The sequence below is a fragment of the Cuculus canorus genome, chromosome 24 (assembly GCF_017976375.1).
Source record: "Cuculus canorus isolate bCucCan1 chromosome 24, bCucCan1.pri, whole genome shotgun sequence".
NCBI lineage: Eukaryota > Metazoa > Chordata > Aves > Cuculiformes > Cuculidae > Cuculus > Cuculus canorus.
This window is the reverse complement of record NC_071424.1, coordinates 4,972,425-5,238,652: the sequence shown is the minus strand read 5'-3', so window position 1 is coordinate 5,238,652 and position 266,228 is coordinate 4,972,425. Positions and strand designations below refer to the sequence as shown.

The 266,228-nt window shown below is 51.8% G+C and overlaps 11 protein-coding genes and 1 long non-coding RNA gene across 27 annotated transcripts in view; 7 read left to right on the top strand and 5 right to left on the bottom strand.

Moving 5' to 3' along the window:
* Positions 1–30,773: 30,773 nt before the first annotated feature.
* On the top strand, positions 30,774–35,137 carry PIM1 (Pim-1 proto-oncogene, serine/threonine kinase). Its single transcript, XM_054087941.1, has 6 exons — positions 30,774–31,056; positions 31,128–31,234; positions 31,316–31,366; positions 32,117–32,483; positions 33,248–33,424; positions 33,699–35,137. The coding sequence occupies exons 1-6, from the start codon at positions 30,975–30,977 to the stop codon at positions 33,857–33,859; spliced, it is 945 nt and encodes a 314-aa protein (XP_053943916.1). The 5' UTR covers positions 30,774–30,974; the 3' UTR covers positions 33,860–35,137.
* A 6,793-nt stretch (positions 35,138–41,930) lies between these two features.
* TBC1D22B (TBC1 domain family member 22B) lies at positions 41,931–63,227 on the top strand. Its single transcript, XM_054087917.1, has 13 exons — positions 41,931–42,205; positions 48,585–48,641; positions 49,586–49,896; positions 50,914–51,093; positions 51,579–51,649; positions 52,064–52,192; positions 52,663–52,728; positions 53,581–53,695; positions 59,438–59,544; positions 59,874–59,949; positions 60,271–60,398; positions 60,635–60,730; positions 61,215–63,227. The coding sequence occupies exons 1-13, from the start codon at positions 42,150–42,152 to the stop codon at positions 61,341–61,343; spliced, it is 1,521 nt and encodes a 506-aa protein (XP_053943892.1). The 5' UTR covers positions 41,931–42,149; the 3' UTR covers positions 61,344–63,227.
* A 2,942-nt stretch (positions 63,228–66,169) lies between these two features.
* LOC104064303 (lysozyme C-like) lies at positions 66,170–68,899 on the bottom strand. Its single transcript, XM_009566626.2, has 4 exons — positions 68,673–68,899; positions 68,167–68,325; positions 67,854–67,932; positions 66,170–67,207 (listed from the first exon to the last, which is right to left on the bottom strand). The coding sequence occupies exons 1-4, from the start codon at positions 68,824–68,826 to the stop codon at positions 67,147–67,149; spliced, it is 453 nt and encodes a 150-aa protein (XP_009564921.2). The 5' UTR covers positions 68,827–68,899; the 3' UTR covers positions 66,170–67,146.
* Positions 68,900–76,490: 7,591 nt separating this feature from the next.
* Positions 76,491–103,794, bottom strand: BRPF3 (bromodomain and PHD finger containing 3). 5 transcript variants are annotated; one of them, XM_054087897.1, is made up of 13 exons: positions 103,673–103,794; positions 97,354–98,756; positions 95,333–95,489; positions 93,585–93,716; positions 91,136–91,264; positions 90,451–90,763; positions 88,320–88,586; positions 87,667–88,170; positions 85,119–85,215; positions 82,059–82,156; positions 81,084–81,181; positions 79,773–79,927; positions 76,491–78,795 (listed from the first exon to the last, which is right to left on the bottom strand). In XM_054087897.1, the coding sequence occupies exons 2-13, from the start codon at positions 98,736–98,738 to the stop codon at positions 78,612–78,614; spliced, it is 3,519 nt and encodes a 1,172-aa protein (XP_053943872.1). In that variant the 5' UTR covers positions 98,739–98,756; positions 103,673–103,794; the 3' UTR covers positions 76,491–78,611. The 5 variants fall into 5 exon arrangements, with proteins under 5 accessions (XP_053943872.1, XP_053943868.1, XP_053943871.1 ...); XM_054087893.1 differs by lacking the exon at positions 103,673–103,794 and adding an exon at positions 99,664–101,883; XM_054087896.1 differs by lacking the exon at positions 103,673–103,794 and adding an exon at positions 99,664–101,883 and having other exon boundaries at positions 87,667–88,167.
* An 11,975-nt stretch (positions 103,795–115,769) lies between these two features.
* On the bottom strand, positions 115,770–130,674 carry MAPK13 (mitogen-activated protein kinase 13). Of its 2 annotated transcripts, none has more exons than XM_009567533.2 (12): positions 129,750–130,674; positions 125,581–125,710; positions 125,153–125,211; positions 123,974–124,082; positions 122,880–122,909; positions 121,698–121,745; positions 120,272–120,386; positions 119,847–119,918; positions 119,206–119,285; positions 118,651–118,729; positions 116,743–116,919; positions 115,770–116,085 (listed from the first exon to the last, which is right to left on the bottom strand). In XM_009567533.2, the coding sequence occupies exons 1-12, from the start codon at positions 129,866–129,868 to the stop codon at positions 116,006–116,008; spliced, it is 1,098 nt and encodes a 365-aa protein (XP_009565828.1). In that variant the 5' UTR covers positions 129,869–130,674; the 3' UTR covers positions 115,770–116,005. The 2 variants fall into 2 exon arrangements, with proteins under 2 accessions (XP_009565828.1, XP_053943909.1); XM_054087934.1 differs by lacking the exon at positions 129,750–130,674 and adding an exon at positions 129,533–129,738.
* Positions 130,675–134,316: 3,642 nt separating this feature from the next.
* On the bottom strand, positions 134,317–159,634 carry MAPK14 (mitogen-activated protein kinase 14). Of its 2 annotated transcripts, none has more exons than XM_054087937.1 (12): positions 159,359–159,634; positions 150,628–150,757; positions 147,127–147,185; positions 146,659–146,770; positions 146,098–146,127; positions 145,602–145,649; positions 145,068–145,182; positions 144,018–144,089; positions 136,220–136,299; positions 135,627–135,705; positions 135,156–135,329; positions 134,317–134,686 (listed from the first exon to the last, which is right to left on the bottom strand). In XM_054087937.1, exons 1-12 carry the CDS (start codon positions 159,472–159,474, stop codon positions 134,619–134,621), a joined length of 1,083 nt encoding a protein of 360 aa, XP_053943912.1. In that variant the 5' UTR covers positions 159,475–159,634; the 3' UTR covers positions 134,317–134,618. The 2 variants fall into 2 exon arrangements, with proteins under 2 accessions (XP_053943912.1, XP_053943910.1); XM_054087935.1 differs by lacking the exon at positions 136,220–136,299 and adding an exon at positions 138,394–138,473 and having other exon boundaries at positions 159,359–159,631.
* A 14,398-nt stretch (positions 159,635–174,032) lies between these two features.
* On the top strand, positions 174,033–206,868 carry SRPK1 (SRSF protein kinase 1). 4 transcript variants are annotated; one of them, XM_054087908.1, is made up of 16 exons: positions 174,033–174,207; positions 174,330–174,390; positions 187,439–187,557; positions 189,223–189,331; positions 190,128–190,215; positions 190,417–190,504; positions 192,321–192,427; positions 193,074–193,239; positions 194,168–194,193; positions 194,678–194,891; positions 195,360–195,785; positions 197,444–197,544; positions 199,164–199,271; positions 202,792–202,861; positions 203,279–203,371; positions 204,394–206,868. In XM_054087908.1, exons 1-16 carry the CDS (start codon positions 174,048–174,050, stop codon positions 204,576–204,578), a joined length of 2,121 nt encoding a protein of 706 aa, XP_053943883.1. In that variant the 5' UTR covers positions 174,033–174,047; the 3' UTR covers positions 204,579–206,868. The 4 variants fall into 4 exon arrangements, with proteins under 4 accessions (XP_053943883.1, XP_053943882.1, XP_053943885.1 ...); XM_054087907.1 differs by having other exon boundaries at positions 187,424–187,557; XM_054087910.1 differs by lacking the exons at positions 174,033–174,207; positions 174,330–174,390 and adding an exon at positions 182,568–183,475 and having other exon boundaries at positions 187,424–187,557.
* A 1,852-nt stretch (positions 206,869–208,720) lies between these two features.
* Positions 208,721–212,946, bottom strand: LHFPL5 (LHFPL tetraspan subfamily member 5). The gene is made up of 3 exons (XM_054087942.1): positions 212,491–212,946; positions 209,527–209,763; positions 208,721–209,344 (listed from the first exon to the last, which is right to left on the bottom strand). The coding sequence occupies exons 1-3, from the start codon at positions 212,900–212,902 to the stop codon at positions 209,325–209,327; spliced, it is 669 nt and encodes a 222-aa protein (XP_053943917.1). The 5' UTR covers positions 212,903–212,946; the 3' UTR covers positions 208,721–209,324.
* CLPS (colipase) lies at positions 212,166–216,950 on the top strand. Of its 3 annotated transcripts, XM_054087945.1 has the most exons (4): positions 212,166–212,217; positions 215,298–215,777; positions 216,345–216,467; positions 216,548–216,950. In XM_054087945.1, the coding sequence occupies exons 2-4, from the start codon at positions 215,682–215,684 to the stop codon at positions 216,683–216,685; spliced, it is 357 nt and encodes a 118-aa protein (XP_053943920.1). In that variant the 5' UTR covers positions 212,166–212,217; positions 215,298–215,681; the 3' UTR covers positions 216,686–216,950. The 3 variants fall into 3 exon arrangements, with proteins under 3 accessions (XP_053943920.1, XP_053943918.1, XP_009562830.1); XM_009564535.2 differs by lacking the exon at positions 212,166–212,217 and having other exon boundaries at positions 214,553–215,777; XM_054087943.1 differs by lacking the exons at positions 216,345–216,467; positions 216,548–216,950 and having other exon boundaries at positions 212,178–212,217; positions 214,418–215,672.
* A 7,283-nt stretch (positions 216,951–224,233) lies between these two features.
* LOC128854445 (uncharacterized) lies at positions 224,234–227,629 on the top strand. Its single transcript, XR_008453546.1, has 3 exons — positions 224,234–224,753; positions 225,329–225,442; positions 226,448–227,629. It is a non-coding gene; the product is annotated as an uncharacterized LOC128854445 (long non-coding RNA).
* A 1,687-nt stretch (positions 227,630–229,316) lies between these two features.
* Positions 229,317–264,497, top strand: FKBP5 (FKBP prolyl isomerase 5). Of its 5 annotated transcripts, none has more exons than XM_054087922.1 (12): positions 229,317–229,370; positions 240,503–240,603; positions 247,397–247,525; positions 248,755–248,899; positions 249,324–249,466; positions 250,307–250,421; positions 256,770–256,926; positions 257,422–257,512; positions 258,552–258,635; positions 259,854–260,045; positions 261,857–262,096; positions 263,249–264,497. In XM_054087922.1, the coding sequence occupies exons 3-12, from the start codon at positions 247,421–247,423 to the stop codon at positions 263,354–263,356; spliced, it is 1,380 nt and encodes a 459-aa protein (XP_053943897.1). In that variant the 5' UTR covers positions 229,317–229,370; positions 240,503–240,603; positions 247,397–247,420; the 3' UTR covers positions 263,357–264,497. The 5 variants fall into 5 exon arrangements, with proteins under 5 accessions (XP_053943897.1, XP_053943898.1, XP_053943895.1 ...); XM_054087923.1 differs by having other exon boundaries at positions 229,318–229,370; positions 259,854–260,039; positions 263,249–264,495; XM_054087920.1 differs by having other exon boundaries at positions 229,354–229,370; positions 240,503–240,540.
* Positions 264,498–266,043: 1,546 nt separating this feature from the next.
* The window catches only part of TULP1 (TUB like protein 1), a 12,781-nt gene continuing 12,596 nt past the window's right edge, over positions 266,044–266,228 (top strand). Inside the window, exon 1 of the mRNA XM_054087916.1 lies at positions 266,044–266,228. This exon is cut by the window's right edge and continues 110 nt beyond it. The gene's annotated coding sequence lies outside the window, so the exon portion shown is untranslated.

The following is a 266,228-nucleotide window of genomic DNA, read 5'->3' as shown; positions in this document are numbered from 1 at the left end:
CTAGGAGCTGATCTCTCAGGGCAGCATCGCTGAGGCAGTAGCTCTTGCTCTAAACCTGGAGCTCTGTATCCAGTTTTGGAATCCTCAACATAAGAAGGATATGGAGCTGTTAGAATAAGTCCAGAGGAGGCCACGGAGATGATCCGAGGGCTGGAGAACCTCCTGTACAGGCTGAGAGAGTTGGGGTTGTTCAGCCTGGAGAAGAGAAGGCTGTGGGGAGACCTTAGAGCAGCTTCCAGTGCTGAAAGGGGCTGCAGGAAAGCTGCGGAGGGGCTCTGGATCAGGGAGGGCAGGGATGGGACAAGAGGGAATGGTTTCAAGCTGAAAGAGGGGAGATTGAGATGAGATCTTAGGGATAAATGTTCTCCTGTGAGGGTGGAGAGGCCCTGGCCCAGGTTGCCCAGAGCAGTGGTGGCTGCCCCATCCCTGGAGGGGTTCCAGGCCAGGTTGGATGGGGCTTGGAGCCCCTCATCCAGTGGGAGGTGTCCCCATGGCAGGGGGTGGACCTGGATGTGCTTTGAGATCTCTTCCTACCCAAACCATTCCATGGTTCTATGACTACTCTGTAACGCTGGGGGAGAGCTCTGCGGCCGCTCGGGCTCTGTGGGTCTCGGGTTCTGTGGGTCTCGAGCTCCACAGGTGTGTCCCTTCCACCATCCCTCCAGAGCCGGTGCTGGCTCCATCCCTGGCTGCGCCATGCTGGCTGCATCGCCCTCGCCGCGGCGCTGGGGCTGCAGCAGCGGCAATGGCCTCGTGCTGCCGCGCAGCCTCCGCAGCCCACAGGGGGTTTCCACCGCTCCCACCGAGTACATGAAATAATAGATGTGCCAGGTCCGAATACAGCTGCCGTGGATCCCTCTCCACCACCACTGGAGCTGCGAGGGGCACCCCCATCTCCCCCGAGGCTTGGGGTACCCCTGGGTGAGAGGATACAGGGACAGGAGATGCTGCTGAACGATGCAAAATACCTCTGATGCTCCCCTAAAAAAATCCCCAACGGTGAGGATGGTGCAGCCTTAGAACTGGGGTACCCTCATCCTGCTCCGCATCCCCCCCAAAAACCCCTCAGGGAGCCACACAAAGCAAGGGGGGGGAACCCCAACATCCAGCCCGCTGCCCCCCCACCCCTCGCGTTGCACCACCAGATTTGGCTGCTGAGGGGGGTCCCCAGGTTCGGGGGACCTTTTGGGGTGGAGGAAGGAATCCCCTCCTTTTTTGGGGGGTGCAATTGAGACCCAGGTGGTGCATCCCGGCGTCTGGCGAGGCGGGAGGTGTTTCCTGGTGGCGCAGGAATTTGCTGTTTGCGCCTGTGTGGCGGGAGGGAGGGGGGAAAAAGGAGGAGGAGGAGGGGGTGGCGGTTGTTATTATTTAATTTTATTTTCCTGCCTCCATCCAGGAATCTCCGCAATGTGCCGGCTGCTCCCGGGGAGGCTGAGGCGGCCGTGAGTCACCGCTGCCGCTGGAACGTGACTCAGTGCCGCTGCCCGCCCGGCGGGACATGACCGGACTGCCAACGCCGGGGAGGAGCCCGAGCGCCGCCGCCCGCCCGCGCCAAACCCCTCCGCAGCGCTCAGCTCCCGCCTTCCCGCGGGGTATCGGCCCGGAGCCCAGGGCAGCGCTCAGCCGGGGGGGCAGAACGGGCTCTTCGCTTTAGTTCTCGTTATTTTTCTTTATTTTTCTTTTTTTTTCTTTATTTTTCTTTATTTTTCATTATTTTTCTTTTTCTTCATTTTATTATTTTTCTTTTTTTCTTTATTTTTCTTCATTTTTCATTATTTTTCATTATTTTTCTTTATTCTTCATTTTTCATTATTTTTCTTCATTTTTCTTTATTTTTCTTCATTTTTCATTATTTTTCATTATTTTTCTTTATTCTTCATTTTTCATTATTTTTCTTCATTTTTCTTTATTTTTCTTCATTTTTCATTATTTTTCATTATTTTTCTTCATTTTTCTTTATTTTTCTTCATTTTTCTTCATTTTTCATTATTTTTCTTTATTTTTCTCATTTTTTCTTAATTTTTCATTATTTTTCTTCATTTTTCTTCATTTTTCATTATTTTTCTTTATTTTTCATTATTTTTCAATATCTTTCTTTATTTTTCTTTATTTACACTTAATTTATTTCATTTTCATTTCACTTTTATTTCTATTTCATTTTATCTATTTACATTCCATTTTCTTTATATTTAATTTTTATTATTTTTACGTATTTCTATTTATTTTTATTTACTTCCATTTAATTTCATTCATTGGCATTTCATTTCATTTATATTTAACTTCTATTATTTTATGTATTTTTATTTATTTTTACGTATTCCCATTTATTTTTATGTATTTCTATTTATTTTTACATATTTTTATTTATTTACATTTAATTGTATGTATTTATATTTATATTTATTCCTATTTAATTCTATTTATTTACATTTCATTTTATTCCTATTTAATTCTATTTATTTACACTTCATTTTATTCCTATTTCATTTTATTTATTTACATTTCATTTTATTTACTTACCTTTAACTTTATTTACCTTTAACTTCATTTCTATTTAATTTGATTTATTTACCTTTAATTCCACATATTTACATTCCCATTTTTCCCTTTGTTTTTTCCCCCTCCCGCACCCACCTGTAGGGCTGTAGGTACCTCCCTGGGGTTTTGCTGCCCCACCTTCCATGGAGCAGATGAGGGTGCAAGGAAAGCCCCGGCTCGTGCTGCCCCAGATCCCGTGCCTCAGTTTCCCCATCCTGTGGCCAGCGGAGATTTCCCCCTCTAAGGAACAGGATGACATCTGAGGGTGGTGAATAGCAGCAGAAAGGGGGGTATTATGATTATTATGATTATTATTATTATTAATAGGCAGTCGGTCAGGGCTCCGGTGGTGGAGATGAGGGGGATGTGAAGCAGCCCTGAGTCACAGGGCAGGAACGGAGCGTGGCTGAGCCCTGACACACTCGCTACACCCCAGAGCCACACCACCCAGGGGCTGAAACCGCTCTGCTCATCCCACCCCGGGGCTGAATGACACCAAACACAAACCCTCCTCATCCTTCCCGGGGAGAGCACCGAGGAGCTCATCACACCTCAGGCCACGCAGTGCCTCCGCGGCCTCAGCTGCCTCTGTCAGCCATGATTGAGAGCCAAGCCAGGCTGGCAGGCCTTCTCTGTGATCTTGTTAATTAAGAAATACATTTAATTAGCGGCACCCCAGCTGTGACTCAGCTCATCAGCGTGATCGAAACAAGAGCCGGACTCCAACACCGGGACACGGCATCGCCAAACCCCCCTCACGGGCCACGTTGGGAGCGCAGTGCTCGCCCGGCGCCGTGCCCGTGGCGGAGGGTTGGGGGTTGCGTTAAAAGAAGGACATTGAGGCCCTGGAGAGCGTCCGGAGAACAAAGCTGGGGAAGGGGATGGAGAAGAAGGGTTGTGAGGAGATGTTTGGCCTTGAGAAGGCTGAGGGGAGGCCTTATTGCGCTCTACAACCACCTGGAAGGAGGTTGGAGAGAGGGGGGTGTTGGGGTCTTCTCCCAAGGGATAAGACACGGGGGAATGGCCTCAAACTGCGCCAGGAGAGGGTCAGACTGGATATCAGGAAACATTTCTTCACCAAAAGGGTCATTGGGCACTGGTAGAGGCGCTCAGGGAGGGAAGTCGTGGAGTCCCCATCCCTGGAGGGGTTTAAAAGGTGGATAGATGAGGTGCTCCGGGGTCTGGGCGAGCGGTGGGCCGGGGTGGGGGGAGCTGATGATCTCCAAAGTCTTTTCCAACCTGGTGGTTCTATGATTCCACGGGGTGAGTTTTCCCCACGCGGCACCTCGCACACACGAGGCGTCGTCCCCACCCTGAGCGATTACCCATTGCGGCGCTGCCAATAATCACGTTAATAACTCATTTACTGGGCTATAAATAGCCCCGATAATAACAGCCTGGGCTTTCCAGGAACAGATAGTCAAAAAAGAAGGGAAAGCCGTTCCCACCCTGACCTGGATTGCAGATGGGGAAACTGAGGCACAGCCGGTTTCTGGGCACAACTCTCGCTCGCTGCACCAAGCCGTCTGCCAGGCAGCTGTGGAATTTGCTCCCGAATAAACCGTCATGTAAATGAGCCCTTATGTATATTTATAGGCACCGTCCTGCCAGCTGGAACCTAACTGGGGGGGGGGAAAGAAACTGGGAAACTGCCTGGAATGGGAGGGCAGCACTTCACACCTCAGCCCCACACCCCGCACCGGGATGGGTGTCTGTCCCTCATCCCCAGGGTGGCTGTCTGTCCCTGGGGTGAGTGTCCCTGACCCCTGGGGTGCCTGTCCCTGGTCCCTGGGGTGTCTGTCTGTCCCTGGGGTATCTGTCCCTTGTCCCTGAGGTGTCTATCTGTCGCCAGGGTGTCTGTCTGTCCCTAGGGTGTCTGCCTCTGATCTCTGGGGTGTCTGCCTGTCCCTGGTCCCCAGGGTGTCTGTCTGTCCCCTGAGGGGTATGTGCCTGATCGCTGGGGTGTCTGTCTGTCCCTGGGGTGTCTGTCCCTGGTCTCTGGGGTGTCTGTCTGTCCCTGGTCCCTGAGGTGTCTGTTTGTCCCTGGTCCCCAGGCTGTCTGTCCCTGATTCCTGGGATGTCTGTCTGTCCCTCATCCCTGGGATGTCTGTCTGTCCCTTGCCCCCAGGGTATCTGTCTGTTTTTCATCCCCGGAGTGTCTGTTCTTTGTCCCCAGGGTGTCTGTCTGTCCCTTGTCCCCAGGGTGTCTGTCCCTGGCCCCTGGGCTGTCCTCGCTGGTCCTGGGTGCCCAGCCCTGGTGCTGGGTGCCCAAATCCCGGGGTTCCTGAGTACTGGGGTGCCTGGGAAGCCAATCACAGAACCACTAGGTTGGAAAGGACCCATTGGATCATTGAGTCAAACCATCGAGTCGATCCCAACTGCTCTGCAGCTCCCACAGGTTCCAGTTGGCTTTGGGATGTGGAAAACTTGGGAGTGTCACCAGCCTGGGATCCGGCGGGGCTGCAGTGGGCGAAGCTGAAGGCTTTGACACCCTCGTGCACGGATGGGGCTGCACACGGTGTCCCTCCCAGCTCAGCACCAGCTCCATCCCCAGACTCATGATGGATGCTCCTTCCTCACTGCGCCAGCGATGCACACACGTGTGAGTCCCCGGCAGCGCCAGGCGGCGTCTGGGATGCAGAGCACACCCCCAGCAGGGGGTTGGGCAGCACCCAGGGTGCGGGAGCCGAGCCGGGGTGCCCTCGCCCGCGTCTCCCGCAGGCTGCGTGGCGGCGCTGGGAGCAGGCGGCAGCGAGGCCGATTAGAGATGCAGACAGCACCGCTCGCCTAATGTCGTCTCGAGAACACAGCAGCAGCCGCTGCATCCCCTCCGCCACCATCCTGCCCCCCACACCCCATGCCTCAACTGTTGCCCCGTGCCGGGGTGCAGCCTCGTTGCCCCCGTCCGGCTTTTTGGGGCACGGGAGCAGCGGGTGGCACAAAACCGCGGTCTCTTGGGTACCAACAGGGCCATTAAGGGATGCAACGGCATCACCGCGACCCTGCAGCCATCCGAGGAGGGGGTTGGAAAGGATGGATGGTGAGGCCAGGGGTGTTCAGAGCTGGGGTGCTGGCAGGGCTTGGTGCTGCAGCACCTCTCTCCCTCTCTCCTGCTGCTCCCGAGCGCTCACCGCCGTGATTCCCTGCAGCAGGCTAAAAATATACCCAGGAGCTGCCGCCGCACACCAGCACTTGGAGGTGGTTATAAATAACCAGGGAAGCACCTCATGCTGGCCCCGCATCCCTCCGGCCCCTCCTGGCTGCTGCGGGAGGAGATCGGAGTCCCCATCCTCACCGTGAGGCTGGATGTGGGACAGACAGAGGGAGGCGTGCAGGGAAATGGGGACAGAGCAGCCTCTGTCCTTGGCTGTGTGGGGAAACTGAGGCACAGGTGGGGCTCTGCTGAGGGCGAGGTGATGGGTTCTTTCGCCTGTGATGCTGGGGGAGAGGGGATCAGCCCTGTGCTAACAGCAGGGTTGGGGGGTGACACAAACACCCGTGCTTGTGTCGCTCTGAGTCACATCTGTCGGCCTCAGATTCATCTGTCTGCATCAGAGCCGTCCCTTTGCAGCAGCTCCATCCCCCTGCAGCAGAACCAGCCTCCTGCATCCAAGCCATCCCTCTGCACTGGATCTGTCCCTTTGCACCAGCTCCAGCTTTCTGCTTCATCTCCTTCCTTGCATCAGCTCCATCCTGCGGTCTTGGATCCATTCTGCTGCCTTGGATCCAGCCTCTCTCCTCACACATCACCCTCCTCCACGTGGGGGACGAACCCTGGGGACCAGCTCGGGGCATCTTCCCCCTTCCCTCCCACCTCTCCATCCCATGGGACCCTCATCCATGCACCGAGCTGGGGCAGTTCTCATGCCCGCGTGCCTTGGGCAGCTCCACATCGCAGCCGGCTTGCTCCAAAGCTGCAGGGAATGGGCAGAAAGGAGGGTTCCCGTGGAGGAAGGGGGTCTCGGTTTGGTCCCACCACCCTGTTGGGGCTCAGCATCCCAGAGGAGCCCCCTCCCGCCATCCCTCCCTCCTCGCTCCCATTCTCGCCACGTCCCAGCCCAACGCGGCAGAGCTGCCAAAGCGTAGGGCAAATGGGGACAAGCCGGGAGAGAGAGTGTGATTTTTGTGAGCGTTTATTTTCCTCCATCAAAATCCACCAGCCGGAGAAAGCAGCGGGGAGGGGAGGATGGGGAAACCCATCGGGTTTGACGGGGGATGCTGCCGCCTGCCACGCCAGCGCTGTGTTTATTTTCCCCCCTCCCTACACCACATTTCATGTCGGCCCTGTAACGAAGCTGGGTAATAAATATCAGCGTGCTGGGAAGCGGTGAATCACCACCCGCTCGTGGCACTGACACGTCGCCGCGGCACACGGCATCGCTCTCGCCAGCCCTGGGCAGCAAAGCCCCCGCTGTCCCCAGCTCTGCAGCCCAGCCGGCCGCCGGGCAGTTTCAGCCACGCACAAACATGTTTGGCTGCATTCCCCTGGCTCCCACCCAGGATCGGTGCTGGGAATCAGCTCCAAAAAACACATTTTGTGGGAAGGCAGCCTCTAGGTAGGAATGTTTTCCTGCAGAAGACCCAGAGATGCTCCTGGCCTTGGATAATGTGGGTGGCCCTGGGCTGGACCCCAGAGTCTCCCCATTGCTCTGTGACCCACAGGGTGTCAAACTGGTCCCAGTGTGTTCATCCGATACTGGTGACCATGTCCCATTTTCCAGCCCCACGTTCCCCTGGACCATCCTGACACCCCCCCAGCTGCTTCCCTGCTGCTCGCACCAATCCTGCACCCTTTGGCCCCATCCAGACGGTCCCTGGGGGATGGAGGGGGACCCCAGCTGGGCTGTGGTTTCCCTTCCCAACGGGTCAGCACGACCCCGGCTGCACAGCCAAAGCAACGCCTCCGTCAAGTTGAACCACTGGCAGGATGCTCTGGGCTCCGGGAGCACCTCTCCATCTCCCCAGCACAAACCCCCTGCCAAAGCAGCTCCCCTGGGACCCCAAATCCACCCTGAACCCCAAGCCCAGTCTGGGTCCCGCTGCACTCATCTGGGAGGAAAAACTGGGGCTTGGTGTCACCCCAGCTCAGTGTCACCTGGGGAGGTGAGTGCCACAGTCCACCCCAAGTGCCACTGGAGCCTCGTGGTCCCCAGGAGCAGGGGGTGCCACCACGGCAGAAACCAGAGTTCAAAGTCCCCCCTGAGTAGCTGATCCCCTCCACAAGTTACAGAAGGTCCTTGGACCTCGTGAGCAGCTGGTGTGAAGCTGTAATTACCTTAATTAGCTCTGGGATTGCATTCCCTCCCCTTGCTAATTTCGTTTCTACAGTAACCAGCCCGAGAGGCGTGCGTGCGCTCGGAGCGAGACGGCGGCAGGAACCCCAGCAGCCAAACCAGGCGCCCCGAAACCAGGGGCCACCCCAAATCCCCAAACCCCAGCAGCACAGCCAGCCACGCTCTCCTCGTGCAGAGGTTCAAGAGCGTCCTTGGTGATTCCCACCATCCCAAAGCAGTCGTTTGGTGCTGGAAGCATCCATCTGGCTCCTGGGGAGGGACAGTGGTGGGGAGCGGGACTGGAGGTTGACAGTGCCCAAAGGCACGGGTGGATTTAAGAGCAGACAGAGCCTGGGCTCATTCCTCGCTGCTGGTATTTGCTGTAACCCAATATCCCCCTGATGTAAGAGCCATTTGGGAGGAAACCATAAAAGCTTCAGGAAATGGGTATTAATTCACCTCGTGGCAATAAAAGGGCTCCCAGGCAGTGCGGCTGGGGAGCGGCAGGAGTGGGGCTGGGGAGCACAACCTCTGCTGGGCAGTCCTGGGGCAGATCACCCCCCTCCAGGAACTGGGAATTAACCCCCAAAAAGAGTCTTTTTAGATGGGAAGTGGGGTCTGCAAGGTGGGAGCGATGAGGTTCTCGCCTGCTAAAGCATCGCCGGCCCCTCGAGGTGGGCATTTGGAGCTGGAGCACAGCTTGGGGCGACTTTCTCCCCCTGGAGATTTGGAGCAGGTCCAACTCTTCCCTTGCAAACATCAAACCCTCCTCTGATCGCATCCCTCCCAGATGCCAACCTGCCTTGGCATGGAGAGGGCAGATCCTCGGCACAGGCAGAGACTGCTCCTGACCCACAGACTGAGGAAAGGACAAGGACAGGGTGATGGCATTGACGCGCTGGTGTGGTCCCCACCCCACAAGCACCATCCTGCAAGAAACCCCCCTCTCCCATGCTGGGCAGGGTCCATCCTCATGGAGGAAGCAGGATGATGCTTTGGGGTAATGCATTTGGGGAGCCCTTCCCTCTGTCCCCCTGGGTTTGCACTATGAATAGTGCTGAAAGCAGATTGTGATGCTCCTGTTCCATCATGAAGGATTCAGCAGCCCAAAAAGCTCATGGAGGCCAAGGAGGTCACTGGGAGGGTGCAAGGCAGGGATTGTGCTCCTGCCTCTGTTTTCAGGCATCCCAGAGCCCCGTTTCCCGGGATGGCTTTCTCCCCGGTGCCGGCAGCAGCAGCAGGACAGGCGGCAGAGGCGAATTTTGCTGAGTGGTTGCATTTTAAAAATAACTCTGCCTTTGTCAGCAGGTCAGGGCTGCTCCAGATTGAATAATTGCAGCCGCCCAGCCCTCCCCTGCTCCCGGCCGCTCGCTGGCAGCCGCGATGCGTCGGGCGGCTGCTGGACCACAGCCCCTTCACGGGCATCGCTGTCCTCAGGGATTGAACATCTCCCACGGGACATGATGTTCTGCATCTCCCACCCTGCTTCCCCCCCAAATCCCAGCCCAAAAGCTGGTGCTGGTGGTGGTGATGCCTCGGTCTTGCATCCCAAGGGCTTGGGGGGGAATAAGGGGAGTAGCGGGAGGAATCGGGGAGTCGGGTGTGTGCCGAAACGGCTGACTCACGCTGTAATTACTCCTTAAATGTGAGCACGTTCATGCAGGGATGAAAGATGCTCACATGAGCCAAGGCAGGGAGCTCGCCTGCTCTCCCCCCGCCACCGCGGCAGGGAAGGAGCTGATCCAGCCGTGTTTCATTGTTGGGAGCAGGGAAATGCCCCAGCTTTGGGGCAGCACCTGAAGGATGGACAGGAGGGAGTGTGGGAGGGATGGGGGAAACCTGAGGGAGAACAAAGTGGCAGGAGAAGGAAGGTGAAACCCTGCTGAGCAAATCGTGACGGCGAAAAGCGGCACTGTCAGCTGAATCGTGGTGAAGCCAGAGATGCTTGGACCAGGCACGGCGTGGGGACGCCTGCACAGCACGGTTCGGGGGCTGGGATGGCTCCAGGTTGGAGATGTTTGGAAGGAGATGCAGCGATTCAGCAGCACCAGCCTCACTGGGCACCTCCAGCATTGGAAGGGGGAATAAAGCACGCGGGAAGGAGAAGCTCAAGCATAAATGGAGCTGAGCCCAGGGCCAGCTCCAGATGGTTGAAATCGATTCCTTACATTCTTGCAATTGGAGAAATACTGCCTGATGTGGGGAAAATTGAAACAGTCTCCGTCTCAGCAGCCAAAGGATGAGTTCAGAGCAGGAAAGCAGCTCCCTGGGTTTGTCCTCGCTGCTGTGGGGATGGGGATGTGGTGTCACCTGGACTACGCTGCACCAAAAAGGATGCTAAGGAAAATGGAGAGGAATGGGAACCCCCAGCTTTCTGTCCCAGGCAGGATAGGGACAAGGGGACAGGCCACCTGCAGAGGTCAGACTGCCTCTGGCCCCACAAGGGCTCCCCAGAAAGAATCTGTCCCCATCCCATTCTTTCTTTGAGCAGCTTGGGAGCAAACACTGGTGTTGGTCCAATAAATCCTGCTCTGGGAAGGGAGCACGTGCGGTGCAGAAATCGCGGGTGTCTTATTTCTCCCTACAAACATCTCAGGGTGATGGTAGGTAGGGAGAGGCGTACTTGGCTAGGACATAGGAAGGTGGAAAAAAGAGATGTTGAAAAGGGGTTTGGACTGCTGGGAGCTGCTCTTTGGCCTCGCCCAGGCCATTTTCCCCCTACAGCGGAGCAGTGGCGTGCTCAGCATCCTCACACAGATGTCCTCACGTGCCCTTCGCTGAGCTGGTGGGGATGGGAGGGCTCCCCGTCGCGACTCTGTCGCCAGAGCAAATGCTGACGGCAAGGCCAGATCTCACAGAGAAATCCTCAGCCTCTTCAGGTCTGATTTACACCTCAGAGACACTGCCATGCTTGGCAGAGCCGTCGCTGATTGATAAGCAGCACGACAGCATCTCACCCTGTGCCATCTGCATTCACTCCTGGCTTCCAGGACAGCCCTGCGCCACCCACCCTTCCACAGCCCCATCTGCCCACGATGGCATCGCCCCACGGAGCCGTCCCAGCCGTCGGGACGCAGGGATGATGCTCTCCATCACCCTGCAGCACCCTTGGCCCCCTTCATCCCCACTCGTGGTGGGACCCTCCATCCCCATCCTCCTGGCAAGAAGCATCACTGGGGTCCACCGGCCCACCCAGCTACCCACTCGGCCAGAAGCTGATCCAGTGACAAAGCAACAGGGATCTTTCCACATCCTCATTGCACATCTGCAGTCCTCCTTCATACAAAATGCCTCCTCGAGCTCTTTCTGTTAAAATCCAACCCTTCGACACATTTGAGGTTGGGGGGGAACACTGGGGATGGGGTGGATTTGGCTTCCCATCCCTCCTTCTCACCCCCTGTGCTAATTCCGAGGTGAGAAAGGAAATCGCAGCCTTAGTTTTCCTCCCATTTTTTATTTTTTTTTTTTCATAATAAAAGACAGGGAGCAATTTGGGATTGTGCTGTTTGCGAAGGGGCTGGCGGCGCGCCGGCGCTCTCCAGGCTGGCAGAGAAAAACAGGGAGGGGGGATATAAAAGGTTTCATGCGGTGAGCCGGGCACTCAGGGAAGAGGCTGAAAGGGGGCGGTGAGTGCTTTGTATTTCATGCTTGAAGGCACCGAGGCTTTTACCAGCTTTCCCGTGATGATTTAAGGCCAGTTCCACAGTTCAGGAGGGGATCAGAGCTGCAGTCAGCAGCTCAACGGGACCCCCCAGGTTTGCCTGGGGTGAAGCCTGGTCCTGGCTTGGAAATGATCCATGCAGGCAGGGACCAACCGTGGGGTTTGTGGGGCAGCTACAGAGTCAGCAGGGGCATCTCTGGGGCACAAAATGTGCATTACGGGAGCAGCGATGCTCTCCTCTGTCTCCTCAATCCCCCTCCTGCCCAGCGTCTTGTCTACAGCAAGAGGGATCTTATCCACCTCTGAGCGCGGAGCTCATCCCTTCTCAGAGGGTTATTTATTGTCAGTGAGGGTGTTAATCCTATAGAGGAGGTGGACATGGGTTGTGGGGTCCTTTCTTACCCTCCAGGGCACAGAATCATAGAGTTATAGAATAATGGAATTATTTGAGTTAGAAGGGACCTCAAAGCCCATCCAGTCCCACCCCTGCCATGGGCAGGGACACCTCCCACTGGATCAGGGGCTCCAAGGCCCATCCAACCTGGCCTTGAACCCCTCCAGGGATGGGGCAGCCACCACCACTCCGGACAACCTGTTCCAGTGCCTCCCCACCCTCCTCATGAAGAATTTCTTCCTGATGTCTAATCTAAATCTCCCTCCTTCCAGTTTAAAGTCAAAAAGTCCTCCTGAGCTGAGACCCCAGGAGGCAGAGCCCCCCCAAAGCCAGATTATCGCCTCCCCAAAGGGATGTACAAATGGGCATGGGGGGGGTTCAACCAGCAGCTCCCCAGCACAGGGATCTGGGGTTCCAGCCGCATGCACATTTTGGGGTGCATCCCACATTTTGGGGAGCAAGTGGGGCTCAATCTCATGCTTCAACCCCAGCAGTGACCTCTTTGGCACCGAGGATGTTGCTGCTCTCCGTGGCAGTGTGGGCTCTATGAGGTTGGTCCATGTGCTGGGATTTGGCCCCTCGGATGCCCCAAGTGCACCTTGGTGTGATGACACCTCCTCCAGGCCCCTTATTCCCCACTCTCCACCCCAGCTGTGGATCTCACAGCCCTGCACCTTCCCAGCTGGCCTGGATCTGGCCCAATCCCCATCACAGAGAATCATAGAATCAGCAGGTTGGAAAAGACCTCTTGGATCATCGAGTCCAACCATTCCTCTCTGCCACTAAACCATGTCTCTGAGCACCTCATCTTTTAAATTCCTCCAGGGATGGGGACTCCACCCCCTCCCTGAGCAGCCTCTGACAGTGCCCAATGACCCTTTCTGCATAAAATTTTTTCCTGGTATCCAGTCTGACCCTCCCCTGGCGCAGTTTGAGGCCATTCCCCCTTGTCCTGTCCCTGTCACTGGGGAGAAGAGCCCAGCTCCCTCCTTCCACAACCTCCATTCAGGTGGCTGTAGAGAGCGATAAGGTCTCCCCTCAGCCTCCTCTTCTCCAGGATAAACAACCCCAGGTCCCTCAGCCGCTCCTCGTAAGACTTGTTCTCCAGCCCCTCACCAGCTTCATTGCTCTTCCAATGCATAAATTATTGCCTTTTATCAATTAAATCACAGATAGCAGTCTCACTTAACCATTTTACCCCTCTATATAAGCCCTGAGCAGCCCCAGCTGGTTTTCTCTCTCTAAGCTTTGCTTTTTTCCTTTCATTTTTGCCTTAAACCAGGCTTGTGGCTGCTCATCTCCTGCGCTGAGGCTTTTCTGCTTCACTCCGGATGAAATGTGGATGGGAAATGGGCTGGAAGGACCAGGGATGCTGCAGGGTAGGGTCAAATCATGGTGAGAAGATGATGTGAAGGGCAGCAGAGGCTTTTGCCGTGGTGAGGTGTGTGTAAGAGGGATGAGAGCAGAAAAGCTCGTGAAGAGACTGCAGGTTTGTCTGCAGCTCTGGGGGTGGAACTGGAGAGGAGAAGTGAGGATGTGAGCAATCGTTGTGCAGGATCCGAAGTCCGAAGGGGAAAGCGTGAGCCCCGAATCCAGGTTTGGGGTGAGAGCAGCCAAGGATGGGACTGCAGGGGAAGCATCGAGGGAGTGCCTCAGTTTGGGAGGCACCAGGACAGGGAATGGGAAAAGCTCAGTATCACAGGGAAAACAGCCCCTCAGGACCCCCCCGGCTCCTCCTGGCAGCCTGGAAAAGAACACCAGGACTCCAAGCTGCCCTGGCTTTGGGTTGAGGCCAGTGGAGGAAGGAGCCCTGCTTGCCACAGCCGTGCCCAGTGCTTTGTAGCAGAAACCCTGGGGGAATTAAACACTAGGCTGCTCCGAAAGCAGCAGCTGGGAGAGCCCAGGGGTCTCTCCCCCACCCCAGACCTCCAGGCTGGGCATTCAGGGACCATTTGCCAGAGAACGGGCAGAGCCGATAACCCCTGAGCTGCCCTTCCCGAGCAGAGGGAGCCACAGATAAAGGTGCTGCGGGCAGAGCGGGGCTCGCTTCCAGCCTGGCTTAGGCTGATACCAGCCCCAAAGGGTGACCTCTCCCTTGGGCTTGGCTCAGCCCTTGCGGACCCACCGTCTCCCCCACCGCACCTCCAATTTCTTCTCCCCTCTCCCAGAGAGCAGTTTGATTGCTCTGACACTCCAGGCGTGCCCTTCCCTTGCTCTTATTCAGGTTTGACCACACTTAGGGGGGAAATTATCTTTCCTATTTTAAAACTGAGACCCGCAAGGATACCCAGATCTGCTTGCAAACACCTCTGGCATCGCAGGTCGAGGCTGGGAGGAGCTGGAGAGGGGGGAAAGCAGCCGCTTTGGGGATTATTAATGAGCAGCGAGTGATGGGAAAGGCGAGGATCAATTGAAACAAAGGAGTTCAATGGTAAAAAGAAACGTTTGCGGAGTAATGGGAGTCCATTTCTCCAGCCAACTGTCGGAAACGCATCCTGTTAAACATCCATCAATTATCCCAGCTTGCAAATGCATTAAGGTAATGAGGAATTATCCATCAAATACACTTAAAGCCAGTGCCCCCCTCTGCCTTGCAAAGAGCCACTTCAGGAAGGGAAAATGGCCTGAAGGTGGATGGAAATGAAGGGGGGGCAGTGAGGAGGCTCCCAGGCTTCATCCCTTGTCCAGCGCAGAGGATGTTTTGTCAGCTCCTGGGCTTGGCTGCCTCCTTGGGTACTCGTGTTTCCTTCAGAGAGCTGCAGTGACACCGGCTGGTGTCCCCCATGGGCAGCCTGTGTACCTGCTCTGTGCCTCAGTTTCCCCATCCCTCCTGCCTGGGGCCACCCGTGGGTGCTGCTCGTGGCTGCACCCTGTGCTCCATCACCTCTTTTCCCAGGAACAGAAGCAGCGGTGAGCGTGATGTGTGGTCTGATAGCTAAGTTCCCCAAAACCCATCCTCCACCACCACCTCTCCCTGCATCGCCCACACCCCTTGCACCCAGGATGCTTCCGTCTTGGCAGGACAGGGGTGCAGGAAGGGGGGAGAAGGGCTGTGCAGCCCCTTAGGATGCCAATCCCTGGGCTGGAGGCACCAAGCAAAGAATTAAAGGATCTGGCAGGCAGGATCCCGCTCTTCGATCAGTGGGAAGGGGATCTCAGAGCCTCATTGCCCAGGGACGCTGCGGGTTTTGCCCTTGTGAAACCCCTTCCCCACTGGTGGATTTGGAAAACAAAGCACTGCCATCAGACAGTGGGACCTGAGCAAAGAGGAAAATGAGGGATGGGTCCCAGAGATTCTGTGGTTGATTGTCCTGGGTAATTAAAAGGTTTTTCCCCCTTTAGTGCTGGATTTGGGTCAATCTGGGTGTTTTTCCAGCCCCAGCTGAGCCCTCCGCCAAGGTTTCAGTGACACGATGCAAGGGGACACGTCCTCCTTGCTAGGGACGGGGCTGGGTTTCACTGGGCGTTCCCTCAGCAGCAGGATTTGGGGAGCGGGGGCTGCTCCGTCGTGCTTTGGTGTGGATTCTCTGATGTCTGATGCTGTGGTTGTGGGCAGGCTTCTACCTTTCCCTTCATATGGGGGGGAGGATTGAACAGCAAAAGTTGGGGTTCCTCCTCTCTGTGCACCTGGCTGCTTCTTCTCAGCCCTGCAAGTGCTGCTCGTTTTAGGGTGGAGGTGGCCAGCAGGTTCGGAAACCCTTGGGAGGAGGCAAGGACACAACCAACACAGTCACAGTCTGCATTTAGGTTAGGAATGGGGGAGAATATAGCTCCTGGGCTCGTCTTTTCCAGAGCTAAGATCTCCTAAACCCTTCTGGCAGCCCCTTCCAGGCTCAGCAGTGCCAGGCTGGGCTGGGTACCAGAGCATTCCTCGATCTGTTGCTCCAGGAAAAGCTGAGCCTTCCTGGGAGAGCGCTCAGCCTGATAACAGTAACTGCCATTAGGTGTCACAAGAGTATCAGGTCTTTGCTTTTCTTGGGCAGATGAGTCTTGCCGTGGGACAAGAGGGATGGGATGATGAAGTGGCCCTTGGGTGGAAACTGGGAGCTGGAGATGCCCCAGGCAGGAGACATGAGCTCCAGTTGCTGGGAGGGGACCTCAAGCTCCTCGTGATCCCTGGAGATCACCATCCTTTGGCTCGCAGTCACTGCTCGGCTGTCCTCTTCCCCATCACCTCCTGGGTCTCCTGCCCTGGTGCTGGGAACAGGCAGGAGGTGGCAAAAGGTTCCTGCGGCCTCGCACTTGGCCCTTCGATAACCCGGCTTTGTTTGTTGCATGAAAGCAAAAGCAGTGGCTGCTCTCGAGGAAGCGTGGCTGATGCTGGTTCCTCAGCAAGGCAGCTCCTCCCTGCAGCCAGTGTCCTCCCAGTATCCTCCCAGTCCCCAGGAGAAGCCCAGGACTGAGATATCTGCAAAAACATAGGATGTTCCTCCCCATCCAGGAGATATCCAGCCGTGGAAGCCACAAGGGCGCAGCCTGGATGCTCACCTAAGGAGGGATACTCTTGGGTTTGTCTCCTCCTGGGATTCCCACTCCACGCGTGGTCCCAGCAGGGTCCTGGCCCTGCGCTGCCTCCCACCACCCTGTGCCGGGGGCAGCTGCCACGCTTAGATAATCTTCCAGGAATATGCAATTCTTCCCCCAAACGCTGTTTCCGTCCTTAATTTTGCAACACGACCTGAAACAAAGCAGCGTCTGGGGCTTAATAAGGCACCACTGGGAAAAGTCTTTCTCTCCTCTCCAACACTGAGCATGAAGCTGCCGTGAGCTGATAAAGCTCGAAACACTGGCTTCCCTCGGCGAAGGATGAGAGCGGGATCCGCTGCAGGGAGCATCTCTCCCTCTTCCCTCCTGCTGGCTGGAGGGATGGAGGTGGCCGAGCAGGAGAGCCCTGAGCGCTGGGCTGGGACGGCTTCCCAACCCCATCAGCCTCCCAGCATCACGTCAGCTCGGAGAAGCTGAGTTCATGTCTGGCCTCCCCAGAGCTGGGGACTACGCTTGGTTTTCCTGCCCCGTCCCACACCCAGACACTGGGGTGATGGGCACCTCGGCAGCACCAGCCCCTCAGCTGCATTCACAGCCTGGGTGGAAGCTGTGTCCCTCCCTGGACACCTCTGTGGGGTGGAACGGGAGTGTCCCGCGGCGCTATGGACCCTCGGCTCATCCCAAACGCCAGCATGCAGGATTTGCAGCCTTTGAGTTGCCGTCCTCCGGCACACTGTGCAGCTGGCCAGGAGGGACGGTGAGGGGCTGGCGGCGTGGGGATGCTTTCCCCGTGACTCACAGCATTCCTCGCAGGTCAGCAGCGGCCGGAGGACACCCCGACAGCCCTCGCCACCCTTGTCCTCTGCCTGAACTTCGCTGGCAAAGCAAACTTCCCTTCACACCAGATGCCGGAGATCCTCCGCCTCGTGGCCGCGCCGGGCAGGGAGGAGGCAGCGAGGTCCCCCCTTGGGGTGGCCCTGGGGAGGATGGGGATGGGTGTGGGCATTCGCACCAGCAAATCAACCTCTTTGCAACCTGTGGGTTTTCTCCTCTTCCTCTGCTGGTTCTGCAGAATCCCAAAGAGGAAGGGGCTCCACGATGTGGCCCCAAGCCCCGTCTGGCTCTGTGCCTCGGTTTCCCTGTGCCGTGGCAATAGGAAGCAGGGCTGACCCTTCTGATGCCAAGCATGGAGGCAAGAAGCTTCCCGTTGCTTCTCCACCAGCTCTTCCGGGCACATTTAATCCATTTGCTGCTCAGATTTTCCCCCCATCTGAATATTTTCCTTTATCTTTTTAACTTGAGCCCTTTGACTCCATTCCTTGGGATCCTTGGGGTTTTTCTGCCTTGTAGAACCCTGCATCTCGCTGCATCCCACCAACCATCCCATCCCATTCCAATCTCATCCGAATTACACGTCACGAGTGGGTCAGTACCATCCCATCCCATTCCAATCTCACCCGGATTACACGTCACGAGTGGGTCAGTTCACTTCACCACTACCCGCACCCCTTCCTGACCGGGACTGGGGCAGAATGATTGGAGAGGAGCAGAGCCAGCAGCAGCGAAGTGACCTCGCAGCACGTGAGCGCCCATCGTGGCCGTGGCCCCGCCGGCTGCCCCGGCGCTCAGCACGCAGGAATGTTGTGAGTTTGCAAAGTGGTTTCAGCGAGACGTTATCTAATGGAGGAGGAGGAGGAGGGTGGATTAAGGCAAACCCACAGCACCGGCTTTCAATTAAACCCGGTGAATTTACGGCTTCTCCTTCTGATGCAGTAAATACACGTTCTGAGAGGCTAACGGGGTCCTGACCCAGTGTTTCCTCTCCATGCCGTGCCAGGCGAGGGGAGCAGCATCCCGTGGGTGCTCTTGTTGCTGCAGTGAGAAACCCTCTGGGCTTTGCATTATTTACCACCACGCAAAGTGTGAGGCTACGTGGGCGATGCTGCTGTGGGCGCTATACCCTGGAGCTGTCTCGCCTCGGAGATCCGGGCTGTGGAGACAGGGAAGGGATGCTGGGGAGAGATGGGGACCTGGGAGAAGAAACACAGCAGTGTCCCCTGGATGGGAGGGATGCAGAGAGCCCCGGGGGTGGAGGGTGCTGTGCTCTGACAGGTGCAGGCAGCCCTGGTGGCCCATGGCCTCCCCCCGAGGCAGCTCCCCTGCTCACCCCTGCTTTGGGCCTGCACATCCTGGTGCCTCAGTTTACCCCTTGGAGCAGGGAAGGGTGTGGGCTTTGCAGGGGCGGCGGAGAAGGGTGAGCTAAACGAGCTGGGTGAGCCAAGAGCATCCCAGAAGCACTGAGGGTCGGGGCTGGGTGCAAGGTGCGCCCGTGCGTGTGCCGGGGCACGGCTGGCATCCTCTGCCAGCAGCCCGGCGCTGCCCAGCTGCCTCCTCCAGCTGGGATGGGGGGTGACGGCAGCAGCCCCTCTCCTCTCACGCCGCAGTGAAGGGGTCTGGTGGGACCAGAACAGTGAACGCTGCCACCCTGACCCCAGAGCTGCCAGGCAGCCGAGGCTCTCCAAACCCTTTGGGCCACAGTGGAGAAGACCTGGGCGTCACAGTGATCCCTGGCTGTCAGGGAATCAGGGAATGGTTTGAGTTGGAAGGGATCTTATGGCCCATCCTGTTGCACCCCCTGCCATGGGCAGGGACATCCCACTGGATCAGGGTGCTCAAAGCCTCATCCAACCTGGCCTGGAACACCTCCAGGGATGGAGCAGCCACCACTGCTCTGGGCAACCTGGGCCAGGACCTCCCCACCCTCAGTGTGAAGAATTTCTTCCAAAGGTCTAGTGTAGATATTCCCCCTCTCCGGTTTATACCCGGTCCCTCTCACCCTGTCCCCACAACCCTTCGTGAACAGCCCCTCTCCAGCTTTCCTGTAGCCCCTTCAGGTATTGGAAGGTCGCTATAAGATCTCCTTGGAGCCTTCTCCTCTCCTGGTTGGACAACTCCAACTCTCTCAGCCTGTCCTCGTACGGGAGGTGCTCCAGCCCTCGGGTCATCCTTGTAGCCTCCTCTGAATCGGCTCCAACAGTTCCATCTCCTTCTTACGTTGAGGATTCCATAACTGGACACAGTTCTCCAGGTGTCTCTGGGCAATGAGGCCATGGTGCCAAGGTCAGTGAGACAGAGCAGCCTCCCAGCCCCAACGTGCCACCGCAGCGCCCACACCCCGGATGCAGGCACCTGGCCAGGAGCGTGACGGAGGAGCCTACCGAGTGACGTCCCAGCACCACTGCTGACGTATGACAGAGGGAAAAGCTCTCCCTAGAGCAAATAAGTGGCCGGGCTGTGCAAACCTGGCTTGGCGGGTGTCTCCGGGCAGGTATCTGGGTCCCATCTGGCCGCTGTTTACCTGCCTGATGGAATCCACCCTGCAAACTTCCTCTTTGCGTGTCCCAGAGAAGGCAAAACAGCTGCAATTGGTGGCGCCGGGAGCACCCGGCACCCTGGCCTCACTGCTGACCCCGAGCTGGGTGTCCTGGTGGGATGACGATCCCCTGGGGATGCCTTGGTCCCTGCTCAGGGTGATGCTGCAGCCAACCGAGTGCATCCCAATGGGATTGAGGGGGATTTGATCACCCAGCAGCCAGCCTGTGCCAGGTCCCCAGGCCCAGGACCAAACCCTGTCATCACCAGCTTGGCTCAGAGCAGCGCCGGGAGCTGAAAACCGGTGGCCAGGGAGCAAGCAGGGGTGCTGGGAGCTATTTCAGGGAGGTTCAGGCAGGTCATGGCATCCTTGTCACTGCCTCAGTTTCCCCCCAGCCAGGCTCGCCTGCTTCATGTCCCACCCTGACCTATGGTGGTGTCTTCTGTGGCGTGCAGGGACCTGTCACCATGCAGGGAGGGGACTGCAAGGGACACGCACCTGACCTTTACGCTGCCCGGCTCGGGCAGGACCTGCCTGCCATTCCCACTGCCAGCGGCTTCAAGGGCAGCTGGGACTGCTCAGCCCCTCAGTACAAACGGGAGTCCGTGGGCACAGGGGGACCAAGAAGTCCCCAACTCCTTCCTGTCCCACCTTGCACCAAAGTCCTTCATCCACCCCACAGGACAAGGAGAGCAGCAGGTCCTGGCTGCAAGTGCTGCCTTGTGGTTCTGCATCACTGGACCCACCAACCCTTCCTTGGGTGCTGCCAAGGAGAGGGAGGATTCCCGTTTCTCCTCACTCCCCTGCTCCAAGTTTTACAAAGAGAGGTTTCCAGAACAGCCCTCTCTACTCTGGTGGTTTGGATGGAGGAGGGGGAGTGAGGCTGAGACCTGACACACTTCATTACACCTAGCAGTGAAAATCCTCCAAGCTCTCACACTTCTTCCAAGCAACCAAGCTTTGAGGTGCTGTGTTTCCACCTCTATGGAGCAGGGGGGAAACTGAGGCACGGCAAGCAAGTGCCCACAGGGTGATGCAAGCCAGGCAGGAAGGATAGCAGCAGAGCGGGAAGCAAGCCCAGCCACGGCCCCACGCTCGCATCGTGTGTTGTGAAAGCAGTCGGTTATCAGAGCACCAGCATCACGCTCAGAGCGAGCGGCTTCCAGGAAAGGAAGGAAGTGTGGGGTCACCCAGCCCTGCTGCCGCCCTTTTCCAGCAAACAGCCCGGGCGTGCTGATAATGGGGCCGTGCCACCAGCTGCTCAGGAATTTGGGGCCACTGGTCCCACACGCTGCCTGAAACACAAAATTTCCCCCCGTTTCCTCTGCCATAAAAGCCGGCGGTGGTGCTGTGGCGGTGCTGGTGCTGCTCGGCTCTTTTGTGGGTTATCATAGAATCATAGAATGGTTTGGGTTGAAGGGGACCTCAAAGCCCATCCAGTCCCACCCCCTGCCATGGGCAAGGACACCTCCCACTGGATCAGGGGCTCCAAGCCCCATCCAACCTGGCCTGGAACCCCTCCAGGGATGGGGCAGCCACCACGTTATGGAGCAGCATCACACACTTGCAATGCCTCAGTTCCACCCCAGTGCCTCTTACTGGTGGGAACTGGGAGTCTCCGGGCTGGCTTTGCTCCTGAGCTGTGCCGGGGGTGTGGGAAGGTGTTCAGGGAGGTGTTTCCTGCTGGGTTGCCCCGGCACAAGGCGGGTAACCCCCGTGCAAGGTGGAACCAGGGCAAGGGGGTGTGATGGGGAGCTGCGGCTTCTGCATGCTTGGGGCCTCTCCCACCACCTCCTGCAGGACGAGGTCTTGGAGGACAGCAAACCAGCAGGACAGCAGGCAGGTCCACCAAACTAATATGGTCCCAGAGCAGCGTAAGAGCCCCTGCCAGCATCCATCCTGCCATGCAAAGTGCCCCCGGAGGGAGCAGGGACTGGAGCCCAGAGCTTGCTCCACCCCGATACTGAGAATAATTACATGATTATGTGATTTGGAAGCAAAGTGCAGATTAATCTCTGATCTCGTTAGTCCATGTTTTACCATCTGCTTTGCACAGGCAGGAGAAGCCCTCGCCCCGCGGCACAGCCAGGGAAAGGCGATGGAAAGCTCTGAGGAGAGCTGGAGTCCCACGGTGCGGCAGAACCCAGGTGCATCTTAACAAGGATGCTTTAGGAAAGGAGTGCATTGGGACGCGGGCACAGCAGGACAAGTGGATGCCACCCAAGGCACCAGCTGTCACCCACAGCTGCCCGACCCAGCCCCAATTCCTGGAAGCCAGGAGGGATCCGGCTCAGCGTCGGGTAGGGCTGTGCTGGGACTCCTCCTTTGATCAACAAGGGCAGGTGATGGCAGCAGTGGTGCTGCCAGGAGGGAGATGCCGTGGTTCAAACCACGTGCAGAGGTTTATTATAGTCCAGTTGGGAGGAAGAGATGGAGGGACTGGACCAAGGACACGCAGGGCAGTCTGTGGCAGAGCAGGGGATTGCCCCACATCTCAGGGGGCTGAAGCATCTCTGCTACCGGGACAGGCTGAGAGGGTTGGTGTTGTTCAGCCTGGAGAAGAGAAGGCTCCGAGGAGACCTTAGAGCAGATTCCAGTCTCCAAAAAAGCTGGAGAGGGACTTTTTTCAAGGGCCTGGAGTCACAGGACAAGGGGAAATGACTTTAAATTGGAACGGGGAAGATTCAGGTTAGGCATAGGAAGAAATTCTCCATGATGAGGGTGGGGAGGCCCTGGCCCAGGTTGCCCAGAGCAGTGGTGGCTGCCCCATCCCTGGAGGTGTTCCAGGCCAGGTTGGATGGGACTTGGAGCCCCTGATCCAGTGGGAGGTGTCCCTGCCCATGGCAGGGGGTGGAACTGGATGGGCTTTAAGTTCTCTTCCAAACCAAACCATTCTATGATTCTATGATTTCTGACCTCCTCCAGGGCTTCTTCCCAGGTCCTCGACTCAGGAATTTGTTTTGCCAATCAGGCAGGGAGGGTGAGACCTGCCTTTTGTTACTCTTCCCAAGCGCCCTGTGCCCATCTCAACAGCCCTTTGCACCAAGGCTGCTCCAAACCTCTGCAGCCAGGCAGACGAGACCCATCCACAGGCTGCTCTGGTGGGGGCAGGTCTGGATTCCCACCAGGATTCCTCCAGGCTGAGGGTAACACCCTGGCCCAGCTCCCTCCAGCACCTCGAGCTCCTGGAGGTGACCCTGGTACCCAGGGACCTCCTGAGCCACCAGCGTCTGCATCTCGTGGACATCGTGGGGTTCAGCGCCACCTCCTCCCCATCGCCCTGGCGTGTGGGGGGTCCCAGTGTCCTGCTGAGCTGTGCAAAGGGATGAAGGCCAAACCTAATTACCCACCGCCTATCTTGGATGGTCACCGCTGTGACCTCTCCGTCCCATCTCCGCACTGTCCACCCCGTGGGGCAATTCAGTCTCCTTCAGCTTGGAAACAGCATCCGAGCCTCCCAAGGAGCTTCCCGGGAGCCTTCCGTTTTCCAGCCACAGACAAAACCCTCTCCCGCTCGCTCCACATGTTCCTTGGCCGCGTGTCGGCTAAAGGCCCGGGAAAAGATGAAAGGGCTTTCCCGGCTGACCTCCTCACCCCACACTATTTGCACCTCCTTTCCCGCACGCAGACAGACATTTTTCCCATGCTCGAGAGGTCAGAGCCCTCCTTGCACTCCCGACCGGAGCAATGCCAGGAATGTACCTGGGAATAGGCAGGGCTTTGCAGGGTGGAGGGGGAAGAGGGGAGATGGACATCCTTCAGTCCCCCAGAAGCCACCAAAATAATTTTTTATAACTTTTAAAGGGTGGAGTGGGATGGGGGGTTTATGCACGTGCTCTGCAGAAAGAAACCCACTCTAGCGGGGCAGGCTGGGGATGCCCTGAGCCTTGGATGTAGCTGTATTTGTGTCTTTTCCCCCCGGGAATGTCACCCAGGCTGTCACTGGGCCAGATCCTGAGTCCCCAGGCACCCTCAGGGGTCTCGTGTGGGTGCGGGGTCTCTCCCAGCAGAGCTGTGGGTGCAGGTGCACCCACTCTGCCTCCTCTGAACAGCATTTGGGATGAGCACATCCACACCTTTCTTGGCTTGCGAACCGTTTTTGCCCTTTCATCCAAGCCCATCTCCCCCTCCAGCCCTGCATATCCCCCTCCTGCCTCAGTTTCCCTAGGGTAAAACAAGGAGAACAGCCTGTCCCCAGCTGGAAGCAGAGCCCAGTTGCCCACAGGGCGTGCTGGGGTCTCTGCCATCCCAAAGTGAGCAGCCGGGACTGATCCTTCGGCATCTCTTAGCCCAGCCTGGAGGCTGCACTACCACCCTGCAACAATACCAAAGAGGGAGGATAACAGGGAAGAACAAAGAAATTAATTTCCCTCTTTTCCTCCCCACCTTGACCTTGCGGCACCCAAAATAGCAAAAAAAAAGAAAAGGAGGGGGGAAATGAAAATTAAGTGACGAGGGACAGAACCTGAGCCCCGGCTCAGGAGGTGGTGGAAGGATGCCAGGCAACCCCCAGGTCCAGGGGATGCTCCCAACACCTCCCGGGGTACAAACCTGTGCCCAATCCCTGACCCCTGTGCAGAGCCCCGCGTCTCTGCCCAACACCATCCCTCTTCCTGGCACCAAGTGGGTGGCACAAACCCTCTCTGAGAAATGGATTTTCCTCCTGTGCACAGGGATGATGCAGCGTCTGCTGCTCAGGAGGACAAGAAGGATGGGAAATCTCCCGGGGCCAAAGCGGGGAAGCCAAGTTGGACACTCCAGGACACGCCACGCGGGCAGCGCAGCAGCCGAGCTGCAGAGGGGCTATCGGGGAGAAAAACAGGGGCTTTGGGGGAGAAACCACGCAGGGGCTGCGGCGATCGCCCTGCTGTGCTCACAGGGATGGGCTGCGGGCCATGCGCAGCCTGGGGTCCCCCCCCATCACCCCAAAGCATCGCTTTTTCCTCTCTTGCAAAGCTTGTAAACAGCAGCCCCTGGGTAACACTTTTAATCCCTCGCCTCATGGCTATTATTCATCCCCGCTAACCTTAAAGCCTCCCCCTTTTTTTCTGCGAGGCACCCCCAGAGCAGAGGAAATTCCTCAGCCCTGACGTGATGTGAAACACGAGCGGCTCAGCCCCAGCCGCCCCTTCCCTGTCCCAACCTCGCCGGGCCATTTCCCAACCCAGGTTTCCCTGTAGCATCCCACTCCCCCTCCTTCTCCCCCTCCTTTTCTTTTTTTTTTTTTCTCTCCCCAACCACCCTTTTCTGCATTAGACATTGTAACCCGAGAGGCTGGAAATGCAGCTCCTTTCATCTTCCATTTCCCACATCCTGAGAGTCTGGGGAGAAGGAGCCCACCCAGATGAAGGAATCCCAAATATGTGGCTCCCTCCACCTCCCCGATCCCCTCCGCCACCCCCTGTGCAGCTCCATTCACAAAGCAGATTAGCCATGCTGCCGCCTCCAGCTCACCTCTCCCAAAAAGCCCGCTAAAACCCAACACACATGAACAAAAAAATGCAATTAATAAGAAGAAATCCCTGTGTCTGCTCTTTCTGGGGTGCGGGATGAGTCCCTGCATCTCCTGCCCCTCATCCTGGGGTGTGGGATGGGTCCCTGCATCTCCTGCCTCTCCTCCTGGGGTGTGAGATGGGTCCCTGCATCTCCTGCCTCTCCTCCTGGGGTGTGAGATGGGTTCCTGCATCTCCTGCCTCTCCTCCTGGGGTGTGGGATGGGTCCTGCATCTCCTGTCTCTCCTCCTGGGGTGCAGGATGAGTCCCTGCATCTCCTGCCTCTCCTCCTAGGGTGTGGGATGAGTCCCTGCATCTCCTGCCTCTCCTCCTGGGGTGCAGGATGGGTCCCTGCATCTCCTGCCTCTCCCTCCTGGGGTGTGAGATGGGTCCCTGCATCTCCTGCCTTTCCTTCTGGGGTGTGGGATGAGTCCCTGCATCTCCTGCCTTTCCTCCTAGGGCGTGGGATGAGTCCCTGCATCTCCTGCCTCTCCTCCTGGGGTGCAGGATGGGTCCCTGCATCTCCTGCCTCTCCCTCCTGGGGTGTGAGATGGGTCCCTGCATCTCCTGCCTTTCCTTCTGGGGTGTGGGATGAGTCCCTGCATCTCCTGCCTCTCCTCCTGGGGTGCAGGATGGGTTCCTGCATCTCCTGCCTCTCCCTCTGGGGTGCAGGATGGGTCCCTGCATCTCCTGCCTCTCCTCCTGGGGTGCAGGATGGGTCCCTGCATCTCCTGCCTCTCCCTCCTGGGGTGTGAGATGGGTCCCTGCATCTCCTGCCTTTCCTTCTGGGGTGTGGGATGAGTCCCTGCATCTCCTGCCTCTCCTCCTGGGGTGCAGGATGGGTTCCTGCATCTCCTGCCTCTCCCTCTGGGGTGCAGGATGGGTCCCTGCATCTCCTGCCTCTCCTCCTGGGGTGCAGGATGGGTCCCTGCATCTCCTGCCTCTCCCTCCTGGGGTGTGAGATGGGTCCCTGCATCTCCTGCCTTTCCTTCTGGGGTGTGGGATGAGTCCCTGCATCTCCTGCCTTTCCTCCTAGGGCGTGGGATGAGTCCCTGCATCTCCTGCCTCTCCTCCTGGGGTGCAGGATGGGTCCCTGCATCTCCTGCCTCTCCCTCCTGGGGTGTGAGATGGGTCCCTGCATCTCCTGCCTTTCCTTCTGGGGTGTGGGATGAGTCCCTGCATCTCCTGCCTCTCCTCCTGGGGTGCAGGATGGGTTCCTGCATCTCCTGCCTCTCCCTCTGGGGTGCAGGATGGGTCCCTGCATCTCCTGCCTCTCCTCCTGGGGTGCAGGATGGGTCCCTGCATCTCCTGCCTTTCCTCCTGGGGTGCGGGATGAGTCCCTGCATCTCCTGCCTCTCCTCCTGGGCGGCAGGATGGGTTCCTGCATCTCCTGCCTCTCCCTCTGGGATGTGGGATGGGTCCCTGCATCTCCTGCCTCACTTGAAGGTCGTATCACCTTGTTAAACTGGAATAATCTGCACCTAAAGACCCAGGACTGGGTGCTGCCTTAGAAGAGTTTCTGGGTGCTCCAGCACACTAGAGAGGACCTCCCTCCTCCCTGTTCTTGAGTACTCCAGCCCCAAGATGGGATGTGCAATTCCCAAGCTGTCACCACTGCACTGGTGTCTCAGCTGGGTCCAGGGGGACTTCAGGACCCATAGGATGGGGAGAAAAGGCAGCCCCCACCCAGCACCCTGTGGCTGTGCTGGCTCCTGGCATCTGCAATGCCGATGCTCGGCCGGGGGAGAAGCCCAGCACCTCCACAGCCCCCCTGGAGCCTACACGCACCCCAGGACTGGTCGCATCCTGCAAGGTGATGCCCATTGCTTGCCCCACAACGATGCTGCAGAATATAAGCCCACTTTGATTCCAAAGCCACTGGCAAGACAGCGGTTCTTCATCTCCGTAGAGGTGACCTCAAGCAGATGATGGGGCATTGGAGGTGCCCCAACAGCAGCACCCGCTGCCTGGCCAAGGTGGGAGCATCTTTAGTGGCTCATCTGAGGCAGGTTTCACTCTTGCCCCGTGGACGCAGCAAGTCCAGGCCACCACTTTGCCCCACGCCCTGGGCCAGCCGGTTCGGTGAGCGACCGAGCCCGAGTGGAAGGAGCCACGGGCAGACACAGCCAAGGTCACGCAATGACTCAAAGCTCATGCTAAGAAAACCACAGCCTTTCTGTGTCACGGCTTTAATGGCCCCGCCATCCTCCCCTCCCTCCTCCAGGGATGCTGTCCCCTCCGGAGAGGGATGCTCGTGAGGCTGCTATGGGGTTGTGCTCCTGGCTTGGCTTTGACCTTGCTATTTTGTTTGCAGGACAGTGGTGCAAACCTCAATATTAACCCTCCACCGGCTGCAAATCTGCTCTCCGCATCGCTCCAGGGAGTCCTGGGCAACAAACCACCCCTCTCTCCTCTCTGGGGATCGCCCTGGCCCTCCCCATTTTCACCTATTTGCTAATTGTGCTGGCGGGGAAGGCGAGAGGGAGGAAACACGAAAAGTAAACCGAGAAAGCTACACTGCAGCTCCAAGGGCCCAGCGCAGCAATCAAGCGATAAAGCAGTAATTAAGCCTGATTATCATGCAAGGCAGCCCCGGTTAGACTGGAATGCCGCTGAAAAGCCCGAAAGCTGCTCGGATTGTTTGCAGGGCTGAGAACTGATCTTTTGATGTCTGCTGGGAGCTCCTTTCCTGCAGACCTGCCACCAACTCCATGTGCCACCAACTCCATGTGCCACCAACTCCATGTGCCACCAACTCCATGTGCCACCCTGGGGTCCTGCTTCTCTCCAAGCATGGTCCTTGCTTGGGTTTATCCTCCTCGCATGCCCTGTGCGATCTCATCTGAGCTGCAAAATGCTCTCTGGGTGCTCACACCAAACCCCCAGGGGTAGAAAGAGGCAGCCTGGGTCAAGGATGCTGCTGCCTGGTCAAGAGAGGGACCTCCAGTCCTGCTTGGACATCCGTGTGTCCACGCGAGGGCAAGGTGTGCTGAAAGATGCCAGTTGCTCTCCTGCACACGGCGTCTTTGCCGGCTTTCATCCCAGAGGAAGAGGGTTTGGAAAAGAGGTGATTCCTCTGGATAAGGGTAAAGCCGGTAGCAAGCAGGATGGGGTTTGTTTCATGTCTGAATGTCTGACACATCCCAATGGCCTCACCCAGGCTGGCAGAGGGAAAGGTGAGTATGTGGGATGGGCCTGGAGGGAAAAGGTGGCTCCCAGCCCTCATTTGGGGTCATTTGGGGAATAGGGATGAGTCTGGGTGGGTTATTCTGGAAAGAGAAAGATATGGGTGAGCAGTGTGGCCACATCCCCGCTCCACACGGCTGGAGCATGGAGAAATGTCTCCCCATCACCTCCAAGTTTCCCCAAGTTGGAGGGGATGCAACCCCTCGGCGTCAGCAGGAAGAGGCAGCCGCTGACTCATTCCCCCAGGAAAATTAGGAGTTGCGCATGTTGAAGGATGATTTGGCCCCAGATCATCCAGGTTGCAAGACATGCTGCTCCCTTCAACGCTAATTAGGAGGTTTGGGCAGAGGGAGGAAGAAGGCTGCACCTCCCAAGGAGGTCAGGAGAAGGCAGCCCCCAGGAAAGCCCAGGGTGAGGTTTGTTTGTCAGCTTGGGCTTGGGTTTCCAGGGCAGCCCCTTCGGTAACTTTCATCATCCCAGCAAAGAATTTGATAATGAGTTTGGGGCCAGTTGCTGAGTCACCTCATCCCATGGCTCAGCACCCACTTGCAGAACCAGTTGTCCCAAATATGCCCAGGCGTCGGGTGGGAATCCAGCAGGAGAAAGGTGCTGCCCGCCCCTCTCCTCCACCCTCAGAGTTTGCATCACCTCAAATAATAACAATATATTTAAAATCGTGAAAAAAAAAGGGGGACGAAGGCTGCTGCGTTAGGTTCTCCACACTTTTCCCCAAATGAAAACGTCACCTACTGGGTAAAAAACAACGTAGGTTCTTCAGTGTTCAGGTTTTCGGTTGTCTCAGCCCCTGAAAGAGGATGTACGGAGTTCTCGGTAAGGCTAAAAGAGGCAACAGCGGCAGTGAACCCTTCCTGGTCGGCGCAAGGACTGAGCCACAGCTCCATAACCACCTTTGGGGTTTTGCATTTTGATTGGGTTTTATTATTTTAGAAGAAATACTAAAGGAGCCGGGAGCTCACCAGCATTTCCAGTAAACCCCATTCGATTTCAAGCAATTCATGCCACAAGTATGTGTGGGATGCTGGGAACTCCTCAGTCTCGCTCGGGAGCCCAGATGGGCTTCGTCTGGAATAATTGAGCTCCCGGTGGCTGGAGCTCTTTGCTCTAAATGCTGATAGAGTGAGTAATCAGAGCCTTCCATCCAGTACATTATTTATCTTATCTCTGGAACTCGGGAAAGCATCCCAGCCAGCGACTTCCGAGGAAAACAAGGAGGGAAGAAACAAAAACCAACCCAGGTCGTTAGTCAAGAGTGCCCGGCTGGAATGAACGCTGTCACTGGGGAAGGGAATGGCTTTAAATTGAAAGGGGAACATTTAGGATAGACAGTAGGGAGGAATTCTTCACACTGAAGGTGGGAAGGCCCTGGAACAGGGAAGTGGTGGCTGCCCCATCCCTGGAGGGGTTCAAGGCCAGGTTGGATGAAGCTTGGAGCCCCTGATCCAGTGGGAGGTGTCCCTGCCCATGGCAGGGGGTGCAACAGGATGGGCCATAAGATCCCTTCCAACTCAAACCATTCCCTGATTCCCTGACAGCCAGGGATCACTGTGACACCCAGGTCTTCTCCACTGTGGCCCAAAGGGTTTGGAGAGCCTCGGCTGCCTGGCAGCTCTGGGGTCAGGGTGGCAGCGTTCACTGTTCTGGTCCCACCAGACCCCTTCACTGCGGCGAGAGAGGAGAGGGGCTGCTGCCATCACCCCCGTCCCAGCTGGAGGAGGCAGCTGGGCAGCGCCGGGCTGCTGGCAGAGGATGCCATGCGTGCCCCGGCACACGCGCGGGCGCACCTTGCACCCAGCCCCGGCCCTCAGTGCTTCTGGGATGCTCTTGGCTCACACAGCTCGTTTAGCTCACCCTTCTCCGCCGCCCCTGCAAAGCCCACACCCTTCCCTGCTCCAAGGGGTAAACTGAGGCACCAGGCTGTGCAGGCCCAAAGCAGGGGTGAGCAGGGGAGCTGCCTCGGGGGAAGGCCATGGGGCACGAGGGCTGCCTGCACCGATCGTCCCCCCCGTCAGAGCACAGCACCCTCCACCCGCGGGGCTCTCTGCATCCCTCCCATCCAGGGGACGCTGGGGCGATTCTTCTCTCGGACCAGCAGCCGCCTCGCTGCTCTCCCCCCTCCCGCCTCCCGCGCTTGGCGCCCGTTCCCGCCCGCCGCGTCGGCCCCGCCCTCTCACTCGCTCCTCATTGGCTGCGGCGAGGGTGGGCGTGTCCTCCCGCCGCCGCTCGCTTTCCATTGGCCGAGACAGCGGTAGGCGTGGCCAAACCACGCCGCTCTCTCTTTCTATTGGCTGATATACGATATGGAGGCGTGACCAAGCTACTGGGCGTGACGGGAAAGCCCCGCCCCCCCGGCCGCGCCGCGCCCGCTCCTCCCGGGGCGGCCGGGGCCGCGGCGCACACGGAGCCCGGCGCTACGCCGAGCGGCCGCCCCGCCGCCGCTCCCGCCTCCTCGCCTGGTGCAGCCGCCTCCTCGCCGGGCTTTCCCCGCCCTGGGCAGCCAGCATCGAGCCGGGTCGGGAAGGACCGGCAGCGGGATTCGTGTTGGGGAGCAGGGATGCTGCTCTCGCAAATTACCGCGTTGTCCCATCTGCGTGCCGGGACCGGTGCGGAGCTGCACGCCGGTAAACTCACAGCAGGTACGAGCCGGCCGGCTCGGCGGGGCACGGGGCGGCCCCGGGCGGAGCGTTAACGGGCGGCTCTCCCGCAGGCAAAGAGCAGGAGCCGCTGGAGAAGCTTTACCGGGTGGGGCAGCTGCTGGGGAGCGGCGGCTTCGGGTCGGTTTACTCGGGAACGCGGCTCTCCGACAACAGCCCGGTGAGTGGCGGGGCGGGCGGCGGCGGCGGGGGGGAGCGGCGGGGCGGGCGGCCAGCTCATCCCGCTGCTCTGCGCTTGCAGGTGGCCATCAAACACGTGCCCCGGGGCCGCATCTGCGAGTGGGGCGAGCTGGTGAGTGACCGGGGCTACCGGAGACACCGCGGCCTGGCGGGCGGGAGGGGGGACACGGGGAACATCACCCCACGGGGGGTGCCCAGGCACTGGGCAGATGGGGAAGGGGGGCACCAGAGCATCCCCTTGGCACCGGAGGATGGGGAAGGCGTCATGGGAGCATCCTCTTGGCATGGGGAAAGAGGGCACCGGGGCGGGGAGCGAGGATGTCCAGCAACCGGGGGAAGGGATAGGGCAGGGGGGGACACCGGAGCGTCCTCTTGGCACAGGGAGGGATGCCCAGGAACCGGGGTATGGGGCAGGAGGATATGGGAGCATCCCCTTGGCACCGGGGGAATCGGGAGGGAGGGCACCGGGGGAGGAAGGATGCCCAGGAACCGGTAAGGTCAGGAAGGGGGGCACCGGAGCATCCTCTTGGCACCGGGGGTGGATGCCAGGTACCGGGAGGATTGTGTAGGGGAGCACTGGAGCATTCCCTAGGCGGGGGGGGGGGGGGGACAGGCAGGGGATACGGGAGTGTCCTCTTGGTACCGGAGGGATGCTCAGAACCGGTGGGATCGGGCAGCGGGGCATTGGGGCATCCCCTGGGCGGGGTGGGGGGGACGCTCAGCACTGGTGGGGTTGAGTGGGGGGCACCAGAGCATCCCCTGGCTGAGGGAGGAATGCCCAAGCTCCAGTGGGGCCAGGCAGGAGGCAGCAGCCCCTCAACCCTGCATCAACCCTGCTCATGGCATCATGGTCTCCCCGCAGCCAAACGGCACCCGTGTGCCGTTGGAGATCGTCCTGCTGAACAAGGTGGGCTCCGGCTTTGGTGGTGTCATCCAGCTCCTCGACTGGTTTGAGCTGCCAGACAGCTTCGTGCTGGTACTGGAGCGGCCGGAGCAGTCACAGGACCTCTTCGATTTCATCACGGTGAGGGGGTCCCTGTCCGAGGAGCTGGCGCGGGAGTTTTTCCGCCAGGTGCTGGAGGCCGTGCAGCACTGCCACAACTGCGGCGTCCTGCACCGCGACATCAAGGACGAGAACATCATCGTCGACCTCTCCACTGGTGACCTCAAGCTCATTGACTTTGGTTCTGGCACCTTCCTGAAGGACACTGTCTACACACAGTACGATGGTGAGCCCACACCAGGGAACAGGTTGCCCAGAGAAGTCGTGGTTGACCCCTCCCTGGGGGTGTTCCAGGCCAGGTTGGATGGGGCTTGGAGCCCCTGATCCAGTGGGAGGTGTCCGTGCCCGTGGCAGGGGGTGGAACTGGATGGGTCATAAGGTCCCTCCAACCCAAACCATGCTATGATTCTCTGAGATGCTCCCAGTGCCGGGCATCGCCCAGCCTGGCCAGGCACGCGAGGCTTTGGGGTGGGGAGGGATGGCTGCTGAGTTGCTTTTTGGCACAGGGTGGATGTTGTGAAATGGGAGCCGGCTCCCGGCACTGCTGCCAGCCTTCGGCACCCACCCTGCCCTGGGCTGGGGTGGGGAGACCCAGCCCCACACAGCATCCATGGGGTAGTGGCGGAGCTGCTGGCAAACCCATGTGCCGGCCGGTTTTGTGTGCAGACGCAGAAGGGCTCGAGATGCTCCGCTTCCTTGGAAGCCTTGGCTTATTATTTTTGTTTTGGCCAAGGCGGGGGTGAAAGGCGTGGTTTTTCCCCACCCATGGGTTATTTTCAGTGTGTAACGGCTGGGCCTTTCCCGCGCCCGTGCTGCCCTCTTCCGGCACCGCTCCCGTTGCTTTACAACTCAAAGTTTGTAAACAAAAGTCAGGTGCTGGCGAGGGGGTGGCGGGTCACAGCTGGAACCTGTGTAGTCCCCTGTGTCCCCAAGGATGCTCAGATGGGAGTGGGCAGCACCCCCCTGACAAGCTCTGCCTGTATCCTGCAGGGACACGGGTGTACAGCCCGCCGGAGTGGATCCGCTACAAGCGCTACCACGGCCGTTCAGCCACTATCTGGTCCCTGGGCGTCTTGCTCTACAACATGGTCTGTGGGGACATCCCTTTTGAGCAGGATGAGGACATCATCCGGGGCCACATCTTCTTCCGACGGCAGGTTTCTTTAGGTGGGTACCCAGCTTCACAGCCGGGGCGGATAACGGGTTTTCTGAGATGGCACCAGGCATTCAAGCATCCCGCTCTTAAAGCTATGGAGAAAGTTTGTCCCCTGTGATTAGCGGGAGGAGGTGGCACATGTCCTGCTATCCTGCTCTCCTCCAAAATGGATCATCACCTGGGAGGTTTGGGTGCAGCTCTGAGCACCCCCAGGATGGCCTGAACAGTTCAAGGTGGACAGAAACCTTCGCTGGCTGACTGACGCTTTCCGCTTTCTCTCTGCAGAGTGCATGGACCTCATCCGGTGGTGTTTGTCCATGCGTCCCTCAGACAGGCCATCTCTGGAAGATGTTTTCAACCATCCTTGGCTGCAGGGCACCATTCACCTGCCCTCAGAGACAGCAGAGATCCACCTGCACAGTTTGGTCCAGGAGCCTGGCAAGTAACAGCTCCATGCCTCTCCTGGCCACAAGAAGCAAAGAAAACCAGGCTGCTTCTTCATGGCTGTAGCACCGAGCATAGACCATCAAACGGGAACACGCACATCTTGTCCTGGAGCTCGGCTGGAGACCTGGTCTGCCAGGTGCTGGTGGCCACATCCAAGCCTGCTGTCCTGGGCTCCACCTGAGTGACCCTGTCTCCTCGGATGTTTTGCCAGTAAATTTTTTGGGGTTTGGTTCTGGTTTTGGAGGCTCCAAAGTGTCTTCCTGACCAGCTGAATTCAGGACTGCAAGAGGATCAGAGACCTTATTGTGAGAAAAGCTTCAACTGAGGAAGCCACGGGGAGAAGGGCAGGTCCCGTGGCCAGTTGGCTCTTTGCTCTGCTGCCACCGTGCTCGAGTGCCTTCAGCTGTGGGCTGTGCTGTGCTGGAGGGAATCCTTGCAGTTTCCTACACTGCTGCTTTTCCAAGACTCGCCTGGCTATAGAGTTCCCTTTTCCAAACCAAAACAGGTCAGAAGATGCTTCGGAGCCAAGCGGGCGATGCCTCACTCCCGTGCCTCCATCTCACGTGGATTTTTTGGGGTTCTTTGCTTCCCTGTGCCCTCATGAATGCACAAACAATGCAAACCGACAGAGCTGTAAATGTGTATAAAGTTGTAGAGGAACAAAGCTTGCTGTACAGTTGTTCATAGGGATAAGATTTTTACCTCTTTTTTTTTTTTTCCCCAGGTTTTGTTATTAATTTATTTTCATGAATTTGTTGTTTTTTGGGGTTTTTTTTTTTTGTTTGTTTGTTGTTTTTTTTTTTTTACAGAGGGCTCTAGCTGGTAGGATAACTTATTTATTTATTTATAATTCACGTGGGTTTCCAGCCCATGCCTTGCTTCTACAGCTGCTGATCCCCCGCCCGGTTTTCCATTCGGGTCTTCCCTCTGTGTCTGTCCTGTGTCCACCCCCAGGTCCGTAGCGTTTCTGGCAGATGCCTGGTGGAGACGCGGAGCGGCTGCCTGCTCCCCAGCTCTCTGTGTCCGTAGGTCTGGTCGCTGACGTTTCCTTGCCACATGCAGAGCTCAGTTTGCCGCTGAATTTTGGTTTTCCCCACGGGTGTCTGTCTTGGCTGGGGCTTGGGAGGGGGGAGCTGGCCTGGGCTGTCCGTGCTGTCCAGTCTTTACCTATAACCAAGGGCAATAGCCAGCGGGTTTGTTGTTAATAGTTAATATTGTACAGGGGAATTCAGAAATCTTATTTTTTGTATGCGGTTTTAAATAAAAAAAAAAAAAACAACCAAAACACTTGATGTGATGGAGACATCCCTTTCTGGTGGGACAGGATGAGGGATGCTGGGAGGATGCTGGGTACCTGGGACCACACCACGGCTGCGGTGGGCATGGCCAGTTTGTCTCTAACTGAGACAAGCTCCAAAAGTCCCACCCAAAGGCTTGCTGAGTGGCATCAGCCAAGGCCAACTAGGGGAAAGCACCACTGGGAAGGCTGAATCCGGCTCTTGGCAGGGTGTTTCCAGTGCCAACCGCTCCTGGCAGGTCTCCTGGGAGAGATCAAAGGGGTGTGGAGCCATTTTCGTTTCCATTCATCCGCAGGCTGCTGTGGAGCATGTGCTGGGGACAGGGAGTAAACAAAGATCAAAGCGACCTTACGAAACTCCGGATGTTGTCAGCCAAATTCAATTTTCGTAAGGCAGATCCTGTTGCTCTGGCTCTGTTGGCGCAGAGCGGGTGTTGCATGCCGGGTGCCGGTGGGTGAAGAAAAGCCACCAGCGGGCTGTCCCCACCTCCAGCTCAGCTGCAACACGGAGTGAGAGGAAGCTGATCTCCAGATGACGAGAAGTCGGTCACTATCAGTCAGCAGTGGTAACGCTCCAACTTGAGTGAGCTTTTACCTTCTTAGCTGTGATAGCCCACTTTCCAACTCTGCAGCATTTCAGCTTCGGGGATGGTTTGTTTCGCTTGGGATTTTGTTTGAAATTAATTTAATATCATTTTGAAGCCCTGTTCCTACTTAACCTCATGGAGCACCTTCTGCTGTGCGCGCAAGGCTGTCTCTCCTGCTCCAAGGAACGAATACAAGGAGCATGTTTCCCCTTCTGCAGGCTCCTTTGCAAGTTCCCCCAGCCAGATCTGACACGACAGGACCAGCCTTGCCTCGCCCTGGGACTTTCTTGCTCAAAACCCCTGTGCCCAGCGAGCGATCCCTTTCCTTGGCTCACCCCAGGCTCGCCAGCACCGCTCTCCAAAGAAATACAGAAGTCTTAGAACCACATCCCAGCCTCATGGGTGCCCTGGTGTGCAGCAGAAAGTGTGAACCCCAATGGTTTGGTTTGCTTTGCTTTTTCCTTTTTTTTTTTTCAGGTTTTTTTTTCCCTACCATATCTTTCATCTCTTCTTCAGGGCTGCTCCAAGCAGGAAGCGCAGCTCCAAACGCCTTCACAGTTTAAGGTTATTTTGAGATGTGGTTTGTATTTACCCTTCTCTCTTGCTTTTTTTTTTTCCCCTGGACCATCCAGGAAGCTGCTCTTACACAAGAGCAAACCTCTACCACACCGTCTGCTACCATGAGGAGCTCAGGCCCCTTAGGTGGCCACTGTCCTCCCCCTGGACCCCCCCGGAATGCTATCACCACTGTCCCGGCTGCAGGCTGAGCTCGGCCCACCCTTTCCATAAATGCTTACTCACTGCTGCGGTGTTTCTTAGAAAACTCGCCGCAGCGATGCTGAGCAGGTCCAGCACGAGGCTGGCGTGCTGATAGTCACTGCGTTTCCACCTCCTGCTCATTTTGCCCCCGTTGGGTTTGTGTTGGCGAATGGTGCCATCATGTTCCCCTCGGCAAGATCCTGTGTGGGTATGGTCTGGTCCTGCCAGGGCCACGGGCTGCGTCTGGGTGTTGGGAAAGGATCGGTGCATGTTTGATCCTCTGTGCAATAATACCTTCACCTGGCTCAGAGCCACCAGGTTTGTGTCCCAGACTTCTGCTGTGGGGAAAGGACCGTGGGAGATGTGATGGAAGATACTAACATCATCTCCCTTCAGTGCACAGTGGGGGATGATGTGATTGAGGGCAGCCCTGCAGAGAAGGACTTGGGGTGCTGGGGGAGGAGAAGCTCAACATGAGCCGACAACGTGCGCTCACAGCCCAGAAACCAACTGTGTCCTGGGCTGCATCCAAAGCAGCGTGGCCAGCAGGGAGGGAGGGGATTCTGCCCCTCTGTTTCTCTCTTGTAAGACCTCATCTGGAGAATTGTATTCAGTTCTGGAATCTTCAACATAAGAAGGAGATGGAGCTGTTGGAACGGGTCCAGAGGAGGCTACAAGGATGATCCGAGGGCTGGAGCACCTTCCATGCGAGGACAGGCTGAGAGAGTTGGGGTTGTTCAGCCTGGAGAAGAGAAGGCTCTGAGGAGATCTTATAGCAACCTTCGAGTAACTGAAGAGGATACAGGAAAGCTGGAGAGGGGCTGTTCATAAAGGCTTGTATTGATAAGATGAGGGAGAACGGGTATAAACTGGAGAGGGGCAGATTTAGACTGGACAGTAGGAAGAATTTCTGCACCATGAGAGTGGTGAGACAATGGAACAGGTTACCCATGGAAGCTGTGGCTGCCCCATCCCTGGAGGTGTTCAAGGCCAGGTTGGATGGGCCTTGGAGACCCTGATCCAGTGGGAGGTGTCCCTGCCCATGGCAGGGGGTGGAACTGGATGATCTTTAAGGTCCCTTCCAACCTGAACTATTCTATGATTCCACGATTCTATGATTCTAAGATGGGCAGCTGCAGCACCGGCTGCTTTTTGCTTCCAACCGCAATGCCCATCACCGTCACATTGTGGCACGGGGCCTGGAGGAAAGGAAAAGGTGTTTTCACCTCTTGTTTCTCCTTGGTAGGGGGATATTCACTGCCCTTTGGGGGCATCAGCTACAAAAGGAAGGATGAAGCCATGACAGTCACCCATCAGGAAGCAATCCAAAGCCAGCATTGCTCCCCAACCTCCCTTTCATGACTTTTTAGCATGGGTAGTACGTGCAAGTCAGAAGGCAGAAACAAAGGATGAAGCAGGACCAGGAGGAGATTTCAGGCCATTGGACCTCCAGTTCTGGGAGCACTGGAGGCCTGTGGATGACTGAGGATTTGCAAAGCATCAGCACTCGTCACACCTGTGCCTTCCTGCACACATCCATTCCAAGCTGAAGTGCGTGGCCATGCAGGCAGGATTGGTCAGAAGAGCCTGGAGCTACAGACATTTATATATCCCACATTCCTTTCTGGGAATGTGAAAAGAGCAACAGCCAAACATCTGCCACGGCTGGAAAGACGCAGATAAGTACCGAGGAGAAAAGCCACTGGAGGAACAGAGGCTAGGCTTGCCACGGGGACCTGAAGAGCTGGAGACTCAGAGGTGGCACCTCACCTGTGTCCTGCCACAAGGAAAATAAACAGCCAGCTGTCCCCCGACGTGGCATCTGAAACCCTTTGGCCCTTCTTGGCACAGTGAGTTACAGGATCTGTTTTAAACACCTGCCTTAGGATGAGATGAATTATCGGTGATCCAGATGTCCCACTGCTCCAGCTCCTCAGCAATGATGCCTTTTGGAAGTTGATCTCCAGGTGCTTTGTCAACAGCCTGTGTGTCAATAGCATTGTCTTCACAGGGCATGTGGGGAAACTGAGGCATGGTGACCCAGCTCGCTGGAGATCTTTTACAGTGGAGCTTCGGCTCGGCTACTTTTCCCTGCCCTATGCATCGTTGGATTGGGACCAGCCATGGAGAAGCTCCTAGCTTCAGATCCCCAACATCCCCCGGGGTAGAGGATGTTGTCCTCCAAGACCAAAGCCTGCACCGCCCTCAGCATGAACCTGAAGTGAAAAAGTTCCCTTCCCAGACCTCCTCCAAAAACCCCCATATTGTCACAGTGAGAAGGGCCAGGTGCTGTTTTCAAGCACCTGGAGCCCCATTTGCAACCAAAGTCTCGTGTTTTGGGGTTTACACCAACTTTCCTGAGAGTGCGATCTGTGCTAATGCTGCCTCCATGACACATCGAAACTGCACCGCTCGGCCCGAGAGTTGGTGGGTTGGTTTTTTTTTTTAACGAGGAAAAAACACTACAGTAAAAAAAAATCAACCACAAAACCCTTCCCATGTGTAAAGTTGAGTCACATTTAGCAGCTTCAGCTAAAGAGAAATATTTTTAAAAGGGGTAATGGGAGAGTTTCTTTCATCCTTTCCAAACTTTTGGTCCCCTTCCTGCAGGGTAATATTTTTGTGTCCTTAATCACCATATTTATTACAGTTAGGAAGGAGTTATTTGACCCAAAAAATGAAACAGCAGCTCCTGTTTCGAACTGGAGCAACCTCTCCAGTTACCTGAAGTGACACAGAGGCACGCGTGTGCATTCGAAGGGCGCGCGGGTTGAAGAGACGGAGATCTCACTCAGCTGCCAAAGCTGTGAGAAACGGCAAAATGTCATTGCGGGTCAAGCCCTGCTGAAATTTTTCATCTTCCCTGCCCTGAAATGGGCAAGAACGACTGGGCCCCACCGGCACATGCAAATGATCTTGGAAACCATCAGTAGCGACCCCAACGGAAACCGCCCCCGCGCTGCCAACCGCGCGGCACGGATGTGCCACGGCAGCTGTAATCTCAGTGCCAGGCTACTACTACTCGTAGTAGATTGCTCACTGTAGCATCTGTGTGTGCATGGGTGCAAAGACGCATGGGTGCATGTAGATCCCCCCTGGCAAGTATATTTGGCCCAGTTTGGGCCAGGTTGGCTTCTGACTTTTCCAGCTGAGACCTGGCGGCAATCAAAGCACAGACACAGATGCCAAGGACTTGGATTTCAGTCCTTTTCCCTGTTTTCCAGTTGGGTTATCCCTCTTTTGGGGGTGAGGAGTAAGAGGTGGGCAGAGCAGAGACAATGATCCACCTTCCCTTGTCAGGGTGGAGAAGTCACTCTCCTGTTTTTCTAGCTGGGTGTTTCCAAACAAGGTCTTCGATAAAGCAAATAAATGAAGCACGAGAAGATGATGTGTGAACTGCCATGGAAAAGTGAGAGGGAAAACTCCTACAAGGAAGATCTGTTCCTCAGGCTAGGAGGGAACAGCAAAGCAAAGCCACTTTGCCTAGATGGAGGGGCCAGGAGGCATCCAAGGGAAGATTTGCAGGGATATACAGACACCGAAAGTGATTCCAGGACAGATGGACGGACTCTCTGGGTGCTCAGCCCCACACCCACACTGAGAGGTCCTGCTCCAATGCTGGATGGTTTCCATTTCTCAGAGTTTCCAGTCATGTTATGGGATGAAGAGATTTGCAATAACCCTGTTTGTCATACCTTGTAGCCCACAGGTTTTTACCTCAGGGTGGAAGTAGCGGTGTTTCCACCCTCCGTGGACCAGCTCCTTTCTGGAAGTTTTCCCAGTCCAACACAGAACCCCCTGACCAGGAGGGCAGTGATCTTCCTGAAACTGTCTACCTCAAAATGCTCTATTTTTGCCACTTCTTATGTTTCTATTCTCCACTTCGGCTTCAGGGTGGGAAAGGGAACTGATTCTTCTCTCTTGGCTTTCGTTTATGTTCAGAATCGAAAGCTGCTGGGGACACTGGGCTCAATCCTGGAGATCCCTGGCTCACACCTGGAGATCCTGGGCTCACTCTTGGAGATCCTGGGCTCACACTTGGGGATACTAGACAGAAGGAAGAGTTTCTTCACCATGAGAGTGGGAGGCACTGGAAGAGGTTACCCAGGGAAGTTGTGGTTGCCCCATCCCTGGAGGTGTTCCAGGCCAGGTTGGATGGGCCTTGGGCAGCCTGATCCAGTGGGAGGTGTCCCTGCCCATGGCAGGGGGTGGAACTGGATGGGCTTTGAGGTCCCTTCCAACCCAAACTATTCTATGATTCTATGATTCTATGATTCTATGATTCTACGATGCAATACTCTGTTCACTGCTGGAGATTCTGGGCTCACTGTTGGAGAACCTGGGCTCACTTCTGGACATTCTGGCTCCTTGGCTAGCTCTGCCCCCCAAAATACCTCCCTGTACCTCAAGAGCAGCTGATGGAGAGAGAAAGAGCAGGAATAGGTTGGCTCAGGGCACAGCACCTGAGTGCAAGGCACCAGCAATGAGCCTGTACCGCCCTCTGCTGTCAGCCCTGTCCTCCAAAACCAGGCTGTTCTTGTAGAAATATGCCTGCTTTTTAATTTCCTTTAATTTCCTTAATTTCTTTTCCTTTTTTTTTTGAAGGTTCCCGGCCCTTCTGCTGTGGGGACAGCTTGACAGTTGGGGTTGTTCAGCCTGGAGAAGAGAAGGCTGCAGGGAGACCTTAGAGCAGCTTCCAGTGCTGAAAGGGGCTCCAGGAAAGCTGGGGAGGGGCTCTGGATCAGGGAGGGCAGAGACAGGATGAGGGGGAATGGCTTTAAATTGGAAGGGGGAAGATTGAGATGAGCTCTTAGAAGAAATTCTTCACGATGAGGGTGAGGGAGCCCTGGAACAGGGAAGCTGTGGCTGCCCCATCCCTGGAGGGGTTCCAGGCCAGGTTGGATGGGGCTTGGAGCCCCTGATCCAGTGGGAGGTGTCCCTGCCCATGGCAGGGGTGGAACTGGATGGGCTTTGAGGCCCCTTCCAACCCAACCCAACCCATTCCCTAATTCCATGGTTCTATAATAGTGGCTCCTCCCTCACCCTTTTATGGGGGGACACCCTGGCATCGGGGCCCAGCTGTGGTCTGAAAATGGCCCCAAATAGCTCTGAACCCGTGAAGGGACCAGGACACCAGTGGTGCCACCAGAGCCACCCTGGGGCCCCCCAACTCTGTGTCCCCCGCCCCCCGCGCGTGGTTCACCCCGCCCCCCCCGCCCTCTCCCAATGGTTTCGCCCAGGTGCTCGCTGGGCGAGTCCCACCCCGCCCCGTAGACCTGCCTGCCCCGCCCCTTTAATACGTCACTCCCCAGTCTCTCTCGCTATTGGCCAATCCGCAGCGCCTTGCCCGAATCATCCAATCGCGGCGCCCTCTCCGCCCTCACCTAAGATGGCGGCGCCCTCCCGTCCCACACTCAAGATGGCGGCGCCATCTCCGCCCGTCCCCAAGATGGCGGCGCCGTCTCCGCCCGCAGCCAAGATGGCGGCGCCGGGGGCCGCGGGCGGGCGGCCGTGAGGCGGGAGCCGCCGCCTTCCCCCGCGCTCTGCCGCTGCGCGGGGCCGGCCGGCCGGTGGGCTTCCTCGCTCGCTGGCTGGCCGGCCGGCCGGCCGGGCCCGCCTCTCCTTTCCCTTCTCCTCCCCACCGCCATGGCGGCCGAGAGCGGGAGGCAGTTCTGGAAGCGCAGCGCCAAGCTGCCAGGCAGGTGAGCGCGGGGCCGGGGCCTGTGGGGAGCCGAGGGGGAACCCTGCGAGGGCTGGGGGGACCAGGGGCTCCCAGGCTGGGGCTGGGGTCGTGGGGTGGCCCCTCGAGGGGTCGGGGGGTACTAGAGACTCCCACTCTGGTGATGGGGCTGGGGGCTCAGGGTGGTCCCTCAAGGGCCTTGGGGGGCACCAGGGGCATCCACTGTGGGAGTGGGGGCCGGGGGTGATCCCCCAAAGGGTTTGGGGGCACCAGGGGCATCCACTGCGGGAATGGGGGCCGGGGGTGATCCCCCAGAGGGTTTGGGGGCACCAGGGGCTTCCACTGTGGGAGTGGGGGCCGGGGGTGATCCCCCAAAGGGTTTGGGGGCACCAGGGGCTTCCACTGTGGGAGTGGGGGCCGGAGGTGATCCCCCAAAGGGTTTGGGGGCACCAGGGGCTTCCACTGTGGGAATGGGGGCCGGGAGTGATCCCCCAAAGGGTTTGGGGGCACCAGGGGCTTCCACTGTGGGAATGGAGGCCGGGGGTGATCCCCCAAAGGGTTTGGGGGCACCAGGGGCTTCCACTGTGGGAGTGGGGGCTTGCAGTGACCCCCTAAAAGGGTCTGAGGGGCAGCAGGAGTTTCCACTCTGGGATTGGGGGCTTGGGGTGACCCCCCAAAGGGTACCAGGGACTCCCAGCCTGGAGATGGGTCTGGGGGCTTGGCATGGCCCCTCAAAGGATTTGGGGGTACCAGAAACGTCAAGCCTGAGGTTGGGGGCTTGGGGTGATTCCTCAAGGTGGTTGGTGGTACCTGGAGTGTCCACCCTGGGTCTGGGGGCTTGGGGTGACCCCTCCAAGGGGTTTGGGGAGTACCAGAGGCACCCAAGCTAGGAGTGGGGTTTGGGGGTGCCCCCTGCAAGGGGCGGGGGGCTCCCACTCCGGGGCTTGGGGTGACACTGAAAGGGATTTGGGGGTACAAGAGTTCCCAGCTTGGAAATGGGGGCGAGGGGTGACCTAGCAAAGGATTTTGGGGGTACCAGAGACACCTAGTCTGGTGATGGGGCTTGGGGTGACTTCTCAAGGAGTTTGGGGGGTACCAGAGGCTTCCAGCTTGGAGATGGGGCCAAGAGGGTGACCCTGAAAGGGACTGAGGGGTATCAGCAGTGTCCACCCTGGGGCTGGGGACTCGGGGTAATCCCTCAAGGGATTTGGGGGTACAAGGGGCTCCCAGCCTAGAGATGGGGGCTTGGAGTGACCCCTCACAGGGATTGGGGGGTACCAGGAGCCTCCAACCTGGGGCTGGGGGCTCAGGGTGACCCCTCAAGGGATTTGGGGGGTACCAGGAATGCCCACTCTGGGTCTGGGGGCTTGGGGTGACCCTGCAAGGTATGGAGGGACCAGGAGCTCCCACTGTGGTGGTGCATCTGGAGGTGACCCTGCAAGAGATTTGGAGGTACCAGGGGCTCCAAGCCTGGAAATGGGAGCTTGGGGTGACCCCTCAGGGGGATTGGGGGTACCAGGAGCGTCCAGCCTGGAGCTCGGGGTGACCCTGCAAGGTGTGGGAGTACGAGGGGCTCCAACTCGGGTGATGAGGCTTGGGGCTCAGGGTGGCACCTCAAGGGGTATGGGGGGTACCACAGGCACCTGCCCTAGGAGTGGGGTTTGCGGGTGCCCCGTGCAAGGGGTGGGGTACAAGCAGTGTCCACCCTAGGGCTAGGGGCGAGGACTGACCCTACAAGGGTTTGGGGGTACCAGAGGCTCCCAGCCTGTGAGTGGGGGCTTGGGGTGGCCCCTCAAAGGGTTTGGGGTACCAGGGGCTCCGAGCTTGGAGATGGGGGCAAGGGGTAACCCTGCAGGGGACTGAGGGGGTACCTGAAGCGTCCACCCTGAGACTAGAGGCTTGGGGTAACCCTGCAAGGGGTTTGGGGGTAGCAGAGGCACCCAGCCTGGAGATGGGTCTGGGGGTAGCCCCTCAAAGGGTTTGAGGGCTACTGGGGCACCCCTGCTGACCCCTCAAGGGATGGGGCCTTGGAGTAACTGCCTGCAAAGAACTGAGAGGGTACCGGGGGCACCCACCCTGGGGTTGGGGGCTCAGGTGACCCCTGCAAGGCTTTGGGGTACTAAGGACACCCACCCTGGGGCTGGGGGATAGGAGTGCCCTTCGTGAGGGAATTGGGGGTTCCTTGGGGCACCCCTCTGGTGATGGAGCTGGGTCCCCAGGGCACTCCTGTGAAAACAGGGGGTTACTGAGGCACCCTGGCTGTGGGGCGGAGGAAGCCCCTGTGTAAGGGATAAGGACAGTGCCAGGACTGCCCCCTCATCTGTGGGGCAGCTCATGCCGTGGGAGGGCTGCAGGGACTCTGTGTGCTTCCCACACCTTGTGGGACGCAGGATGGCGGTATCTGCCTTGGGTGGCAGCAGCTCTGTCCCAGGCAGGTGCCCCTGCTGACGCTTGGGCCCCGCTGTTATCCTCTTCAGCGTGGGGTGCAGCTCTGCCTGATACGAGGGGCTGTGGAGGCTCTCCGTGTGCGCCTCCCAGCTTTGGTTCCTCTGGCTGTGCTTCCCAATCCCTGCCGAGGCACCTATGCTCGCCCACAGATGGGGTGAACAAGTAAAATGTCTGATTTGAGCAGTGTTTAGGAGGAAGAGGCTGGTGGGGATGAAGGAGATTCTCTCTGCAAGGCCTTGGGAGCAAGACTTCCATGGGAAGAGGGCACCCACCTCTTTGGGGAGGCTTTCACAAGGGCTCATCCTATCTGGTGCTCCTCACGTTTGCTCTCATTTTCCTGTTTTGAACCCTCCCCTTCCCCTTCCAGTGCACGGACACAGTTGGAAATACTCATCTGGCCTTAAATCCTGCTGGGTTGGTTAAATCTTTCTTTCCAATGTGCTTTCATTCGGTTTGTTGTCACTGCACCGGCTCCCTCGCATTGGTGGGACAATCCAGGTCCCCAGCAGGCAAAGGGAGAACAACAAGCACTACGCATTCCTCCTTTTTTGATCACTGGGAAAGCAAATGCTGTGTTCTCCGGGGGTCATTTTGCTTCCTGATTGTTCCATCCCTTCCCCAGAGAACACAGCCATGCTTCCAGCTGGTGGTCTCTAGGCAGCATCTCCTTTCCACAATGGGTGACTTGGAGCTTCAGCTTGGAAAGCTCAAACCAGGTAAACCGGTCTGGGAGGCAGCCGGTCGTGCCTGGACAATGCACTCAAATGTCAGGTTGTTTTTTGGCAAAGCTCAGCTCTGCTTCTAATTAGCTGCTTGGCAAATACCCTGCTGTCCAGGAAGCTTGTTACCCCTTCCAACTACCCTGCGTGCCGGTCCTTTGCAGGGACAGTTACCGACAGGTCTTGGGCAGCACAGCCACGGAACGTGGACGTAGGACGTGCTGCATCCATGGCTTCATTTTTGTCTGAGCTGTGAGAGCTCTTCCCATGCAGATTCTTGGCTCTCTCCTCTCTTTGCCCCGACCAGCTGGCAGAGGGAGGTTTTGTAAGGATTTGGAGACTGTCAGCTTCCTTTTCCATGGCACTTGCTGCGTTTTGGTCACTCGGTTTTTAAGTAGCTTTTGTCTGGTGCTTTTTCCCTGTCATTTCGAGTGGCAGAATAAGTAAATGTTATTTCATGTTTCCAGTGCTGCCTTGTGGGTTTGCATTGGGAATTCCCGCCCCGGTAACTTTCTGGGGATGCCTTGGCAGATTGGTTGAGTGTTTGTGCGATGGGGTGTTTGTTGCCTGCTCCTGGGAGAGACTGGCAGCCAGTCTGGGGAGGGAAGTATTTAAATGCTTCTTTAAAAGGGGAGAAACAGTGTCTGCTAGGAATAGATGTGTTCTGTGTCCAAAGTGGCACTGAGGTTTCACCAGCGTACTTTCTGCCGTGATGTCAATAACCCACACCCTGCAGTGATCTCCTTGTGAGTGGTGTAACGCAGATACCACAACCGCGGTACCGGATGCTGTCAGTCACTTGTTGTACCAGATGCTGAACGTACAGGTAACAAGAAATCCTATCCCAAAATGCTTCAACTGTGACCAGACGGAGGACACATTGGTTCAGGAGCACAGCATCAGCTTAGGGTTTGTTACTGACCTGCCTGTGTGTTTGTTGAGATGGCGGTACCTACTTTGAGCTCTCTGTCTGTGCAAAAATCAGGTGAAGACTGCTTCAGACAGGTTGTTGGGCTTGGAGACAGCAAATTCATCTGGCCATGCTGCATCAGGGAAAGCCAGACAAGAGGGAGTCGATAAAGCCATTGAGCATCCCTTGGTGGCATCACTCCCCTGCTGCAGTTTTCTTAGCGGGGCGTGCTAATGCACCTTCCTGTGGAGCTGTAGGATCTGCTGGGGATCAGCCATGAGGACATGAGCTGGAGAAGCGGGATCAGACATCGACGATACCACAGACACTACAGCACAAACTTGCTCTCTGGCGGTTGTGCGTGTGGTTGTGTGTTTTGGAAGTCACTTGTTGCACATCTCGAAGCATTTGCATTCCTCCTGTTCAGTCCATTACCCCCTCTGTGTGGTTGGATAGGGCAGAGAATTGGTAAAGATGGAATAAACATGGGAACAGCCTGCTTTGTGCAGCGGTTCAAGTTCATCGATGCAGGATGGTGGTGTTCAGCCATGTCTCTGTAGTCTGCTGGGAACAAGACTGTCCCTGTCAGCCGCTTGTGTGAGAGCACAGGCTGAAGGGCTGCGCAATTAGATCAGCTCAGGGTGCTTTGTCTAGGGTAGCCTGGGTTCAAGTTCTTTAAGAAGAAGGAGGTGAGAACTTCTGCTGTTTTGATGGCCGTTAGCCAGTGAAGGCATCGGCTGATTGCTTCAGAACCCCAGGAGAGGGTTTCCTGACCCAGAGCTGGCTGCCACATCCCCTCCTCTATCTCTAACGCACATCAGTCACTTGGCTTGTGAAGCTCTCTCCTTCACACGTGAATCAAAGCGGTCACCCGTCAACAGCGTGTGGATCCCTGCGCAGGGAGGAGCAGCGTGGTGACTGCTGTCATGAGACAGTGCGAGCTTGGTGCTGGGTGCTGGAGAGGCTCAGCCGGCTCCTGTTCCATAAGAAGCTGCCGTGAGTCATTGGAAAGCAGCGCTGATCTGCAGGGGTTGTTTTTCGTGCTCCTGATGATCTGCTTGCTTTGCCCACCCACGGGGTTGCCTCTGCTCAATAGCTATCCTGACTCCTAGATGCTAATTAGTCAGCAAACTCTTTCCTAGGCTTGATTGCTGGTGGGTAAACACTGTGAGCCTTTTCAGCATTTCCAGCCACGAGGGACGGCGAGCTCACCCCTCGCCGGGCTTCACCACTGGCATCTCTCTGTGCTGTGGTTGTTTCCAGCTTCTGCCCTGGATCTCTGCTCGCTCCTCTGCCAGCTGTGCCTGTTGCTCAGCATCAACTGGTTTCCAGAGTGCTTTCCAGCTGCACCAGGCTGCCATCCCTCTTCTGCACAGCTGGGCTCTGTTCGTTTTACTGCTGGGCACCATCTGCAGCTCCTGGAAACCAGGCCAGCTCTGTTGACCCAAGAAGAGCTTGTTCCTTGTGTGCCAGCTCTGAATGGGCCCTTGTCTCCACCGTGGGATGTGGGGCTGTGCTGTGTACCAGGGGATGGGGAACACTTGTTTTCCAGAGGTAGTCCTTCAGGGTGGGGTGGCTGTGAATAGTCACCGAAATGGAGGTTGTACGTTGAGATCCCTGTCTCATGTCCAGAGCCTGTAAAACAAGCGATGAACACTGTTCTAGTAGCTTCTCTCCAAGGTGATGCTCCCTGTGTAGTACTTGCAGCCCTCGGGCTCCCTGTCCCACCGGAAGTGGAGCCAAGGGGCTGAGTTGTGGTGAATCATTTTGGGCCACATAGGAAGCAGTCGATTAAGCTCAGATTTGGACTTATGTCAAACCGCATACCATGCATTGGCTACGAGCCTGAGAGCCGCTGTTGGGTTCAGACCCTCAGGTGTTTTGTGGAGGAGCCCCAGTGCTGCTGGTTGGAGTCTTTCCCTTGCCCCACAGGGCTCAGAAGTGGGAATTTGCAAACCTGGAAATCCACTTGATGGAAAAGAGAATGAATGTCAGTGTAGAAGGAAGGGGGCTGAGACAACTGGTCACTCGGGGTGAATCAGTGGTGCAGAAAAGAGCAGGTCTCAAATCCCAGCTCAGACTGCAGACAGCCTGAGAGTTTAAACAAGGGTTCTCTTTGCTGCTGCAAAGAACAAATCTTCAGCTGAATGTGGCACTTTGGACCTAAGGCTTTGAAGACAGAAGGTTATTGAAGTTGCTTTTGGTCTCTATTGAACTCCTGACAGCAGGCAAGATGTCTGACCCCAGTCTGGGCTCAGGAGATCATTCGTGGTGCACAGTGGCTTTTTGCATTGTCTTTTAATTTTCCTATCCTCTTCCTGCAGCATCCAACCTGTTTATGGAGCACAGCATCCTCCCCTGGATCCCCGGCTCACCAAAAAGTAAGTGGTTATCTTCTGGAGATGCAGGCTACAAGGCTTTGCAGGTTTTTGGCTCCATCCTGCAGTAGATGGAGGTCTCCAGCATCCTTTGGCACTGTGAGGTTCATCAGAGAAGGGCAGCTTTGGTGTGTGGTGCTGACTGGAGCTCTGCAGGGAAAGCTTATCTGCTGGCCCTCTTTATGGCCAGAAATCCATATCGTACAGCTACATCAAAGGAGATGGGTGTAGTTTTTAGCAGTGGTGTCTGAGCCCTCTGCTCCCTTTCAGAGACAGAAGAATTAAGGGTAGGGGAGGTAAAGCTGCTCAACAGCTGCAGAATCACAGTGCCCTTCCTGGCAGTAAAAATCAGAGCTGATCTGAACTGCCTCCTTGTCTCTATCTCGTGCTATGTAGCGGTGAAGGTTTCCCCTTTTCTGTGACGCTTCAGGTGGTGGACTTTGACTCCTGTAGCTTAAGGGTAAATGCAAAGGCTCCTCCTGTGCCTGAGAAAAGAACCAGGCTGGTCTGTCTACCGGGAGCCATTGCAACTGTGTCAGGAGTGTCCATGAGCGCAGACCGGCTCTGTCTGACCTCTGACATGCCTCTTCCCAGGTCACAAGGCTTTTTTTGGGTGTTAATCTACCAGTTTTCTAGCAGATGGGGGGGAGGCAGAGCTGAAGGAGTTGTATGTCTTTTCCATTTGCCCTTCTGAGCCGGGAAGCCTGGCGCTGCTCCAGCTCCCTGCTGGCACTGTGGCCTTCGTGCCCTGCTGTCATATCAGCTCGGGCTCTGCCTCCTGGCAGCGGGCAACCCAGAGAGACTTAACACGTTCCTTGAGTTTGTGAAGTGGAACGAGGCAAAAACTGGAAAAAGAGACTGGCTGATTGGAGTGAGGGTGTAGGGAAGGGAAGAAAATGGACTTATCTGACAGCATTGCTCTGATACTATTTCTCTCTGACCCCCAGCTTCATCAAGGACCGCTCCAAAGCCAACGCTCTGCCTATGAAAAGCAAGAAGGCCTCCAGCTTTCACGAGTTTGCCCGCAACACAAGTGATGCCTGGGACATTGGTGACGATGAAGATGAGGACTTCTCTTCCTCCTCTTCTTTGCAAGCTCTGAACTCTAAAGTGGCCAAGGCCACGGCAGCCCAGGTTCTGGAGAACCACAGCAAGCTGCGGGTAAAACCTGAGCGGGCCCAGTCTGCGCTCAGCGACATGCCCACCAACTGCAAGGTCATCAAGTCCAGCAGCGAGGCCCAACTCTCCAGGACATCTGGTAAGAGCTGTCTCCAGGAGCAGCCTCCTGCTCCAACGCTCTCCTCATCGACTGCTGAATTCAGCTGCTTGTTGTTCCTCACATGTTACAGGCAAAAGGCTGTGGTACAGCCTGTAAGCCCAACAGAGGCTTTCAGCTCCCTGTAGTATCCTACACTTCAAGGAGCTATTTTTGGAGTCCTGGCCTTTATGCTTCAGTCTCCTCTGTTGTTCAGTATTGCGTGTACAGGCATATCTGTCCTAGAGGGTCCTGTGTTCTGGGTGCTAAGGGATTTTGGAGATACGTCAAGTTCTTACTTGGGTATATAGAATCATTAAGGTTGGAAAAGACCTTTAAGCTCCAGTCAGCCCAACCCCACCGTGTCTACTAAACCATGTCCCAAAACGCCACAGCTACACAGTTTTTGGGGACTCCACCACTGCCCTGGACAGCCTCTTCCAATGCTTCAGCAATCTTCTTATTACTTGCTTTCTTTGTGCCTAGAATGCTGTTCTTAGTGAAGGTCTGGATGAGGCCTGGTGAGCCCAGGTGGATGCAGCTTGGGCAGGGAGCTGGGCAGCATCAGCCCTGTTCCCTGCTGCCAGCAGGTGGCATTGGCAGTCCATCCCCTCCTCTCTCTGCGCTAGCAATTAGCTTGATCACTATTTAGGCCAGAGACAACAGGTCAGATCAGAAGGTTGGTTCCTCTGAGCGCCTCAAGGGCTCCTCTGCCTGTCTCCTGTATCCTTCTGCCAGTGGCTTCCCATGTGAAAAGTCTCATCCACTGGCAGCCAGGTGCCTGGATGCAGGAAGAAGAAAGGGAAGGAGAAACACGGGGAAGGGATGGAAGAGCCAGGACAGATGTTGATGAACTGGGCCATCCCTTGGAGTGGGCCAGCAGTGTTCTGTTTGCTGGGGTTGGGGAAGAGAAGGGTGAAATCCACAGTAGCAAGTCTTTGATGGTGGGCAAAGGGGCGAGGTAGGGTTGGAGAGGTGCAGTTTCATTCCCTGCCTCACTGCAGCATCTGCTCCTTGCAGAGGAGGGCTGTGTGCGGACCCCCCTTCAGAAGCAGCAGTCCCTTCCCCTTCGACCTGTCATTCCACTTGTCGCCCGAATCTCTGACCAAAATGCTTCGGGTGCTCCTCCCATGACAGTGAGGGAGAAAACTCGCCTGGAGAAGTTTCGGCAGCTCCTTTCCAGCCACAACACGGACCTGGGTGAGTGTGGAAAAGGGGGGGTGCCTGCAGGTGGGGAGAGGAAGGCAAGAGGGGGCTGCTGCCTGCTTCAGATTGCAGTCAGCTCTGCTCCAGGGTGGATAAAATGACCACCTGCATTTGCTCCGAGTAGGATAGTTGCACAAACTGGTTATGTCCTCCACCAGCTGCCTGTCCATTTCCAGTCTTTCTCCATCTTGCAAATGATTGTTGTGATCACTGGGGGCCGTTGAGCTCTGCATGAAAACTGAGGCTTCCCAGGTTTGGAGCCCGTACAACTGCCGGTCCTGTGCCCAGGCTGAGCTGAAAACTTCTCTACCTCCATTTCCACAGACCCACATCCCCAGTCCTTGCAAATGTGGAGCCTTCCTGGAGGCTCAGTGTCTCCAGAGCCTGCAGGAGCAGACTGGGCTTTCCTCTCCTTCTAGGTGTAGTGGTGCCTGGACGTGCCTAGGATCTAATCCATTGCCACCACTGTCCGTTTGCAGATGAGCTGAGGAAATGCAGCTGGCCTGGTGTGCCCAGAGAGGTCCGGCCCGTGACGTGGCGTCTCCTCTCAGTGAGTACTTGGAGCTGTGATGCAGGAGGCTGGGGGGGAATATGCCGAGCCAGAGAAATGCACTCCTAGACCTTCATGTGTTCCGTAACCAGGTTTGCTGATGCCCAGCCTGTGGGTGAGCTGTAGGTTTTTCTGGTCGGGGAGTGTAATCACTCATCCTCTGAATACAAAGCCCAGACTGGTGCAGGGAATATGTTGTTTGCTCTGCTTTGGGAAACTGAATCCCATGAAGGTGGGTTGCTCCAAGATTGGTAAAGACATCCGGGACTGGAAAAGCCAAATTCCATGAAAGCTCTTTCCCCAGCTCCTGAGTCTATACCTGATGCTTCTGGGTGCACGGCTCATGGGCAGGACTTCAGGGGATGATTTGTGCTGAGGAGAGGTTCTGCCCTGACATGAATTTTCCTGCTGCAGGGTTATCTGCCTGCAAACATGGAGCGGCGAAAGCTGACTCTGCAGCGCAAGCGTGAGGAGTACTTTGGCTTCATCCAGCAGTATTACGATTCCCGGAACGAGGAGCACCATCAAGACACTTACCGACAGGTCCAAACCCTCTGCCTCTTGGCCTGGCTTTTCTGCCTTGGTTATATCCTTTTCCTCCCTCTTGCTGCAACTTGTCCCTGTGGTTGGCGTCATACTAGGAATTCCTCTAGCTGTAGCTCCTAGGAGTCTTCTCCTTGGAGACAGGATGCTATGTTTCTATCGGTCTTCTTATGGGTATTTATTAAGCCATTGTCACTAAATCACTAAATTGATCTAGTGACTAGATTTCAGAGACAGCTCTTTCCCAGCTCTGGCACCTGCCTGCACCTGAGCAGAGGAGACATGAAGATGAAACTGTAGATGATTTCCTCAAAGCAGCTGCCACCTGCAGCCCTCCGCTATGCTTGTCAGCAAGTGCAGCTCTCACCTGGGGGGGACACTGAGGGGTGCGTTCCCCTCTGTTAGCCTGTGATGAGTTATTGTGCCCCCAGCAAGCACAGCTCACGTGTGTAACCCACCCTGTCTTCCAGATCCACATCGACATTCCAAGGACCAACCCACTCATCCCCCTCTTCCAGCAGCCACTCGTCCAGGAGGTAAGGGGAGAGTGAAGCTTCTGCCCCACGTTTGCCGTGGGGCGTGTGTATGTGTGTGGGGAGTTAGACCAGCACTGCCACCAGTGACTTAGCTTTGTGGGGAAACTTCCCTGCCTGACAATTCCTGCTGAAACTGTCTGGTCTTCTCGCATATTCCTGAAAGGCCTCAAGACTTGGAGCTCAGGGGTTATGGGATCAGGTCTTTGTGGCAAGATGCAGCTGAGAGTAGCTAAAAGACCTGAAGCTTTTGTTTCGAGACAAATTCAAGGCATGTAAACCAGAACAGGAGATCTGTTTTGTTTCACTACAAAGCCTCTATGTGGAAAACCAGGGCGGGATGGATTTGAGAGGTGGCCAGGAGGTGTGGGCATCTGTCCTCTTTGGAAACAGGCTCAGCATGTGTATGTGATGTGTCAGGGTGTGCTGGGGCAGTGTGGAAGAAACACCTCGGTTGCTGGAGGGAGGCCACTCTGAGGAACTATGATCTGTGATGTTTTCCTCTGCTGATAACAGATAACAGCCTTAGCCTTCCAGGCGATGTTCAGCAAAGCCTGCCGCTCTGCTGATGGGCAACCCTATCCTGCGGGTGGAAGGGCCTTCAGTCACCTGCATCTTGAAAAGATGGCTCTGCATTTCTTCAAGCAGAGGCTTTGATAAGGAGCTGCCTTGTTCTGTGAAGTCTGGGCTGGCCTGCGGGGGGGATCTGTGGATCATGCTTCCTATCTTACCCCTATTGCTGCAGAAAAGCCTGTCAGCCACGATCTCTGCTCCCTGAGCTTAGCAGTTATGCTTTTCTGCCTTTCCTTTATGCACGGCTAATGCAGGTACTTGCTTTCCCTCCTTCTTCCCTAGATCTTTGAAAGAATCCTGTTTATCTGGGCCATTCGACACCCAGCCAGCGGCTATGTACAGGGAATCAATGACCTGGTCACTCCCTTCTTTGTTGTGTTCCTCTCTGAGTATGTTGGTAAGTGAAATTTGCTGTTCCGAGCACGGTGCAGCCTCTCCATCACGGTGTTTGAAATGGTGTGAAGTGCTGGCATCAGAAAAGGTTGCTTTGCTGGAGGGGATGATGTGTTTGTTCCCTCAACACCTCTGCCAGGCTTTAGTGCATCTTGACCACTTACTATATCTTTGCTGCCTAATTGAATTGACTTCACTGTCACAACCTTGCTGAGCTGCACGGGTTGAAATGCTAAGGGTGGATTTGCATTTCAATGTGCTTAACTTCCTTACAGTTTGGAGGAGAGCGGAGTCTTTTAGGCGCCCAGGGAGTTTAGGCAAAGCCCTGATAGACAGAGTTGGGGGAGGGACAGATCTTGCTCTCAAAGCTTTGGCTTCGGGCTAATTCTTGTTCTAGGAAGCTGGAATGAAGCATAAAGAGACCCTGCTGAGAATGTAAAATAAACTATTTAAATAAAAATTCCTGTCCCGTGCTGGTAGTACAGGTGTGTTTTTCAAGCTAAGAGTTTCAGAAAGCAAATTGACTTCTCTCTGCTGCTTTTTGGCTTTCTTGTCAGCCTGTTTCTTTTTGCCAGAGATAAGTCATTTCCACCCATAGCATTTTTTTATTCTTTCTGCAGCTCTAACTGTGTTTTGGGCTGGACACTAGGATGTTGTAATCCCTATGCCTAAAGGCTCTTAGTTTCACTGTAAAGAGAAGGAAAAAAGAATTTATAAGATTATATTTGTGGCAGAGAAATCCTGTTGAGCAAATGTTTTTAAGGTGTGAGCCAAAGCTTGTTGAAGTCAGTGGGAACCTTTTCTCCTATCTAGCTAAGAGGTTGTAAACTAGTTCTGATCTGCCGCTTCTGAGGACATTGTGAAGAGCTAAGCCACCTTGGTTTCCACTCTGGTCAGAGTTGATCCTAGGAAATGCTGTTGCTTCTTGCAGCCTGAAGGAGAAGGCACAGAATGTGGCTCTGCTACCAGCTAGAGTGAATTCCCTTCTCTGGGAGGTCAAAAGCCATTTGGGTTGGGTCTGAGCAGGTTCCCTTTGTGTGGCTTCTCCTGTGCCTTATTGCTTGAGCAGCATTGATGGCACTTAGGGTGGAGGCTGGTTGCTCAGGATTGATTTATTGAGTTAGAAGCAGAGCTGTGCATGCACAGAGTTATCTGTGCAAGAAGAAAGCTGGTCTGAAGCATCAGAGCTGCCTGCAGGTATGTGGCGCGGCTTCCTGTAGTCTCATACAGCGTTGGGTCTCCGGGCTCAACTCTCTGCGTGTGGCTGCAGAGTTCATGCTGCATTGGGCTTCTCTGTCTCCCACTGGAGCTGTGCTTTTCAGCGTCTTCCAGGTCTATATCCTCCTCCAGCTGAAGCTTTCTACCTGAATGTGGCCTTCCTGTTTTCAGCTATTTCTGAAACTTGTGTTGGAGGGGAAAAAAAACCAGATCTCTGCATGAGATCAGTTGAGTTGAATTTGGCCAAGCAATATCACACATCCCCTTTTGTCCCCAGAGCCTGGGTTCAAAGCCAGACTTTACGTCACAAGCTGTCTCTGTGGCTCCCTGTGGGTCTGGTTGGGTAGCAGGCAGAGTTTAAGGACAAATGCAGGCTGGGCAGAGAATGGATTGAGAGCAGCTCCGAGGAGAAGGACCTCAGAGAATGCTGGGGAATGAGAAGCTCCACATGAGCTGGCCATGTGCACTCACAGCCCAGAAACCAACCGTGTCCTGGGCTGCATCCAAAGCAGTGGGACCAGCAGGGAGGGAGGGGGTTCTGCCCCTCTGCTCTGCTCTGGTGAGACTCCACCTGGTGCCCTGCATCCAGTTTTGGAGTCCTCAACACAGGAAGGACGTGGAGCTGTTGGAGTGAGTCCAGAGGAGACCACGAAGATGATCCGAGGGCTGGAGCACCTCCCATCCAGGGACAGGCTGAGAGGGTTGGGGCTGGTCAGCCTGAAGAAGAGAAGGCTCTGAGGAGACCTTGAAGCAGCTTCCAGTGCTGCTTCCTGGGGCTTCCTGGGGCTCCAGGAAAGCTGGGGAGGGGCTCTGGATCGGGGAGTGCAGGGAGAGAACAAGGGGGAACGGTTTTCAGCTGAAAGAGGAAAGATTGAAATGATACCTTAGGAAGACATGATTTTTGTGAGGGTGAGGAGGCCCTGGCCCAGGCTGCCCAGAGCAATGTTGGCTGCCCTGTCCCTGGAGGGCTTCAGGGCCAGGTTGGATGAGGCTTTTGAGCACCCCTACTCTCCTTTCAGAGTAGGTGTTTTCTTGACTACAAGATGCTAGATGCAACCCACTGTGCTGCCAGCTGTCTCCTCTGCTCAGCTGCCCACCCTTTACCCTGAAATGTTTGTGTCAAAGCCTGTGAAGGGCTGTCTCCTGCTGCAGCTGACTCAGCAGGACCCTCGCGACTCTCCGGGGACGGTGGCGTGCGTGTGGGATTCAGAGCTGACAGGCGGAGGCTGGAGTTCACAAGCTGTTGACTTTGGTTCGCTGTTCAGCACAAGGCCAGGCTGACACCCTGTCTTCTTCCATTCAAACTAGTAACTTCTCACAAAGCAGTTTCACCTCCAGCAGAGGGCTGGTCTCCATCTTAGCTTCACGTTAGACTTTTAACCCATTGCCCTGAGCTTTGGGCAGGCACTGCATTAGCTGACAACAAATCAACTTTTCCACAGATCAATTAAAATCTCTTCTTGGTGCTCACCACCTGATGGATGTGTCTGGTTGACGGTGTCTCCGTTAGATACCAGTTGCTAGACCAAGGCTGAGGGCTCGTCTGGCTTCCCACCAGGGGCTGACGGGTGTCTGTGAGGAAAAGATGGGTGGTTTGGGTAGGGGATGGTCTGTAGCTTATCAGACATGTTCAGGGAGCATTTTGGCAGCTTCCTTTTGTTGAAGTTGACACAAACAATGAACCGAAAGCCAGCCGTAACCCAGGAAACTCCCAGGCCCTTGTGTGCAGAGAGATTAAACACTGCTTACTCACAGTAGCAGCTGGAGCAGTTTCTGGTTGTACTCCTGTGTCTCTGACTTGATGCCTTTCCATCCTCGCTGTAGAAGGTGTGGGAAGGAAGGGTGTAGGCCTCTCTGTCCTGAGGGAGGTGAACACACCAGCGGGTGAAAAGCATTAGCAGGAAGCTGTTTCTTCTAGCTGTCCTGGGATGCTTTGGGAACTGGATGACCCTGTTAATCTGCATCTCCCTGACCTGACTGAAATGGTCCTGTCGATACTCCTTCCCTCCTTCTGAACTTGAATCCAGTGTGCATACCCCTTGTGACCAGCTTCTGGGAATACTAATGAGGCTGAAGCAGGGAGAAGCAGCTCTTCCCCAGAGCTTCCTGTCCCTGTGTCTGAACTCCCTTGCCTCCCTCTCTAGTGCCAGTTGGGATCAGTTGCTTTTCCCATACTTGCATTCGGTCTGGATGCACAACTCGTGCTCCTTTCAGGTGCTGGGCAGGCTGCTGTGAGCCCTTGGAAGATGGGATAGATTTAACTGCTGTGTTTTCCCCTTTCCCCCAGCGTGGCAAGCTGGCTCATCTTCTGTGATTCTTTACCTGCCTCCTGCACGAACACAGCTGCCTCAGCTAATTTGCAGCAAGCATGAGCGCTTTGGGCCCGTGCCATTGACAGATCCATAGCTGGAGCAATTCCTCCTCCCGGCTGATCGATGGCTTCTGTCACAGACTGCTGAGCACTGCTTGTTTCCAGCTGGTGCCACCGTGAGGGAGAGCTCGAGGGAGGTGTTGGGGCAGCAGAAGCAGCTGAGTCTGCTGTTTCTGCCCTCTGGATGGGGTGGGCGCAGGCTGCCAGTGCTGCTGGAAAGGCAGAGCTTGAACGGTGGGGATGGAGAAAGGCTGTCCGAGGAGTTGAGACAGGGATGGCACCTTGGCACTTGCCAGAGGAAACTGCATGCCCCTTTTTCCAGGGGATCAGAGAGGGTCTAGCAAGCCTGGCTTGATAAGCTGCTAGTCCTGCTAAAACAGCCTCCCAGCTCAGGTCCTGCAGCCCTTCCTGCTGCAGTCACGCCCAGCTCTTGTGGCTTGTGTTTGCATTTAAAATGGTAGTGACAGAGCTCAGAGTTCAGAATCCCCAGGTAGTGTTGGGGCTGGGCCCTGCACCCTCTTGCGGTGCTTTCTGCCAGTCTTAAGGTACGACACCACTTCCACCCCCAATTCAAGGCCTTGCATGAGGGATTTTCTTGCTTTTGAAACCTTTTTGGCATTTCACCAACTCTATAGAGGAGAACAGAGCCATGGAAAGTATTGATCTTGCTCGCTCCTAGCTGACTTTGTTACTATAGCCTAATCAATGGTTAAATTAAGCCTGTTTCCTCGTTAGCAGGAGCGGAAGTGGAGCTTGGATGAAGGGAAGGGGATCCTTTTCCGTGACTATTAATAGTCATGCTGTGACTGACTCAGCTTGTTCTGAACTCCAGTTTTGCCCTGGACCTGTTGCTCACTGCATGTCATGCAGACTTGCCCATTGCAGTGCGGAGCTGTGAGCTGAGTCTGGGTTTTATGTTCTCCAGGCACTTCATCCTGCCCTGCGCCCCAGCTGCTGGAGTATGGGGAGTCATGAAAGCTCCCCTGTACAAACCAGGGGTGTGGGTGGCTGGAGACGACTCCTCTGATCTGCTCCAAGCTATGCTCTGTGGAGCAGTAGAGGCAGGCGGTTGAGTGGGTCTGAGATGTCCCTTCTGTGTCTGCCCTGAGCCCTGTTGAAATCACAGGAGCTTTGCTTTCCCCGAGCCCCAGCCGCCCTTGGCCGGTCTGTGACACTGGCAGCAGTGGCCTGGCTGTCACCATGCTGCTGGCTTCCTTTCAGTCCCTGTCGGAGCCATATGTTGAGTATCTCACTCCATTCCACAGCGCCTCTTTAATGATGCTGCTGAGCAGATGTTTGTGCTGAGCCACAAACTCCAGAGACCCGGGGTTCTTTCAAAGCGCCTTGCTGCGTGTCGGCTCGTGCTGGGGATCTGATAGTTTTGCTTTGACACGGATTACTGCTCTTGTCCCCATACTGGTGCAAGCAGCATGGTGTTGCCGTCACCTACACAGGTCACCACATCTCCTTCTCCATTGTAGAGCTGCACCCGAAAGTCTTCTGCTCGAGGCTCATTTGTGTGTGGCTGAGTGATAGTTTTAGATGATGACCTGCAGCTGGAGAACAGCTTTGCTGCTTTTCCCGCAATACAAGATTGCCAAATTAATGCAGGATTAAGTCCTTACTTGTCCCTAAAGCTCCTGCTGGGAGTTTGCTCCAGAGCTGACCTCTGCCCTAGAGGATGAGCAGAGGTGGGAGCAACGTTGGCGTTGCTTACTCCGCACTTCACATCCTCCTGCAGGCAGCATCTGTTAGCAGTGGCTTTCACCAACCAATCCTGAGGCCTCTCTGAGCCAAGAGGGTGGCACGGCTCCAGGCCTGAGCCCTATCTGCTCTCCCTCTTGCTCTTTTCCAAGGAATATCAAAGACACTTCCTTAGGATTTCTGAGCCTCTGGGTTTGGAAATGGGCCAGTTTGGAGGCATCTGTTGATCTGATTTAGCAGCACAAAAGCGGTGTGACAGGTGCACTCCTTCTATAGCCCTTTGCCTGTGTTGAAGAATTTGTTCAGTGCGTGGGTGCTGTGCTCTGTGCCAGGCAGACCGTTCACATCGTGCAGGGAGCCTGGTAGGGCCTCTTGCCCTGCCTCGGCTTGATAGATCTCCTCAGTGTGCCCCATGAGCTTGTCCCCTGATGCTTTTCCCTCTCTCTTTTGCAGAGGAGGACGTGGAGAACTTTGACGTGACGAACCTGTCACAGGATGTTTTGCGGAGCATCGAAGCTGATAGCTTCTGGTGCATGAGCAAGCTGCTGGACGGAATACAGGTGAGCCTCTGGGCCCGTGGGGGTTTCTCTTCCCTTGCTGGGGTAGCAGTGCAGTCATCTTCTCTCTGTTTGTATGAGCGCTCTGCGTGTCCTGGCATTAGGGAGATTTGCCGCTCCACTGAGTTAAATCCTGGGGAATTAAGATGCCATGCCTGTCCAACTGATGCTGTCCCGACTAGGGACTTCACAGCGGGCAGATGATCCTGGTGCTCAAGAGCCCTGTCTCCTTGGCTCATGATGATCTCAGCTCCCTGTGGAGCTGGGGATCCGAGTTTGGTCATTTCTAGCTGTTAGAGCTGCTGCTTCTGACTCATGGCCTCTCCCTGCAGGATAACTACACTTTTGCACAGCCAGGAATTCAGAAGAAAGTCAAAGCTCTGGAGGAGCTCGTCAGCCGAATCGATGGTAGGTGATGAGGGGATCTGAAGAGGTTGGAGGCTCTTTTGTCACAACAGAGGGAGGCCTCCTTTGCCAGTAGTACCCTCAGGGCAGGGGCAAACACTTGCCTACTACACCTGTGGAAGCAGGGTGTAGTAGGGTCAGCCAGAAATTCCCTGGGGACAGGTTTTTTTCTTGCCAGGTAGCACAGGGTGTGGAGTGGAGGCATTTGGGAGAACAAGGTCTTAGCCTGAAAGTGTGGGAAGTCCAGTGTTTTGTGGACAGTGCCACGTGCGGGAGCTGGCACACCGTGGTCCCCAGGTATGTAAGTGAAATGTGCTGTTTCAGAGCAGGTACATAATCACTTTAGGAAGTACGAGGTCGAATACCTGCAGTTTGCCTTTCGCTGGATGAACAATCTGCTTATGAGAGAGCTGCCTCTTCGTTGCACCATCCGCCTCTGGGATACCTACCAGGTACGCAGGATCCTGCAGCCTTCCCTGCTTGGCTGTGGGACCGAGTCCCTCTACGTGGAGGGATGGAGGTTTTCTGGCAGCACGGTCCAGCTGGGGAGGTGGGGGAAGCAAAGCAATGTGACCCTGGGACGTTTATAGCCAGTGGGGTGGTGGGTGGCCCAGTAGGACATCTGTGCCTGGGGAAGCCGTGCTCCAGCTGAGCTGCAGGAGCTGACCCATAGTTTTGCCATCCGCAGTCGGAGCCAGAAGGATTCTCACATTTCCACCTGTACGTCTGTGCCGCCTTCTTGATCAAGTGGCGGAAGGAGATCCTAGATGAGGAAGACTTCCAAGTAAGTCTTTGGGACTGGGGGTGATTCCCTGGGGGTGAAGGAGGGGAATTGCTCTGGTTTGGGAGCCCAGTGTGGATGCAGTCAAACATCACCTCAGAGCTGGTTCCGAGATCATCCGGTCTCAGGATCTTTGCCTGAATGTAACTCAGTGCTGAGGCCAGAGAAGTGGGCAGTTGGAGGATTCTAACATCCAATACCAGCTCCTCGCTGGGCTCCAGCTTTGGTTGCGGTAAGACCCTTTGTGTTTGCCTTCAGGTGCCCAACGGTAACACTGTGGTAGCACCTCTTATCTAAAGAGGTTCGGGGGCATCTGAGGTGCTTCACTGATTCAGATCGAGACACATTTCTGAGCCTTTCAGACCTGCGAGTGGCTTGAGCCACAGTTACTGAGTGCTGCCGCCTCTGACTGTGCTGGCCCTGAGCCTGCTCTGGATCTGAACTCTGCCTTCAGCCACCCCAAACTAAGCATCTTCCTCTCTTTCAGGGCCTTCTCATGTTGTTACAAAACCTGCCCACGATACACTGGGGTAACGAAGAGATTGGGCTCCTGCTTGCTGAAGCCTACAGACTCAAGTACATGTTTGCAGACGCCCCGAATCATTACCGCCGATAGGTGCTAGGACTCGAATTCCTCCTCTCCTTTGTGCCCATCCCCTCGTCCTGGCCTGATCTGATCACTGTGGCATTTTGTCGTCCCAATTCCTCGGACACTCCGGCTGGGAGCTGCTCCTTGCTGTACAAAGCTCACATCGACTCTTGTCTTAACTCTTAACGTGTGCCTGTCTGCCACTCTGTGCGCCTGGATGTGCCACTGCAACAACCGTCAGTATTTCACGCCGTGCTGGTGGCTCGAGCCAGGGAGAGAGGCTTGAAGGGGCTGAGGCAGGACGTGGGGAGCAGCTTTAAAAGAAACTGAACTGAGGATGAAGCCCTCCTGTCCTCTCCACCCCTTGCCCTGGGCTTGTCCAGCTGGGACCACCTTGGCTTCGCTGCCTTGTGTTAACCTGCCACCACGTGCGCTGCCCCATCTGCTCCTTTCTCCTGACGCCATTCACTCCAACTCCCAGATGAAAATGCCTTATCAGAGACCCATCTGGCTGGAACATCCTTCCCTCTGGGGGTGGTAGGGCAAGACGTTTCTCTCAGGGCCTTACTTCACTCCGAGGGTCCAGAGACCCCAAGTACTTTGTGGGTTCGCGAGAGAGCCCCTGGCGCCCACCCTCTCTGCTTCTCTCCATCCTCTTTGCCTCCCACTCCCCCAGGGCAGAAAGGTGGGTACAGCGAAGGGGGAACACTCCATCCACGCATGGTTTGAACAACGTGCGCCAGTTTGATGGGACTTTTGGTGACGGATATGCTGTTGGTACAGCCCCTCCGGCATGGGGGGAGGCGCGGGGGGGGGCTGGCAGGGGAGTGATGTCTCCCGAAGCCCCCGCTCCTCCGAGGCGTTCCATGTATATTGTGTTCTTGTGTATATGGGTCAAAGATGTACAATATACGTCTTCTGTTTGTAGCAGATAATGATTTTATATTTATAACGTGCACCCCTTGTTCTCCCCATCCTCTCCACACCTGGGAAGGATACCTGGGCATGGTCTTGTAGGGCTTTGGACCCCTACGCAGGTGGGGTGCGTTTCAGAGCCACAGGTATTTCTACTGCAGTGTGGTTTTGCAGTGTTGGATCTGCCAGGAAGAGCTGTAATAGAGAAGCGCTTCCCTACAAAGAGGATTTGGAAGGGCGAAGATTTAGATTAGATGTTAGGAAGAAATTCTTCACGGTGAAGGTGGGGAGGTACTGGCCCAGCGCCCAGAGCAGTGGTGGCTGCCCCATCCCTGGAGGGGTTCCAGGCCAGGTTGGATGGGGATTGGAGCCCCTGAGCCAGTGGGAGGTGTCCCTGCCCATGGCAGGGGGGGCAGTTGGAGTTGGATGGGCTTTAGGGTCCCTTCCAACCTAAACCATTCTATGATTTAAAGGAGATGGGAGCTTCCAGCAGGAAGCAGGGGAGAGCTATGACAAGGAAACAGGGTATCGGGGCTTGTCAGCTGCTGACATGTGCCCCTCCAAGAGCCACTGGTGGGGCTCTCCAGGGAGGAATGATCTTGGATCCAGCACTGGCTGCCCCCAGCACTCCCTGGCCATGCTGACACGTCCTCCTAGTGCTCCTCCTATGGGGCCGGCAAGGACTGGGCTGATCTCACTGCCACCTGCTTTTAAATCAAACCAATTGTGAATGTTTTAATGGTTTGTTTTCTTCCTGCAGGCGGGCACTATCTGCATCATGCGGGAGGGTGTGGGGAGACCGAAACGTGCCACCCTGGGCTTCTCCCGGCATTGCCACAGGGCAATGTGGGCTTTCCCGGCAGGGTGTGGAGGTTCCCAATTCCTCTTTCCATTCCTGTTCCTGTTGGGAAAAGGCAGTGGGCTGTGAGGCCAGGGCCAAGCATGTGAAAGGCAGAGCCTTGTTGCCAATAAAACTCCAAACAGTGGCTCAAGAAATTGCTTTTCTGGAGTGGAGTTGTTTTTCTCAGGCATTTGGTCTTTCCTTTTGTTTTGCTGTGTGCTGTTTGTTCTTTTCTCCGAGAGACACGCCTGGTGTCCTTTGTTTAATGTGACGAAGAAGAAAGAAAACCCAAATGCAAGAACTGAACTGTGTGGCCTCGCAGGTGGTTTGCGATGGGGTTGGGAGCAGTGAGTTCTTGTTTGCCCTCATGAGGGTCTTTGGGCAGGAATCCCTCTGTGCCTCAGTTTCCCCACCTATATAATAAGGATGAGATTTCCCCCGTTGCATCGTGCTGGGAGACTCCGTGGCTTTGCCTGGGTTTGCTGTTGGTCCGAGCAGCTTACGGGAGGATCGCCCTCCTTCCATGCTGCTGTTGACAAACTTTTAACGACTTCAGTCGCCTCCCACACTCTATTAATTAATTTGTAAAGTCCAATGGAGTGGAAGAAATATAATTACTTCTGGGTGAGTCTAAATTACCTACATTTGTTGCCCAGGCTCTGCTATCGTTGATGGCGAAGGACTGGCTCTCCAGCTCCTTCTCCGTCCCACCATCCAGGGTTTGTGTCCCCTCACAGCCGTGTCCCCAGCACAGCGTCAGCCCCAAAGACTGGGCTCTGCTTTGCAGAGAGCCTTTAGCCTGGGGCAGGAGAGCCCATCAGGATTGTTTCTGGCCTCCGGTGCTGGGCTGGGTTTCAGACTGCCTTCCCTGAGCTGGCCAGATCCTGCTGCACGCTCAGCACCCTTTTTGGAGCGAGTGTTGGCCTTCGGAAATCAAAGCTATTACAACCAGAGGGTGACCATACCCCTAATCCCGCAAGGTGCTGAGCATCCTTATCCCAGGGCAGCCCGGGATGAGGCCCCATCCTGCCTGAGTGGGATTTGTGGGCCCGGATAAAAGGCACTGGAAGAGCAGAAACAGAGAGGTTTCCTGCAGGGAGCAGAACTGAGACGCAACTGAATCGCAACAGATTCACCCCAGATCGTCCCGACTCGCCCTGCTCACAGTAAGAGTGGCAAATAATTATTTCTTTTATCAAAAGGGCTCCGATCAGAGCAAAATCCGCACTTTTCTTTAAGGAAAACACCTGCTGGTTGTGCAGATTTTTCCCAACCCCCTTTTCCAGCCTGGTCATGTGCTTCTTTTGCATCTCTCTCAGCAGGGAGCAAGGCTTGAGCTCCTTGTTTGCCGTCAGCATCACTTCCCGCTTGGGATGTACTGAGGTGCTCCTGATCTCCGAACGCTGCCAAACGGCTACACGGAAAAACAAATACTTAGAACCATTCTCCGAGGAGGAGAGAAGGCTCTGAGGAGACCTCATAGCGACCTTCAAATATCTGAAGGGACTACAAGAAAGCTGGAGAGGGGCTGTTCACAAAGGCTGTGGGGATGGGACGAGGGGGAATGGGTATAAACTGGAGAGGGGCAGATTTAGACTGGATGTAAGGAGGAATTTCTTCACCATGAGAGTGGTGAGACACTGGCCCAGGGTGCCCAGAGCAGTGGTGGCTGCCCCATCCCTGGAGGTGTTCCAGGCCAGGTTGGATGGAGCCTTGGAGCCCCTGATCCAGTGGGAGGTGTCCCTGCCCATGGCAGAGGGGGTGGAACTGGATGATCTTTAAGGTCCCTTCCAACTCAAAAGTATTCTATGATTCCCCACAGAATGTAGTACAAAATAAAAGGTGAATCAAAATTCCAGGTATGCTCAGAAAAAAAATCCCTTTTCCCTTTCTTGAAGAAGACTACAATAAATGCAGGACTTCAATGACTTGGCAGCGTCAGGTTAACACCAGGGCATCCCTCAATCACGGACTGCAGACCCGCAGGCACCAAATACACCCGAGAGTTGACGACGGTGTGGCTGTTGTAGGATGCTTTTCCCATGGGAGGTGCCAAGAGTTGCCCATTCCCAGCCCCAGAGCTCTTGGGTGCAAGCTCTGGAGAGGATCATGAAATGCTGAGAGAAAAAGGGATCCAGATTGTGAGAGAGGAGAGGGTTGGGAATTTTAATGTTTCCCTTTTTCATGCTGAGCCTGTAGGTCAATCTGTGTGGCCGGTCGCGTGTGTGTCCATGTGTAGGAAGGATTGTAGGCACAATCGTCGAATGGTTTGAGTTGGAAGAGACCTCAAAGGTCATCCAGTTCCAACACCTTGCCATGGGCAGGGACACCTCCCACTGGATCCGGTTGCTGCGAGCCCCATCCAACCTGGCCCAGAACACCTCCAAGGGATGGGGCAGCCACAACTTCCCTGAGCAACTTATTCCAGTGCCTCAGCAACCCTGATGGTTGGATGAGGTTAGAGATCTTTTCCAACCTTAATCATTCCATGATTCTATGATATATATGTGTGTATGCGTGTAGGGATGTGTTGGTGTCTCGAGGTGGTGGATGCGTGTTTGCCCACTGGGAACCCATGCTCAGCCTTGCTCCTGGACCTGGGATTGTGGAGCTGTGGCAGGATTCGGCAGCTCCTGGTGGGGGCGTTTCATTACTTCCACAGCTCCTGGTCTTTTTTTTCTTGGTTATATCCCTTGGAGAAGCGTACATGGTCTTAATTTTTAGGTAATCATTTTACCAGGGTTGAACTCCAGATAAGGAGATTTGTTCAAATCCCCAAATAGACGGGAAGTGTCTGCACTGAAGACAATGACAAGGGAAGACCTTGACTCAAGTCTTTTTGAGTTTCCTCGGATACCTCATGGACACCAGGGTGTAAAATAGCTCTGCCTTGAGTTACTTAATGAGAGGATGAAGTCTTGTGGGTAATGGGAAGGGAAGGAGCCACTGTCTTCGCTGTAAGTGGGAAGAGGGGCTGCTGGCAAAGCTGTTTTGAGCATTTTTCTGGGTTTTTTTTTTTGCTTCAGCCATCTAAACCATCCGCCTTTCATAGCTGGTTCACACATTCACATTAGACGAGAGTTAAAGCATCCCTTTATTGCGTACCATAAAAGCAGTCACTGCTCACCAAGCAGCAGAACAAAGCATCTGAAGAAGCAACCACGGTTTCAGTATTGTCACCTTCCATTGGTGCACTCCTCTGGATTCAGCCTTCGTTTGGAAAAAGGATTCGTGACCTAAATGATGAAGTATTTCCCTTTCCTAAATGGCTTTCCCACCCGTTATTTCCTCATAGAGATGCTGCCTGCATCCTTCCGAGACTTTGTTTGATCTGATACCTCGAAGGATGATAAGAAAAGCCCTATTTAGCCAAACGGCCATCCATGACAGTGTCCAATCTCGCAGGAGAAGATGCTCGGACGAGTTTAAGGAGCAAGGTCATAGTTGTCTCTAGGTCATAGTTGTGTCTCTCTGTATTCCCCATCTCGGGCAGTGACGGCGTCCCAGGGAGAAGATGACTGCAATTATGCAGCTCTTAGAACTAATAACACCATTCATTAATTTTCCATATTTTCTACACTCAGATAAGAGAGAAAAAAAGAAGGAAAAAGGTAATGAAGAGAGGGAAAGGAGAACGGGAGGAAGGGAGGGATGAAGGAGAAGAGAGAAAGGCCCAAGAGAGAGAACAAAGAATGAAAGAAAGTAATGGAGAGAGGGAAGAACGGGAGGAAGGGAGGGATGAAGGAGAAGACTGAAAGGCGCAAGAGAGAGAACCTCTAAACATTAGTCAGGGAATGAAAATCCTGAGATGGGATTATGGAAGTAAATGGCTGAAATTCCAGTTCTAATGCACTTCTGCTAAGTCCTACTAAGCCAGTGGCCTTCCAGTTCTCTACTTGCGTTGCAGTAGCGCGATGTCCTCGTAGCGTTACCAATAGCGAGCACCCTTTCTACCGTAACGATACGCTGCTCTGAATTCCCCACACCCATCCTTCTTCCGTGGCCTCTGCTCCGTACACCCTCGCTCTTCACCCTTGGGAATCCTGAGGAAAGAGTTGCCGCTTCTGGAATGCTTTAGCAACCCTTCACATAGGAGCTCAGGTTTTTGCCCTTGCAATGTTTATTCCAGCCGACCCTGGAAAAGAAAGACACGATGTAATCTGAGGAGTTAGCTAACGGCTGAACTGGTTATAAACCCCAACTTCGTTAGTCTTTGAGAATCTTGGGTGAAGAAAGCTTGATAGGATGAGAGGAAATGGCCTCAAGTTGCACCAGGGGAGGTTTAGATTGGATATTAGGAAAAACTTCTTTACGGAAAGAGAGGTGAAGCCCTGGCGGAGTCTGCCCAGGGCAGTGGGGGGGTCCCCATCTCTGGAGGGGTTCAAAAACCATGTGGTTGTGGCGCTTTGGAAGATGGTTTAGAAGGCACAATGATGTGGGGCTGGTGGTTGGACTGGATGAGCTTAGAGATCTTTTCCAACCTTAATGATTCTGTGATTCCATGAAAACTGGGCAGGAAAGATATGAATCAATGAAAATTCTGGTGGGCTCCACCTAGGGAGCTGGGGAAAGGAAATCAACGGGAGAGCTCTGGGAGGGGAGGGCAATTTAGAGAGTTAGAGCAGTCGCTGGGAACGAGTCCTCCTCAGCTCTTCCAGCTCTAGGAGATGGACTGTACCTTCTCACCCATTGCCACCCCATCACCCCCACCAGTGAACAGCAGGATTTCCTTTGCTCTTCTCTGCCCACTCCTCCCCGGGGTCCACAGCTGTTGTCCTTACCAGGGTTTGAGGCCCTTTGCCTCTTGAGCAATCTTCTTGGCACACTGCATATCATCCTTGATGTTGTCATCTTGGAATTCTGTCCAGAAGGGAGAAAAGGGCATCATGAAGGAAAGAGGGGTAGAGGGAGACAAGAGATAGATGGGCAGAGGGAAAGATGTTCATCAGGAAGGGTGGGTGGGATACTGAGGAGACGGACAAATAGAAGGACATTTGGAGAGAAATGCCCAAAGCACCTCTAGGCAGATGTCATGAGCGGATTGCTTTCGTAGAGTGGGCAAAGAAAAGCTCTTCGCTCTATCCCACCACTTACTTGAGCAGCTGGTATGGCAGGCGTTCTTGGATCCATGGGTCTTGCCGTCATCACACCAGTACTGACTGTTGATCTGGAAGATCCCGTAGTCTCTGCTTGCACCGTTGTTATGAAACGCTTTAGTGTCGTAACTGCTCTCGTGTGCCACCAGGCAGACCCCTGCGGGAGGAAGAGGACCCGGAGAGGGAATATCGAGGTCTGCTCAGGGTAAATGGGAATTCTCAGAGGAATGAAGGGGAGGGATCAAGGGGGAATGAAGAGCTGGAGAAGTCATTCAAGTGGTGATATCATCAATCTGAGAAACAGATGAATAAATGCTCGGAAGGATAAAGCGCTGGATGGGTATTTGTTGTCGAAGCAACAGAAGGGGGCAAGAGATGGAGAAGGGAGATGATGAAGTCAAAGGGACGGAGGGACAGAATAGTACTGCTGGAAGACTGCAAAGAACCTGAGAGGGACAAGGGTGGGGTAGGCTGAGAGGCGCAGTGGAAGCTCTTTATACTCACAGTCAGCTACAGTTTTGCCCACGAAGCCCTCAAAGCTATTCTGACGTAGGATCTTCACCAACTCACACCGGGGGATGATTTTTCCCTGGATGCCTGGCAGAGCCAGGCCAAGGAAAACAACAAGAAAGCCGGAGAAGAGCATTGCCTTTCTCATAATGCAGAGCAGCAAGAAGGTGCCAAAGCCGCTTGAGCCGTCTGTCTGTCAGAAGTGCCTTCAGCGCCAGCCTTTTATTCTCGCTCTCAGGAGGGGCACCAATCGGCCAGCAAAGCATGGCTGGGAAGTGTGGGAGGCCTTTACAGGAATGAACCAATAAGGAAGTGGGCCAAAAGCCAAAGACAATTCCTGGAGGATGCCAGGACCTATTTCAGCAGCCCTGCAAGACCGGGGCATGTGCGTGAGTCGCCATCCTTCTTGCTTTGGTTTGTCTCATTCTACCGCTGTCGGTAAAGGGGGGAAATTTCTACAGACAATGATATAGCTGGAAATTCCCTAAAGACGTGAGAAGACCAGAGGGAGACTCACAGAACCATTAAGGTTGGAAAAGACCTCTAAGCTCGTCCAGTCCAACCATCAGCCCAACCCCACCGTGTCTGCTAAACCGTGTCCCCAAGTGCCACGGCCACACTGTTTTTGAACCCCTCCAGGGATGGAGAGTCCCCCACTGCCCTGAGCAGCCTCTGCCAGGGCTTCACCGCTCTGTCAGTAGAGATATTGTTCCCACTATCCAGTCTAAACCTCCCCTGGTGCAGCTTGAGGCCATTTCCTCTCATTCTATCATTTGTCACTTGGGAGAAGAGCCCAACACCCGCCTGGCTCCAACCTCCTCTCCAGGAGCTGCAGAGAGCGATGAGGTCTCCCCTCAGCCTCCTCTTCTCCAGACTAAACAGCCCCAGGGCCCTCAGCTGCTCCCAGAACCCCTGTTCTCCAGACCCTTCCCAGCTCCGTTCCTTTCTCCAGACACGCTTCAGCCCCTCAATGTCCTTCTTGGATCGAGGGGCCCAAAACCGAACCCAGGACTCGAGGTGCAGCCTCACCAGCACCGAGTCCAGGGGTCAATTCCTTCCCTGCTCCTGCTGGCCACCCCATGGCTGATCCGAGCCAGGATGCTGGTGGCCTTCTTGGCCACCTGGGCCACTGCTGGCTCGTTTTCAGCCGCTATCAACCAGCACCGACAGGTTCTTTTCTGCCAGGCAGCTTTCCAGCCGCTCTTCCCCAAGCCTGGAGCTCCATGGGGTTGTTGTGACCCAAGGACAGGACCTGGCACTTAGCCTCGTTGAAACTCATCCAACTGGCCTCAGCCCATTGATCCAGCCTGTTCACGTCCCCCCACATCACGAGATAGACATCTGTGTAGTTTCTCTCAGAGACACCCTCCCATGGCACCAACTTTTTCCGTCTCCAGCCATTTTTTTTGAGGGCTGGGGTCTCTCTTTCCCGTAGGGTTGCTCAGTGCTCTGAAAACCCCAGGCGAGTGCCTGGAGGAAGAGTTTCCACTGTAGGTCCTGCCAGGTGCACCAAGACCCTCCACCATGCAGGTCATCCTCTCCCTGATGACTCAGGAAGAAACATAGTGTTGGAAAGGAAGGAAATTCTCAGCTTTGGGTGGGACTTGGTCCTGCCAGGCACAGGGTGGACGTAGGCGATGGTTGGGGGAGGCTCCAAGCAAGAAGTTGCGCGTTACAGATATGAGGCAAAGTCTTATGTCAATACACAAACCAATTGTTAAAGGAATGGTTGATCAGATGACCGACCTAAAGGAAATGGCTTTACTGGAAAAGGGATTGCAATAAGATGATGGTTCAGTCATGGAATTTGCATAATAGACACTGACTCTTTTGTTATTCCAATACAGAACAAACAGAATCATAACAGATCTATTATATATAATATATAGTTAGAGCTCCAATATTGTTTTTAGGACATGGGATGGGCTGAGGTACTCCGTGCTCTCCGCACTTGGGCTTTAGTGGCAACAGCTGCTCGCAGGTCTCCACATCTGCTGATGAAATTTGGAGATCTACGCAGACTGCAGAGTTGACATGAAGAAACATTTCATTATCGAGGGGTTGTGAAACACTGGAACAGGCTCCTCGGAGGGGTGGTCAATGCCCCGAACCTGTCAGTGTTCAAGAGACATTTGGATAATGCCTTTCATAACATGCTTTAGCTTTTGATCAGATCTGAAGTTGTCAAGCAGTTGGGACAGATGATTTCTCTCCTCTCCTCTCCTCTCCTCTCCTCTCCTCTCCTCTCCTCTCCTCTCCTCTCCTCTCCTCTCCTCTCCTCTCCTCTCCTCTCCTCTCCTCTCCTCTCCTCTCCTCTCCTCTCCTCTCCTCTCCTCTCCTCTCCTCCTCTCTCCTCTCTTCTCTTCTCTTCTCTTCTCTTCTCTTCTCTTCTCTTCTCTTCTCTTCTCTTCTCTTCTCTTCTCTTCTCTTCTCTTCTCTTCTCTTCTCTTCTCTTCTCTTCTTTCTCTTCTCTTCTCCCAAAGATTTGCTGATTTGCCTGAAACGGCAAACTCTGTGGCCGTTGGGAAAGCAGGGCTGGTGGACCTACCCCTTTCCGAAGGCTTCCAACACAATATCCTGGATGAGAAAACCAGGTTCTAAGGGCTGGGCGGATGAACTGCGAGGTGGGTGAAAACAAAATCAACCTCCAAGTGGAGCGGCTGATGATTGTATGTTTTCGTGGTGGTCGCTTTAGAGATGTTTTCCGCAAGGGCTGATGCTGGAGCTAAACCTGCTTGCACGTTCACAAACAGAATGGGGACAGGACTTGACTTGATATAAGGAAGAATTTCTTCACCATGAGAGTTGTGGCTGCCCCATTCCTGGAGGTGTTCAAGGCCAGGTTGGATGGAGCCTTGGAGCCCCGGCGCCAGTGGGAGGTGTCCCTGCCCATGGCAGGGGGTGGAACTGGATGGGCTTTGAGGTCCCTTTCAACCCAACCCATTCCATGATTCTAACTTGATGTCAACCAGACCCTGAGAACTTATCCCTGGAGGGGTTCCAGGCCAGGTTGGATGGGGCTTGGAGCCCTCAATCCAGTGAGAGGTGTCCCTGCCCATGGCAGGTGGTGGAACTGGATGATCTTTAAGGTCCCTTCCAACTCAAACTATTCCATGATTCTATGGACAGAGCGTGTCTTCAGTCAGTTCGTAGAGAAAAACCAGTTGAGGAATTGTTGATAAAAACCACTGCTGTTTTAAAGTATCTTAAAAATATCATAGGATCATCAGGCAGAAGACGTCGACGAGATGGGTCCCGGTTAATGATTATCCTCCCAATTTTTGTGATAGGAGCACATGGGCTTTGAGTTAAAGTTTGTTCAGCTGTAAGAGTTTCTATAGATGAGGAAGACCAGGCTTTGGGAAATAATAGTGCAATTTATTAGGATGACTTTTGAATGGGCAACTGGGAACTTAAGTAAATTTAAAAGTTCCGAGCAAGCAAGTTTGGACACATTGAGCCAATAATTGGGAGGAGATTGGGAGGAGATTTGGAAGAGACTGGGAGGAGTTAACTGATGGGTGAACTTGGCAGGTAATTTTTGGGGTGATGACCACCAGATACCCCTAGAATCAAAGAAACATGAATGGTTTGGGATGGAAGGGACTTCAAAGCCCATCCAGTTCCAACCCCTGCCGTGGGCAGGGACACCTCCCACTGGATCAGGGGCTCCAAGCCCCATCCGACCTGGCCTGGAACCCCTCCAGGGATGGGGCAGACACCACTGCTCTGGGCAACCTGGGCCAGGGCCTCCCCACCCTCACAGCAAAACATTTCTTCACAAGATCTCATCTCAATCTTAGATGAGAACCATTTCCCCATGTCCTCTCCCTGTGCTCTCTGATCCAGAGCCCCTCCCCAGCTTTCCTGGAGCCCCTTTCAGCACTGGAAGCTGCTTTAAGGTCTCCTCAGAGCCTTCTTTCCTCCAGGCTGAGCAACCCCAACTCTCTCAGCCTGTCCTTGGCTGGAAGGTTCTCCAGCCCTCAGATCATCTCCGTGGCCTCCTCTGGACTCGCTCCAACAGCTCCATGTCCTCCCTGTGCTGAGGACTCCAGAGCTGGACACAGGGCTCCAGGAGGGGTCTCACCAGAGCAGAGGGACAGAATCCCCTCCATCCCTGCTGGTCCCACGGCTTTGGATGCAGCCCAGGACACAGTTGGTTTCTGGGCTGGGAGCACACATTGTTGGCTCATGTGCAGCTTCTCATCCCTCAGCACCCCAAGTCCGTCTCCTCAAGGCTGCTCCCATTCCATTCTCCCACCCAGCCTGGATTTGTGTTTGGGATTGCCCCAACGCGGGTGCAGGACTTTGCACGTCTGTGTCTGTGCAGACCACCAACCATTCACCGCCCCTCTGGTGGAGGGAGAATACAGGTTTGATGGCGTGATTCCAAGGGACTCTCTTCCACCATGAGAACCTGCCATGACATCCAAAGGGATCCAGAAAAGCTGGCAAGACTTCAACGAGGACCTCTTGAGAGCACGGATCTCTGGGAAGCTGCACAAGTGGGACAGGAAGCTTCTGCGGGTGAAGAGGGAAATCCTGAGCGAGGTCAAACACAATGAAACAAGGACGCAGGGTGTAAGTAGGGATGAGGAACCGAGAGCCGTCCCCCAAATGGAGCTGCTGTTTGGAAAGCCAAAGCTAGGCTGGAGATAGAACTATTGATGGATACGAAAGGCAACAGAAAGCGTTTCTAGAAGCATGGGGGCAGCTCCAGGAAGGCTAAAGAGCGCGTGGGTCCGTTGCTGAGCGAGGCGGGGATCCAGCGACGAATGACTCAGAGAAGGCTGACTTCTACTCACTGACTTCTTGGCTTCACGGACGTGATGTGCGTTGAGGTCCTTGTGCCTCATGATGAGTCTGGAGAAGAGAAATACCACCCGCAGGAGGGAAGATCTGGTTGGGGATTGACCCAATCTCCGCTTCTTTCTGCATCACACAGCGTTAGTAGAGGCTGGACCAGATCCACGGTGGGAGTGGTGGTGAAAGCCCATCATGTTTTGAAGTCTCTTAAATAGATCTCAGGACTTATCCAGGATGGGTCCCAGTTAATGATTATCTTTTGGGATTTCTGTGTGATGGGAACATGCGTTTGGAGTTAAAGTTTGTTCAGTTGTAAGGGAACCATTCTTTCTGGAAATAATGCGATTTATCAGCACGGCTGTTGGATGGGGAACCGAGAACTTTAGTAAACTGAGAGGTTCCAAACAATCAGTTTGAAAATACTGAATCAATAGCTGGGGGTGGAGGGATTGGGAGGTGTTCCAGGCCAGGTTGGATGGGGCGTGGACCCCTGATCCAGTGGGAGGTGTCCCTGCCCATGGTGGGGGTTGGAACTGGATGGGCTTTGAGGTCCCTTCCAACCCAAACCATTCCATGAATCTATGATTCTATGACTTGTGAGGGTTGGACTCGATGATCCAATGGGTCCTTTCCAGCCTTGTGATTCTGTGATTCTGTGATTCTGTGGATTTCAGTGTGATAACCTTTGGTTTTTTTACACCTATCAGTTTACAGGAGAATTCAGATTGTGTCTTTCCTGTTAAAGCTGCTGTTAATTTTTGTTGTAATCATGGAATCATAGAATAGTTTGGGTTGGAAGGGACCTCAAAGCCCATCCAGTTCCACCCCTGCCATGGACAGGGACACCTCCCACTGGATCAGGGGCTCCAAGCCCCATCCAACCTGGCCTGGAACCCCTCCACGGATGGGGCAGCCACAGCTTCCCTGGGCAACCTGGGCCAGGGCCTCACCACTCTCAGAGTGAAGAAATTCCTCCTTATGTCCAGTCTAAATCTGCCCCTCTCCAGTTTATACCCATTGCCCCTTGTCCCATCCCCACAGCCTTTGTGAACAGCCCCTCTCCAGCTTTCCTGTAGCCCCTTCAGGTACTGGAAGTTTGCTATAAGGTCTCCTCAGAGCCTTCTCTTCTCCAGGCTGAACAACCCCAACTCTCTCAGCCTGTCCTCATACGGGAGGTTCTCCAGCCCTCGGATCATGCTTGTAGTCTCCTCTGGACCTGTTCCAACAGCTCCATCTCCTTCTTATGTTGAGGATTCCATAACTGGACACAACACTCCAGGTGAGGTCTCCCAAGAGAGAAACAGAGGGGCAGAATCCCCTCCCTCCCTGCTGGCCACGCTGCTTTGGATGCAGCCCAGGACACGGTTGGTTTCTGGGCTCTGAGCGCACGTTGTGGCTCATGTGGAGCTTCTCATCATTCAGACTAAACGTTGAGCGCATAACTGCACCAAAAGGTTAATTGAAATATCTGTGCTGGGCGCTGCCCTGGCAGTGCACCCTCTGTTTCTGGAGGGATGGCGCCCTCTCCGGGTGTGGAAACAGTGCCCTAAAATGAGAGGATGCATCAACCATCAAATAAATACCGGGATGTGGGGATAAGGAAAGAATAGCGCTGCTGTTCTAACGCTGAAAATGAATGAGGTACATTGCCTTTCCACTCCTACTTTTGACTTGGGGGTTCAAGTACCAAACCCAACATATCCTGTACTTTTGAAGACAATTCCGTGCAGTGAAATGATTCATTTTCATGCCCTTAAATCCTTGGGGGTTTGTTCCTTGAAGTGTAGAACTGACGTGGTAACCTGAAGCTCTGCATTTGAGGCAGAAATACCCATTCTGTCATAGAATCATAGAATCATTTGGGTTGGAAGGGACCTTAAAGCCCATCCAGTTCCACCCCCTGCCATGGGCAGGGACACCTCCCACTGGATCAGGCTTGGATTTAGATTTGGAAAAGGGACTTCATTCCCCTTCGGTTTTGAAACCGCTGTTGTTCTGCTGCTGAAGGAGAAATAAGGAACACAGGGAAACCCTTGGCTGGTAATGGTTGAGATCTCACTTTGCCTCTTGGGTTAAATACTATGTGTAACTGCGCATTTTGGAATCCCAGAATGTCCTGAGTCGTCTCGGAATGTCTCTTCCCAAACTGGCCGTGCTGGGGCTGGCAACAGGATGGGGGAAAGGAAGGGAAGAGCATTCCCTGGCTCCTGCAGGGCTTTGCATCACGGCATGGGGCTGGATGGCTTCACCCTCACAGTGGGTGGGAACGACCCCAGCAGCCTCCAGCAGAACCCAAGGGAAGCAAAGGGGTCCTGAGGGCACAGCACCAGTGCCAAGAGGGAAAACACATCTTCAGGAAGAGAGGCAATGGAAGAAGATGAGAAGCCCTGCTGAGCTAGGGACCAGCCCGGCCCCTGAGTCCAGCCCTGCAGCACCTGCACGGCTCAGCTCCCACCTCCATCTGCCAGCAGATCCCCCCGCCTGGCATAGCAGGACCCCCAACCTACCACGAGCACCACCAGAAGGGATTCAGGCCCCAAATTCCCACTTCCCACCCCTTTGGGGCTCTTGGCCGGAGAATGTGGCACACAGTACCGAGTGGAAGCCCATCCTGCAGCACCCAACCCTGGTACCCATCACATCGGGACCAAACTCACCTCCAGGAGATGTTCCAGGAGAACAAGAAACCCCTCCACATGTCCCTTCCCCACCACAAACAATAAACTACCACAGGTATAAACTGGAGAGGGGCAGATTTAGGCTTCACATAAGGAAGAATTTCTTCACTGTGAGTGGCTGCCCCATCCCTGGAGGGGTTCCAGGCCAGGTTGGATGGGGCTCGGAGCCCCTGATCCAGTGGGAGGTGTCCCTGCCCATGGCAGGGGGTAGAACTGGATGGGCTTTAAGGTCCTTTCCAACCCAAACTATTCTATGAGTCTAAGTGATGTCCGCAGGACCACACTAACAAGAAAGGACTCCTTTTTTTTTATACATTAGAACATTTATTTCTCAGAGAGAAAATATAGTCTCAGACAGTCAGGTTATAGTAGGTAAAATTAGCATTTTCTTTTCTTTACAAGCATAGATTTTCTTATTACCTCTCTTATACCATCTGATATAAACAATTCTAGAAAGCAAATAAACTCACTTTCTACAATAAATAGAGCGATCTGTGCTTTACAGCAGACTGACAGTAACGTTTAGGTCCCGTAGCGACAGCAGGATATCAGCCCATTCAAATTCTAAAATGTCATCTTAAAAAAAAAAATCCAAACCCAAACCAACCAAAAAAAAAAACAAAAAAAAAAACCAAACCAAACCCAAATCCCAAGTTCTTAAAACATATACACAGGTCACGAGTCCACAGCTGAGCTACAACCTGGAAAAGTGTATGTTCCTTTAAATAAATCACACCGTGTGCATATAAAAGACCCAGCAACACAACTGAGGACTTCAAGAATGGTGACAATAGGTCTAAATAATTTAGAACAGTATTTTACAGCTATATACACACCACCCTGCCCCAGCCACACTCCGTAGGCATTATTATTATTATTAATTATTATTATTTTTACAAAATGCTATGCTCCATCTCTCTATGTTACAGGAATCTTCCTTCAAGTGTAGTTCCACGTCCCAGTGTATAAGAAGTGGTATCTTAAAAAAGTAGACCAAGTAGAAATGGCAGTGATTACTCCCCGCTATTCGTTATTATTAATTATTATTTTGACCCCCACATTCTCTTCAGTATGAAAAAGTTAAAATAATAAAAAAATATCGAGTTAAAAAGCGAAATGATGATATTCGATCTACAATCTTGCTCTGCACCTTTGGTTCTTAAAACAGGAAAGCAAAAAGGGCTACACAACAGAAGAGAGCCGAGAAATCATAAAGTCCTTGGCTAGAAAAGGTTTTGTCATCGAGTTTCCAAACCTCAGTTGTCCTCATTTTTGCAAAGCAAACCCCAGGCAGCAGGGATTGTCTGCAGAGCTGGGTTTCCTTGGGTTTTTATGGATGACAACGCTGGAGCCCCACACACCGGGGAAAGGAGATGCGTGTGCAGGAGAAGGCGAAAGGCAAAATGGTCCTGTGCTCTCATTAGCGCTTGGGTTCAACCCAAACCGAGCTGGAGGAAAATGGGAGAGACAGAAAAAAGGGAAAAAAGGAAGGAGCCTTACACCAAATGTGCATAAACCAACACAAAAGATGTATCTCCCGGCAACCCTGATCAACCTCAGTGCCTGCAAAGCCGCTCTGGCTCATTAGACACCTCCAAAATTAGCTTTGCTTCTTAAAAAAAAGGAAGTTTTCGTTGCTTAGCTTCAGTCCTACACTATGATATGAAATGCTCCTGGAACAAGCACGGTCACAGAAATCAGAATTCAGATGTGAAACTATCAAAGAAATTTCTAGGACATACACATACACACACACACGCAAAAACCAGGTAATTTGCTTTTTCTATTTAAAGCTCTGTGCATGTGTGTGCAGCAGAGGGGAAGGTTACCAAAATATCTCAAGCTTCGCAAAATGCAACGAGAGAAATCCAACATGAAAACACTCCGGACACAGGCAGGAAAATCGGAACACGATCTCCCAGCTATGATTGTTTTTTTTTTTTTAATGTGATGGGACAATCAATGTCATTTAAAAAAATGCAAAGGCCAATGATGGTCAGGGTAAATTTGGCACAAGAAAGTCCAGTTGGGATTTCCATAAAGGATCCTGGTTCAGTTACAGCAGTGACGCGTCCCCGGGAACTACTCGGGGCCGGCTGATGACTTCAAAACGGTCGCACGGGGGATGCAGGGGTGAGGGAGGGAGCATGAGGTCCGAACATCCGAGCGCTCTGCCCACTGCATCCTCGGCTCTCGTCACCCAGAAGATTTCCCAACTACCTTTCTCCTCACCCTGTAGACTATACATTTCATCTCCTGCCAGCTCTTCGGCGACACACATTCAGAAAGAAGCCGGGCAGGCTTTTTGGCACATTCCAGGGTACTTCGAGGAGTGCTGACAGCTGCTGGGAACGGCGTCTCCCGGCCAGTTGGGGTGCGAGACGGTCTGCTCTGCCGACACAGCGAGTGCCAGGTCTGGAGGAAAAGGACAATCGGCCACCCCAGCCCCTTACAGATAATTGGACGTAACGAAGGGATGATCGCCCCGCACGCGGCTCAGGTGGATCATGGCTCGGTCGTATGCCACCTGCACAGACTTGCGGATGCTGGTTTTCCTGCCTTCCAGCATCTTTAACTTGTCCACTGTGTCATCCACACCGAGGGGATAGACTTTGTCACGAGGAAGCCACTGCCTGCAAGAGAAGGAGGGCACAAAACCCCATCACCGAGGGCATCCAGAAGGGAAATGGGGAAAGAAGAGCAAGTATCTGAAGGCCGAAGGCCTCTCCAGGTACTCAGGGCAACCGCTCTGTCCACAGTATAAACTCTCTGGATCCACGATGCCAGCTGCACCAGGCATTTCCTCCTGTGTGATCGTTTCCTTGCTTGGTTCATGCTCCCACACGGCACTCGGGGGTTCAATAACCCAGTGGGTTAAGCGTGCGGCTGCCTGCCTCTTTGCAGGGACTCAACTCTTCCAGCATAAAGCTCCAATTTTACAAGTTTCCCATTGTTTCACATACAGCTTTCGAAGCCCTATCGCTTATTTTTGAGACGCTTCACTGGTTTGTGGTTGCGATACTGTTACCGTATGAGTGTGGTCCTAAAATCAGCAGCTTCTATTCAGTCTGTCTGAGACAGAACAGTCAAAGGCCTTGAGGTATTTCACTTTCCCGGAATCAGATGCCTATACCTACATTTTCCACCTTAAACAAATATCTCTATGTGAAAAATGCAGGTACTGCACCTCTGAAAAATCAGGCAAATCTAAATATGGAATAAACGCAGCATTTGGAAAATGTTGCCCTGGAGATTTTTAACAAATCATTTGCACAGCAGTGGAACTGGCTCCTCACTCCGCTGGTGGTTTTAAAGTCAAATGCTCTAGCTAATTTGCTGTGGATTTTGATTACTGAATTGGCTCTTTATGCACATCAGTAGCTTTGTGGTGATGTGACCACTGGGTGAAGGATGCTGGGCTGTTTGCCAAGGAAGTGAAGCAGTCAGACGTGCTCTTGGGGCAGGAAAAGCGGCCTGGCTTTATTCACTTCTTGACCGCTGCATGTTAAAGTTATCCAATTTACACAGAACATCATCATCATCATCATGCCTGATTGTTTCTATACACTAAAGAGGATGATAAATCTCTCCTCCCCACCACAGCACTCACCAGGTTCGCTTGTTGTCAAAGAAAAGGACAAGAAAGAGCTTTTCTCCTGCCTCCATCTGCCTTTGCTCCCCCAGCTTCAACACATCAGTGGGTGGGACTGGGATGGGGACTCCATTGTGGAGCAAGCCCTCTCGCGGCATCTTGGGATCGATTATCTAGTGACACAAGGAAAGGACAATTAAGCATAAAATCTTTAAAGTACGACAGAGAATGCATTTTTTCCACTGTTCTTTCAGTCTATCCAAGCCACACAATTCAAATCTATTTAGGGTGGGCAAGCAAACTCACTTGCTGTGTCTCAGCAGCAATTGTTAAAGAATGTTCCTTTCCTCGAAGCTTCCCCTGCAGAAGAGAAGCCCAAAACCCAAGCACCCAATCTTAAAAAAAAGGAAAGTATGTGGATCTGTGTGGATGTTGATGCATTTGGGCTAATTGGTAATTTAGTACAAGCTCCATATTGATGTGACATCGAATCATGGAATGGTTTGGGTTGGAAGGGACCTCAAAGCCCATCCAGTTCCACTCCTGCTATGGGCACGGACACCTCCCACTGGATCAGAGGCTCCAAGAACCATACAACCTGGCCTTGAAGCCCTCCAGGGATGGGGCAGCCACCACAGCTCTGGGCAACCTGAGAAGCATTCAGCAAAGGGTTTCTTTCCTCACTTCTAACCTGTACGGTAAGTGCAACACCACTGCTGTACTCAGCAGGCATCGTCTGACTTCACAACAGCTCCATTCTTGAGCAATTCCATCACACTCTGCAGCAACGCTCAGGTTTGTATTCCTATCAGAGCACAATCAGGCCTGATATTTTAGCTTGACAGGCAGTGGCAGCTTTATCAGCCCAGGGGAATAAAACCACGTCATTTTGGAGAGAAGTTGCAGATGCATCGATTCTCCCCACATGAAGCAGAAATGTCAGTGTCCAACATTTGTGCTATGTGACCACAGGAGAACCAAACAGCAAGGGTGGATGTACTAGTCAGTCTGGTCTTCTCTGTCTGATCTTGGCTCGTAAGGGCTTGAAAAAGCAGTTTGGCTTTGCGACTGGCCAGCTGTAGGGATTTATTAAGACACTCCACAACAGAACAGACTGCTATAAAAAAGCACCTTTTTTAGGGACACCTTCACTATTAAAAACCATGCTGAAACACAATTGAACTCTGGCAGTAGGCACACGAAGACCTAGAAACGCTTTGGCTGGCCCACGTGGCTTGCAGAGCTGTAGCTGTGCTCTCCTCTGGAAACACTGCGTTCTGGGCTACCTGCAGTGCGGGTGCAGGCTGCGACGGGGCAACAGGTACTCACCAAGGCAGGGTAGGAGGGATAGCCACGGCACTTGGCCCACACGAGCTCCAAGGGCTCCAGCTCGGCCTGGTTCTCAAAGGCCATCAGGAGAGTCCTGCCTGAGGGACAAAAGGAGACACAGCTTAGGAGGGCGATTACTACCAAGGGGGTAATGATATGATGAGAAACCACAATGTTATCTAACTGCATTATCCCAGCAGCAATCAGCTAAAGGAGATGAACACTGTTGTGGTTAAAACATCTTGACAATATTCCTGCTTTAATTTCTGCTTTTAATAAGCAAAAAGCTGGAATTCCACCTTTTTTTTTTTTTCCAGAACAAACTTATTGGGCTACAAAGGTGATCCGAGAGGTGGAGCACCTCCCATATGAGGACAGGCTGAGAGAGTTGGGGTTGTTCAGCCTGGAGAAGAGAAGGCTCCAGGGAGATCTTAAAGCAACCTTCCAGTACTTGAAAGGGGCTACAAGAAAGCTGGAGAGGGACTGTTCACAAAGCCTTGTGGCGATAGGATGAGGGGGAACGGGTATAAACTGGAGAGGGGCAGATTTAGACTGGACATAAGGAGGAATCTCTTCTCCATGACAGTGGTGAGGCCCTGGCCCAGGTTGCCCAGGGAAGCTGTGGCTGCCCCATCCCTGGAGCTGTTCCAGGCCAGGTTGGATGGGGCTTGGAGCCGCTGATCCAGTGGGAGGTGTCCCTGCCCATGGCAGAGGGGTTGGAACTGGATGATCTTTAAGGTCCCTTCCAACCCAAACTATTCTATGGTTCTATGATTCTATTGTCCAACTATTTGTCACACAAGAGCACATATTTAATCATGATCAGCACATACAGAATAACAGAATCATTAAGGTTGGAAAAGATCTCTAAGGTTGGACTTGCTCTCCCTGGCTCAGATGGGTGGCAGGTCGATAGAGTGGAGGGACCGGAGCAGGGAGTTCCCCGAAGCAGGGCTGCTCTGCAGCCGTTCTCACCTGAGCTGCTGTAATCAGAGTCTCTATTCACGCCTTCCAAGAAGGGCACCCGAGAAAGAGCCGGCTTCCCTCGGCTTCGCTTGGGAGGCACCAAACCACTGTTAGAAAGATATGGAAAAGTAGGGCATTAGGAGAAAACGGATTAGCTTGGAAAACAAAGCCAAGTCAATAGATTCCCCAGCTCTGTTTAAAATACTGGAAAAATCACTGTACTGATGCATCACTGACATGAAAAGGACACCAAATACTTGAGCAAAATGCCATCAACATGTTTCTTTCGATGCAAGCACACTGGGCATCACATCAGCTATGCCACAAGCAATGAAAAAGGCCTCATAGAAACCAAGCTACGAACACAAGGAACAGAGCCTACAAGACTTCCCACCGGACAGCTGACACGGTGGTGCTTGGAGCTCATACGAGTTCACCCAGTTGTGCACAGATGGCAGAGAAGACAGAGCATCCCTCCAATATAAATGCAATTGGACTCTCAGCCTGTGTCCTGAACATCCTTTCACCTCACTGCTGAAAATATTTCAGAAAATAGACCAGCTCCACCTCAAGCAATCACATTTTTTCCACTTATTATAATCTATTTTTTTTTCGTTTGCTGTTTTCTAATAAGAAATCCATTCTGAGTGAGGCTCATGGACAAAAAACAGTAAACAGAGCTGTTCCTAAACAGCATAACTATACAAGTTACCCATGAGACATCAGCTTGTTTCTAATTCCTTGTTTTGAGGGTGTCACATAGGTCTAATATAATTTTTGCTAGGTGAATTGCTTGCAATTATTGTAATAAGCACTTACATGGCACTTTTCATCTTCAAAGTACCATAAAAACATCAACTAACAAGTCCCCACGCTCCCCTGTTAATTCAGATCTCTCTCCTTATAGATGGGGAAAGGGAGGGAAATATAGGTGAGCTCATTAGGCCAAGGCATGGTTTGAAAGAGAATTTTACAGAATCATGGAATGATTTGCGTTGGAAGGGACCTTAAAGCACATCCAGTTCCACCCTCTGCCATGAGCAGGGATACCTCCCAGTGGATCAGGGGCTCCAAGACCCATCCAAGCTAGCCTGGAACACCTTCAGGGATGGGGCAGCCACAACAGAAAACATTTCTTCCTAAAATCTCATCTCAGTCTCCCCTCTTTCAGCTTAAAACCACTCCCCTTAGTCCTGTCCCTGCCCTCCCCGATCCAGAGCCCCTCCCCAGGTTTCCTGGAGCCCCTTTCAGCCCTGGAAGGTTGCTTTAAGATCTCCTCAGAGCCTTCTCTTCTCCAGGCTGAACAACCCCAACTCTCTCATCCTGTCCCTGGGTGGGAGGTGCTCCAGCCCTCGCACCATCTTCGTGGTCTCCTCTGGACTTGCTCCGCGTCCTTCCTGTGCTGAGGACTTCAGCTGAACACAGGGCTCCAGGTGGGTCTCACCAGAGCAGAGCAGAGGGGCAGAATCCCCTCCCTCCCTGCTGGTCCCACCGCTTTGGATGCAGCCCAGGATATAGTTGGCTTTCTTGGCTACCAGCGCATTCTGGCTCCTGATCCCGTTCTTATAGCATCCTCATCCCATGAAGGATTTCTGTATGACTCAAGGGCCTTATTAAATGACACTACAACTATGTGCAAATCCAGGTCTCTCCTTTTTGTTCTCTTCCAAAGCAGCTTCTCACCTTAGGACACTTTATTGCAACAGCTTCTTGTGAGATCTGCTCAGGGGTCATGGTAACATCCAGCTTATGGAAGAGGCAATGCCTGGGCTGAAGATTTGGGTACACAGCCCCAAGAAGGAGAGACTGGGAGATGTCCCATCTCAGAGAAGAGCAGGAGGTCCTGTGCCTTCAAGGGGTCAACAAGCGCTAAGAGAGACAATTTCCTGGGGCACCACATGCTTTCCTCAGGCTGCCCAATACCTGACAGCTGAGGGGGGAACACTGCTGCAGGGAAAAGCCCTCACAGCTCCAAATCCAGTGCCTTGCCCCCTGTGACAGGCACAAAAGCCTTTGCCAATGGATTTGTAATGGAAACACTAATCAAACCTTAGCTACAACCACTAAATGATACAGCTCTTTCGACAGCTAACATTTAGGATCGTTGTGCAGAGCAGAGTGAAGTTTTCATTTATAAAATGCTGCTGGGGTTCAGCCTTGCTGTAGAATAATTTGTTACACAGCTATTAGTTCCGAACTGTGGCCTCAGTCCTGAGAACGGGGAGCTTTATGATTTTAAGAGCTCAACTGACATTGCAAGCTTGAGGTCTTCCAGGACCAGCCGAGCACATGCCATGGGAGGAAGCATAAAATGTCTGAAGATACATCACCTTCAGGGTCATCAAAGACAAGCAGAAGGCAATGACATGTTCAAGTCACTGAAAATATTACTAGGAATATCAACTATTCTTCCACCTGGATGATCTCAGCCATCAAGGTCAAATGTTCTCCGCCTTCCACTCAGAGCTCACAGGAACATGAGTCGGGTACCGCACAGGTCTTACCGTGCAGCGAAAGGGCTGTGAAATGACTTGAGCCAACGTTAGGAGGGCTGGGTAGGTAGATAAGACCAGAAAATGGAAGTGGTACCCATGTATGCCTACTGCATCTGACCAAAAGATGACAGAGGTTGGCTTCAAGTTTGTTCACTCCTGTTTGAAGTGCCCAGTTCAGCTTTTAAACCTCTGAGAGGAAGAAAGCAGCAATTCAGGAGGTAGCAGAAGTTCAGCTTCACCTGCAGTGCTGAACTGGACATTTGAGTTCAAAGTTTCTCTAGCTTTGGCTCTCCAGAAGCACAAGAAGGTGTGCATCAGCAGAGAGGAATGTGCATGGAGAAACAGAAGTGAAACGGATACTCATTTGCTTGAAAAAAGAAGTCAAGCACAGCTTTTGGGACCTGTGGCCTAAGAGGAGGGGGTGGAACCCAAGAAGCTTGTTGTCTTCAGGGTCAACACTTAAAATAAGGAACAGTTTGGGCTGGTTTCTACAAAAAAGTCGAATGATAAAACCTGGGAGATTAATCCAGACACAAAAGGTATTCTGGGGAACCGTTTCACATCAGGCACTTACCTCGGGGTTTCAAACACCAGTCCACCACCCCGGCCAGAGTTGCACTCGGAGTCTGAGCCGCTTTCCGTATGCTTGGCAAAGCCGTTAGTCACTCCTGCTGAGGAGACAAAGGGGAATCAGCCCACAGTAGCAGCATCACACAGAGAGCAACACCAAGGCTCAGGGAAGGTCACTGTCTTCTGACTCACAGCTAAAAAGATGCTGAGTACCTCAACCAGAGAGGAAAATCCTGCACAGAGTTCCCCAGACTCCATTGCAACAAGAAAGTGAATAATAAAAGGTATTTCTACCCCCAACACATGAGAAATTAGGCTGTCTTTCAAGAAGCAAGCACTGGAGGAGTGTCCAGGGATGGTATAGAAGAGCTCCACACAGCACCCAGCTCGCCGAGGAAGCCCAGAAGCCAGGAAATGAACCATTTGCTCAGCTGGCTTCAAGCGTATTCGGAAAAGACATGGAGGCTTCACACTGACTGCCAGGGACTTCTCCCTGCCTCGCTCTGGGCTTGATTGTACCCAACAGGCCCATAAAACCACAGCTTTTTTGGTCACAGATTCCTTGCTGAATAAAAAAATTGCTCTAGGAAAAATGTGTTGCTTTAATTCCTCAAAACGAGATTTTGCAGTGCACAGAGCAGACACTGAGGAAGCAAAGTCCTCCTGGGCAGAAGGTGGCTCCTCACCACTCTACTCTCTGACTGGTACAAACGTCACTGCAGCCCAAAGTGGAAAATTTCACTCCTGTGCCCCAGATGCTGACGGTGCTGGAAATCTTCCCTTTGCTGCCAGGTTTCCTGCTCTGTGCACTGGAGAGACGCCCACACGGCGAGCTGGGGCCACCTCTGAGCCTAGACAAGCTCCACCACCAGGACAGGCAGGGGTGGACTAGGAATGACCCCTGAGAGCATCCCCAAGCCTGGAGCCGGCTGAGGAAGCCGGGTGACCACATCCTTCCTGTACCCAGGGTCCCATAACACCAGGTTCCCCGTGGGCTCATCAAAATCCATCTGCCATACAAAGGGCAAATTCATGCCAAGGCCACTGTTATTTTTCCAGGTCTAAAAATGGAATGGCACAATGAGCACATTTCTCAAGGGAAACACCTTGCTCTGACAACTCCGATTACAATGACCTGCTCCTGCGGTAACATATATTGGGCGCACCAGACACTCCTTCGAGTTAGGGGAAAGCAATTGTGTTTGAAACACTGAAAGGAGCTGAATCACAGCAGTGCTGCAACACACAAGGAAAAAACACCAGCGTTGCTTCAGCAAGGGGAAAAATTATAGAATTATGGAATGGTTTGGATCAAAAGGGACCTCAAAGTCCATCCAGTTCCACCTCCTGCCATGGGCAGTGACACCTCCCACTGGATCAGGGCGCTCAAAGCCTCATCCAACCTCACCTTGAACATCTCAACATCATTGCCCGACTACCAGTGATTTTCCAGCACCCTGCCTATATTTTCTCTTTCTTAATTTCAACATCTTGTTTTGACCTATATCCATTGTGGGCAACTCTTCTCCGCTTTAATTCCTGGCAGATGATAATGGTGAGTCCCTCAACTGGCTGCCTTTTTTTGGAGAAGCTCTTTGTGTGCCCTTTAGCCTGTCCTGGTAAGTCAATCCCTGCATTCAAATTGCGCTTCTCCCACTCCTGATTTGCTAAGCAACCTTCTGACAGCCAAACAACTTTAAGATAACATCCAAGGCATGAGCTAAGTCAAACCTCAGAGGCGGGAAATGGTCCCGTGATGGCTGTTATCCCAGAATTAAAAAGAAGTTGCACTGTTGTCACTCAGATGTTTCTTTTCCCTTTGTGCCTTTCCAAATTTCACCTCAGCTACTTATTTTCATTTGCAGGTCTAATTTGACAAGGAACCTGCTTGGTATTCCCACTAATTTCATTTAAACTCCAGAAGTGATAGTACAGCTGATTTAAAAGTAACGTTTAGCATCTCATCTTAGGTGGATGCTGTGTTACTGGCCCCCTGCATGTTTCCAACCAAACACATCATTTCTGCAGCAAAGAACTTTCAGTCCTAAGAGTGGCTGAGCCAATGCAAACCTTTCCATGAGGTTCCAGCAGTGACTGGAGAGCCTGGAGTCTGCAGCCAGGCCATTCCACAGCTTTGCAAGCAGCTGGGCATGTTGGCTTACCCTATAAAAAATGTCAAATGTGCTCTTACAGTAGCCCTGCTGTCTCGTAAAGGGAATAATTACATCTGACCTCCCTGGGCGAACTCTTGGTACCTTTAAACATCTGAAATGAAGGTGGCTAGGGTTGAACCAAGCTACCAGAAGCTCCACGTACAGTCAGCAGAGAAGAGAGGTGCAAGTAATCATTACTTATATGTCTGCCTTATTTTAGAAACACGTGGAAGCAATGCAGCTTTCATCAGGAATGTCTGGTTTTTGGGACTGTGCTTCCCTAAAGCAAAAAAGTGAGTTTCAGGTGAGTAGTGTGGCTACAGACATGTTTACTCAGTCCCAGGATTCCCACTTCCAGTTTCCACAGGTAAACAGGGAAAAGAAATCCCAAGGAATTACCTCTCTGTCCTGCCTGCCTCGGTGACTTCTCTCCATCGCTCTCGCTGCAGGTCCTGCTCTGTGGCCGCTTCCGAGTTTGTCGCTCCCCATCAGGGCGGGAGGGTGAAAGCTGCCCGCTCTGCCCATGGTCCTCCCCGTTCTCCAGGGAGCAGTCCAGGCCTCTTTGCAGCTTCACCCCATTCTTAGCTTTTTTAAACAGGACAGATGTCCGTCGGCCCACGCCGCTGAAAGGGGGGCTGCCAGGGCTGTCTGCAGGCGGCAAAGCCAGTCCGTTCAAGCCGTTGTCGCTAAGCAGGCGCTGGAAGGCTTGGCTCTCCCGCTGCAGTGCCTTCTTGTCGAAGAGTTCCCTGTCTGACATCACCTTCTTCTGCAGCTGGTTCAAGGACTTGCTTTCATTGATGGGTTTGAGCGTTGGAGGGTCCTGCAGAGAGTCCCGCTCAGAGAGGGAGGGTGCGGGTCCTGTGGGCTCCAGGGTGGGAGGGTGCGGGGGCTTGGCATCGTCTGCTAAAGGAATAAAGAATCTGCTTGAACATTTTAGAAAGTTATTGCCAAGAGTACCAACAGCCATTCCCTGTTGGCCACAGGCAGGAGAAACAGCAGGTCTTGACACACACAAGGAGAGCTGGAGCTAAAACCCTGCTGCAAACTCTCACCTTTCTCCCCTCCCTCATCCCCGTCCCTTGATGTTCTATCCAGCCTCTCTTCCTGTGGCTCAGGCTCCCCATTGGGCATGGTCTTGTTCTGCTGCTGGGCCAGTTTCTGCCGGATGGAGTTGATCTCCCGTCTCAGGAGTCGGATGCGTCGTGTCCGGGCACCGCTGGACCGCATGGTGCTCACCATATCTAGCTTCTCCAGCAGCTCCTTCAGCTGAGCCTCCAAGGAGAGGTGAGCACGGTTCTCCGGGAGAAGGATGTTATCCACTGCATCAAAAGAGAGAGTACCAGTGAAGGGAAGGAGCATGGCTTCTTGAAGAAGGAAACTCCACTCCTGCATTTGGGACCACTGTTAAGCCTCATTCCCACTGCTGCTACTCATACAATGGTATGAGCTGGAAGGGACCTTAAAGCCCATTCAGTTCCACCCCCTGTCACGGGCAGAGACACCACCAACTGCATCAGGGTGCTCAAAGCCCCATCCAACCTGGCCTTGAACTCCTCCAGAGATGGGGCAGCCATGCCTCCTCTGGGAAATGCGGGCCAGCGCCTCACCACCCTCAAGGTAAAACACTTCTTCCTAAAATGTCATCTCAATCTCCCCTCTTTCAGCTTAAAACCATTCCCCCTCGTCCTGTCCCTGCCCTCCCTGATCAAGAGCCCCTCCCCAGCTTTCCTGCAGCCTCTTTCAGTACTGGAAGCTACTCTAAGTTCCCCTGGAGCCCCACTCTCTCAGTCTGTCCTCATATGGGAGGTGGTCCAGCCCTCAGATCATCTTCATGGCCTCCTCTGGACTCACTCTGACACATCCATGTCTTTCCTGTGCTGGGACCTGTGCCCTTCATGATCCGAATGCTGTAGTTCAGGGATTTAGGAACTGTTAATTTTGGAGCTCAGACTTCCTTTCTTTGGGTAAAGAGCAGTTGATTTAACTTGTGCTGTCCTCCAGTTCCCATTAGCGCCCCAGGGGCAACAGTGAAAGAATCCATGTCTGCGCCCACACAGGACAGCTCACAGTCCAGGTCCCAGGCAGAAACCAACTATCGCCAGATTAAATGACAAAATCAGACCACAGACAGAATTGGCCAAGACAGAATGTGTTCGCCATTCCTCTGGCTCTGTTGAAGGGCTGGCATCCATCAGAGCAGGGCAGGGGCTGTGTGATCACACATCAACAAAAATTCCACAACAGCCTGTCCGCCTGTGCCCAAGAGGGCTGTAACAAACAGGAAAGGGACTGCAGGCTGCAGCTCTACATGCTGGATGCCAGCAGTGTTCTTTACTAAGTTTAGCCAAGTTATTCACCCAGTGCTTTGGAGATGCATCTCAAGACAGCTACAGGAACAGCTGTGGTCATGCTGTGAATGGAAAGTCTTTGCTAGAAGGACTGCTTGGGTTCCAGCAACTTCACACCACCTCCTCACAACCCTCCTTGCCAATTTACAATTAAATCATAGAATCATTAAGATTGGAAAATCCCTCTCAGCTCATCCAGTCCAACTGTTCAGCCCAACACCACTGTGCCAAATAAACCATGTCCCCAAGTACCACGGCCACACGCTTTTTGAGCCACTCCAGGCATGGAGACCCCCCCCCCCACTGCCCTGGGCAGCCTCTGCCAGGGCTTCACCACTCTTTCAGTAAAGAAATTTTTCCTAATATCCAATCTAAACCTTCCCTGGTGCAACTTGAGGCCATTTCTTCTCATCCTATCACTTATTGCTTGGGAGAAGAGACCAGCACCTAGCTTGGTTCAACTAATACATATGAACATATGAGCTTTCTCTGGAGCAGAAAATCCTCAATCCACCTTCGTATTGTTCCTTAAAATACCTAATTCATCCTACAGCCATGGCATAAATCAAGCAGCCCGGGCAGTCATGAAACTCTCCTGAGGCAGAAGTGCACAAGGAGAGCCAGAGCTAAGCTTGCACCAAGCTCCAAGGACTCAGCTCACCTGAAGCTTTGCTCTTTGAGGCTCTAAAGGAGTTGCATATATGCCTAGGTACACAAATGGATAGGAAAATTCTTGTATGCTGAATAATGGCTGATTGTCACGCAAGCTGAGTGACAGTCTCAGAATAAAGAACAGTTATGATCCACCTGAAAAAAAGGTTTCATAAACACTCACCATCCTCCCAAGAAAAGCGGTAAAAGTCCTCAGTTTTGGGTGACTCGGGCAGGTGAATCCCCATATCAGTGTCAAAGCCGATGTTTTCAGCTTGCCGCCGTGCATGACGCAATATCGCTCCTCCGAGGTCTCTGAGCCGGACAGCTGCTCGGTGGAAAATCGTGTCTTTAGCATTATACCTCATGCAGTTGGTAACTATAAGGTTAAAGTCTTCCTCAAACTCATCCAACGTTCGGTACAGGTGGGACTCCAGCTTCCGCCTCATGGTGGAAAAATCCATTGGGTTGGAAATGAATTCCAGGTAATCTGGAACCTAAACATATAAAACCTGTACAATTACAAAACCCATTTACTAGCCAACTAGAGCGCATCCATCACAAGCACTCTGAACGCCCTTTTCAGCGGCAAGGGGCAGCGCCAGCGGTTCATTTCTGTGTCACCCAACCAGGGCAGACACATCCTGGCTCTGCAAAACATTACTTGTCTGAGACGTGCTGAAGCTTCTAGAAAACAATCCCCTTTTTTGGCCTGGAAGGATGCTCACATTGTGAGTCCTCTTTGAGATATTCTCTAGTCCACCAGCAGCTTGGGACAAAGTAGTTTGTGCTTCTAGGATAGCACATGAGCTTCTGCCCAGCAATACGTCATCTACAACCCATCAGACACCTCTAGGAAAGAGACTTGCCTCGTTCAGGTTAACCGGCTCTGTGAAGATCTGGGCAGCATCCTTCTCCTGCAGCAGGTCCAGTGTTGTGCGCAGGAGGACGTTGAAAGGGGTCAGCTGTAGCTCCATAGCAGCCTGCTGAACCTTGACCTGGGCACAGGAAAACGGCGATGAGCGGTTATGGAGGACAGGAGAAGTAAGTGGTGTCACCCTCCGGTTTCTCCCAACTCATCACCCCAGCTCTACTCAACAGTAGAAACCTCAGGTCACCACCAGTTTGGTAGATTCATGTATTTTTGGCAAACACTCTGTGCCCTCCACGTGCGGAGTGCAGCAGGGAGTGCTTTGCGGAGTCTAACTGCACAGTCCAATCCTTTTCACATGGGGAACTCCTGTTTATCCATTTCACAAGAGAAAACCCCATAAATATACAAGATGATACAATTTCAAATGAGAACCTGAAGAAGGTTTTCATGCCTGGTAAATTACCCTACAGAACTCCCTGCCTCGAGATATTATTATGTCAATTAGCAACATTATACAAAAGTTAAAAGCATGTAGGCATCTGCATGAACAACAGCATCCGTAATTAGACCAGAGAGCGTAAACAAAGTTTAAGATATAAGCTCTCACACTTCAAGGCAGAAATCAAATAACTGCATCCCTGATGCCGTTCCTTACACCCTTTATGAAGACTCTCACACTGCCTGATTTCAGACAAGTTGCAGCACCGGTTTGATCCCTTACACTGAATCTCTATTCAAAGGAGACTGGAACAGGATAGAAGTGTTTCTTTCTTCTTTAACGTTTTAATTTCTTTGATCTTATAATCCTTCATTATATCATTAAATCAACCACTTCAGTAGTGAAAGAAAACAAGCCTGTTTACACCCAGCAAACTGTATTTGATGTGCTCAGCAACAAGACAGAATCAAGAAGGGAATGAATGAAGACAGAGATGAAAATCACACTCTTCCCCTAAAACAGGAAAGAAGATGAACACGGGCTCAGGAGCATCCTTCTTCACTGGGCTGGGACAGAGCTCCAATGAGATATATTTATCTATGATATCTTATCTTTTTATAAAGCACACCATAGTTTTGACAAGCTTCTATTTAGCCAGCAGAGATAGGGATATGTCAAGATATCAAAATCAAACAAAGCCCGAGAGTGATTTTTTTTGTGATCCTCGTACCTCAGAGATGTCCACACAGCAAGGACTGAGCCATTGCTGTAAATCAAGGACAATGCAGCAAACAAACCAATGCCAGCACCAAAAGGACTCCAGGAAAGTTGTTGGCAGTCTCTGGCTGTGAAAAAATAGCTGTGAGCACAGAGGATGCAGCTTTCCCTCTGCCTGGCTCCCTGCAGACAGCGTGAGAGCACCCAGGCAGTGCCTGAGGCCACGTGTATGGGCTCACTGTGCACAGGGCGAGTCTTTCATGAAGCTGTCCTTGAAGATACTCGTGCCAGAATGCAAAGCTGTGGCTGCAGCGACCAACCAGGTACCACAGGCAAAGATCCTCGCCGGGCAAAGCTGGCAAGTGTGAGAAGCAACCTTCACAGGTGCAGCTTTGGAGAATTGTACATTGATCAAAGAGGAAATTGGAAAATCTAGTGCATGGTCTCCATCTTAAAACTTTTTATTCTAAAAAATGTATTTAAAGGGAAAAACATAGGAATTTTAGCTTTAGAAATGAAGAGCAGAATGGTGAATTGGACTTCTCTCTGGAGCAGGTGTTACCAAACTCCTGAAATAATCAGTAAAGGAGATCTAACTTCTGCTCTGCAAGACACCTGGTCCATGCCCAGAAACAGAAGGGCTGCTGTAGGTCAGGAACCAAATCCACTGTTAGTTACACAACTACATAGAAGAAGAAGAGCGCGCGCTCTGGGGAGACCTTCCAGCAGCCTTCCAGCACTGAAAGGGGCTCCGGGAAAGCTGGGGAGGGGCTCTGGATCAGGGAGTGCAGGGTTAGGACGAGAGGCAACAGTTTGAAGCTGAAAGAGGGGAGATTGAGATAAGAGAGAGAAATGTTTTGCTGTGAGGTTGGTGAGACACTGGAACAAGTTGTCCAGAGCAGTGGTGGCTGCCCCATCCCTGGAGGTGTTCAAGGCCAGGTTGGATGGGCCTTGGGCAGCCTGATCCAGTGGGAGGTGTCCCTGCCCATGGCAGGGGTGGAACTGGATGGGATTTAAAGTCCCTTCCAATCCAAACTGTTCCACAATTCTATGATTCTACATTTTCCCAGTGCTCTGTTGTCCAGCCCTGGTTCTGAGGGCAGGGGCTGAGCAGTGCGAGCCTGTGCCTGGCACAGGGAGAGACGGCTGCTCTGCCCATCCAACAGACTCCAGGTAAAGAGGAAAAGGCTCAGGACAAACTGTCGCGTCCCTCCTCTGCCTCCTGCAGCACAGACTGCTCGCATGGGACCAAAGTGAAGTGCCGTGCTTGAGAGCCAACACTACCTACCTGCTCCCGTTTGAGTTTTTCCCTCTTACGGATCAGCTCGATGAGCAGCCGTGCTCGTTCCAAGTCATGCCGCAGTTTTTGCCAGTACTTCAGCTCTTCCTTCACTGCACTGGTCTTCTCATCCTGCTCCTTCTGTAAGGCATAGCAGTGGGGTAAGATGAAACACGCGACTGGCTTCCTGTATTTCCTCCTTTTCTTAGGCATGCCAGGTGAATCACTCCCACGGCATTCCTCCTCTCCACTTGCCTCTCGTTCAGACCCCATCCCCTCCTTCCTACAGCGTTTAGATAACAAATACAGCATCAGCCTTTCTGGATTTCACGTTGTCTGTGAAGCTAAGCCTAAATCCCTCTGTAGTGCTGTCCTGGGAACACGCCTCAATGCATGCTCATTTACACTCACCCTGCTATATAAAATATCCAAGTTCATTACAGAGTTTTGGAATTCTTTTGTTGGCTGCTGTGCATCGGAGAGGCAGCCCAAAGCGTTTACAGTAAAAGGCGAGGCAAGCAGAAGCATGGGAGAAAAGAGCTATGATTACCCTCATTTAACCAATAAGAAATAGAAGAGATTTGTTGAAACACAAAAGATCAGCCAACGCTGGGAGATGAGCTCACAACTTCCAAGACACAGTCAGTGGCATCGCAACACAATCATCCTTCCTCTCCTAAATCTGCAGCTTTCTAGATGGTTTTGAGTAAATAGCTGAAGTGCAGATACTTTTGCACAATTGCCAAGAGAGGAATGGCTTCAGAAGATCTCGATGGTTTATATCTATAGGACACTGGATTTTAAGAACCCACTTCCCCAAGCTCCCGATGGATGAGGCCCTGGCCCAAGTCACCCAGAGTGTGGACGGCCCATCCCTGGAGGTGTTCAAGGCCAGGTTGGATGGGGCTTGGAGCAACTTGATCCAGTGGGAGGTGTCCCTGCCCATGGCAGGGGTTTGGAATTGGATGGGCTTTGATGTCCTTCCCAGCTCAAACCATTTTATGATTCTGTGATTTGGAAATATTTTATTAATTACCCAGAGCAGCCTCTGTGCAAACCCGAAGCCTATAAATTCCTCCGACTACAGTAAATATACATGTACACAATTCCCACTGACAGGTTGTGTCAGAGGGTACAGCTCAAGTGCTTCGTTACTTCACCAGCCGCTTCTTGTGCCAAACACACTTCACCAAACACTTCTTGTGCTCTTTAACAGCACTGAGATCAAGTGATTCTGGATGCCAGCTCACAGGAGGAAGCAAAGGAGTCCAGGGCTGATGATTATGTCTAAGCTGCCATATGATGTGCATGGGAGGGTGAGAAACGGAAGCTGGAGGAAGAATGACCCAAACTGGAATTTGGCCAGGACACTGGAGCTAATGCCCATTTTCTTGAGGAGGGGATGTTTAATCATTTGCGAGGAACAAGGTTTTATGATTCATTGATGAGATCAGCCCACCAAGGGCCCACCACACCCTTGCACAATCCCAGGTCTCCTGATCCAGGGGTAAAACTCTTACCTGCTGGCTCATCGACACTAGTTTTAATGGGGTGATGGATAAGCAAAGGACATCCCACCGATATGCCAACACAGCTCTTCAGGTGTCAGCTTACCAAGAGGAGACCAAAAGAGGCTTAAATCAAGTCACCCTCTGATCCTTTCACCCCCACTCCCTTTCCCACCCATGTATCAAGCGCATCTCTCCCTGAGTGCAAGCTCTCCATCCTCCCGCACAAGTTCAGCTGGAGAACAGTACCTGTTCCGCGTTCCTCTGGGACTGGAGGTGTGAGTGCAGGCGCCGGATGAGGGGCACCCCGTTCCTCGCCTGCCGCTTAAGCAGCCAGTAGTTGTGGAGCCTCTGCATGAACTGGTTCTTCCTCTGGAGGGAGAGGCCACTGCAGATTTTGTTCAGCCTGAAGGAAGCAAAGAGGGGTGATGGAGCCAACTGCAAGGGACTGTGACTCTGGATCCTGGTGTGACTTCCCAACAAAGCTTTGCAGTGTTCTGTCAATGCACGCTCTCAATTAGGCATGCAACAGGGACAATCTGGGATCTTCCCACCACGAAGACGCATGGGCCTGCTCTTCATAATATATAGAATCATAGAATAGTTTGGGTTGGAAGGGACCTTAAAGATCACCCAATTCCAACCCCCCTGCCATGGGCAGGGACACCTCCCACTGGATCAGGCTGCCCAAGGCCCATCCAACCTGGCCTTGAACACCTCCAGGATGGGGCAGCCACAACTTCCCTGGGAAACCTGGGCCAGAGCCTCCCCACCCTCATGGTGAAGAAATTCTTTCTAATGTCCAGTCTAAATCTGCCCCTCTCCAGTTTATACCCGTTCCCCCTCGTCCTATCCCCACAAGCCTTTATGAATAGCCCCTCTCCAGCTTTCCTGTAGGCTCCCTTCAGGTACTGGAAGGTCATTGTAAGGTCTCCTCTGAGCCTTCTCCAGGCTGAACAACCCAAACTCTCTCAGCCTGTAGGGAAGGTGCTTCAGCCCTCCAATCATCTTTGTAGCCTTCTCTGGACCCATTCCAACAGCTCCATCTCCTTCTTACATTGAGAGTTCCAGAAATGGACACAACACTCCAGATGAGGTCTCACAAGAGAGGAACACTGTGAGGCCTCACCTCAAATCCAGGGTTCAGTTTTGGGCCACTCAATCAAAGAAGGACATTGAGGGGCTGGAGCGCATCCAGAGAAGGGAACAGAGCTGGGAAGGGTCTGGAGAACAGGGGTTCTGGGACTGGCTGAGGGCCCTGGGGCTGTTTAGCCTGGTGAAGAGAAGGCTGAGGGGAGCTCACTGCTCTCTGCAGCTCCTGGAGAGGAGATTGGAGCCAGGTGGGTGCTGGGCTCTTTTCCCAAGTGACAAATGACAGGACAAGAGGAAATGGCCTCAAATTGCCCCAGGGGAGGGTTAGATTGGATATTAGGAAAAATTTCTTCAGTGAAGGAGTGATGAAGCCCTGGCAGAGGCTGCCCAGGGCAGTGGGGGAGTCTCCATCCCTGGAAGTGTTCAAAACCCATGTCGCACTTGGGAACATGGCTTAGTAGGCACGGATGGCGTTGCTCTGGCAGTTGGACTGGGTGAGCTTAGAAGTCTTTTCCAACCTTAAGGATCCCATGATTCTATTTCAACCTTTTCAAACCATTCCCTAGATCATGCGTGTGCCCTATCAGCATTCTTCCAAAGCTTATCTGTTAAAATACTGACACATGACCACGCTTCCTAAGGCCCCGAGCAAAAATTCAGCGTTTCCCAGTTTCGCACGAGAGAGAACTGGGAAAAAAAGATCCCACACAGCCAAACCCAAAGCTGCCTGCAACACTGACAGGTTTGATGTGCTCTGTAATAAAAGGAGGAATTAGGAAACTATGAAATCAGATTAAAAATCAATTTAATAGCAGGATGACCCCAAGCTGCCTGCCAACCTGTAATGCCTGAAGTATTTTAGAAACAACCTCATAGCCACCTATGTGAATCTAGACGCCGGATGGGCGTTTGCCATTAGGGGCCACCATGGATTCTGTGCTAGAGAACAGTTTGGGATGGCTGCTCAACAGAGCAAGGAAACCACAGTGTGGCAGCAACACTCAGGTGGGAGAACGCTGGTCAGGGATGGTTCTATAGAGCCCTCTTTGAACACAGTTATTGCTAGGTCTTGACTGAAGGTTCATGGTCTCCAAGGTGAACAAGGAGAGGAACAGAGTCCTCAACACAGCCCTCACCCAGCAGCTGTCCAGCTCCTTCCCTAAACCTGCAGTACTCACCTGTAAGAGGGGATCTGTGTGACTGTCACCATGGGCACAGACGAGCGCTCGTTGGTCACATCACCAGGCTCCTTTTTGATCTTCTGCTTCAATTTCATCTGGTTCTTTTTCAGAGACCCTTTGGGAGGGCCAGAATTGACCTCCTCCTCTCCTTCCTCCTTCCCAGCATCCTCCTGCCCCTTGCTGCTGGCAGCTGAAGACCCTTTTTTCATCGTCCCTGGAGGAGAATGACTCCCACAATAGGCAGTCTTGCGCACGGTGAACGTCGTGCCATTGATGCTGGTCTCCCTCATGGGTTCAATCTTCATGAAGAGGCCAGCCCGCTGGGCACAGGTGACGTGGAAGGCAGTGTAACAGTTCACCTTGTGACATTGGATAGCAGCTCCCATGCCCTTCTGCTTGCAGATATAGCACGTGAGCTTCCACCGAGCTGGCGGGATGTTATTTATCCCTTCAATGGGCTCCAGGAACACAGTGTTTGCAAAGCAGACCTCTGGGATCCAGATGGCACAAACCACGTGAGCCCAGCGGCCATCGCTGGTCTGCTTGAAGGCTCCACCTTTGTTTGGGCAAAGGACACAGTCCACAGGGCGGGAAGGGGACTGTAAGCAGCAGCGGCAAAGCCACTGCCCCTCAGGGATATAGGGCACGCCGTAACACTCCTGGTGCACAGCCAGATTGCAGATATCGCAGAACAGGATGACATTGCTGTTGTGACACTCATCATCCATGCAGACGCAGCAGAAGGCATCCTCATCAATGAGGGACTGCTGAGCCCCGCTGTTTCGGCTCTCAAGGTACGACTCCTTTTCCAACCGATCCAACAGCAGCTCAAAAGTGTCAGCAGAAATTGTCCCATAACCATCGTCCCTCCTCTTCTCGTTGACCATTTCCAGCCATGCCAGATCCTCCTCATCCATGTCATACTCCACTTCTACTTCAAGGTCCTCAGGAGGCTTTTCGATGTACCGGTAGTAGGCAGCAGGGAGAGGAGGAGCTTCTGGCTGGCTGAAGGAATCCACCACACGGAAGTTGGGCTGTGGTAAGTGTAAAGACGTCCCTGGGGCATGTTTGGAGCAGGACTCCTTCTTCTTGCTTTTGGAAGGTGTTTTCTTAGATTTGGAAGAGAAAAGGGGCTGCTCACTGTTTTCCTTGTTGCTGTTGCACTCTGTGATGTCCTGGGCAGTCAGCTCATCCTCTGTGATGATTTTTAAGGGATCATAGATGCTGATGCGATGAAGCCGACCATCAATGTCCACCTCCACGATCCGCTGGGCCTGAGCATAAGTCAGCGTCTCCCGTGTTGGCGAGCACTTGAGGCTGTAAGGTGAGGGAGAACGCCTCCCCTCCAAGCTCTGCCGGGACTTCCTCCGAGGCTTCCTCATCGCTGCGGTCCAAAGACGCTGTAAGAGAACAGGACAGGGGACGGTGTAAGCCCAGGAGACAAGCACAGACTCAAAAACTCGTTCAGCATTGCAACAGAGCAACATTTCTACTGAAGACTCCAGCAATTCCAGGCTTGCTGAGTCTTTTCACCTTCTTGGACACCAGCAGGAGATGGATTTATCAACCATCTCTCGCATTGTGTATCAGAGCAACACACAGCACCCTCCGCCCTTCTCTGTGTGCATGTCAGGAGAGGCTTTACCCCATACCACCACACAAGAAGACTTCAAATTAATGTTACAGCATCGCATCCACACACTCTGCTGTGCATTCAGCTCAGCAAACCACACAGAGCCCCAAAATCCAAACAGTGCTTATCACGCCTGCTTGCACCATTCACATCCTAAGTCCATACAAGTCCAGGAATTCTTTTCTGTTTTTTTGCCTGTGGCTTTTCATTCACATCCCCAATAGCACACAAAATGTGATGGAGGTTTTCTGGGTGGAAAGGAAAGTACTGTTCCTGTCCCATGAAAGCACTTCCTGGTTTTTTTTTGTCACTGAGCTCCACAAGGGAAAACTAGCAGGGCTCCCTCAACCTAGGAAGGAGGTCTTCCAAGTTTCCCACCTCAGGGCTGCCACCACCACTGCTTCCTTTGCAGATGCAAAAAGTCCTGTAATGTGAAATCATCCTCCAGCTTTGCAGTCCCTTCTCTCACAGACATAGCTGCTTCTGATGCCCCTCTCGCACCAAATGGATCGTGTCTTTCCCAACATGGAAAATGGGTCACAAAAGCCCACAGAGAACCAAAGGATGAACTGAGAAACGTAGCAGGTTGCATCCCTTCTGTTCCTTGGTGGGATCCATGCGGAAGCAAAGGGGAATGGCGATGGGAATAAGCAGCACAATTCAGATGGACTTACTAGCTCTGGCTCAGCATTAGCCCCTCCGGAGCCACAATCCATGTTCAGGCACCTGAGCCGGTTCTGCATGGAAGGTCAAAAGGGTACCAGCAGGAAAGCAGCAAGACAGCTTCTGGATTGCCCCAGGAGCTGTGCGATGGAGTTTGATCGGAGCCCGAGCCAGCTCTGCCCTCACAAACTGCTTATCCAAATTCAGATAACTATTCGAGCGTCAGCTCCTGACACGAAGGAGGTGCCCAAGGAAGAGCAGAGCAAACGCCTGGAGCCAGCGAGGGAAGCTGGGCGAGGATGGAGCAGCGATGGCAGGAGCCTGGAGATCTGAGGGCAGAGAAGGGAGGCAGCGGAGAGGGAAAGCAGAGAGGAAGCCAAGTGAGTATCGCAAGCAAGAAGGGCAGTGTCAGAGACAGGAACATGACTTAGGGGAAGAAAAAGGCTGGGGCTGAAACAAGACAGAGAGGAGAAAAGAAAAACAAATGCAAAATTTCCCCAAGAAGATAAACCAGCCCAGGGCTTATCTGTTCCTATGCAGAGGCCAGAACCAGGACGTAACACCCTTATTTAGAGCAACTCATGCTTTCAGCACCTTTCTGTGGGACCCACAGACAAGAAAACACACGACAAACCCATAACGGGCACTCAGCTGTTGCATTATTTCTGTCTGTTAAGGACATGGCTCCACAAGCCCTTAATCATGCGAGCCAGGGCACAAAGCACCTCGCAACACCAGGACCTGCAAGAATTCCCAAGCCTATTCCAGAAAGAAGTAAGAAATTCTAGGAGCAACACGTTTTCCTTGAAAAGCAACAGCCCTGTGAACTATGAGATCAAGCCATGACACAATGTGTGTCCTAAGAAACAAACAGGCTTTGGACAAAGTGTCCAAGCTCTCCTCTGCATCCACAGAAAGAAGCCGCAGGTGCCAGTTTCCGTACGCACATCCATAAGGATGGAGCCTGTAGGCACAATTTCATTTCAGATGATAATTTCCACCGGCAAAAATAGGTCCCAGGAACTTCAGGACCTTTGCCTTAAAGCTCTTATCAGCTACTTGATCAACAGATTGCAGACACCCAACTGCACGTGTCCCAGCTGAGCTCCGACGGCTCGGATCAGTAGGAAAAAAGAATTGGAAATTAAGGACATAAAGGCAACTCGATCATCACATGAAAAACAAACACAGCAAATCCTGCTGACAAACGGCTCTCTCAATTCAGGCAGGTATTAGCAAAGAAGATGTTGGAGGCAAAAAGACACTGGGGGATGAAGTAATTAGCAAGACCATGATCATAATTAATATTGTGTTCATGAAGAACAAGGTGTCGCGATTGCTGGGAGTGCTGAGAGATGGGCAATCGGCAAAACAGGCACCTGAAGGAAGAGTTATTTTACCTGTTGAGGGAAAAACAAGGATACGGCATTTCCATTGCCTTAGTGAAGCAATCGGTGTATTGTCTAAAGAAATTACTCAGAGTGGGCTCTCCACCACAGCCATAAATCAGAACACACAATTACTTAGCGCTACGCAGAAGCATCTAAACTGCATGGAAATTGCTGCCAGCAAGAGCCGAGTGCCTGGGATGAGGCATGCACCTGGATATTAGGAGAGATGCAGCTACTCGCCTCCAAAATACCTTGAAAGCAGCAGTGAAATGAACTCAGACACACTGAGCTGAACGCTGCGACCTTGCCTGCACCACAGGACCTTCGAAGCAGCAATCTAGGAATGTTTGGATCTTCTTGGCACGCTTGAAAACACTGCCTGGCCATGGATAAAAAGGAATCCCTCTCCAAACAGCACCCGTGCACACCAAAACACACAACAGACTTGACGTCAGCAGGGTTAAACGTTACTTCAGCCCATGCTGCCTCTGTCCCACCGTGGACAAAGGTTGTGGATGTCAAAGTTCAGTTGTCCTTCCATGCTCAAGGCTTCCCCCAAACCTCTCTTCATCCTCTTTTTCCCCAGGAGCAGGGAGCAAGGTTCCTAGAGAGCACAACTGAGCGAACGATGTGGCTACAAAGCCACTGAGGATGAGCATATTCCGACCTCCCGAGCAGCAGCTTTCACACCTAGAGGCTGAAAAAGTTGCCTGAAAACCCAAGCTGATCATCAAGAGATGTAAATTCACCATGAGGGGTCGACAGCTCCACTGAGAAACTTGAGACCTCCATCTATTAAACAATATCACAATCCAGAGCCCTACTCCACTACTCCCACTTTTTTTCTGGGGGAAAAACCCAGCCCAAGCGGATCCTCGAAAGGAAGGGCTGGATCTTGCCATGATTTACACTCACGCAACACCAGACTGGCTGCTTCCATGGGTCAAAGTCACCTTTTCGTGCCAGAGGAGACCTTGGTCTCTTTCCCAGCCCTCCCTCCTGCTGCAGTCCTTCTTTTCAGCCTTCCCACATCCAAGGATTTTCTCTCCAGAACCAGGTTTCCTTGCTAACCTGCAGTTGACACAAGGCTGGAGCTGCTGGGGGAGATTCCCACCCCATTCCAGCATGGCTTGTGGCTCCCACTCAGGAGCTACGTCCCTCGGAGATGAACTTCAGTGGTTTGCAGTGAGGAGAACCCACCTGGACCTTGGTGGGCAACAGCAGATGGGAACAACGTTCCAACATTCCACTCTGGGATTACCAGGAGCTGCTACAGCTCATACAGCCCTGAACGGTTTGGGTTTGGTGCTCCCAGTTTGGGTTTCTGTGTTCTCATGTCCCTTCTTCTCTCCAGAACACAAGGTCTGGAGATGTTCTGAGGGAACTGTGACATGCCATGAGCTGTGTGTGCCCTCAGCAGAGCTCTGAGGGAACCATGACATGCCATGAGCTGTGTGTGCCCTCAGCAGAGCTCTGAGGGGACTGTGACATGCCATGAGCTGTGTGTGCCCTCAGCAGAGCTCTGAGGGAACTGTGATATGCCATGAGCTGTGTGTGCCCTCAGCAGAGCTCTGAGGGAACTGTGATATGCCATGAGCTGTGTGTGTCCTCAGCAGAGCTCTGAGGGAACCGTGACACACCATGAGCTGTGTGTGCCCTCAGCAGAGCTCTGAGAGGATCGTGACATGCCATGAGCTGTGTGTGCCCTCAGCAGAGCTCTGAGAGGACCGTGACATGCCATGAGCTGTGTGTGTCCTCAGCAGAGCTCTGAGAGGATCGTGACATGCCATGAGCTGTGTGTGTCCTCAGCAGAGCTCTGAGGGAACCAAGACACGCCATGAGCTGTGTGTGTCCTCAGCAGAGCTCTGAGAGGACCGTGACATGCCATGAGCTGTGTGTGTCCTCAGCAGAGCTCTGAGGGAACCAAGACACGCCATGAGCTGTGTGTGTCCTCAGCAGAGCTCTGAGAGGATCGTGACATGCCATGAGCTGTGTGCAGCCTCATCAGAGCCCTGAGGGAGCCATGACTCGCCACAGGCCGGGTCAGATGCCATGCAGAAGCTCGCCTCAGGAGCTCCCCAGTGCAGCCAGAGGCCCGGGATCCCTGCAGGGAGCCCCAGCAGCAGCCAGCGACCTGGTTCGAGCCCCAGCAGGGCCCTGACACCCCCCAATCCCCCTCCACGGAGAAGGCGAGGCGCGTGTACGCAATGAGCTTCCCCCGTCCTCAGCACTGAGCCCTCTCCCCTCCCCCCGCGCCATGGGAGCGAAAAAAGTCCCCGAGGAGAGCGGGATGGGGGGGGGGCGGCACCAAATAGCGCACGGGCAGCGCTGCGCTCCCATTGGTCACCGCCGCCGCCCATCCCGACCCCGCCAGCCAATCACAACGCGAGGCGTCGCGGACCCCAAGGGGGCGGAGCCTCGCGCGCCGCCTGAGCCAATCGCGCGGGAGAAGGTGGGCGTGGTCTCGGCGCGGCCGCGGCGAGCGGGGGAGCCAAGATGGCGGCCCGGGGGGGGCCCGGCTGCCGCCGTCGCTCCTTTCGCTGCCCTCCGCTCCCCGCTCTCCGCCGCCTCTCCTCGCTCCTCCCCGCTCCAACCACCGCTTCCCCGCGGCCCCCGCGCAGCGCTTTACCTGCCCGCCTCCGCGCGTCCGCTGCCGCCTCGTTTTTGGGGCCGTTTGCCGTGGTTTTGGGGCTGTTTTCTGCCTCCCCCCCCCCCGCGCAGGCGGTGTCGGCGGCGCCCCCTCCCCTCCCCCGGGGCAGGACGGGCTCTCCCAGCCGGCGGCGGGAGGGGAGGGCGCTAAGATGTCGCTGCCGTCCTCTCCGGCACCTCAGCGCCGCCTCCTCCTCGCCGCTGCCTCCGCGCCCCCCATCCCCGCTGCCCCCCCCCCCCCTTCCTCCCGGGCTCCGCGGGGAGGGGATGAAGATGATGATGATGATGGCGGGGGGGGGGGGGATGGAGGCGGCGGTGCAGCGCGGGGAGAGGCGGGAGCCAGCGGGCAGGCGGGGGAGGGGGCGCCGGGATTCGCTTCCCCCCCACACACCCCCGGGCAGGGACCGCCCGCCCGCCGCGTCCCTTCCCACACGGGGGAGGATGGTGGGGGGGTTGGGATGATGGGGGGAATGATGGGGGAGGGGGTGGTGTGGGGGGGCGGCGGTGTTTGGGGGGATGGGGCAGTGTTTGGAGTGGGGGGGGAATGATGAGGGGGCGGTGGTGTTTGGAAGGAGGGGAGTGATGGGGTGGTGGTGTTTGGGGGGACGGGGCAGTGTTTGGGGTGATGGTGGTGTTGGGGGATGGTGGTGTTAGGGGTGATTAGGCAGTGTTTGGGGTGATGGGGGTATGATGAGGGGGCGGTGGTGTTTGGAAGGAGGGGAGTGATGGGGGGGTGGTGTTTGGGGTGGTGTTTGGGGGGATAAGGCAGTGTTTGGGGCGATGAGGCAGTGTTTGGGGTGATGGGGATGGGGTGTTGGTGATGTTAGGGGTGACGAGGCAGTGTTTGGGGTGATGGGGGAATGATGGGGGAGCGGTGGTGTTTGGAAGGATGGGAGTGATGGGGTGGTGGTGTTTGGGGTGATAGGGCAGTGTTTGGGGTGATGAGGGTGGGGGGGGGAGCGGGGGGGGCGGTGTTTGGGGTGATGAGGCAGTGTTTGGGGGATGAAGGGATGATGGGGGTATTGTGGTATTTGAGGTGATGGGGAAATGATGAGGGGACGGTGGTGTTTGGGAGGATGGAAGTGATGTGGTGGTGTTTGGGGTGATGGGGCAGTGTTTGGGGCGATGAGGCAGTGTTTAGGGTGATGGAGGTGATGTTAGGGGTGATGAGGCAGTGTTTGGGGTATTGGGGGTATTGTGTTGGGGTGATGGGGGAATGATGATGGAGCGGTGGTGTTTGGAAAGATGGGAGTGATGGGGTGGTCTTTGGGGTGATGGGTCAGTGTTTGGGGCGATGAGGCAGTGTTTGGGGTGATGGAGGTGATGGTGGTGTGGGGGGTGGTGGTGTAGGGGTGATGAGCCAGTTTTTGGGGTGATGGGGCGGTGTTTGGGGTGGTGGTGGGGACGGTGGTGTTTGGGGTGATAGGATAGTGTTTGGAGTGATAGGATAGTGTTTGGAGGAATGGGATAATGGGGGGGCGGTGGTGTTTGGGGTGATGGAAGGATGATGGTGGAGGAGCAGTGTTTGGGGTGAGAAGGAAGCTGTGGTGTTTGGGGTGATGAGGGAATGATGGGGGGCAGTGGTGTTTGGGAGGATGGGAGTGGTGGGGGAGTGTTTGGGGTGATGAGGAGTGGTGGTGTTGGGGGGGTGGTGTTTGGGGGGGATGGGGCCACGTGTTTGGAGTGGGGGGAGGCTAGTGTTTGGGGTGATGAGGCAATGTTTGGGGTGATAGGGGGACGGTGGTGTTTGGGGTGATGGAGGAATGATGGGGGAGTGGAGTTTGGAGGGTGTTTGGGGTCATGGGTGGATGATGAGTTGGGGATGGTGTTTGGGGGGCGGTAGTGTTTTGGGGTGATGTGCAATGATGGGGGGGTGCTGTTCGGCGTAATGGGGGAGAAGGTGGGGGCAGTCGTGTTTCTCGTGCTGGGGGAACAATGGAGGGGTGGTGGGTGTTTGGGGTGATGGGGGAATGATGAGCCGGTGGCATTTGGGGTGATGGGGCGCAGAGGTGTTTGGGGGGATGGGAGAGATGGGGTGGCAGTGTTTGGGAGTTATGGGGAGGGGTGTTTGGGGTGATAGGCCGGTGTTTGGGGGAATTGGGGGGAATAATGTGGGGCAGTGGTGGTCTTCGGAGTGTTTAGGATGGTGGGGCAGTGTTTGGTGTGATGGGAGGCGGTGTTTGGGGTGATGGCAGGATGTGGTGGTGTTTTTGGTGACGAAGAGGGGGTGCAGTGGTGGTTGGGGTGATACCGCCTGCTCCAGGCCCCCGGAGGGGAGCTGTGTCTGTGGAGCCAGTGCTTCCCAGCTCCTGCTTTGGGCTCCGGAGGGGAATTGTCCACATTCCCCTCCTTGGGCTTGGGGCTCGGGGGCTGCATGAGGGTCCCTTCCTTGGGCTGGGAGCTCAGGGGCAGCGTGGAGGTCCCTTCCTCAAGGCTGGGATCCCAGGGACACTGTGAGATTCCCTTCCCGGGAAGGGGCTCAGTCCTTTTTGGGGCTTGGGGACAGCGTGGGATCCCTCCCTGGGAGCACCTACGCCTGGGGAGATGGGCACTATGGCTTTGATGCCCCAGGCTCATTGTTGTGCCTTCATCCTGCACTCTCATTTTTGCAGGAGGCGTGGGGTCCCCCCCAAAATGTGTGGGAGCCTGTTGGAGAGCATCCCTGGATGCCTGAATCCAGCCCAGCTGCACCCATGGAGAGCTTTATCTCTGCCATCGCCTTCCCAAACAGAACAGTGGGAAGAAGGGCCTGCCTTTATTTTCTAGTCTGATCCTTCAGGTCCCGCTGGGCTCCCAACACGCGGGGTGGAAGGACGGGAGAGAGGGACTGGGAGGACCGAGCAAGGAAGAAGTTATGTTTGTAAAAGCGATAAGTGGTGAGATAGGAGCCTCTGCAGTTTCTACACTTATTTTTTATAGCGCACCACATACTTAGGCACACGGATGCTCCACCTCCCACTCACGATCGTGCAGAGTATTGCATAATATTGTCATCTGAATTGATAGAATTCACCAAGTTGTTTTCAAAGGAAAAAAACAATGCCTTTTTGCTTTGTTTGCAGTCCAACTATAGATCTTCTGTCTTTTATCATGTGTTAACCCTGGAATCTGAGAATTAGCCAAACAGTCTATGACAAATGTGTTTTGCAATGTGCTGCGGTTGGACCAGAGCTTGTCAAAGCCTTAAAAACATGGGGAAAAACGTATTATTTAATGCTGAACAGTCCTAAAAACCAACCTCTCGGCACTGCTTTCTGTGTGTACTTTTGAAAGAACCTACTGTTAACCCATCAGAACTCAAAAATAAATAATAGTGTATTCTGTTCTTGTCCTGCATGAAAAATAATATATCAAAGATGTAGAAAGTAAGTCTCGGTGCTCTTAGTGAGTCACACAGGAGCTCACCTGATCAGAACAGCCGTGCAGGAGCGTGCTCCTGTTTGTAAAGGAGCAAAAAGAAGAGCTGTAGGTGTTTCTGCTTCTGAGTTGAGTGTTGGCAAGATAGTTAAATAGTAAATAATTTAAATAATTGATGAGCAATATCACAATCTCATTTTCCTTTATGAAGTTTAGTGGGGACTTTGATTTTAGCAGCAGGTTTTACTTGTGTTATTTTCTAGCATTTTGGAGTATTTTTTAAATAATATGATGGATTTTTGCAAATTCTTTCATTTTGACCTCGGTTTTGAAACTCCGTACTCTTAGATTCCCCCTGGAACTGACTTATTATAATCACATTAGGTTCCAGCCTTGCAAAGATTTGCATACGTGCTTAATATCAAGCGTGTGAAGAGCCCAATTAAGTTCAGCCGTGTGGCTCTCGCGCAAAGTGATGTACAGACATCTCCAAAGATTGGGGGCCATGTGTTCCGACATCAAAACGACTTCTCCATCGTTTAGTTTTATAATAGAACTGTGGAGCTAATGTGTTATTTGAGAAAACATTCTGAACTTATCTCGCATCCCAGAGGCACAACTTAATTCAATTTCTTCGCTCTCTGGGTTTTTAAAGGGTGCAGGTTCAAACCCAGCGATGCCACTTCCAATGAAAGCAGCAGCCAAGACGACTCAAACAGCGCCGGGCGCTTTCAATTATGTTTTAATTTCCTTCATCTTTATTCAAGTATATAAAAAGTACTTGAAAGGGGGAGAAAATTATCATTTGGGACTGAGAACTGACCTTTTCGGTTTGTTGATTCATTGAGACTCACAAAGGAGTGATGGTTATATCTCTGCCGTGGCAGTTTTCTTCAGAATCGTTGGATTTAATATGATTGGTTAAAAACCCGATATCGCAGTGATTAGCAGTTTGTTTCAGTGTTTATTTCTGGGTTGGAACTGCTCAGCTCTGCTTTCCAAAACCTTCGTTTTGCGTGGAGAACCTATAACCTATTCTGTGACTTCAGAGCGGTGACGCGAGCAACCGGTTCCGCAGTGTCGTCTTTTTAATCTTAACATTCAAATCAGAGTTTTAAACCCCTCGTTCTAGCCAAGTATTCCAAAATAATAGTCGATGGTGGAAGAATTTTTATTTTTCCAAACAAGCTTGGCTAAAAGGAGTTAAGTCAGTGATAGACCAGAAAGTCAATGAGGGTTGAAGATATATATCGACCTTTCAGTATTATTTAATAGAGTGCAAGCCGACCAAAAAGGAGTTATCAATCAGGCAAAGTGCTGACTGAACCAGTTGTGTAGCAGCACTTTGGCTGAATATTGCATTAGAAAATGGCCCTGTAGAGGGAAATTGGGCCCTATTCACCTGGAAACTCTGCCGTTCTCACAGTCTAGGGATGCTGACGGCTTCACACGTAACTGCAATTAGTGCAGCAAGCGTTCCGCCACTCGGGGGAAAAATGCGTTATTTTGATCTTGATCCAATCTTTCATCTCTTGTTTCTCTTAGTTGGGAAAAGGAAAAAAAAGTCGTAACTGATGCTCCAAGCCGACACTGCTGACCTGTGGTGTGGGAAACTGAGGGGGGTTAGGAACCCTTCCCCTGGTTGGTAAGGGTCAGACTTGGAAATATGAAAATCCTCTGGACAGTTTTTCACTGGAGTTCTCTGATGTGATTAGAATTCTCTATGTTTGCTGTCTCTCCCGTTATCACCTACTGCAGAGAAGGACTTGGGGTGCGGGGGATGAGAAGCTCGACACGAGCCACAACGTGCGCTCGCAGCCCAGAAACCAACTGTGTCCTGGGCTGCATCCAAAGCAGCGTGGCCAGCAGGGAGGGAGGGGATTCTGCACCTCTGGTCCTCTCCTGTGAGACCTCATCTGGAGTATTGTGTCCAGTTATGGAATCCTCAACATCAGAAGGAGATGGAGGTGTTGGAACAGGTCCAGAGGAGGCTACAAGGATGATCAGAGGGCTGGAGCACCTTCCATCCGAGGACAGGCTGAGAGAGGTGGGGTTGTTCAGCCTGGAGAAGAGAAGGCTCAGAGGAGACCTTACAGTGACCTTCCAGTACCTGAAGGGGCTACAGGAAAGCTGGGGAGGGGCTGTTCACAAAGGCTGTGGGGATAGGATGAGGGGGAACGGGTATAAACTGGAGAGGGGCAGATTTAGACTGGACATAAGGAGGAATCTCTTCTCCATGAGAGTGGGGAGGCCCTGGCCCAGGTTGCCCAGGGAAGCTGTGGCTGCCCCATCCCTGGAGGTGTTCAAGGCCAGGTTGGATGGTCCTTGGGCAGCCTGAGCCAGTGGGAGGTGTCCCTGCCCATGGCAGAGGGTGGAACTGGGTGGGCTTTAAGGTCCCTTCCAACCCAAACTATTCTATGATTCTATGATTCTATGATTCTATACTTAAAACCAGCAAATTATTTGTTTAGTCTGCTACCTAGATTCTGAAAAGGTTAAATAGGAAAACGGATTCTCTTTTGTTTTCCTGTAGGATAAAATAAGCATATGGTTTTCTAAGCAGCTGTAGATATTTTCAAAGCTCTGTGCTGAAAGGATTCTCCTGGTGTCCAAAACTTGGCAAGTATTGTATCTCTTTAAAAATCCCGGTAGCTTTCTGAGGGCTCTTAAGAAAGAAAAATAATCATAGCTTCATCTGCTTTTTCTTTCCCACTTACATCTGGAAGTGCCTAATAAATACGTCCCATAAAGTTGCAACTGACAGACCTCATTAACTGTCAAAACCAACTTACAGAGAAAGATTATTTATGATGCAAACTTCACTTTCCAAATAAGAAGGATAATAAACTCAGAAATAAATAAGAAATAACAAGTAAACAGTATTTTAAGATAAGCATCTGTATGTTACGTAAGGTAGGCACTAAAATGTAATCCATATGAGTTTTTATCATACATCCTTAATATAAACAGCAAATCACATTTCTGGCTGGCCTCATTTATGGCATTTTGGATGTTCGCTTAACGGCTGAGTGATTTTTATCACTCAATTTTCTGTTTTCAAGTATGTACAGCACGCAAGGGGGGAAAAAATCTAACAGAAGGGATGTTTTGTGTCGGTGTGGGCTGTCTCACAGGCACCCCTGAATCTAACGGTGTCGGGGTCACACATGGCAGGAGGTTGGAACCGAGTGATATTTAAGGTCCCTTCCAACCCAAACCATTCTAGGATTATATTAATCTGTGATTTATTCTTCTCCCTCCCTTCAAATAGCTGATTCCTCATCCTTGGGACATGTCCTTGGATGCCATACCAACACTAGGACAGTTGGTCTTTACAAACCAGGCTTTCTGCTGCCAACCTACTACGTTTCCTGGTGTCTATTTTGAGTTCTTGGCTGGTGCATAGCATGAAAAACAAATACATGCACACCTCCGGGGTTCCTGGGCTTGAAGGGCACCAGTTCCCCACGTTTGTCAGGATATTGGGAAATGCAGAAGAGATAGTGCTTGGTTCTCGGACAGTGGACTGAAAGGGAGGGGATTCTGCCCCTGGACTCGGCACTGGTGAGACCAAACCTCGAATCCTGGGTTCAGTTCTGGCCCCTCACTCCAAGAAGGATGTTGAGGCTCTGGAGTGTGTCCAGAGAAGAGCAACAAAGGTTGGGAAGGAGCTGGAGAACAAGTCTGAGGGACCTGGGGTTGTTTAGCCTGGAGAAGAGGAGGCTGAGGGGAGACCTTATTGCTCTCTACAACTACCTGGAAGGAGGTTGTGGAGAGGAGGTGTGTAAAAGACAGGTGAACAAGGGACTCAAAGACATGGTTTAGTAGCAGATAGGAATGGTTGGACGTGGTGATTCTAGAGGTCTTTTCCAACCTGGTGATTCTATGATTCTATGAAAGGTCCTGTACAGGGTTGGCGGTGAGTCAACGAAACCAGAGCGTGGAGCGCACACAGTGGCTGTTGAGATTGCTCTCTCAACTTCAGAGCATTCAGTGTAAGCTCACCAAAGAGAAAACCAGCTGAGGAACCCAGCCCTGAAACAGGAGATATCTTCTGGAAGCTTATTCAGCAAAAAGATTGATACTTGAGCAACTTTTGTACATGCTGTCCCTGAAATAAGTGGGACTGAGGTTTGCTCTCACTGACCACAAAATCTCTGTACTCTTGTGTTCACACTTGTCCTCCTCACGCCCATTTCTATCAGAAGGCTTCAGTGCCTCTCCTGTGCTCATCCCCTGGTCAGACAGACAGTTCCCAAAGGGCACCTCAGGTTATTCTCTAAAGCTATGATGGCTCCTTTCAAGGAGCAATGCTCAAGTGTATTGCTTTATCACGAAGACGTTTTCTCCCTCAGCCATCGTTACTAAAGGCCAGTGAACTCCAGTCCTCTCCAGGTCTGCCTGTCCCGATTTGAAGAGCAGCACGAAGATTAAGAAACCACGCCCTAAATTCCCGTTTAGAGTGGTTTCTGAGTTCTGTCTGAATGGGTTCTTCACCTTAACAGATGAATTTCCAAAGAAAAGTTCTATGCTTCAAAAGTCTCCATAGATTCAATGAGTTCTTCTCTACAAGACTGAGCTTTTAGGACTCTTCTCTGCCTCTAGTCAGGCCACTCTGCCTCACCCACAATCCTGAGACCCTCCGCACTCACCTGGATGGCCACCCTCTGTCACCAAGCATCATCGTACCAGGGCACAAGCAGCTTTAAATGTCTGTAGACCTCTGAGATGTTTACGGCATCTGCAGAGAACTCCTCTCTGACCTCTCTTAAAGATTGTGCTGTGGACACGGCAGCCAAACCAGATGGCAGGTTCAAAAGGACAACATTTCAGCTGCTGTTTGATGCAGTTGGAATCTCTCCCTTCCACCATTAAGAAAAATGCAAGTGGTCTCACATTTAGGAAAAGGAACGATGGTCCCTTCCTCTCATCAAGGTGGGGGTCTTCAAGACAGAGTCAGCAGGACACCTTTTCTTGTCCTCCAGCTCCTTTTTGGGGTACTTCGCAGCAAAAACGTGTGAGAGAATTGAGAGAACATCTCAACAGTTCTGCGCTCGCTGTCCCTACCTAAAAGCACAGCGAAGCAAAGGACTTGGACGTGGCCAAGAGAGATAGGAGCAAAGAGAAACCACTTCTCATCAGCGTGGAGCATCTGCGCAGTGACGGTGGGATAACATCAGCCCCGGCATATCAAAGAGCTACAGCTGCTGGAGGGCTGCCCCGAGAACCACGCGGTGTGAGCCGCAACGGACAGACAGCCAAGAAACACACAACCACCTTGTCCTGATCCCACTGGGAATGAGAGGTCAGAAAATTCTGGTCGGGTCGTAGTTTTCCCTTATTTCAGGTTTAACAGCGAAACTGGGTAACACTGAAGGAAAAGAAAATTAGAAGGGCTGAGAGACAGCTGAGAGTTGAGGTTGTTCAGAAAAAGAGAATGCTCTGAGGAGACCTTATAGTGACCTTCCAGTACCTGAAAGGGCTACAGGAAAGCTGGGGAGGGGCTGTTCATAAAGGCTTGTGGGGATAGGACGAGGGGGAATGGGTATAAACTGGAGAGGGGCAGATTTAGACTGGATATAAAGAAGAATTTCTTCACTATGGAGTGGTGAGACACTGGCCCAGGTTGCCCAGAGAAGTTGTGGCTTCTCCATCCCTGGAGGTGTTCAAGGCCAGGTTGGATGGGGCTTGGAGCCCCTGATCCAGTGGGAGGTGTCCCTGCCCATGGCAGGGGTTGGAACTGGATGATCTTTAAGGTCCCTTCCAACCCAAACCATTCTATGAAAGTACTGAAAGCGCTGACATCCCGGCTAAAACAAACCCAAATGACTCAGCAGTGACTCCAGGGGTGGAGCTTTGAGAAATACCACATATATTACTGAGTTCATACACTTCCTCAACAAATGCTTTTCCATAGCCCCGGGGATCGCGTGCTCTGAGCACAGAGGAGCTGCTTGGCATGTGTCCCTTGGGATGGACTTTGGAATGACCAGCTGAACCTGACTGACTGGGCTAGGGAAGAAGATGCCAACTAGGAAGATAGTTATGCTGCAGTCCAAAGATGTCATCGCAAAGTACCCACCCAGCGTGGATCTATCCTGTGACTGTATTGGTAAACCATGGATCTGCCGCGCCACCAGATTCAGCACAGGCTGGAAAACTTTCTGAAGATCCTGGGTAAAGACTCATCTCATGCTGAGTTCCTCACTGCTTCATGGATGGTGTTATTAATTATAGAATCATAGAATAGTTTGGGTTGGAAGGACCTTAAAGATCATCTGGTTCCAATCCCCTGCCATGGGCAGGGACACCTCCCACTGGATCAGGGTGATCAAAGCCCCATCCAACCTGGCCTTGAACACCTCCAGGGATGGGACAGCCACCCCTCTTTTTCCCTGATATCCAACCTGAACCTGCTCTGGTGCAACTTGAGGCCATTCCCTCTCATCCTATCACCTATCGCATGGGAGAAGAGACCAACACCCACCTCTCTATAACTTCCTTTCAGATGGTTGTGGTCAGTGCTAAGGTCTCCCCTGAGTCCTTTCAACACTATCTGAACACCTTTCCAAAGAAACTAAATCCAGACAAGTTGAATAAGCATTTTCTCATATCATCCTACATTTTCTTCCACATCCAGGAGCCAAAAAAAAAGAAGATTGTGTTGTCTTTCATCTCATATAGTACTACACTTCTACTAAAGAAACCAGCCGAGTCCCACCTCATCAACACAGGGACTCTCAGCATCTCAGAGGAGACAAGTTTTGTTGCTGCCAAGAGTTATTCACTATAGAAATGAATGAATTAACGTTTGCGTAGACAAATAACAACTGCGAAACCTCAATGAAATGTGTAGTAACGGGAATCTGTGACGCTCTTACTCACCAGGGTGTTTTCTAGCCTGTAGTGGGTTTTGTGAGATAATCTATTTAATAAGATTATCTTCGGTGCTATTTACAATGATGCCAACCAAAGGAGCTAATCTGACACCAAGAAACTGAGATATCTGAGTTTATTCTCTGTGTTCATCGACTGAATTATTGTGTTGCTCTTTCTGCTAATACTGGACTGTTGCAAGATATTTTTCTGCTTTTCCCCCCCCAACGTATTGACTTTTTTAGTTATTTAGGACTGACAATTGACTGTTTTCTAAGTGACCGGTTTAAACGTCTCTTCATACTGAGGAACGGGTGGCTGCTAAAGAGAGCTGAAGGGGATCCCTGGTTTAATGGATGGCGCGAGGCAGAAGGAATGAGAATATAAGAGGTGACATTGTTGGGTTGTGTGAGGAAACAGCAGCTCTGCTGTGAGATAAAGGCAGCGTGGAGCAGGGTGAGCCCAGGGAGAGGGTGCAGAGCATGAGGGAGGAGATACATGAGGAGAATGAAGAGAAGACTCCGAGGAGACCTTATAGCGACCTTCCAGTACCTGAAGGAGCTACGAGAAAGCTGGAGAGGGGCTGTTCACAAAGGCTGTGGGGATAGGATGAGGGGGAATGGGGATAAACTGGAGAGGGGCAGATTTAGACTGGACATAAGGAGGAATTTCTTCACCATGAGAGTGGTGAGACACTGGAACAGGTTGTCCAGGGAAGCTGTGGCTGAACCATCCCTGGAGGTGTTCCAGGCCAGATTGGATGAGACTTTGATCACCCTGATCCAGTGGGAGGTGTCCCTGCCCATGGCAGAGAGTTGGAACTGGATGATCTTTAAGGTCCCTTCCACCCAAACTATTCCATGACTCTATGATTCCATAATTCTATGATAAGCGTAGTAAAGAGAGAATGGATGGGGAAACCAGGCTGAGCAGAAAGGGACAGCAGGACTGTTTGAGAAGAATCCAGCTCCTTCGGATACCCAGTCAACCAGTGTGGGAAAGCAGCCTTGAACTCGTAGAATCATAGGATGGCTTGGGTTGGAAGGGACGTTAAATCCAGACAAGCTGAAGAAGCGTTTTCTCATATACATAAAGCTTTCTCATATATATAAAGCTTTTTGGGAGCCCCTTTCAGTACTGGAAGCAGCTCTAAGGTCTCCCTGTAGTCTTCTCTCCTCCAGGCTGAACAACCCCAGCCTGTCGTTGTATGGGAGGTGCTCCAGCTCTTGGATCATCTCTGTGGCCTCCTCTGGTCCTGCTCCAACAGCTCCACGTCCTTCTTGTGCTGAGGACTCCAGAGCTGGACACAGGGCTCCAGGATTGGTCTCACCAGAGCAGAGCAGAGGGGCAGAATCCCTTCCCTTGTCCTGCTGGTCCCACGGCTCCGGATGCAGCCCAGGACATGTTTGCAGGCAGCAGCACAGAGAAGACAATGCCGATCAAAAATCAGGGAACGAAATATGTGGAAGAAAAAAAGAGGAGGCAGCGGCTGCCCAGAGAGGGAGTTTTTGTATAGTAAGAGCCTGGAGCTGCTCTGAGCACAGACCAATCCTGTGAGCAGATCCTCAGGCTGCCCTGGAGTCGACACCGTCTCAGCAACCTCGCTTTGCTGGATGCTGCTCGACTGCTCGGGATGGGGACACACTCAGAGTCAGACTGCATAAAGTCTTGTCTTGAATGTCTCAATTTCTGATTATTTCACTTGGGACACGCTTCTCCAGCAATTATACCTTTTACTTTTCATAATTAACGTACCAAAACTTATGCTTGGAAAGACCAGGGAGAAAAGAGCAATGAAACCCCTGCTCTCTCAAGAGGAAAAATACGGAATCAAACCCTCCAAAAGCACAGGTAAAACTCTCCTGTTGAAAGTTTCAATGAGAATATATTTATCCTTTGGGTCGAAAACAGTTTGGGGTGTTTTCCGCTTTAGTAGAACGAAGTCCAACGCCCACAGCACGGTGTCATCCTGGCGTCGGCACACAGAGAAGTCCCAGAGGCCAAACGATGCGAGGCAGCACGGAGTCAATCCCGTTGGTCATCCAGGAGAAGGGAATCCCGGCCAAGGCCACACCGGTTGTTATAATGACATCCCACTTCGCTTCTTTGAGTCCTTTCGTGCAATGGGACTGAAGGACAAGATCTCCTTGTAAATATGCTCTTGGAAAACAGAACAAAATAACCGTGAGTGTGGGATTTTAGAGGACACAAATGAAAGATTCAGTGTTAGTGTGCAGGGAGGAGGTGTTCAGGGGAGAGCGTGGGGCAGGGACAAGCGAGAAGAGATAGAGCAGAGAGGTAGAAAGAGTCCCTAGAGGGATGGAGGGATCTTTGCTGAATGCATAAAAGCAAAAGCAAGGAAAGGGAGACGTGGCCAATCATTGAGGCGCCGTCAAGCAATCACAGCCTCACTCAGCACAGGGAGAGGCAGGACAGCCCCATGCTAGAAGCTTCGAAGAAGAGAACCTTTAGAGACCTTCCAGTACCTGAAAGGGGCTACAAGAAAGCAGGAGAGACTGTTCATAAAGGCTTGTGGGGATAGGATGAGGGGGAATGGGTATAAACTGGAGAGGGGCAGATATAGACTGGACATTAGGAGGAATTTCTTCACCACGAGAGTGGTGAGACACTGGAACAGGTTGCCCAGAGAAGCTGTGGCTGCCCCATCCCTGGAGGTGTTCAAGGCCAGGTTGGATGGGCCTTGGGCAGCCTGATCCAGTGGGAGGTGTCCCTGCCCATGGCGAGGGTTGGAACTGGATGATCTTTAAGGTCCCTTCCAACCCAAACTATTCTATGATTCTATGAGAAACCTCTTACTTCTCCACTCATCCAGTGAAAGCTTTTCGCGTTCCAGAGACTCATCATACGAGTGCTGCGCTTCGGTTTCTTCCTCGATGTCTCGGAACTGCTCGAAATAGGGATGAGCCAACGCCTCCGTCGCCGTGATGCGCTTTTCCACATCCAGCTGCAGCATCTTGTCAAGCAGGTCCACTGCTGTAAGAGAGGACGGGGACAGGGCTGAGCAGGGTGGGATGGAGAACAGACCTCCTGCACATGAATGCTGCAAGTGATGGGACCAGCGTTTCCAATCCTACATCTCCAGAAAACAGAAGAGACTCCTCAGCTTGGCCAACGCTGTGGAGCTCCAGGCAGTGGGGATGCAAAAGCCACCCAAGAGCAGCCTTGGGGAGCTCTCACTTCCACAAGGAGAGGTGTAAATTGCTCAGAAATAATAAATTAATCCTGAATAAACCTTGCTACACTGATGGCACTGCAAGAACATGAACAGCGAGCCAGTAACTTGCTGTTTTTTCAGCTTCTTCAAGCTATTTTTCAGGTTTAATCATTTACTTTCACTCTGACCCCCACGACTCGAAGTAGACCTGACACGAGTAATCTGTAGAGAAATCTGTACATCCCTGGTAAACAGGCAGGCAGCAAACAGATACCGACAAGAGTGTTGAACGCAAGGGGGAACGGGGCTAACAGATTAATGTTTTCTTCCTTTCAGCTTTCAGAAGAGTTTTGCTCTCTCTCAGCTCTAATCTACTTGGGAAAAGAGCTCGTTGTAAGAGATCGATTTTTACCCTGAAAATTGCCCATCTCAGCTGCCTGTTGAGTATCACCAAGTGTGGGTGTTCAACAAACAGTCAGGATCACAGCTGTACTCTAAAAAAAAACATAAATCAATTCCTGCATGGACTGTGGGGCGCTCTTAGTACTTCATCAGAACCTGCAACGCCTTAACGTGGGGCTGGAGAATAATCATGAACAAAGAATGAATAAGGTACACAATGCTTTAGGCTGGAAGGGACCTTTCCAGGTCATCCAATCCAATCTTCATACAGGAGCAGGGACACTTCCCACTGGATCAAAGTGCTCCGAGCCTCATCTAACCTGGCATCGAACCCCTCCAGGGATGGGGCAGCCACCACTGCTCTGGACAACCTGGGCCAGGGCCCCCCCACCCTCACGGCAAAACATTTCTTCCTTATATCCCGTTTAAATCTCCCCTCCCTTATTTTAAAACCATTACTCCTTGTCCTGTCACAATAGGCGTTGCTAAAAAGCCCCTCCCCAGCTTTCCTGGAGCCCCTTTCAGCACTGGAAGCTGCTCTAAGGTCTCCTCGGAGCCTTCTCTTCTCCAGGCTGAACAACCCCAACTCTCTCAGCCTGTCCTTGTAGAAAGAAGAGCTGGATTGTTTGCTCCTGATTGTAACATCACCTGCTTGACTACAAGCAAGAATCTCCAGAAGCCGATATGGGCCAAAATCCATCCCAACTCTCATACGCTGTCCTAATCCCATAATTTGCATTCCAGAAGTCAGATGCCCGGTTGTATGGAGCACCTGCTCTCTTCTGGCTTGGTCGAAGAGTTTCTCTTTTCCTTAACTATTGCCTGCTGCAATGTTTCATTTCATAATCAATAAAAACAGAAGTAGTGAATGGCCAAGAACAGCAGAACATCACCATCTGATGGTTGGACTGTATGAGCTTAAGAGGTCTTTTTCCGAGCTTAAGAAGTCTTTTTCCAACCTTAATCATTCTCTGATTCTATATTACCAATAAAGTATATGTTTTCTTTCAGCTCATCTGTATTTGCCCTGGGGAGGGGCAAGACGCGACCTGCAAGAGGGGAAGCAGCAAGGAATTATGAGAAAGAGGAGGCCAATATTCCTCCTGTCCTGCTGTGAAAGCTCCTGAGAAATCCTAGAGTTGACTTACCCAGAGGATTGGCTTTGGGGAAAAGCACGGACAAGTCCTTCTTGGGGATTTTAGGAAGGGACTTGATGTAACTCTTTGCCTAAAAGAGAAAGGAAAGCACAGACCTTTATTGCATGTGGACAAGTTTGAGGGGGCTGTGAAATGCCGTTCTGGGGTCTCATGGCTCAGGGGAGCAAAGGCAAAGAAAGAGAAGAGCGAATCATCGCAGACATCGTATTTCAGTGAGCAGTTTGCAAGGATCTGGGGTTTTTTTTTTTCAATTGAGATACAGAAATATTCGTGCTCTAAGGGCCAAATCGGTGAAGAGAGGAAATCAGAGGTTCACTGGGGCACCAGAAACCTCATCCGGGAGCCGTGACTCCACACCGGTTCCCAACACAATGCTGAACGTATCAGATGTGAGAAAGAGAAAAGCCTTCCTCGTCAAGGAGGAAAGACCGCTGTCCTCTTCGGCTGCAGAAGCAGCGCCTCTCCCATCTCAAAGACATGGCCAAGTCAACCTCTCCCCACCACACCTCCGCCAACACAACCTGAATCCACAGGGAGTTTTCTTACCGCTTTGTCCTCCAGCTTCTCCACAAAGTCTTCTCCTGGATGCCCCGTTACTTTCAGGATCTGAGTCAGTTGGTCGAGGTCTGCCAAGATGCGTTAAGGATCACGAGTCTGGGAGCAATCCCTGGACATTCCCCAACAGCTCAGCCCATGGGAGAGCCCGAGGACCCATGGGAGCCACAGGTGGGTTATGATATGAACCCAACCGAGCTGCACAACCAGAGCTTCATTGGACTGCCCAAAAGAGCTCCGAGACTTTTCTCCTGGGATGCCATTGTCATCACTCGATGAGTTTATGGCACAGCTCTGCCCGGCATATGCCCACGGCCTTGGGGGACACACAAGGAGGAATTTCTTCATGATGAGGGTGGTGAGACACTGGAACAGGTTGTCCAGGGAAGTTGTGGCTGCCCCATCCCTGGAGGTGTTCAAGGCCAGGTTGGATGGGCTTTGGGCAGCCTGAGCCAGTGGGAGGTGTCCCTGCCCATGGCAGGGGGGTTGGAACTGGATGATCTTTAAGGTCCTTCCAACCCAAACTATTCTATGATTCTATTTTTCTCAGCTACTTCATTCATAAAATCCCTTTTGCACACACCGAGAATTATTCCACCTCCCCAATGACAGAGTTTAGCTTGAAAGGATACAGTCTTTTCCTTTAAACAACGTTTTCCCGGTCAGCATTTCTGCCATGATGCAGCCAATAGACCAAATGTCCACTGTTGAGAGAGAAAAAGGAGAAAAACACAGTTACAAAAGAGGACAGTAAAAAGGCAGCGATGACAGCTGGGGCTGTCGCCTGCTTTTCTGCCTGTAGGAAGCACTGATTTAAATTCCATTCCCATTTTTCCACCACCTCTTGTTTCTTTCTATGCTGCTAAAATCCCTGCTTTCATCATTTCCCGCAAGCGCTGGCTCTGGGAGCCGTGCAGCAGCTTCGGGACTTGCCCTGCTCCAGGGGTGATAAAGAAGAAAGACATCTGGATGATGACGTGGGGGTTGAGGCAGGCGTGAGAGCAGGATCCCCGGGTTTGTCACCAGACGGGCACTCCGCTGGAGCAACCCGGCTCACCTGTCTGGCTGTAATGCATCCAGTTCAGAATGACTTCTGGGGCTCTGTACCAACGCGTCACCACGTAGCCCGTCATTTCAGCATCCGCGTGTCTGGCCAAGCCAAAATCCAAGATCTGCAGATCGCCAAAGGAAGAAGGAAAAAGAAGGGCAGGAAAGAAAATAGAAATCCTGTAGGCGAGTGAGAATCTACTTCTAAGAGGAAACAAAGCAGATCAAATCAGATAATAACAAAGCTCCAACTCCACCACTGCCACACACACGGAGCAGTTCCAAGATCTAACAGGTTTGTCTTAATTCCACTCTAAATTGCAAGTTGGCTGCAAAACCTGTTGTTGTGCGAAGACCCTGCAGAAAGGATGGGCGCTTTGTGCTACCTGGAAGGTCACTCCCTTTCTGGAAGCTCAAGTTTCAACACTATGAGCTTTATTTACTCTAGTTCTTCTATAACCTGGCGGGGAAGGCACACTCCCAAGCCAGCACGACTCACTCCTTCCTATAAAAACACCCTGCAGCTGGCAGGGATGGACGCTCCCTCAGCACTGGAGACAAACATGGTTTGACCCAACCTTTACAAGCCATGGAGCCATCCTCTGTCATATCCCAGAATCATGGAATGGTTTGGGTGGGAAGGGACCTCAAAGCCCATCCAATTCCACCCCCTGCCATGGGCAGGGACACCTCCCACTGGATCAGGGTGATCAAAGCCCATCCAACCTGGCCTTGAGTACCTCCAGGGATGGGGCAGCCACAACTTCTTGGGGCATTCTTGGCCAGGGCCTCCCCAGCCTCATTGTAAAGAATTTCTTGCTAAAATCTCATCTCAATCTCCCCTCTTTCAGCTGAAAATCGTTCCCTCTCATCCTACCTCCGCATTCTCTGATCCAGAGCCCCTCCCCAGCTTTCCTGGAGCCCCTTTCAGCCCTGGAAGCTGCTCTAAGGTCTCCCCAGAGCCTTCTCTAAGCTGCAAACATACGTGCACCGCAGAAATCTATACGTAATGGGAAACACGAGGTAGAGCACAGCACCATCAGCAAACCCTTCAGAGCAACACGGCGAAGAGCTTTGCCTGCAATCACAACCACCACAGCCACGAGAGCCAAAGGGTACCAGCGGTTGATTCCAGTTATCCTTCAGGGATCGTTCACCTAACGCAAGTATTACTCAGCAGTACTGAATTTATTTAGGAAGTCATTACGAGCTGCCGTGCCGCAGGAATGACAGCGACAGGATGTTCATGCCAAGTCTTGAGCCCTGATTCAGCAACTTACATCAGCAGGTGAGTATTTCTCACTACCTGCAACCACCAGGTAACGAAACCCCTCAGAAGGCAAGAGGAAACATGACGGTGCCGGATTCCTGCCGGCCGAGCAGTTCCTCCAGGGTCTGATACACTACGTGCTACAAACCAGGGCTTTTCCACCTACCTTTAGCTGACAGTCCTCGTTCACAGCCAGGTTGCCCGGCTTCAGGTCCTACAACAGACAAGAGCAGGACACTAAGGATATCATGCAAGGGTTGGAAAAGCCCTCTCAGCTCATCCAGTCCAACCATCAGCCCAACCCCATCGTGTTTACTAAACCGTGTCCCCAAGTGCCACGGTTTTTGGACCCCTCCATGGATGGAGAATCCACCACTGTCCTGGGCAGCCTCTGCCAGGGCTTCACCGCTCCTTCAGTGAAGAAACTTTTCCTAATATCCAATCTAAGCCTCTCCTGGTGCAACCTGAGGCCATTTCCTCTTGTCCTGTCATTTGTCACTTGAGAGGAGAGCCCAGCACCCGCCTGGCTCCAATCTCCTCTCCAGGAGCTGCAGAGAGCGATGAGGGCTCCCCTCAGCCTCCTCTTCTCCAGGCTAAACAGCCCCAACTCCCTCAGCTGCTCCCAGAACCTCTGTTCTCCAGACCCTTCCCAGCTCTGTTCCCTTCTCTGGATGCACTCCAGCCCCTCAATGTCTTTCTTGGATTGAGGGGCCCAAAACTGAACCCAGGGTTTGAGATGTGGCCTCACCAGCACTGAGTCCAGGGGTCAATCCCTTCCCTGCTCCTGCTGGCCACCCCATGGCTGATCCAAGCCAGGATGCTGGTGGCCACCTGGACCGCTTCTGGCTCATGTTCTACTGCTGCCAACCAGCAGCCCCGGGGCCCTTTCCTCCAGACAGCTTTCCAGCCACTCTCCCCCAAGCATTGCAACTCGAAACAGGAACCTCAGCCAACCCTCCACTCGCCCTCAATGGGGTCCCATGAAACCCCAAGTCCAGTATCGACACAGCAAAGACACCGTTCCTGCCGTATTGCACAGCTTTTTTTTCTGAAACAGAAAAAGTATTCTATATTTTACATATATAATTCTATTTTTTTTTCATTCAGAAAGCACCTTAAAATGTTTCTCTGCTCATCAGAAAATAGAGCATTTCCTCAAAATGCTGCCCGAAGGAGAAAATCCAACCTTGCATCAGGTGTAGGAGGGAAAAGAAAGAGGACACCAAAGAGACCTTAGAGCAGAGGAGGCTGTTAGTGAAATAATGGGTAAGAATTTATTAACCTTACAACCAAGCTGTGTTTCTGCTAAAGAGACAAAAAATGAGAGTGGAGGCTCCCATGAACTTACCCTGTGGATGATGCCGGCGGAATGAATGTACTGCAAGAGAAAGAGAAGCCACAACATGACCACCAGCGGACGAGGCTTTCTGCTCTCCAGCAGAGAAACAAAAGCTACGAACAAGAACTCGCTGAGAACCCAACTCTGGGCAGCGGTTTGAAAGGAAATCCCTGCCCTGGATTTGGGTGTTTGAGGTTCTCTTGCCAGTCTAAAGTGGTGCAGAGCAGAAGAGGAGAAATGGGGCGATGGTTCCTGAGCCCATGGACACCAATAGCTTCAAACTATCAGCAAAGGGCTGTTTCAGCCCCAGGTGAGGATGCTCAGGGACAGCATTAAGACACGGTCTCTGCATCTCGGTGGTTGTCCCCTGCTTCCTCCAAGCCAGCTGCCAACTTCCTTCTTTATTCTATTGAATAGAAAATCATTCTCTCCATCTTCCCCCACCAAAAGCCTCTGTTTGGAATCCAGCAGAAGCTCCCGTTGCTGCCAGCCTCTTCCTTTCTCACTTGAGAGGAGAGCCCAACACCCGCCTGGCTCCAACGTCCTTTCCAGGAGCTGCAGAGAGCCATGAGGTCCCCCCTCAGCCTCCTCTTCTCCAGACTAAACAGCCCCAGGGCCCTCAGCTGCCCCCAGAACCCCTGTTCTCCAGACTCTTCCCAGCTCCGTTCCCTTCTCTGGACGCCCTCCTGCCCCAGAGAGATTTGCTAAGGCTTTGGGCAAGCCAGGGTTGATGGAAATCACTCCCTCACGTTGCCCAGGCCTGATAAAGGATGCTTGCTCTCTGAAACTCCAAAATGAGTCTTAGAGAGTTTTATTTGCCAGCACTTTCGGGATCAGAGTGACATGACCATCACTGAAAACCCACTGCAAGGTCTACAACTGCTCGTGTTTTGATACCCCATCGACTGATGGGAACGAGCAGTCAGTTTGGCTGACGTGGGCTGGAACAAGAGTTGTTGAACAGCAAATATCTGTTCTCAGGGGATGCCCTGAAGCCCCCAGATCTTCTTATGCAACGTTGAGAGAGGGTTTGTTACAATCAGCCCAGAGGTGATGTGTAGAGGAGACACGGGGAGTCCCTAAACTCCTCCAGAACCACCTACCTTCAGCCCTTTCAGCATTTGGTAGACCAGATACTGGATCTTTTCATCGCTGAATTCATGTCCCATGATCTTTTGTAAATCTGTCCGCATGTATGGCATCACCAGGTAGCTAAAAGGCAGGAAGACAAGGCCCTGAGTCTAGAAGAAAAACACAGGGAACCAGGCTAGCCTTGTCCTCACTTGGGGTTCTTTGGCCAAGTTGCAGGGACAACGCTCCTGGCCAACCAGCACAGCCTGAGGGGATGCCGGGATGTCAACCTGCTCTTTCTTCTCCCCTTAACTCAGATATCTGCCATCAAGTAAGAACAACGGTCTTTCAAACTTTAACCACCCTGAATTCGTTTACTTTAGACCTCAAGTGATGTTCAGCTCCAGGTGACTTTGCATCATTTAGGAGCCGAAACCTCTGGTGCAGCTCTAAATACTTTTGCAACACTGCTGTGTCGGCTCCCAAATTTCTCTTTGCGATGCTCTCCAGCCCTGCCTTGGAAAGGCAACATCCAACCTCCTTCACTCTTTGCCCTACCTGCTGAGACTGCTGATTAGTTGATGGTCTTCCAGCAGGAACCTTCACACACTTTTCCTGCGGGCTGCAAACCACCCAACCGTCAGCCAAAACCCCAAACCCAGACGCACGCTGCTCGCACCCATGGATGGGGAAGGAAAAACCACTTGTCCAACCTGACCATCAACACCGAGAGCTCTGCCAAAAGAACCCCAGCCGGAATCAAGATGAAAAGCAAGCCAGATGTTTAAAATGGCCACTTTAATTATCCCAGGGACTGATGAACGATACTTCTCCCATTCCAAGCGTGGCCTCCCAGCTCAGCAGCCACGCAGGCAGCGTGTTAGCATGGATCACGCTACATGGGATATACCAGGAGAAGGAATGCCTCTTCTTTACATATGTTGATCTACGTAGTATTTGTAGACCATCCCATCCCACCCCATCCCATCCCATGATGGGATCTGTTTAAGCATTCTGGGTGTTTTAACCATGGGAACTGGTTTGTGTTGTTGGTTCTCCTTGTTATTTGGGGGTGCCTCGCTTGAATCGAGCCCCTTTTCAACTCAACCTGTTGGGCTGCACCTCGAGCCGATCTACCACCCTGCTGCCGAGTCGAGGCGTCTCGGGCAAAGGCTGAATTTAGACAAAGCAAATGCAAACTCCACACTTACAAGTCCTGGAATCCCTGGTAGGAGGGGGCGGAGGTGAAGACATCAAGCAGCCCAATGACCTGATGGAGAAGAGAAGTCCAAGTTTAAACCTGGAAAGTCTTTGCTATGCATGTGGCGCTTGGGGAGCAGCTCTCCATTGGCATGTGCACGTGGGTGAGCACTGAGAACTCCATCTGAGGAATCCGAGGACTCCTTACTATGCTGTGCAGCTGCTTTTCCTCTTACTAATCCACGGGAGCACCCATTACACATCTGCTTCAGCCTGGTGCCAGCTGAACCCCGAGCACCAGCCAAACGCCGAGACTGCACGTGCCAAACACCATGACCTCTCAATGAAAAGAAAGGTGATGCCACCAGGAAGGACTTGCTCCCAGGTGGCATGAAAATCCCTCTTGATTCAGCAAGGATGGATCAAAACGAGCACTTACGTTCTCGTGTTGCATGTGCTTCAACAGCATCAGCTCTCGGTACGCCCTCTTGGCAAAGATCTCCGACTGGAAGGGGCGGCACAGCTTCTTGATGGCCACTTTCTCCCCTGTCTTCTTGTCTATGGCTGAACTGCAACGGACAAATAAAAACCAGTTCTGACGTTGGTGGTTATGTTTTACCGAACCCTGCAGTACCAAGGGGCTTCTCCTAGAGAAGAGCTAATTCTGGAGCTCGCAGGAGAACAGCAAAAGGCCCCGTGATCTTTTCTGAGCACACAGATTTTACCCTGTAGGACTCTGGGCAGCCCACGTTCTTTGGAGGACTTCGATGGGATACCGACCAAATTATTAGTGGCTCGTTTTCATTCCCATTAATCTGCAGGAAAGAGCTAACGGAGCTGTGAAAAGAGGGAAACACGAGCCAGGAGGGCCCTGGCAGCCAAGAGGACCGACGTGTCCTGGCTGCATCCAGCACGGCATTGCCAGCCGGGCCAAGGCGGGGATGGTCCTGCTCTGCTCCTCACCCTTGAGCACTGGGGGCAATTTTGAGCAGCACAGGATTAAAAGGATCTAAAGCTACTGGAGAGCATCCAGAGGAGGACATGATGTTGGTGAAGGGTTTGGAGGGGAAGCCGCGTGAGGAACAGCTGAAGTCATTGGGTCTGTTCAACCTGAAGAAGAGGAAACCAAGGAGGGACCTCATCGTGCTCTGCATCTTCCTCACAAGGGGAGGAGGAGGAGCAGGTGTTGAGCTTTTCTCTCTGGACCTGAGGAAGCAGCAGGACAATGTGCTGGAGAGGGGTAGGTTGGACATGAGGGAAAGGTTCTTCCCCCAGAGGGTAGTGGAGCACTGGAGCAGCTCCTAAGGAAGCAGTCACAGTGCCAATTTGGACAATATTCCAGAACAACGCCTTCAGCCACACGGTGTGAACGTTGGGGCTGTCCTGTGCAGGGATGTGAGTTGGACTCGATGATCCTTGTGAGTCCCTTCCGACTCAGGACATTCTATGAAACACAAATGTTTAAAGGCCGGGATTGGTTCTGCCTCTGCCTTCTCCATCCCCAGCGCAGGGAAAGATGGGAAGAAAGCAATCCCTGCTTTGCCATCTGCTTGGTGGTTCTTATCTTCTAAAGTACTTTGGTGGTCTTCTCTGTTTGGAGCAAAGAAAGTGGACATCACACACGGGAAGCAGAGGCTGATGGAATTCATTCTCCTGCATTGGGGATTTTTGATGCTTCTCCCGTGTAAAAACACGTCTGGATGAAAACGAGAGGCTGTTATAAAGCTGTTGAAAAGCATATCTCACAGGTGCTGCTGGAGATGAGCTGTGGCGTTCTCTCTGGTCACGTTTGCTGTTTGTGGTGGGACGGAGCCATCTCACCATGCTTTCTCTGCTTTTAGAGGCTGCAGAGGCAGCTCTGGATTTCACAGGTAAGAAGTGGGGAGGGAGGTCCTCAGGCAAAGACAGACACGATTCGGGATTCTTGGAGGTGTTTTCCAGAGGTTCTCAGTGCACTCCATCACACAGCGGTGCCTCTGCTTCTCCTTCAATCCTCCAAGAGGTAAATCCCTGCTAAATCTTGCTGTGGGTTTCCAGAGCAGTTCCCATCCTTTTTAAGTCCTTGTATGAAGAGAAGGCTCCGAGGAGACCTCAGAGCAGCTTCCAGGGCTGAAAGGAGCTCCAGGAAAGCTGGGGAGGGGCTCTGGATCAGGGAGGGCAGGGAGAGGATGAGGGGGAATGGTTTTGAGCTGCAAGTGGGGAGATTGAGATGAGATCTCAGGAAGAAATATTTTCCTGTGAGGGTGGAGAGGCTCTGGTTAAGAATGCCCCAAGAAGTGGTGCTGCCCCATCCCTGGAGGGGCTCCAGGCCAGGTTGGATGGGGCTTGGAGCCTCTGATCCAGTGGGAGGTGTTCCCATGGCAGGGGTGGGACTGGATGGGCTTTGAGGTCCCTTCCAACCCAACCCATTCTGTGATTCGACGTTTCTATAACTATAAATGGACACGTTCAGCCTCACGGCTCTTATCTGCAGATCGTAACCGAGCCCCACGTGAACACCACTGTTAGCACTTTGCACGTCTCTTCCAGCCTCGCACAGACACTTTTCTCCTGCTTCCTTCTCGGAAAGGACGTGTGATTCCCCACCCTGAGTCCCAGAACTCCGGGATCGTGCAGGATGCGGGATGGGGAGGGGCAGGTACCATAAAGCTGTAAAGCAACGCTCCCACCTGTGCCATCGCTCAGAGGAAAGACTTCAGAACTCAACAGGGAAATCCCATCTATAACACACAACCGTGTGGTGCATTTCGCTGGGTTAGGGCTGGTTATGGTAGGAAAGATGGGAATATCCTGCTCCACACGGCTTTCCCTTCGGTTCAGGGCAGACAAGGGGTTATCAGCTCTTTGCTGCAGATCTTGGAAGCCTTTCTCTGATCATCAGCCACAAGCGATTAGTTGTGGCGCGTCCTCCAGCGTTCTGCGCTGTCGACGTTTCTCATCAACCTCCCCGATACCATCGGGCAATCTCCCTGCTTTTGGCCACTGAAGTCCCTTCCAGATGCTCCAAGTGGTGCACGATGAGAGCAGAGAACTCCTTTGAGAGCTTCAGAATGACGGCGATTTCATTAATGCCTTCAACCAGGGAAGCTGGAAGCCGAATTGCTACAGATTCTGGTGCATTAATGGGATGGAGAAGGGCTTTGCTGCTTTTGCTGCTCAAGGAGGTGTAAAAGCCGGCAGCTCCCAATAACGCTGCGACGGGAAAGCTTCCCGGCAATTCCCAGCAGAGGACAGCAAATCCTAACTCCACACGCTCTCATCTCTGCTCCTATATAGGAATGGGCACCAAAATCTCTCTGCCCAGCATTGTCCATTCGATGGAAACACCATCCCGGCCCCAGAGCTGCTTTAACCCCCAACCCTCTCTCCTGGGACCTTCAGAGCTTCCCTGGGACCAGCAAAAACTCATTGTTTGGTTGGTTTATGGTGGACAAGGAAGTTTTGGAATGGTTTCTCTTCCCCCTTTTTTTTTTGTCCTGTCTTTATTTTCTTTTAATCTTCCTGCTTTCCTTTGAACCCAGAAAACACCGTACAGATATAAACCCCATCGAGTTTGGTCTTGCCTGATTTTGCAGGACTTCTTTAAGGCTTATGGAGGCTCAGAGTCCCCTGATCCCGCGGGAGGTGTCCCTGCCTATGGCAGAGGGTGGGACTGGATGGCCTTTGAGGTCCCTTCCAACCCAACCCATTCCATCGTTCTATGATTTTAAGCCTCTGAGACGCTCGTCATCAACACCCCCAACAACAAAGTGGCGAATGAGAACACTGGGGGCCTCTTTGTGGCCAGAGGATGAGGACAGAGCTCGGGCCCCGGGGTCTGTGCCGCGACAGCCGGGGCAGACTTTGCCCAACACCTACGGAACAGGACACACCTTCTTGGTTTGCTGGTTTTTTTTTTTAGCTCAGCGTGTTATGAAACAAGGGCTCCGTTCAGCTCCTCTCAATGAGCTGCTTCATAGTTAACCTTTCAAGAAGTCCCCTCCGGTTCACCAGCGTAAACCGGGCACGATCCCATTGCTGCAGGCAGCTCTGCCCGTCTGAGGAACAGCTGAAGGAAGCCCCAAGGCTGCTACTGATCCCCGGCTACAATAATTCCTGTCTCTTTTTATGATTTCAGGCTGGAAGGGGTACCAAGGTGGCGTTTTACGGTCCCGCTCCGTCCCCCGGGCAGCCCGGTGTCACCAACCCAGGATGCTGCCACCCCATCACGTCCCACCACCCACCTCTGCCATCAAATAGAAATCATTTTCAGTCAGTTGGGTATTTCCCCCTCTTTGTTGCCACACAGAAATCCTCCCTTATCGCAAACTCGAGCGCTGCCCGACCCCCAGCGTGGAGGGGACCCCCAAACTGCCTACCTGCTCCTCGACCCGCTGCCTCTAGACACTCACCGAGGCGAGCTCGGGTGGGAAACTTTCCCCTCTCTGCCCACCCAGGGCAACCACAGGAAGAAATATCTTGGTTTCTTCAAGCAACCAAGTCTCCAAGCCGCTGCGGGACGCAAACCGCCTTCATCACACATGCAAATGGCCTTTTCTAATGGAGGGGTGCTGAGAGGCACCTCCTCGCTTCCCCCCCGGCGCGATGCTTTCCACATTCCCCACTCACCACACTGAGCCGTAGGCTCCGGACCCCACCGGATGGAGGGATGTGTATCTCCTGGGCAGCTCCCAGAGGGTTTTGTTCACCTCCTGTCTGTAAAACCCTCTTCTCCTTGCGATGTTCATCGCCCGGCGGGTGCGGGACTGCCACCCCCCCAGAGTACCGGAGTACCGGAGGGCTTCTGGGGTGAGACTGGGACAGCGAGGCCTTCGGCGCTGGCGAAAAAAGCTCTAGTGAGGTTCCTTCTCTGTTTTCAGCTGTTGGGAACGTGAAGGGACATATCTTTGGGCCCTCCTCCCTCCGCCTCCACATTGGAGGTGAGGCATCAGGTTTCCGACACGCCTTGGTCTTGTGCAGGTGCCTCAGGACTCTGCGAGAGGAGCTGAGCACCCACCTCCAGCTCCTCTTCTCTTCGCTTCCACCGGGCACCGACCGAGAAATATCCTTGTGGGACTCGGAGGGGGTCGCGTGAAATCCCTGCGCTGAACAAGCAGATGAGTAAGGACTCGTCGAGCCGGGGAATCTGGGGAACAAGCCACAGCACCTCGTCAGACAAGCGGGGACATTCCTCTTCCCAGCTGATGGAGGAGAGCTCCAGGCTCGTGACGAAGGACGCCGGGGCGTTCCATCCCCGGGAGGATGAGGAAGCAATGGAGATTTCTCCCCAGCAGAGCAGGCTGAGGTTCTCCACCAGAACTCCACTCCAGGAGCCGTTCATCCAGGCAACTGCAGCGAGAAGGAGCGGTGAGACAGATCATTCCAAGGGCTGCTCCTGCCCCAGGTTTTGCTCGGTCCGGTTTAACATCCCACAGCCCGTCTAACCTCCTTCTCAGGTCTTCTGGGATGGTGCGAAGCCCAAGTTCCAGTGCCAGCCCAAACCCAGGTGCTGAGAAGCCTGTTCCTGGTGAGCAGAGAGCACCTCAGCATTTTGCTCCAGCTCGAGGAGGCTCAGGTGGGGCTCCCACACCAGAGGTTGGTGCATCCCAGACGCTTTCCAAAGGAAGTGACTAAGCTGTGCCTTACCAAGCCAGCCTCACAGCCCTCAACCCTGCCCAGAGCCTCAAGTTGCACCACGAGAGGTTTAGATTGGATATTTAGAACAATTTCTTCACTGATAGAGCGGTGAAGCCCTGGCAGAGGCTGCCCAGGGCAGCGGTGGAGTCTCCATCCCTGGAGGGGCTCAAAAGCCATGTGGCCATGGCCCTTGGGGACACTGTTTAGCAGACACAGTGAGGTTGGGCTGATGGTTGGACTGGATGAGCTTAGAGGGCTTTTCCAGTCTTAATGATTCTATTCTATCCACATAGGTGCCCCTATCCCGGGCACGTCTATGCAGCAGAATTACAACCAGGCTCCCCGATAAACTCAAACGACTGGAAAAGCACAATCAGGGGGTTTGGAAAAGATTCCTTGTGCCTGCTTCCAGGCAACCGCCACAACACATCCCAGCACTGGCCCTCACCCTCTTCAAAGAGCCACGGCAGGGGCTGCTGCTCTATAGGACAGACGGGACAAGGGGCTGCAGTGGTTTGAACTCATGTACACACACCTCTAAGTGAGCCCCGGCTGCAGCAACAGCCCCAGCAGGAAATAAAGCCAGGATTGGCCAAGGTCTATAAATATCCTGGTGAGCAAGAGGTGCTACAGCAAAGGCTCCCGTGCAGAAGCAAACCTGTAACTCACTTGTCATACCACGAACACAGCTCTTGCCCAACCACGTGTGCAGACGCAGGTCAGCGGTGCACAATTAAGGAGCTGTAAATATCCTGGGCATGCCTGGCTGGAGAAAGATGCCGTGATTCCAGTGACCGAGCCACAGTGAATACGAAACCTCACGTTACACAATTTGATTGTGTTGGCGTAGTTTATTTTTTGCCCCCAAGTTCAACTCTCACTGATTTTGAGGGTTGTTGTGGTAACCAGGATATGTTATACAGCCTGGAAGCGGGGATTCTGGGATTCAGGGAGGCAGCTTCCATGCAGCTGAGAACACCTCCATACACGCTGCTTGGCACTTAAACCGTACAGCCCTGTAACACAGGAGCATCCGCTTCCCAACTCGGGCGCTCGGGTTTATCAGGGCCTGGGAGCTCCCAGTATTGAAAGTTTTGTTAGCACAGAGAACATCAATCATCCTTCCAAGTGAACGGCACTGATACACAAGTCAAAAAGACAGGAAATGCCTGCTGTGGAGATCCACGACGTTCCTCTCTCACGGACACCCCTGCCACCACCCAGGTGGCAGCGGAACAAGAGAAAAATCACTTTTTAACAGCAAGCGAACACCAACCGGTGCCCTGGTGGGCGAGGACAACATGGGTCTGTTGCGCTTGAAGAGGCACTGCCCTACGCCGAACAGAAAATAAACATATTTCCTCAGTATCCAGCACTCAGAGCCAACTCTGAGCTTGTTTTGTAGCAAAGGAGTCACCTGGGACAAGTATGGACACAAGCTCAGAGTCGCAGACCAACAAGCCTCAGGCCCTCCACCCCAACAACCACGGACAGGATTCTACATGGCACATGGGGGAACTTCACATCAGACTAACACCAACCCTGTAGCGCACGAGGTTTGTAAGGACCATCAGCGCGGTAGATCTGAAAAATAGGCTTTATTTTTAACCAGTGGTATCTTGACATCGCATCTGGCATAACCAATTACAGCAAAAGTCATGGATAGAAACGGCAATGTCGCTGAGGTGCGCCCTCCTGCCCAGTCTGTGGGCGCTGAACGGCACCGGCAGCAGGGAGCGTGTGCCAAACGAGCCCTGGCAGGGTACGGACTCTGGACGAACCATCCTGCTCACACGCACACAGACACACACGCGCACACACACAACGTCTATAGTTTTAAAAATCTTTAGCAATATTTCCGCATGGAAATCACACCGAGCATCTACACAGAAAAGGGCTGATAAAAATAATCTCGCTGTAGGTTTACATAGAATATCTACATTTTCCTTTGAATACCTGGACTGCGGGTCCAGCAAAAAAAAGGGAGACTTTCTGTCTCAATTTCATTGGGCTGAGGAGAGTTTTATCGCAGAGCGTGAAGTCACCGCTTTCTTCATCTCCCTCCAGACTTTAAGTGTTTGACTTGAAGAGATCACTGGAAAGTAACCCAGGAAGAATGAATGGCTTTGTCATCCATGTCCCATCCCTTCGTGCTGCCTCTCCAAACAGGGTAAAACTCCACAAACAGCTCCTCCCTGCCCGATAGGTAACAAGAATACAAAATACTGCAAAGCCTTTCTCCTCACAGACAAGCAGAGTGTCCACACAGGATGCCTGCAACAAATAAACCTCTAAAACTCTGCGATCGGGCTCCTGAGCAACCTGGCACAGCTCAGGAACAAAGAGGCCGAGAAGCCTTCCACCTGCCCGGCTCCGACTCCGGGCACGTGGCTTATGCAGAGTCTGGTACAACAGCAAAGATCTGAACGTGTTTGTATCCAAACATACTTCCTTTGAGCATTTTCTCACGCAGAGATCAACCTGCTGAAAAACAGGCAAGCAGCTCTTATCTGAGAGGGTACAAAACTTCTAGTAAATGTTAGGTTTTTATATATATAAATATTTGTATTTATAGATATAGACAGTGAAAGGGAGATTGTGGTTGGTGCATGCTTATTTCTCTGCTCTTGATTCCAATGCTTCTGAAAAAAAAAACCTCTTTTCAGGAAATAACTTAGCTCCGGCACGAGGTGCCACGGTTGTTTCTCTGAAGAATGTCTTTTACATTCGATCTCACAAGAAACCCTCCATCCCAAGCTCTCCTTCCCTGAAACCAGAAGGTCGGAACAAAGACAAGGTGCATGTTTCTATGCTGTATATCCCATCCGCTGCTCGTCGAAGCCCCGCAGGACGGCACGTATATCACAATGAGCTGCAGCACAGGAGGAAGGATGCTGTGGTTTTGTGGCACTGGCTGAGGTATAAGAGTTCAGCGATGATTTAACTGCCCCAGTGCCACCCGCAAAAACATAAGAACACGGATCGAGCAGCTCCACATGCACATACAGCTACGACATGCAAAACCACCTTCCGAGGAACAGCATACGCAGATGTGTGGCTGGTGAGAATCCTCTCCAGCCTCTGTCCCCTGGGAGCTAACGCCAGGAAGCCTCAGAGCCAGAGGAGGAAGAGGGAAAAATACAGGAATACCCAATCCAGGGGCAGAGGCTGCTGCCTCAGAAAGTGATTTCCTGGTTACATCAAGTTCATGCCTGGCTATCTGGGAGCCTTCACCCTGAAAAACAGGGGGTCAGAGATTTCTATTCCAGACTTCCTTTCCCCTCTCTCTCCCCATTCAGTTTAAGGCACAAACATATTTACAGTTCCAAACAAAACCTTTCTGTGTTCCCAGAATCTGACATTAGAAGGTCTGTACCTTCTGCTGCACCAGGAAGATCTGGATGTACATCAGCCACCTGGCATTGAACAATTACACCCCTCAACCCCACCTTCCGTCCGGAAGAAAACAGAGGATTCTAAGCCTATAAACCAACTTCCATTATTTTTGAGGTTACTTAACTGTAGAAGAATTGATAAATGGCAATGATTGTAACCAAACTTCCCCAGGTACCCCAGCAGTGCAAACTGGCCGAGCAGCGTTACTGGGGAAGGACTACGGAGCAGTCGGAATGGGTCTTCAGAGGCTGCCCCAGGCCATACACAGAACACAAGAGAGCATGCAGCATGTTTACACAGACGCAGCTTCCTTCCCTCCCCCCTCCCTCCCCAATTCCACACACACAGAACCCCTCCACCAAGGAGAATATTGTTGTGACGAGGCACTTGAACGATAACTGGAGAGTCCCTATAGAAAGGCCTTCCCCTCACAGTGACATGGGACGAACAGGAGAGAGCAGCTTCTCAGGACTCCATCTCTTCTTGGTCAAGCGGTGGTGGCACAAAGCTGATGACTTCATCATAAGTCAAGCCTGGTGGGAAAAGCAACACAGAAATTTAACAGGCAGTACTAAAGACATCCCTCAGGCAAGAAAATCTGCAATATTAAAGCCTCTAACACAATTTTAAATGAAGATTATGGTTTAATTAAGAAGAAAATGAAAAGTATGGGTACACTTTTCAGAAGCAAACGTAAAACAGTAACAGGTACTTCCAGAGCATTGAGATGCGCCTTTGGAAACAAAGACATCAGAAACTATGTTGCCTATCTGTTCATACACTCGTAGAACCAGGTTAGTTAGTCCCATTAGTTACCAGGGACTATGCTAATTATGCACGTGAAATGTGACAGATTCACTCAGTGTAAGGACCTCAGAGGGAAAAGGATGCCCAAGCTTCTATCAGCGTTTGTGCCTCCTGACTAGCACGGCCTAGTGAGCGCAGCTCACTGAACAGATCGCGAGGGAAGCGGGCTGGCACACTCCTGTCCCCCAAACTCACTTTTCCATTCTTCGATCTCAAGTTCTCTGCTTTCAAAAGACTGGTCATAGGGGTCTGCCACGGGTTCATCGTCTGGGTCGTGATACTGAGCAAAGTAGGCGTGAGCCAGCGCTTCTGCGGCAGTAATCCGCTTGTCTGTATCCAGTACCAACATCTTCTCTAGCAAGTCCACGGCTGCAATGGTACCGATACAGAGAAGAAAGGATTTTACACAGCAAGCTGTGTGATGCTGTATCCAAAACACAAGCCCGTAAAAGCCCCGTGTGTATCAGGAATCTGCAGTTTCTCAGGGCCCACCTATCACACCCAATTTCTTCCTCTTACACCCTCAGCCCACACATACTCTGGAAATGGCACATAGCTCTGCTCTGAACTACTCTGCAGCCAAAGAAAACTTTGGGAAGTGTTGGTGTCCCAGGACATGCTAGCCTCAGCTCCTGGAAGAGCCCAACACTTAACAGCAAATCTTACCGAGTGGGTTGGCACCAATAAACACATTTTCAAAGTTCATTTTCGGCATGTAAGACAAAGACTGAATGTAGTTTCTTGCCTGTGGAAACAAATGCTCTGTTGAAGAATAATAAAATCCAGCCACCAAGACAGAAAACATTTCAGTCATCCTGAAGCACCGGTTATTACGGTCTCTCTCCTCGACGAGCCTCCACTTAACTTATTCTGACACTCACTAAGCCCCTCAGCGTTATCCCTTCCCAACTAAAGGCCACTCAGGACAGCAGAGGAAGACCTGACACTACTTGGGGTTCATGCAAGACTGAAAAGCAAAGAGCCGATTGCCTCAGAGTCCCAGGAAGGCTGCGTGCAGTACGGTGTCTGTTGTGAAGCCACACAACATGACATACAGTGCAAAGCCAGCTCACATCCAGGCTCTCCTGTACATCATAAGTCTGTGTCCACATCTCAAGTCTTCATTTAGTACAAAAGCCTCACCGAGGAGCAGGTAGTGAATTGCCCACCCCATGCCACATGCGAGCTTTTAATTTACAGAAGCAGCAAACGCTGTGCATGAAGCCCTGCCCTGCAACCCCCCTTCTGCTCCGTCTCACCTCGTGGCTGGGCATCCTGTTAATGAGATAGGCTGGGGGTGTTCCCGTCAGACGCATGATCTGCTGAAGCTGGTTAATATCTTAAGGGCCTCGTCAAGGGCTTTGTTAAAAACAGTGCAACAACCATTTTAAACAGAACACAGCTGCATACAAAGCATCTCTTCTGCAAACTACAAGGAAAAAGCCATACAGGCAGAGCCTGCTAATCTTTTCCAACACTTGTGAGAACTTTAGTGAATGCACCAGTGAACACTCAAACCATGGAGAATTACGGACCAGTGGGTTACAGTGTCAGTACAGAAAGCATTTCTGTCCGGTGTGAGTAGTGTTACACTACAATACAGTTGCATTCACATCTACTGACAATTTTAAGCCACCAGAATAAACGTTTCCTTTGGCTCCAACTACTCCTCAAGAATTTTCCAAGGCTGCTGCAGTTACACAAAACCTCAGGAAAATCACAGGATCGTGGAATTATTAAGGTTGGAAAAGACCTCTAAGATCATCCAGTCCAACCGCCAAACAAAAACTAACACAGGAACCAAACTGGTATCCTCAGTGTTGGGTACCGGCTTTTTTCTTGCTGCACAGAAAATACTTGAGTTCCTTGTGGTGCAAAGTGAAATCGGCTCACAACCGACACCTCCTTCTGAACAGCTTTGAATGCACTTTGATCCGTGGGCGAGGTGACAGAAGGCAATAAATGCAGAATTAGCAAACATTAGCATTGCATAAGGCAGAGTTAGCTGATGTCAGTAACAGAGAAAGTGAGAGCAAGTAAAGTAGTGCAGCAGAACAACAGAATTCATTACAGCCATACACTATAGGCCCTCCAACACTGCTTAGCTTTGCTACCTCCATACCAGGGAAAAAAAAAGGTAGAAACAGTACCTTACTGCATTTGTTTTTTAAATAGATTCTTGATTGGACCTGGCCAAGAGCAATTATTCCTTTTATTGTGCAATATAAAATAAAATAAAGATGACCCACTTTAATCTTACGTATGTGCACCAATCTTTTGCTCAGCCTAGTCAGCCTTCAAGCTTATCTCGCTCGCTAATCCCCCGTACTTCAAATCCCAGGCTGCCCTTCAGGTCAGTTCCCAAGCAGCCCATGTTATTCCATTCTAGCCTTTCCAAGGGCAGAACTTCCCAGGGATTTTTACATCAGCGTGATATTTAGCAAGGTGACCAACTGATTCCAACTTACGCTGCGCATCTACATCAAACGTAACACAAGGCCAACCTTCTATTTACCGTCACTGTTACATGGAAAAGAACTTAAGCTGCAGTACAAAATCATCTTATCACTCTCCGCTGCACTCATCCTCTATTACGTACCAGGAACAGCAGTGACTTGCTAAAGTACGCTGTTAGTTACCTCTACGCAAGTTCATTGCTCACTATGCATTAATCTCTTAGTCTGTGCTGTTATGGCATTTCTTTTCCATTGTTCATGCACCTCTCCTTCAGAAACAGGCAGAATTAAATGCCATTTAACCCTGCCTTCACAGAAGTTTGTGGCAGAAATAGCAGTATAGAGGTCACCCTTTAAAAAGGAGGCTGCAGAAAGCTTTTTATGATTACCTTTATAAAGGGCCCCTTATATCAATATCCCTCAAACACACGGCACAGTTACATCCCCAGCAGACGATGTCCTGTGTGCCCTGGAAAGAGCCACAGAAAAGGCCCTAAAAGCATCTTGGATTTTATGCTACAGAAACAGTGATTGTGGCAGTTCTGTTTCAGCAATTAATCCTGGCACAGAAGGGACAGTATGTTCAGAGGGTAAGACAGTTGCTCCTGTTCAGAAAGATCCTTGGGTAGGCAATCTGGAGAAATAATAATTGCGATGAGCCTCAAGCTCTAAGCTGTGAAAAATCCTTCCCCAGCAGCATCTGATTACACAACGCCTCAAAGTAGAACCCCACCAACTGAAAGAAAAGTCAAAGCAGTAAAATGGGAATATGAAAGGAAGAAATTATACTGCAGGCAGAAATAAGAGGAATAAAAGATCACATACACACAGCATATGAACTCAAAGCCATCCAAGAGCAAAGAATGACAAAGGAAGAAAAATAACAGAAAATAACACTACAGGCAGGCTACAAAAGAGCAACACACAGACTTGGGACTTCCGAAAGGGCAGATATTACAATCAAAGTGTGAACTCACAGACTCTGAGGAGATTTTCTTCAAAAGCTCAGGCCCTGGGGTTCCAACGAGTCTCAAAATGAGCTTCAACTGATCAATATCTAATGATGGACCATAAAGGAAAATGCTGGGACAAATCAAAATGAAAAGCGCAACATATCAGCCTATTAACGTTGAAAGTTAACACCTGCCCAGACCTGACTGAAACGCTATTTTAAGCAAACTGTATTCATTCCTCTTGTTTATGATTCCGTGCTCCCTTATAAGAGTTCTGTCTGCATCAGATAGATCGAACAGCTCGTCTCAAATACACTGCATGCATTGAATTGGCCTCTGCATCCGTAACTACGGTGAGGCAGCAGCCGAGGCTTCTGCCCCACTAGCACGGAACGGTTCCCATGCTCGCTTCGCCCTCCAGGCCCCACACCGAAGTAGCAGCAGTTGCAGGATTAGGCTGTGTTAGTGACAGATGAGCTAAAGCAGAAGGTTGGTAAGTGTAGGCTCCAATATTAAAGTGTCCGGGTCTTGTGGCCACCCTCCAAGGTAACTCAGCCACTCCTAAAACTTGGAAGTTAGAAAGTGACTGCATGCTGCCTGTGACTGGCAGCACCCCTCACCTGACATGGGGTGCCCCTTTCTCGGGCACTGCACCCCGCAGAGTGTCCTCCTCCCACCAGCTCCTGGGGATGAGGCCCTGCACCCAGATCTCCCTTCTGTCCAGCAGCAGAGAGCACAGAATGTGGGCTCAGATCCAAAATCTGTGCAAAAAGCTCTCAGGACACATTGCAGATGCAAAGAGTGTTTTGCCCAGAAGGGAGCTTCCACCAGGCCATGGACTGACCTGAACTGTCCTCTTTAAAAGGCCCAAAAACTTGGCATAAGGGACAAAACAGAAGCTTAAGGGAAAAACTCTAGATTTATGTCTAAACCTCAAGGCATTAAGGAGATACAACTTATCCTTTAAACTCCAGCAAAAGAATGGTCTCCCTTCTCTGCATTATCCTCCCTGCTGCCCTTCAAACCTACCAGTGGTTTCAGGCTGTGTCTGTAATGTTTATATTTGCCCTTCAAATTATATCAAACTAGCTACAGATTCTCCTTTCGATACAAGTTTTTTTTTGCAGGATCAACGCCTTCCTGATGTTTTAAGGTCGAATCACAATTCCTTGTTAGAATATCTTGTAATTCCAGTACTACTAGAGCTTCAAAACCAGCTTCCTGTTTTCTGAAAAAGCCTCAGCACTCCTGTAACACTGGCAAAACGGATATAAGGAAATCACCACTGCTTTGCTAAAAACCTCTCTTTTGATGTAAATAAAGGTTTACATATGAAACTAATTAAAAGCCCTGGAAATAGCACTTTGTTGGAACAACTGAACTAATTTTCACTTCTCAAGTTGCTTGGTGAGCTCCCACCTACTTAAACACTGGGAACCTAAGAGTAAATCCAGTGCACTGAGCTGGATTTAGCTTAGCTGCGGAATTGCCGACTCTTAATTGTCAATGCTTAAAAACGAAATCAGTACAGCAACTGGTGAAGAGGATTAGCAGAGAGTGCTATGCTAACCACAATTAGCACATGTAAATTGGCTTTTCTTTGGCAACTGTTTAAAACAGCCCTTACTCAGCCTGGTGCAAGAAGAGTTGTGCAGATTGCAGACTGACTGCTAACGCGCCTCCGAAGTCACACGTCGTGCCTCAGTTTAAATATTTAAATTCTTTTAAAGGCATTTCAAATCATGTGCACCAGGTGAGCCAGCAGTGTCGCTGCCCAGGCTGCTGCCAGCTCTTTTCCCAGGGAAAACTGGAAGAGACTCATGTAATATGTGTCAGTGACTTCAGATAAACAAGAGGAAATATGGAATGTGTAATTGGCACCGCCACAGGCATGCCAAAATCCAACCCCTGCTTCTAGATGGAGGACAGCCACTTATTACGTGCTGAACCTCAGCATTCATTCAACTACAGGGCCCACCATGTCCCAAAGAAACAGGCCATAAGGAATTAAAGACAGGAAAAAACAGTAAATGCAAAGCAAAAGAAAAAAAACACATGTGCATGGAGGAGGAAAGCGCAGCATGCAAACCCCAAATGCCATCATCAAGGTGCCCCAACAGCTGACGAGCCTCAGTGATTCTATAATCAGAACCCAATCTGCCACCGCCGTCAGCAGCAGGCGCCACAAGACCCTCAGAGCTCATCCGGACAAAGCAAAGCTCAGAAGTCGTTTTAGCTGCCACCACAAGCAAGAAGATGTATCAGAAGAACACGTAATTTCAGATGGGTTAGTTACCATGGGAGCCTCAAACTACTGAATAAAACCAGCAATAAAAATACTCTTCAGAGTTTAAAAGGGAATACAGTCAACTTAAAACATACAGAAAAAGAAAATTGGCTAAACTACAAAACATTTGAGATAGTCTTATTTTAACTTTATATCATTCTGTGCAAGTCAAATTGTCAAACAAAGTCAACTTTCCTACTTATTCGCATGACTCATTCACATTAGGAAAGCTGTAAAAAAATAAGAATATACATGTTTAAGAGAAACTGATCTCCGCATAAGACAGATGTGATAATAACAAAAAGAAAGCCTCTAGCTCTGCCTTACACTAAAAGCCCAAAGGACTCTGATTTTTGTTACCTCAGGGTGTTTTTGTCCCCGACTAGTCTTTCCCACATCTTGCTCTCCTTCACCTCCAGGCAGAGATTTTACCAACATCAGGAATCCACCCTTTATCCCCATATCCCCACTCTGAGATTAAAACAGGAACGATTCAATTATGTCACATTCAGATTCCAGTTTGGAATATTGCGACAGTCCTGCAGAGCAAAGCCCACATTAATCACAGGGTTTTTCACAATACTTGCTTTAAGTCAATGACACCCACATTTAGAATCGCTACAGATCAGGTCCTGCAGAACTTAGAACTAAAGCGCAGCATTGGTTTAACAGAAGCATAATCATCACAGGCAGCACTGAAGATCATCATCCCTGAATACAACTTCATTACTTACCAGATAATTAATCGTGCAGCTTGCCTACACTGAAGCCCCTTACAATAATAGATGCATCTCTGGGCCATACATAGAAATATCTGATGGCAGTAAATAACATCACAGCAGTTCTGCTCAATCCTTGGTGTAAGGAACCAGTGTTTCAAACCAAGGAACCACCTGAACGGGAGGATGAGCACCCAGAGAAGGCATTCACTACTCTTTCACTATCGCATTTGTGCAATGTGAAGCTATAGCTGAGAAAATTAATGTCTCCAGACGAAAATCAAGAATGACATATTTTCTGTCATCGAAGGGAAGCCATTTCCAGCTTCCTGAACACACAGAACACAGTCACATTGCCTCCAGCTGCAAAGTGAATTCCCTGGAACTGCGTGGATTTGGATATAGCGTGTCCTTAGCTACCAGAAGCACAATAAATACACCTTGAGTTGTGCATGTTTAATATTAAAGTCAGCAATTGCACAGTGATGCTATAGAAGGAACACAGGACTCTGCAAAGCTGTGGGTACAAGGACACTGTTAGGAGCCCAGAAGCGCCCACCAGGACCTACACCTAGAAAATGCCTAAAACTTCTTCCAAAAACCATGCGTACATAAAGACTTCAAAAGAGAAACCTGCCAAGACAGAAAGCAGCTAGAGCCCTTCGTCACCTCCCTTCTGCTGTCTTTAGGTATCAGCAGGCTGGAGTGAAAGCTGACAGCTTGGTGCCTTCCCCAATCCTCGTGTAAGTGTTATGTTCACAAGGAAGATTCCTAACCACAAACCCTGCTCCCCTGGTAGTTCTAACCCCCTGATCAAACAGCAAATATTAAAGCAGGGAACCACACACAAACTGTAAGAACTACAGTACTGCCAATTTTTGTCTGCAACGGAAAGGATAGGGCCTCATTTTGTCTTAACACTTAACCAATTCAGAACAGAACATTTAATTCCAAAGCATTACTACTATTTGCAAAAGAAATGGAGCATTTGAGATAAAGAACCACAAGCACCTGCTAGGCAATTATAAATTAGTAAAGTATCTTAATGGGACAAAGCATATAACTTAGATGCTGAAAGTAAACTCTGTCTTGCAATGCTGAAAATTCACAGCCAAGAATGCAGTTGGAGAAAAACTTCACAGGCTTGGAAGAGAACTGTTTTGTTTGAATTCATAAAGAACACATTGTGAAGCATTTCTTACCTAGAGCAAACATATCAATTGCAAGTAACAAGATTTTTAAAATCAAGTGTCACTGTTACTAGGGTGAAATAATGGCGAGAGCTAAAAGGCTTTTGCTTTGTTTGACTCAAAAATTCTTGATTTCTCATTCTTTCTTGAAAGAAAAATTCTGCTGAAACGAAAATCTAGGTGCTAAAATCGGTGGATAGAAATATAGCAACTTTCTTCTAGCTTCCAAGCCACTTCCACGTTCGTTCCGTTTCTGACAATGGAAAAATAGGGCTGAAATGACTAAAGAGCAGAGTACAGCAACTTCACCAGCTTGGAGAGAGGTTATGGCATGGAGACAGATAGAAAAAGAGAAAAAAAGGATAAAGTTAAAGCACACTGAAAAGGGAGATGACACTGCATCAAAACTGGCATGAAAACCTTCTCCCACGCCAGAGTTTTAGATTCCAGATGCTTCCCAGAAGTAACACAGCACACAGGTGGCCAGCACTCCAAACACCAGCTTTCACGTAAGCAAATGTAACATAGTTCAATTAACAGCTAGAAACACTTGCAAATCAATAAAATCCATTTAACAAACTGTGGTTGAAAGAATAAAATTTGGTAGAAGGTGGGCAATATAATTTACTCTGACAAACACAGTCCAGTTTCCAGTCAGTGACGAGTCTTGCCAGTGGTAAACTACCTGTCTGTTGTTTGGCTGAACAAACACCAGTTCTAAACATAACGATTTTCATCAGGTCTCAACTCTAATTTCACAGGGAAAAATCGAGACGAAACCTCCCAAAGTGATCCCATTAATTTGCCAAAGGGTCCTACCCAGCCTGCTTTTGTGTGGCAGAAGAATAACTCTGAAGAGATGTTATTGCAGCTTGATTTTTCACATCAATACAAGCACCCAGCAAACAGAGGTTCCCAGTCTGTTTGTGCTCAAGCATGGAAGTGGAACCAAAACATTTCAGAGCAATTTGGAGCGAGATCCTTGGCACTAAAGAACCCAAAACCCACTGCTTTCCCAGCAGGAATACAGAATCCCACCAGGATACAGAATGGAGGCCAGAAGGATGCTTCACATTTGCTGGAAACCTGAAGCATGAGAAGGTTCATAGCAGACAGCCTACTCCACACAGTTATTTTCTACAAACTCAGAGAGCAATGAACGTAAACGAACTTAAAGGAAAGGAACTCCCAGAAACAAACAACATGTGAGTAATTCTAGTGATGCTAACAGACAAAAAGAGGAACAGATTTGCCTTCTTGCAGATTATGACTGTTTCATGTGCAACAAAAAAACAAGAACTCACCTCGTCATACTAAGTAAAAGAAGCCATTAATTTAAAAAGCAAACAAACAAACCCACAACCAAACCCAGAACTTCTTTTCTTGTGAGGCATTTGAAACTGAAGATCTCTAACTTCCATTTCAAGAAACTGTATTACTTTCAAAGGATACGGTCTGTGCCAGGGAACAACGTTCTTCCAGTCAACAGCTCAGCCATAATGCATCCCACTGACCAAATATCAACTGAACAAAAAATAAAACACAAAACAACGTCATGCAGAAAACGAAAGCCTCAATAGAATCACTCTATCCAACAAGTACAAACAGCTTTATCCTTAAGAGTCTCATGGTGCTGAAACAATTGGAGATACGCTGCACTCTGATACTGTTCAGTAACTTTGTCACCTAAGACTTCTCCAAACTACAGAACACAAGAGCAGGCAAATATTCTTTCCACAGCATAACAGGCATTAAGCACCAAAGAGGAAGAAACCTGCTCAAGACAGCTCCGAGGAATGAATTTGCCTACAGCCTCACATAAATCCTACCCAACCAACCAGCAACTATCACACCACAGATACGAGTCTATAGACACAAGAGGAAAAGAGAAAAGAAGAAAGAACAGTCAAGTATGAACAAGTAGCACATTATTTTCTCTGGTTCATATGCTCTCCTGTACCAGAACTATTCTCGGGGTGTGCTTCTCCTCTCTGTGCCTGATCTGGATGTATCTGGAAGTAGGGAAGCACAGTGTGTTGCTGAGAAGATACTGGAAGCTGGAGGAAGATGGAACTGTGAAGAAGTGGCTAAGAAGCCAGGAAAGGATTCACACCATAAACTTCAGGCATTTTCCAGCATATTCCCAGCAGCTTCCTAGAAACACACCTTCTCCTTATACAGATTACATTCCATTCCCTTTCTTGAAAAATCACTGTGCTAGGAAAAATACAGGATAAGAGTTGACAGTACTTTGCTGATTTCAATTTCAAAAGCTCACGTTTAAAGAAGTCTCGTGAATGCCGCCACAATGATTCTTCATTTACACCTGGAAAACTGTTGTTCAAACACTAATCCATAGCTTCCTCCTTTTAATCACCTTTACTGAAGCCTAATTACTGTGATTGCCAACTTATGTGATCAAATGGAAAGGAGGACAACCAGAGGACAACCTCCTTTTCCAGAATTCAAGAGCTGAACTGCGGTGTTAGTTGAAAGCATTACCTGTCTGGTTGTAATGCATCCAATTCAGCATGATCTCCGGAGCCCTGTACCACCGCGTAGCCACATACCCGGTCATCTCATCATCCGTGTGCCGGGCCAAGCCAAAATCCAGGATCTGCAGAAGAGAAGAGGCATCCACCAACTACTGCAATGGAACAGTGCAAACTAGTTACAGCAAATAACCAGGCAGTTATGGGATAGGGTGGAGGAGACGTGGTGCAACTGCAAAAGCAGATTATGAAACTAAATTTCACAACCAGTTAAAAGACACTAGACTAGAACAGCATAGAATTCCACCAGAATTATGTCTGGATATCTTCTCACAAAAAAACCCCAAAAAACTAAAGCTGTTAAATCTTCATCTTCACATGATGAGATACATCCTTACAGCCCTTTGTAGCTGGGAAGGACATTATTACCTCAGACCATAAAAGTATTTCCATCAGGAATTATTCTGCCTCTAATTCCAAGTGACATCCACAAGGCATTCACTCAAATTCCAGTCAAACCAATCCAACCTTGTGACTACATTACCTTTAGCTCGCAGTCTTCATTTACAGCTAAGTTACTAGGTTTTAAATCCTGAAAAAATAAACATCAGAATTAGCAACAGCTTGTTGTTTCACAGGTCTAAAGTAGGTAAAACTGTAAATGTAGATAGAAAATAGATTCTAACTGGCAGTAAATATCAACTCTCCATACTCAGGTAAGTTATTTCATCCCAGAATCAGCTCTCCTGTGGTACTCAGAGGTGTCACACGTAAGTAAAAATGCATAAAGGCTCATTGCAGCACCAGAGCTGTATATACATATTTAACAAATAGGGAACCTCTTTCACAGAGACAAGAGGCAAGAACAGAAACTACAGATCTTGACAACCACTTCCCATGTTTTAACCTTTTGACTGTTTAAACGGATTAATTCTCGGAAAATTTCTTCCTGTTCCTGTAGGTGCTACATTAAAATTCAATGCCACGTTTCTTAAAGACGTTGGTTCAGTACAGGAAGTCATCTCAGGATAAATACTCACCCTATGTATTATGTCAGCTGAATGGATGTACTGCAAGGCAAGATGAGAAAGTTAATACAACAGACCGAGTTGCCTCCGTCTCATTTCGTCACTAGACAACACCGCCCTGCCCCATCCCACACAACTCCAGCGCTACAGCCTGTCTACAGAAGGATCTGATGATGCACTTATGGGTTTCAAACAGGTAGGTGTTCCACTTGGGCTCTCCTTAGGGTCACCCAGGAGCACTGCCACCACGAGCAGTACACCACAAGTAAACAAAACTGAAGAAGTGGAATATTCATAGAGTAGAGCAGAGGGTGGCGTACTTCCTAATTTTCCAGACTCTGCCCATAAGAATGTATGGAAATGTCTCCTTAAATAACACATCGCTTTACCGATACAGAGCTCTGAAGAGGTATGAAGGGAAGGAACAATAATAATGTGTTATCTACAATACATTAGGAAATTTGTGGAAGCCCTGCTCTGTACTCCTCTGAATTTCTGAGGACAGGACATCAGCGAGAACTTCCACCTCCTGCCAATGAGCTATCAGCACTCAGGTAGGACAGGCACAAGTACCTTCAGTCCCCGAAGAATCTGGTAAATGAGGAATTGCACATGGTCATCCGTGAGTTTCTGGCATTTCACAATGTTGTTCAGATCTGCTCCCATCAGGTGTGTCACCAGGTACCTACAAACAGAAGGAAACACACAGGCTGTGAAGCAATCCCTTCTGCATGATTAGGATAAAAATCTCCCCGCGAAGCTCCAGTGGCAAAGTTGGCCATCCCAAGGCGTGTTGCTGAGTGAAATACAGTTCACAAACTTTAAACTGACACAGCAGGTTAGTACGTCTATCCTTACCGGTCAATGAAACGCAAGTGAATAAGTGTGAGGAGCCCAATAGTTTAGGGTGTCCTGGTACCTTTTGTGCTGGAATTCAGAACAATGACAGACAAATTACAGTAGCAAATATTTCTACAACAATCTGGGAGATGCAAGGGAGGTAGAAACGCTGTTTTGTTGCGGTTCAGAGAAGTTACCTACACATCATTGAATTCTTCTAGTGACTTGGCAGGAGTGAACACATCCAGCAAACCAATCACCTACAAAGAAAAAGATAAAGTGAAAAAGCTGCAAAATACACTCATAGTATAATATGACACAGTTAACAAGATGCTATGGGGAACAGAAAGTACTCATTCCAGTAGATGTTTCATTTCCAGCTATGTGAATAAGTCCGATGCAGACAAATTAGTATTCATAAAGATCAGAAACAAATGTTCCATTCTTGTGTAAAAAATAAAATTATTAAGGTTGAAAATATACTGTTGCCTTTTCACAGCTTCATCCACTTAAAGCATCAAATGGGAGCCCTAACACAGGCAGATGTAAACACTGGCTTAGAACTCCTCATTTCAAAAACCAACTCCAGTTTGTTCAGGAAATAAATGGATGAGTAAAACAGAAAAAAAAGCACCAAACTTTGCTTCCTGCTCAACTCTTGGTTCTACTGTTGACTACTGGGAGACTGGATTTGTGGTGAGTAATGGCTAGAAAAATTTAAGGATAAGGAACACAAGCCATGAATAATAATGACTATGTTAGAAACTAAGTTGGGAACGCAGTCATGCAATGAGGACCCCATCTTCGCACAGCTGACAGCTTCAGTGCCAGTTGCACTTTCTGCCCAAAGAGCAGCTACTCCACCTCTCATTTCACAGCTAAACTGTGCCATCAGTAGAGAGTAGAAGGACACACGTGTTACTTTGTGGAAAAGAGGACCACACTGTTACCCCATAATTATTTCCTTTGTCATTTACAGCATTTTAAAAAACTGAAACACTGGTCGATAAAGTTTATTTTATTTTTCACTGAAATGTGCTTTTAAATCTTATTTTCCTTCTCTCAATAGTAAATATTATTTTATTAATATATTATATAAGGACAGGTTCTCTTAATCCACCTCCAAAAACACTCCTCTTCCCTTTTCAAGTCAGCATCTGACTTCTCTCGGATACACAAGCACCACACACAACTCGGCACCCTCAGTAATGGTTCAGGTGTGCACATGAAACCAAGAGTTGGATTCCCGTGTTCCTCTTCACATCATCCTTTTTATTCCACTGTTTACACTCGCCAAGGATGTCAGACTCAACTGAATTACCTTTAAGCAGAGAACTTGAGACAAAACCTTTGACGAACCTAGGCTGTGTTTTTGGAAGAAAGCAAGTGGATAGGAAATAAAAGCCTCTGTCTAATCTGTATTATACATTACGGATCACATTGTATTGGGGAAACTGAAGAGAGAGAACACTGTCCCACCTCTCTTGATACACATCACAGCAACTCCATTTCCAGACAGACATCTTCACACAGCAATATTCACATCCACCCAGTATAATATTTCTCATGTTTACAGTTTCTTTCTCCAGGGGACTCTTCTGTATCAGCTTTTACAGAAAAATTCAACATTGCCCACCTAGCTTAGCCTGGAAAGACAAAAACTGACTTTGCGGTCTAGGCTTCAGTGTTTTTTCATTTCTCACATCTATCTTCCTCCACCGCAGAGCACAGTATCAAACCATCCATATCTTCCATCCGCTTCCACACACACCTACATACCGTTATTCTGCAGCGCATCTCTGACTCACTTCTCAGGAAGTGCAAACACCAGTCAATTCAGAATCCAACTCCTAACCTTTTGCTTTCCCCTCCTGTTTTAGGATATCACCGAGCTCATTAATTTCTTCAGAAGACAACAAACCCCTTTGCTCTCCCATCTGCTCAGTGTTGTGCTTTATGCAAGCTGACAGAGCCTCCTGGAACTTGAAAATCCAATGCAGATACGCTCAGTGCTCTGCAGGTCCATTTATCTGCTCAAGACAATAACGAACCAGACTAGATACAGGCTACAGAAAGCTGCCCTCAACAGCCGTACCTGCCAGCTTTGATGGCGTGTTCTGTGCCACATAAACCCAAGTGTTTTACTTCCGAACTGGATCCGCATCAGTTAGACATCATCTCTGCTAGGCCTGCCCAAACTGGCTCTGAGCACCTCTGCATCTGCAGGATTTGCAAACCACAACCTAGATAAACTTCCCACAGATAGATGACGGTACGATGAACTGATAACAAATCTTTCTATATATAAACAACTTCCTTTCATCTCTTAGTCTCAAAGCTACATCGGCTCTTTGCAATACAAATTAAAAGAATATTAATGAACACCAGGCACAGAACTATCGCAGCACCAGGCACAATTTAATTTTCATTGCTTAACCCTATTAGCTTCGACAAAACCGACTGATATATTGATTTTTCTTTTTTTTGGGGGGTAACAAATATTCAAACCTTTTCTGTCTGGAGAATATTTCAGGTATGAGAAAAGGCTCAGAAAAAACTGATGTTAAGGGTGGATGTTAAGCAGGATTAAATGCTACCTCTACTGTGGAGACAGCAGGATCATACAGAGACACTGAGTATTGTTGACAATAGCATGTACATGCATCAAAAGCTCCAATTCTTTAGCCACACTAAAGCACCAAGAAGATTTACAGGATACCAGCTGCTGCTTGCGTTTTTAGGAGCCACAACATACACCCACCCCTGCCAAAAGAGAAGTTCTAAACAGGCCATCCAAGGGGAACCCTGCAATGGAACGACACTCCTCTGGCTTTGTGCGACAGAAGCCCAAGGTTTGCTCAGCCCACTCCCCACGTTTCCCTTCCACTACGCTGGGGTTTGTTGGAACAAATAGGGGGGGCAAAAAAAAGAAGAACTCAAGAGCTTTCCTTTCCTCTTAACACCCTGACAACTCCACAGAGGGCTGGTTATAAGATGTTTTGTTCCACTGCAGGTAATCTTTGCTCCAACCAGCAGAAAACAGAACCATGCTGGTGTGTTAACGCCACAAACACACAGAACTGGTCAGCCAATTGTATTCCATACCAACTGGAGGTTATATCAAAAATTAATTCCATGTAACATTTGTCACACCCCCTTTTGTTTCCCTGTTGATTTAAGTGGATGGCTTGTACGAAAAGCCATCCCATTTCCACCTCCACATCTCCTTTTTCCTTCTTTACCTACAAAAATCTAGCGAACATCTACCCCACACCCTTCTGACATAGAAAAGCCAAAGCCAACAAATAAGAAAACCCTCGAGAAGATACCAAAAGCAACTTGGAGATCATTTTTTACATAAATTCTTAAAATAACAAAAACTTCGGCTTACTACAGCAGGCAAGTAGACTGTGAGTGACACCAGCTGTGTCCTAAATCCTTAAGACAGCATGAACCTGCCAAGCGGTCATTTCCAGCTTGTTCTAGGAAATATTAAGAATTTTTAATACAAAATCAGTTATGGGAGTTTGGGGATTTTTTTATCTGCATGCTTTTCTACAACCATAATCCCTCGGACAACTGGAAGCTCTGTATTTGTATTAGAAAAGCCTCTGCAACAAGACCCTTAAATGCCACGATGCTGGATGCTCACTGGATGGTCCAACTTCAGACCAACTTTTCATACTACCTCCTTCCACTTACATTTTCGTGTTTCATGTGCTTAAGCAGCCGTAGCTCTCGGTAGGTCCTTTTGGCGTGGATGATCGACTGAAATGGTCGGGATAGCTTCTTTACAGCCACACGCAATCCAGTTTTTGTGTCAAAGGCAGAGCTACAATAGAGAGTAATCACATAATAAATAATTCATTTTGATAAACGCCTTCAAAGCCACACTTAGCAACCCCAGAATGCGGTCACAGTCAATCCCATTTCTGCAGCGACAATAATTTCTAAGTCTACTGGTCCACAACCTGCACCCCCACCTCAAATTCCCATGTACTTCCGTGACTATTGGCATCTACAGAAATTGTTTAAAGATGAGTCTTGTTCACACAGTAAAGGGAAATTTTTTAGAGCAAAATAAACGGTTATGGCTTGTCCGTCTAAAAACAGTTGTGCTTTTAAACATAAATATGGCAGCAAGACTCTGAAGAGAGGACGAGTACTTGTAAGTCTTTCCTGTCTTTCTAAACATTTTCACACACCACAATTCGTCACAACACGCTATGCTCAAGATATTATTGTTTATGGTTTAAGTCCAAACAAAAATCCAAAGCCTATGCCTAATAAAATCTACTATGTTGGTTGTTAATCACAATCAAAATCAAACCTCTTTTGTAAGTCACATCTAATCCTAAAGTCTTGTTATAAAACAATACATGTGAATAGAAAATATTTACCTGTACATTATCCAAACTCATCCCTTTAGCAGAAATTCCTACATAAAACCTGTATGCAGAAATAATGGTGGTTCTTAGAAACCACAAAGACCAACTCCATCCTATTTTCTAACTTCATACGCAGAGAGTTGATATTTTGTACTGTAAAAGCACCTTTTGAATTACATTCTGTTACAACCTACTTATAATAACAGGAAGGAAAAGCTGGATACTTGTCAAAAACCCAAAAACTTACCAGATGAAGAACTATGTTAAGTTTATGGTACGCTGCATAAAATCTTCCAGACCTTAGGGTTTATATGTGAGGCACTAAAGATATATTGGTGAATTACATATCTTTATTTAATTTAGCTGTGAACTAAATTACTCCTCTTTCTTCTCTTCTTTGATATTGTTATCTAAAAAAGCTCTGGTTTGTCAAAAAGGAATGAGGAGGAGAAGGAGAGAATGTGAAATCAAGGTTACTCTCGATTCAAGATAACAAACAAGTGGAAAGTATGGAATGGAGACAGTCAGAGAGGGACAGTATTTCTTTACTTTCCAGCTGCATTCTGATTCAGGGTAAACTCCCGATTCCATTTAAAGGTGAGTATGGACTAGTGCTTGATAAGCATCAATTGAAAACGAAAGCTATAAATTAATAAATGTAAAGTGTGAAGCAGTTGAACTATCAGAGTTCCAAAGCAGTCCTAGAACAAAACCCACCAAAGCTCCTCTTCGAAATAAAGGTAACTGCCATTTCTTTTTAAAGCAACTAACTGGAATTAACTTGCAAAGAGACTCCTTATCTCAAAGTTGCTCAGTTTCCAAGGAGCTTTATGAAAAATGGAACACAAAATAGAAGCTTGTTTCTATGAGCCGTCATCCTTCCCTGGGTCCTGCAGGAGAATGGAAAAGCCTGCTGTGCACGACAGAGGAAGAGCATCCCCTCCTCTAGAAGTGGCACCTGCACACAGACAGGGAATGACCTCGCTGGAAGAGACATGAAAACACAGCTAGAGAGGCCACAGGAGCAGCGGACTGTCACAGCCAAATTGCTCAAGCTACACTGCACTGTCCCAAAGAGTGTCTGCTATTCCCTCTTATATATCGGTGATCCGTCACACCTCTCTCAGCCCGGGACAAAAGCAGCCATTCGGGTTTTAAGCTTGATTTTAGATGATCCTCAGCAAGTCTTTACACACCACTTAGAATACCACTATTTAAGCTGCAACACTTCATGAACCATAGAATTCAATTTTTTTCAAGCTACACGCACCATTTCACCCTATACAAACACATCTAATTCAGGCTGTCTTTATATGACAATATTTTAATGAAACTCAAGGTGTTTTCTAGGACTTGGAGCAAAACTACGATTAGTCATCATAACTCAACACATGTTCTTGTGAATTAATCATGAACCTGTACCAGCTTTTGAACGCTTCAGGTACAAAAGGCAGCATTCACTAATCTCTTTCATCTGGAAAAGAAGGGGATCCCCTGCATATTAACCACCTTCACAGCTGCACAGTCAAGTTTCTCTCTCAGTTTCCACAAGATTCTCTTTAGAGAAGATTCAAAGCCACCAGGCGTAATGGAATTAAATTTCCTTTGGACTTGTACATCTTATTTTTAATGACATTTTGGGGGCCATATCCAGTCCTCATTCTGCTGCCATAGATGTACAAACTCCAAGAACTGCAATCAGCAGCACTGAGAAACTGTTTAACAGCACAACGATCCTGGGCTTGAGCCCAGGAAAGAAAACCTTGTATTACTGCACATTCACAACCTACAGCTGCTCTTAGAGTCAGAAGAATTCTACACTGGGTCATGTTTGAGGCCTAAGGACTATTTGCCTACAGATAAAGGCACGCTGAGTAATTTTCTGGATACAGATAACTGCCTAATGGTTTTCACAAGTACAGAACACAGAGCTACAGCACAGCTGTCACGGCAGAGAACGTTTGAAAGAACACTAAGCTGGCTTTCATCACAGAGTTAAACTAGCTGCATTATGCTGATCATATTTCAGCTAAAAAAGCCCAATTAGGAAAAAAGTGCATGATCCACAGTTTAAAATCCCTTTAGAAAACAAGACTGCACAGATTTATCACAGCTTCCACCTTTTAACCACTGCACTAGAGCATGCAAGTTGTATCCATCACACCCTAAGTGAGCTAAAACAGTGATTCTGAGCTAAACTGAATCGAACCCAGAACACCAGAGCTACAATGAAGCAATTATTTCAGAGAACATATTCACCAATTTAACTTGTATCTTCCCAGAAGTAACATTGAGGAAGTCTGAGGAACTGACGGACACACAAAATTACTCAAGAGTGCTATTTATGTGAACGTTAGATAATCAGAATGTTAATTTTTGTGCAAAGACTATATTGCTAAATACAAATAGCACACTGCTCATCGCCAGCACCTATGCAAAGACCCAAGCTAACCAAGTCTCTTTAGTGATACCCACGGAGTTAATTGATGCACCCCTAATTACATGCAGAAAATGCACAGCTCTTGTACCTGACAGTTTATCATTAACACCAGTCACTTCCGAGCTCAGTCTATAATGCATTTCAATCTGTTACCCTCCCAACACACTTTATAGGCTGTAAATCTCGTTCTCCTGTGCTACATTGGCTTCTGATTCTAAGAAAGTGGCAACAAACATCTCCCTATAGCACAGAAATGCTCACACTAATTTCATTTTGTAATATGCAGAGGTCCCATGAAGTTCAAACTTCTTATCTTTCCTTTCAGAGCTCTTCTGTGCGTGCACATCTCCTGCTCAAGTCCCTTCCTGTAATCCTGCTTCCACAGTTGCTTCACCCCACTCAGGTTGAGAGCTCTTCCCATATCGTTCCTCACACATCCACTACACCTCACTGGAGAAGTAGGCATCTGTCCCTCCAAGTGCATATGTATTTTGGAGGCAATCACGCACTTTTATAAGGGATTAGTAACCCTAAAGACACACGTTGGCAAAAAACAATCCACAGAGGAACTGTTACTGCAAAGGTGATATTCAGAGTTGTGACTTCATTTCCCCTGGAGCCTAGTATTTTAAAATGTCTTAAATCATTAGATTTCTGTTTGTTTGAAAGGAGAGGGAATTATCTCAGTATCTTCATAATATCCAGGAAATTCAGAGTTAGTGTTGTCAGCTGTGGGTCGAAATGGGAAGAAATCACAGGTTGTGGAAGGGCTCATACCCTGACAGTCCACAAACAACAAAAAAAGCTAAAAAATCCTAATGCAAGATTCTGAGAAAGAGTAAAGTTTGGAAAGGAATTGGACAGCCAAGACAAGTAAGGCAATACAGGTGGCCTGCAAAGCAATCAAATAAATCCTTCTACAAAGGTATCAATAAAACACAAAGAACTGCTGGAAAAAAAACACAGCAATGAACTCCTAAGATCACACAGCATTGGCCTTCACAGTGCGTTAGAGACTGATGGCAGATATGGTCAGAACACCTCTCCGCTCAGCTGAACTAATGCCCTCCAGCACACACAAGGAATGAAGCTGGAGCATCACTTTGCGAGTCATTGATCGATCCATCTCCACACAGCAACTTCCCCCTGCGAGATGCTGCCTTACCCAGGCTCCTCTCCTCCTTACAGGAATTATGACAAGACTGATACTCCAGCAACCCACACGTATTTTAGGGCAGAGCTGGTTACAAAACCCTCCTCATGCAAAAGACTCCGTCGTGCGAATATATAAAATTGTCGCAAGAATAAATGGAATAGCATTTCACACAACAGATGCCACACAGCAACCATTACACGACTTAGTAACAGTCTGAGCATACATACCCATGTTCCTTGACATTTTGGAACTGAATCCCTACTTGCACCTCCACATAGTTTCAGTTTTAAAAGAACTGATCCTAAAAAATAACCGAGATGGCTGTTTGAAAGTTCTTCTTCCAACATGGCACTCGATACTCCCAAAACCACTGGAATATCTGCTCTAAGTTCAAGCTGCCTGCAGAAAAAGCCTCTTCCTCTCCATCCACTGACTACATAATAAAGTCAGGATGTCATATTAGGGTGCTTGAAGTCATACCCACATCACACATTCGCAGCGGCCTACAGCAGACAGCTCCACGTCTAATGATTCATCTGCTGGGTTAATTCTTTCTTTTTTATTAATTTCCCTACACGCTTCCTAGAAATTCCTCATTTTTTAAATACCTCATCTTGGCAACTAAATAAACAGTTGAACATTTTACCACATTCTCATACAGTAACGCAGCAGACAGACACTGAAGTCTATTTAACCATTCAGTAAGGATGGTTAAAGCCCCACAATTTACTATTCCAACACAGAGGTACCTCAAGGTCGGTCTCAAATAAAACCAAGTAACATTTTACTGGAGAGAAAAATCTCTAAAGGGACAGAGAGCAGAACAAATCATTGCAGGAATATCCTAAATACTACGCATCACACTCACAGCTTCATAAAATTACATATATGTGCAAAGGGGTTCTGTTTGTTGGTTTTGTTTTGTCTTTTCTTCAATTCTGACACACTTTCCACATCACATATCTTTCTGACCTTATCTTAATTTTAGAAGAACATACAGAGAACCACTAACACGAACTGCACTGACTCGCGTGCCACATGTCTGAAATCGCTTCCAATACAAAAGTTTTTCAGCTGGTCTGAACGCAGTTGCACAATTTCTGAACGTTTTCACACAGCAAAACAGGAAATCCATGATGCAAACTCTTTAGTTATTGGTTATGAAAACAAACTTTGGAAGTAGTACAGGCACAATGGAGATTGCACAGAGGAGGGAACAGAAGAGGAATGGGCTAGAGGGAGTAGGATCAACCTTAAAAATACCATGGACAAGGCATTGAGCAAATCATTTCCCATTACATGTGGGAAGTTATGCAACACTGTGGCACTCACAGGGGGTATTTAGCAGCTACAGCAGCGAGGCCCTTCTTTCACCAGAACTAAACCCTTCTATTTTAAAAACAACTCGACAAATACACTGGTTAATCTCGCTAGTAGAATTGCCTGGCCTTTGTCTTTTATGAAATGTTAAGTATTTGCACAGCTGAGGTACAGCAGTTTAAGAAACACACGCTATTGAAGCTGAATTTACTAACAATTTTATAACAACGGTTTAAGAAAAGCTGAGAACTTTATTTCTTTAAAACTGCAGCACATGCAAAGCAACTCCCTGCCTTCTCTAGTAGAGGGCAGTATGCATCCCTCCTTATGACAGAACATAAATGATAGTCGTGATCTAAATTTGCATATTATGTTAATGAAAAAATATGCCTGCCTGCTCAAATGCAGCAGCAGAGCAGATATGCAATTGTTTTATGACCTGTATTTGACAATTCTGCCCACACTTTGACAGAGCCAAAGAAGAGAATAAAAATCAGAATGCTCCCACAGAAGGCATTTCTTAAAAAGACAGAGTAATCCATGAACACTTACATACAGCTCTACATGACTGCTCAAACCGACTCACACACAACCTTGTCTTTAAGCAACATATGTGGCCCGGTTAATTTACGTTTAATGATTCAACATATTTCAGCAGAGAAACTACAAATTAAGGAAGCATTGTATTGTGCACGTGTAACCTGTTCTACGTTTTGTTCCTATTAGGTCAGCATGAAAAGCTAAGCTTATCTTCAAACCCTCTGTATTTCTGCAGGACTCAGAGCAGGACTTTACTCTCACAAGACTGCCAGACTACAGTCCAGCTGTCGTTCTACAGCAATAAAACAAGTTTTCCTACATTGGTCTCCTATTGCCAATAAAATATTGACACTTGTAAACCTGCTGTTACAAGTCAGGGATGCAAAACCAGCTCTCTGCTCTCCCTGCCTATCAACACATTCGAGTTAAAAACATAATTGCCTTAAATACAATCCATCCTTCAGGTCAAGAAAGAAACTGGGACAGGAGCTGCCAGGCCCTGGGCTCTGCACAGCCAGCTCCAGGGGCCTTGCCAGCCCCCATCCCTCTCCGCCTCCACCTCCCAACTGCAGGAAGGCACAGTGAAATATGTCCACATGAGATCACTCGGGGAAGAGGGGGGGTTGGGACGCGATTATCTTCCCCTGCAAAAATGTTTTTGGTGCCACCTGCCATGTGGTGCAATCCCCGACGCATTCCAAAGCCCAGGCTTCGGCTTCCCGACAGCACAGCTCTTAAACCGGGTGGAAAAATGTTTCTTGCACGAAGCCGGTACAAAGCCAGGAGAGAGGAGCCCCGGAGGAGCTGCTTCCCGTGGTGCAGGGTTTCCATGGGAAGAAGGGGCTGAGGGGGTGTGCAGCGCCCTGATGCAACCACCCCTGCACCCTCGCACAAACCTGTCCCTTCTCCACCCCTCTGCACCCTCACACAAACCTCTGTCCCCCCTTCCACCCCTCTGCACCCTCACACAAACCTCTGTCCCCCCTTCCACCCCTCTGCACCCTCACACAAACCTCTGTCCCCTCTTCCACCCCTCTGCACCCTCACACAACCCTCTGTCCCCCCCTCCACCCCTCTGCACCCTCACACAAACCTCTGCCCCCCCTCCACCCCTCTGCACCCTCACACAAACCTCTGCCCCCCACTCCACCCCCCTGCACCCTCACACAACCCTCTGTCCCCCCCTCCACCCCTCTGCACCCTCACACAAACCTCTGCCCCCCCTCCACCCCTCTGCACCCTCACACAAACCTCTGCCCCCCTTCCACCCCTCTGCACCCTCACACAACCCTCTGTCCCCCCTCCACCCCCCTGCACCCTCACACGGCCTCTCAACTCCCCTGCAACCCCACAAAACCCCCCATTCCCTCTGCACCCCCAGACAATGCTCCATATCCCCCACAGCCCCTGCGCTCTCTCACAAACCCCTGCACCCCCCCACAAACCCCAGTCCCTCCCACCTCCTGCACCCTCACACAAATCCCTGTTCCCCCTGCACCCCCTCAACCCCACCTGTCGCTCCCACCTCCCTGCACCCCCCGAACCCCTTCAATCCCCGTTCCCCCTGCACCTCCCCAACCCCACCTGCCCCCCACACCTTCCTGCACCCCAACAACCCCTAAACGCCTATACAACCCCACACATCCCCTCATCCCCCATTCCCCCTGCATCCCCTCAATCCCACCTGCCCGTGTCCCCCCCCCGGCACTCCCAACAACCCCTGCACCCCCACCCAAACCACTGCAAACCCCAAACAACCCCTGCACCCCTCAAACGACCCCTCGTCCCTCCAGCCCCCTGCACCTCCAAACAGCACCTGCAACCCCACATCTCCCTGCACCCCCTACACCCTCACACAAATCCGCATTCCCCCTGCACACCCCAACCCCACCTATCCCCACACCACCCTGCCCTCCCCCCCACCTCCCTGCACCCCTAAACAACCCCTACACCCCCACCCAAACCACTGCAACCCACAAACAACCCCAGCAAACCCACACATCCCTGCAACCCCACTCAAACCACTGCAACCCCCAAACAACCCCTGCAAACCCACACCTCCCTGCACCCCCAAACAACCTCTGCAACCCCACACCTCCCTGCACCCCCAAACAACCACTGCAAACCCACACCTTCCTGCACCCCCAAACAACCTCTGCAACCCCACACCTCCTTGCACCCCCAAACAACTCCTGCACCCCACCCAAACCACTGCAACCCCCAAACAACCCCTGCTACCCAACACCTCCTTGCACCCCCAAACAACTCCTGCACTCCCACCCAAACCACTGCAACCCCCAAACAACCTCTGCAACCCCACACCTTCCTGCACCCCCAACCAACCTCTACAACTCCACACCTCCTGCACCCCCAAACAACTCCTGCAACCCCACACCTCCCTGCACCCCTAAACAACCTCTGCAACCCCACACCGCCCTGCACCCCCAAACAACCCCTGCAAATCCACACAAATCCCCGTTCCCCCTGCATACCCCAATCCCACCTGCCTCCCCACACGTCCCTGCACCCCCAGTAACCCCAACCAACCCCTGCACCCCTACACAAGCCCCTGCACTCCCGTGTACTCACCAGACGGAGCCGTAGGCCCCGGAACCGACCGGGGAGAGGTTCTGGTATCGCTCGGGCACCTCCCACACGGTTTTGTTGAGCTCCTGCCTGTAGAACTTGGGCCTCTCCTGAGACATGTCGGCCCCGCAGCCCGCCCCGCCCGGTCCGGCCCGAGGGGGAGGCTCTGCCCGCGGCTGCAGCACCACCGCCACCTCCTCCTCCTCCTCCTCCAGCAGCTCCTTCCTTCCTTCCTTCCTTCCTCCTCTCCCCGCCTCGCTGCTGCAGCTTCTCCCGAGGGCGGCACCAGCACCGCCTCCTCTCCTCTCCCCTCTCCCCTCCCTCCTTTCGCACCGCCCCCCTTCCTCCTCCTCCTCCCCTCGCCCCTCCCTCCTCGCTGCCCCCCCGCCCTCCCTTCGCACCTCCTCCTCCCCCTTCTTCACCCCTCGTCCCCCCCACCCCTCTTCCTCCTCCCCTCCTTCCTCGCCCTCCCGCCCCCCACTCAGCCCCCACTCAGCCCCTCCTCTCTTCGCCCCTCCCCTCGTACCCCCACCTCCTGCTCCCCCCTTCCTTAGCCCCTCCCCTCCTCGTGCCCCCCCTCGCACCTCGTGCTCCCCCTTAGCCCCCCTCCCCCTCGCAGCTCCTTCCTCGCGCCCCCCTTCTTTAGCCCTTCCCTTCCTCGCAGCCCCCACTTGTGCCCCCCCTCGCACCTCGTGCCCCCCCCCATTAACCTCCCCTCGCCCCTTCTTCCTCGTGCCCCCCCCTTCGCACCTCCTTCCCCCTCCCCTCGCTAACCCCTCCCCCCCTTAGCCCCTCCTCCCTTCAGGGCCGGGCGCGGGGCCAGCGTACGGCCCTGCCTCCACCTCCCCCGCCCCCCCCGTTCCCGGCCTGCGAAGGGCGGGAGAAACCCCCGCCTCCGCCCCGCCTCAGCCACGCGCGGCTCCGCCCGCCCCGCCGTAGAAATCTCGCGAGAACTGAGGCGCGCAGGGCAGAGATGACCCAATATGGAACCAGCGCGGCGAGATCTCGCGAGATCAGGGCGGGGTCGGGGGTGTGGAGCGAGGGGCGAGGGTCGTGAAGGGGCGTGGCCTGTGGAGGCGGGGCTTGGGCGGACCGCCGTTGGGGCAGTGCTATGTGACGTTGCGGAGGCCGTGTAGGAGCCTTGGACGGGCATTGCACAGGCGTTGCACAAGCATTGCACGGGCATTGCACAGCCATTACACGGGCATTGCACAGCCATTGCACAGGCGTTACACGGGCATTGCACGGGCGTTTCACGGCTGTTGCACGGGCATTGCATGGGCATTGCACATGCGTTGTACAGCCATTGCACGGGCATTGCACGGGTGTTGCACGGGCATTGCACATGCGTTGTACAGCCATTGCACGGGCGTTGCACAGGCATTGCACGGGCATTGCACAGCCATTGCACAGGCGTTGCACGGGCATTGCACGGGCGTTGCACAGCCATTGCACGGGCATTGCACAGGCGTTGCACAAGCATTGCACGGGCATAGCACAGCCATTGCACGGGCATTGCACAGCCATTGCACAGGCATTGCACGGGCATTGCACGGGCGTTGCACAGCCATTGCACAGGCGTTGCACGAGCATTGCACAGCCATTGCACGAGCATTGCACGGGCATTGTACAGCCATTACACGGTCATTGCACAGGCGTTGCACGAGCATTGCACAGCCATTGCACGAGCATTGCACGGGCGTTGCACAGGCGTTGCACGGGCATAGCACAGCCATTGCACGGGCATTGCACAGCCATTGCACAGGCATTGCACGGGCATTGCACGGGCATTGTACAGCCATTGCACGGGCGTTGCACAGCCATTGCACAGGCGTTGCACGAGCATTGCACAGGCATTGCATGGGCATTGCACAGGCATTGCACGAGCATTGCACAGCCATTGCACGGGCATTGTACAGCCATTACACGGTCATTGCACAGGCGTTGCACAGGCATTGCACGGGCATTGCACAGCCATTGCACGGGCATTGCACAGCCATTGCACAGGCGTTGCACAAGCGTTGCACGAGCATTGCACGGGCATTGCACAGGCGTTGCACGAGCATTGCACAGCCATTGCACGGGCATTGTACAGCCATTACACGGTCATTGCACAGGCGTTGCACGAGCATTGCACGGGCATTGCACAGGCGTTGCACGAGCATTGCACAGCCATTGCACGAGCATTGCACGGGCGTTGCACAGGCATTGCACGAGCATTGCACAGCCATTGCACGGGCGTTGCACAGCCATTGCACAGGCGTTGCACGAGCATTGCACGGGCATTGCACGGGCGTTGCACGAGCATTGCACAGACATTGCATGGGCATTGCACAGGCATTGCACGAGCATTGCACAGCCATTGCACGGGCATTGTACAGCCATTACACGGTCATTGCACAGGCGTTGCACGAGCATTGCACGGGCATTGTACAGCCATTACACGGTCATTGCACAGCCATTGCACGGGCATTGCACAGGTGTTGTACAGCCATTACACGGTCATTGCACAGGCGTTCCACGAGCATTGCACAGTCATTGCACAGCCATTGCACGGGCATTGCACAGCCACTGCACAGCCATTGCACGGGCATTGCACGGGCATTGCACGGGCATTGTACAGCCATAACACGGTCATTGCACAGCCATTGCACGGGCATTGCACAGGTGTTGTACAGCCATTACACGGTCGTTGCACAGCCATTGCACGGGCATTGTACAGCTATTGCACAGGCACTGTACAGCCATTACACGATCATTGCACAGGCGTTGCACGAACATTGCACAGCCATTGCACAGGCGTTGCACAGGCATTGCACGGGCGTTGCACAGGCGTTGCACGGGCATTGCACAGGTGTTGCACAGCCATTGCACAGGTGTTGCACAGGCGTTGCACAAGCATTGTACAGCCATTGCACGGGCATTGCACAGCCATTGCACAGGCGTTGCAGAGGCGTTGCATGACCGTTGCACAAGCGTTGCACAAGCATTGCACGGGCATTGTACAGCCATTACATGGGCACTGTACAGCCATTACACAGTCATTGCACAGGCGTTGCACGAGCATTGTACAGCCATTGCACGGGAATTGCACAGCCATTGCACAGGCATTGCACGGACATTGCACAGCCATTGCACGGGCATTGCACGAGCATTGCACAGACACTGTACAGCCATTACACGGTTGTTGCACAGCCATTGCACGGGCATTGCACGGGCATTGTACAGCCATTACACGGTCGTTGCACAGACGTTGCCCGAGCATTGCACAGCCGTTGCACAGGTGTTGCACAAGCATTGCACAGCCATTGCACAGGCATTGCACAGCCATTGCACAGCCATTACACGGTCATTGCACAGGCGTTGCACGAGCATTGCACAGGCGTTGCACGGGCGTTTTACGGGCATTTGATGGGCATTGCACGGGCACTGCACAGGCACTGCACGATCGTTGCTCGGGCATTGCAAAGCCATTACATGGGCTTTTCACGAGCCTTGCACAGACATCGCATGGCTGTGGCACAAGCATTGCGTGGGCATTGCACAAGCGTTTCACAGACATTTCACGGGCATCGCATGGGCACTGGATCGGCTTTGATCCCCTGATCCAGGGGGAGGTGTCCCTGCCCATGGCAGGGGGTGGAACTGGGTGGGCTTTAAGGTCCCTTCCAACCCAAACCATTCTGTGATTCTCTGTATACACTGTGAAGAGAAACCTCCAATAGTTGTGGTTCCCTCCAGCGCTCCCTCAGCCCCGCTGGCACACATGGGCTTTCGGTTGCTTTTCCCCTGATTTGTGCCTTTTGATACTATTTATTTCTTCATTTTCAAGGCCATTTTCTGTTCCTTCTTAGCTGGGGACAGGGAGAGTTGGGTAATGGTATGAGAGTGACTGAACTGCTGGGGCATCACTTTGGAGCTATGGCCCTGTTCTTTGAGGAGAACGGATGAGGCGAGAGTCGTGATTAGCTGACTGACCATGAGCCAGCGGTGGCCCAGGTGGCCAAGAAGGCCAACGGCATCTTGGCTTGGATCAGACACGGTGTGACCAGCAGGTCCAGGGAGGGGATTCTCCCTCTGTACTCGGCACTGGTGAGACCGCACCTTGAGTACTGTGTTCAGTTCTGGGCCCCTCACCACAAGAAGGATGTTGAGGCTCTGGAGTGTGTCCAGAGAAGAGCAACGAAGCTGGTGAGGGGCTGGAGAACGTCTGACGAGGAGCGGCTGAGAGAGCCTTGAGAAGAGGAGGCTGAGGGGAGACCTTATTACTCTCTACAACTGCCTGAAAGGAGGTTGTGGAGAGGAGGGAGCTGGGCTCTTCTCCCCAGTGACAGGGGACAGGACAAGGGGGAATGGCTTCAGGCTCCGTCAGGGGAGGGTCAGACTGGACACCTCCACAGGGATGGAGCCCAGATTACAGGGCTGATTTTGGAAGGCTCCACGTGTGTATTAAACACGGTGTGGCCATCAGGGCCACGGAGGGGATTCTCCCTCTGTACTCGGCACTGGTGAGACCACACCTCAAATCCTGTGTTCAGTTCTGGGCCCCTCACCACAAGAAGGATATTGAGGCTCTGGAGTGTGTCCAGAGAAGAGCAACGAAGCTGCAGAAGAGTCTGAAGAACAAGTCTGAGGGCCCTGGGGTTTAGCCTGAAGAAGAGGAGGCTGAGGGGAGACCTTATTGCTCTCTACAACTGCCTGAAAGGAGGTTGTGGAAAGGAGGGTGTTCCTTTTTAGTTGTTTTGTTTGGCGTTTTTATTGACTACGAATACCGTCAAGTTTCTTTCTGAATCCCAGTTTGGATGTAGAATGGCCTGTCGATGGTCATGGCTGTATCTCCTCTGGAAAGTCCTCCTATGAAAGCAAACACAAAAATCTCTGATTCATCCTTTCTCTGGGCTTTGTTTCGGCATGTACGCTGACTCTATCCTGAACCTTAAACTGTTGTTTTGAGGCCATGGCAGGACTTGAAGCTCAAGCCTAGCTGTGGGTGAGGTTCCACAAGGTGTGGTGAGTTACCCAACAGCTCACTGCTGCCAAAAGGGACCACACAGGGAAAGGGAACCAGGGGAGCCAGACCTCTCTTTCTGGACATCTAACTCTTACATCAGCTCAGCCTCGTGTGGAACTGCGGCCTAAAACTATGGGTGATGTCTAATTTACTCTGTGGTAAAGTAATTCCCTGGTGATAAGTGGTGGCAAATAGAGCTATAGGTCAAATTTCTATTGTGTTTTCTAGTTTTCATTTGCCGTGAAGACTTGTCCTCAAGATTGAATCATAGAATCACCAGGTTGGAAAAGACCTCTTGGATCATCGAGTCCAACCATTCCTATCTGCCACTAAACCATGTCCCTGAGCACCTCGTCCACCCATCTTTTAAACACCTCCAGGGATGGGGACTCAACCAAGACTAATTTTTGTAATGGTGAGATCCTTTTGATTGTGCGCTAGCCTTCTGTTCTAGCGCTGTCTTTTATATATTAAATAAAGGAGGAGATCAAATGAGGTTCCTGGAGTCAGAGAAACAAAACTACTGGATGGAGAGGGTGGGACTGTGTATAATTACGACGCGTGACCTGCAGTTAACAGTTTGTCCACCCAGAAGCACCTGCTGCAATAAAATAAGTCTTGCCCAGATATGAAAGGGAGCATTTTGCTCTAAAATCACAGCCAATATTATTAGAAACTATTGTTGCACTTGCTGCTTAATAAGAAAATCTCTTTATTCCCTCCCCAGAGTTGTTGTTTAAGAACTTGGCGTGCCTTGCTTCCTCACACTCTTTTCCCTCTTTCTTTTCCAGTTCCCTGTCTCGTGTTTTTTTTCTCTCATTTTGTGTCCTCTTTGCGGTCACCTTGGATGACAAAGTGATGGAAGGAGACTCAACTCTATCACGTCAACTGGGGTCCAGTCCCCACAGCCACGGTGCAAGGGAGCCCTGGGCAGCTCCTGCATCACTCGGATTTGGTTTGTAAGGAGAAACAACGATGCCACGGGGTTAGAAAGGGGAAGAAGGAGGACAGGGCCCTGGGGTTACTCAGAGTTTACCTACTGGGAATTCTGATTCGAATCACACACACAAAATAAACCATGTAGGTCAAGTCCTGCACACATCCCCTTGTTAAACAGTGTGACACAGGACACATTTGACTGGCTTTGGGGAGGTGGGATAGGCTTCCCTATGTATGTTTTCCTTCTAGATCAGAATAGGAGGAATCAGAATCCCCTCTCCTGTTTTTCTGTGGTGTTAATGAGGTCAAGTAATTAATGCCCTCAGCGCCCTGGGCTCCGGCGCAGACGGGTTTTCGTATGAACAGCACACGGAGCATTTGCGATTCATCCGAATGGAATGCGAAGGCACGGAGGTGCCTGTGCAGGATTCATGTCATGTGCCAGCTGGATCCACAGAATCATAGAATAGTTTGGGTTGGAAGGGACCTAAGATCATCCAGTTCCAACCCCCCTGCCATGGGCAGGGACACCTCCCACTGGATCAGGGTGATCAAAGCTCCATCCAACCTGGCCTTGAACCCCTCCAGGGATGGGGCAGCCACAACTTCTCTGGGCAACCTGTTCCAGTGCCTCACCACTCTCATGGTGAAGAAATTCCTCTTTATGCCCAGTCTAAATGTGCCCCTGTCCAGTTTATACCCATTGCCCCTCTTCCTATCCCCACGAGCCTTTGTGAACAGCCCCTCTCCAGCTTTCTTGTAGCCTCTTCAGCTACTGGAAGGTCGCCATAAGGTCTCCTCGGAGCCTTCTCTTCTCCAGGCTGAACAATCCCAACTCTCTCAGCCTGTCCTCATATAAATTTCACCTGGTTGGTCAAGTTTGAGCTGCTAGGTCCTTTGTAGCCCTGAGGACACGAGCTATCACAGACGCCAGTGTGAAGGAGTTGGCTGGAGTGTCAGGGAGGCGTCTCCTTCCTAAAGTAAAGGACCAGTGCACACTGCCTTACATTTACCGACAGGATTTGAGTGTGAATCATTATTGGGATGTAGTGATAGGACGAGGGGCAATGGCTATAAACTGGAGAGGGACTGATTTAGACTGGACATAAGGAAGAATTTCTTCACCATAAGAGTGGTGAGACACTGGCCCAGGTTGCCCAGAGAAGTTGTGGCTGCCCCATCCCTGGAGGTGTTCCAGGCCAGGTTGGGTGGTTCTTGGAGCCCCTGATCCAGTGGGAGGTGTCCCTGCCCATGGCAGGGGGTGGAACGGGATGATATTTAAGGTCCCTTCCAACCTGAACTATTCTATGATTCTATGATATTTTCCATGGAGATTCTTACCATGAATGAACTGCTGATGCGTTTATGTCCTTAATTTGTTCAGAAGTTAAATTATGAAAATACTGTTTACATGTGGGACAGCTCTTCACATCAGCATAATGAGCACATATGTAGCACTCTGGCTCCTTAGGTAAATTGGTAGTTCTTTCTCTGCTGTTTTTTTAGCCTCTCTGGCAGCTCATTGTAATGCAATCATTAATGCTTTACATTAAAATCTTGTTGTGCATCTGACCAGCTGAAGACTTCACCCATAAAACTTGAAATATCCAGACAGGACTTCAGAAACTTTAGGTACTTATTCAGAAACTGCAAAATCTGATTATATATGTATATGTATGCTAACAAACGTAGACGGTCTCACACCAGAGACTGATGGTGGATTGAAAAGATGGATACGTGGTTGAAACATCTCATGCAGTTCCATTTTTGTTTGCTCTGTTCCATTGGTTCCAGGCTCATTCAGCACCTTCAACGTAGTGATGCTAAACATTCTGAAGACTCTCAATTTCAACCAAATGTTACCCACTGGGCAACGTCTCCGACCCTACATTTATGTAGGATCACATGGAGGCCTCGACAGTTACTGCATCATTAACATTTTTGACCAGCATCATTCGGGTAGAATATTAATCTATTTTATGTTCTTAATGATGAATCCTTATGCGCATTCTTCATACAAATGTGAAAATTGGTACCACTTGCGTTTTCTTACCACAAATGTTAAGGTCAGCACATTTGAATACATACGTTCTGCAAAGTGGGACATGAAGATCTGTCTCTTCCTCTCCTGCCGCCTGAAAAAGATATGATAGGTTAGGGTTCGTGTGTCCACGATAAATATGTGTGAAGTAAATTATTATCTTTTATGTTGGCCAAATCTGCGGTAGGTTGACCCTTAGGTAGTCTGCATAACTGCACACACTTGATATGAAGTGCTCATATTCTGGTTTGGCAATGTCTTACTCAGTTGTGCATCATGAAAACGGTGTGTTCAAATAACCATCCATCACATATGACAATGAGGTCATGCTGTTCAAACACGGAAACAAGATGGGTGGGTTTGGACATCGATAATCATATCGTGTCTTCCTACTTCACCATGAGAGTGGGGAGGCCCTGGAACAGGTTGCCCAGGGAAGGTGTGACTGCCCCATCCCTGGAGGGGTTCCAGGCCAGGTTGGATGGGGCTTGGAGCCCCTGATCCAGTGGGAGGTGTCCCTGCCTATGGCAGGGTGTGGAACTGGGTGGGCTTTGAGGTCCCTTCCAACCCAAACCATTCCATGGTTCTATCATTCTATGACTCCCGCACCCAGGGCCAGCGGGGATCCCAAACTCCATGGAATTGGTTGGGCTTTAAGGTCCCTTCCAATCCAAACTACTCTCTGATTCTCTGATCTTCTAGGTAATGTTAGCACTTGGCAAAAAAACCAGCTTAGTTACCTTTTCTGTAGATCAGTCAGAGTTTGATGGAGTAATATCAGTACGAGTGTGTGAGCCGGGATTGGACAGAAAGCAGAAGCATTTCCCTGAACCAGCCCCACGCAGCACAAGGCTTCTCCATGCCCTCATCTGGATGATTATCCCATGGCACTAATCGCCTGCTGCGAGGAGCTGCAGGTGAATTAATTGCGATATGTGGCCAGCGCTGTGTCTAGATACCATTCAGAGCCCATTTTAGGGCAAAGCTTGGTTTTAAATGATGGATCCTTTTTGTACAGATCCTGTGCTCTGGGCTAAATTTGCTAACATGTGAACAGTTCTAACTTTTGCTGCTGGGCATTGTGTGGTTTCTGGCTGTGTAAGGTGGCTCCACTGAATTCTGCTGCTCCTGGCAGCTAAATTTTAGCAATTTTACTAAGGCTAATAGGACATTAATATTAAACTGTCTGTAAAGTATTCCCGTGAGCCCTTCTAATTGTTCTTTTTCCTTGTTTTCATTTACATTCTTCTTGTTTCCGAGCAGTTTCTAGAGAGGAGCCACAGCACCGCATGTGCAAACTCTGAATGTGAAGGATTTTAGTGAACGTTACTGTGCAGAGTTGCTTTCTGTGGAGGAAACCGAGTGCTGGAACCTTCATACCTTTTGGATTGGAAGACAGGAAGAAATGAAAGCCCAAATGGTGTTGCGTAATTCTCAAACCACATATGCTTCCTTACATTGTTTTGGACAGTGGCTTCATGCCAAACTCCTCTCAGCTCTGTTCAAAACAGAGTCATACAAACCCCATGGAAAGCATAGCCCTCATTTCCAGATTCTGTTGGCTCCCCTGTGGCAGCTTTGATTTAAGATGAAATGTCATTCCTAGCTGTTGGCACCATGGAAAGTCTCCACTGCAAGTTTAAGAGATGATTTTTTCTGCCTGTTCTGCAAAGCTCTAAATCTTTCCTTCCTACTCTCATGACTTTGCAGAGCTGTGCACCAGTGGACAACTCGATGTCAGTACATTGGCTTTCAAATGATGGGTATTCATGTTGCAAAACAAGATTCTGGCTGAGAGGAAGTCCAGACAATCCTGATCTTTTTCCCTTATAGCTTTGCAGTGCCGTAACTCGTCTCCCGCATAAGTACACAAGGCTTCTGTGTTTAGGCAAGCACAAACCCCTGGACACGCTGTGAAGTGACAAAGCACATACTTTACGGCCAAGAACTCCACCTATACCTCTAAAAAGCCACAGAAGTCAGAGTTCAAAGGCCTCTCTGTAATCCTCTCTTTGTAGGCAGCTTGATGTTCTCAGCTGACCTACTTGCAACACCTATTTGTGCACACAGCATCCGTCTCGTGTCATGGAATCGTAGAATGGGTTGGATTGGAAGAGACCTCAAAGCCCATCCAGTTCCACCCCCTGCCACGGGCAGGGACACCTCCCACTGGCTCAGGGGCTCCAAACTCAATCCAACCTGGCCTGGAACACCTCCAGGGATGGGGCAACCATGCCTTCTCAGGGCAACTTGGGTCAGGGCGTCCCCACTCTCAGAGAAGAACATTTCTTCCTAAGATCTCGATCTCCTGTCCTTCCCACCTAGTGTGATGAAACCCAGCAGAACCCCAGGCAGCTCTCCCACTGTATAGAATCAGAGGACACAGATCCCAAACCATCCACCCTATCACTGCAGAGGGTGCAAAGCGTGTTTAACCATCCCCAGCCCTGTTGCTGTTTCAGTAGCACATGACTCTGGTGCAGAAATGCCTGCAGAAGACAAAAAGAAGCCGAGGAACTTCAGGAGTCAGGCAAAGCGTGGCAGAAGGGGTTCTCAGAGCAATGCGCTGTGGTGCGCCACACTGCGCATGAAGCTATGAGGACAGGCCAGATAAACCAGTTATATATGGACTTATTTCAGCGGTGTTTATTCTGCTTTAAAAACGAGTGCCAGGCTGGTTGTGGAAAGAGGAGGCACCTTGGCTTGGGGCTGGCTCGGAGCAGTAACAGCAGGGGTGAGCAGATAACGTGTCAGGGGCAACCTCCCAAGACATTTACTGCAAATACGGGGTGACAGAGAGGCTGCCCGGAAACTAAGATATTTCCAGAGGGACCAGGACAGGCTGGAGAAGTGGGGCTGTGAGAACCTCGTGAGGTTCAACAAGGGCAGTGTAAGGTCCTACACCTGGATTGGGGCAATCCCCGATTTAAGCAAAGGATAGGGGATGATGTGATTGAGAGCAGCCCTGAGGAGAAGGACTTGGGGTGCTGGGGGAGTAGAAGCTCAATGTGAGCCAGCAATGTGCACTCGCAGCCCAGAAACCAACCGTGCCCTGGGCTGCATCCAAAGCAGCGTGGCCAGCAGGGAGGGAGGGGATTCTGCCCCTCTATTCCTTTCTTGTTGAGACCTCATCTGGAGTATTGTGTCCAGTTATGGAATTCCCAACATAAGAAGGAGATGGAACTGTTGGAACAGGTCCAGAGGAGGCTACAAGGACGATCCGAGGGCTGGAGAACCTTCCATACGAAGACAGGCTGAGAGAGTTGGGGTTGTTCAGCCTGGGGAAGGGTCCAAGAAGACCTTAGAGCAGCTTCCAGTACCTGAAAGGGGCTACAAGAAAGCTGGAGAGGGACTATTCATGAAGCTTGTGGTGATAGGATGAGAGGGGATGGGTATAAACTGGAGAGGGGCAGATTTAGGCTTGATATATGGAGGAATTTCTTCACCATGAGGGTGGGGAGGCCCTGGCCCAGGTTGCCCAGGGAAGCTGTGGCTGCCCCATCCCTGGAGGTGTTCCAGGCCAGATTGGATGGACCTTGGGCAGCCTGATCCAGTGGGAGGTGTCCCTGCCATCGCAGGGGTTGGAACTGGATGATCTTTAAGGTCCCTTCCAACCCAAACTATTCTTTGATTGTAGTGGCTTTGTAGTCTGCTTTCATTCTGACTTTTCCGATGCAGGACACCGGGGTGCAGTGCTGGCGAGGGGGTCACCATCACACATGAGGTCTTTCAGCTCAGCATTCCCTCACGCACAGCAGTGCAAAGCATCAGATCTGCTCATCTCTGTCGCATTATCATCACAAAACCTCGTGCTGTCATTTTGCCCTTAAAACTCTGCAGGACAGACCGATGTGCTAAACTTCTCTTGTTTGTAGTAACAGAGCAACAACTGCCAATTGGGAAAGGGATTTTTCTGTCTTCCAATACCTTATTTTCCATCAAAATACCTATAATCTGGTGTCACAGAGCCCTGCTCTCCAGCACCCTTGAAAATGCCCTGACTTAGAAATCAAAACCAGAGCAGACACAGTTCACAGTCCGGTCACAGCCGATAGCCGCAACTCCCTCTGCCGGCTTCCCATCCAGAATCCCTTACAGAATCCTGGCAGAATATAGAACAGAGATGTAGAGAGATTTTAGGAGTGAAATAGTGTTAAGCACAACGGCAGCTAAGAATAAAAGTTCCAAGGTGAGTATTTAACCACTGGAAAACACAGGTACTCCTCCAGTGCTGAAATGCCTTAATGGCCCCATAGACACAAAGTTTCATTTATTTCATGGGAATTATTAAATAAATAGTTTATTATTAAGAATCTCTGACAGTAGCAGGCACTTCACGCTGCTGAAGGCACATGATTTACACACACTGCTCCCCTGAATGTACCCCTTATGGCTCTGCTCAATGCACTCACCGGGGCTCCCCGCACTGCTCCCCTCCAGGCTCTGTTCACTGCACCATTCTCCCCACTGCACCCCTCGGGGCTCCCCCCACTGCATCCCTCACCGGTCCCTTCACTGCTCCCCTCAATGCAACCCCTATTGTTCCCCCCACTGCAGCCCTCAGGCTCTGCTCAATGCACCCTCTGCTATTGCACCCCTCTGGGCTCCCCCCACGCACCCCCCTGCTGCTCCCCCCACTGCACCCCTCATCGGTCCCCTCATTGCTCCCCTCACTGCAACCCCTATTGTTCCCCCCACTGCTCCCCCCACTGCACCCCCTATCGGTCCCCTCACTGCTACTCTCAATGCAATCCCTATTGCTCCGCTCACTGCATCCCTCAATACACCCCTCCAAGCTCCCCCCACTGCTTCCCCGTGCACCCCCCTGCTGCTCCCCCCACTGCACCCCTCATGGGTCCCTTCAATGTAACCCCTATTGCTCCCCACACTGCAGCCCTCAGGGTCTGCTCAATGCACCCTCACTGCACCGCTCCGGGCTCCCCCCCACTTTTCCCCCCACGCACCCCCTGCTGCTCCCCCCACTGCACCCCTCATTGGTCCCCTCACTGCTTCCCTCAATGCAACCCCTATTGCTCCCCTCATTGCACCCCTTGGGGCTCCCCCCACTGCACCCCTCAATGCAATCCCTATTGCTCCGCTCACTGCTTCCCTCAATTCACCCCTCCGGGCTCCCCCCACTGCTCCCCCCATGAGCCCCCCTGCTGCTCCCCCCACTGCACCCCTGGGGGCTCCCCCCACTGCACCCTTCAATGCAATCCCTATTGCTCCGCTCACTGCTTCCCTCAATTCACCTCTCCGGGCTCCCCTCACTGCACCCCTCATCGGTCCCCTCACTGCACCCCTCAATGCAACCCCTATTGCTCCCCCCACTGCACCCCTCAATGTAATCCCTATTGCTCCCCCCACTGCTCCCCCCACTGCACCCCTTGGGGCTCCCCCCACCGCACCCCTCAATGCAATCCCTACTGCTCTGCTCACCGCTTCCCTCAATTCACCCCTCCGGGCTCCCCCCACTGCACCTTTTGCCACCCTCCCCACTGCTCCCCTCGCCACTCCCCACTGCACCCCTCGGGGCTCCCCCCAGTGCACCCCTAACGCGCCCGGGGCCGGTGCTCGCTCCACCCCGAGCTCCTGCACGACCGCTCTTTGCACGGCCGTGCCCGGTCCCCGCCCTGCCCCGAGCTCTAACGCGCCCGGTCCCGGTCCCAGCACCGCCCCGAGCTCTACCGTAACCGCTTCCCGCTCCACCCCGAGCTCCGCCGTGCCCGGTACCCACCCCACCCTAAGCTTCAACTTGCCCGGTGCTAATGCTCCCACCTCGACCTCCAGCCTAACGGATTCCCGCTCCACCCCGAGCTCCAACGTTCCCGGGGCCGGTGCTCGCTCTTCCCCGAGCTCCAGCATCACCGGTCCCTGCCCTATCCCGAGCTCCAACGTGCCCGGTGTCAATGCTCGCACCGCCTCGAGCTCCAGTGCCACCAGTGCCAATGTCCACTCCACCCCGAGCTCCAACGTTCCCGCTGTCAGCACCGCCCCGAGCTCCATCGTGACCCGTGCCAATGCTCGCTCTTCCCCGAGCTCCAGCACCACCGGTCCCCGCCCTGTCCCGAGCTCCAACGTGCCCGGTGCCAATGCTCGCACCGCTCTGAGCTCCAGTGCGATTGGTACCAGCACCGCCTCGAGCTCCAGTGCGATCGGTGCCAATGTTCGCTCCACCCCGAGCTCCAGCCTAACGGATTTCCGCTCCACCCCAAGCTCCAACGTTCCCGGAGCCGGTGCTCGCTCCTCCCCGAGCTCCAGCATCACCGGTCCCCGCCCTATCCCGAGCTCAACCGTGCCCGGTGCCAATGCTCGCACCGCCTCGAGCTCCAGCGCGACCGGTACCAGCACCGCCTCGAGCTCCAGTGCGACCGGTACCAGCACCGCCTCGAGCTCCAGTGTGACCGGTACCAGCACCGCTCTGAGCTCCACCGTGCCCGGTGCCAATGCTCGCTCCTCCCCGAGCCCCAATATAACCGGGGCCAGCACGACCCCGAGTTCCAACGCGCCTGGTCCCGGTCCCGGCATCGCCTCGAGCTCCAGCATCACCGGTCCCCGCTCCGCCCGGAGCTCCACCGTGACCGGTCCCGGGGCTATCACCGCCTCGAGCTCCACCGTGCCCGCTGCTGATGCTCGCTCCACCGTAACGGCTTCTCGCTGCTCCTCCCCGAGCTCCAACGTAACCGCTTCTCGCTTCGCCGATGCCCGCCCCCCGCCCCGCCCGGAGCTTCCCCGCTGCCGGTGCCCGGATCTCGGCTGCCTCCGCCTCCCGCTCCCCCCGGCAGCCCTGCGGTGCCCGCCCCGCCCCGCTCGGAGCCCGGCGCAGGCGCGCGGTGCCGCTGGCGGCCATGGAGCGGAAAGGTGAGCGCGGGGCGCTGCCGGGACCCCCCCCCCCCCCCCACCCCGAGCCCTCCCCCCTCCCCGAGCCCTCCCCCGGGTCTCTGTGCCCCCCCCCCCGCTCACGCCGCCCCTCTCTCCCGCAGTGCTGGCGCTGCAGGCGCGCAAGAAGAGGACCAAAGCCAAGAAGGACAAAGCGCAGAGGAAGTAAGACCCGGCCCGCTTTGTTCCACCCCGCGGGGGGGGGCGGCGGGCACGGGGTTGCCGCGGGTCCTCGCCCTCCCCCGGGGCGGAGGGGTGGAGCTGAGACCCCTTGGAGACACCCCTTTCCTCCCTAACCCCCCGTGGAGACACCCCTTTCCTCCCTGACCCCCATGGAGACACCCCTTTCCTCCCTAACCCCCCTTGGAGACACCCCTTTCCTCCCTAACCCCCCATGGAGACACCCCTTTCTTCCCTGACCCCCTTGGAGACACCCCTTTCCTCCTTGACCCCCCCTTGGAGCCTCCTCCCCTCTCCCTTTGGAGTCACCTCTCCCCCCTTACACCTCCTTGGAGCCCCTTCCCCCTCTCTGTCCCCCCCTTTGGAGCCAACTCCTTGCCTCACTCCTTGGAGCCACCCCCCCCCCTTGGAGCCACCCCCACTTTGGAGTCAACTAGTCCCTCCTCTGACCCCCCCCCCCCCCCTTTGGAGCCCCCCCTTTGGAGCCACCCCCTCTCCCCCTCCCTTGGAGCCTCGACCTCCCCTTTCCCCCCCTTGGAGCCCCCCTCCCCCCGTTCTGCCCCCACATTGGAGCCCCCCCCCACCTCCACCTTGGAAACCCCTCCCTGCCGCCCCACCTTGGAGCCACATCCCCCTCGGAGCCACCCTGCCCCCTTGCATCCACCCCCCCTTGGAGCCACCCCCCCCCCCCCCCCCTTTGGAGCTTCCCCCTCTTCCTCCTCCTTGGACCTACCCCCCACTCCCCCTTTGGAGCCTCGTCTCCCCCTTGCAGTGTCCCCCTCTGACTCCCTTGACGCCACCTTTGCCCCCCCCTCCCCCCTTTAGAGCCCTCTCCCCCTGCCCCCCCCGCCTTGGAGCCACCCCCCTCTGCCTCCCCTGTCCCCTTGGAGCCTCCCCGCCTTTGGAGCCAACTAGCCCCCCCCATCCTTTGGAGCCAACCCCTCCTCTGCCCCCCCTTGGAGCTACCTCCCCCCCCCCCCCCGCTCCCCCCTTTAGAGCCATCTCCCCCTGCCCCCCTCCTTGGAGCCTCCCCCCCCTTTGGAGCCAACCCCTCCTCTGCCCCCCCCCCCCCTTGGAGCCAATCCCTCCTCTGCTCCCCCTCTTTGGAGCCAACCCCTCCTCTGCCCCCACCCTTCGGAGCAATGGTCTCAAATCTTAGCTTAGAAAGCTTCTAGTGGTCATCATGGAGCTGGAGGAACATTGTGGCTGTGTCCTTTTCCCATCTCCTGTTTCTGTGAGAACTTTCTCCAAGAAAGCTGGAGAGGGACTGTCCATAAAGGCTGTTGGTGATAGGACGAGGAGGAACGGGTATAAACTGGAGAGGGGCAGATTTAGGCTTGAGATAAGGAAGAATTTCTTCACCATGAGGATGGTGAGGCCCTGGCCCAGGTTGTCCAGGGAAGCTGTGGCTGCCCCATCCCTGGAGATGTTCCAGGCCAGGTTGGGTGGGCCTTGGGCACCTGAACCAGTGGGAGGTGTCCCTGCCCACGGTGGGGAGATTGGAACTGGATGATCTTGAAGGTCGCTTCCAACCCAAACTATTCTATGATTCCATGAGGAGGATGAAGGATGGGCAGAGTGGCACCTGAATGCCTTGGAGTGCCAAAAGGCAAAGCTGCTTACAGGGAGATCCAAGTCCTAACGTTGACCATCACTGGGTTACTTTGTCACCTTGAGTAGAGCATTGATTTGGTTTCTTAGTCTTTTCCCTTAAAAAGACAAGAAATTAGAATTAAAATTGCTTTAGTCTAAATTATTTTTAGAAAAGGCGAGTTTCTATTGGCCTTTTTCTTAATATTAAGAATATGTCAGGAAATACGCACGTCAAAGCTTTAGTCATTAATAAAGCGTAGGGAATTTGGTACGTAGGCTACTGCCGGGCACGTCGTTGCAAAAAGATAGCTTTGCTGGAAGCTCTCTAGGGAGTCTGTGATCTATTAATTCCATCATTTCGTGAGGTGTGAACATCTCGGGCACTACCAGTCAGCTGATTCACTCAAAAAAACCCATCCTTAGAAATCCAGCTTGTAGGCTTACAAGCTTTTTTACTAGAACTTTCATGACTTAGACTGTAAACTTCATAGGTGGATCTCACGTTGTGGGTTCTGGTAGTTATTTTTGCCCCAAATTGTAAACAGTGCAGATGGTTTTACTGATCTCTGGAGTTTGGCATTGGGAGACAAATGTGTTGAGTGTAATATTTGTCCTGGCCTTTAGGAAGGGGTGGGAGCCACACAGTGAATCTCCGGGAATGTTCCTTGTGCTGATTTTCCTTGTCCTACAAATGGAATTCCTGTGTTGTGGTGCGTTGGGAGCCGTGATGAAGATGGTGCCTATGGATGCAGTGGGAGGAAGGGGTGATGGGTGCTGCTGGCTTTGTAGGTCGCATAGCACAGACCAGGCCATGTATGCTTGTTATAGAATCATAGAATCACCAGGTTGGAGAAGACCTCTTGGATCATTGAGTCCAACTGTTCCTATCTGCCACTAAACCATGTCTCTGAGCACCTTGTCCACCCATCTTGTAAATTCCTCCAGGGATGGGGACTCCACCTCCTCCCTGTGCAGCCTCTGACAGTGCCCAATGACCCTTTCTGTGAAAAATTTTTTCCTGATGTCCAGCCTGACCCTCCCCTGGTGTAGCTTGAGGCCATTCCCCTTGTCCTGTCCCCTGTCACTGGGGAGAAGAGCCCAGCTCCCTCCTCTCCACAACCTCCTTTCAGGCAGTTGTAGAGAGCAATAAGGTCTCCCCTCAGCCTCCTCTTCTCAAGGCTCTCTCAGCCGCTCCTCGTCAGACGTTCTCCAGCCCCTCACCAGCTTCGTTGCTCTTCTCTGGACACGCTCCAGAGCCTCAACATCCTTCTTGTGGTGAGGGGCCCAGAACTGAACACAGTACTCGAGGTGCGGTCTCACCAGTGCTGAGTACAGAGGGAGAATCCCCTCCCTGGCCCTGCTGGCCACACCGTGTCTGATCCAAGCCAAGATCCCATTGGCCTTCTTGGCCCCCTGGGCCACTGCTGGCCGTGTTGGTTCAGGAAGCAGCGGGAGAGTACAGGCCTGATTTTCATAGAATTATAGAATCACAGAATGGTTTGGGTTGGAAGGGGCCTTCAGTTCCACCCCCTGCCATGGGCAGGGACACCTCCCACAGGATCAGGTTGCTCTAAGCCCCGTCCACCCTGGCCTTGAACACCTCCACAGGGATGGAGCCCAGATTACAGGGCTGATTTTGGAAGGCTCCATGTGTGTATTAGACACGGCGTGGCCATCGGTGCCACGGAGGGGATTCTCCCTCTGTACTCGGCACTGGTGAGACCGCACCTGGAATCCTGTGTTCAGCTCTGGGCCCCTCACTCCAAGAAGGATGTTGAGGCTCTGGAGAGTGTCCAGAGAAGAGTAACGAAGCTGGTGAGGGGCTGGAGAACGTCTGACGAGGAGCCGCTGAGAGAGCCTTGAGAAGAGGAGGCTGAGGGGAGACCTTATTGCTCTCTACAACTGCCTGAAAGGAGGTTGTGGAGAGGAGGGGCTCTTCTCCCCAGTGACAGGGGACAGGACAAGGGGGAATGGCCTCAAGCTGTGCCAGGGGAGGGTCAGACTGGATATCAGGAAAAAATCTTCCACAGAAAGGGTCGTTGGGCACTGTCAGAGGCTGCACAGGGAGGGAGTGGAGTCCCCATCCCTGGAGGTGTTTAGAAGATGGGTAGATGAGGTGCTCAGGGATATGGTTTATTTGTTGATAGGAATGGTTGGACTTGATGATCCAAGAGGTCTTTCACAACCTCATGATTCTGTGACTCTCTGTTCTGGAGGGGAATGTTGCACCAAGTGAAGTCCGGTGTGGACAGAAGGTCCGTGCCTGGCTGGAGTGATGCTGGAGCGTGCCATTCTGCATGGTTTAATTGGAAAGAGATCCATTTCCTCTGCTCACAACTGTTGTACTGTCTGAACAGAAGTCTGATACGTGAGGAAGAGCTGGTATTTACTTCAAAACTATGCTTCTATTTGAAAATACAAGCTTCTGTTTGAACTAAAATACAAATACAGATGTACTTTTCCAGTGGCTGTGGTAGTTTGTCATGGAATCAGACGCTTGTGACTTAGGTGATGATTACCGGTAAAATACTGTGGCTTTCCTTTCTACATTGTGTGTTGCAAGCCCTTCGAATATCAAACTGTTCTCTTTGTCCTGGGAAAAAAATGACTTTGTAGGTTATTACTGAGATTAAGACCCAGGATTTAAAAACTAGGCTAAAATTCCCATCCAGATTTAAATCAGTTAGAGAAACGGGCAGAAACTGAACAGAGTTTTGTGTTATTTTTCACTGAAATGAAGAAAATAAGCGTATTACCAGGACTGGGCTATGAGGCGACGTGCTGGGTGGGTGCTGGGTGTTTCGTTGGCAGGTCCGGATGAAAGCACTGTGAATCAAGGCTACGGCAGCGTCTTTGCGTTCCAGGATAAGCTGCTCTGCTCCTGCACAGAACCAGTAGTCCTAGATATGGGGTGCTGAGCCCCAAAGCAGAATGCTTTCTTACTGTAAGTGTGAGTAACTGCAAAGGTAGAGGCCGTGCTGCTATGTGACTTGTTCTACAAAGTGGATGGGATCTGAAAGGCTTTCTCCCAGTTATGCATGCGCTGGTGTGTTTATTTAATCCCTTCTGTTCTTCTCTGGTGAGACTTCATCTGGAGTGTTGTGTCCACTTCTGGAATCTTCAACATAAGAAAGAGATGGAGCTGTTGGAACGAGTCCAGAGGAGGTTACAAGGATGATCCAAGGGCTGGAGCACCTTCCATGCGAGGACAGGCTGAGAGAGTTGGGGTTGTTCAGCCTGGGGAAGAGAAGGCTCTGAGGAGATCTTATAGTGACCTTCCAGTACCTGAAAGGGCTACAGGAAAGCTGGAGAGGGGCTGTTCACAAAGGCTGTGGGGATAGGACGAGGGGGAATGGGTATAAACTGGAGAGGGGCAGATTTAGACTGGACATAAGGAAGAATTTCTTCACCATGAGAGTGGTGAGACACTGGAACAGGTTGCCCAGGGAAGCTGTGGCTGCCCCATCCCTGGAGGTGTTCCAGGCCAGGTTGGATGGGCCTTGGGCAGCCTGATCCAGTGGGAGGTGTCCCTGCCCATGGCAGGGGTTTGGAACTGGATGATCTTTAAAGTCCTTTCCTACCCTATTCTATGATTCTATCATTCTTACAGGCTCTGCTGAATGGGAGGTATTTTTTCTCAGGACTTAGAGCAGCTCCTCTGGCTCCTTCCGCTCCTGGACCGAGGGTGATTGCAGAGCAGAGTTGGTGCAGTGCTGCTGTCGTGCTGCCCTCCTCGCAAGTGCATGCAGTATTTTGTGTTCTCGAGAAGCTTTTTTACAGTTATCTGTAATTCTTTGGCCAGACCCATATTGAAGCCTCACTTCTTTCTTCCTCTTCCCCAGCTGAAAAACAATAGAATTGCTATGAAGAGAGGCAAGGAAGTAACTTTTCCATCTGTGGGAAGCAGAAAATTCATAGTAGAATCTGATACCTTTCCAATTTCCCTTGTTTCTGTGCTGTATGAAGAGCTCTGACAGCCCCTTCGGATTCTTCCTCAGCTTCTTTGTTCAAAACTTTTCCTGGGATCAGGATCTTGGCTTATTTTTTCCTTGCTTGTCTTTAATCATTAATCCCAGGGTTATGTCTTTGGTGAGTATTTTGGAGTTATCTTGCCCACGAGATTTTTCATTCAAATGCAGGAGCGCTTATCAGACTGTGACAGGACACAGCTGAAGATCTGCTGGTTTCCATGGAGGTCCCTTGGTTTGGAATAGCTGGAATAGCAGGCGGTTCTACAAACAGCTTGTTAAGTGCTTGCGTGGGGGAGTGGGTACGGGGAGCAAGAAACTTGATTGCCTCTGTTATTTGTGCATCAATACCGTTCTCCTGTGAAATTCTTTATTGCTGATCTTCACACTGAACTCCCGCTGAGCCACCAAACTGAAGGGCGTCTTGGTGCCTCCGAGCGCCGTTCTTTCAAACCTAAGTGTCAGACTATCTGCAGGCCTCTCGTGTTCTTGACAGTGATACTCTGATAGCTCTGGGATGGCTTCTGTGCGGCAGCAAGCGTTGTTGATTTGTCGGGCTGGCAGAAAATACCGGTTCTTTATTCATAAAAATAGGGATAGGGGAGTGAATGAATTGCGTAGAGTTATAAAATAACGCACATAGTAGAATCCTAAGTCCTCTACAGTATAGGAGTCCCCCAAATCCAGTACCTGAAAGGGCTACAAGAAAGCTGGAGAGGGACTATTCATGAAGGCTTGTGGGGATAGGACGAGGGGCAATGGGTATAAACTGGAGAGGGGCAGATTTAGGCTTCATATAAGGAAGAATTTCTTCACCATGAGAGTGGTGAGACACTGGAATAGGTTGCCCAGGGAAGTTGTGGCTGCCCCATCCCTGGAGGTGTTCCAGGCCAGGTTGGATGGGGATTGGAGCCCCTGATCCAGTGGGAGGTGTCCCTGCCCATGGCAGGGGAGTTGGAACTGGATGGGCTTTAAGGTCCCTTCCAACCCAAACTATTCTATGAAATCACCTCAAGTACTTCAATTTCTTGAGCAGAAAGATGAAGTGCGTGCAAGCAGGAAAGTCTTCGTTTAACTTCAGATTTGACTTCATACCGAAAGTTTGAGTCTGGACAGTTACAATACTTACCAAGCACAGGTTTTGCAGTGGATCCGCCCGTAAGCGTGTTAGTAGCACCAGAAGTTCTCTTTCTCACTAGATGTGCCTTAACATGATCTTGGGGTTGCCGGCACGGTGAGGAACAGGAATGAGACACAGTCTGGCAGGCAGTCTGCCCTTAAAGAGACATTGTCTTGATGCACGGGTGTGAAAAGAGGAGAGAGATTTTAAATCCTGCCTTTTTACCATGCCATATGGAGCTTTTTTTTTTCTCTTCCCCAAATGAGAACATGGAATGCTGACTATAAGTTGTAGTGAGATCTAGTTGTGGTGGGTGTACAGCCCTGGAAGTCGTTGACTGGATGGTTAAAGAGGAAAGCGATGCCTCCTCCAGCAAGAGTCTTGGGGAGCGTTACAGTGCTTCTGTCTGCATCTCCTACGGTACGAGTTGGATTCGTCATTAGTCTTCAGTTCAGTGAATTTAATTCTGTTTGGAGGCGTTTCATGAGTGTAATTTGAGCTCTCGAATGACAGTGTTTGTAAAGATTGTGCTGCAGGTGGCTTAAATATCGTGTAGGAAAGCAATTGGCTTTGGTTTCCAGCAGACAGGGCGTCATCTCGGCGGGTATCGATAGATCGGCAAACTGAGGTGAGGAGGAGGAGCAAGGAGAGTAACTTTCTTTAGCGCATACCTAAGGATGGTTGGTGTGAGGAGCAATTCAGATTAAATGTATTCTGCATTCCTTGCTTGAGGGTGGAAGGGTTGCTTGAAGGAGGTAGGTAGGTAGCATGGACAGTATTTCTGCTGGATTTGGGGCAAGGGAAAGTGCTGACATCCTGTATGAGGCAGTTTGAAGAAGTTCCTCTTAAACAGGAGGACCAAACGCCTCCCCCAGCGTTTTATTTACATTTTCAGGAGTGAAGGAAAGGAGTTTTGATGGTGAAGCTGGGTCTGGAGCCTTGGCTGGTGTGAAGGTGATTAGCAGTTTATAGAAGAAGAGCTAAGGACATCGTGCCAGCGCCGCTCCACTGCACGAAGAACACTGTTCTTTCACTGCAGTGCCCATCCCAGTCCATGTGAGGGTGTCTCCCATCTTCTCATCTTCCTGATGCTGTAGGATTTGCAAGAACAGACATGGTGCAACTGAGGCTTCTTTCTTCATCGTTCATTTTTAGTGGCTGGACCAGATCATTCTATGGGAAACTGGCAGGAGAATCCAGAAGTGTTTTTTCCAACCTCTTTATAAGGAGCAAGTGAGGGACTGAAGTCTGAGTTCCTGCCAGTGGCTGTTTGTCCCTGTGTGTCTGTGGTCTATTGATCTATTCAATGCAGGTCTCATCTACAGTGGAAAACTTTGCATGTTGTTAGCACCTCCTCTGATATGAAGAGGTTTGGTAACTCTGAACTCTTAAAACGATGTTCAGACTTCAGTGAGACTTAATCGAAATCATTTTTCGGAAATGAGACGAGTTTCTGCTTGGTGAAAATGTTTTAGAGAGCCAATCAGGTGAATCTAAGTCTACTTTAAACCTCTTGGTGTAAAACTGCAGAGCCGGATTCGGAGTGTCTTTCTCTAACAGTCTTCCCTAGCAGAGAAAAATCTAAGTTATTCCTTGCTGTGTCACGTTGTTGCTGACTTGTTTCCCCTATCGCTTACATAAACCAGCAGGATAAACAGGCGCAGGAAATGGCTGGTAATTCTTCTACATCATTGGAGGACAATGTTAAGTGCCTGCTGCTGTGAAAAATACACCGTTCATCTTTTTAAAGAAGATTCGACTCCTCCTCCTGCTTTTTTTTTGTTACGGTTAAGCGTAAAGGATAAGTTTGTTTTTTTTTCTTCTTAACTCTGGGTGGGAGGTTTGGAATTACTTCAGAAAATTCCTTTTTTACTTTGAATCCCCCTTTCTCTCCTGTGCGATTGTGCTGGCGTTTCGGTATCAAAAGGACTGGACTGTCAGGAATTGCCATGATCCATGCCTCTATCCCAGCTTTGAATAGGCAAATCTAAACCGGCTTGTTGAGGAAGATGAAGCAAAGGACCTGCCTGAATTTCTAATTTCATTAGAGGGAAGATCGAGGCAGGGAAAAGATCAAGGGGAAAGAGATGCCTCTGGTTGTGCTCAGCTCCTGAGAGGACTGAATTTGCAGGAGGATCAGCTGGGAGCAGCCCCGTACCTGCAATGCAGTGCTGTGCAGCTGCAGCTTGGGCGGTGGAGCCACAGGCCCTCTTCTCCTCTTCTCCTGCACAAAGCTCCGCTGCTTTCCACGCCACGCAGCCCCTCCGCTTCCCCTTGATGTCCCCCTGCCTCCCCAGCTGTGTGGCATCGGGATTTTAATGGCTTTTTCCAAAACTGCTGGGCTGCCTGCAGGAATATCGTTATCAATGGGAGGCCGTGCTTCGTGCAGGTAGGTTGCCCTCTTTTTATTTCAGTTTTTTTCCTGTGTATCTCAGGGAATTTGTAGTTCTTCAGGCGTTCCTGAGGGAATAAGGACTCTTGGGAAGGTCTAAGGATAGGGATTTGCTCAAATTCCTTTAAACATTCAGCATTGCTGTTTCACATTTAAGTAAAAGAGTGCTGTGTAGTTGTAGAGAGACTCTGCAAATCCTGGTAATTCTGGTGATTAATTAGCAGATTGTGGGAGCAGAAGTAAAAGGTGATCAAGGTGTTCTTAAGTAGGACAGAGGCACCTACTACCAAAAAAAGTACCCCAGAACACTTGATTTCTTCCTTAACCATTTTTCAGAGGCTCTTTATATATTTTTATGTGCGTTTTGCGCTATTGCTGTTTCATCTTTAAATACAGAGTATGGATTTTTCTGCTCTCTGAAGCAGCATTTTGTGCCTTTTGGAGTGCTCTCTGTGTGAGTGAGGCAGATGGATGAGGGCTGTGGTTTTCTGTATCAGTTTTTCTCTTGGTATTAATACATGTTCTGCACTGATTAAGTCCCTCAATCCATATCTGCAGTTGACGCGGTCACTTTGGGGGAAGAAGGTGGTGGGGTGTAATAACATCTAATGACTTTTAGCAGGAAGGCAAATGAGTGAGATGTGATTTGGAGGTGATTTATTAAAGGAAATAATAATGTAGAAATGTGTGCGACCTGAATACAGCCCAGTATCGCTTTAGTTGGATTATAATAGAGAAGTGAAATGCTTTTGCGTCCCCAGGACAGGCTCAGATGCAGACGACGGAGTGGTGTGGTGTGCGAGGATGTCAGCAGCGTGAGTCGTCAGCCCCTTAGGAGCAGGGACAGAAAGGAGAGTGGGATTTGGTGCTTCCAGTAACTTCTTCCTTGATGCATGAAATGACTATTATTGAAAAGCATTGGGACTTTGGAATGCCGCGAGGTTTCTGTCTGCATCAGTGGTTCTTAATGTGAATTTTCTTTCGAGTCCATTCGAATCCCCTGCGTTTTGTGCCGTCACAAAAGTGAAAGTCTTGGGGAGAATTCCTCTTTATTACTTACGCCATGGGTGTGGCTGCAGAGCTCAAATCCCCCTTGCACTCCGGTTCTGCGTTCTGGTTCTCTTTACCCTCCCTACAGGATTTCTTAAGTAGAAACACCCAGTCTCCCCTTTGACCATTCCATCGACGGCCCTTTCTTGTCTTTACCTGCTCATAATTTAGGGATAATCTGTGACTTTATTTGTAGCGCAGTTATCCCTGAAGGAACGCAGCAGTTTCAAAGCAGCTTCTTGACCTCCAAAACTATTTTTCCTTGCTGGCTGCCTTCTTCCTACCCCCAACTTGTAATTCTGTGGCTCTCAAGGGAAAAAATTAAACTACTAAATATCCTGAGGCTGGATCAAGCTGCGGAGTTGTTAATGTTTATCTCCTTAGCCTGGCAGCAGTGGCACGGACTGCCTGGCGGTCTTGATTTATGGCTCAGTGACACTGATCTGTGTTGCTTAACTAGTCCTGAATCAAACTATCAGTGGGACTCACTAACTCAGACAACTGACTGAAAGAAGTGTGGGGTGCTTGTGGCTGGGATGATTTTTGCAGCTCTTCTCTGTGTTAATTACCTTCAGTTCCAGAACGTAAATGGCTGTGAGTTTAGCCATGATCGCGTTGGCGTGAGTGATTTCTTCCTTTTCATGCTCCATAGGTATTTCAGATTTAGGGTAAGAGAGAATGGCCTCAAGCAGCGCCGAGGGAGGTTTAAATTGGACATTAGGAAAAAATTCATCACTGAAAGGGTTATCGAGGACTGGAAGAGGCTGCGCAGGGAGGTGATTGAGTCCCCATCCCTGGAGGCGTTTAAAGACTGGTGGATAAAGTGCTTAGGAATATGATTTAGTAGTGGACAGGTACGTTTGGATTTGATGATCTCAAAGGTCTTTTCCAACCTAGGGATTTGATGATTCGATGATTCAGACGGCTGCGGTTTAATGAGTTCTGTGTGCGAGGGCTCAGCAGTGGGTAGTGTAGTGGGTAAATGCTGAACATTCATTTGGCTGTGGAACTGCTCCAAATTGAAGTATCAGATTTATCCCGTGGATTACGATCATGATACGATGCACACGACTCCAGCTTGGTTATGAGGTGTGAGAACTGCATCCGAAAGCCCACAAGCATTAGCATCTCCACAGCATAACCAAAAGTGGCTGAATTTGAAACAGGGACGGGAGGCATCGCTTGTATCTGCTGCTTCCCTGGAACAATAGTTTCTGTACAGAAACTTCCGCTCATTCAAACTGGCGGGGAAACTCTCTGTAAAGAATGTTCTCTTGTGCTCGTACGTCATTGCATGTCTTTGCGCAACTCCAGCCTTCTTGATAGCTCTTACTTTTAAAAGAAGAAAGCTTCATCTTGATATCCCGCAAGTAAATATCCGTTATTTGTCATTAAATCTTGTTGACAAAATGGGCTGTAGATGCAGTTTTCATTCTAAATCCTTGCTCTGTACAAAAGGATGTTGAAGATTAAACTTTGTAGACAATCACATTCCCTGTAACGCTTTAAGGAAATAACCGGTGCTTTAGTTCAGCCGCTCTGCGTAGGGTTTACAGGACATCTGCTCTGCGTGGGTCAGACAACCCTAACGAACCTCAGTGACGAGACGCTACAGACTGGGGGAAGAGTGGCTGGAGAGCTGCACGGAGGAGAAGGACCTGGGGGTAATGGTTGACAGGGACTGAACATGAGGCAGTGGTGGCCCAGGTGGCCAAGAAGGCCAACGGCATCTTGGCTTGGATCAGACACGGTGTGACCAGCAGGGCCAGGGAGGGGATTCTCCCTCTGTACTCGGCACTGGTGAGACCGCACCTTGAGTACTGTGTTCAGTTCTGGGCCCCTCACCACAAGAAGGATGTTGAGGCTCTGGAGTGTGTCCAGAGAAGAGCAACGAAGCTGGTGAGCGGCTGGAGAACGTCTGACGAGGAGCGGCTGAGAGAGCCTTGAGAAGAGGAGGCTGAGGGGAGACCTTATTGCTCTCTACAACTGCCTGAAAGGAGGTTGTGGAGAGGAGGGAGCTGGGCTCTGCTCCCCAGTGACTGAGGACAGGACAAGGGGGAATGGCCTGAAGCTCCGTCAGGGGAGGGTCAGGTTGGATATCAGAAAAAAATTCTTCACAGAAAGAGTCATCGGCACTGGAACAGCTGCCCAGGGAGGGGGTCGAGTCACCTTCCCTGGAGGCGTTTAAGGAACGGGTGGATGAAGTGCTGAGGGACATGGTTTAGGGAGTGTTAGGAATGGTTGGACTCGATGATCCAATGGGTCCTTTCCAACCTGGTGATTCTATGATTCTGTGAGACGAACTGGAAATGTGGCCATCCATGTGAGAACAGGAGAGCTCAAGGGCAATATTGGGAATTTGAGAGTTCTGAAGTGTTGGAAGCAGGATTGGTAAATGTTCGTTTGATCTCAGAGGTGAAAGGGACAAAGGGCACAAATTCTTAAACCTTGTTTAGTTTTTTTTTTTCCCAGAGGAGTAAGATGTAATTGATGTTAGTTTTTAAAATAACATCCGTCACAATTTAAACCTTCAGGTTTTGTGTGAGGTAACATCGTTAAATACGCATTTGCTTTCAAAAAGTTCCTACTGAATAACCGACTGAGAAGAAAGAGGTTCAAAGCGGCTGAGTTTTGGCGGAATCACTGAGCTTTTAACTCACTGTCTGGTCTGTCCTTTTCTTCCACAATAAAATCCAATCGAGGCCATTAAATCGTAATTCTCCCTAGTATATGAAAATCGTTTCTGTCTACTTGGATATTAACATAGGTGTAAAAGCATTTAAATGGGAAAAGAATATTTCTGAAGGTGGAATATTGCCTCTCCTCCATTGTCAGTAAAGACTTGTGTGGAAGGAAAGCTACTGAGCTGCAGAGTAACGTGTGTGAGACACGCAGTGTGTTCTCTTTCAGACCCGACACGCAGCATCGCGGCCCTGCTGCTCACTCAGAGAATGACCTTCCGGAGCAAGAGGAGGAAATCCTGGGATCAGACGACGATGAACAAGAGGATCCAAATGATTACTGTAAAGGTGAGAGCTTACCTGCTTAAGGAGCTGTTTTTTCAGTGTAATCAAGAAATTTCCTGTATTTCCTATCTACTTATAGGGAATGAAAATAGATTCCCTCTTATTTTAAGTGTTTTTTTGAAACTGCATGATGATAATATTTTTTTCAAGCTAACCTGAAATGTAGATGCTTCTCCAAGATTCCCTTTATCCGTCAAGATTTGAGTTGGAGAGCTGTTTATAATGCTTGTGTTTAAAGCTGTCAACTTTTGCTCTGTGCCAGCGGGTTTTCAAAACTGGAAAAAGCAAGGAGACATTCCATTTCCTTTTCATTTTCATCAGAAAAAGGACACTTTCAAATCAAGTTCAAATTCTTTACTGTTTTCTTTGGAAGATAATCTTTGCATCCATTCTACAGATCACTTTGTGGCTGCAAATAGTGTTCTGTTTCTCCGAGTCGAGACTAAATGCCGAGCAAATGGCAATACCACAGCATATAATTTGGTATCGAGAAGGTCAGGCTGTTTATTAACATAGCAGATAATTTAAAAAAGACAGAAAGCTGATCATACAAATTCAACCGATCAATTAGTTGAAGCTTGAGTGTGTGCTCGTGCCTCCAAGCGCTCTGTAGGACAACTTCTGTGATACTGTTTATTGAAAATATCAAATAAAGCTGAGGGAGAAGCATGTAACAAATGCCATATACGCGTATAAGGAATGGGAAAGGAGAAATAGCACGGAATTGCAATGTTTTGTACGCTTCAGGGCTTGACTTCACTGAGTATTTGTGGGATTTTTTGTTGTAAAGCAAGTGGGAAGAAGGCAGTCGCTGTGTGAATTGGCAACTGGTGCTGCTGTCGCTGAAGTCTTTAAGTGAAGAAAAGGGACTTTGGCTGCTTGGGATAATGAAATCCTGTCTTGTTTGTGGACCAGGGAATCGAGAGATGAATCTTCCAGGCAAAGTATGCATTTCAGGGGTGGTATTTGCTGACCACCACTGACTAGGAAGCACCTGGAATCTAGGATGTAATTCCAGGTTCTGTCTAAAATTTATGCCTTGACAATTACAGAGTCTCCTCTTCATTCTGTTTTCTGCATGTTCCCTCGTGTCTTTGGCTTTTCAGGTGTTCACTTCCATCATAGCCTCCTGCGTAGAGAGCAGCTGAGGGATGCTGGGGAGACAGGGGGGAGACTCCCCTATTTTGATGGTGTTAAATGGCAAAGTGCCTTTCAGCCAGGAAAGCGGTTGCGAGGGGAAGTCCTTTGGGATCTTGGATGCAGTACTCTCCCACGTTATGGGGACTAAAACCACGCTGATATTTAGCCGTTAGATTCTGTTATTAACATCGCAAGCTGTGTTTTCCCATGGTGGTCAGCCAAGCAGACTTGAGATGCTCTCAGTCCTGATGCTACAGTGGTGACCCACCAGTCAGTCATCCCAGTTGAATTACATTAAATCTCTTCAGTCAACTACAGGACTTTCTCTAACACACTCTGTGTTTGTTGTGGCAAGATCCAATTAGAGAAAACATTTGCATTTGCTTATGATTAAAAATATATGCATATATGATTAAAAATCTAAACAAATCAACTAAGTCTGCCTCGAGTTGCGATGCTTCTTCCGCATACCTGCTCTTCAGCACTTGTGTGATCTCTTAATATCTGAATTTCCCACTGTTTTTCTAGGGGGTTACCACCTCGTGAAAATAGGAGATCTCTTTAACGGGCGCTACCATGTGATTCGGAAGCTCGGATGGGGTCACTTCTCCACCGTGTGGCTGGCTTGGGACATCCAGTAAGTCTTGTCTGTTCTCCCTCGTGTTTCTGGGAATGCACAGCATCGCACAAACGTGATCAGAAAGCTGCTTTTTACTTTTAGTTAAAAACACAGAAGGTAGCTGCCTACATCGAGCAACGAAGGTGGGGAAAGAGCTGGAGAACAAGTCTTACGAGGAGCAACTGAGGGACCTGGGGTTGTTTAGCCTGGAGAAGAGGAGGCTGAGGGGAGACCTTATTGCTGAAAAGAGATTGTGGAGAGGAGGGAGCTGGGCTCTTCTCCTCAGTGACAGGGGACAGGACAAGGGGGAATGGCCTCAAGCTGCGCCAGGAGAGGGTCAGACTGGATATCAGGAAAATATTTTTCACAGAAAGGGTCATTGGGCACTGTCAGAGGCTGCCCAGGGAGGGGGTGGAGTCCCCATCCCCGGAGGGGTTTAAAAGGCAGGTGGATGGGGTGCTCCGGGACATGATTTAGTGATTGATAGGAATGGTTGGACTCGATGATCCAAGAGGTCTTTTCCAACCTGGTGATTCTATGATCCCCACGCAGAAGTGGTTTTGGTAGTTATCAGGACAAACCCAGTACGTGGAAAGAAGGCCCTCGTATTCAGCAGACTCTGAGCTATTATTTCACTTTATTAGAAATTACTGACATGGATGTTTCATAAAAAGAGACCCCAAGAGTGCTTAAACCTGATTTTTCCATGATGCCTTAAATAGGTAGCTCTTTGTGCAAAAGAACTAGGATAATCCTGGAGAATAAGTTCTTTGTATGAGTGTTAACTGTCTCCGATTTACTTATGTGTGCATAGGGGGAGGAGATTTGTGGCAATGAAGGTGGTGAAGAGTGCAGAGCACTACACAGAAACAGCACTGGATGAAATCAAGTTGCTAAAATCGGTGAGTGCTTGAGAGGGAGGGGTCAATCTTTATTCATTTTGGGGAGTTCACATCAGTCCTGTACCTGATCTTTCTGGATTTTTTACCTGCAGTGAAATGAGATGGGAACCTAACGTAGTGCAGTAGATTTGACTTCAAAATATATTCTTGCCTGGTAGTTACCGCAAGAAACACAAAATTAATCCTTTTTTTTCTCTGCAGGTCCGCAATAGTGATCCAAATGATCCCAGTAAAGAGCGAGTTGTTCAGTTGTTAGATGACTTCAAGATCTCAGGCGTTAACGGCTCTCGTATCCTTTTGTGGAGTAAAGACAAAGGATTGCATGGAGCTGGGAATTTGCTGGCTAGCTGTCAGGTTGGGCTGGTGAGCGATGCCCAGGCATCCCTTTTACTCGAGGAAACCTGCTTATAGCATCGTCTGCCTCAGCTCAGGTCCAGAATGCTCCTTCAGCCTGACGTAATGTGTAAGTGATGGAGACAGCGCTGCTTAGTCATGCTCTTAACGTGGGAGATGGGGTGACTGCATCTGACTTGTGAGTCAGGACCGATGGCTCAGTAGCTGATGTGCCTTTGTGCCCCTTAATTTCTCAACCAGGCTGGCAATAACCTCTCATTTAAGTAAAGCAGCACAAAATGTTTAGATCAGTAATTAAAACCAGCAAACACATGCGGTCTGTAACTCACGAACAAGATTATTTTAGTTACAGAAGCATCTAACCTCAGAATTATCAATGCTGTTAGGATGTTTAAAGTGTATTCCTTTGGAAATCCCCTGTCGTTCTGCCTTCTAACAGGCAGTGAGTGGTGGCAGGTCCTAATAATGCACACCTAAAGTTTGCAAGTTGGGCTTTTTTGCATGTTCGTGCTTTGCAGTACCTTGAATTTTAGTTCAGTAAGAATTCCTAGACTGCTGGAGGGAATCCAGCTGTGAGTTATGAACATTCTAACACCTCTAGAAAAGAGTCGCCCCAGAATGAATTTCCTCCATTCACTTTTCTGTCTTTTAGCACTGAGTAAATGTTGGCTTGATCCTACGCGCATTGCGCAAGAGCGAAAGAAATACACTTTCTGCCAATGTAGAAGGAAAGCAACCTAATAAACTCCTGGCTTGTAAAGCAAAGGCACAATACTGAGTGTCACTGGAGTGACCGTAGCTGGTGAGATCTTACAGGCAAAAGGCAGATAATGTAAATATTGCTGAAGTCCAGGCTTGTGGAAAGTTTGTTTTGCTGGTAAAGAGGCAAGAGAGGGTGGAGGAAGTGATTTCATTGTTCTGGAGAAGACTTATAAAATGGAAATTTTACTATCTTTTCAGGTAATGCTGGTGCAGAGAGATCTGGCATTGAGTTTTGCCTGGGGCAAGAGCATAGGCTGTTCAAAAGTGTATGTTGTTGGCTTGAAGCTGTCTCAATTTGAGCAGGAAAAACTAATGCACGCTTGCTTGTGTGACTGGCTTCTACTCGAAGCAGGAGATTGCTGCTGCTCCATCAGGACCATTGTCCTAACAAACTCTGTCCCTCTGTATTCTACGTTTTAGATAACAACACTGATAGGCTGTAGGATAGAATCATAGAATAGTTTGGGTTGGAAGGGACCTTAAAGATCATCCAGTTCCAACCCCCTGCCATGGGCAGGGACACCTCCCACTGGATCAGGCTGCCCAAGGCCCATCCAACCTGGCCTTGAACACCTCCAGGGATGGGGCAGCCACAACTTCCCTGGGCAACCTGTTCCAGGGCCTCCCCACCTTCACAGTGAAGAAATTCTTCCTTATCTCAAGCCTAAATCTGCCCCTCTCCAGTTTATGCCCATTGCCCCTCGTCCTGTCACCACAATCCTTTATGAATAGTCCCTCTCCAGCTTTCTTGTAGCCCTTTTCAGGACTGGAAGCCCTTTTCAGGTCCTGCAAGATCTCCTCGGAGCCTTCTCTCCTCCAGGCTGGGATTGTGTTGTTAAGGTAGGCAGATTGCCTAAGCTGTGTGAGAAGGTTGAGGGTTCTTTAATATTAAAACACTTAACAGGTATGGATTTCTTTTGATCCTCAGTCCTGGGAATTCAGGGCTCCTTGGGTCAGGATGTTCATCTTTTTCCTTGACTGAGTTCCAGATATTTGTATGGTGTTTGAAGTTCTAGGGCATCATCTCCTGAAGTGGATCATCAAGTCAAATTATCAGGGGCTCCCACTCCCTTGCGTCAAGAAGATCATCAAACAGGTAAATTCCAGCTCTGACTGCATTGTTCCCCTCTACCTACTGAGAACTCTTCCACTAGTTTTTCTCAGATCCAAGAAAACAAATGTTTATAAATCAGTCTTAGGCAATAAAATCATTCTTGGTTTAACATTCTCTTCCTCTACCGCAAAAACCTTGTCCTGTAGATATTTATTTTCTGACACTTAATCCGTGGGAGGCTGAGGCTGCTTTTAACCTCTTCTTACCTTGGTTATTCCTCCTAAGTCGCAAGTATTTTTGTAAAACTCTGTCATGGTGCTTAATGATGGGAAGAGCAAGAGAAACCTGTTCTTCTTACTGGATGAGTGCCTAAGGAGAAATATCTTTGTGGACGTGAGGTGGAGGGGAAGAAAAGAGTGTGATTTTATTGTAGGGTGTTAAGATTAGATTTTCAGCTGTGGTGAGTTACGAGTGTGAAGAGGCAGAAATTAAATTCTTAGCTAAAATCTGTATGTGAATCTATTTGCTGGGAAAGAGTAGAAAGCACCGATCACATTACTCCAGATTAGAGCTATCCTCAAACACAGAAGTTCTTCAGGTTCATTGGTTGTTCTAGGCAATCTTGCATTTTCACTTCACTTACTCATCGCTTTTTCTAATGATTAATTTCCTTCTCTCCTGGCTGCAGGTTCTTCAGGGTCTGGATTACTTGCACACAAAGTGTCGAATCATCCATACAGATATTAAGCCTGAGAACATTCTTCTGTGTGTTAACGACCAGTACATCCGCAGGCTGGCTGCAGAAGCCACCGAGTGGCAGCGATCTGGGGCTCCTCCACCATCTGGCTCTGCAGGTGCTTTTTTTGTGAAAATTGGTGCTATTTCCCCCTGTGCACTCAAATCATCACTAACCGTAGAATCAGAGAATGATTTGGGTAGGAAGGGATCTCATGGGACACCTCCCACTGGATCAGGCTGCCCAAGGCCCATCCAACCTGGCCTTGAGCACCTCCAGGGATGGGGCAGCCACAGCTTCCCTGGACAACCTGGGCCAGTGTCTCACCGCTCTCATGGTGAAGAAATTCTTCCTTATCTCCAGTCTAAATCTGCTCCTCTCCAGTTTATACCCATTGCCCCTCGTCCTATCCCCACAGCCTTTGTGAACAGCCCCTCTCCAGCTTTCTTGTAGCCCTTTCAGATACTGGAAGGTCACTATAAGGTCTCCACAGAGCCTTCTCTTCTCCAGGCTGAACATCCCCAACTCTCTCAGTCTGTCCTCATACGGAGGTGCTCTCCAGCCCTCCGATCATCCTTGTAGCCTCCTCTGGACCCATTCCAACAGCTCCATCTCCTCCTTATGCTGAGGATTGTGCTGTCAGGCATCGTCTTGCCCCACCAACACTGAGCTGAGCCCGTCCTAGCAGAGCTCAGTTGAGGGCAGCTCTCTTAACTTGGGTATTTTAATATTTTAGTTTGCATTTTTTGGCCGGATGCAAAATACGTGCAGTAAATGAAGCTGCGTGACGGGAAGTTTAAGTCTTTGAGATCAGTCAAGGAAATCTGTTACGTAGAGTTTTAATGATGTATTTACTCATTTAAAGTTTTTCTCATTTTTATAGTTCTTGCTGTACTTCTGTGGAAATAATGACCTTTCAAAATAACATTTGCTGATATCTTTAAAATGTTGTTGCCAAACCGCATAGGGAAAACACTTCTGTTAAGAATGCAGTTGCAGGTTTGAATATCAACGTACTAATTTGTTGGTCTTCCTTTCCCTTTCAGTGAGCACTGCACCACAGCCAAAACCAGTAAGTGTAATCATTTTCCTGCCTAAGTGTTCATCTGCTCATAGTATCTACTGTGTTGTTTGATCATGCAGTCAGCAACCTTTTAGCAGAAGGAAAAGTGTGATTTGTCACAGACACAGGCTTCATTCGGTGTTGTTAATCTCGGAGATGTAAGTCGCGTTAGCTCGTGTATCACCAGAATGAGCTGTCTTTTTTGTGTGGTTTGGGGTCTGTTGTGAAGGTGACCATTGTCTGTAGAGTCTGAGATGCCTCATTTGGAGAATACAGTAGGTATTTCCGATCAAGACAGAAAGGTGCTGATATAAGCCATAGGCAACTGCTCCATAAACCTTAATACCTGCTTTTAATTTGGGAGAAAAATTGTCTTGAGAGGTTTCTATCCCAGGCTGCTTCCTCAGCTCTAAGAGAAATTAAAACTTCACGAGTTTTAGATTTCTTGAAATATGAAATACTAAGCCAAATTTCTCTCCTTGCTTCTATGTAGGCTGACAAAATGTCAAAGAATAAGAAAAAGAAGTTGAAAAAGAAGCAGAAACGGCAGGCTGAGTTGCTAGAGAAGCGAATGCAAGAGATCGAGGAGATGGAGAAGGAAGCAAGCCCTGGGCAGACACAGCCTGAAGAGGAGGAAGAAGCTCAGAGCCCTCTGGAAATGCTCATAAAAGTTAGTCCACCAGAAGAAAATGTCAACAAAAAGACAGGTACGGACTTAAAGTGTTGTTAAAGTAGAATCACAGAATGGTTTGGGTTGGAAGAGACCTCAAAGCCCATCCAGTCCCACCCCCTGCCATGGGCAGGGACACATTCCACTGGATCAGGTTGCTCCAAGCCCCATCCAACCTGGCCTTGAACACCTCCAGGGAATGGGCAGCCTGGGCCAGGACCTCCCCACCCTCTGTAGCAACACTAGAACTCAGTAGCACAGTGTTTGCTTCGCTCATGCTGGCATGAGTAGGGTGAGCACCTTTAGTAGAGCTGTTTGTTGTCATTTAATCTGTTTAGATGGGCAGAACGCAATGCAAAATGGCTCAGAAGTCCATTCTTAATGAATAACTGATTGTGCTCAGTTAAGTTTTGAGTAGTACCTTCTCCTGAGGGCTCCCTGAGCAGCTTCAGGTATTGCTTTGCTCAGACATATTCTGCTATCTTCTCCTTTTCTGCTCTTCCAGCTGAAGTTGTTGTACAAGAGCAATCCATCCTAATGGAAAGCAGCGTGGAAAAATGTGTAACAGAAATAAACTGCAATGGAGTGATACAGATGACAGACTTCCCCGACTCCAGCAATCAAGGCTGTGTGCGACTTGAAGATGACCTTCATAATGCAAATGACTGCGGTGATCACCCTCACACACAGAAGGAGAACTTCCATAGTTGTAATTACAGTCAACGCAACGGCGACTCGGAGAACAGGCCTCAAGAAGCAATGTCGGACTCATTTGTGCCCTTAGTTTCAGAAGATTCCATGGTGTGCCAGCCCACATCCAACAAAGAGCGCTCATTCAGCGAGCAGGAGATTAACCACTTGCAAGAAAGCATCCAAACAGAGATACCTTCCGAGGATGAGAATGAGAATAACGGCCCATCAGACAACAAAGGTAGAAGATGAATCTTGTGAGAAAGAGCTCCTTTCTCTTGATGTTGGAGAGCTGTGTTACAGCTCTTTGTCAGGGTGTCGATAGAAACCTCTGTTTTGTAGGATGGAGTGATCAGAACCTGCCAGAAATAGTTAATAGTTAATGCTCTGAGGCATTTACTCTCTGTAGAATCATAGAATAGTTTGGGTTGGAAGGGACCTTAAAGATCACCCAGTTCCAACCCCTCTGCCATGGGCAGGGACACCTCCCACTGGATCAGGGTCCATCCAACCTGGCCTTGAACACCTCCAGGGATGGGGCAGCCACAGCTTCCCTAGGCAACCTGGACCAGTGTCTCACCACCCTTATGGTCAAGAAACTCTTCCTTATGTCCAGTCTAAATCTGCCCCTCTCCAGTTTATACCCATTGCCCCTCATCCTATCACCACAGCCTTTGTAGACAGTCCCTTTGTAGCTTCCAGTCATAGTTGTACTTCACTTTCGACTATTGAATGCATAAGCATTCCCACTTTAAAAAGTACTTATACGTTATTTTTCAGTATAGGAACACTCCACCCCCTCCGTGTATCAGGAGTTGCTTATGGGATTTTCATTTTCAAGAGTTATAAGGTTACAAATCGTCGCTGCCTGTTAAATGATGGGATGAGTTCAGTGTGTTCCGATAAGTTTTGTTCTTAACGCAGAGCACCTCTCAGCTCCTTGAGATGAATCAATGTTTTCCCAGAACTGAAAATTCAGTCTGACTGAAATGCTTACACAGCTTAAGGCGAAGACTTCTTTAATGCTTTTGCTTAAATATGGTTTGTTTCAGGGCGGGGAAAATAAGGTTTAGGAGAACATAAGACACACGATAATGTTCTGCTGTTTAAACAAATTCCGTGGGGCGGCGAAGGTGTTTAAAAAAACATGAATCAGTTGATAGAACTGCCCTTTATTTGCATCTTTGATTCACAGCCAGGTGAAGGCGATCTGCTTGGAAAAGGGAGAAAGGAGCTTTCTCTTAGCAGAGAGCTGCCAGGGAGTTTGGTGAATGAAAAGTAGCATGTGAAACTTAGATTTTTTTTTTTGCAACTGAAATTGCCTTTAGTGGGGTGCTCCTGCTAAATTACCAGGTGTATTTTGCTCCTTGCAGCTCCCTCCCAAACTGCTTTAGAGCTACAGCTTGATTAAAACTTAATATTTTTGCTCTTTGCTGTGTCCTTGAGGTTTCCCTGATACATTTTAGCTCTTGTAACTGTCTGTGTTGCAGCAGTGAGGGATGGGTAGCTCAAAAAGATGATGTAATATGTGGACTCTCCTTCTTCAAAGACTTAGGAAGACTTAAGGGTTAAAAGACTTGTTTGTTTTTGACAGTGCCCTTCTTTCCAAAGCCTGTTTGGATGCAGACAGACTTTTTAACTCTGTTAAAAGAGTGCTGGGAAACAGCCGCTGTTGCGTATGCTGACTTGTCTTTCTGCTTTGTAACACCAGTTTGGTCTTAACGGTGATAACTCTGCTGTTTCGACTGAAAATTGGTGTTGATTTTTATACCTTTGGGAAGGGAAAAGTAGTGATTGGTAACGAAAACCCTTTCTGGGTAGGGAGAGGGCGATGGGACAGTGACAGATGGTGACAGCATCCATGTAGCTTTAATCAGCTGTTGTCCGTGTTGCTTCTAGGAAAATCAGCTGCTGGGAATTTCCTTCTTAATCCTCTTGAGCCCAAGAATGCAGATAAGCTCAAAGTGAAGATAGCTGACCTAGGAAATGCCTGCTGGGTGGTAAGTTCACAATCTTTTCACGCTGACTATTTAAACTTGCTAATTCATTCACAGTACCCCATGGTGGAAAAGAGTCTGGAAAATAGCTCCCGTCTTTGACCTGCTTGTGAACGTAGGGATGGTTTGAAACCACGCTGAGGGGGAAAAAAAGTAGGGGGGAGCCGTGATGGAAAGAAAGAAATATAGATCTTAGGAAGAAATGCTTTGCTGTGAGGGTGGGGAGGCCCTGGCCCAGGTTGCCCAGAGCAGTGGTGGCTGCCCCATCCCTGGAGGGGTTCCAGGCCAGGTTGGATGGTTCTTGGAGCCCCTGAGCCAGCGGGAGGTGTCCCTGCCCATGGCAGAGGGTGCAACTGGATGGGCTTTGAGGTCCCTTCCAACCTAAACCATTCCGTGAAGTGCTGCTCTTAACATAGGATTCCAGCCTGTGTTCTGGGTGCCCCACTGGCCATTAGATCACTTCTAACAGGCCTGTGAAGAGTGGCAGATGTAACGCCTCAGAATCTGCGCGTGTGAATATTCTGCAGGAGTCTGTAGCTCTCCTGGAGAAAGAGAAAATGGCAAACAATGTCTCTGTAGTGCTAATTCTTTATTTATTAGGTTGCCAGACCATTTCGGTGGATTCACAAGCACATGAAAGGAACTCATAAATAGTTTTATTCTTTGATGGCAGTGCTGTGCTGCTTTGAAATGTCTGACATTTCAAATAGAAGAAACGTCTCTTTTATTTGGCTTCTTAAACGGCAAAATACTTCAGATCTTATGGGAGAGAGGAGTCTCAGACTCAGAACTAAACTTCAAACTTCGGCATCTGAGGAGGCGGTCTCTTACGCTGGTGTCATTTATCTGCTTTAAGGCAGCTGAATCACAGCCTGTCTGTCATCAGCGGATAGGAGAGGGTGCAACTCCTGCAGCAGTCTCTCCGACTCTCTTTTGCTTCTCTCTAAATCACTGGACTTTGTGAGGAGGAGAAGAAGCTCACGTAGAGCATTAAGACAGTACTTGCAGGAATCGGAGAATCATAGAATGGTTTGGGTTGGAAGGGACCTCAAAGCCCATCCAGTTCCAACCCCTGCCATGGGCAGGGACACCTCCCACTGGATCAGGGGCTCCAAGCCCCATCCAACCTGGCCTGGAACCCCTCCAGGGATGGGGCAGCCACCACTGCTCTGGGCAACCTGGGCCAGGGCCTCCCCACCCTCATTGTGAAGAATTTCTTCCTAATGTCTAATCTCAATCTTCCCCCTTAAAATTTAAAGCCATTCCCCCTCAGCCTGTCCCTGCAATCCCTGATCCAGAGCCCCTCTCCAGCTTTCCTGGAGCCCCTTTCAGCACTGGAAGCTGCTCCAAGGTCTCCTTGGAGCCTTCTCTTCTCCAGGCTGAACAACCCCAACTCTTTGAGCCTGTCCTCAGAGCAGAGATGCTCCAGCCCTCAGATGATCTCCATGGCCTCCTCTGGACTTGCTCCAACAGTTCCATCTTGTCTTGGGGATTCTCTTTAATGAGGAGGTGAAAATCAGGTGAAATGTAATGGTAGTGACCTCTGATCTGCTCTGGGTTTGTAGGCTGTTGATTCTCCTCTTTTAAACTGTCTCTCTTCCATAAACATCTCTTCTCTTTAGCACAAGCACTTCACTGAAGACATCCAGACCAGACAATACCGATCCTTGGAGGTGTTGATAGGATCAGGGTACAACACCCCTGCTGACATCTGGAGCACAGCGTGCATGGTGAGTGGTGTTATCCGGTGGATTTTAAACTATCTCCTGGTTATCACACCTGTGTGGTGTGCTCCAGGTTGCCGAGTCGCTACCAAGACTGGCAAAAACCCCTCACAAGTGTTCACCAAATTGCCATAGTTGAAGAATACTGTGTTTCCATAACAAAGTGGTTTTGCTTGGTTTTATTTGGCCACCTGTGACTTTCCTTTTGAAAGTTAGTGGTGTTGTACAGCACTGGCAGCTTTGGGGTATGATTGTACTTTGTCATCGTGGAAAAATGAGACAACCACACAGTTCTGAAGACAAAATCATAGAGTCATAGAATAGTTTGAGTTGGAAGGGACCTTAAAGATCATCCAGTTCCAACCCCTCTGCCACGGGCAGGGACACCTCCCACTGGATCAGGCTGCCCAAGGCCCATCCAACCTGGCCTGGAACACCTCCAGGGATGGGGCAGCCACAACTTCCCTGGACAACCTGTTCCAGGGCCTCTCCACTCTCATGGTGAAGAAATTCTTCCTTATATCTAGTCTAAATTTGCTCCTCTCCAGTTTATACCCATTGCCCCTCGTCCTGTCCCTGCAAGCCTTTGTGATCAACCCCTCTCCAGCTTTCCTGTAGCCCCTTTCAGGTACTGGAAGGTGACTATAAGATCTCCTCTGAGCCTTCTCTTCTCTGGGCTGAACAACCCCAACTCTCTCAGCCTGTCCTCATATGAAAGGTGCTCCAGCCCTCGCATCATCATAGAATCACAGAATCACCAGGTTGGAAAGGACCCACTGGATCATCGAGTCCAACCATTCCTAACACTCCCTTAAACCATGTCCCTCAGCACTTCATCCACCCGTTCCTTAAACACCTCCAGGGAAGGCGACTCCACCCCCTCCCTGGGCAGCTGTTCCAGTGCCGATGTCACTGTCGATTCTGTGAAGAATTTTTTTCTGATGTCCATCCTGACCCTCCCCTGGTGGAGCTTGAGGCCATTCCCCCTTGTCCTGTCCCCTGTCACTTGGGAGAAGAGCCCAGCTCCCTCCTCTCCACAACCTCCTTTCAGGCAGTTGTAGAGAGTAATAAGGTCTCCCCTCAGCCTCCTCTTCTCAAGGCTCTCTCAGCTGCTCCTCGTCAGACGTTCTCCAGCCCCTCACCAGCTTTGTTGCTCTTCTCTGGACACACTCCAGAGCCTCAACATCCTTCTTGTGGTGAGGGGCCCAGAACTGAACACAGGATTTGAGGTGCGGTCTCACCAGTGCCGAGTACAGAGGGAGAATCCCCTCCCTGGACCTGCTGGTCACGCCGTTTCTGATCCAAGCCAAGATGCCGTTGGCCTTCTTGGCCACCTGGGCCACCACTGCCTCATGTTCAGTCACTGTCAACCATCACCCCCAGGTCCTTCTCCTCTGTGCAGCTCTCCAGCCACTCTTCCCCCAGTCTGTAGCGCTGCATAGGGTTGTTGTGCCCCAAGTGCAGGACCCGGCATTTGGCCTTGTTGAACCTCATGCCATTGGCCCTCCTCTGGGACCGTTCCAACAGCTCCATCTTCTGTTGAGGATTCCAAAACTGGACCCAATACTCCAGATGAGGTTTCACAAGACAGGAATAGAGGGACAGAATTCCTTCTCACCCTGCTGGCCACGCTGCTTTGGCTGCAGCCCAGGACACGGTTGGCCTTGTGGCGCATGTTGCCGGCTCATGTTGAGCTTTTCATGCTCCAGCACCCCAAGTCCTTCTCCTCAGGGCTGCTCTCAATCCCATCATCCCTCATCCTGTACTGAAATCAGGGATAGCGCCGACCCAGGTGTAGGACCTTACCCTGGCCTTGTTGAACCTCATGAGTTTTTATAAATCTTCTTATGTAAAGAGCCTTTCTGCTGCATCCAGCGCTGTTGCAGATGTCTTCGGTATAATTTCATATTTTAATCATATGCATCCCTTGCATGTTTGGAATCATTTTCTAATCTGAGTAATGCTGAGGCGAGGCTGAAGCTGTTCCTGTAAGAGCTGGCGCGTGGAGAATATGGTGATTAAACAGAACAACAACCAAAAAATCAGTCTAGTCGCTTCCTGCGTGTGCCTCCGGTGTCTCCATTCTGTGTTTTATACAAATCAGGGCTTGGGTTTGGTATTTTAAGCTTGGAAAATAGTGAAATAATTTTTACTGTCTTGGAAAACAAACTGTGATTTAGATGAGTGTGGTAGAATGCGTTAGGGTTGTGTTGTCTCTGCAGAATGTGGGGCCAGAATCATGCAGTGGTTATTCCGAGTGCCCAACTCAATTGTTTGACAACAGCAGTCTGTAAAGACAACCGCGAATGCAGAAGGTCAGAGGTGCTGTTTGGAGTAAAAGTGAATACGTAATGGGTAAACGTGTCGAGGAATTTAGGAGTGGTGACTTGAATGCAAATGTTTTTCTCATTTAAAACATGTTTTTCTATCTACAGACAGATGTTCAGAGATTAACTGTTTCAAAGATGTCTCTACTATCTGAAAATTGTGTAGAGGGGAAGAATCTTTGTTAGACAACATCAAACAAACCTTAGAGCTTGGACATGACATCGTTGTGCAAAATGCTGTTGAGCGGGAAGAGAGGCTAAGCCTGCAAAACACCTGACCTTAACCCAGCTCCACACCAGCTGTGATTTTGGGGTGGTGGTTCACAGAGGGCTCAACACGAGCCAGCAGTGGCCCAGGTGGCCAAGAAGGCCACCAGCATCCTGGCTTGGATCAGCCATGGGGTGGCCAGCAGGAGCGGGGAAGGAATCGACCCCTGGACTCAGTGCTGGTGAGGCTGCGCCTCGAGTCCTGGGTTCGGTTTTGGGCCCCTCAATCCAGGAAGGACATTGAGGGGCTGAAGAGTGTCTGGAGAAGGGAATAGAGCTGGGAAGGGTATGGAGAACAGGGATTCTGGGAGCAGCTGAGGGCCCTGGGGCTGTTTCTCCTGGAGAAGAGGAGGCTGAGGGGAGACCTCATAGCTCTCTGCAGCTCCTGGAGAGGAGATTGGAGCCAGGCGGGTGTTGGGCTCTTCTCCCAAGTGACAAGGGATGGGATGAAAGCAAATGTCCTCAAGTTGCACCAGGAGAGGTTTAGATTGGATATTAGGAAAGATTTCTTCAGTGAAGGAGTGTGAAGCCCTGGCAGAGGCTGCCCAGGGCAGTGGGGGAGTCTCCATCCCTGGAGGGGTTCAGAAACTATGTGGCTGTGGCACTTGGGGACACGGTTTAGCAGGAACAGTGGGGTTGGGCTGATGGTTGGATTGAATGAGCTTAGAGGGCTTTTCTAACCTTAGTTCTATGGTTCTAAGCCTACCACGTTACGCTGTGCATCGTAATTCAGCACAGATGTGCTTGTGATGGTTTTAATGCAGCCGCTAAAACGTTGCAAAGTAATCGCGCGTCTTCGGATGGTCATGGAGTACTGGAGTTTGGCAGTTTTTCTTCCCACCACTTTGCTTCTGCAGAATCAACCTGCGGCGCATCCAGCAGCGTGTGAAGTGTATTAAAGTGATTTAATGTGTTCCTTTCTGTTTGTTTAGGCCTTTGAGTTAGCGACAGGGGACTATCTGTTTGAGCCTCATTCTGGAGAAGATTACTCGCGGGATGAAGGTTTGTCTAGGTCTTTCCTTTCTAAAATAGACGTGAAATACGATGGTTGCTTCTTCAGAACAAGCTTCTCTTACGAGTTAGCAATGCAGAAGCTCCTTGCAAAAACACTTGTTTACCCAAATCTGCACCAACTAAGCACCGTGCAGTGAAATCCGTGTTCTTGTTTCGGTGTTTCCCGTTCCTCTTACCGCTGAATTCGCTATCTCGCTGCGCAAAGCGTTCATGCCTCAAATGGGCCCTCACCTTTTCTCCCCGTTGACTTTGTCCTTGCTTAATGTAATCTGTTTTTAAGTGGATCTCAAAGTGATTTTTAAGGGAGATAATGTCTTTGTCCTTATATCGCAGAGAAGGAAACTGGGGCAGAGAGATGCCTGGTGGGAATGTGTCTCATTGTCTTTTCTCTTGGAAAAAATGCAGATCACATTGCATTGATCATAGAACTTCTGGGGAAGATACCTCGCAAGCTCATTTTGGCAGGAAAATATTCCAAGGAGTTTTTCACCAAAAAAGGTAAAAAGAAGCAAAGCAAATGTCATTTTCCCCCTCGTGTCCTGTCCTGAATACACAAGAGAGCCTTGCTGGAAATAGCAATTAACAATAGATGCTGGCAAAGATGAAGCTTTAAGTCTTTCCTTTGTTTAATGAAAGGCTTTCTCAGTAAAGCGGCAGCTAAAGAGAAGGCGTTTGTGTCTACCTGCTAAAAGCCTCCCGCATCCTAGTGTTTGATGTCTCTGTGTAGATTAAATGCAGCAGGTAGAAAAATAATACTTGTAGACATTTCTTCAGACTGGATGGGGCTTTATTTAGCTGATCTTTGTCAAATAAAGGTGTTGACTTGCCTTTCAAGTCTTCTCTAGACAACTCTGTTCCATTTCTAGCCTGCCCGTCACCTAAATAGTGCCTTGCGTCCTCGGCCACGGTGCTCAGGACACATCATACTGTTATCACCAGACTCAAATAACCCCATAAAATGTATTGAGTCTCAAGAAGATGGTTTTTGACCTGGTTTAATACTGTTTTTCATGAAGTGAACCTTTTAGTAGGGTATTACATCCACAAACCGTGCTGCACACAGTCTGAAGTTAACGGCACAGTGTTTATTTGCATTGTCAACTGGTATAATTGGTGGTTTAATCAAGTTAAGCGATATTTGCTGATATTGGGTAAGAAATAGCAGAAGAGGAAAGGAGCCCTCAAGGAAGTTTGTTTCTAGAGCAGTCTTTAAAAGCAGATAGAAAAGGGGTTTGCTGTAATATATTCCTTCCTTCAGCACAGAATCATAGAATAGTTCGGGTTGGAAGGGACCTTAAAGACCACCCAGTTCCACCCCCTGCCACGGGCAGAGATACCTCCCACTGGATCAGGCTGCCCAAGGCCCATCCAGCCTGGTCCTGAACCCCTCCCTACCATTTATACTTCTTGTGCCCAACTATTCGGAACGGTTCCTGCATCCAATCCGTCTTAATTAGTTGTTCAGTTTATATTATTCAGCTCCTATGACTTGCGCTTAACCTGTCTGGCTTGGTTTTCAGGTGATCTGAAGCACATCACCAAACTGAAGCCCTGGGGCCTTTTTGAAGTCTTGGTGGAGAAATACGAGTGGTCCCAAGAGGATGCAGCTGCATTCACAGACTTCTTATTACCTATGTTGGAGCTGATCCCGGAGAAGCGAGCTACGGCAGCAGAGTGTCTCAGGCACCCCTGGCTTAACTCCTAGAGGCTTTGACCCAACGCCACAGCACTACACTCTGGTTTACAGCATAACGTACACGCTGCCCCTTTCCTAGATCAGTTTTTTTTTCCCCCTTGTTCATTTCCAGTGCGAAGTTCTTCCTTCAAGGCTTCCAAGATTTTAGATAAATCTAACCTGTTTCGCTGAGTTTGCGTGTGTGACTCAATGGGGACTCGTCTCAAGCGGTGGGCGTCATCTGTCTTTTGCCTTGATTGGGCTTTGCCAAAGACGGATTAACGAGAATATGAAGTTTTCCCGAGTCTCCTCCCCGTGACGCTCTGCGCGTTACGGATGTGAGCTCAGCCCTGCTCAGATATCCTCCCTTAGTTAAATTTCAACTCTCCTTTCTTCCTGAGGGGGACGTGGAGATCCAAACGTGTCCTTATCTCACTGACTCAGGAGCTCATTTCTTGCAGTTGACCCACAGGGGGGAGAGGTAGCGCGGCACCAAGGCCGTGGTAGTTCCTTGCAGAGCAAAGACCTCCATCCTCCAACATTTTTAGGTGTCTACTGTGCTCTTTGCTTCCCAGTCACACCCCTTTTCTTTAGTTCTAGCTGCTTCAATCTTTTGAAAAGTGCTATTTAAACCTAGCTCTTAGTATCCTTTATCTCTTCCTCCGAAGTGCCCTCCCCTCTTTTTCCTTCCCTGTGCCCAAATAATCCGAATAATTTCTGAACTTGGTGACATTTTCTACCTTAACACCTGTGCCTGGGACTAAAAGGGGAGAAGCAGAACAGGCAAAAACTGGAACTTGCTCAACGCACAATCTTCAGCGTTCCGATGGGTGCGGAGGTAGCCTTGTTGCAGGCAACTCTTACAACGTTTTAATGAGCTATAACTTTATTTTTTTGGAGGGGGTTATCCCTTCCTGGCACTTTTTTGCCTTGCTTGAGGCGGTTGCTGCATCCGTGAGAGAGTGATTTTCACTGATAACAGTCTACTCTGGCTCTTCAGTTTTGACCATTGGCTTTTTCCCAAGGAAGGGGTGGGCAGCACCTGTATCTCAGCCACGCTATAGCCCTTGACTTTTCAAACTCGACACTTGAAGGACGAGTGTAAAGATTTCTTTTTACTTGCTTCAAGTGCTGGCCTTCAGAAATAATTTCCCAGGATGGGACTGCCTTTTATTTTCTGGGCCATTGGCACAAGGAGAGGTGACAAGTGGAAAAGAACTGACATCTCGATACTGGAGTAGAAGCTGTTTCTAGAGTTACCCCATGTAAAAATGTTCTTTGGGGTTTAATAAACTTCTCAGAGGGGGTTGGATGTCATGAGTTGAATGGGTTCATTTTAATTAAATCACTGTGGTGTTAAGTTTTACATTGGCTTCTTCTAGACTTGCCCATCCTATTGCAGATTCAGTGCATCCCACTCTACTCTAAAACAGGATTTGGCAGCGTTCGGGACTTCAGAGGCACTTCCTTACCCTGGACCAAACAGATCTATTTAAGAAGGGGAGAAGGTTTCGGATTCGCGATGGCTCGCAGAGGACAGAAGCTGCTGGAAGCCCCGTAGATGCTATCCGAGCTGATTATGTTACCAAAGCTGCCAAGACCACTGTTACACAGCGCTGTGTGCGCGTTTGGCCATCCTGTTCGTAAGGATCCTTCATTCATAAACGCTGGTGTCATTAAATCCACTTGAAGCAGAGTTTCTCCAGTCCGGTGGCTGATGAGGCTCATTAACAGGAATCACGCTGCATGTTCTTTTAGGGTAGATCAGGTCCTCTATGCATATAATCGAAAATTAAAGGAAGGTAACATACCAAAAGAGTTTTAAACTGCTGATTTGACTTTTTTTTTTTTATTATTATTTTTTATTTTTTCCTTTCTTCTGGAGCTTTTCCAGTCATGTATCACTTCCCTGTCCGTCGCAGAAGGACGGCAGCCAGGACTGGGTTCCAGAATCCCTTCTCTCTGCAGATGCAGTGGCAGCGCGATTTCTCTTGGCGTGAAAGCTCCCTCGGTCCTGGGGGCTTGAGGGTGGCTGACTAAAGAACTTTTCTTAGGTGGGGTCCACACACTTCGACTCTGAGTGCTTCTTCCCTTCCTTCACCACCCCTGACTGGAGGAAGAAGGGTTTTTTATCGTTCTAGAGCCACCTCGTGAGTCGGAGCCCGCAGGAGCGCCTGCCTTGTACCCTCTGCTCCTTCACTTGGGGTTATTACGTTTCCAAATTGCCGTGAAGTGCTCCCACTAAAGGATTTGTATTTGCTGTGTCAGTCTAAAACCTGAAGGAAAATACATTTTTATTCTTTCTACTTCGGTGCTTTGTCTTTTTTTTGTTTTGTTTTTCCTTTGTGAAAGCCGTACAATAAAGAGATTATTTAATAACTGAGCCCTACTCCTCATCTCTTCCCTCCATCAATCTGTTCGGAGCCCATCGCTTGACTTTTCTTTGCTAGGGAGCACTTTTGATTTCCAGAATGGGAAGCAGGGAGATGGTTTGGGATTTTGTAACTGGTGGTGTGGTCTATTTAAGAAGGGGAGAAAAGCAGGAAAGCTCTGTTGAAATGCCTCCATCCCTTTTTCCTCCGAGTCTGTCGCATCTCTGCTGTCCTCCCTGGCAAAGAGAATGAACAAAACCTTCCCCAAGGTTTATTTTATTGAAGGGAAAGCGTGAAACTGGAAGGTGCTGAATTGAATCGAGTGCTGTAGGGACTGACAAATGACAGCGTGTAGAAATGTAAACCTTATTAGAGGCTAATTGGGTTCTGCTTGGGTGAGAACTGCATGGGCTGAGGTGCTGCTTTCTCTTCTGCAGGAGTGGACTGTGCCGGCGCCGCTGCAGGTGGGATGAGAAATGATGGCTAAATGGGATTAATCAGCTGGAACACAGAGCCGATGCCAACCAGCACCAGCTGCCACGGTGTGCAGGTGCTGTTAGAGGCTGCTGCAGCCCGGCAGATGGATTTTTCCCAGGAAAAACAACCCTCCTTTTACAAAGGTGGTGTTTGGTTGTTGCTTGGAGTGGAAGCTGATGCACAGCTTTGCTAGGAATTGGCTTTATTATGGTATTTTTGGATTACAAGGGACAACCCGAGAGGTGGCAGAGGCTTCCCCCTGCCCCAAGGAGACCAGCACGACATCCGAAAACACGCATGGGTTTTATTCAGAAGTAATTTCCTCGAGAGGAGGTGTACAAACCCCTAAAAACAGCAAATCGCCCTCCTCCTCCTTTTCCCCCCAGGCTCCAATCCTTTTCCCCCAAACCCAATCCTGCGTCCGGTTTGGGCTCTTCCCATCGCATAAACTCGATGAGAGTTGGGAGCCGGTAGTGCTGGAAAGAGCAGTTGTAGAAAATCCATGGAAGCTGGTGCGTTTAAAGCTCCTGGAAAAGTCACTTGAAAGAGCAGAACTGATGGAAGAAGAGCTGGAGGTGTCCCTGGGAAGAGAAAAACCACCTCAGCTGCCGCGCGATGAGCAGGGCGTCAAATTTTAAGCAGGTTTTATTTTGTCGCTGAGCAAGGATTTGTGTTCTCCTGATTTCAGGAGGCAAAGTTAAGGCTTTCCCCTTTGCCCACAACTAAACCCACTGTGACAACAGCACCAAAATCCCCAGAGCTGGCGATGCTTTAGCAATCAAACTACACCAGCGACATCGCAGCGTGCTTCTGCTTCAGAAACTGTCAGCCTCTGGCCTGGACGGGCGCACACACTCCTGGGTTGAGAACTGGTTGGATGGCCCAGAGAGTGGTGGTCAATGGAGTTACCTCCAGCTGGAGGTCGGTCACAAGTGGGGTTCCTCAGGGCTCAGTACTGGGTCCAGCTCTGTTCAATGTCTTTATCAATGACCTGGATGAAGGCATTGAGTGCACCCTCAGCAAGTTTGCAGATGACACTAAGCTGGGAGGAAGTGTGGATCTGCTGGAGGGTAGGGAGGCTCCAAAGGGATCTGAACAGGATGGACTGCTGGGCCGAGACCAATGGGATGAGGTTTAACAAGGCCAAATGCCGGGTCCTGCACTTGGGGCACAACAACCCTATGCAGCGCTACAGACTGGGGGAAGAGTGCCTGGAGAGCTGCATGGAGGAGAAGGACCTGGGGGTAATGGTTGACTGAACATGAGCCAGCGGTGGCCCAGCTGGCCAAGAAGGCCAACGGAATCTTGGCTTGGATCAGAAAAGGTGTGACCAGCAGGGCCAGGGAGGGGATTCTCCCTCTGTACTCGGCACTGGTGAGACCACACCTCGAGTACTGTGTTCAGTTCTGGGCCCCTCACCACAAGAAGGATGTTGAGGCTCTGGAGTGTGTCCAGAGAAGAGCAACGAAGCTGGTGAGGGGCTGGAGAACGTCTGACGAGGAGCGGCTGAGAGAGCCTTGAGAAGAGGGGGCTGAGGGGAGACCTTATTGCTCTCTACAACTACCTGAAAGGAGGTTGTGGAGAGGAGGGAGCTGGGCTCTTCTCCCCAGTGACAGGGGACAGGACAAGGGGGAATGGCCTCAAGCTCCGTCAGGGGAGGGTCAGGTTGGATATCAGAAAAAAATTCTTCACGGAAAGAGTCATCGGGCACTGGAACAGCTGCCCAGGGAGGGGGTTGAGTCGTCTTCCCTGGAGGTGTTTAAGGAACGGGTGGATGAAGTGCTGAGGGACATGGTTTAGGGAGTGTTAGGAATGGTTGGACTCCATGATCCAATGGGTCCTTTCCAACCTGGTGATTCTGTGATTCTTTGCTGGGAAGAAAGGTTCAAAACCACCGCGGGCAGCACTTACATGGTGATGAGTTCTGTCAGTCATTGCCCTCTTCTTCTGTAAAACAAAGATTATTACAGTGTTAATGGGTTACAGGAATAACAACACAGGGATGAGGCTGTCTTTACTGTTCTTCTCCCACTGGAGGATGCCACCAGCCCCCAACTAACAGCCAGCGGCGGCTGGGTGGGAACGCTCTGCAGCGGGATGGGCTCAGACCTCAGCTGCACTACCTTTACCTTTACTTTCCACTTTAAAATCAGAAGGGAGGAGGTTGTCCTGCCGGTTCCCCAACACAAAGGCCAAGAAGGAGAGGATGAGAGCGTCGAGGATGCCGATGATGCAGAGGATGTACGCCCAGCGCACGGTGCAGGCACCCAGGGTGTATTTGTCTGTCTTGTCCCCACACATGCGCTTCACCTCGCTCGAGTCCCAGCCGTCGGGGTAGATGAGGCAGCCGATCATCAGCCCGGTCGCTGTGAGGAGAGGGAGGTGTTACAACAGCCACATGTCAGAATCATGGAATGGTTTGGGTTGGAAGGGACCTCAAAGCCCATCCAGTTCCACCCCCTGCCATGGGCAGGGACACCTCCCGCTGGATCAGGGGCTCCAAACCCCATCCAACCTGGCCTGGAACCCCTCCAGGGATGGGGCAGCCACCACTGCTCTGGGCAACCTGGGCAAAATCCTCAAAATGAAGAATTTCTTCCTAAGATCTCATCTCAATCTCCCTTCTTTCAGCTGAAAACCATTCCCCTCATCCCCTCCCTGCCCTCCAAGAGCCCCTCTCCAGCTCTCCTGGAGCCCCTTTCAGCACTGGAAGCTGCTCTAAGGTCTCCCTGCACCTTTCTTTTCTCCAGGCTGAACACCCCCAACTCTCTCAGCCCATCTAATAACAATACCTGCTGAGCCAATACCGCACGTGGAGGGGCACAGCGTGGCTGCATCCGGCCACAACCACAATGCTGCAAACCAGATAAATGCTACGGATCATCTAACTAGGTTTAAACATTCCCCACACCCATGGGTTCTGCTTCATCCACGCTTGCTGCAGGTGGGAAGGAGCAGGATAGAGCACTCTGCCTTCCCATGAGCTCGGCATGCTGCTATCCAGCAAGGATGCGCCGCAGCAGCATCTCCCATCATCGCGTTACCCAGGCAACATCTCTCCTCCCTCCGCGTGCATCCCTGGCTGTCACTTCAAAGAACAAAACTGGGATGGATTTAGTCTGTACAAGGTAAGGAACCTTATTATTGCCCCGTGCGTAGCTGGATTTCAGCTTATGCTCTGCCGAGGTCGCAGCTTTGCAGGCAGATGAATTCTGCTTGTTCAGCTGGGGTGGTTCCAGCCCGGCCGTGAGCCACCGGCTCCTCGTGCAGCCGTTCTCCTCGCACACACGACCTCGACGGCCGCTCCAGCCCGGCCACGCGGCCCTTGGCACATCATCGACCTTGTGGCTTTGCCATGGGAGTTGCAACAAACCCAGCGCGAGCTGCCGAAGGGCCGTTTCCAGCCAAGCGGCTCATATCCCAGAAGTGCTTTTTTCCCCCCTCTCCCTACACGCTCGGAGAATTCGTTGTTGTATTTGCTGGACGAGAGCAACGGAGTTCAGCAGGGAGAAGAGCCAAGCTCATCCACAAGACTTTGGGATGTGATTAACAGAGGTGCTTTGCATTCTCCGCTCTTCTCTTGGTGCAGAGCATGGAAGTCCCCGGGCTTTGTTGTCTTCTCACACGAGTGTGAGGATCTCTCAGGTTCATCCCATGCAAGAAATAATCGGAGCTCTGGGTGAGCGGCCGTTTGCTCCTGCCCTCCATGGGCATCCCCTCCTGCAGCGGTGAGATGCTCCCTGCGCCGTATCACAGCCTTTTCTCCATCGCTGGGCGCTCGCTAAGCCAGAAAATGCTTTCGGAGTGGTTGCCTCACCCTTTGCCAATGGTTTTTCCCCTTGGTTTGGGGCCAGGAGAGAGGCAAGGCCAGCAGGCAGCTTCCTACGCCTGCACAGAGCATCCCTGAGGAGCAGCTGGTTTCTTTTCTACTTAATTACTTTTCCCCGTAGCTAACAGAGAGGAGGGGCGTGGAGAAATGGAGGAAGCTGGAAAGAAATTGCTTCTCCCACGAAAACGCACACTTGGTGCAGAGCAAAGGTCAGAAAACGGATCTGCTCATCACCTGCTCCGGTTCTAAAACCACTCCCAGCACCGCAGCAGCACCTGCAGCACCCGGTGGTGGCTCCAAAGCTCCGGAGAGCCCGATTGATGTGGAGAAACTGGGCTGGTGGGGGTTTATTCAGGCTCATCCGCGTGGATGGAGCTGCCTGGGCTGGGTTTTTCTCCTGCATCCAGCACAAAACCCATATGGAAAGCCTCACCTACGAAAGCAAAGCCTTTCCCTGCGCTGCCTCCCTGCGAGGCTGAGCTGCCCTAAGCCTCTTAGGTAAATCTTCGCTTGAGCTCCTTTCTTGAGCCACCCCCACGCCACAGCCGTCCTCCCGCAGGGTTTCATTCGCGGTGCCCGAGGGATGCGGACGGTCATAAATGATGCAGGAGCAGCAAAAGAGTGGGTGTTGAGTTTCAGCTGAGGCTTCCAAGGCAGCAGCTGAATTACAGGTGCCTCAGGTGTCTCGTTGCATTGAGGGAGGGATGGGAAAGGCTGGGGATGCGCAGGAATGAGCAGAGGGATGAGCAGAAGAGTAGGAAAACGTGGGTGATGATATCAAACCCTATGGTGAGTCTCCTCCTCCCGTTCCACCTCCCCCTGTCTGTCGTTCTCTGAGGGAGTCACCGGTTGCCGCAGGAGGTACCACAGGCACCAAATAACCCAGGAAACATTATCCCTCATTAATTCCTGCAGGATCCCCTGCAGCGTTTGGTGCTCTGATGCTCTGAAGCCGCGACCCGTGGGGCGATGGCTGGAGGAGAGAGCCCAGGTAAGCGGGAAGGGGCTGTGTTGGGCTGTTGGTTTTGCACGCGGTGAAGAGCATCCCCCAACGCACAGCGAGACTGTTTGATCTCAATTACTCTGACACTGTAAAATCCCTCCTGGTAACCACTAAAGGGGAGGAAATGGGGTATGAGGGTTGTGCTGGTGTCCTTTTCCCGGCCAGACTCCCCCAGGAAGAGCCAAGGGGAGGGCAGGGAGGGAAAAGCAGCTGTGGTTGGACCAGCGGCAGCCCCCGAGCATCACCCCCAGCCCCGCTCACCTGCCGCCAGCTGCATCCAAGCGCAGACTTTATAGACGGTGGCTGCGTTGCAGAAGAAGAAGAGGCTGAAGCAGAGGATGGAGCCGATGATGAGGAAGGTGGAGATGCCGACGAAGAACATGGCAGTTTTGAAGGCGCTGGAAGGGATGGTGCCGAAGTCGAGGGGGCTGCCTTTGCAGATGAGCTCTCCGGTGAGCGCGTTGCCGATGCAGTAGGAGAAGAGGCCGAAGTAACCGGCTTGCGGCGTGTCGATGCTGTCGCCGATCCAGTAGGGCTGGATGAAGGTCACCACCATCAGGATGGAGAAGCAGAGGGTGAAGAGAGCCCAGAGCACCCCCATGGCCCGTGCGTTCCTCACATAGTTGGTGTGGTAGATCCGAGCCGCCTCCTGCGCCGGCAGCAGCTTGGGCATGGCGGGGGCACCGGCACCGGCACCGGGGGGCCCCGCCCCGGCGGGAGGGGGGGGCTGCGGGGGGGGAAAGGACCGCCCTTGGGCAGAGAGAGCCCCCTCCGAGCGGGGGGAATGGGGTCTGACCCGGGATGCACCTGCGACCCCGGGATACAGCTCTGGGATGCTCCTGGGATGAGCCCTGTGTCCCCGGGATACGGCTCTGGGATGAAGGATGCACTCTCTGTCCCCGGGATATGGCTCTGGGATGAAGGATGCACCCTGTATCCCCGGGATATGGCTCTGGGATGAAGAATGAGCCCTGTGTCCCCGGGATATGGCTCTGGGATGAAAGATGAGCCCTGTGTCCCCGGGATATGGCTCTGGGATGAAGGATATGCCCTCTATCCCCGAGATACAGCTCTGGGATGCTCCTGGGATGCGCCCTATATCCCCGGGATATGGCTCTGGGATGAAGGATGCGCCCTGTATCCCCGGGAATCGGCTCTGGGATGCTCTCGGGATGAGCCCTTGGGAATGTGCCCTGCACCCCCGGGATGCGCCTCTAGGACGCGCCCTATATCCCCGGGAAACTCCTCTGGAATGCTCCCGAGATGCGTCTTGCGTCCCCGGGATACGGCTCTGGGATGAAGGATGTACCCTCTATCCCCGGGATACACCACTGGGATGAAGGATGCGCCCTGTATCCCCGCGATACGGCTCTGGAATGCTCCTGAGATGCTCTCGGGATGAGCCCTTGGAATGTGCCCTGCACCCCCGGGATGTGCCTCTGGGATGCGCTCCGTGTCCCTAGGATATGGCTCTGGGATGCTCCCAGGATGCACACTGTGTCCCTGGGACGTGTCCGTAGGATGAGCCCTTGGGGTGTGCCCTGCACCCCTGGGATGTGTCCCTGGGGTCTTTCCTATGTCCCTGGGATATACCCCTGGGATATACCCCTGGGACAGACCCTGTTTTGCCGGGCTATGCTCCCAGGATGTGCCCTTGGGATGACTTTGTCCCCCCTGGGATGCACCGTGTGTCCCCAGGATGTGCCCCTGAGATGAGCACAAAACTGAATATCCAGTCTAACCCTCCCCTGGTGCAACTTGAGGCCATTTCCTCTCATCCCATCCCCTGTGGCTTGGGAGAAGAGCCCAACACCCACCTCACCACAACCTCCTTTCCAGGAGCTGCAGAGAGCACAGTGTAACGCGGTGGGCTTAGAACCATAGAATTGAGATTGGAAAAGCCCTCTAAGCTCATCCAGTCCAACCATCAGCCCAACCTGACCATCCCTGCTAAACCGTGTCCACAAATCCAACGACCACATGGTTTCTGAACCCCTCCATGGATGGAGAATCCACCACTGCCCTGGGCAGCCTCTGCCAGGGCTTCACCGCTCCTTCACTGAAGAATCTTTTCCTAATATCCAATCTAAACCTCTCCTAGTGCAATTTCAGCATGTTTGCTTTCATCCTGTCCCTTGTTACATGGGAGAAGAGCCCAACACCCGCCTGGCTCCAATCTCCTCTCCAGGAGCTGCAGAGAGCGATGAGGTCTCCCCTCAGCCTCCTCTTCTCCAGGCTAAACAGTCCCAGGGCCCTCTGCTGCTCCCAGAATCCCTGTTCTCCAGACCCTTCACAGCTCTGTTCCCTTCTCCATACACGTTCCAGCCCTTCAATGTCCTTCTTGGATTGAGGGGCCCAAAACTGAACCCTGGATTTGAGGTTCAGCCTCACCAGCACCGAGTCCAGGGGTCGATCCCTTCCCCGCTCCTGCTGGCCACCCCATGGCTGATCCAAGCCAGGATGCTGGTGGCCCTCTTGACCACCTGGGCTGCTGCTGGCTCGTGTTCAGTCGTTATCAACCAACACCCCAAGGTCTTTTCCACCGGGCAGCTTTGCAGCCGCTCTCCCCCAAGCCTGGAGCTCTGTGGGGTTGCTGTCACCCAAGTGCAAAACCCACCACTTTTGGCCACCTTGGGACTTTCTCCAGGAGCCACATCTTCCCGAGGGACTACAGAGGCTCAGCTCCTGCCGGAGGGTCCATATACCACATGCCAGGTCACCAGCCAACCCACGGCCAGCGCCAGCCCCAGTGTCACCTGCCCAGAGGTTAATCATTGCCGGAGCAGCCGGGCCAACGCCGGTGTGAAAAGCTGTGCCATTCCCAGGGCTGTTTTCCTTTCCTGAGCGTGGAACGCTGCGAGCAAACACCTGGCAGGGCAGGGTGCAATGGTGACCCATGGGATGGGGGACCTCAGTGGGCTCCAGAGCACCGATCGGGGCGGGCAGGACGCTGGCGGGAGGGAGTGCTCACTCCTGCCTTGCTTTGGGTTTTCTCAAGAAGGTTTCTTGGCACCTGCGATCATCATGTTCAACCGATAGAGGATCTGGGGGTGGCTGCTTTCCCACAGTGTCATCTCGTGATTGCCCATGAACCCATCAGCCAGTCTTGGAGAACCTCGGCTTCTTGGAGGTCAGAGGGAAGGAGAGGAGAGAGGACTGGAAATCTTGTCCGGTGAAGGATAGAAGCACTCTTACTTCACGTTGACTTTGGCTGGAGGAGCTGCCAAAGGGCAGATTGGCCTTGCTGGTGGAGGACGGTCACCTGGGGACACCCCGAGACGTTCCCATCATGGCACCGCTTGGCATCGCTGTTTTCCAGCCCCGGGCAGGGCGACGTGGCGCTGCCCCAATGCCACGAGTTGGGGTGTGATAGGAGGAGCCACTTCAGCTGACGGAGGTGCCCGCTATAAAGCACCCGCTGGCCCCAAGGAGAAGACATTAGCGAGCCCACCATGGCCAACGAGCTGCCCCTCTGCCTGTTCCTGGTCCTGCTGCTCCTGGCACCGGCTTTGCCTGCTCCGCACGCCCGAGGGCTCATCTTCAACTTGGTAAGAGGGACAGTGGCCCGGCCCTCGGCACAGGATGTCCCGAGCGATGTGTTGGGTAGGCTGGAGGGGTCTGTGGTCCTTTGGACATCCCAAGGTGATGGCCACAGCCACCAAGAGCAAAACTTATTTGCATCTGGGGAAACTGAGGCAGGTGGAGATTGTGTGCTGGATTTTCCAGGGTTGTGAGGGATCTCAGGGTCCATGAAAGCAGCTGAGCAAAAGGACGAGGAAGCCTGAAAGCGGATGAGATTGAAGCTCTTTGCAGCCTGCACCCATGGAGCCCCTCTCCCGGGAGGGTTCGCAGGGAATGGGGAAGGGAGGATGCTTTCTCTGTGGTGTTTCAGCCCCGTTCCCATGAGCCGGGCAGAAAACAGCCCTTCTGCGGGTGGTGTTTTGGACTGGACTAAGGCAAAACCTGCAGGCAGGAGGTTCAGGTGTGCTGAGCTCCAGCCCAAAGGCAGAGCTGATGCCCGACACCCACCCAAACCCCCCCCTGGACCCAGAGCTGGGAGGGATTAGGTGGGGACAGAGAGGGACCTGGTGCTCACCCCCTGCCTCGTGGCACAGGACACCGGCGAGCTGTGCATGCAGAGCGCCCAATGCAAGAGCGGCTGCTGCCACCGCAACGGTGGCCTCAGCATGGCCCGATGCGCACCGAAGGCGGCCGAATTCCAGGAGTGCTCGCCAAAGGTACGTGTTCCCCTTCTCCCGGGGGCAGCCAGGGATGAGGTCCTCTCCCTGGAGCTGCACCGTGCCTCGGTTCCTCGCAGAGCCTCTATGGGGTCTACTACAACTGTCCCTGCGAGAGCGGCTTGACCTGCGATTCTGATAAGACCATCATAGGGTCCATCACCAACAGCAACTTCGGCATCTGCAAGGACAGCCGGGGATCCAAAGGGTTGCAGTGAAGGAAAAAGAATCCCTGGGGCTTCCCTGTGCTGCCCTCGCCTTTCCCCACCCCCGGGGATACCCGGACTTGTCTGCATCGCTCCGGCTACAGGGGGTCCAGTAAAGAGCATCTGCTGTGAGCTGCAAGCTGGGCTTTTCACTTGATGTATCCTTCCAGCCTGGGATGGGACAGCAGGGCTAGAAGGTCCTGGAAAAATCTGCAAGGATGTGGTGGCTTTGCCTACGCAATGACAGACTCAGAGAGTTGGGGTTGTCCAGCCTGGAGAAAAGAAGGCTGTGAGGAGACCTTAGAGCATCTTCCAGTACTTGAAAGGGGCTCCAGGAAAGCTGGGGAGGGGCTCTGGATCAGGGAGGGCAGGGATGGGATGAGGGGGAATGGCTTTAAATTGGAAGGGGGAAGATTGAGATGAGAACTTAGGAAGAAATGTTCTTCTGAGAAGGTGGGGAGCCCCAGGTTGCCCAGAGCAGTGGTGGCTGCCCCATCCCTGGAGGGGTTCCAGGCCAGGTTGGATGGGGCTTGGAGCCTCTGATCCAGTGGGAGGTGTCCCTGCCCATGGCATTGGGTGGAACTGGATGGGCTTTGAGGTCCCTCCCAACCCAACCCATTCCATGATTCGATGATCCTACGTGTGCACATCATACGCAGTTGTAGAAGAAGCCGGGCCAGCGGGGAGCCGTGGGGCGAGCTCTGCTCGGGGGGAGCCTTAGCAAAGGGGGTGCAGGGGAAGATGCAGCAGCTCCAGGATCTGAGGGAGCTGCTCACGTTGTCCTGGACTCAATTTATTTGCTGCTGCAGCTGCTCTGGTTGGAAACACCCCTGGAAAAGATTTGTCACTGGAGAAGAGGGACTTGAAGGTGGGGATCAAAGCTGTGGGTGCTCGGGGTGTTTGGTGGTTGTGTCCGGCACACTGTGGGCTCTGGATGACCCCATGCGTGGGAACTGCATCTCCTCGTGGTGGGCAGATGTTGCCAGGAGGTGGTTGGCCAGGTACAAGTCCTCCTTGAATAGGATCCCATATGGGCAGCAGTCGTACGAGCCATGAGGTCCTCTCATGCAGCACCTCCACCAGCATCTCACAAAGCATCTTCTCCAGCTGTGAGAAGCTTCAGGAATTCCGGCTGGATCTGGGGCGAGGTGGTGCTGGGAGCAGCTCCGGTTGGCAGCGAGGGGGCAAATCCCCTTAACTCTGCATCCCGTGGAGCTGTGCCCAGCACAGGGGGTGACGCCAGCTCCGACCCAACATTTGGGCGTGGGGAGGGGACACAAACGTGCTGCAGGGCTGGAGGGGGCAGCAGGAGATGGAGGAGTCACCAGAGGGTGGGTTTGTGGCTTCTCCAGTGCCGTCTTCACCCCATGGGTTTCTAACCGTGGGGGCAGGATGAGCACCGGGCACCCACAGCTCCAGGTCCTCATCGCTCCAAGGGTCCCCCATGGTGGATCTGCAGTGGGTTGGGGGTCGTGGGGGGTTGGGGTAGCTGAGGACATCCTGCAGAAACTCTTCTTTCTAAGACAAAGGAGAGCAGCGGCTGGAGGAGCTGCAGCTGCCAGAACACCAGGGACACAGCTGGGAGGGTCTCAAGGCTTTGGGGGGGGGATGTTCCACCATGAGGGGGGACATGGAGGGATGGGACAGGGGATGCTCCAAGGACCCACTGGCACCTGCCACCCGGCTCAGTTGGAACTGAGGGATGGGGAAACCACGGAGCTGCCTCTTAGGTTTAATCTTGTGGTGGGTGACGAAAGCTTTGAGGGTCACAGTCTCATCACAGCAGGTGGCGACCAGTTTGATGTCCTCATGGATGCAGGATGAAGCCTGGAGGAAGGGGGGTGATGGGCACAGGACCAGCAGCCCCTCTCCTGCAGCAAACAGGCAGGCCTGGGCACAGCGAGGGGACATGGGGGGCTCTCCCTCACCCCCCCTCATCTGCACAAGGTCCACACCAGTGGGGACCTGCCATCACCCAGGGGCCATACTGGGGATACTGGGAGCTGGGACCAGCTTCGCTTGGGCTTTGCATCTTTGGCTCGTGCAGGATGCGGCCACTGCTCAGGCTCTGGTGGTGCTGGGACCAGCAGAGGGCAGCCGCAGCGTGCCCGCCGCCTGCGCCCCCCCAGCCCTGGGGACCCCCCCCCCCCCCAAACCTAGCAGGAACCCCCCCAAATCCCAGGGCAGCTCAGCCTTGGGGGGGGCACTGAAATACACCCAGTCCTGCAGCCCTGACACCCCCTGAGCCCCACTTTGGGGGTCACCCCCTTCTGGGGGGGGGGGGTACAAGTATTTAGGGGGGGGGCTAAAGCTGGGCCAACTCCTGGTGTGGATGATGATTTTGGGGTGCCCTCGTTTTTGGGGTGTCCCTACGTTGGCAGGAGGAGGATGGGGGCAACAGAGAGGTGGGAAGGGGGTGGCTGTGCTGGGAGAGGGGGGGACACACACGCACATGCCCCCCACTATCTCAGTCTTCTATTTCCTGGTGAATTGGTGGCTTTATTTTGGCAGCTCTGGGGTGGTAAATATTGGTTTAAACCGAAAACCAGACGCCTGACTCACAGCATCTTAACAAACACAGGAAGGGGCCCCCCGGAGCATGTGGGGTGCTGCCAGCCCTGGGGACCTGGGGGGGGGCGGGGGGGGCACCCTGAGCTGAGAGATGGGGGTGCAAACAGGGCATCCTCCCACAGGCGGGTTTTGGCATCCTTAAGTGGGGGCATCCCTAAGGGACACGGGGGGATGCAACCCCCCCCCCCGCCAGGGTGATGATGGGGTGCAAGAATTGGGGTGCCCCTTCCTCCCCACCTGCTTTGCACAGGGTCCCCCCCCCCAGTTAAAAAGCAATAAGGCTGAAAAAATATGACCGCGGTGTCCTCTCTGTCCCCTGTTTGGAGTTTGGGGGACACACACACACAAGATTGAATGATGGGGGGCAAGAATTGGGTACCCCTTCCTCCCCCCCTGCTTTGCACAAGGCTAAAAGATGAGGAGGAGGAATATAAAGGGTGAAGGGGTGCCATGGGGAGGGGGCACCCCAAAAGCCCCCGGTCTCAGCCATCACCAGGGTTGCACCCCACTTTCCATGGCAGCTAAGGTAACCCCATCCCCAGCTGTGGGGTGACCCTGGTGTGTGTACCCCCACATACACACCCTGTTTGGAGCTGGGGGACACCCCCACCCCCTCTCTCTTGGGACCTCAGTTCATCCTAAACAAGCACTGGGGTACCCCTTCCTTCCCCAACCCCCCCAAATTGCTTTGCACAGGGTCCTCCCCACTTGGTCAAAAAGCAATGAGGGTAAAATAATGTGACCCTTGTGTCACATTTAAGCTGGGGGGGGGGGACACACATGGGGTGCACCCCCCACTCCCCCCGAGGGACCTCATTTCACCCTGCCTGATGAAGGGGTGCAAGAATTAGGGTGCCCCCCTTTTTTTTCCCCCCCTCTTGCTTTGCTTAGGGTCTCCCCATGGTTAAAAAGCAACCAGGCTGAAGGGTTGCCATGGGGGGGGGACCCCTATTCTCCCCCCCCCCCCACTAGGTTTGCACCCCAATTTGCACCCTCTCCCCTGGGGGTCCCCCCAATGTCTCCCTTTCTCCTGGGGGGGGTTGGATGGAAGGTTTTCTCTATCCCTCCCCCCCCCTCTTCCCTGTTCCCCCCCCCCCCCCCGGCCTGGGCTGTTTTTACCAGGAGGGTACAGGATGTTCTGCACAGCCTCCCTCTCCCCAGCCTCCCTCCTCCCTCTTTTCCCCCCCCCTTTCCGCCAGCCCTCGGCCTTCACCTCTTCTCCTCCGCTGCTTTAACCCTTTTTTCCCCCAAACACTGCCTTTTTCCCTCCTCTGATTATTAATCCCTGCAAAGAGAGCGCCCTGCACCCCCAATTCCCCCTGTTCCCCCCTCCCCCCGCTTTCTGCCATCACAACCTGTGGCTGCAAGTGGGGTCCCCATCCTTGCAGCCCCCCCCCAAAAAAAAAAATGGGGAGCATCCTCCCAGCCTTGCCCCAAAATCCCAGGAAAAATTGGGGTCCTGAGAGGGGGGGTTGTTGGGGGGCTATAAGAGGGGGATCAGCATTTTTGAGGTGGGTTTTCCAGTGGGGGTCCTCATCCACACCCATCCTTGCAGCCCCCCCACACACCCCGAAAAAGGGGAGCATCCTCACAGCCTGGTCCAAAATCAAAGGAAAAGGGGGGTCCCAGGGGTGTTTGGGGGTGCCTAGAGGGGTTTAAGGGTACCCCAGAGGGGTTTAAGTGTACCCCAGAGGTGTTTAGGGGTGCCCAGAGGGGTTTAAGTGTACCCCAGAGATGTTTGGGGGTGCCTAGAGGGGTTTAAGGGTACCCCAGAGGTGTTTGGGGCTGCCCAGAGGGGTTTAAGGGTACCCCAGAGGTGTTTGGGGGTGCCCGGAGGGGTTTAAGTGTACCCCAGAGGTGTTTGGGGGTGCCCAGAGGAGTTTAAGGGTACCCCAGAGGTGTTTAGGGGTGCCCAGAGGGGTTTAAGTGTACCCCAGAGTTCTTTGGGGGTGCCCACAGGGGCTTAAGGGTACCCCAGAGGTGTTTGGGGGTACCCAGAGGGGCTTAAGGGTGCCCCAGAGGTGTTTGGGGGTGCCCAGAGGGGTTTAAGTGTACCCCAGAGGTGTTTGGGGGTGCCCAGAGGGGTTTAAGGGTACCCCAGAGCTGTTTGGGGGTGCCCAGAGGGGTTTAAGGGTGCCCCAGAGCTGTTTGGGGGTGCCCAGAGGGGTTTAAGGGTGCCCCAGAGGTGTTTAGGCGTGCCCAGAGGGGTTTAAGGGTACCCCAGAAGTGTTTGGGGGTGCTCAAAGTTGTATGGGGGCACATAGAGGTGTTTGGGGGTGCCCAAAGTTGTATGGAGGCGCGTAGAGGAGTTTGGGGGTGCCCAAAGTTGTATGGGGGCACATAGAGGAGTTTGGGGGTGCCCAAAGTTTTATGGAGGCATCCAGAGGTGTTTGGGGGTTCCCAAAGTTGTATGGGGGCACATAGAGGTGTTTGGGGGTGCCCAAAGTTGTATGGGGGCACGTAGAGGAGTTTGGGGGTGCCCAAAGTTGTATGGAGGCACGTAGAGGAGTTTGGGGGTGCCCAAAGTTGTATGGGGGCACATAGAGGAGTTTGGGGGTGCCCAAAGTTGTATGGAGGCACGTAGAGGAGTTTGGGGGTGCCCAGAGGCATCTGGGGTTTCCTGTTTGCTTTTGGAGTTGGGTTTCATTCCCCCCACTCCGGCTCTGGATGACTTTCCCCTCCTGGTTTTGGTCCGGATGTGGCACAGCAGTGTCCCCTCTCGGGATGTCCCTCGGCCAAGGTGGCTTTGGTGGCCACCACCGCGTTTGCGAGGCAGGAGCTGCAGGGTTGGAAGCCCGGTGGGATGGGGTGGGATGGGGTGGGATGGGAGGTGAGGGAGCAGGAGGGCAGGGGGAGGCGTGGGAGAAGTGGGGGGCACAGGGAGCACCCCTGGAGATGCTGTGGTGTGCGATGGAGATGCTCCTGTTGGAGTGATCTGCACCTCAAAATCATAGAATCACTGTGTTGGAAAAGACCTTTGAGATCATCAAACTCAACCCTATCCGTCCCACTCATAAATCACATCCCCAAGAACCTCATCCACCCATCTTTTAAACCCCTCCAGGGATGAGGACTCCACCCCCTCCCTGGGCAGCCTCTGATGGTGCCCCATGACCCTTTCCGTGAAGAAATGTTTCCTAATGTCCAATCTGAACCTGCCCTGATGCAACTTGAGGCCTTCCAGTACTGGAAGAAGCAACAAGAAATCTGGGAAGGGACTTTTTTCCAAGGGTGTGAAGTGATGGGATGAGAGTAAATGGCTTTAAATTGGAAGAGGGAAGATTTAGAGTAGACATTAGGAAGAAATTCTTCACGATGAGGGTGGGGAGGTCCAGGTGGTCCAGAGCAGTGGTGGCTGCCCCATCGCTGGAGGTGTTTCAAGGTCAGGTTGGATGGTTCTTGGAGCCCCTGATCCAGTGGGAGGTGTCCCTGCCCATGGCAGGGGGTGGAACTGGATGGGCTTTGAGGTGCCTTCTAACTCAAACCATTCCATGATTCCATCATTCTATGGTTCCTGCTTGTCCCGTCATCTGCCACTTGGGAGAAGACACCATCACCCACCCACAATGACCTCCTTTCAGGCAGTTGTAGACCGTGATAAGGTCCCCATTGGGTTTGGCTCAGCCTGGGCTGGGTTTGCACCATCCTGGGGAGATGGTGTAGGGCTGGAGCCAGCGAGAAGCCATCCTTGCTGTCGTTGGAGGCCAAGAAACCTTTCTAGCAACAACCGGAAAAAAATAGAAACAAAACAATTCATGGAAAGCTCTGGGTTTGCCTCTTCTCGCCAAAACCAGTTGTGGAAGTTTTTTTTCTCCCCAGCCTCTCCGGCTTTGCTGTCGCGTGTGAGGAGGGAACCATGGCAGATGCTCTCCTGGTTTTTTGCTCTGATGGTTTTCCTCAGGGCTGGAGGAGGGGAAGGACCCGGCAGGAGGATGGGGAACCAGCTCCAGGCAGACTGTAGGCTCAGGGACCCCAAAACCTGTGGGCACCCCATCCTGTAGACACCCCCTATCCTGCAGACACCCCCTTATCTTGCATACATCCCCTATCCAGCTCCCACTGGGACCCCCCATCCTATGGACATCCCCTCATCCCATGAGCAGCCCCCATCCTGCTGGGAGCCCCCATCCTATGGACATCCCCCCATCCTATGGACATCCCCCATTCTACGGACATCCTCCATTCTATGGACATCCCCCCATCCTATGGACATCCCCCATCCTATGGACATCTCCCCATCCCACGAGCAGCCCCCATCCTGCTCAGAGCCCCCATCCTACAGACACCCCCCATCCTGTAGACACCTCCCATCCCACCGGAGCCCTCCGCCTGCCGCACCACGAGCATTAGAGCACCCGGAGAGGATGTCCCCAAGATATTTTTGGGGTGCAGGTCCCTCTGGCAGGAGCATCCCCCCATCACTCTGGCAGCACCCATCTCGCAGGCAGCCCCCAACCCATGAGGAGCCCCCATCCCACTGGGAGCCCCCCATCCTATGGACATCCCCCATCCTACAGACATCCCCCAACCCATGAGCAGCCCCCATCCTGCTGGGAGCCCCCATCCTATGGACATCCCCCATCCTACAGACATCCCCCATCCCATGAGCAGCCCCCATCCTGCTGGGAGCCCCCATCCTATGGACATCCCCCATCCTACAGACATCCCCCATCCCATGAGCAGCCCCCATATCACTGGGAGCCCCCATACCACTGGGAGCCCCCCATTCTATGGACATCCCCCCATCCCATGAGCAGTCCCCATCCTGCTGGGATCCTCTATCCTACGGACATCCCCCATCCCATTAGCAGCCCCCACCCCACCGGGAGCCCCCCATCCTACGGACATCACCCAACCTATAGACATCCCCCATCCTACGGACATCCCCCCATCCTATGGACATCCCCCATCCTACAGACATCCCCCCATCCTATGGACATCCCCCATCCTATGGACATCCCGCCATCCCATGAGCAGCCTCCAATCCCGCTGGGAGCCCCCATCCTACAGACACCCCCCATCCTGTAGACACCTCCCATCCCACCGGAGCCCTCCGCCTGCCGCACCACGAGCATTAGAGCACCCGGAGAGGATGTCCCCAAGATATTTTTGGGGTGCAGATCCCTCTGGCAGGAGCATCCCCCCATCACTCTGGCAGCTGAGCATTCTCGGGGGTGCTGTGCCCTCCGCTTCCCCCATGGCCACCTCTACACCTTTACAACCCCATCGCACCCCGAAAGGCTATCCCAGCAGGATTGATGGGGAGCCGTGGCCTCTCGCAGCCACCCGCCTGCCCCCGGCAGAGCCTGGTACAGTTCGTTACGTCCAGACCGGAATGTACTTTGTGTTAGAAGTGGCCCCAAGCCAGGACGGCAAAGCCAGACTTTATTTATCCTCCCTGCTCTGGCCCCGCTGCATCCTGCCCTCGCTTCTGCCGGGTCGGATCCTCAGCTGGGATGAGAGAACCTCAAATCCTGGCTGTCCCCCCACCACTCATCTCCATTCAGGGGTGGGTGGGTGTGTGTGTTAGGATTTTCTTTCCTTTTCCCAGCGGGAAAATAATCTAGGAAAATAGATTCAAGGAAAATCGTGTCCTTGCAGCCGGTAAAAGCTGTCCGGGCATCTGGGACAAAGTGTTGGGAAAGAGGGAATCGGGGATGGATGTGTTGGGAAAGAGGGACTCAAGGATGGATGTGTTGGGAAAGAAGGACTCAAGGATGGATGTGTTAGTAAAGAAGGACTCAAAGGTGGATGTGTTGGGAAAGACTGACTCAAGGATGGATGTGTTGGGAAAGAAGGACTCAAGGATGGATGTGTTAGTAAAGAAGGACTCAAAGGTGGATGGATGCAGCCCCAGCAAAGCCTCCAGCTGGAGGTGCCCCTTCTTGCTTGCGTGAGTTTTTTTCACCCTGGGGGCCAGTGTTGAGATCACAACCTGGAAATTTATGGATTGGAAATGCACGGGGAAATGTCCAGCCCTGGAGGCACTGGAGGGGTTGGGGCAGGATCAGGCCTGTGGTGCTCCAGGGGTGTCCCACCTGCTGGGGACTCCTCGGACCCTTTGCTGTGAAAAATCCATTGCAGGAGCCGTGAGTCTGAGCAAAATGAGGGGAGTCGCATCCGGAGGATGGAGCACCCTGGGCTGGATCTGGTCCAGGGCCAACAAAGGCACCCAACATCCCCACTGTGGCCTCTCTGGTAGGAAGATCTGGGGGGATTTCATGCAACTCATAGAATGGTTTGAGTTGGAAGGGACCTTAAAGATCATCTAATTCCCACCCCTGTGCCACGGGCAGGGACACCTCCCACTGGATCAGGGGCTCCAAATCCCATCCAACCTGGCCTGGAACCCCTCCAGGGATGGGGCAGCCACCACTGCTCTGGGCAACCACGGCCTCTCCACCGTCATCGTGAAGAATCTCTTCCAAACATCTCACAGTCCCCACTAGAGAAGCCTCTTTAGTCTTTCCCCTTCCACTTTAAAGCCATTCCCTCTTGTCCTATCGCTACGTGTCCATGTAAAAAGTCCCTCCCCAGGTTTTTTGAAGCCCCCTTCAGGTAATGGTCATACACCCCCACGCCACTCTTGCCCCGTTGGCTCCCCCGTGACCCCCCCTCAATGTCCCCACCAGGCACAGCTGCACCTTCGGCGGGCAGCGAGGACACGCTGTCCTCCTGTCCTCACGCTGCCGGTTGTGCAACACCCTCTGCGCCTCCCATAAACACCCGGCTTCCCGCGCCGCCTGTCCCACCACCCTCTGCTCCTCTACTGAGCCACAAACCGAGCCCTCGGAAGGGTGCAAATCCCAGGAGGGAGAGCCCACATCATTGCCAGGCTACAAAAAGCCACTTTTCACCCCCAAAAATAGGAAGGTTAGCTGGGGATTAAGGAGAAGGATGCAATCGGTCCCCCGTTGGGAGTGGGGAGCATCCCATGCAAGTCATCATCTGCCCACAGGCATCGATTTGTGCCGTCGAGCGCGGAAGGAAACTGGGTGAAAACCCATTTCCTCCGCTCCCAAATGCGCTGGAGGGATGGACTGCTGCCGCTTTCCGATGTGAAGCCGAGGTGGAGGGACGCCTCTCCTCCCCGCGCTCTCAAGGTGGTTCAACGCCGGTTATTTTTAGCCGGAGACGAGGATGAATAAAAATATCCCCTCTTTTATTTTCATTTTTTTTTTTGTCTTTGTCTTTCTTTTTCAGGAACTCTCCCAGCACACGAGGGGGGCGGCACGAGGAAGGACATTGGCGGCGGAGAGGGAGAACTTTGGGATTTGCTCCCTAATTCTGCTGGGGGGCAAGGTTTTTCCTTGAATGGAGGTCCTTTCGGGGCTGGGTGCCGGGGCTGGGACAGGACATGTGTGGCCAGCTGCATGGTGAGGGGGAGCAAGCGGTGTCCCTGGCAGCCGCCCCAAAGCCAGCTGGGATTATTTACGGAGCACATTTCCTCCAGGTTGTGTTACAGCGACGCGGGGGACAGGGCGGACCCCGGCGCTGGAGGGGTTCGGGCATCGCACCACCCAAGAAAGAGTGAACTGAGGGCTTTGGAGCTCCATTGCTTTTTTTTCCCATCTATTTTGTAGGGCAAACCAGGCTGGAAGCCCTCGCTGATGCCGTCAGCCCCGTTGGGTTTGTCAGGACTTGGGTGTTATCTAAGGAGCACTTAGAAAATTAGGATGCGAGGTTTCCCGATACTGGAAAGCCGTGATAGATATTTGGTAAACGGAAGTTTCAAGCTGGCGGGAAACATTTAAACCCAGAACTCGGTGGTTGCTGATGGTCTCTCTTCTCCTAAAATGGGCTTTAACTCCATAGTGGTGGAGGAGAAGCTCAACATGAGCCGGCAATGTGTACACACAGCCCAGAATCCAACCGTGTCCTGGGCTGCATCCAGAGCTGTGGGACCAGCAGGGAGAGAGGGGATTCTGCCCCTCTGCTCCGCTCTGGTGAGACCCCACCTGGAGCCCTGTGTTCAGCTCTGGAGTCCTCAGCACAGGAAGGACGTGGAGCCGTTGGAGCGAGTCCAGAGGAGGCCACGGAGATGATGTGAGGGCTGGAGAACCTCATGGACAGGCTGAGAGAGTTGGGGTTGTTCAGCCTGGAGAAGAGAAGGCTCTGAGGAGACCTTAGAGCAGCTTCCAGTGCTGAAAGGGGCTCCAGGAAAGCTGGGGAGGGGCTCTGGATCAGGGAGGGCAGGGATAGGATGAGGGGGAATGGTTTTGAGCTGAAAGAGGGGAGATTGAGATGAGATCTTAGGGAGAAATGTTCTCCTGTGAGGGTGAGGAGGCCCTGGCCCAGGTTGCCCAGAGCAGTGGGGGCTGCCCCATCCCTGGAGGGGTTCCAGGCCAGGTTGGATGGGGCTTGGAGCCCCTGATCCAGTGGGAGGTGTCCCCACGGCAGAGGGTGGAACTGGATGGGATTTAAGGTCCCTTCCAACTCAAACCATTCCATGATCCTATGATGTCCAACGAGTGCCATCGGTGTCGAAGTTACAGCGAGGAAAACCAAACCCATCATCAACGACCTGTGAGAAGGCATCGGCCAGAGCCGCGCTGCCTTAAGCCCAGCCCTGGGGAATTATTGGATCCACAGGAGGGAATCGGGTTGCAGGTTGGAACCTGTAGGCACCAATTCCAACACAAGCCTGGTACAATGAACACTTCATAAAAATACCGGGAGATGTTATGTTTTAAACACACCCCGTGCTTCACCTCCACCTTCTTTTTTTGCCCCCCTGGGCTCCGGCGCTGCAATTAGTTGAGCGCTGACAAGCAGAGATCAGATGGTTAATTGCAAATGCACATTATTTCTAATCTCAGAGGGGGTATTTTGAGGCAGCTCTTAACAAAACTCTTATCTCGTTCGTACTGAACGGGAACATTTCTCTGCGTCCCAGCACTCCGTGTGTCCTCCAAACCCGCGCTTCTCCATCCCCAGCTGTGGGAGATGCTGATTTGTATGGCATTTCCCAAACAAACCCTTTCTATGGTTGGACTCGATGATCCAAGAAGTCTTTTCCAACCTGATGATACTGTGATGCTATGGTTGGAATCTATGAACTAAGAGGTCTTTTCCAACCCGGTGATTTTGTGAGGCTGAATGGGTTGAGGGACCCATGGGGCGTTGCATGGGTTAACTGTGAGGTGTTGCACGAGTTGGGGTACCCATGGGATGCTCTATGGGTTGGGGTACCCGTGGGGCATCGCAGGGGTTGGGGTACACATGGGATGCTGCACGTGTTGCATGGGTTGGGGTACACCTGGGGTTTTGCCCGGGTTGGGGTACCCGTGGGGCGTTGTATGGGTTGGGATAACTGTGAAGTATTGCACGAATTGGGGTCCCTATGGGGTGTTGCAGGGGTTGGGGTACCCATGGGATGCTTTACAGGTTGGGATAACCATGGGGTGTTGCAGGGGTTGGGGTATCCATGGGATGCTTTACAGGTTGGGGTACCCTTGGGGTGTTGCAGGGGTTGGGGTACCCATGGGACGCTGCACGGGTGTTGCTGGGGCATCTCCAGGGCTGGTTGGTCCCGCGGGGCTGGGAGGCCTTTGAGGGGGGGGGTTGCACGAAGCTTCCACCTCCTTCCACCCCCTCTGTCGCCTCCCCCCCCCCCCCCCCAGCCATTGCACGGGGCCAGAGCTCCTCCTCAGCCATTGCACAGGGAGGGAACCCCCAAACCATTGCATGGGGCCAGAGCCCCCCATGGCCATTGCACAGGGATGGGACCCCCCCAAACCATTGCACAGGTCCAGAGCCCCCCATGGCCATTGCACAGGGATGAGACCCCCCCAAACCATTGCACAGGGATGGGACCCCCCCCAAACCATTACAGAGGTCCAGAGTCCCCCATGGCCATTGCACTGGGATGGGACCCCCTCCCCCCCCCCGCAGCCATTGCACGGGGCCGACCCTCCCCTTCAGCCGCTGCTCCCGGCAAGTGCGCGGGGCGGGGCTAGCGACTCATTTGCATACGGCCGCGTCCGAACCAATGAGAAGGCGCGGCCACCGGACGGGCGGGTGGAGCGACCAATGGGGAGAGAGAGGGGGCGGGGCCAGAGCGCCGGAGAGACCCGGCGGCCGCGGCAGCGCGGGGCCACTCGGAGCGCGGCGGACCCGGCGGCAGGTGGGAGCGGAGCGGGGACCGAGGGGAGCGGGGGTGCGGCCGGAGCGGGTCTGGAGCTGGTCCTGGAGGGGGCTGGAGCGGGGCCGGGGGTGGATACTTGAGCGGGGCCGGAGTGGGTCCTGAATGGGTCCGGAGCAGGTCCTTGAGTGGGGCCGGAGCGGATCCGGAGTGAGTTCAGGAGTGGGTCCCGAATGGGTCCGGAGCGGGACCGGAATGGGTCCTGAATGGGTCCGGACCCGGGACCGTGACTGGGTCCGGAGCGGGTCTGGAATGGCTCTGAAGCGGATCCGGAATAGGTCCGGGCGTGGGTCCTTGAGAGGATCCGGAGTGGGTCCGGAGCGCGTCCTTGAGTGGGTCCGGAATGGATCCGGAGCGGGTCCTGAATGGGTCCAGAGCGGGTCTGCAGGGACTGTGCCTGAGACCCGGCGTGGGACCAGGGGATCCCAGGGGAGCCGCTGTGGGACTGGGGATACTGGGGGGACCCGGCGTGAGACCCAGTGTGGGACTGGGGATACTGGGAGGACCCGGCATGGGACCCAGTGTGGGACTGGGGATACTGGGGGGACCCGGCGTGAGACCCAGTGTGGGACTGGGGACACTGGGAGGACCCGGCATGGGACCCAGTGTGGGGCTGGAGATGCTGGGGGGACCCATTGTGGGACCCAGTGTGGGACTGGGGATACTGGGGGGATCCGGCGTGGGACCCAATGTAGGAGTAGAGATGCTGGGGGGACCCAATGTGGGACTGGAGATACTTGGGGGTACCCGGCATGGGACCCACTGTGGGACTGAGGATGCTGGGGGGACCCTGCAGGATCCTGTGTGGGGCACAGGGGGTGCTGGGGGGACCCGGTGTGGGGCTGGAGGATGCTGGAGAGACCCGGTGTGGGGCTGGGGATACTGGGGGGACCCAGCGTGGAACGTAGTGTGGGACTAGAGATGCTGGGGGGACCCAATGTGGGGCTGGAGATACTGGGGAGACTCGGCATGGGACCCAGTGTAGGGCTGGGGATGCTGGGGGGACCCCGCAGGATCGTGTGTGGGGCACAGGGGGTGCTGGGGGGACCCAGTGTGGGGCTGGGAATACCAGAGGGACCCAGCGTGGGTCCTGTGTGGGGCTGGGGGATGATGGGGTGACCGAGTATGGCCCTGGAGGATGATGGGGTGACCCAGTGTGGTATGGGTAGTAGCTGGGGGGAGCCGCCGTGGGGCTGGGGGATGATGGGGTGACCTGGCGTGGGGCTGGGGGATGATGGGGTGACCCAGTGTAGTGTGGGAGGGAGCTGGGGGGACCCAGCGTGGAGCTGAGGAGACCCAGTGTGGGGCTGGGGGATGATGGGGTGACCCGGTATGGTACTGGAGATGCTGGGGACACCGGTGTGGGGTTGGAGACAGCTTGGGGGACCCGTCATAGGACCAGAAATGCTGGGGGGGGGACCCAGCGTGGGGTCAGAGGATGATAAGCAGACCTGGTGTGGGGCTGAGGGGTTCCGGGGGACCCGGTGTGGGGCTGGGGGAGTCTGCGTGGCCGTGTGTGGGGCCGGGGGAGGCTCGGGGGATGCTGTGCTTGGGGCTGGGAGAAATCTGTGGGGCTGGAGACATACTTGAGGTCTGTGTGGGGCGATAGGGGGTGGGGAGGGCATGTGTGGGGCTGGAGGGGGGCAGCGGGGTCCCGCGTGGGGCTGGGCAGGGGACGGTGCCCCCGGCTCTTACTGCTGTGTGGGATGGGGATGCGGGGATGCTAACAGGGAGGTGCTGGTGTGACTGGGAGGGGGGACAAGGTGGCATTGGGAGTTGGTGTCCTGCTGTCTGGGACAGTGCGACAATGCCCAAGGGAGGGATTTTTCCCACTTTTCCTGACCAAACGAGGCTCCTACAGTTCCTCCAATGTTTTTTTTTCCCCTATCCCCCCCATACGGCGCGAGTGTAAATATACAGATTGGCGATTGCACAAGGGAAATGTGATTATTTTCTTTAAGCTTTTGCTGTTTTCCTCTCCTCTCCGGATACGAACTCCCTTTCAACGCTTCTCTTTTTCAAATGCACCTCGGAGCGAGCTTGCCCTTACCAGGAAAGAGGATTTTACACGATGGGCTGTAAGAGCTCGTGACGATCCATCCGTCATCACCGTGTCCGCAGCCGGGCTTCTGTCCTCGCCGTGCCGAGCGGACAGGACTGCGCTGCCGCCGGTGGAAAAAAACACATGGAAAATGGAAAAATAATAACCCAGGAGCTGATAATTTAGGGTTTTAAAAGTAGAGTTTCAATGGTGTCTCTACGTAATGAGCTATGAAATGGTTGAGGTGGGTTTAGGACATCTCTGAGGCATCAAATCCAGCCTGGAAACTGGGATTACAAAGTTAAACCAAAGCAAAACAAAGAGTTGAAGGTACAAACTGTTCCTTCCTGTAAAATGTGGGGAAGTTGCGTCCCTTCTGCGCCACCCCCCGCCTCCCCCTTCCCTGCCCCACGAAGGGCTGGGGGGAAGAAAAACATTAAATCCATCTGGCAGAGCCCATATCTGGGTCCCTCGTTGCTGGGGTCCGGGTGGGATGCTGGGGTTCCTCAGTGAGATGCTTGGGTCCATCTTGGGATGCTGGGTTCTCAGTGAGATGTTGAGGTCCATCTTGAGATGCTGGATCCGCAGTGAGTTGTTGAGGTCCATCTTGGGATGCTGGGTCCTCAGTGAGATGCTTGGGTCCATTCTGGGATGCTGGGTCCTCAGTGAGATGTTGAGGTCCATCCTGGGATGCTGTGTCCGTAGTGAGATGCTTGGGTCCATCTTGGGATGCTGGGTCCTCAGTGAGATGTTGAGGTCCATCTCGGGATGCTGGGTTCTCATCAGGATGCTGGGGTCCCTTCTTGGGATGCTGGGATCTCGGTGGCGTCCCATATCAGGATGCTGGGGTCCCTTGTCAGGATGGTGGGTCCTCAGTGAGATGCTGGGATCCCTCACTGAGATGCTGGGGTGCATCTCATGATGCAGGGGTTCCTCATAGGGATGCTTGGTTCTCAGTGTGACGCTGAGGTCCATCTTGAGGTGCTGGGTTCTCATCAGGATGCTGGGGTCCCTTCTTGGGATGCTGGGATCTTGGTGAGGTGCTGGAGTCCCTCATTGGGATGCTGGGGTCCCTCGTTGGGATGATGGATCCTCAGTGAGATGCTGGGATCCCTCATTGGGATGATGGATCCTCAGTGAGATGCTGGGGTCCCTTGTTGGGATGATGGGTCCTCAGTGGAATGCTGGGGTCCCTCATTGGAAATGATGGATCCTCATTGAGATGCTGGGGTCCCTCATTGAGATGCAGGGGTCCATCTTGGAATGCTGGGGTCCCCCATCAGGATGCTGGGTTTTCAGAGCTGTGCTGGGGTCCCTCCTCGGTGGAGATGCTGGAGTCTCTCATCATTCACATGGGATGCTGGGGTCCTTGGCAGGATGCTGGGTCTTCGATGGGATGCTGGTCCTTGGCCTCCTGGTGTGGTGGGAGGAGGAAGGCGAGGGTGTGATGGAGCTGGGTGCTCTCAGGAGCCAGAGGTGATGGGGTGCTGGCAGAGGATTGGGGTGATGGGGAAGTTTGGGGTGATGAAGCAGGTGAGCCTGGTGATGGTCTAAAGGGCAAAACCCCCCCAGATTTCTGGGGAGCTGGTGGACAAGTGGTGGCTTCTGCTGAAGCTCGTGTGGAGGGATGGTGACACCTGGACTCTGTTGTGGTTTGGAGGATGGAGGCACGATGCTGGCTGCTCCCGATGCCCATCCTGCCCGGAGCAGAGGAGTCTGCTGGGATAACAGCTTCTGCAGGGTTTTTTTTTCCCATTTTTATTGCAAATAAAAGCAAATCACCGTACCCTCCCAAGTCTGTACTTGCGCAACACATGCTTGAATTATTTTGGGGTCCTTTCCCAGCGCTGTTAGAGCATCTCTCCTGCTGGGACGAGCCAGAATATAAGGACAATTCCAGAGTAAAAACCAAATGATATCCTTCAGGAACATCACTGTGTAATTAGGTGGGTTTTAATTAGCGGCTGGTGGAAGGAGAGAGTTGGCTGTAAGGCTTGAAATGACACCAAGACCTCCACTGCCATCTGACCATGGGGGTCCCTGAGCTGGTCCGGGGGGGAGAGCGTTTGATAAGGTGTTTGGGGAATAATTCTCTCTAGTTTTTATACTTTTATATGATTTTACATTCCCTCTGAGATAATTAGGTTTTGATTTCGATTTCGATTTTGGTTTAGAGCACTTAGAGTTCGATTTAGGCTTCGATTGTTGATTTGGACCTTGAGTTTCGATTTAGACTATTTTGATTCAGACTGGATTTCAATTTAGACTTTGATTTCGATTTAGACTATTTCAATTTAGACTGATTTCAATTTAGATTATTTTAATTTAGACTTCATTTCAATTTAGACTTTGATTTCGATTTAGACTTTTGATTTAGACTCGATTTCAATTTGGACTTTGATTTCAATTTAGACTGTTTTGATTTAGACTCGATTTCAATTTGGACTTTGATTTCAATTTAGACTATTTTGATTCAGACTCGATGTCAATTTAGACTTTGATTTCGATGTAGACTATTTTGATGTAGACTCGATTTCAATTTAGACTTTGTCAATTTAGATTATTTTGATTCAGACTCGATGTCAATTTAGACTTTGATTTCGATATAGAATATTTTGATTTAGACTCAATTTCAATTTAGACTTTGATTTCGATTTAGATTATTTTGATTCAGATTCTATTTCAATTTAGACTTTGATTTCAATTTAGGCACAATTTCAATTTAGACTTTGATTTCGATTTAGAATATTTTTATTTAGACTCGATTTCAATTTAGACTTTGATTTTGATTTAGATTATTTTGATTCAGATTCTATTTCAATTTGGACTTTGATTTCAATTTAGATGCGATTTCAATTTAGACTTTGATTTCGATGTAGACTATTTTGATTCAGACTCGATTTCAATTTAGACTTTGATTTCGATTGAGATTATTTTGATTCAGATTCTATTTCAATTTAGACTGATTTCAATTTAGAATATTTTGATTCAGACTCAATTTCAATTTAGACTTTGATTTCAATTTAGGCATGATTTCAATTTAGACTTTGATTTCGATTTAGAATATTTTGATTTAGACTCAATTTCAATTTAGACTTTGATTTTGATTTTGATTATTTTGATTCAGACTCAATTTCAGTTTAGACTTGAATTTATGTTTATTCACTAAGAGTTTCATATGCTTATATAAAGCTATTAGAGCCCTTCGAGGGAGCTGCCGAGCTCGCGCCGCTCTCCTGCGTATCCTGGGGAAATAAGAAATAACTTAGCAAAGTTTCTTTTATTTTAATGCTGTGCATTAATGGGTGTAAAGAAATGGCCCCGAGTGCTGCGGGGTCCGAGTTGTTGGTGTAACTTGTTTGTCGTGGAGCTGATGAGCTTTTCTCGTAAGCGGTAATTGGGATTGAAATAAGGATTTCTGATTTTGCGAGTGAGTGTGTTGGAAAATAAGGAAAATAGTAGTAAAGCAACAGAGGGGAAGAGGTGGGATGAGGAGGGATGGGAAATAAATTGTGTTCTGCCTGCAGTGTCCCATGGGAATAAATTGTGGCATCGCACATAGAAAATTAGCATCATTAGAATTATTCCCGTCCTCAGTATTTTCTTAATTCATGTTAAATTTAATCACCTAATTAAATAAAAAGAGCTCTAGGAGGCATCACCTCTTCTTGCCTGCCAATGGCATCATCTCTGAGGTGCAAACTGAAACCACAGCATCCTCGGCAGCCTCACAGCATAGAATTATGGAGTGGTTTGAGTTGGAAAAGACCTCAAAGCCCATCCAGTTGCACCCCCTGCCATGGGCAGGGACACCTCCCACCGGATCAGGGGCTCCAAGCCCCATCCAACCTGGCCTGGAACATCTCCAGGGATGGGGCAGCCACCACTGCTCTGGGCAACCTGGGCCAGGGCCTCCCCACCCTCAGAGGAGAACATTTCTTCCAAAGATCTCGTCTTATTCTTCTCTCTTCCATGGGGAATTGCCATTTGCCTGATATAGTTGGGCATTTCTAGACCATTGGTGCTCTCATGGCTTCAAAAAAGGTCTCAGGCACCAACTTATTTCTCAGGGTGTGGTGCTGCCCATGGTTGAGTTGGGGATCCCTTCTGGAATTTGGCACCAGGGCTCTCAAGATGCTGCCAAGCCCTTGTGTGGGGGGAATAGTTATTTAAAGGACAGGTAGATGAGGTGCTCAGGGACATGGTTTGGTGGCAGATGGGAATGGTTGGACTCGATGATCCAAGAGGTCTTTTCCAACCTGGTGATTCTATGATTCTATGAATAAAAGATTAAAGGCAGCATTTCCGCTGCTGTGGTCTGGGGGCACCTGGCTGCAAGGTTGTTGGGAACCCCATTAAATCTCTTGCAAGGAACGAGATGCTTTGAGAAATTAGAAAAAAGTAATAAATAAACCCAAGCTTAACTGTCTGATTTATTCTGGAGAAAAGGCTAAATTAGAAGAGAATTGGCAAACAAGGCATTTTTTGTTTATTCCCATTATGGATTTATTTTAGTTCCCCCAAGCTGTCTTTTAAAATTGGATTAGAATCATAGAATAGTTTGGGTTGGAAGGGACCTTAAAGATCATCCAGTTCCAACCCCCCTGCCATGGGCAGGGACACCTCCCACTGGCTCAGGGGCTCCAAGAACCATCCAACCTGGCCTGGAACACCTCCAGGGATGGGGTAACCTGTTCCAGGGCCTCACCACCCTCATGGTGAAGAAATTCTTCCTAATGCCCAGTCTAAATCTGCCCCTCTCCAGTTTATACCCATTCCCCCTCATCCTATCACTACAAGGCTTTGTGAACAGCCCCTCTCCAGCTTTCCTGTAGCCCCTTCAGGTACTGGAATGTCACCATAAGGTCTCCTTGGAGCCTTCTCCAGGCTGAACAACCCCAACTCTCTCAGCCTGACCTCGGATGGGAGGTACTCCAGCCCTCGGATCATCTCTGTAGCCTTTGGTGTTGGTGTTGCTGCAGCCAGGACGATGCTCGGAGCATCCAGGGTTGTGCTTTAGGAGGTCGTGCTGTACGGGGAGGGAAACTTAGAATCATAGAATGAATCATGGAATCTTCAAATGTGATGGGTTGGAAGGGAACTTTGAGATCATGCAGTTCCACCCCCTGCCATGGGCAGGGACACCTCCCACTGGCTCAGGGTGATCAAAGCCCATCCAACCTGGCCTGGAACCCCTCCAGGGATGGGGCAGCCACCACTGCTCTGGGCAACCTGTTCCAGGGCCTCTCCACCCACTTCACATTTAATAGCCAGAGGTGGAATATTTCTTTCCAGTGTTCCAAGAAGCCTGGCAGGATCTGTTCTCCGCAGTTGTTTTGACCAGAGGAGGAGAAGATGCGGTGAAAGGAGCCTGCTCATTTTCGATGGCAGAAACCCCAGTTAGAGGGTGCCAAGGAGTGGGTAGTGGGATGTCAAGTACTTTCTCACTTTTTAACGATGGTTTATATAACCTGCTTGGCTATGTTACTGTGGGTTTTTTCCCCTTTCAGTTACATAAACCTAATTTATGAAAGCATTAGGAAATTGCATTCCCTGCTGTTACATGAGCGCCTGTGTATAATGGCCTCGGAGCTCGTTAGGATGCTGCACTCGGCCCCTCGCCCGCTGTCTCCTGAGAAGCTCAGGGAAGTATGGAACAGCTATTTATCATAGAATCATGGAGTGGTTTGGGTTGGAAGGGACCTCTAAGCCCATCCTTTCCACTCTCTGCCATGGGGACACCTCCCACTGGATCAGGGGCTCCAAGCCCCATCCAACCTGGCCTGGAACCCCTCCAGGGATGGGGCAGCCACCACTGCTCTGGGCAACCTGGGCCAGGGCCTTCTCACCCTCACAGCAAAACATTTCTTCCTAAGATCTCAATTTCTCCTCTTTCAGCTTGAAACTATTCCCTCTTGTCCCATCCCTGCCCTCCCTGATCCAGAGCCCCTCTGCAGCTTTCCTGGAGCCCCTTTCAGCACTGGCAGCTGCTCTAAGGTCTCCTCAGAGCCTTCTCTTCTCCAGGCTGGACACCCCCAACTCTCTCAGCCTGTCCTCATACAGAAGGTATACTCTTGGTATTACTATATCTTTAATAATTAATTTTTTTACCGTCGTGTGCATCGGCCCCTCCGGGAGCAGGGGGGATGCAGGCTGGTGCCTCTCCCTGCCGATGGAGAGCAGAGGCTTTGCTGCTGGCTCGGGCATTCCTGCGTTTTCCAGTATTTTTGGGATGTGCTACTCTTGGCAGAAGCTTGTTGTGGTCTTTGTGAGGGGAGCAGTTAAATTCCTCCCTGGGGCAGCGGGCAGCGAGATAGGAGCCACAGAGCATCGGTGTGTAAAACCCTGGCCGCTGGCGACTTCTCGCCTTGGAAGAGCAGCAACCCATAAAAGTTTATGGCTTTTGCTTTCCCCAGTATCTGTTTGTCTTTTGGAATAAAGGAGGGGGAAAAAAAAAAAGATATTTGCTTGGGTGTTTTCCATTTGAAAGCAGAGGGCTTTGTGCCTCTGGGTACCAGCGGTGGAGGGGATGGGGGTGAACCGTGGGTGCAAGATGCGAGCTTTGCCCTTGTGATTTCTTATTTTTGAAGCAATGTGGTAAATCGTAGAATTGTTTGGTTGGAAAAGACCTTTGAGATCATCGAATCCAACTGTACCTGTCCACTGCTAAACCAGACCCTCATTTACCTTCTAAACCCCTCCAGGGATGGGGACTCAACTGCTTCCCTGGGCAGCCTCTGCCAGTGCCTGAGAACCCTTTCTTTGCCCGTGTCTTGGTAGATAACAAAAGAAAGAGCTTGTTTTATTATTTTAAATAGGTTTATGTTGTAAAATCAGGGGAGAAACCCCCCTTTCTGGAAGTCTTTTGGGTGTCGCTGGTATGGGTGCGCTTGCATCACTCCCGGGGGATGAAGGCAGCCTGAGCCCATCGTGTTTTCTGCTGCAATATTCCTTCTGGCAGGGAGCAGGGAGCCATCCTGCTCAGTTGTTCCTCTTGTTGGAACTTGAGGGCGATGTCTTATTCAACTTATTAAAAAAAAAAAATCAGTTCTGACTTGGATTGTAACTAAAACCACTTCAGAAGCTTAAAAACATTAGCGAGGCAAAATGATTAAGGGAACACATATGTCGTATTTAAGTTAGCCACATGCAGTAGTTACCTTCTGTCCCTTTGTTATTCTCTTTAAATGCTTAAAGCCCTCCCTTTGCTGCTGTAGCACCGATACCCTCTGCTCCTCAGGAGGTGGATTGGGATAAAGGTGGCTGCATCCTTTTCTGGGATGGGAGGCGATGCTGGGGGATGCTCAGAGGATGCTCAGCAGGTACCAAGGTCTCCCTCTGGTCCTCAGGATGTGTTTTGGGATAAAGGTGGCTGCATCCCTTTCTGGGATGGGAGGCGATGCTGGGGGATGCTCAGAGGATGCTCAGCAGGTACCAAGGTCTCCCTCTGGTCCTCAGGATGTGTTTTGGGATAAAGGTGGCTGCATCCCTTTCTGGGATGGGAGGCGATGCTGGGGGGGTGCTCAGAGGATGCTCAGCGGGTACCAAGGTCTCCTTCTAGTCCTCAGGAGGCAGATTAGGACAAAGGTGGCTGAATGCCTTTCTGGGATGGGAGGGGATGCTGGGGGGGGGGATGCTCGGAGGATGCTCAGCGGGTACCAAGATCTCCCTCTGGTCCTCAGGATGTGTTTTGGGATAAAGGTGGCTGCATCCCTTTCTGGGCTGGGAGGGGATGCTGGAGGGGATGCTTAGATGATGCTCGAGGGGATGCTTAGAGGATGCTCAGGGGGTACCAAGGTCTCGGCGGCAGAAGGAGTTAACCCTAGAGCAGCAACCAGCTGTGGATAAAGGAGACTAAGGAGTTCACTTCAGTCCCCAATGAGTCACGGTTCACCCTGGGCGCAGTGGTTCGTCAGGGTGTCGGGCAATTAAAGCGGCTCTGTTTGCGTGTTGTTTTTTTGTTTGAATAGAAGTTGCCATGACTGGCCCGCTGGGATGTTAGCTGCTTGCACAACGTGTGTGCCAGGAAGTAAATCAATCCATGTGAGTCTTATTCAGCTAGGGATAACTTAAATCTATGACTTCCCCGTTTATTTAAAAGGAGAGGGGGAAGTCGAGTGGTCAGGGTTTAAAGGAAAAAAAAAAGAAGTTCATTTTAACATCAAGCTGTGATGCATGAGTGTGAGAAATGGCACTCGCTGCCTGGGTGCATCCTTAGGTATCAGGATGGAGCTGAGGAGCTGCCTTGTTGGCTTAAGATGTTCATATTTTCTTAGAAATCTCAGTTTTCATTTATTAATGGCCCAAATGCCGTCTCCGTGGGTCTCTGCTCTGCAGGCTGGCACTGCCGGTGTCTTAAAACACCCTCATCTGCGACAAATCACTGCTCTGGTCCTCCTCTCTTCTGCACGGGGACGGTTTGCTCAGTAAGGGGGTGTTTTATCACACCAAATAGGTTTTGGGATGAAGGAAGGGGGACATTGGCTGATTGGGTTTTTCTTTGTTATCTGCTGTGGTGGGGTTGGAGGCTGGCGGAGCATCCCAGGGGATGGGATGTGGGGAGTCTGCATCTCCCCCCCGTGCATTTAAACTTGCTGGTTTTTAGCCTGAACTTTGCATGTTAAAGAAACTCCTTCCCGTGTTGCAATCCGAAGCTTTTCGGGCTGTTGTGGTGCTGTGGAAGCGAAGGCGCGTCTTCAAAAAAACAAATCCCAGAGCAGTCAGCTCTTATTTTTCCATCCTGTTAATTTTCATCCTGACTTTCAGCAATGGTCAATAAAAAAGTTGGACGGAACATAACCTTTTATTTTTTTTTTTTGGAAGCGGATGGTAAGATGCTAAATGCCGTTTTATGGAAACAGCGAGTCAAAGCATCTCTCCGTGGCTTTAGGGAGCAAAGAAGCTGCCGTGGGAGGGTTTGTCCACGGTCTCGTCTGTGGTGGAGCGTCTGTGGCTGAAAACCACCGTCTGGGATCTCCCTTCTTCTTAAATCCTCTTTTAGAATAAAGCACGTGTATTTTTTTCTTTTATTCTTTTATTTTTAATTGTTTTTTTTTTTTTTTCTTCCTGGCAGTTACTTGTGTGCAATCCCCACCGTGTGCAATTCTCTGGGTGAGAACCTCCCCGGACACCCCAAAACCTTCTGACCTTCTCCAGCGATCGCATGGTGGTGAGGTGAGATCTCTCCAACCCTCTACCCCCACCCCAAAGCTTTTCTCTTCCCTTCCCTCCCCTTTTCCCCTCCCACGAGCCTCTGGGAGGGAACTGCAACGTGAAGTTTCCATTTGGAGCTGGCAAATTCCTGGTATGGCAATTTCTAGGAAACATGGCTTGGGATCATGTACTTGGTGAAACTCTAGAATGTGTGATACCTGTCTGTCCTCAGCCTGGGGTCGGACATCTGCATCCCATTCCCTGCTTGGAATTTTCTCATATTTCTCTGGGCTGGAAGATAGTAACATCCAGGCGGAGAGAGAGAGAGAGAGAGAGGGAGAGGATTGTCCAAATAAATGACTTGTTTTTGTGGCGTGGATTTCTGCGCAGCGGGTTGCTGCGTTGCATGCATCCACCCAGAGCAGTGTTTTCCTTGCAAAGATCGTTGTTGGAAAGGCGTGTGTGAAAGGGGAAAAGGCTTGGAGATGCCTAGTTTTGCACCAGCGCGTGGCTGATGTCGTGGACACCCATCCCTGGAGGTGTTCAAGGCCACGTTGGATGGAGCTTGGAGCAACCTGATCCATTGGGAGTCCCTGCCTGTGGCAACGGGGTGGAACTGGATGGGCTTTAAGGTCCTTTCCAACCCATTCCATGATTCTGTCGCTTGCTTGCTAAACCACACAGGGCTGGAAGGATAACAAAAGGTGAGGAAGGTACCAGTCACTGCACAGCTTGTTGTACCTGCTCTAAAAAATTTGGCATAAAAAGCACAGAATGCAGTTTTCTGAAGGAGCAGCTGGATCGTGTGGGGATGCTCAAATCAGGATCAAAGCCGTAGGCACTGCCCGGCTGTGTCGGGGCATGTGGGATGGTGCTCTGCCCGGGCAACTGGTGCCTGCTACAAGAAACTTCATTGCTCATGGGCATCCATCGGAGCTTAATTGCTCATGGGAATCTATTGCAGCTTAATTGGTCGTGGGCATCCATCGCAGCTTAATTGCTCATGGGCATCTATTGCATCTTAATTGGTCGTGGGCATCCATTGTGGCTTAATTGCTGTGGGTATCTATCACAGCTTAATTGCTTGTGGGCATCATAGAATCATAGAATAGTTTGGGTTGGAAGGGACCTTAAAGCTCATCCAGTTCCACCCCCTGCCATGGGCAGGGACACCTCCCACTGGATCAGGCTGTCCAAAGCCCATCCAACCTGGCCTTGAACACCTCCAGGGATGGGGCAGCCACTTCCCCGGACAACCTGTCCAGGGTCTCACCACTCTGATAGTGAAGAAATTCTTCCTAATGTCCAGTCTACACCTGCCCCTCTCCAGTTTATACCCATTGCCCCTCATCCTATCACCACAAGCCTTTATGAATCCCTCTCCAGCTTTCCTGTAGCCCCTTTCAGGTACTGGAAGGTCTCATCCGTCGTGGCTTAATTGCTGGTGGGCGTCCATCGCAGCTTCGTTTGCTCATGGTGATGCCACTCTCCATCTGGAGAAGGGAAATGATATTTGCAACCTCTCGCACCAGCGTGTGGGGCAGTGTTTGGAGAGATAGTAGCTTTGCAAGAAGGAAAGATACAGCAGTTATGGCTTTGGAGTGATTCAAGGAGTTTATGTTAATTTAATGGTGCTGAGAACATTGTGTGCGGGCGCCGTGGGTCGGGATGTGCTGGTCCAAGTGAAGCACACGTCGTGCATGTGTTGGAGCCTCTGAACTCCTGAGCCTCCTTGCTTGCACAACTAGAAGCTCTTTAATGTATTTCATGTTAATTAACACTGGAATAGTTGCACTTGAAGGAGAGGTGTGTCCAGATGTCAAAACCTCTGGATTTTAAAGCTTGCTCTTGAATTATAGATTAAAGAGCTATGCTGTTTTCAGGTCATCCAGTAGAGTGGGGCCTGATTAAAAGCAAACAAGTGAAACCCCCAATCCCTTTTCTTTAGCTCTGAGGGATAACTTTGCCCTCCTGCAGGGCCTGGGGAGGGTTGAGGAGATAGCGCGGAACCCTGTGGCTGGAAGGCAACCCCTTGCCCGTGCGCCTGGGCAGTGGCTGGAGGTGTGGACCAGACCCCGGCGTTGGGCTTGGAGATCGAGCAAGGTGGTTCACAGGCTCCTGCAAGGAACTTTGCTTCAGAATAGGAAGACTCAAGCTCTGAAAGCCATCTCTTGTGAAAACTCTCCTGGAGTCTTGTGTTCAGCTCTGTTATCCTCAGCACAGGAAGGACGTGGAGCTGTTGGAGCGAGTTCAGAGGAGGGCATGGAGATGATCTGAGGGCTGGAGCACCTCCTGGACAGGCTGAGAGAGTTGGGGTGGTTCATCCTGGAGAAGAGAAGGCTCTGGGGAGACCTTGGAGCAGCTTCCAGTGATGAAAGGGGCTCCAGGAAAGCTGCAGAGGGGCTCTGGATCAGGGAGGGCAGGGATAGGATGAACAGGAACGGTTTTGAGCTGAAAGAGGGGAGATTGAGATGAGATTTTGGGAAGAAATATTTTCTTGTGAGGGTGGGGAGGCCCTGGCCCAGGTTGCCCAGAGCAGTGGTGCTGCCCCATCCCTGGAGGGGTTCCAGGCCAGGTTGGATGGGGCTTGGAGCCCCTGATTCAGTGGGAGGTGTCCCTGCCCATGGCAGGGGGTGGAACTGGATGGGCTTTGAGGTCCCTTCCAACCCAAACCATTGCAGGATTCTGTGATCCCAAACTGTGCTGCCCAGCCCTGATATCCACGTGTACCTTTTCTGGGATGTACTCTGGATTTCTTTAATCACTTTCTCATCGCTTTTCTTCTCCGTGCGTGGAAATCCCTGGCTTCATTTGTAGAATTACAACATTAAGCTTTGTGGGCAACAGCTATGGGAGAGCCGGATCAGCTCAGGGTATCAGAAACACCCAGAGGCTTCTGCACAGGGCAATTAATTAATGCTTCCCTTCCCTTTATCTGGAGCGCACATGGTTCCACAATAAGAAGATTCAGGCTCTGGCACCTCCAGCAAGCTTGCACGGCTCTTGGTAGCAGTCCCCGGTTCCCTGGAATTTAAATCTCAAGGAGCAGCAGATAGGGTTGGGTTTTTTTTTTTCTCCCTACAACTGTTTGTTTCAAATTAATTGGGATCTTGGACCCCAGCCAGCCTCCTTCTGCTGCTCCAAACCGGAGATAAGCGGGAGCAACGCAGTCTATTCTCTAACCTAGTTGGAGCCGTTTTCGCTGGACGGAGAAGTCTCGAGCTGTTTCATAACACGGACCACATCTTAATAGCTGGGCTTGTGGGCTCCATCCCTCCCACTGCTGCTGACGCAGAGCGTCTCCCCTCCCGCTCGCCTTGGCCAGCTGCCCTGGATGACTCCGCTAATTACTTACGTAGAAAAATAATGAGAAGGATGCGTATGGTGTATTTTTAGATGTCTCTTGGTGGGATTTAGCAACTGGCGAGCCAGAGCTAGCACCTTCCTCTCCATTCTGGATCTCAATAGTGGACGCTTGGTGGACTTCAGGAGGTTCTGGTCCAGGAGATGGCACTTTTTTGCAAGCTGCTCACCGTCTGGGTTCTTTACTAGAATCATAGAATGGTTTGGGTTGGAAGGGACCTTAAAGATCATCCAGTTCCAACCTCCCTGCCATGGGCAGGGACACCTCCCACTGGCTCAGGCTGCCCAAGGCCCATCCAACCTGGCCTGGAACACCTCCAGGGATGGGGCAGCCACAACTTCCCTGGGCAACCTGGTCCAGGGCCTCTCCACTCTCATGGTGAAGAAATTCTTCCTTATGTCCAGTCTAAATCTGCCCCTCTCCAGTTTATCCCCATTCCCCCTCGTCCTATCCCCACAGCCTTTGTGAACAGCCCCTCTCCAGCTTTCTTGTAGCCCCTTCAGCTACTGGAAGGTCACTATAAGGTCTCTCAGGAGCCTTCTCTTCTCCAGGCTCAACAACCCCAACTCTCTCAGCCTGTCCTCATAGGGAAGATGCTCCAGCCCTTTGGATCATCCTTTTAGCCTCCTCTGGACCCATTCCAACAGCTCCATCTCCTTTTTATGTTGAGGATTCCAGAACTACTAAATGGATTATGGGTGCTGCGTCCCTGGTGCTGTGCAGAATCTGTGCTGGGGAGCCCTGAGCCAATCACAGTGCCGCAATGGACACCACCACCTCCTCACTCACCTCCAAGAGGATGGCCATGGTGGTGGTGTGGCAGCATGGACTTTGGTGGCTTGGAGACCATCTCAATGCCCAACTCATAGAACAGGCTGGATTGGAAGAGACCTTTAAAGCCCATCCAGTCCAACCCCCTGCAGTGAACAGGGACATCTTCAACCAGATCAGGTTGCTCAGAGCCTTGTCCAACTTGACCTTGAACACCTCCAGGGACGGGACATCACCATGTCTCAGGGCAACCTGTCCCAGTGCTCCACCACCCGCATCATAAAGAATGTCTTCCAAAGTAACCGGCAGCCTGTTTTCCATTTTATAAATACCTGGGAGATGACGAGTCTCACCACCAAAGTTGCTTTTGTTAGTGTTTTTGAGATGTTCCCATCTCAACCTCAGCAGAGCTGGCGAAAGGGAGCAGATGCAAAACCTCATTAAATATAACCCTGAAGACTGTGATAATTGAGCATTGTAGCAAGTAGTTCCCTTATTTCTCTCTTTGCTTCTTCCATTGCAGGGTTCTTTGTGTCTCGGTGGCTTCCTGTGCCGGGGGGGCCGGGCTCCAGTTCTTCCCTTTCCACCCGGGTGTGAGGAGCACAATTCTTCTTGCAGCGCGACTTATCTACGCTTGGAGCTGAAAACATCCTTTCTTTGCTCTTTTGAATCCCTCAAATGAATGATTTCTCCTGCTGGTTAACATCAGATTCCACACCAAAGACTGTGGGAAAGTTTCACAATTAGAGTGACTTTAATAGATCTGGTTTATGTCTTAAAAAACCCATTGCTTTCTAATTCTCCGTCACATGTTTCCTTGATTACGTGTCACGCAGCAGTGCGACTACCAAAATAGCCTTGGGGTCTGAAGGAAACCATCAGGAAATATGTGTTTTCAACCATAGGCAATTCTCTTTTCACCAGGCAGAACTGGTAAAAGTCTGGATTTGATGGAAAATGTGGGTTTTTCTGGCACCTTGGCTGCTTGCACAGTGACGTTGGGAGCATGGTGCTCCAGTAGGTTGCCCCCAAATCCCTGATTTCTTACAGTCTTGCTGTGAATTCTCTCTTTATCCACCCAAATAGAATCATGGAATGGTTTGGGTTGGAAGGGACCTCAAAGCCCATCCAGTTCCACTCCTGCTATGGGCAGGGACACCTCCCACTGGATCAGGGGCTCCAAACCCCATCCAACCTGGCCTGGAACCCCTCCAGGGATGGGGCAGCCACCACTGCTCTGGGCAACCTGGACCAGGGCCTCCCGATGCTCAGAGGAAAACATTTCTTCCCAAGATCTCATCTCAATCTCCCCTCTTTCAGCTCAAACCCGTTCCTGCTCATCCTGTCCCTGTCCCCCCTGATCCAGAGCTCCTCTCCTGAGCTCAGAATAGTCGAAGGCCCCAGAATAGTTGAGATTCCTTTGGTGCTGTGTGATTCTTTCAGTCTTTGGAGAAGATGCTTGCTGTGCATTCAAGTCTTTCCGTCTGGGCTGATGCTTTGCTTGCCTGAGAGTTGGAGCGTGGTGTCTCTTTTTGGGGTACTCTTGGTGGGCAAGAGAAAGTCGGGTTTGCCTGGAGTTGAGGTGCTGCTTTCTGAATAACAGTCTCTGACAAATATGTAATTCTTTATGGAAAATCATGGAATCACAGGATGGTTTGGGTTGGAAAGGACCTTAAAGCCCATGCCGTTCCATGGCACCTTGGCTGCTTGCACAGTGACGTTGGGAGCATGGTGCTCCAGTAGGTTGCCCCCAAATCCCCGATTTCTTACAGTCTTGCTGTGAATTCTCTCTTTATCCACCCAAATAGAATCATGGAATGGTTTGGGTTGGAAGGGACCTCAAAGCCCATCCAGTTCCACCTCCTGCCATGGGCAGGGACACCTCCCACTGGATCAGGGGCTCTGAGCCTCATCCAACCTGGCCTGGAACCCCTCCAGAGATGGGGAAATAATCTTGAACTGTATTAAATAACTCAAAACACCAGTTCTAGCCTGATGCACAGATTTCCATCATCTGTTCCAAGGGCTGCCCACCTCTACATGAGCCCGAAGGGACAGGTGAAGCTTGGTGGCCATTATCCCTTTGCTTCTTGCCTATGAGCATCACCCCTCCTGGCTTCACCGCTGCCCTCGATGTCTGCCAGCACAGGTGATTCAGCGGTAACGTTGCATCGGAATTCTGTTCCATCAGTAGAACTTCACCAATGGTTTGGGTCCATCCCAAAGAAGATCTGTTGGTTTAGATGCAGCACGTGGAGATGAGTTTCTACGTTTTCCCTGCCGTCGGGAATCTATCGGCTGGCACATGTGTTACCTGTTCATTCTTTTTTGGGTGAAACTCTTACTGGAGGAACCTCTTGGCTGCGCTGTTGACCTATGGAGGCTGAAGGTGAAGGCTGGGGGGCTCCATGAGCTTCCCCGTCACCGTGGGCAGATGAAGCCATGCAAGGCTGTCCCCAGGCGGTGAGGATGGCCGGTGTCACACATTGGGTTTGCCTGCGCCCTGTGCTTCAGCAGAGCCTGGGTGGCCCCTGGGAAGGGATTTTCCGCTCCACACGCTTGAGATGTGCTCAAAGCTTCCTGCCCCAGCCCTGCAGCAGAGGCTGCTTGTTTCGTTTAACCCTTTCCTCTTACACCACCTCCTGCTGGGCTGACAGAGCGTGTGCTGTGTCTCCTCAGGTCCAGGGCTTATGCAAGGAGACCATGACCACCGATGAGGCCACCAGGAGCGAAGTGGAGGTGCAGGCGGCGGCTCTGGCTGAGCACGGAGAGGACATCACGCCGGCTCGAGACCGAGGGGTCCTCAAGGTGAGGGGGGCTACCAGCAGGGTCCTGCCTTTCTGTCTGCATTTTGGGGTGCGCGGTCACATCGGTGGGCTGCGTCCCCAATCCTTGGGGCCATGTAGTACTTCCAGGGCTGTAGGACTGGGGTATTTTTATACTTGATACGTAAAGGCATCACTTGGAATAAAGAAGGATGGAGTGTTTGAGACTGATGGATTCAGGCTGCTCAATGAATTTCGCTGCTATTGTGTTCCTAATGAGATTATTAGCTGTAAATCCACAAAGCATTTTTGTGTGTGACTCACAGACATTAGAAAGAGCACATTACTGAGGTCATCCAGTCTGTTCCACGACTCCTTTTTCATATTCAGGGCTGTTTCTGGATAGTTCTGCTTGCTCTTCTCCAGTTGAATAGGACCTTTCCTCTAAGAATAGCATCCTCCCCTGCTCCATCCTCAGCTCGAGAACTGCTTGTTCCAGGCTGGAGCATTCAAAATAAAAGAAGTGTTGACAAGAAGCGAGTAGTGAAATGACACACCCCTGCGAGTAAAATGTGTACGGGCAGAAAGGGAGCATAATTGCATTCGCTTCAGGTTTCGAACCGCGGTGTTTATCCAGGCACTTCTGCAAAGAACAGGCAATTCTGTGCTCCCAACCCTGTCCCGCTCCGTCACCGTGGCTCCGGGTTGGGATTTATTTTTAGGGGATGATGGAAGAGCAAATTGAACGGCTTCTCCTCAAGCCTTCTTTTGGTTTAGAACAGCACTGGGGTGTATATGCTTGTGTGTATTTCTATTTTTATGTATATACACACACACCTATGTATATTTTACATATGGGCGTGTGTGCTTATGTATAAAACCACATATGTGTGTGTATATCTCCATCTCCACCTCCATCTCTATCTCACCTATCTCACTGATCTCACCTATGTCATCTATGTCTATATCTGCATCTACATCCATATCTACATCCATATCTACATCCATATCTACATCCATATCTACATCACCTACACCTACATCTACACCTACATCTACACCTACATCTACACCTACATCTTCATCTACATCTTCATCTACATCATCTATATCAATCATCTATATCATCTATATCCATATCATCTACGTCTATATCATCTATATCGTCTACGTCTCTCTCTCTCTCTCTCTCTCCGTCTCTCTCCACGTGTGTTCTTAGCTGCTCCCTGGCCTCCCTTCTCATGTTTCTTTTTCTCTCTCTCTCTCTCTCAGATCATCAAACGACCTGGGAGCGAAGATGAGTCCCCCATGATCGGGGACAAGGTTTACGTCCACTACAAAGGTAAATTGGCCAACGGTAAAAAATTCGACTCCAGCCGCGATCGGAACGAGCCCTTTGTCTTCAGCTTGGGCAAAGGTGAGCTGGTCCAGGGGATCCATCCATGGGGATGCTTGAGGGTGGGGTGATCCCAGGGAGGGTGGGATGATCCCAGGGAGGGTGGGATGATCCTGAGGGACTTGAGATTCTGTTGCAAGACAGATGTTTGATGTCAGCCCTGTCTTAAGTGACCCCACCCCTGGAGGGGTTCCAGGCCAGGTTGGATGGGGCTTGGAGCCCCTGATCCAGCAGGAGATGTCCCTGCCCATGGCAGGGGGTGGAACTGGATGGGCTTTAAAGTTCCTTCCAACGCAAACCCTTCTGTGATTCAATGATTCTTTGGGATGCTGCTGTGATTCTGAGGGTGGAGCTTTTTTTCAGGCTGCCGTCCTCACAGCATCCAGGTTGTTTTCTTCTGGGCTTCTGGTTGCTCCCTCCTGCCTGACCTCTCCCTCTCTCCTAGGTCAGGTAATCAAGGCATGGGACATTGGGGTGGCTACCATGAAGAAGGGAGAGATCTGCTACTTGCTCTGCAAACCCGAATACGCATACGGCTCTGCTGGCAGTGCCCCCAAAATCCCTTCCAATGCCACTCTCTTTTTCGAGGCAAGTAATGCCGGCGCGTGGATGAGCTCCCTCGCTCCCTTTCTGCCTTGCCAGCCAGCTCAGAAATGGAAAAAAAAAACCACCAACAAAAAAAAAAAAACCAACCAAAAAACAGCTTGGATTCCTGAAACGTGTCCCTCTGCTCCAGGAACCGCTGCCAGGGCTTTCTCAGAACTGTGTGTCTGAGCTGGGAGCCTGGGACCGAAAGCGGCTGGGGAGAGCCCTGATGCTGAGGTGGGCGGGAGCGGGCGGATTCCGGGTTTCAAAATGCACATGGGAAGGAGAAAGTGCCTGGGAAATGCCTTTCGGGGGGCTAAAACCAAAAATGATTAGTGCCGCAGGGCAGGAGGAAAGCCAAGGGTTTGGCACAGTGCGTTGGCTGACAGGGCTCGCCGGGACAAGGAATGGGTTTGTCTGGAATTAAGGCTTAGTCCTTGCGAGTCGAGCGGAGACTAAGCCTTGAGTCGGAGTTGGTCCCGTCGGAGAACGAAGGGGAAACTCCTGCCCACGCTGGGCTGGGACAGCTTTCACGGCGTCTTCCAGCACTGGCCGTTGTTGTGCCTTTGCAGGCTTAGTAAACTGATTTTTAACTCTTACTTTGTGTTACGCTTCAGGTATTGGATGTGTCCCAATTCCTAATAAATCGGGTGTATTATGCTGTGGCTTGGAGCGGGCTTTTATGGGCGACTTCTGCTCGTCAGCTGAATGGAGAATTAGCTGGCTTGGCTCTCCAGCCCGAGGATGAACTGCTGCCTTGTGGCTTTTCTGTTGTTTTTCTCCTCTCCTTCTCCCCTCCCTGAGCTCTGACCACCTTTTCGTTATTATTTTTTTTGCGTTTAGGTTGAGCTGCTTGACTTCAAAGGCGAGGACTTGTTTGAGGACGGAGGGATAATCCGGAGGATCAAGAGGAAGGGTGAAGGTTACTCCAACCCTAACGAAGGTGCTACGGTGGAAAGTGAGTGCTGCTGCCTCCGTGGAGGGGGCTGGAGGGGGGGACCTTGCCCAGGAGCAACCTTCCTTTTTTATCCCTAGCATGGAGCTGCTGGCACTGTGGAGGTTGGAGGTGGCCTTGTGTCACGGTGGGATGCAGTTACATCCATCCAGACGCCAGATAGGATGGAGAGGAGCTGAGGATGTGGTTCAGTGCCTGCATGGGGATGCTCCTCCAAGTTCTCCTTGGCACGGCCTCAGCGGTGGCTTTGTCAAAGCTGCTGGTGCTGTGGAGGTTGGAGGTGGCCTTGCATCGTGGTGGGATGCAGTTACATCCATCCAGACGCCAGATAGGATGGAGAGGGGCTGAGAAAGTGGTTCAGTGCCCACATGGGGATGCTCCTCCAAGTTCTCCTTGGCACGGCCTCAGCGGTGGCTTTGTCAGAGCTGCTGGCACTGTGGAGGTTGGAGGTGGCCTTGTATCACAGAGGGATGCAGTTACATCCATCCAGACGCCAGATAGGATGGAGAGGAGCTGAGGATGTGGTTCAGTGCCCGCATGGGGATGTTCCTCCGAGCTCTCCTTGGCACAGCCTCAGCGGTGACTTGACCAGCGCGTTGACTGGAAAACCTCAAGCAGCGGGAGCAGCCAGCTGATGGTGGAGCGGCCACTTGGATATAATCTCCGCTCTGTTTTCTTGGTCACGTTGGCAAACACATCCTTGCGAGTCACATTGCTGCTCAGCCGGCTGCCCGGCAGGATGGAGCGAGCAAACCCCTGCTAGATTTTCAGGCTCTGCTGTCTCCTCCGACCCTTTAGCATCCATTGCACTGTCCAGACTGCTCCAGAATGTTTCGGCTGCCGAAACCCCCAGCTCTGCCTTGCCTTGAAAGCATCAGTAGCCAGGACACCCGTCCTTGAGGGCAACTCTTGCAGTTTCGGGCACTGACACAAGTGCTCGGCCTTTTCTTTGGCCTCATTGTTCTAACGTTGATCCTCTTTTTGGTGGGTTTTGTCACATCTGCTGCAGAATGGAGCCGTTTCTTTTCCTTCCCCTGTGGCCAGAGGGTGGCTGCTGCTGCTGCTGCGGAGGAAGGAAATGAATACGGAGGGTTTGCTGAGGTCAGGATGGTCTCAGCCCACGCCGGCAAATGAAGAGCATGGGTCATAGAAACATAGGCTCGTTTGGGTTGGAAGGGACCTCAAAGTCCATCCAGTTCCACCCCCAACCATGGGCAGGGACACCTCCCACTGGATCAGAGGCCCCATCCAACCTGGCCTGGAACCCCTCCAGGGATGGGGCAGCCACCACTGCTCTGGGCAACCTGTTCCAGGGTCTCCCCACCCTCACAGCAAAACATTTCTTCCTAAGATCTCATCTCAATCTCCCCTCTTCCAGCTTCAAACCAGTCAGGCCCAGTGGGCTCTCCCTGTTCTGGTCACGTCTCTGGAGCAGACGTTTCTCAGGGCTGGATGGCGGAAGCCAGGCTCATTGTTTTTTCCTTCCAAAGAACCACTCGGCCACAGACATGGAGCTCACTCCATACGGGAGGCATTTGCTTTCTTTTCTCCCTTTCAGAGCTTCTGTACACAAAGATTAACTCCCTTTAGCTGAGGGGAAATTGGATCTGAGCTGTGACAGCTCATAAAGCTCGATGTCTTGAACGACTGGTTCTTCTAACGAGGCTTTTTTTAAGGAAAAAATGACTTTTCATCTCAGACTCAACTGTCTGCCGTGAGCGTTGTAGCTGGGGACCACTGTGCTGAGCTTCAAGCTGGCTCTGCTACCCCCCAAGATTAAACGAAAAGACTAAATATGATTGAAATGATTCACAGATCCAGTATTTCTCTTTAGTTTGACTGAGTCTGAGGGCGTTACAGACAACGCTGTGCCCGGTGCAGAGGACAGGGAGAGCCCTGGTCCTTCTGTAGTTGTTCCCTTTGCAGCTTGAGGTTTCCTGGAGCGCGAGGATGCTTCGATGCACCTCAAGAGGAGGTGAGGCAGGGAGCGGGGAGGCACTAGCCAGGAATCATCTCTCTGGAAGGACATAAGGAGCCAAATATCGCGGCTCCCCATACGCCTGATGCCGCCCCAAAGCCTGGTGCCCCTTTACCCATTTCAAATAAAAGCGTCCATCGGCGCAAGCGTGAGCACACGCCTGGTCAGAAGAATGGAGATGAATGCCTTTCGAGGCGATCTTGCATAACTGGTCTTGCTTGGGCAGGGCGGAGATCGGGAACACGGTGCCAATCCTGCCAGCAGCCCTGCTCCTGCGGCGTTTAATTCATTTGCACCCACGTACCCCTATACATCCAGAACCCTTTAAATATCTCTGATCTTAGAGGTCTTTTCTAACCGTAATGATTCTATGCATCCCCACGAGCGAGGATGAGAAGCAGCACCAGGCAGCCTTGCATTGAGCGTTTTGGGTGCAAATAGGCTTTTTTTTTGTTAACAAATAGAGTCGTATTTATGATGGGCATCGTATTGAGCGTGGAGCAGCCCTGGGAATGGCGTGAGGAGCCTTGGGGATGGTGACACCACGGTAGCCCAACTCAGGGCGAGGTTGCGTCCCAAGCCAGGTCTTTGAGAGGTGCATCGCCGCTGGAATTAGGCTTAAAGAAACTATGCTTCCAGGAGTGAACGTCTCCAGGCTGGAGTTTTGAAGGCGTTTTTATAGATTTTAAGTTTTACAGAGCCTAATTCGCACTTCTGGTCCCTAAAAAAAAAAAATCGCGCTGCAGTTGAAATCTGGCATTCCAGCTTTTGTTACAACCTTTCCCCCCCTCCTCCTCCTTCTCCGTTTTTAATCTGAGTACAAATTGCTGTCAGCACATCAAGTTCGTGTGCCAGCCGCACTCGGTACACTCTGTTCTCAGCTCTTCAAAAACAAAATCGCTGCAGGCACCGAGAGAACAATAAGTCAGGGCTGCAACTGGAGTGATGTTCCTTCAGTGGGTTTTTTTTTTCCCTGTAATCCAAGAGCGACTGCAGCCAGCTGACCTGCTCCTGGAAACCCGAGCGGAGGTTTTTTCCCCTTCGCCCGGTGTGTTTTATGTGCAATAAAAATGGAACGAAATCGCCCTCGAAGGGAAGGATTGCGGCATCCTCCCGCACGTCCTGTTTTAAAGCAGGATCTTCCCGTCACTGCCACATCCCGCTGGGAACAGGGAACCTGGGACGGCTGCGGTGCTGCTTTTGAATCATGGAATCATTAAGGTTGGAAAAGCCCTCTAAGCTCATCCAGTCCAACCTCACCGTGTCTGCTAAACCGTGTCCCCAAGTGCCACGGCCGCATGGTTTTTGAACCCCTCCAGGGATGGAGACTCCCCCACTGCCCTGGGCACCCTCTGCCAGGGCTTCACCACTCTGTCAGTAGAGAATTTTTTCCTAATACCCAATCTAAACCTCCCCTGGGGCAATTTGAGGCCGTTCCCTCTTGTCCTGTCACTCGTGACTTGGGAGAAGAGTGCAACACCCGCCTGGCTCCAACCTCCTCTCCAGGAGCTGCAGAGAGCCATGAGGTCTCCCCTCAGCCTCCTCTTCTCCAGACTAAACAGCCCCAGGGCCCTCAGCCGCTCCCAGAACCCCTGTTCTCCAGACCCTTCCCATCTCCAATACCTTCTCCAGACAACCCCTCAATGTCCTTCATGGAATGAGGGGCCCAAAACCAAACCCAGGACTGGAGGCGCAGCCTCACCAGCACTGAGTCCAGTGATCGATCCCTTCCCCGCTCCTGCTGGCCACCCCATGGCTGATCCAAGCCAGGATGCTGGTGGCCACCTGGGCCACCACTGGCTCATGTTCATGTTTTGGGGATTATGGATCTGTACTCATTTGGAATAGGGAGGGAGAAGGCATAGCGGGTTGCTGGGTTGCCTGTAATTTAGGCTGAATTTTTTGCTTTTCTGTGCTTGTGGAAATAGCCAGCTTGGGTTTGGGTAGTGCAAAAGCAAAGGTCAAAGCAGAGGAGCTGCTTTTTGCCTTTGTCCTGATTTGGGTGAGCACAGGCCAGCCTGAACCTCACGATCACTTCATGCCGGTGATGGGTGCAGGATGCCTCCTGCGTTGCTGGCGAGAACATGAGCATAGAATCACCAGGTTGGAAAGGACCCACTGGATCATCGAGTCCAACCATTCCTAACACTCCCTTAAACCATGTCCCTCAGCACTTCATCCACCCGTTCCTTAAACACCTCCAGGGAAGGTGACTCGACCCCCTCCCTGGGCAGCTGTTCCAGTGTCCAATGACTCTTTCCATGAGGAATTTTTTTCTGATATCCAACCTGAACCTCCCCTGGCACAGCTTCAGACCATTCCCCCTTGTCCTGTCCCCTGTCACTGGGGAGAAGAGCCCAGCTCCCTCCTCTCCACAACCTCCTTTCAGGCAGTTGTAGAGAGCAATAAGGTCTCCCCTCAGCCTCCTCTTCTCAAGGCTCTCTCAGCCGCTCCTCGTCAGACGTTCTCCAGCCCCTCACCAGCTTTGTTGCTCTTCTCTGGACACACTCCAGAGCCTCAACATCCTTCTTGTGGTGAGGGGCCCAGAACTGAACACAGTACTCGAGGTGCGGTCTCACCAGTGCCGAGTACAGAGGGAGAATCCCCTCCCTGGACCTGCTGGTGACACCGTGTCTGATCCAAGCCAAGATGCCATTGGCCTTCTTGGCCACCTGGGCCACTGCTGGCTCATGTTCATCCACTCTGCTGCAGTTGAGTCCTAGTGTGGCTTTGGTGGCAAGAGGGGGTGACGAGGCAGAGCTTGTGTCCCGTCCCTGCGGTGGCGTGAGAGCATCCTCGAGCTGCATTATGGCAGTATTTAACGCCCGAGGGCTGAACCTGCCATGGGAACAGGGATCTCATTTCGGTCATGCATCTCATTCTGGGGACCTGCTGTAGGTCTCTGGGCAGGGAGGTGTCGGTGGGGCAGGTCTCCTTGAACCCAGGGCTGCGTCCAACACGGCATCTGCTTGCGCCCACCTCGTGCCACTCGGGGCGAGAGGCTCAGTGCCCCACAGGAGCTCGGGTCGCATCCTGCAGCTCCACGTGGTGCTGGAGGGGCTCTGAGAGCAGCCCCTGTCCCAGGGGAGTGTTTTCTTCCCAAGCATCGCTCCTCTCTGCGCTTCGGCAGGACGACGTCTCCTCTCTCCGCTCTGCAGCGAGCAAAGATAAAGCTCTCGTCCTTCCAAGCTGCAAAGTCCTTAAGCACGGTTGCGATGCCTACCATGAATTTTTTCCTCTTAAAAGCTCTTTTTGTTTGTTTTGCCTGGGTTTTTGGTTTTTTTAAACAGTACATAGGGGTTCCTTATGAAATTGGTTTTACTTTAGAGCTGCCCGCAGGCGTGCACCTTGTACCCTGCAAACAGAGCACAAAGAACATAAAACTGTCCCTAAAGCCCTGGGCTGTCTTCAGGATCGAATAAATAAAGAATATCTTGTGAAAATCCAGCCAGGAGTACCAGGTGGTGAATGTGCCAGGTACCCGGTGTCCGCTCCGGCTGTGCTGGGATTGGAACAGCGCAGTTATTGGTTGAAGATTAAAAAGGAGAGGAGAAAAAAAAAAAAGGTTTATCTTGTACTTTGAGTTCTTAGAGGCAGGGGAACATTTCGAGGTAGAAGGCGAGGCGGTATAGCGCTGTATAGAAGATTTGTAATCGCTGTGATAAACAGCGTGGCTGTATGCCAGGAGCAATATCCAGTTCCAGTAAGACTTGACTCGTGCAGTTGGGTACGAGAGGAACATATTAGTCATGATGTTTATCTGTTGTCTCGTCCTTGGTCAGATGAGATATGCCTGTCTTGCTTTTCAGCAAGGTTTCCAAGCCCTCCTCATCCTTCTCTGTTCACCAGGGGCTCCTTGGCCACCCCCAGCCCCGGGTCTTCCCGCTTTCAGGGCTGGAAGCTTTGCTGGAGTTGGGGTTGTCCAGTCTGGAGAAGAGAGACCTTAGAGCAGCTTCCAGCGCTGAAAGGGGCTCCAGGAAAGCTGGGGAAGGGCTCTGGATCAGGGAGGGCAGGGATAGGATGAGGAGGAGTGGTTTTGAGCTGAAAGATGGGAGATTGAGATGAGATCTTAGGGAGAAATGTTTCCCTGTGAGGTTGGTGAGGCCCTGGCCCAGGGTGCCCAGAGCAGTGGTGGCTGCCCCATCCCTGGAGGGGTTCGAGGCCAGGTTGGATGGGGCTTGGAGCCCCTGATCCAGTGGGAGGTGTCCCCATGGCAGGGGGTGGAACTGGATGGGCTTTGAGGTCCCTTCCAACCCAACCCATTCCATGATTCTATGATTTTGGGGAAAGATAATTTATAAGATGCTTTCTTTGGAGCACCTTTGGGCAGGTCCGCGTACAATCCTGCCCTGTCCCCTCTCCCTGCTCTTCAGTTCGCCTCGAGGGATTCTGCGGCAGCACCAGGTTCGATTGCAGAGATGTGAAGTTCGTCGTTGGCGAAGGAGAGGACCACGACATCCCCATCGGCATCGACAAAGCCCTGGAGAAGATGCAAAGGGGAGAGCACTGCATCCTCTACCTCGGGCCACGGTAAGGAGCATCCCCACGGCGATCTATCTGCTTTTAAGCTTCCAGCATCTGAGATTGTTTTAGCGTAATCCCAAAAACTGGAGTTTCCAGCACAGCTTTGGGTTGGCAGTGCTGTCTAGAGCAGCAAGAATGACCAGCGGCGTGGAGGCAGGAATATTGAGGTGCTTTAAAAATCAGATAAAAGGGCTTTATCTGAGTTCTGTGGCTGAAAGGAGAGCGTTTCCCTGGAAATTACTAGGGCTGAGTCCTTACACTGGGGAGAAACCTGTATAAAAAGAGAGATTTGAAGCGTCTGGAGAGGGCGATCCCCGATATATAATTCATCCTATGTTGTCAGATATCTTTGCTGGTGGAGAATAGTATCACTTTGGCCCTGAAATGTTAGAAAGCTGCAGGCACCGCGCTGGCTGTGACAGCAGAATCAGTGGATTTATGGTAAAACAGGGGCCAAAATGAAGATTTAACCCCCCTAACAGCTCCTTTTTGCCCTTTCAGGTACGGCTTTGGCGAGGGAGGGAAGCCCAAGTACGGCATCCAGCCCAACGCGGAGCTGGTGTACGAGGTGACGCTGAAGAGCTTTGAAAAGGTGAGGGTCAGAGCGTGTCGAGCCCTCCCCGGGTTACGGGAACGTCAGTCCCTGTGCCGCATCCACCCTTTGTCCCTGCTGGGGCGGCAGCCGGGCCCCTGCTGGAGTGGAAACGTCACCAGGGATCTCTGTGTTCTGCAGTTGTTCTTCTCTCTTGGGTTGGTTTATTTTTCTGGCTGGGGTCCAAGGTTATTTTTTTTAGTTTGTTCCTAGCCTTGTTCCTTTTGTACTTTACTTTTGCCCTTTTCTTTTCTTTTTCCCTTTACATTTTTTCCCTTCTCTTTTACTTTTTCTCCCTTTTCCCCCTTTTCTTTTTTCCTTTTTTCCCCTTCCACCTCTTTTTTCCCACTTTTTGTTTTGCCTCCTTTTTCCAGTTTTTTTTTTCTCTTTCTCTTTTATTTTTCCCCCTTCTCCCCCTTTCCCCTTTCCTTTCCTTTCCTTTCTTTCCTTTCCTTTCCTTTCCTTTCCTTTCCTTTCCTTTCCTTTCCTTTCCTTTCCTTTCCTTTCCTTTCCTTTCCTTTCCTTTCCTTTCCTTTCCTTTCCTTTCCTTTCCTTTCCTTTCCTTTCCTTTCCTTTCCTTTCCTTTCCTTTCCTTTCCTTTCCTTTCCTTTCCTTTCCCCCCTTTTCCCCTTCTCTTTCATTTTTCCCCTTTTTCCTCTTTTCTTTTTTCCCCCCTTTTCCTCCTTAACTTTTCTTATTTCTCTTTCCCTCTTTTCTTTTTTTCCCCTTTTTCCTTTTCCCCTTTTCTTTTTTTCCTTTTCCCTTTTCCCCTTTTCTTTTTTCCCATTTTTTCCTCCTTCTCCTTTATTTCTCCCACATTTTTTCTCTCTCCTCTCCTCTCCTCTCCTCTCCTCTCCTCTCCTCTCCTCTCCTCTCCTCTCCTCTCCTCTCCTCTCCTCTCCTCTCCTCTCCTCTCCTCTCCTCTCCTCTCCTCTCCTCTCCTCTCCTCTCCTCGTGCCCTGATGAGCCCCCTTCTTTAATGAGCAATCCCGGAAAGCCCTGTGCTCCTGCTGGGATTGCTCCGAGCACTTCTTTGCAGGCCAAGGAGTCGTGGGAGATGGACACCAAAGAGAAGCTGGAACAGGCTGCCATCGTCAAGGAGAAAGGCACCATGTACTTCAAGGTTTGTAATCTTGGGCGCAGTGGAGTTGGAGCGAAGGAGCTGGAGATAAATTCAGGGTCACAGAATCCTAAAGTCATGGAATCACTGAGGTCAGAAAAGCCCTCTTAGCTCATCCAGTCCAACCACCAGCCCAACCCCACCATTCCTGCTAAACCATGTCCTGAAGTGCCATGGTTGCATGGTTTTTGAAGCCCTCCAGGGATGGAGACTCCCCCACCGCCCTGGGCAGCCTCTGCCAGGGCTTCACCACTCTGTCAGTGAAGAAACTTTTCCTAATATCCAATCTAACCCTCCCCTGGCGCAACTTGAGGCCATCTCCTCTTGTCCTATCCCTTGTCACTTGAGAGGGGAGCCCAACACCCGCCTGGCTCCAACCTTTCCAGGAGCTGCAGAGAGCGATGAGGTCTCCCCTCAGCCTCCTCTTCTCCAGGCTAAACAGCCCCAGGGCCCTCAGCAGCTCTCAGATCCCCTGTTCTCCAGACCCTTCCCAGCTCTGTTCCCTTCTCTGGATGCGCTCCAACCCCTCAATGCCCTTCTTGGATTGAGGGGCCCAAAACTGAACCCAGGATTTGAGGTTCAGCCTCACCAGCACCGAGTCCAGGAGTCGATCCCTTCCCCGCTCCTGCTGGCCACCCCATGGCTGATCCAAGCCAGGATGCTGGTGGCCACCTGGGCCACCGCTGGCTCATGTTCTACCACTGCTGACCAGCGCCCCCAGGTCCTTTTCAGCCAGGCGTGTATCCAACTTAGCAGTCATTGTCAGAAAAGCCGGATCCACCAAAACGGTGCTGGGCAAGGCGAGTCCTGCCTTCCTTTGCCTTTTTCTTGCTCCTTGATGCCCCCTGAGATACTTCCCTCAAGCACTGCCTTGGCCGTGTGTGCTCCCTGCAGAGCAGGGCGGCAGATCGGACTTTTCCCAGGGGTGGATGTGGCCAGGGCTAATGCCAAGGGGCTTTGCAATTCCCCTTCCCAGGCTTGGGCATCCCAGCCCTCCTCTGCTCTACAAAGAGCAGGAACACAAGCTCTACCTTGGCTTTTCAGGGGGGCTGCACCCCAGCAGCTCCAGCCAGGCCCTGGCGTGGTATTTTTTAGGCATTCAGCACCGTCGTTTCTTTATTTCAGGCACCACATTAAAGCCATAACCTGTTTACAGGGTGTTTCGGAGCGAGCATTGTCGGCGCGGGTTCCTCTAGCCTCTTCTTCTTTGCTCCATCCCAGGAAGGCAAATACCTGCAGGCGGTGATTCAGTATGGGAAGATCGTGTCTTGGCTGGAAATGGAGTACGGCTTGTCTGAGAAAGAGTCGAAAGCATCCGACTCCTTCCTCCTGGCTGCCTTCCTCAACCTGGCCATGTGCTACCTGAAACTGCGCGAGTACACCAAAGCCGTCGAGTGCTGTGATAAGGTAGAGGCGTGCGAGCCCGCGGTTTATAGCATCCTCTCCTCTTGCACCTTTTCACTGGGAGTTTCGGGGGTTTTATGAATTTCTTTTTGTATAAGAAGCAATTTCCGAGCCACGGTGCGCTTTGGGGTTTCCGTGAATGCTGCGTGCTCGGAGACTGCAGGAGCCAAAGTGCTTTTTGGGGTTCAAAATCCACCTGGGTGTGCGCTTGCAACAGCTTTTCTTCCAAAGCCAGAGCCACATGGATGGACCAGAAGGCTTAGGATGCTGGTTGGGTCTGTCCAGGCTGGATCTGGGTGTTGGTTGTTCATCTGGGTGCGACAGAGGCAGTGTCTGCCGGAGCTGCCGCAGATCTCCAAGCCCGTTGAGGGCTGGGATGGGCTTTGCCAGTCTCTAAAAGATCTACAACCTTGCCTTTGTCAGGAAACTATTAATTCTTATATAAAAGGCTTAAATTTAAGCATCTTGCATATGTGAGAGATAGCAAAGGTAGTTGTCTTGATCTGAAAATCATCTCTGAGATGATTATTTACCAAAGGAAAATAACTTCATTGCTAAAGCAAGGAGACAAACCCACTTTTAATCCATCACCTCCCTTGCCTCTGAGCTCCCTGGGCTCAGGTTTAGTGGTTACACCTGATCTCTTGGCCGTGGGTTTGTCTCCCACTGCCTCTGCCGCTCTAAGGGGGATTTTATGCAATGAGACCTATTTCACAGAATCACAGAATCACAGAATCACCAGGTTGGAAAGGACCCACTGGATCATCGAGTCCAACCATTCCTAACACTCCCTAAACCATGTCCCTCAGCACTTCATCCACCCGTTCCTTAAACACCTCCAGGGAAGGCGACTCCACCCCCTCCCTGGGCAGCTGTTCCAGTGCCGATGACTCTTTCTGTGAAGAATTTTTTTCTGATATCCAACCTGAACCTCCCCTGACGGAGCTTCAGGCCATTCCCTCTTGTCCTGTCCTCTGTCACTGGGGAGAAGAGCCCAGCTCCCTCCTCTCCACAACCTCCTTTCAGGCAGTTGTAGAGAGCAATAAGGTCTCCCCTCAGCCTCCTCTTCTCAAGGCTCTCTCAGCCGCTCCTCGTCAGACGTTCTCCAGCCCCTCACCAGCTTCGTTGCTCTTCTCTGGACACTCTCCAGAGCCTCAACATCCTTCTTGTGGTGAGGGGCCCAGAACTGAACACAGTACTCGAGGTGCGGTCTCCCCAGTGCCGAGTACAGAGGGAGAATCCCCTCCCTGGCCCTGCTGGTGACCCCATTTCTGATCCAAGCCAAGATGCTGTTGGCCTTCTTGGCCACCTGGGCCACCGCTGGCTCATGTTCAGTCGCTGTCAACCATCACCCCCAGGTCCTTCTCCTCCGTGCAGCTCTCCAGCCACTCTTCCCCCAGTCTGTAGCGCTGCACAGGGTTGTTGTGCCCCAAGTGCAGGACCCGGCATTTGGCCTTGTTAAACCTCATGCCATTGGTCTCGGCCCAGCAGTCCAGCCTGTTCAGATCCCTTTGGATCCTCCCTACCCTCCAGCAGATCCACACTTCCTCCCAGCTTAGTGTCATCTGCAAACTTGCTGAGGGTGCACTCAATGCCTTCATCCAGGTCATCGATAAAGACATTGCACAGAGCAACTCAACTATATTAATAACCCACCGACTGCTGATGGACACGAGTCAATTTTTGTCGAGCAAGATGCAAGCGCTCTGGAGACTTGAAGCCACCTTGTCCTGATTTTAGCAGATTTAATGAGCTTTTGGCTGCAAAAGGGGGGGTTTGGGGGAGCCCCAGGTTTCTAACGGGGACCTGTGTGTTTCCAGGCACTGGGACTGGACCAGGACAACGAGAAGGGTTTGTACCGGAGGGGTGAAGCCAGATTATTGATGAATGAATTCGAGCTGGCAAAATGTGACTTTCAAAAAGTGCTGGAAGTGAATCCACAGAACAAAGCAGCCAAATCCCAGATCTCCGTCTGCCAGAAGAAAACAAAGGAGCACAACGAGAGGGACCGGAGGATCTACGCCAACATGTTCACAAAGTTTGCAGAGAGAGATGCAAAGGTGCGTGTTTACTCGGTTTTGGCCGTCTTGAATGATGCTCGGCGGGTTTGTGATGAGAAGAGGTGGGATAAACCCGTTTCAATGATAGATCAGGTTGAGGATGAAGGGATGGAGCCTGCTGCAATGAGAAGAAGGGGTTGTGATGGTAGGATGAGGAGGAACGGGTATAAACTGGAGAGGGGCAGAGTTAGACTGGACATAAGGAAGAATTTCTTCACCATGAGAGTGGTGAGACACTGGAACAGGTTGTCCAGGGAAGCTGTGGCTGCCCCATCCCTGGAGGTGTTCAAGGCCAGATTGGATGGGACTTGGAGCCCCTGATCCAGTGGGAGGTGTCCCTGCCCATGGCAGAGGGGTTGGAACTAATCTTTAAGGTCCCTTCCAACCCAAATTATTCTATGATTCTATAATTTTTTGGTCTCGCTTACACTGAGGCCGATGTCCGATGTTGAGTGCTGACAACAGGGTTGGCATTTGGACTTAATTTTGCTCTTCCTAGCTAGTGCCTGTGGGTGACCTCCTGGTCGCCAGTGAAATGAAATGTCATCCCATCTCTGGCAAGGCCAGGGGTATTTTGAGACATGATAGTATGGATTTCCTGAAGCTGGTAAGGTAATAGCCTGCTCCTCTGCTCGTACGGAGAGATCGCTGTTGTGTAACAGGCTTTCATCCAAAATTCCTCTGAACAAAACCCAGTGTACTGTTACAAGAGAGGACACAGCTCTGCAAGCTGTCCTCGCGGGTCATTTTTAGTATGATCTCTTCTGAACTGGTCCCTGGAGTTGGAATAAGTGATCAGTGCAGACCCATGGCTGATCCCAGCCAGGATGCTGGTGGCCTCCTCGCCCACCTGGGCCACTGCTGGCTCGTGGTCAGCCACTATCGACCAACACCCCCAGGTCCTTTTCCAATGGGCAGCTTTCCCGTACCTCCCCCAAAGGCTCGCGGAGCCGAACAGCCAAGAAAGCAGCAGCCTCCGCTCGGAGCCGCAGGGGGCAATAGGTGGGAGAAAGCTATGGGGGGATTTTTGCCGGCCGTGCCACTCTTGGCTGGCTGTCCCCATCCCCGGCATCGCTGCTCCTCACTTGCTGCACCCTCTTCACTTTTATTTCCTACTCCCATGTGCTTTATTTTGGCGTTTTTTTTTCCCAGGAAGCAGCTAGCAAAACCGAGGTCGAAAAAACAGCGAAGAAAGCAGCTTGTGAAAAGGGACCGAAAACTCCCAGTGCTGAAGACAAAGAGGCTGAAGGACACGTATGACAGAGGAGGACGGGAAGGGAGAACCTTCTGCCCTCAGCCCGTGCAGAAAAAAGGTTGTTGCCAGACCTTGGGACTCGCCAGTGTTTTCTTGTAAAGCTTGTTACAGTTTGTGTGATTGTGGAAGCAAAAAGCGCCTTGCAAAGAAAAACAAACCCCGTCTCGCTGCCCTGGGCGTGCTCGAGGGCAGAGCGGGAGCGGCGGGATGCCGTGGGACCACCACACGTGGAACAAAATAGCTTTTAAACGAGAGAGAAACGAGAAAAACAAATAAATAAAAATTGAAACTCTTGGCTCTCGGGAGGTTTCCATAGACAGCTCGTCCCATCTCCTTTGGCTTCGTGTCGGCTGGCGGCGCAGCATCCTGGGTCTTCTATGAGGAGTTGGGATGTAGGAGATGCTCCTTGTGTTGCCTCTGGTTGGATCTGGCACACGACCACGCAGCGCCGGCTGCTGCAGTGCCTCCGTCAGCCCCGAGCACGGAGGAGATCGCTGCCCACGGGCTGCCCCAGCACCCTGCTCACCCGTGGGTGCTCGCTGGCTTAGGGGTGGAAATTGGTTTTCTTTCCTGGTGGCTTCTTGCCTGTGGCCAAAGGGGCTGCGGCATAGAGCCAAGTGTTGAGGTGAGGACCTGCAGCACCTCCACTGCAGCACCTCGATGCAGGGATGGAATTTGCCTTTAAAACACTGCTTTGGGAGAGGGCATTTACGTTTCGAAGCGCTGGTTGCTCTTTCCTTGGAGGGTAAAAGCCTCCTATCCAGCTCCACTGCCCACAGAGGCGCTCAGTCCGGAGCCTGCACCCCATCCATTGGCTCCCATCTTTAAATGGGAATTTTATTGTGTATTTGGGGTCCATAAGGAGGGAAGAATAAAGAGCAGGTTGCGGTACTGTGGTTCAGAAAGCGAGTGGCTGGATCAGAGCCGGGACTGTGAGCGCTTGCTGCCGTGGCGAGGGGTGACCCTGGGCGCGATTGAAGCACATCGTGTCCCCACACTGGTGCTGCTGCCACCTCGGCCATCGTTCTCCTCCATCCTTAAAGAGATGCCGTCACTACTGTGTGAGAACAGCTTTCCGGTGGTTGTTTTTCCTGTCTGTCCTTTGTAATACCCCTTTTGGAGCTTGAAAATAAACAACTGAATTCAAAAAGAAAGTGTTTTTTTTGTTTTCTGTGGATCCTGCTCAGCGGAGGGGGTGGCCGGGGAGGGGACAGATCTGCTCGCACCCTGGGGTGGAGATGCACCAGCTCCAGCCAGGGCTTCGTTAAGGAATTAGTGGTGTCCCCAAGAACGATGCTGCCCTTTGTACCAGCACCATCGTCCCCTGGAGAGCCAGGGAAGGGCCAACATGCCATGCTTTGGAGATGCCCGGCTGGGGGATGCTACTTGAGAGGGTTTTCCAGCCCGGAGGAGTTTATCCTATTGTTTTTTTCTCTTTTTTTTTATCATAGAATCATTAAGGTTGGAAAAGCCCTCTAAGCTCATAGAGTCCAACCGCCAGCCCAACCCCACCATTCCTGCTAAACCGTGTCCACAGGTGCCACGGCCACATGGTTTTTGGAGCCCTCCAGGGATGGAGACTCCCCCACTGCCCTGAGCAGCCTCTGGATGCGTAGAGAAGGTATTTGTGCCCCTTGGCCAAGGTTCTTGCTGGGCGATGCTTTGCAAGGAGCCCAGAGGAGCAGAGAACACAACCAGTGTGCACGGCTCAAGGATGCCGTTGGCTGCTTTGGTTTTACACCACCCCAGGGTGTCTTGTAGCCAGCAGAGCATCCCTGGGGGGAAGGTGCCGCAAGACCTAAGGGTTCTGCAAAGAATTTGCTTTTATTTCTTGCAGCCATGGCAAAAAAAGTCATTTGAGGGCAGCTCAAGCCACATTTTCCATAGAAAACCACCCTCTAAAGCAAAAACCCAAACCCTACTTGCTTTGCAGTTTCTGGGCTTTTTTTCTGGATTTGATGCTTTTCTCCCCCTCAGATGAGAAATGAAACCGGGGCCAAGGATGAGATGTGGTTTAGAGATGAAAGGGAAAAGTGGAGGGTTTTGTAGTTGAAGGCATAGAAACCTGATGAGTTCTGGCTGTGTGGTGCTCAAATGCCATCTAGTGGCACTGGGCATGGGAAGGGAAAAGGGGTACCAGAGGGGTTTTGGGGGGTCTGTGATGGGATGGGCAAGGCTGGAGGTCCAGAGGGGACATTTGGAGTATTTTGGCTTTGCAGCCAAAGAGGGGAATATTAACAGGTAAATATTAAATGTGTGAAAACCATCACCCAAAGGGACTTGGGGACGTGGGATGGTGTCAGAGCAGATCGGTGGCCGGTAGGGAAGCCCTTAGCACCCGCTGGAGCCAGGGATGCTGCTCCCCCCTGCTCCCCATGCACATAAAAAACAGCCCAAATTCTCCTTTTTTTTTCCTCTCTCCAAGAAGATATTTTTGGGTGGAAAAAGCCACATCCAGGGAAGGTAACCCTAAATGAGGTCACGCTGCATCCCTCTGCCCACACCACGCTGGGGGACCCCATGCAGTGCGGGGGAAGCCATGCACCCCCAAAAGGCACCCGCGCTCCGATGGGGACCGATTGACCCTCTGCGCTCCCATAGGTCCTGTTTTTCCAAGGATTACCGCCCCGCCAGCTGCTCTCCCGGCAGGCCTGGCCAGCAGCCCCTGAAATCCTATTACCGAGTTGCAGGAGAAATAAAAAGTTAATAATCTCCTTCACCTGCTCTTCCTCCTCCTCTTCCTCCGAGCGCTGCAGGGACTCGCGGAGGCAGCCGAGTCGATGCTCGGAGGTCGCTTGGACCATCGCAGCCATGGCTGAGCCCATGGATTTGGCCGTGGGTTGGTAGCGGCTGCGGTGCCGGAGGTTGGACGGCTGT

Coding starts and splice junctions, on each gene's coding strand:
- PIM1 (XM_054087941.1), top strand. CDS start 30,975: ATGCTGCTCTCGCAAATTACCGCGTTGTCCCATCTGCGTGCCGGGACC. Junction 31,057..31,127: donor CGCCGGTAAACTCACAGCAG/GTACGAGCCGGC, acceptor GCTCTCCCGCAG/GCAAAGAGCAGGAGCCGCTG. Junction 32,484..33,247: donor TGTCTACACACAGTACGATG/GTGAGCCCACAC, acceptor TGTATCCTGCAG/GGACACGGGTGTACAGCCCG.
- TBC1D22B (XM_054087917.1), top strand. CDS start 42,150: ATGGCGGCCGAGAGCGGGAGGCAGTTCTGGAAGCGCAGCGCCAAGCTG. Junction 49,897..50,913: donor CCAACTCTCCAGGACATCTG/GTAAGAGCTGTC, acceptor TGCTCCTTGCAG/AGGAGGGCTGTGTGCGGACC. Junction 52,729..53,580: donor AGCAGCCACTCGTCCAGGAG/GTAAGGGGAGAG, acceptor CTTCTTCCCTAG/ATCTTTGAAAGAATCCTGTT.
- LOC104064303 (XM_009566626.2), bottom strand. CDS start 68,826: ATGAGAAAGGCAATGCTCTTCTCCGGCTTTCTTGTTGTTTTCCTTGGC. Junction 68,326..68,672: donor GGGCAAAACTGTAGCTGACT/GTGAGTATAAAG, acceptor TTCCTCCCGCAG/GGGTCTGCCTGGTGGCACAC. Junction 67,933..68,166: donor CTGCCATACCAGCTGCTCAA/GTAAGTGGTGGG, acceptor CCTTCTGGACAG/AATTCCAAGATGACAACATC.
- BRPF3 (XM_054087893.1), bottom strand. CDS start 99,732: ATGCAGAACCGGCTCAGGTGCCTGAACATGGATTGTGGCTCCGGAGGG. Junction 95,490..97,353: donor ACACAGATCCCCTCTTACAG/GTGAGTACTGCA, acceptor TGCTTCCTTCAG/GCTGAACAAAATCTGCAGTG. Junction 85,216..87,666: donor GAGGCAGGCAGGACAGAGAG/GTAATTCCTTGG, acceptor TTGTCTCCTCAG/CAGGAGTGACTAACGGCTTT.
- MAPK13 (XM_054087934.1), bottom strand. CDS start 129,738: ATGTGGAAAGCATCGCGCCGGGGGGGAAGCGAGGAGGTGCCTCTCAGC. Junction 119,286..119,846: donor GTTGTTTAAAGGAAAAGACT/GTATCCTTTCAA, acceptor GCATCTTGGCAG/ACCTCGACCAACTGACTCAG. Junction 116,920..118,650: donor CCCCAAAGCCAATCCTCTGG/GTAAGTCAACTC, acceptor CCTCTCTTACAG/CAGTGGACCTGCTTGACAAG.
- MAPK14 (XM_054087937.1), bottom strand. CDS start 159,474: ATGTCTCAGGAGAGGCCCAAGTTCTACAGGCAGGAGCTCAACAAAACC. Junction 146,771..147,126: donor CTAGAAGAATTCAATGATGT/GTAGGTAACTTC, acceptor TTCTGTTTGTAG/GTACCTGGTGACACACCTGA. Junction 144,090..145,067: donor GATGCATTACAACCAGACAG/GTAATGCTTTCA, acceptor TTTTTTGTTCAG/TTGATATTTGGTCAGTGGGA.
- SRPK1 (XM_054087907.1), top strand. CDS start 174,048: ATGCCCGCCCCCCGCCCCGCCCGGAGCTTCCCCGCTGCCGGTGCCCGG. Junction 190,505..192,320: donor CTCAGGCGTTAACGGCTCTC/GTATCCTTTTGT, acceptor ACTGAGTTCCAG/ATATTTGTATGGTGTTTGAA. Junction 193,240..194,167: donor TCCACCATCTGGCTCTGCAG/GTGCTTTTTTTG, acceptor TTTCCCTTTCAG/TGAGCACTGCACCACAGCCA.
- CLPS (XM_054087943.1), top strand. CDS start 212,196: ATGGCTGGAGGAGAGAGCCCAG. Junction 212,218..214,417: donor GGCTGGAGGAGAGAGCCCAG/GTAAGCGGGAAG, acceptor TCTCCTCTCCAG/GAGCTGCAGAGAGCGATGAG.
- LHFPL5 (XM_054087942.1), bottom strand. CDS start 212,902: ATGCCCAAGCTGCTGCCGGCGCAGGAGGCGGCTCGGATCTACCACACC. Junction 209,764..212,490: donor TTGGATGCAGCTGGCGGCAG/GTGAGCGGGGCT, acceptor CTCTCCTCACAG/CGACCGGGCTGATGATCGGC. Junction 209,345..209,526: donor TTTTAAAGTGGAAAGTAAAG/GTAAAGGTAGTG, acceptor TTTGTTTTACAG/AAGAAGAGGGCAATGACTGA.
- FKBP5 (XM_054087922.1), top strand. CDS start 247,421: ATGACCACCGATGAGGCCACCAGGAGCGAAGTGGAGGTGCAGGCGGCG. Junction 247,526..248,754: donor GAGACCGAGGGGTCCTCAAG/GTGAGGGGGGCT, acceptor TCTCTCTCTCAG/ATCATCAAACGACCTGGGAG. Junction 249,467..250,306: donor ATGCCACTCTCTTTTTCGAG/GCAAGTAATGCC, acceptor TTTTGCGTTTAG/GTTGAGCTGCTTGACTTCAA.